Source organism: Thunnus maccoyii, chromosome 17, assembly GCF_910596095.1.
Source record: "Thunnus maccoyii chromosome 17, fThuMac1.1, whole genome shotgun sequence".
Taxonomy (NCBI): domain Eukaryota; kingdom Metazoa; phylum Chordata; class Actinopteri; order Scombriformes; family Scombridae; genus Thunnus; species Thunnus maccoyii.
The window spans coordinates 28149911-28414946 of NC_056549.1; the positions used below are offsets into that span (position 1 = coordinate 28149911).

At 40.1% G+C, this 265036-nt stretch overlaps 7 protein-coding genes and 1 long non-coding RNA gene across 15 annotated transcripts; 3 read left to right on the forward strand and 5 right to left on the reverse strand.

Moving 5' to 3' along the window:
* Positions 1–2597: 2597 nt before the first annotated feature.
* gja10b (gap junction protein alpha 10 b) lies at positions 2598–6532 on the reverse strand. 2 transcript variants are annotated; one of them, XM_042390476.1, is made up of 3 exons: positions 6386–6532; positions 4922–6268; positions 2598–3171 (listed from the first exon to the last, which is right to left on the reverse strand). In XM_042390476.1, exons 2-3 carry the CDS (start codon positions 6245–6247, stop codon positions 3133–3135), a joined length of 1365 nt encoding a protein of 454 aa, XP_042246410.1. In that variant the 5' UTR covers positions 6248–6268; positions 6386–6532; the 3' UTR covers positions 2598–3132. The 2 variants fall into 2 exon arrangements, with proteins under 2 accessions (XP_042246410.1, XP_042246408.1); XM_042390474.1 differs by having other exon boundaries at positions 4922–6532.
* A 1068-nt stretch (positions 6533–7600) lies between these two features.
* casp8ap2 (caspase 8 associated protein 2) lies at positions 7601–23032 on the reverse strand. The gene is made up of 10 exons (XM_042390473.1): positions 22682–23032; positions 20882–20953; positions 20249–20323; positions 19999–20099; positions 18965–19039; positions 17845–17960; positions 15033–17506; positions 10006–12886; positions 8744–8843; positions 7601–8637 (listed from the first exon to the last, which is right to left on the reverse strand). Exons 2-10 carry the CDS (start codon positions 20913–20915, stop codon positions 8575–8577), a joined length of 5919 nt encoding a protein of 1972 aa, XP_042246407.1. The 5' UTR covers positions 20916–20953; positions 22682–23032; the 3' UTR covers positions 7601–8574.
* Positions 23033–23957: 925 nt separating this feature from the next.
* On the forward strand, positions 23958–86686 carry mdn1 (midasin AAA ATPase 1). Its single transcript, XM_042391074.1, has 102 exons — positions 23958–24424; positions 24703–24929; positions 25620–25844; positions 27343–27450; positions 28161–28353; positions 28430–28639; positions 28814–28945; positions 29089–29192; positions 30586–30700; positions 30969–31153; positions 33214–33295; positions 33489–33584; positions 33826–33938; positions 35427–35575; positions 35688–35748; positions 36304–36515; positions 36610–36713; positions 36829–36973; positions 37969–38065; positions 38223–38336; positions 39739–39886; positions 39996–40103; positions 41438–41589; positions 42567–42745; positions 44153–44361; positions 45361–45507; positions 46240–46381; positions 46471–46605; positions 46750–46888; positions 47535–47667; positions 47978–48108; positions 48669–48807; positions 49037–49151; positions 49401–49661; positions 49754–49951; positions 50246–50454; positions 50555–50677; positions 50829–51026; positions 51285–51392; positions 51552–51740; positions 52610–52699; positions 52800–53063; positions 53157–53421; positions 53527–53686; positions 54215–54331; positions 54418–54626; positions 54716–54864; positions 55661–55860; positions 56300–56523; positions 56768–56881; positions 57155–57284; positions 57665–57771; positions 57971–58104; positions 59042–59208; positions 59407–59527; positions 59645–59858; positions 60345–60585; positions 60693–60816; positions 61057–61221; positions 61330–61544; positions 61621–62008; positions 62497–62609; positions 62981–63650; positions 63792–63953; positions 64782–65061; positions 65208–65446; positions 65785–65880; positions 66095–66189; positions 67084–67208; positions 67526–67678; positions 68231–68340; positions 68433–68506; positions 68610–68793; positions 68942–69086; positions 69659–69805; positions 69910–70036; positions 70708–70813; positions 71019–71134; positions 71481–71888; positions 72002–72228; positions 72322–72459; positions 72590–72786; positions 73007–73168; positions 73970–74107; positions 74320–74455; positions 74570–74742; positions 76117–76248; positions 76480–76621; positions 77842–78155; positions 78254–78412; positions 79425–79526; positions 79619–79817; positions 79909–80082; positions 80236–80393; positions 80568–80657; positions 81832–81947; positions 82209–82383; positions 83514–83587; positions 83681–83795; positions 84282–84348; positions 85307–85449; positions 85532–86686. The coding sequence occupies exons 1-102, from the start codon at positions 24329–24331 to the stop codon at positions 85715–85717; spliced, it is 16596 nt and encodes a 5531-aa protein (XP_042247008.1). The 5' UTR covers positions 23958–24328; the 3' UTR covers positions 85718–86686.
* Positions 86687–87088: 402 nt separating this feature from the next.
* On the forward strand, positions 87089–89140 carry lyrm2 (LYR motif containing 2). The gene is made up of 3 exons (XM_042391073.1): positions 87089–87220; positions 88066–88206; positions 88847–89140. The coding sequence occupies exons 1-3, from the start codon at positions 87176–87178 to the stop codon at positions 88925–88927; spliced, it is 267 nt and encodes an 88-aa protein (XP_042247007.1). The 5' UTR covers positions 87089–87175; the 3' UTR covers positions 88928–89140.
* A 1898-nt stretch (positions 89141–91038) lies between these two features.
* ankrd6b (ankyrin repeat domain 6b) lies at positions 91039–144126 on the reverse strand. 6 transcript variants are annotated; one of them, XM_042391071.1, is made up of 16 exons: positions 143653–144124; positions 119567–119906; positions 111119–111217; positions 108544–108642; positions 107109–107207; positions 106537–106635; positions 103232–103330; positions 102645–102743; positions 101279–101356; positions 99641–99745; positions 98838–98951; positions 98493–98663; positions 96232–96384; positions 93548–93661; positions 92986–93286; positions 91039–92158 (listed from the first exon to the last, which is right to left on the reverse strand). In XM_042391071.1, the coding sequence occupies exons 2-16, from the start codon at positions 119690–119692 to the stop codon at positions 91617–91619; spliced, it is 2298 nt and encodes a 765-aa protein (XP_042247005.1). In that variant the 5' UTR covers positions 119693–119906; positions 143653–144124; the 3' UTR covers positions 91039–91616. The 6 variants fall into 6 exon arrangements, with proteins under 6 accessions (XP_042247005.1, XP_042247004.1, XP_042247003.1 ...); XM_042391070.1 differs by having other exon boundaries at positions 91039–92161; XM_042391069.1 differs by having other exon boundaries at positions 91039–92203; positions 92986–93283; positions 143653–144123.
* On the forward strand, positions 143804–145435 carry LOC121882670. The gene is made up of 3 exons (XR_006092143.1): positions 143804–143890; positions 144742–144906; positions 144986–145435. It is a non-coding gene; the product is annotated as an uncharacterized LOC121882670 (long non-coding RNA).
* Positions 145436–165352: 19917 nt separating this feature from the next.
* On the reverse strand, positions 165353–188835 carry LOC121882291 (gamma-aminobutyric acid receptor subunit rho-2-like). Of its 2 annotated transcripts, XM_042390434.1 has the most exons (9): positions 188707–188835; positions 185991–186097; positions 176745–176812; positions 172566–172789; positions 172346–172428; positions 171958–172098; positions 168912–169064; positions 166210–166418; positions 165353–166118 (listed from the first exon to the last, which is right to left on the reverse strand). In XM_042390434.1, the coding sequence occupies exons 1-9, from the start codon at positions 188826–188828 to the stop codon at positions 165804–165806; spliced, it is 1422 nt and encodes a 473-aa protein (XP_042246368.1). In that variant the 5' UTR covers positions 188829–188835; the 3' UTR covers positions 165353–165803. The 2 variants fall into 2 exon arrangements, with proteins under 2 accessions (XP_042246368.1, XP_042246367.1); XM_042390433.1 differs by lacking the exons at positions 176745–176812; positions 185991–186097; positions 188707–188835 and adding an exon at positions 173221–173288.
* A 3664-nt stretch (positions 188836–192499) lies between these two features.
* ube2j1 (ubiquitin-conjugating enzyme E2, J1) lies at positions 192500–241785 on the reverse strand. The gene is made up of 8 exons (XM_042390435.1): positions 241405–241785; positions 222996–223069; positions 221570–221701; positions 220938–221022; positions 212658–212763; positions 198940–199069; positions 198088–198216; positions 192500–195102 (listed from the first exon to the last, which is right to left on the reverse strand). Exons 1-8 carry the CDS (start codon positions 241433–241435, stop codon positions 194809–194811), a joined length of 981 nt encoding a protein of 326 aa, XP_042246369.1. The 5' UTR covers positions 241436–241785; the 3' UTR covers positions 192500–194808.
* Between the last annotated feature and the right edge of the window lie 23251 nt (positions 241786–265036).

Genomic DNA, 265036 nt, shown 5'->3' on the forward strand with positions numbered 1-265036 from the left:
ATCAGCATTTAATTTGGAGTCATGTTTGTGTCCACCTCAAGAAAATACGCCCAATATTCACTCTCCTTTTAGCTCTGTTTTGGTCTCCACCAACTCCTGAGAATCTGGCTCTTCAGCTGCTAAATGCTCCATTATGTTTACCAGCTAGTCTCTAACTGTGTCTGTCTGCTGTTTGGTGCTGCGCAAGTAGTATGCAGAGCTTTCTAGCTAAAAACAGCTGCCTTCTGCTGTGGGCCTGAAACAACTGAAAACACGGTTGATGAGGGTGAAATTTGCGGGCAGGACAACCAAAACAATGAGCTACAAGAGACTCAAAATCTCTGGAAAAGCTTAGGGAAATTACAGTCTGGTGATACAGTAATTATCTGTGACCCCTTTGTCATTACACATTTTACCCATTGTTGACATAAAAAAAATGATTAGTGCAGCTTTAAATTGATTCCAAACATAGAAAATACATTGAATGAATTTAAGAATTTGATACATAGGTATGAGGAATCCTCCAGGTTACTTTGTCAGGTCATATGTGACAATATTTGTTTATAACCATTACAACAGACTGATTTAAGTCAACAATTTTACTCTTGCTGTAACTCTGTAATTGAATGCTCTTACCTTTTTGCTGTGTATTAGTCTTGTTTAGTTACATTTTTTGTTGCTGCTTCTCTGAATCAAACACTGGCTTTTCAACTCCAAAGGTTGTTCTATAAAAGAATATGAACAAAAACATGCCTTTCTCAGATTGCTCAACTTTATTGAAAAAAAAAAAAAATCTGGTATCCTGGTTGAATGTGCAGGCTGAAATCATTGAGTAAAATATAAAAATGGAATATGTTTACAAATAGGTGTCATGTCATGTTTGATCAATTTTTGCCATGTAAAATTGCTCGGTTCAATTGGACTGGTTCTTGGTGTTGTGTAAAGAGACAAAGAATGAGTTTCCTCACCTTGTCTTTAATCCACCTTTTGGGATGGGTCAACATTACATGGATACAAGTGCACCTCCGATATTTGCCTTAGAACTTGCAGAGGCCATAGTTCACATTCAAGCGAAGTGAGTGTATGCAGGGGCCTGGGCCCCCATCCCTGAGTCACCAGTGCGGACTTTCTCACACTTATCTACCTGTGAAATCCTTCATACCTCTCATTACTGGTCAATGACTGTATCAGCAAACTGCATCAGGTGTTTTTTCTACATGCTTTTTACACAGATTATATGGATTATTGTATTAGTAGATTTTGGTGCATCATTTTTAATGTAATAGCTCTTAAGCTTGTAGTTCAAGTTGTTGTTTTTTTCTTTCATTTTTCTAGATGACTGTTTGTGTTAATATTGTCAATTTGAAATAGCTGTTATTTGCTTATTCTCTACTAAGAGTTCTTACCTTTATAATTTTTAAATGCTACATGACCCTAATTAATTAAAATGACTTAACCATTGTAAATACGGTATTGTGCAAACCCCATTTTCATTCATTTCAATTGCTAGTGTTATATAAATGACTTTTTTGTCTAGACACCATTTCTCTTTATGAAATAAAGAAACATGCATATCATGCTGTTGTTTTGTGGATGTTTTTGCCTGAGTGTGTCTTTTCATGACAAAATGTTTGTTTTTGTTTTTGTTTTTTGCCACTCGGGGGCAGCAGAACAAGCTGCAAACACAGTACTACACCTTATAAAGTTTAGATGGTGAGCGTATTTGCTAACTTTGTCAGTCTGCTGTTTGGTGCCGGGCCGAGGCTTCAGCAGTCTGAGTTAGTCATATCAAGTGGATACCTGACACATTTACAGTCTTTTTAGCATCAAATTCTCTCTTTGTGTTTCCTCAGACAGTGTTTCCCTGTTGAGCTGTGGTGGAAGTATAGTAACAAAAAGAGGGACTTTGGCACTAAAAAGACTGTAACGTTGAAAGATATCTACTTGATTTGACTTATTTGGACGCTGAAGCTTCATATGAGCTTCAGATAAACTTTTAAATACATTTTTGCAGGTCAAGGGGGTCAACAGGGGCACATAGCTCAATTTTGCCCTGAGGCTTCCTAGTGAGTTAAACCAGCCCTGCATTGGATCATTAAATTCAATTGGGGTCATCCTCTGGGGAAGCTGCCCATTTATAAATGATATAAAATTAAGAATCTGACCAAAGGTGGAGAAGTGTGAAGGTCAGGTAATGGACAGAATGGACAGAAGTCCTTTAGTAGAATGAAAATTACATAGCAATATCATTTTTCAGTAACATTCATGTGTGTGAGTAAACATTTTGACCATGGAGTCATCACTATCAGCCCAGTTAATCTCATCGGACCATGTAGCTTTGTATCCACAAGAAATGTTATAATAACCTGGACAGAATAGATGTATAAACTGCTGTGGAAAGAAAGTTTTGGACAAAGGTTGACCAACTGAGTCACATCACTGTCTTCAGGACAAAAAATGCACTGTAATCTTTATTAGAGTCATTCCAGACTAAAAAACATATCACACAGACAAAGCAGTCTGGGCGTACTGAGGAGGGGAAAGTGTTTAATAGAAAAAAACAGAAACATTCACAATAAAAGCTGACATTTGTCAGATATATTCATGTTAGGCTAGTCTCAATCGAAACGAAATGTTGAATTTGAAGAGCCCTTTTTTTTCTCCAGCTCATTCTGTATGATAAACCATAAACACTGGTATAAAGAGTTCTCTCATCTTTTTTGTGGTTGCAATTTCCACAATCTGTAATTACAATCTTCTGTCAAATATCTTTGCGACAGGCCTCATTTTATGAGCCTTCACATATGTTTTGAGCCAAATATAATTTTGATTCATATTTGATTTGTTGTCTCCACAAACCCAACCCTAAATAGCAAGTTGCTTGCAAACTAACAATATAAAATTAATGAGAAGCTGGAGATATCATTGTACACAACATGAAGCAAAGTATTAAGCATTGTCTGTGGAATGTCATGTGAGTATAACTGAACTGAAGCTCTTGTTCATGCATGATACATACTGTATAAACATACTATGAAAACATAACGTTGCAGTTGAGAGACAGGATGAGATTCGCTTTGCGATCAGGATCCCTCGGCCCCTTTAAAACTCCTACATGCCTCCAACTTTGTTCCCAAAATCATCATTTTCAATTTACTTTTTCATGATGGAAGACAGCTCCAGGATCATGCTCTGAAAGAAAGAAAAATACATTGTTATTATTCAAATCACAGACACAAACACATCTCTCCTGACAGCAGCTGAAAATCTTGTTTTCCTGACCTCCAGCTGACCCTGACCTCCAGGTGTAACCTCTCACCTTGCTACAGTGATGTAGAAGTGTACTCCAGGGTGCATCACTGACCACACCCATCAGTGATGCTGACTGTGATCAGAGCAACAGACTGGAAACTTTAAACCAGAGCAGGCAGGGAAACATGCATTTCACCTGGTTTTAAGTTACTCTTATTATTTCCCATTTTCCTCACATTTTTTCTTCAGAGTGATTTCCCTAGAGCATTTCAGGTTTTAAATGTTCCAAATTTCCCATGTAATAAGGGGGTGAAAAAAATAACAAAGAATTCAGATTTTTCTACAATATTTGCATTTTTACTTGTGAAATACTTGATAGTTTAATCTCTTAAGGTCTCTAAGTTTAAAAAGGGAAAATCACTCTTCTCACTTGTCTGAAGTGGGTGTGACTTAGTTGGAAAAAAGTGATGTCATGTACTTCCATGCATCAATCACAATTTAACAAAATTTTAATCAAAATATGACTAAAATTGTGGAGTTGTTGCCCATGTTGCCAGGACCAATGTCATAGAAATCTGATCAAACTGATCAAACCACACCCACACAGTTTAAGTCTAAATGAATCATACTTATGGGTGTTTGGGTTAGGGGTTAGGGTTAGGGTTTGAAACCAAGTTTTCAGGGTCATTATATGACCGCAAGCCCCCCCAAAAAACAGTGAAACCACTGGTCTAGTGTGTGTGTGTGTGTACCAGGTATTCCTCATGTTGTGGGGATATAAATCTGTTTAGACAGTCATGTTGTGGGGACTGGCCTCCCTTATTGGGACAAAAAGCAAGTCCCTAAACACAAGGTTCCCCTACACACTTGGAAGGGGAGGTGGAGGGAAGGGGTATTCATTTGATTGCAATCTGCAACCTCACTGCTATATTAAGGTAAATTTAGGCTAATGTTAAGGTTAGGGTTAGGGTTAGGGTTAGGGTTAGGGTTAGGCATGTGGTGGTTAGGGTTAAGGTTAGGATAAATCTCCAGGAAATGACTGTAAGTCAATGTAATTTCCTCTGAAGTGATGGAAACAAAATTCTGTGTGTGTGTGTGTTGGTGGCAAAACACTGGATGAATTTTTATGAATAATTTCAATTATTTAAAGGGTAAGTTCACCTAAATTACAAAAATGTTTTCTCACTTACTGCTAGTGGAATCTATCCATGCAGATAGTTTTAGTTTTATTTGTCCAGGTTTTGAGATATCTTTCTCTTTGATTCTTGCCTCTTTTAGTTTGTGGTGCTTGACAGCACTTGAGGTAAGTAAGAAAACATGCTTTTGTTTTGTTTTTTGTCATTTTGATACATGTTAAAGAGCAACTTAACAGCAGTTGTTTGCCAACCCCCAGTGGCGTAGTTCTGACCTTCCTGCAGTGATATACAGGTGTACTCCATGGTGTGTCAGTACACTCTGACATCACTGCTGGATGTGATTACAGGTGCAATAGAGCACACTTTTGAACACACCCAGCTGACTAAGGTGCAACAGATTTCAAACATTCAACTAGAGCGGAACACTGCTTTTTAAGTCTGGAGTTAAGTTACATACTCAGCTATATTCATCAGACAGCCAAATAGTGACATTTGTTGCTTTAGGTACTTCAGATAAAACGTGACTGGATAATCATTTTCTGATCTGTTCTCACCATGGACATCCTCCTCCCAGCGGCTGGAGGTGGGGGGGTCATCACTGGACTCTCTCCCTGGTTGAGGTGCTGGGCCTCAACGTCTGTTCCACTCTGAGAATCGGCGCTATCAGACGGAGTGGCCAGCTTTCCCTCCGACATTCCTCTGGACATGAAACTGCACTTCCTGGCGGTGGGGTAGTGGTCGCTCTCTGGAGAATCACTCATGTCACTGAGCTCCTTACAGATACTCACTCGGCTCTGCTTCCTCTGCGCGTTCCTCAGGGCTGCTGGGATCTCCATGTGGCTGGCCATCAGTGTAGGTCGAGGTTCTGCGTACTGTGGCTGGCCGGAGCTGTGAGGTCCGTTGGATTCTTCACTGCTGCATGACTTCCTGTTGTCCAGAGTGTAGCGCCGCTCCACAGCCCCCAGCTGCTGCAGAGCCTGCTGGTTGGAGCTGTTCAAAGTCTCCCCATGAGCATCAGACACAACAGAGCAGGTCATCTGTGTGAGCTGCATCAACCTTTGTGGTGAGGAATTAGTGAGCACGCAGACCTGCTGCACCATAGAGTTTTTCTTTGACCTGTACACGCTGTCATCATCTCCATATTTGTATCCATACAAGCTTTGTTTGATCTTCTTCACCCCCAGATGGAAGATCTCTAGGAGGTTGAGGAATAAAGAAACTCCGGCAATAACCAGCATGAAAACCATGAAAATGTTCTTCTCTGTTGGTCGTGACACAAAACAGTCGACACTGTTGGGGCAAGGCAACCGTTCACATTTGTAGAGAGGAGACAGTCCAATGCCATACAGAGCACACTGACCTATTATAAAACCCACCTCCACCACAGATCTGGTCAAGATATGGAAAACATATGTGCGCAGCAAGGAGCCTCGAAGGGGAGCTTTCCTTACTTTCTTCTGTTCATCTAGCTTCCTGAGCTCTCGCTCTATTCGCTTATGATCCTCCTGCGCAGGGTCTGTCCCCTCCAGCTCAACTTTCAGACAGGCTTTCTTCTTGTGCCTCTCCTTCTCAAGGGTCCTCAAACGGTACAACGCATGCCCCATGTAGACCAGAGAGGGAGAGGACACGAAGATGATCTGAAGGACCCAGTAGCGGATGAGGGAGATGGGGAAAGCCTGGTCGTAGCAGACATTCTTGCAGCCAGGTTGCTCTGTGTTGCAAACAAACTCACTCTGCTCATCATCCCAGACGTCCTCAGCCGCCACACCAAGCACAAGCATCCGGAAAATGAAGAGGATGGTGAGCCAGATCTTCCCCACGATGGTGGAATGAATATGGACCTCTTCTAAAATACTCCCTAATAAGTTCCAATCCCCCATCTTGTGTTACATTATTATTTGCTGTCATCGAAGAAATAATCACGAGTAGCCAGTTAGATCAACAAGCTTTTAGAGGCTATTTGGTTAACTTTTACAATGGGAATATTAAACATGCAATAAAAAACTTGCTTTACTTACATTTTTCTAGGGTGCTTGTCTCATGTGCTTCAATGTAAAGCCATCATGAAAGAGCAGATTCATTTGTGGAGACATCGGGGCTTATTTGTTGTCCCTTAGAGACAGACGAGACCCCACTGTGCAGTGTAGCTGACACTATTTCAGTGCTCCAGTTTGCAGTGATTGATCCACCACATGACCCTATAATGCCCTGAGGTTAGTTTCACCCTGCCACTTTTAACAGGACACTACATTGGAAATAGCACCAACTGAGATGTCAATACACAGCCAGGCACAATGTTTTCAACTTTCTTGCTTGTGATGTAAAACATTTGACCAAAAGTAAGTGGACACTCATGTCCATGTGCCTTTTTCTTGGTCTGTTTTTGTGGCTTGGGTTTATGAATGAAGGGAAATCTTAATGTTCCAAGATACATTGATATTTTAGACAAAAGTCTTATTCTAACTGTATGGCAACAGTTTGTGTTTGTTCCTTTCCTGTTTCAACATGACATTTGCACAAAGCCAGCTCTATAAAGAAATGGTTTCCCAGTTCGATGTGGAAGAATGTGACTGGCCTGCAGAGCCCTGACCTCAACCCTGTACAACACCCATGGGATGTTGGAAAGCAGACTGTGAACCAGACCTTATCACCCATAACACCAGTGTTGGACTGCACTAATGCTCTTGTGGCTGAATGGGAGCAAGTCCCTGCAGCCAGGTTCCAACATCTGAAACCAGCATAGTAAAGGCATAGTGGAAGCAGGTTGATGAGCATGGTTTGGGATATGTCTAACGTCTGGATGTCTACATACTTTTAGCCATACAGTGCATTTCTAGGAACTGAACCTTTATATATTTATTTAGAATAACTGTGATCTTTGTCTGCTTTTTTTATCTCTTACTCATACAGTGTTGCATCAATGAGTAATAGTATATTTAGTCTGACAGAGAAACATGAGACATCATCCTCCACTTCATGTCATGACTGATCTGGTGAGTTTCAAATTGTGCCCCTAGGCACTGGCCTCAATTTCAACACTTTGTGGCCCACTTCATGAATATTTGTGTCATGGTGAATACAGTATATTGTGCCACCTAACAGCTTATCTTCCACTTGTACCAACTGGTGTAGATGGTTTATGCCCCCAATTTTCCATGAATGTTTTACACAGATTCCATAAACAAGAATTCAACAGACATACTAGCATAAATAAATAAAACTTTATTTTCAGTAAAGAATTATATACAATATTCACAATATTGCGTTCTATGCTATTTATAAGCAATATGATAAGTCAAACAAAATATCATTGAGGCCCACACATCAAAAGTTTAAATTTGTATTAACAGAGGTAACTGTCCTGTACATGAATTGGACATGTAAACATTGTAATAACCTTCAAACACATCAAGCACCCCCCCTCCCCCCCATCAAATACTTCCATTAAAATTAGATTCAAAATATCACTAATAGAATTATATTAAAATGGCCCAAAATATCAGTCCCATAGCTCAAGATCTAGAGATGGGTGATACTTCAAGTTGTTTCCCATGAGCCTCCAGTAATGTAAGGAACTAAATAAGTCACTTGATTTAAGAGAAGCCCAGGAACCTGGAATTATTCCAGCTAAAGGGCAGTTTTCCCAACTGTTTTGAGAAAAACACATGTTTAGGACTAGATATAAGATGAAGTTGAGACCAAGATATTTGAAGCTTTTCATATCTGCAAAGGTCGAGAAAAGAAAGCATGTAGATGAGGAAAAGTTTTATGTGATAAGAACCAAACTTCAGTAAGGAACCAACGTCTGATAATATACAGTACCGATACTGAAGTAGTGATTGCTGCCGTGGAGGTGAATCACCAATAACAGTGATGTTTACTGGATTTTCACTATGTGGATGTTTCACCGTTCATATCAATATTTTCAGTCAGTATTGTTGAATTCTTATTTTTCACACTTTGAATTATTTTCAAACAGGCACAGTTCAACATCTGAAACAAAATACCTTCACCACTGTCTGACGGTATTTTGAGGTATTTTCATTCTACTTAACTGACCTGGTCAGAGTATGCAGGGCTTCACCTCTTCCTGCACCATGTCACATTAACAGCAGCCTACCTGTGTTGGTGCTACAGTATGTGTGTAAAAATGCTCTGATAGAAGAACAGTTTTCAGAACAAAACATCAAGCGGACAGTCAGTGAGATCAGGTGTCCATCTTCCCCTGCTTCTTAAAAAGCTTCATGAGTTGGTGAAATCTGTGAGCGATCTGAGAAAAGGACAGTTGAGTCAGTGTATTTTCCTTCAGTATAGCAGGTACAGTCATCGAGCATTTGTGTGCATGTCACACACTGTAACTACAACTGTGAACTTACCTGCTCTGATGGTTTATCCAGCTTTTCGGCCAGGGCAGAGAAAGTTTCACGTGAAGCACCTTTTGTTTTCAGGTCGATAAGAATAGCTCGATCTTCATCTCTGGAACAAACAGAATACACACACTCAGCCATAAGCCTTTACAGGAACACCTGTAGGAATAACCAGCCACATTTCTGCTAAATTGTTCATTTGCATTCATTTAGTTGTAAATCGGTGCCTACAGATAGCCAGGAGGTTTTGAGCTAATAGGCATCTTTACATGTTCTGTTTGTGTACAGATTGAACAAACTGCAGAGCTGAAATGAGTAGTCAACTGACAGAAAGTTAATCTGCAACTATTTTGATAATTGATATTTCATTTCAACATTTGCTGGTTCCACCTTCTACAATGTGAAGATCTGAAGCTTTTCCTTTTCATATATAATAGTAAACTAAATATCTTTGGGCTTTGGATAGTTGGTTGGATAAAACAAGCAACTTGAATATAACATCTTGGATTCTGGGAAATCATAAACCAGCAACGATACAATGAGAAAAAAATGTGCAGATTAATCAATAATGAAAATAATCATTGTTTGCAGCCCTTCAAAAGAAATACATGTTAGTGAGCTTATCTATGTTGGTAGGTGACTTTTGGAAATTTGGACAGAACCAGGCTTGCCGGTTACCCCTGCTACCAATTTTATGCTAAGCTAGGCTAACCATGTCCTGTAAATGGTAAACAGCACCAAACCTGTGATAGTTGGGCAACCAAGTCTACCTGCTCAGCCATAGCCATGAGCCTGTTATATTACATTATATTATAAAATAACACATAGACATGAGATTGATATCAATCATTCTTCTCACTGTCAGGATTAAATCAGATACGTCCAACTATTTATCACTGTTGCAATTATATTGTTGTTAAAGATTCTAATGAGATTTCGTGTGGGCATGAGAACTTGTTTATGACTTGAAAATCAAAGCTGAAAATCTGTTGAACTTGGGGCTTTAACACCAAGATTTGGAAATTACTTGTAACTTGCAAAAATATGACTTTTTTCATCCTCTGGGCTCTTGTAAGGCTAAAAATGATTTCTGGTTTGAAGTGGTGGAGCTACTTCTGGGAAATTAATTCCCTCATGCATCAAGTGTTTGCAAAAGAAGGGAGGAAAAAAAGAAACAACATAAGTCTGACTGTGTTTGACCTAGTTGGCATCATTTACTTTAATAAAGTAAAGTAAGTAAGACGGGGCAAAATACTGCGTCAGCTACTGACCTGGTCCATGCTATCACCACTGCGCCTTTTTTCTTGATGATATTCTTGGCAGAGAGACTGTTGGGGGACAGAGGTGAAGATGAGGATTTGGATTCACTATCATCTCTCTTTGAGTCAGGCACCATCGCTTCCAAACACTCCTCTTGCTCCCTTCTGGACCGCTTCACTTTTGATTTCTCTTGGTGCTTCTTCCGTTTTCGTCCTCTCTCATGATCCCTTTGGTCTTTCTCTGGTGTGCTGCTTGCATCCTCTGCAATGGTGAGACTTCTCTCTGACTCTGACACCTCTGTTTCATCTCTGTCTGAGTCTGAAACATGTGTCAGTGACACTTTTCTCCTTTGATATGTTTCAGAGCTTCCAGCAGGGTGATGCAGACTGTTATTTGACAAGGCAGTTTTAGAGGGACTGATCATTTTCTGTGATTCGGACAAAAGAGTTTTTGAGGGACTTTGTTGAACTTGCGTATCTTCACCTTTGTGGTGTGTTTGAGTTGCGATCTCATCAGTTGTGAGTGTAACACCTCCTCTGGTGGTTGCTTGGTTGATCTGCCCAAATGAATGATCAGAGCTTGGAGAAACATTGTGCAAACTGTTATCTGAAGGAGTTGTTTTAGACCGAGTTTTTGGAGATGTAGACAATGTCACTGACCCCACTGGAAAACAACCTTTTGAGGTACTTTGTTGAGCTGACCTATCCTCTTTTTTGTGGGATAGATCTTTTCTTAGTGTTGAGTTCTCATCTTCAGTGAGATAGTTATCAGCACCAGTGGCAGCCTGGCACATCCCAGAGCGTCCGGTGAGGTTGGAGAGACTGTTCTCTGAGGACATAGCATTGCAGGGACTGCTGTCTTTTTGCGACTTGTCCGACAACACAGCTTTTGCTTGACTTTCCTGAGTTGCCACATCGTGTTCTCCACATTGCTGCTCTTCTTCTATTAGTGTTTGACTTAAGCTCTCATCAGCAGTAAGAGTGACATCTGCACCTGGGGTTGCCTGACGAATCTTCAGGATGAAATGATCATTGGATTTCTCCATCACTAGCGCCTGCATGGGCAAGTCTGGCTTGAACATGAAAGGTCTGGCAGCTGCTTCCGAGGCCACGCTGCTGCTGGACCCGCAGCTGGAGTCGTCCGTGTCGAGGGCGAGGTGAATGTCCTGCTCCGTAGCGTCTTCGCCATCCAGCAGAGCGTCCTCACTTATGTGCGCACTAATGACGCTGTCTGGAGTGGACATAATGGTCATACTGGATGGCTGTAGGAAGCTGAGATGGCTGTCGGACTTGAGGGGTGATGGGATGGTGAGGGAGACTGCCAGATCTTCAGCTAGAATGGAATAACACTTCTGTGAAGCAAGGCTGGACTGCAGCATCGCTCGACTCTCTGATGGCACCTCTAGCAAGCAACTTTCATCAAATAAAGCTGGATTCAGCGGGACCTGATCTTTGGACCGTGGAGACGACACCTTGCGAGGTGAAATGCTCGACCATGTAGTGATAAGTTTGGAGGGAGTATCAAATTTTGTTGGGGAAAGCAGTTTAGATGGAGAGTCAAATTTAGATGGAGTGGTTATGCTAATGAGTCTTTCTCCATCTTTCCTTGGAGTACTGAGGGACCAGGCGGTGTTGTCTCCGGTGATTCCACTGGTCTCCAGCAAGTCAGATCCTTGCAGGAGACACTTGAAGATTTCTCCCATTTGAGAGTCTCTCACCAGGTTGAATGTTAAACTGGAAGCTTGCTGTTCAGTGAGCAGTTCAAAGTCAGTTTTTTCAAGCAAAGAGACATTTTGAGAGACAACCAAAGAAGCCATGTGATTTTTCTCTGGAGTTGATGGAATTTTAGGAGGAAGGAAATTGACCACAGTTTGTGAATTTCGGTAATTTGGTGGATGCTGGTCAACATTACTTTCTTTTTCTACACGAGTCATTCTGATATCTTTGCCTCTGCTTCCGAGGCCTGTTCTGTAAGGCACAACAGCACAAGGCTTGATACGACTCAGGCTGGCTGGAGGAGACTGTACATCCTTCTGTTGACACTGTGGCTTCTTAGCAGGAGGCTGTCTAGACATGTTCTCATTTCCGCTGGCCCTCTTGTCCTCAGCCTGAGCTCTTGCTGGTTTGCAAAGGCTCTTCAGTGTTGTGTAAATGTCCTTGAACAAATAGTCAACTTGAACATCTACAAAGTCCCACAACTTTTGCTTCAGATCGACTGCCTGCTGTTCAAAGATGCGTTTCACGATGCCATTATCTGCTACTTTGCTAAACACAGACGCGACCAATTTCTTCAGCTTGGATTTCAGCTCCACTGCCTGACTGCATATTTGACCAAAATGGGCACCGTCCACAAATTCTAAAAAAGACTCCTGGAAATTCTCCATCACACCATAGAAGCTCTTCTTAGGAAACGTTTTATGAAGCTTCATGTACTTTTTTCGGATTTCAGAGCGAACCAATTTAAATGTCTCCATTACTTCTTCTATAGTGGAAAAAGAAGCTTTGCTTGCTGCAGGGCAAACTGTTTTAAAACGACTCTTACTACCAGTAGTTGGGCTTGGTGTCGATGCACCTGCTGTTTCAGTCATTTCTTTTGAAGCAACAGACCTTTCTTCAGATTTCCTCTTTAACACAGACTTGGGACTTGCTTTTTTTCTGACGGGACGCACTAACTTCGCCCTCTTGGTCGCAGGAGCAGGAGAAATTGCGGTCGTTTCATCGCTTTCGCTTAAAATTTCTCCTTCCTCCAGTTCAGTGTCAGAGAGACTTGAAGGCAGGTCGGATACCTTGTCCAGGTTTTGTGTATCATGTTTTGAAGGAGAACCTGGGTATTTGTTTTCTTTGTTTACATCCAACTTCTTTGAGTTGACATCAGCAGTTGTAGTGGTGAACTCTGCACAGGAGAGAGATAGAAAAGATGTTATATAGTAGGGCTGGGTTAAAAAAACAGAACAAAACAAAAAAAACCCCAAAAGAAAACGATTTTCCAATTTAAATGGATTTTCATTTGAATGATGTAATATTGATTCATAAAATCGTGTGATAAATCTTTTAATATATACTTTTTCCCATGGATGGGTGAAGCTTAAACCCTGCTAGTCTCGTGTGGCCAGCCTTTGGTTTTTTGCACAACGATCTTGCTGGACCTCAGTTTAATCAAAAACATGGCGGGGGCTGCTCCACTGCAGGCATCGCCAAGTCTGGTTGCATTTGAGATTTAAAAACTATGTAAACAGAGAAGAGCTGGACAAAAGCAAAGTCATATGTAAGATGTGCAAAATGGAGGTGAAATATTGTGTCAACACTCACTGACTGTATAAGCTGTAGACCTGTACTATATTGTGTTGACTGTTGTAGTGTGTTGGTCACAAAGGACATTAATGTAACTGCTGTGGGGTTAATTCTTCATATAAATATTAATATTTTTAATAATGCACCAGGTTAGACGGTTCCTTGTACAACAGTATTAGATCTCTGAGAATCTCTTTCATATCCAAGCAAAACTGGTATTTTAACTGAAATATCCCTGATCAATTGATATTGAATTGAATTGAAAATCGAATCAGGACCTTGTGAATCGAATTGATTCAGAAAGTCAGTATCGATACCCAGTGCAATTATATAGACGTTTTGACTTAGCGTCTAATATTTATGATAAAATATTAGATCCTAAGTCATTAGCATCATTATTATTATAAGGTTCCCATCTAGTAATGATGTGGATCTTGTATTAATGAGTCCCATCACTCAATATTTAAAGAGAAAAAGGAAACATGATTAACAGTCACCACCATCTGAGGAGACATGGCTACGATGACAGTACTTGATGTAATTTACATATTATTACCTCCTTGGTTTGAGGCATTGGGGTATATCGATGTCAGTTACACACTGATCTGCTTAGGTTTGCTCTAGCAGTCTACTAGTTCTCCAGCTGCTGCCTCTATAAACTATTCAACAGTTTCAAACAGACACATTTACACATTCATGGGTGCATATTCATTTGCTGTCAAAGTGTTCATTGATATCAATTCTGGCAGTGAGTAAGGATGTGCCATATCGTATTATTAATGATATTTTTCTGCAGTATTGTGACGGTATTTTTTCAAAAAGGAACTTGAGTAGTGTGGAGATGGTCTGATAACAGGAAACGTTCAAGGAAAAAGAGCACAGGTGCTACACAACATTCTATCTAATAACTATGAGACAAGTCACGTCAAGATCACTTCTGGTGACAATGATTGATTGATCAGTACAGTGTATGTTTGTGTTGGGCTAATTAATCAAAGCAGGATGTCGCAATGTTGTAAAAAAATTAAACACTGATGTTGCAGTCAGTCACAGTCAGGTGGATATGAGAGGAAAAAGTCACCACACAGAGAGCAAACAGTACCAGTTAAATGATGAAGGTAATTTGGTAATCACCAGCTGGACACATTTTACACAATACAGTCTGCAGCAGGGTGAAGAGGCTTAGGTTTGGTATTTGTCAGTTGGACTCAGCTGACTAACGTCGGTACAGCAGGTCCATTACAACATAGACTCTGATCAGAGTTATTGTAAAGCAGTCTGTCTGCTTCTCTAGAACATCCCCAGAATCCTTCAGGTAACACTGACTGAATACAGGGATGGCTATATAAATCTGACCACACAATCCAAAATTATATTACAATTACATTGTATTATATTGTTTCTATTATGTGTTCATGTAAGAAAATTAATATTGGCTGATACATTTTTGTCTGAATTTTTAATCCCTAAAACATCTAAATCGGCAGTGTTCTAAGGCCCATCTAACTGGATTAAACACCAGAAGATAAAGTATGACCTCTTTCTGTCATCTTACGAAAATGAGATAATTCAGTTTGAGATTGTAGTCTGTCGAGATAACCTCTGAATTCAACCATTACCAAAAGGTAACCATCTTAAAAAAGATATCAGCTTGACAAAAACACATAACAGGCATAAAAAACCTATTAGCCACTCTGTTCTTCTATATGAACATAACATTTAAAGCGACATTGTCAGGCCAACATTACCTTTCTGAAGACTTTTGACATGACCAGGCTTGCCATGAACATGGAAATGATTTCTCTTGCTTATCCGTATTGGGCTCCTCAGCGGGCTTATGGCATCAGGCATTCTCTTCAGATTGCTCAGTGTGCGCATCATGGAGTCCTCATCATGAACTAATGGCATCGAGCTAGAAGGCTCAGCATTACTCTCATGACTCTTGCCGGGACCGAAGCTCTTCTTTGGTGTGAAAGTGAGGTCACTGTACTTCTCTGGCAGGGCTGTCTCCTCTGTTGTACTGCTGACTTTTGACACACCGATACAGCCAGTGGAAGAGCTGGGCTCAGTTGCAATGCTACTGCTGTCATCTTCATTTGTCCTTGTTAACACGTAAATCGCTTCAGGCAAACTCAGCCCTTCTTGTGGAAGTGATTCCAGGCTTATTGTACTAGATACAGGATCTGCATCTTTAAGACCATCTTGCATATGAAGAGCATCTTTCTCGTGAGCGGAACTGGATGAAGCGGGAGGACACGGTTCTTGCTGGCAGTCCACTGGTAGAACAGTGGGAGAAATTTGCTCACTTCTGACTTTGGTCTTGTCTTTAGAAACAGGTGTTCCCCCTCCGTCTGACACGACGGCATCTTCTGTGACTGAATCCAGAGAGAGGCTCTGCGGTACTGCACTTTTAGAAATTTCCATACTCGAATCAAGCACAACAGATTCTGTAACAGTAACAGACTGATCAGTACTATTTCCACGGTTTACTTTTTGTAAAGAATTTCTTGTGTGCTGTTCATTAATGCTTCCAGATGTTTCACTGAGACCATCAGTAGCCTCCAGTTGCTCAGGTCCATCTACCAGGCTGGCTGAGGCCAACTTGGTTTTGTTCTTCAGAGAACTGCTCTCTGATGATTTTGGTGTGAGATGTGCAGTCATCTGATTCTCTGCAGTATCAGGGGAGTGGCTAAGTGCTGAGGTAGTTTGGACTGAATTGTCTTCAAGCTGCTTGTCAGCCGCAGGTGTTTCTCTCTGGATTTTGTCCTTTTCCTGGACATCTTCATCACACTTCTTATGCGTCTTTTCAGAAGTTGGAGTTTTGTCCAAATCAGAAGGCCGCTCTTCAACATCTTCCAACCTGGCTTCTAACTCACTGCCCTCTAGTTCATCAATGACACACATGTCTTCAACATCAGGCTGTGAACCCTCATCATCTGGACTGTTTTCTACTACCTTATCCACTGGTGTGAGGTCATCCTGGCTGCCATCGATGGGCAATAATGGCTTCTTAATTGGTGAAAGGGTTAGATTCAAGGTTTCCATGAAACACAGTTTCCTGTTTGGAATATTTTCCTCCGCAGAGCTTTTTTTGGCTGTATCTGGATCTTCGGATACTCTTTTTAAGGCCTTGTGTGTCTTTTCTGGTCTTTCCTTGCTATGGGCATCAACTTTAGCATGGTCTAATTCTTTTGATCTCTGTTTTTCATGTTCTCTGCTCGTCTCTGACACAGTGCTCCTCTTATGCTTTCTGCTAATTTCATCTTCACGTCGCCTCTCTTCCTTCCTCTGATGATCCTTAGAAAGTTTATCCCCTTCCCTCTCTTTGGAGGACTCTCTGCAGCGCTCAGCATGTTGATTTGTAGAGGACTTCTTCCGGTCCTTTGAGTCTGAGCTTATGCTGTGTCTGTCATTAGTCTTGATTTTTCTATGATCTCGACTGTAGGTCTCTTTAGAGTTGTGAGCTTTACCATGTTCAGAGTCTGATGTGACCATTTTGGATTTATCTTGTCTCCTTTCTCGACTTTTCCCTTTTGAGTCTTGAGAGGAACCTGAACTATGTAAAATCTCTGGCGGAGGGCTTTTAGCCCTCTCTGATCTGTGGTGCCCCTCAACGCTTTGGTAGTTCCTGCTTTTACATGACCTGGAGTCATATCTCCGCCCTGTGTCTTTGTCTGTTTTGTGAGACCTGTTTTTCTCAGAGGCATAACAGTCCTTGTTGGGATCTGAACCAGTTCTATGTCTCCTATCCGTTGCTTCAGATAGTTTTTGAGTGTGATATTTTTCCTCTCTCTGTTTGGACTTGTGTTTGTCTGACTCACTATGTCGGGTTGATGAACTGGTGCTGGATTTGCTGACAGAGTGCTCAGTCTGTTTGTCTGCTTCTTGACAATCTCCTCTTGAGGAACCTTTTGAATGAGTATCAGAGGATGCTTTTGAAGCTCTGGTCTCAATGCAAGAGCCCCTGGCCTGGTTGGTGGAATTATCATTGTCTTTCCTGGATGGTTGAGGGTGATCCTTTGGAGGATGATCCTCCCTGGGAGGTGAAGTCAGTAGTGGTGGAGGAGGCGGGGGAGGAATGGATGGTGGTGGAGGAGGTGGACGACTGGAAGGTGGTGGAAGAGGTGGCCTATTATTGGAGCTGCCTGAGGAGGTCCGGCTGGAGGAACTTTGATACTGCAGATTATTTATACGAGAGTGATGATGCCGACCTTCCTCTGGCCTGTGGAAAATGGTTTTAATAATCAATTAACATAGATCCAATCAGTGGAGGTATGTACATAGGTAGCTTTTTGACTACAGTCCAGTGGCTAGGAAATCATAGAAATTAACAAACTACTTGTGACAAGTACCAGCAAATTATTAAAAAAAAAAAAAATATATATATATATATATATATATATATATATATATATATATATATATATATATATATATATATATATATATATATATATATATATATATATATATATATATATATATATATATATATATATTAGGAATTTTTATTTAACTGGTTACAGTTATAGTCTGTATTATTTGCATATTAACACTTACTGTTGGTTCAACCTCTGAATCTCAGCATCTTTTCGTGTCACCTCCTGTCTAGCTGTTCGTAAAAGTGCAGAGATGTTCTTTTTGAGACGGTAGTTCTCAGTGTTCAGCCCTGTATTCTAAAAAAAAAACCCAAAAATAAACAAATACGGGTTATTTTTTTTGGCATTTTTCATTTGACAGTTGAAAGTGTAGAGACACAGAACACACAGAGAGAGAGAGAGAGAGAGAGAGAGAGAGAGAGAGAGAGAGGTATGACATACAACAAGGGTCAGTGGCCAGAATGGAACCTCAAACATTGCGGTTATGTGGTACATGTTAGTGATACGTGGATCGACTCTGATGTCATCTGAATCCGCATGTACGCATAAATCATACACCCGCCACCCACCCAAATGAATTATTTTCTCTGACTTACAGACCTGCACCCGCATGGACGTTTCACTCCACCTCTAGCTGTCCCTGTAGGCTATATTGCCTTTTAAATTATGTTGAGCAGCGCAAGTTTTCCAGGTGATTTCTTACAATGTGTTGTATTGATGTGTGAGTGTTTTCTTTAACGATTTCTTTCAAAGATTAGAGAGGCTGCTTTCAGTAATTCTAAACGTTTCAATGCACACAATAATGTCACTGCAGCAAATACTGTGGGACATTTAAGCATCAAAACTAAAAACTGTAGTTATAAACTTGACAGGACAGAGTGAACTCCAGGGGAAACACACAAACTTTTAGCTTCTGAAATAAATATAAATAGCTCTGATGGAGCTCAGGATTTATCAGCTGCTTTACTCCAAACATTTTCACTGTATGAACCTGGACTGTGTGGGTGACCTTTTGTGTAGACGAACACAGAACATTAATTAACATTAGATCCTGACCCATGCTGTCAGCGTGTCGGAGATTTAAATAGTCAATGAAGTTTTGACTGCTGTGCCTCGTGCGTCAATGTGCACAGCGTTTCTCTTAATGGCTGTGAGTACATTTACACAAAACTTGGGATACTGGGCGTTGTTTACAACAATATATAATAATGAAATATATTTTCAGTACTTTTGTATGGAGTCTAATAATAAGAAACAATCAATCATTTCAATAGCTAAAAAATAAGGACAATGAAACAAACCTGCGTCTCCATCTGCTCGAGTCTTCTGCGCAACTCTTTAATTTGGTTTTGAGCTGCTTGGAATCTGGACTTCAACTGCAAACAAAATGAAAGGGCCTGTGAGATGGTTGGCCAGCTGACAGCAGCCCTCTGCATTTTATCAGAGCATGGTGATTTCAGAAACTTTCAAAACCTCCATGGGAGCATTTCAACATGTAAATTGTTATACCTCTTTTTATACACAAATATTATGTATAATGCTGAATAAAGGTTCACCCCATACTTGACAATTTACACCAGACTGTTCACAGGGAACTCTTTTAGCCGCTTTTCATCTCAGACCTACATAACAACTACACATATGGAAAATGCAGACCTTCATTCATGCCATTCACTGAATGAGGACCAATGAGGGTTCCAGCAGAAAAAAAGGTTGTCCGCCAAAAAGGTTGATCTGGATCAGCTTTTGCTGGACTGCAATGTAACATCATCTGGCAAGGTGCTGCAGTGGCCAATTATTTGCTCCTGTGTTGTTTAAACACAGTTCTGATTTCAGGCTGAATGCCCACTAAGACAGGGGTTACAATACTCTACCTCATATACAAACACTTGTGAAAATTCAGTCACATGAAGACATTTCCCATTCAAACATTTATTTGAGACCAATAAAATCAGAATTTATTGATCAGAGGAAAAGTTGCCACAAATATTAACGATTCTTGCTGTGTTTTTTGGCATAAATAAGCAAATATGCATAGACAAAGACCAGTAAACAAAGACAGGGAAAAGAGCAGAGGCTGTGCGAGTGGGGGAAACCCTGAACATATAGAATAGGGTGACTTTTATATACTCATTATAATAATCCACATTCACCCATTTATAGCACAGCTGTACATTGTTTACTCTGCAAAAGATCCAGGTTGGGAACAAGCATAAACAGGCATGTTAATCTCTGCACACCAACAGTAAACAAACACAGGTTGGTCTCAAGCCTCACCTTCAATATGAAATGCCTATGTGAACAACAGTGAGAAGGGAAGAACATGGCGACTAACCTCAGTGTAAGAGGACTCTCTGCTCTGTAATTCCTCTGTTACAATTTCTTCATATAGATCCATTGAATTCTTCAGCTGAGAAGGATTTGATGAGGGTTTCTCTGCAATAAACCAAAATAGAACAAGGAATAAGATCATTTTCATTCATATTTATAAAGTCAGCATCAATATTGAACAAAGAAATCTGGGCTTTTAATATTATTAGTAATGATATGTAACAGATCAAATGGAACTATTTCAAGAGTTTTACCTGCATTGCTGCCAGATCCGATTTCCAGGTCATCATAGATATCCACTGAATCTTCACTGACATTAGGCACAAAGACTGTGGATATTATAAATGTATATCATCACACATGTACAGCTGTAATCATGACTTTTTTCCATGTAAGTCTTAATGCAAAATCACTTCATTGCCAGTAAATACTTGTGTGTGTTTTTTTTAACCATATAACATCGATGCCACAGTTTTTGTTCCATTGTGGGAATTTTTTAAGGGACTATACAGCGCAGTTATTTTACCCCTCAAATAAAACTGGAAACTAAATACAGTGCACTATGCAGCAAAGAGAGATTTATTTGGGATACATAATGTGTGGGAAATATAAATGTTTCACTCCATATATTTAAAAAATGATTTCATCTGTAGAAATGAAGTACATTTTGGGAAAGCATCTGCAAATATTTCACAATCTGAATGTTTTCTAAGATGAATTTTAGCTTTATGTCAGCAATCATTGTGTGATTGTGGAATTTGGAGGGAAACCACAGCTTGGGCCACTGGTAAAGACATCTACATTGTACTTTACATGATATAACAGTCTTATTGCAGAACAGAAATCTTTATAATACACAAATCCAAATGCAATAGCCTTATACTTACGACCAGATGCACTGTTGGTGTCCATTTTCTCCATTCTTCCAAATATCTCTGACTCACTTTCTTAAGGAATATCTGAAAACAATACCAAAATAAATAATTAAATAAATAAGTAAAAATCAATAGTTATTACCAGTCTACAAATAAAATCAGTCAGAACATACTTCACACAGGCGGAAGATTAACCTGTGATATTTAACTACATTGAAAGCAAAGGCAAGACACAATCAATCAGGAAACCCATTTCACTCATCCACAATTACTTTTAGACTGATAAAGTCATCTTTAAAGAAGCATTCCACCATTTTTACACATAAGGTCAGTATACTAATCATGGTTAGTCCAACTCATTTTGTGAAAAACTGTTGTAGAATGTAATCTGTGACTCTGGAAGATCTTTGTCACGTCTAGTAAAGTAACCCAGGTGATCTACAGTTTTCTCTTGGGCTTGGACATTACACACTTGCCTGAGCCTGAGTTACAAACAAGGGGTGTGGAGTTTGAAAGATGCCAGCAAGACATGACTGGAAGACTGGCTGAATTATAGGAATTGTAGGATTCAGTGTTTTTGGAGCTTGATCCATATTAGGGACTACATTTCAGGGTATCTGTAGCTGTGCAGCTTCAGTTTTGACTTTTGTTATTTAGACCTGTCTCTTGTAAGTGCAACCAACTTCAGTGTCCTTTTAAGACTAGTTAAACATGCCTCACTATAATATCTGCGGTCAGCATCATACTGTGAGACAATAGAAATCAGAGATTCTGCCATACCATTAATACCCTTTAATAAGTCTGGTTGGATAAGGCCATTGTGGTCGATGTTGCAAATCAATGAGCAGGACTGTTTTATGGCAATATAAGATTTTTATGATTTTACATCAGTGTAATGAAGAACTGCGATTTAATGGGCATTTAATGTACTGAATTAGATGTCCTTCATGTCTGATCATTTTATTTTATTTATACAATTTCTCAACTGTTTTTCCCAGAAAATGTACTATAAAAATTACATATATGGTAACAGAAGAATGTATTCATATTCCAACAGATACAGATTAACACTACACCAAAGCAAACATAGTGCATGTGTTGTCTGTAGAGGACAAGCTAAGGTTTCTGTGTTGTTAGCAGGATTCATTAACACTGTGTGCTAGCTGGAGCTCTTTTGTTCACTGCTGCAGAGAATAGAGCAATAAAGCCATCCAACAACAGTTGAAGTGAAGCAGAGAGAAACAAAGATTTTTAATAAGTTGAGCTGACTTAATGTTCTAGGTGAATAATGCTTCAGTTTGACTTTATTGTCCTTGGCCTCGATCTGATATTTAACACTGAACTCAGCATGCTATCATTTACAGTACATCTACTTAACTTAGTCCTGTCCTAAACTCTGAAATCCCACACAGCTTAAAGGTCTGCTGAAATTTGCTACTGAAGCAGATGTAACAAAATACAGAATGGTGGGCAAACCCTACTAAAACTATGCTTACCCATTTTTGTATTTTCTTGAAGGACATTTTATCTACATTTTTCAGCTAACACAAATCTCTAAGACACATTCATATAACCATATATGTAGTGAGAAACGTAAGCTAAGTACCGGTTTCTTTCTTATTTTTTCACAAATACAGACATAAGTTTGTAGTTAACCAACAAGTTTTAGTCAGATACCCTGAACCCAGTTCGCTGCATATTTAACATACCAACGTAATGTTATTAGTTATCTATCAAAGAATGTGAGTCTGCGACGCCTACGTGTTATAAAAAGGACATTTGAGTGAGTTAACAATGAATAGGTTGACTTACGTGTTTGCGTATTGTTATATGTCCTCTTATTGTTTACAACTGTAATGTCGCGCCAAGACTTCATTGCACAGGAAGCAACGACATTTTCCCGCGCTGTGTCACTGCCTGGCAGCCATGGGTTGCAGCTCCTCTGAGGTCCAAAAAACCCTGTTAAAACAGGAGTCAACCCCTAAAGACGACCAACTGTAACGCGACTCGTCGACTTCTTCAAAGGTTCCCAGTCCCCCTGCAGTCAGCGGACATGAATGAAAGCGTTAAACAGCAGCAAGGGTGGCAGAAAGTTGTTTCTCTCTCGCGGAAGAGAGTCGCACTCGGTCGCACTGTGCCGGGGTCGCTGTCCGCGCGCGTCATCACCGCGTGACGTCAGGAGAGAGAAGGGGAGGGGTGTGCAAAAGGGAGATTTAGTCCTTTTCTCATTTATTATTAAATTATTAAAATTTATTATGATTTCTGTCTGTACTCATTCAAGTGACATTTGGACTCAAATTCCCTTATTGGTACCTATGACAGACGTCTTATTTTTGATTTAAAAAAAAAAAACGATAAAATTGCTGTGTCTTTTGGGCAAACAACCATTTTCCAAACCATATTCCAAACGACAAAAATGTTTCATGTGGAACCTCAGACATTCTGTGGTTCTGTCTGCGGTGCATCTAAAAACAAAAAAGCTTTAAAGACTTCTCATCTCTTGAGCAACATTGTGGACACATTGAAAGATGAAATTGGTTTGCAATATTGCTTATTCACTTTTTTAAAGACCCAGTGAAATGAAAAATGCATTTTCCCAGTTTTAGCCCTGTGTTCCTGTGTTAATTGTTCATTTATCTCCAGAAATACATGCCAAATACATGTTCACAAATCGGTATCAGAGTATTTTTACATCAAAATGCCTGTCTTTTCTCTTCCTGTAAAACAAATGTTTGTTGAGATAGGGAGAGATGTGTGTTTGGATATCAGTGGGCAAAACCTTTGTTTTCATTACTAAAACAATGTGGCTACTGAGGTCTAATTCATTCATTTCTCCTACGTCCTCCTGATTTGGCAACAGGTGAGGAGATGTGTGGAACCAATACTCCTTTATAGCTCCGTATTGTGTTTAACTCTGTAAGCCCCGCCCACTTTTAGCGGTCCAATCAAATGCGACGGATATTACGTTACACTGGGAAATACGTCACAGTACAGAAACTAAAGACGCCCTAACTTCCGTTTCACTGGGACTATATTTATTTATTTTTCTCTTTTAATCGGTGTATGTATGTTTTTACATTGTATAATTTTATTTCCGCTTGTGTTTTTGTGATTAATTTATTTTATTTTTTCTCTAATACTCCCTGTACTGTTATTTGTGTTGTAATATTACTGTGTTGTTAATAAAGTTGAGGAGGAAGGAGGAGGACGAGGGGGGTTTACTCCAACCTGACCCGGAAGGATTCGTGCTTCCCTCACATGTGGACAGGATTTTAACCTAACACAGTGACGGGAACGTGTTTGTGTGTTGTGATACAACCTCAGACAGACAGACAGACAGACGCGTGATGATCCTGGCAGTCTGCTGTAATAACAATAAACCAGCAGAGCTGTTAACACACCGCGCCGAGCTGCTTGTGGCTGTAGATCGCTGCTGCTGCAGAGGCGACACATGATACGATGGAAAATTTAGAGTTGAGCCTGTCATCACTGGGCACCATATCCAGACATGTTGACAAAAGTCACAACGAACTGAGCCAATATCTGTCGAAACAGGTAAGATATGTTGATTTCTGGCTTGTATGGGATGAAATCACGTGTTAAGAGTTGTTTATTTTCACACTGTGATGCCAAATGTATCCTGTGTGCAGCATGCTGTAACCCCCCCTTCACATGTGTACAGATGCCATCATTTTACTGTATATTTTGTCGTTAAATCTATGCTGCTGCCATGTTAGACCATATGATGTAAATATTTTTGAAGAAATATAGATTGATGTGTGATTTATGTGAAATTTAAATTGGGACCTGTTTGCCACATGATCTCTCCTCAGATATGGAGCCAGCAGGACAGGCAGTGTATCCTGGAGTGTTTGGCTCAGCTGCTGTTAGAGAAGGATTATACTTTGCTGATTGCACGACACCTGCGTCCACTGGTCCTGGACCTGCTGGAGCGGAACGCAGAGAGGGTGAAAGCTGGCGGCAGGATCAACCATGACCTCCACGAGCGCCTGTGTGTGGCCCTCAGCAAACTGCTCGGCATCAGCCCTGATGCACAGGCGTAAGTGTTCTCTTCATCCTGAGCATGGGACACGTCCTCTCTCTTCTACCTAGCCTGTAAAGATGCTGCTGCTGATGTAGGGTGCTGCATCAGCACACATGGCTGGGTTTACTCAGTTGGGGGCCCCTCGGGCAAAAATGAGGCATGGGCCCTTTTTGACACCTCCCATCTCCCACCACTCTTTCTCCCATGTATCTTATCACCTTCAAGTAAACAAATTAAACAGGTTTATTTTCACAGTGTTAGCACAATATAAATGTGAATAATGAAGGTATTACAACTAGTGTTTGACACATGGTGGAGTGTGAGAGCAGATCTGTGTCATTTTTGTGTGTTAAATACAGAGGTGGAGTCAGGATGTGGTTGGGCTAGCTTAGCATACAAATGTAAACATCACAGTTTGTGGATTTTGAGGAATTATTTTCTGGGACTTTCTCTTTATTGAACATCAGCCGGGTGCAGTGACTGTGTGCAGCTTCTTGAAATCTTGTCATCACAGTGAGGTTGCCAGGTTTGGTACCATCGTGCTTGTTCAGAAACCAAAACCTGGGCACATAGATAAACCCCCAAGCCATCTTGCATTTCTGATTGAGTACAGAACTGATTTGGAAGGGGCAAAAACTACTCTAAATACCAAGTATTTCAGCAGGCTACATCCACCCTGACTCATTTCCTACTTCTCTCCATAAGGTTTGCTGCAAGGTACTTCAACGATGCCCCGCCAGTGTTTCAGAGGCTCTTCTTCACCAGTGAAGAGTCATCAGCTGTTCATTATGGCCCCAGGAGGATGAAGCTGCGTGACCTCATGGGTGCCACCCTCCGCTTCCTCCAGAGTGACTGTGCCAAGTTTCGAATGCTCTGGGACTGGAGTCCCTGCGTGTCCCAGCTGCTCACCAGCGACGTCATGGTTCGAGGGTATGTACCTGCTTCCTCTTTACACCTGTAGAGGCCTCATGAGCCATATAGTGTAACACATCCCACAACTGGTGTCAGTGTTGACAGTCCACAAATGTAATTCTTGAGTGATCTGTGAGTGTAGGTCAGTTCTATGACGTTTTAAGCAAATCATCCAGAGTTGTTTCTAAATTAAAGGACTACATGTGTATCTTTGCATGTCTTGGCCTGTTTGCTATTAATTATTTACATTACTGCTGTCCAAAGCATACCATACTTTTTTGGATTTTCCTTTTTTGTTTGTTTTAATATATTATTTTTTATATTACATAATTAAAATGTTATATTATCTTGTTTACAATTTTATATTATTTTTATATTACTAAAATTTGGTGTGATTTTATGCTTTTTATTAGATATTGCCAGTAGAGAGATAATAGTTTGACTTTTCAAATCAATCGGTCATGCAACAATAAGCTGCAACAGTAGCTTTCCAATGCTGTTCATTGTAATAAATTTTGTATCTGATTAGTTTCTGACACATCTGATAAACACTATACCAAGTAATGTGATATATCAAACAAGTGTCTGCAGGTTTATTTTTACAGCTTATGCTTTGTTGGAAGTTTGGGAAAATACATTCATCAGTTCACAAACCTAAGTTATGAAAATTGTCAGCACCAGTGTGGTAAATACTGATTTATAGTAAATAGGCTAAAACATGCAAAATCACCTTTCCTCTTTGTATAAAATCCTATACATCTCTTTATATGTAATTTATATCACAGTATCAATATATATTGTTGTATAGTAGATTCTATAGAAAATCAATGTAAGAAACAGTTTATAAAAATAAAATGATAGATAAAATGCCCACACAGGAATGTCTGTTTTTGGCTTATCCATTAAATGAAATACTTGTCTTAAGGTGTAGTTCCTCTGATGGCCACTAGATGCTGGCTCCAGTAACATTTCTTACTGTGCTGAAGTGACTGAGAAAACTGAAAATTGGGCAAAAATGTTGTACCCTACAACACTGAACTTGTGGAATAAATAAATTTTGGCTAATTTCTGCAAAAGGAAAAAAAAAGAGCTCACATAAGCAGCAACTTTTCTCAAGCAATTTACCACCACAGCCTGTGTCTTAAATTACACCGCTGAACCTTCCCTTACACAGGTTGTCAGTAGATAATTTCACATTTCAGAGAGGAATGTTTGTCTCGTCTTCTGGCTCCATTAACACTAGGATGACAGCGAGCAGTAAATCAAAAGTTATACTTCAAAACATCCCGTCAGTATCCTATGGGTGATGTCACAGACAAAGTATTAATATTTGTCCTCGCGTATGTGTCTTTGTGTTTTATTTAGCTTCCATTCAGCTGTTACAACAACGTTAATACTGTTGTATTTCTTTGCTGCTACAGCTTTTTACTAGTAACATTTTACTAGTAACATTTTTACTTTCTGCGTGTTTGTCTAACGAGTTGAACATACTGTATTTTCCCGTTGTCTCTTACAGGTACACTGCCCATTGTTTAGCACTTGTGTCTCATATGACTGATAATCAGAAAACAATCTTTCTGAGGAAGGTGCTGACAAGTGATGAGATCCTGCACATGAAAATTAAGTATGTACCTTTATTTTTCCTTTCTTTATTTATTGTCAAATCCAGGGATTACCTAAAATCTTTAGTTTAAATGCTGCTATTGATACATGAAAGTAATAATGGCTAAAACAGCTCAATGTTTATTTGTGAAATTAATATTATTATATGTATGATTATATACATTTTTGGTTTATTTCTGTTTGGAGGAATGGATGCAATTCAGTTCAGATCCTCATTTTTCATGAATTAGAAGAAAATTTGAGTTTTTACATGTTTTTACACTGGTTTTGATTGCTTGAAATTGGTAGAGAACCAAAAGGCATTGTTTGCCTTCACCTAGCTGTAATTCATAAAATGATGTTAAAATTATTAGGGCTGCAACTAACGATTATTTTCATTATTGATTAATCTGCAGATTATTTTCATGATTAATTGATAAATCATTTTGAAAAAGTGAAAAAATTCCCAGAGTCTTATATTGGCCAACCAATAACGGAAAAAACATAATATTCCCTTAACAGTCATCTATGACGAAGAAGCATTAAATCATCACACTTGAGGAGCTGAAACCAGCAAATATTTGGCACTGTTGCTTAAAGAATGACTGAAACAATTATTTTCATCGTTGCCGATTAATTTTCTGTCGATCAATTAATCAACTTGTTGTTGCAGTTCTACAAATGATACTTTCTAAGCTGCGTTTCTTGACTTTCTCTTTGTTCCTTGTTTAGAGCTTTGGAAGAAACTCAGCAGCTGGAGGTAGAAAAAGCCCTGGTGTTAGCCAATCAGGGCTCTGTGATGTGGCGCCAAGAGAAGGCTAATAAGTTTACCAGAGGCCAGGTGGTATCAGAGGACCTGTCTCAGAATGTTGTGGCAGTGTGCGGTGTTGTTCTACCCAGGATCATTCCTAGACAGACTGAACAGGTACGTACCCCTTGATTCGTCACACAAATAGTCTGCTGTTGATCTGCTTAGTCTTCATGTTGATTTCTCTTGGTAGATGAACCAAAAGGATCTGGTGCTGGTCGACTCAACCTGCCGTAATCTGAGAAGGCTGGCACTGGCTGTGGCTTCCCAGAAGCCTGTGCTCCTTGAGGGTCCTATTGGATGTGGTAAAACCGCCCTGGTGGAATTTATGGCTGCTGTCACTGGACATACAAAAGCTACAGAGATTCTCAAGGTCCAGTTGGGGGATCAAACTGACAGTAAGGTGAGAGAAGATGGAATCTCCTATGGGAGATTTTGGACTGACATGTTAGATAGCCAATTGTTCCAAGTGGAGTATTTTTATATGTCTTAATACATGTTGGAGGGGATCTTTAACATTCAGTGGGAGCAAAACTGAGGCTTAAAATCTGTGAATGTGTTGTGTTTTATTTCACAGATGCTGCTGGGGATGTACCGTTGTACTGACATACCAGGAAAGTTTGTGTGGCAGCCAGGGACACTGACACAAGCTGTATCTAAAGGCCAGTGGATCCTGCTGGAAGACATAGACCATGCACCGCTAGATGTGGTGAGTTAGAACACATACTCTGTATACTTCATTTTCTGATTAGATTCCTGATAAACAATGTTTTTTAGTACTAAACATTCTTAATATTAGTCCTGTTTTGACATTATGTCACTGCCTCAAACCAATCTGCTGTTGTTTTTTAGGTATCTGTGCTACTGCCTTTGATGGAGAATAAAAAGTTGATGATTCCTGGACGGGAGGATTGCATTGATGTTGCTCCTGGATTTCAGTTCTTTGCAACAAGGAGGTAAGATTATCCGTACACTATAAATGTAGTTATGCAACAGCAGTTTGGCTGTCCTAGTTTTCCATCCAGAGTGTTTAGATGCTGTAGTGACTGTAGTGACGTGAATATTAGCAGGTTTTGGCAGGGCTGGATTTGTCTTTGGAACATTTATATAAACATACGTTCTGTTCTTGATTTTTAGATTACATGCACGTCCCAGTTCTAAATGCAACATTATTTGGCCTCTCTGATCTTCTTGCACTGTTAAGGACTATTCTTCAAGCAAACTAGGTTTTCAATGTGTTGTCCTCATGTAAAGGCAAAAGTGTCTCTTCTGGTTGTGAAAAGCCACCTGCTGCTGCATCACACTGCCTGCCTAATCTCACTCCAACAACTCTTTGTAGTCTAGTTTCAACTGGCTTCATGCAAAAACCTCTCGTACGATCATATTTGTTCACCAGTTTTCTTGTATTTAGTATTTAGTATTGGCTACAGACGAAATTTACAAGTGGTCCAGACTTGTGGTACAAGTTATGCACAGATAGTCTGCCTTTCTGGACAGAGGGAAAACACTTTGACTTGATCTGAATAAATCTGGAGTTTGTCACTGAAATCAACAAATAAAATAAACTTAACATATAAACTTATATTATGTTTACCATATAATGGCCTGCCAATTTACTGAGAGGCTGCAAAACAGATTTTTAAGATTTTACTGGCATGAGTTTTACAACTTCTACAGTTTAGTGCAGCATTAGTTGCTGGGAAAGTTCTCACTATGACAGCTGCCCCTGAGTCTTTATGCAGGTCGTTGGCCAGGTGAGCATACTCTGTAATATTCTCTCTTTATGATCCCTTTGACTGCGTTCCATCTAAGTCATAGACCACTTTGCTTTAAAGGTGCAGTGTGTAGGATTTAGTAGCATCTAGCGATGAGGTTGCAGATTGCAATCAATGGAATACCCCCTCCTCTTCCAAGTGTGCAGGAGAACCTACAGTGGCCGTGAAACTCGTGAAAAACACGAAAGACCCTCTCTAGACCCAGTGTTTGGTTTGTCCGTTCTGGGCTACTGTAGAAACATGGTGGTAGCGACCCGAGAGTTTAGGGTTGCTTGACTCTCGGATCTGTAGCAGTTCTACTCTTGCACCACTGACTCTTATAATTTTTTTGATTAAAAGTTTTTGATTTTTGACAGCATAACTGTGGAACTTTGGATGACATATTTGTGAATGAAACTCAAATATGGAGCTTAACATGTAGGCCTAGCCTTACCTACCAATTAGGGGTTGTCATTTACGTGTTATGATGAAACCTCACAAACACACACCTCCCCACGAACTGGAAGAATAAAAACTTACTGAAGTTGTCGGACATAAGGAAGGAGTAACAGTGAGTCATGCTTGTGTTTGGCAGGATGTACTGCAGTGGTGGCAGTTGGCACAAACCACAGAACTCTCATGCAGTGCTGCTGGACAAGTACTGGACCAAGCTGCAAATGGGCAACATGACAAGAGAAGAGCTGAAGAAGGTGAGTGTTGAGATAAAATATGGAATATTTAAACCATGTTTGTGTTTTTAAGATTATTTCTATTATTTGATGTGATAGTGAGGGATTTAAGAAAGTCTGTGTGGTTTTTTTTTTTATACTGCCATAATTGTCTTTAATAATCTATTTGTTCTAAAATAGAAATGACAAAAAGCCTTAAACATAAACTGCTGCAATGACTATACAGCATTCCGGTAATTAGGGAGGTTCCCTCATGTATTCGGAGCTCACCCTGTCTCTGTGCGTGTAGGTGCTCATCAGCAGGTATCCGAGGCTGACGGTGGTGACAGACCGTCTCCTGGATATCTACTGCCAACTGACTGGAGAGAGACACTCCGACACGGATGCAAACAGCCTCCCGAGCCCTGATGACAGCCAGCAGCACAAGTCTGAGGACAAAACCACATCTCTGGAGGGCAGAGCGCTGTCACTGAGGTGAGGCCCTGCTCATTACGGGCGTCTTCACTTTCTTTTGTCCTTTTCTTCATGTTTCAATTAGTTTGACTTGAGAATTTGTTTTTACTTTACAAAACATTAAAATCTCTTTTAGTTTTCTGTTAGCATGGCGCTAGCATTAGCTGGTTCACCAGATGCTCTTTGTCTTACTTCCTGCCTGTTTAAAACATGCAAGGAGTCAGAAAAGACGCTGTTAGCAAATCTAAGCATGTTCTTGTTGTGAGCTACATGAAAAGAGTGGGCCACAGGTTGGTCAATAATCTTCACACAAATTGATCCAAATGTCATCCTAATAACAACTTAATATCAAGTAGAAACAGTTGTAATTTCATAAGATAGAACATATTACATTTGAACAAAACGTTGGTCTAAACAACAGTGCAGTACTGTAGTGTAGTTCTATAGATGCTCTGCAGTTTTCTGCCTCAATTGAAGACTTTTTTATGATGAACATAAGAGTGATTTATAATAGCTGTATAAGCAGACTAAATTGCCACTTAGTTTTTTGTTAGATTTTTGGGGCTTATTGTTTTGTGAAGCCCTAACCTCCAACAACATTTAGAAGTTGATACAGAAGCTGCAGTAGCAGTTGGGAGCAGTTACATTACATGTTTTAAGACATATAGAACAACTTAAAAATGGATCATTTGTGTCTGATATGTTTTTTCCACAAAAAAATTCAATAACCTTATTACCTAGAAACTCTTAAAATGACATCTACCTTTTCTCCCTCATTGAAAAGTCCAGAATCTCTGAATATGTAAATATTGTTCATTTTAAAAGAATAACTGCTGGACACAAGATGTCTCCTTCTTCACTGTAAAGTCCATTCTCAGTGTTTGTGCACTGGAGGCTTCAAGTTTCCACATCACACTTGTGTAAGTTGCATACTGGATCATGATTGGCTCAAAACTAGTCCATGTCTAAAAAAGGCTCTAATTGTGTAATTGATCCAAAACCAGAACTAATCTAGAAGTGAATTGATTCAAATTGCTGAATGTATTAATTCTACCAACTCAACCTCTAACTTCCTACTGTCTGAGTGCCAGAAAAAAAGCTTAATGATTGGATATTTCTCACTGCTGTGCACTCTGGGACTCGTATTGATCTGTTCCTCCTAAATCTTCATGATGTCAGTCTTGTACCTTTTTGACTTAAGTTTTTAAACAGTTTAATTTCCCATCAAAGTGCTGGAAATGCTTTACAGTCAGTCAGTTTATGGGAGGAAATGAACTAATTGACACATTTTCTGGCAAACTGACCATGTGACTGAATATCTTCCATATCCCAAGTCTACTGAGATATACAGGACCACATGTCACTTCCATGAATTTGGCAAACATAGCAAACATAGAAAGCTTTTGCCCCATTGGCCTCACATCTGTCAGATATCCCCCCAATCAAAACTACCAGCCAGTCTGCAGCGGCAGCCTCCACCACTTTAATTAGCTTTCCACTAGCTGCTGCTGTGTTCAATAGATTATTGATTGGATTGTCCTCTGGACGCTGGGCTTGAATCACAGATTCTACTGGTCAGTCCAGGGCGTCCTCATTAGGTAACAGTTTTATAAACACCTCCTCACTTAGCGTCATTACCCATCTGCCTTGGTGCTTTTTGAATTTTCCATGTGCTTTCAGTGGGATCCATAGAAGGAGTGTTGGTGAAGACTCATAAATCAATGTGCTTGTAGTTTCCATGCTCTGCACTTCGATAGTACAGATGCTTTTCATGGGTCAATGTAATTAACTTCATAGCTCAGCCTGCAATGCTCGTTGCTGGTCTAGGTCATCAGGTTTTATTTTATTGAACAAGATACATACATAGGTTCACAGTCATGTTTACCTCTCTTTACTTATTGTATTGCTGTTTAATAATATAAGCCTGTACCAAAACTATTGATAACTTTTCTCACCAAGCTCATCATCATCATTTAATCCAAGTCTTCCACATCTGATAGGTCCCTTTTATTGTGTCCCTGCATGCTCAAAAGTCTCCAATCATGTTTTTTTTTTGACATGTCTGCCTTCACACTTCACAGAGACTTACTGAAATGGTGTGAGCGAATCAGCGTCAACTTCGACGGCACCTCCTCAGCCACAGCACAACATGTCTTCCAAGAGGTTGGTAGATTTCTGAAAAAGCAAACCAATAATGATTTAAATATCTTTCCCACACAGCTGACGTAGTTTAGCACTGCTCAGCTCTGTTTTTGATTTAACAAAGAGTGTAAACATCACAAATAGACAAGCTCTGGTGATGCAATTTGTTATTTTCATTAACTAGAAGCCTTTTCATGGTGTTTCTCTCTGTCAGGCTCTTGACTGCTTCACGGCAATGCTGTCTCATCCCGAGAGTCGACTGCGAATGGCTGAGATCATTGGAAGCAAGCTCAATATCTCCAAAGAGAAGGTATTGATTGGCATTGATCAGTCTTATTGAGGGACAAAACAATGCTTTTGTTCAAAGCACCACTTGTAAAGCATTGATTGATTGTATTTTTGACATTAATGTGATTCCGTACTTGATGACAATTTCAGCCCCTTTTAAGTTATGAATTGCTGTGATGAATGTTTCTTCACTTTCATGATGAGGTACATTTTAAACAAAAAACATATTGTGATTCTGACTGCTGGCTCCTGTTCTCCTCCAGGCCCAGCACTTCTGCCAGATGTATCAGCCTGGCATCTCGCTGACCGAGCTGGAGGCCTCGGTGGGCAGAGTGACTCTGGGTCGAAAGCAGACGGAAGCGGTGCAGCTGAGTGTGTAAGTAGGACATCCTGCCCATCCGCCCCCTTTGACCTCTGTTTACACCATATATGCATCTACCAGTTACTGTGCCAACATTCACTAACTGATAGACCCAAATAAAGCCCCTGCTGGTAAATTGCATAAACATTGAATTGATTTCAAACTACATTATGGTAAACAAAGCCATCTAATGGCTCGGCCATCAGGACATGCCCAAATATCCATATTGATTCTCTCCTAAAGCCAATATGAATGAGTGTCAAACTTTGCACTGAAAACAACGTGAAATGTGTGAAGAACTGAGATGAGTGTGTGCAGTATGAGGGTGGTCACACACACATTAATCTGAGGGTGTAATAATAAAGTGTATAGATATTTGATCTTTTAGATAATTTGACACGTGTGTCTGTCTGTGGATTGTTAGATTTGTAAAAAATGGAAGCGTATCTGTTCTCTGAGAGGGGCAGTTGGGTGATGTCAAAAACTCTTTCTATGTGCACTGCCCTTCACAGATGAAAACTTCTATTCATAAGCAATTGAACACACTTTTTCTCAATTTAGGGGTTTTACTGCCACAGCCTTACTTGGTCTGGTAAGACTAGTAGCTTGTGGTGGCTAATGTTAGCTAATTTGAGCTAACTTTAGATATTGCTTTTTGACCTCTCCACTTGTTTACTTCTATGCTAGGTTTTAGCATTCAACGTTATTTCGTATTTGCTATTTGTGGCCGCATTCAATGCTGTTCAGCGTTATGTATATTCAACAATCTTGTGTGCGAATAAAAATGTGATCTTTCATGACCTGGGCTCTATAGTGAACAGTTTTCACATGGACTGTTTCTTTGCTATAAAGTACTTCATATGAAAACTCTTTACAATGAGGTCTGTGGATAATTTTCATGCTAACAGCCTTTTGTTTTCTTGTGTAAAAAAAAGATAATTATCCCATTATCTTATGAAAGCAACCTTTTGTTTTTTGTGGATACGTTTCTGGAGATGATTATGTCTTAAAGGATTTTTAAGATAATTGCAACACATGGCCTCTGTCAACTGCTATAGAAAAATAATCTTTAATAAATTGAAAAAATAAAATAGGATTCATTCAAACAGTTGGTAGCATATTATTAGGCCATTCAGCATGCTCTTAATGTTTTTTTTTTAATTGGTGAACATAACAGGACATAAACACAATAGGTGAATAAACAGAGGTAGACATAGAATAACACTGAAACAATTCAAACTTAGCAAAGACATTGCAAACAAAGTCTAAACAACAACAGAGTAGGGCTTGTGTGTGAGTAGTGAAGATATGTTGTTGACTGTCTTGGTGTGATGGTATGGTGTGTGAGAGGTGACAGGACTACTGGTATCTTGTTCAAACATGTTCCAGTATATTATGGTTGAGGGGACTCACCAGTATCTACAAATAAATATCTACGAAGTATACAACCCTGTGTGTAATCATTAAATGTGTTTTTTTTTTTTTTTTTTTCTCCATGAACAGGGATAACCAGACGTTTGCTGCCACACGACCTGCTGCTGTGCTGCTGGAACAGCTGGCGGTGTGTGTGGGCAAGGGGGAGCCTGTTCTCCTAGTGGGAGAGACGGGAACTGGAAAGACCTCCACTGTCCAACACCTGGCCAGAGTCACAGGTGAGACTGGCTTTACAAGTCGACACAGACAGAGGAACCTAATCACCAGTCTTCATTCAGATATTCCTTTTTGTCTGTAGAAATAAAGTTGAGCTGGGTCTGTGTCTTCCAGGTCACAGGTTACGAGTCGTGAACATGAACCAGCAGAGCGACACTGCTGACCTGCTCGGAGGGTGAGTGACAGTGAGCACAGCCAAGGCTGCTTCTCATCAAGTTTGTTACCTCAAATTGTGCCAAAAGAACAGCAGCTCAGTTTTTTCACTTATTTGACCCTCAGATTATTAAGAGTACTCCTCAAATTTAGCTTTGTACTCTATAACATCATCAGACTCATGATGGAGGTTTTTTAAAAAAGGGAGATATCATCTTTTTTATTTCACACATTCTTCTTTCTTGTTAGAGCCTGGCGCCTACGTTACCCACAATGCAGCTTATATTGCTAGTAGCGGCTAATGTAACCTGGAGCTGCTAGACTGCTAGAAATTACCCAATATCATCTGTCAATTTGATAGGTAAAACCAAATTGCCAGGGCTGCCAGGGTCATGGTACAAAAAGCATATTCTCTATTATGATGCATCTAACAAGTGTGTTCCAGCATTGTTAAAATAAAAGGCAGAGGGGATGCTTGAAGTACACGTCATCACAACCTGGCATATTTAGGACTGGCTCAAAGGATGGTGTGTATCCTTGGTGGTGTTTGAAACTGTCATTTTTTTGTCTTTTGCAGGTACAAGCCAGTAGACCACAAGCAGATCCTGCTCCCCCTGCGGGAGGCCTTTGAGGACCTTTTCTCCCAGACGTACTCGAGGAAGCAGAACCTGACTTTCCTGGGTCATGTGCAGACCTGCTTCAGGGGGAAACGCTGGCAGGATCTGCTCAAACTCATGGACCACGTCTGCAAGTCTGCGCTCACTCAGGAGCTGCAAGAGAAATCAAATGGTATTGTACTAGAAAGAGCAATCACTGATAACAGTTATTATAGCGTCTGCTGTAGCACAATGACAGACTGATATTTTCTTGTGTGTTTGTGCAGCTGCCTTGCTGCAGGAGCAGTGGGAGGCGCTGGCGGGAAAACTGAGTCAGACCCAGCAGCAGATCCGAGCCTGTGAGACAGCCATGGTCTTTGCTTTTGTAGAGGTAAAGCCCTAAACAGATCCTTAACCTCACCATCACACACACTGATACACAGGAGTGTATGACCCCAGCTGTAGCCTTGGTGGAGCAGCTCTAACGTGTGTGTGTTCCTCTGTAGGGAACATTAGCCCAGGCAGTGAAGAAGGGCCACTGGATCCTGCTGGATGAGATCAACCTGGCGGCAGCAGAGACTCTGGAGTGTCTGAGTGGACTGCTGGAGGGCAGCGCCGGGTCTCTGGTGCTGCTCGACCGTGGAGATACTGGTGAGGACCACCATCATCATTCACTGACAATGTGATATCTTATATGTGCTGGTCATTGTACCAGAAACAGTGCTGGTATATTTCTGGCAAACACACACATGAGAGAAACAGAGAAACCAGGAGATTTCCTGTGCTCCCCTATAGATCTGCCCCGTTTGTTGATAATTGTGATCATCAGACAAGAAGCCACTGATTTCATTTGACTGACAGAACGTCATTCTGTTGTGAAGTCACTGTAAACAAATCAGTAGAGGAAACAGTATGGCAGACTATAACTTAAACAGCTTTGTTTTACAGTCTCAAAATGATCAAAATCGAAAATGATCTAACTGCAAACCTAACAACAATGGAAACAGTGAGCAGTTGCCCAGCAGGTGCACTGAACTGCAGTGTAACTGGGTGGAGATTTGTCTTAATTTTAGGTCATGTGTATTAATAAAAAGCTGTTTCATGTCGAGTCATCACATATTTAAAGCTTCAGTCTAAACTGTTGACCTTGAAGATTCTGATTAGTGATTGGTATGTGTATATGTAACATAACATAACATACTGTAATAATAATTAAGAGGCAGCAGCTGGTTCTAGTCCTCAAACTAAAATCATCAGGATGTTTACTGCTAATTGTATTTGCAGATTTACAAGAATAAAGAATGTCTGAGGATAACTCACTATCACACATGTCTCTAACATATATACAATGCTGACTAATAGTTACTCAATTGGAAATTCAGTAGTTCAGTTGTAAAAACAGTCAAAAACAAAAATGTCTCTCGAAACCACTGAATGATGCATCAAATTGAAAAGCTTAAGCAATTCACACCATTATGTATGTATCACAATGTGGGATTTAAAAGCTCACAGTGAATGTCCTACAGAATCACCTGAAAACTGTATACGTACATGCTGTATTCACAGTTTGTCGTATTTATCCATAGCATCATTTTTTTTTATATTCTTGGGACTGTTGCTGATATCGTTGTGTTTTTTGATCACAGAGCCCCTGATCCGCCACCCAGACTTCCGGCTCTTTGCCTGCATGAACCCAGCTACTGATGTGGGGAAGAGGAACCTGCCTCTGGGCCTCAGGAACAGGTGAGGAGGGCAGAGATGAAAGTGAAGGGAAAGGCTTTTCCTCATGAGCAATAGTAATTCTGCAGCTGTCCCTTCATTAGAAACATTCAAACAGTGATATTATAAAGAAATGTGACATGTTTGATGTATAAACCTGCTCTGTGTGTGTGTCTGCCAGGTTTACTGAGCTGTATGTGGAGGAGCTGGAGAATGAGGGAGATCTGCGTATTCTGGTTTCAGACTACCTCAAATGCTTGAATCCACACAGGAACATCATCAGTGGCATCATAAGGTTAGACTGAACATAATGTTGTCACTAAAGCAACCATCTCCCCAACGGAGTTTGACTGTTACACTGCTGTAAAATCATGGGCCTTGTGCAGGATTGTGTAGTCAACATTATGTAGCTGTTGACTATAGACAAAAAAGTCAGTTTCTTATCTGTCTCACCGAGCCTGGCACAACCGGTCATCCACTGCTTGGAATAAGCTGTTGGAGATGCAGTTGGAGCAGCGACTGTGAGCCAGTGAACACTGTTGTTGCTGTTAATAGTTTTATAATAATAATAGTAATAAACTTTATTTATATAGCAGCTTTTTTTTTAAAAACTTTTTAAAAAGCTTTCTTTTTTAAAAAAGCATTACAACTTGCTTTACAAAGTTTTTTACAAAGAAAAAACACAAATTAAAAACAGTCTCCACCATAATTAAACGATACCTAGCAATTAAAGGTATAGAGAATAAAATACTCAATACAATATGATATAAGAAATATAATGAAATAAGATAAACAGATAAAAAACATAAAACATTGTGGAACTGGAAAAATTAGCTACAATTAATACAGGGATTTTTAAAAAAAGGTACATTTTAAGAAGTGATTTAAAAGACTTTTTTCTTTATTTGATAGTGTACAGTAGAGAGATGAGGGGAAAGTGAGGAAGGACTAGAAGTAGGGGATATTGTGATAGAGCTCAGTTTAGGCAGCTGAGGCCACCAGGATGTCTCTCCACCTACATTTTTTCAGTGTGTTTAGCACCACACTGGCTCCAGTCAGCGATTATCAGCAGCCATTCACCCAATTCAGCAAGTTGAATCAATGGCAGCAGCTGTTGTTGAGAGAAAGCTTCAGCCTGTTGATGAATCAGTGATTCACCCAATTGCTGAGGTATTTTTTTTCCCCCTGATACATCATTTGTATTCTCAGCATATGACGAGATGTTCAGCTGTCAGTCGGCTGTCATCTTTGCAGTGTGTTCTTTATTTTTTATTACTGTTACACAAGTAAGACACAAGACCAGACAGATAGAGCTACACAACAGATAAGAAACAAACTAAAGATACAAACGACATAATAGACAGATTACAACTACCAAAAATATCTTCTAACACAATAAATCATAATAATAGTATACAAACATAATATTGCTTGTAGTAATAATAATCTTTGTGCAACTTTACAAAACATGAGGCAACACAGCAGTCAGTATTTGTCAGGACTAGTTCTATTAAGTTGGCTTGTTGTGTCAGTACATGCCAGTCCTCTTCTTACCAAGCCAACCCAAACACAAACCTCATGCCTGTCCCTCGTTCTTCATGCCTACTTTGTTGCGTTTTTCAAAATGTTTGTGCCTGCAGCAGGCTGTGTGTTGAATCACTACTCGATGTCTCTGTAATGGTTGTGTTTGTGTGCAGTTTTTACCTGGCAGTAAGGAAGGAGGCCAACTCCCACCTGGTGGATGGAACAGGCCACAGACCACACTATAGCCTGCGTACTCTGTGCAGGGCACTGAAGTACGTGGCAGCAAACCCCTGCAACAGTGTGCAGCGCTCGCTCTATGAGGTAGGAAGCTATAAAGAAATAATCCACTGGCTATATTGAGACTTGCCAGTAGCTGAACGAAGTTTGGATCATTTCACTGTTTTTGAGTCTCTCTGCTCGGTGTTTACAGGGTTTCTGCCTGAGCTTCTTGACTCAGCTGGACAGAAGCTCCCATCCTCTGGTCCAGAAGCTGGTGTGTCAGCACATCCTGATAGGGAACACCAAGTGTCTCAAACACGTAAGACATCCTCACAGTTGGCTTCTTCCCACTTAAAGTGCTGTCATGTTTTATAATAAGTTCTGCATGGTTCCAAATGGATGTGTGGATATTTTGCATTTGAACTGTAAAAATATCAAACCTTTAAAATCAGTAACAATCTCAAATAGTGTTCTGAGCCTTTTCTATCAGTACAACATGTCATACTCACCACTCTGCTGCTCTAGTTCTGCTCTATTTTAATTGTCTCTATTAATAGAAGTGAAATACTGTTTTCATGCGCACATTGTTTGCAGTCCCTTCCACTCCCTTGACGCTTCACACGTCCTTTTTCATAATTAACACCTGAACAAAGAGGCAGATGTAGACGTGTGCAGGACAAAATATTCAATCAAAGAACAAAGCAGAGTGTCTGCACACAGGATTTTATCTCCCTAAAAATATTTACCTGAATAAGGCAATGACCCTACTGGGTTTTTTCACTCAGATTTTTTCAGATCAAAACATTGCTTTTCCAGTCAAATACATTTTTTTAGCAATTAGAATATGTGCGAACTCCCTACTTTGTTCTCACATTAAGAGTCTCAAATTTGGCTCAAAGGACATAATTGCTGTCTTTCATGGTAGGCCCATTAACAAGAAGTGTTGAGTTTCATTGATAGTAGCTAAACAGCAATAAAAAAGTACAACAACTGTGAAAAAAGAGTGAATGAAAACAGCATTTCTGCAGAGAGAGGCGAGTATGATGTGACTCTTTACTGTTTATTATAGAGTACAGGTTTTTACCTGACCTATAGTACAACCAGCCTTTATTTGTTTGTGCTGTTATTAGCATATTATTAGCCATTATTTGCCTTCCTATACTTGTATTTAAGAAATATATTTATATATAATTGACAATAAGAGAAGATTCAGTGAGACATTTATGATGATTATTATTAGTAATAGTGAGTATACATGCTATATACTGTATGTATATTTACATAATTATGTATGAATACAGTTTTTTTCCTGATAAAAGTTTGTTTGTGGAATTGTTCCTTTTCCAAGTCAAGAGTTAGATGATAATGTAGATGAAGGTGAGACGAGAGTATTTTGTGGGTTTTTTGTTGTATTTTTTTTTTTTAGCAATATCAATAAAATGTGTTTGTCTTAACTTAAGGATTTAGGAAAAAACATGGTAATATTTATGGTTTGACTAATATGAGCTTCAACAGTGGTTTTGTGTTGAAGTCACCTGTTGCATGTGTGTGCTGTGCTGATGTTAAAAAAAAACAAAAAAACACCTATTAACAATGCAGTTGAAACTCAGATGGGTAAGTAATTTCATGACCCTCTTGTTACGTTTCTTTCAGGCTATCCCGGCGCCCTCGGGCCGGCTCTGTGTGGAGGTGGAAGGCTACTGGGTATCCCAGGGAGAGATGGAGCCAGCTCTGGACCCCAGCTATATCCTCACCGCCTCAGTCAAGCTCAACCTGCGCGACCTCGCCAGAGTGGTGTCTGCAGGGTAGGAAAGCTGTTGCCCAGCCTGACCCCATCCCTGCCCCACGATTTCCCCCCAAATCAATGGGCTCATCTATAAATGTCCAGACGTTGATTTTGTCAGAGCTAACTCTGTCCCTTTAGGAACGAGTGCATCACAAAAACAAATGCGGTTGAACTGAATAGCCCTGCAGTGAGTGACCTGCCAGACAGGAAGCCGTTTGCTTTTATGCATCTGTACGGCTTCTGAGTTGACCTCCTGAAATCTTAAATAGATATCGATAGAGATTTTAGAGCATTAGTGAGGTCCAGCACTGATGCTGGGTGATAAGGTTTGGCTCACAGTCTGTGTTCCACTTCATGGAGCTGGCTGGATGCAGGGATGTCATCTCAAAACAGGAAAGAGACAAACACAAACTGATGACACGAAGTTGGAAGAACACAATGTCTAAAATCACTGACTGAAGTTAGTACCCTTTATTGGAACTAAGGGGCCCAAAACATGAAAACTAGTCCCAGAGCAAAAATACAAAAAAGTATGTGGACAGGAATATCCACCACATACATGCTCTCCCTGCTGCCTGCAGTTGTCTCAATGTAAACATGGCTGCTGAGGTCAGTAACAGTAGTAAGGGGTGATGAAGGCATGATTGGATTGTCATTGAATTCTTGCATTGCGTGAGCTGCCTCAATTGATTTTTTTATTTGTTTAGTATTTAAATACATGTTTCAGAATTCTGGTCACAAACATTAAGGGGAAAACAGTGTTTCTCATTGTGCTCGGTTTTGACACCCAGTGTCATAAGTATAGAGATGATCTGGTCTTATTATTGTCAACACTGGGTGCTGTATGATTCAGCCGTCCCTCCCCACCACTCAATAGGCCTTTAGGTTATTTTGGTAAACTCAGGTTACAACATAACACGACATTGAGCTGATGACAAATCAATAGTCTACCCTCTCATCACTCTCTCTCTCTCTCTCAATGTTTCATCCTTACAGGACTCACCCGGTGCTGATCCAGGGAGAGACGTCTGTGGGGAAGACCAGCCTGATCCACTGGCTGGCTGCAGCCACGGGGAACCAGTGTGTGAGAATCAACAACCACGAGCACACTGATATCCAGGAGTACATCGGCTGCTACTCATCAGACGACAGGGGCAAGCTGATGTTCAAAGAGGGTACGAGGTCTCATGCTAACCTGTTTCAAAAGAACTTACACATCGTTAGGCATCTGTTTCACATTTAGACATAGATGTATGATATCTCAACCTTTTATTTATAGGTGAATTAAATAAAATCAAAGCAGTATTAAGAGTAACAATCAGAATATTCAAATATTAGAAGGAAAACATTGTTACCACCAGATCTCAACCCAGTTGAACACCAATGGGAGATTTTGGACTGAGGTGTTAGCCAGTGTTCTCCACCACCATCATCAAATCAGCAAATGAGAGAATATCTTTAATAAGAATGGTGTTCATCCCTCCAGTAGAGTTCAGAGACTTCAATGCCAAGGCACACTGAAGCTGTTCTGACAGCAAGTGGTGGCCCAAAAACACTTTATTTTGGCTTTTCCTTTAATTTGTCACCTGTCTGATGTACAAATTATCCCACCAGTATGTTTTCTGGCAGGGCAAAGAAAGCTCAGAAATCAGCTTTTATATTATCATGTAGAGAAACCCAGGAACATACAAGTGTAATTAAAACAATACAATCAGAATGACACGACAGGTTGGGGATTTAACATGGAGAAATCCCCCAGTTGCAGGTTGGATCTCATTATTTCTAAAAATCCTGGCGACGGCCCAGTCACTGGGTTCCTTCATCACCATGAACACACACACTGTGATTTATTTTGACTCAATCCCACACATACTGTCCTGCTGCCATAAATACTCACTAGAACACCAAATGTGGATTAATTCTGCTGAACATAATCCCCAACAAATGCACTGTTTCCTCCTGTTTGAGTCATGTTTGTTATAAACTACAGTGACCAGCTGTCGTAGGAAATTATTGAGCCTTTTTAAAAAATGAAACGATATATTTGTGGGCGGTTTTTAATGATCTGTCTTCAGTAGGAACCAGTAGGCTCGGTGCTGAGAGCCCCAGACTGGGAAAAGAAGTCAGAAAGAGTTGAGAGACAAACGAATACATTGTTGGTTTTGGTCTCTTTTAATGGGATTTATTGACAGTAACAAAATTACTGAATAATTATCATTTATGATTTAGATTTAGGAAGGGACTGTGAATAGAGTCAGACACAATACTTATGTCTCTAGAATGAGTCTTGGAAAGAAGGTGAGCGAAAAGCACATTTTTGCATTCAAAATCTGACGAACTCAATTTCTTTTTTATAGTAAATCTTTGGGTATTTTGATTTTTAATTTTCTGATTTTTAATCAATTACAGTTACATAAATACACTCTGTAGTCAAGCACACATACAGTTAATTGCACTGAATATAAATATACACAATGTATTCCACTCATCTGAAGCCACTCACTCACTGTTAGTCCCCGTGTGCTATTGAACTCTGGCATCACCCCAGACTAATATGTCGCTTGTTTGTGTATCTGCTGCAGGCGTTCTGATCGACGCCATGAGAAAAGGCTACTGGATCATTCTGGATGAGCTGAACCTCGCCCCCACGGACGTCCTGGAGGCTCTCAACAGACTGCTGGATGACAACAGGGAGCTCTTCGTGGCCGAGACACAGGAAGTCATCAAGGCTCACCCCAGATTCATGTTGTTTGCTACCCAGAATCCCCCTGGTCTCTACGGTGGTAGAAAGGTATTCCATTCATTCAGTCGGATAGAGATTTGTCTGATGGCATGGTTTCAGTGTGGTTCTCTTCAGGTTCAGGACAGCGCTGATTTTGTTCCTTGTTAAGGTTGATGATGTCAGTGGGTGACTTTGGTCCATCATGTAGGTTCAGATGGAGATACCCTCATAACTACTGGCCAGATGTGCATGAAATGGTCCCAAGAGGATGAATCCCAATTTTTTGGTGACTCCTTCTGGTGACCAACATCAAGTCAAATTCAATTCTCATGCACAAGAAACATTAAAATAGTACAGACAGATTGCTTTGGAATTTCATCCTCTTGAGGATAGAAATTTTAATGATCCCATGAACTTTCCTACAGCACCATCCACTGGACAAACTACTGGTAAAGCTCTTACAGCTCAGGTCAGGTCAGCATGTAAAACTGCAAAATTTCACAAGGAAATCAATTCATTTTATAGGAATCGCCACCATCTGTGACTCCATGTCAATCTCTTGTGTAAAGTTGCTGTGCAAATTACTTCTGTTAACCAACAGCAAACCGTCTTGACAGTGCTGACTTAAGGGAGAGTCAAAACAGAGAAAGCTTATTAGCTTTGTTGCCAGTCTAATTTTGCATAAGCCTGCTTTGTAGAGTATTTATTTCAATAATTTTAGTTCTTCAATTTTGGTATGAATTGCTCATGGTAATCATACCATATTATAATGGTTTGATAAAAACTTTATTTATCAAAATAGATATATTAAATATACATCTCATGTAGCATCTCTGAAATTCAAAAAACCCAAAAGCACATCTAACAGAGTCACATAAAAAAATCATTTTCATTCACATAAGCAGAAAGATGAGAGCTTGATTATTTAAAACATGATGATCATAGGACATGGTGATAAGCTTCATAAAGGTAGTATTCAGTGTGGGAATGTTTTGTTTGACTGCATTATGTTTAGCTAATTCTACCTGTCAAACAAAATGTACTAAGTGATCTCCATCCATCCCCCAGGTGCTGTCCAGGGCTTTCAGGAACCGCTTTGTGGAGCTGCACTTTGATGAGCTGCCCAGTGGAGAGCTGGAGACCATCCTCCACCAGAGATGCAGCCTGCCTCCATCCTACTGCACCAAGCTGGTCAAGGTCATGCAAGACCTTCAGGTAACTGTGCACTCTTGTATGTTGTTGAATATTGGCCAGATTGTTGTAACCCTTTGAACCCTGGACTTATTTTACTTGTTTTGTAATCTTGCAGTCAATCTCAGTAGAGTCACTACATGTCTTAGCCAGGCATGGCATTTATTGTTGTTTTCAGACTAATTTGGGATACTCAGAAATACCACCATGTTGCATGTGAGTGTACTATACATGATTTAAAACAGTAAAATGTAATGTTTTCAACATGGGGTAAATATCTGTAAAGTATATGAGTGGATAGAGAAGAGTTCTAGCAATGTAAGAGCCATGTTGATAGAACATTCTGAGCCTTAGCATGGAAAGTCCTGCTGAATGAACTATTAGCACTTCCTGTTTGTACTGTGAGCACGGATGTTCAGGCCACTGTCACTGGATTACTGTGACACTGAACAAAACTCAAAAAATGATGATTATAAGACAGTTATGAGGAGTGTCTTTTTCTAAACTGACTGGATTTTTGGACCTTTATTGTGATCAGGACATTGGAGATTTTTACAGCCTTGTAAACTGTAAGTTACACTGAATCTAACAATCATGTCTGCGTGTTCAGGTTTGACTAAGTTATGACTGTCAGGAGGAGGTGTGTGTGTTTATTGATGTAGATGAGGCTGAGAGGAATACCTTACTTGTTGTTGTTACCTACCTCTTTTTGGGGCGATCCTGACTGCATGTGTGAAATGTGTTTTCCTCCTCCAGTCCCTACGCAGGGGATCTTCCGTGTTTGCGGGGAAACACGGCTTCATCACCCTCAGAGATCTTTTCCGCTGGGCAGACCGCTACAGGCTGGAGGAGCAGATGGAGGCCTCTCAGGACTGGCTGCAGCATTTGGCTGATGACGGTGAGGCTTGTCAGACATCTCTGTTAAATCACAGACAGACACCCGTGTTCCACTGACAGCCTAAACGAAGCTGTTGTCCTCTTCGTTAGGGTACATGCTGTTGGCAGGACGTGTGAGGAAGCCGGAGGAAGAGACCACCATCCTGTCCATCCTGGAGAAACACTTCAAGAGGACGGTGAACCCTAAAAACCTGTTCTCTCAGAAACAGGTCACCAGCCAGTTCAGTGAGTGGAGCTTTACAACACTTGAATCAACTTTAACTTTAACTTGAATCCAAGTGAAATCCCAAACAATGAAAGGAGAGAATAGAGCCATCCAGCATGTCTGATGAATACAGTATAATGTTGGCTTTATGTTCTGATCGGCAGGTCCCTTCATCGACAGCATCGCTGGAGTTCCAGAGGAGTTTCGCCATGTGGTGTGGACACACGGCATGAGGAGATTAGCTGTGCTGGTAGGACGGGCGCTTCGATTCGGCGAGTCTGTCCTGCTCGTAGGAGACACTGGGTGAGATTCAAATGTCGCAGCCAGGCCCACTTCATTCTGTCTTTAAGAAGATATATATAACATTTATTTCATCAGGTCATCTCAGATTCTAAGAGTAAAATGGACATGGTCAAAAGAGCTGTGGTACAAATTCTCAAGTAGCTGACCAGGAAAAAGTGTATGAGAAAGAGTGCTAGACAGATGTTTGTTTGTTTGTAGTTATTTTTTTAAATGAAAGCAAGAAACAGCTGGTAGTAGGAAGAAGAGCGTAAGAAATACCATGTGCAGAGTGCGAAAATGTGAAAAAGTTAAAGGGGCTCAAGTGTTGAGGTTTGCAGTTTCTGTTTGCAGTTTCCATTCCATATGTCCTAGCCCTTTAACACAACACAACAGTATTAAACCAGCAACAAGACAAACAGTAAAAACACATTTACAAGAGTCCAATCCTCTGAATGCACGGCCTGAAACTTATGAAATACTATAGAAACAGATGTCTAATTTCTATCTAGTCGGTGCAGAACAGAACTCACTGGTCAAATTCAGCAGATTTCGCTTTGCTCTTTGCTTGTGTTTGATATTGCCTCCTGCAGTTAAGTATAGAGTTTTAAGAACTTAATAAGAATATATGTTAATCATTCTAAACTCTTTTGTCCTGTTCCCTCACCAGATGTGGAAAGACTACAATCTGCCAGCTCTTTGCTGCTTTGGCTGGACAGAAATTTTTCTCAGTCAACTGTCACCTCCACATGGAGACGTCTGACTTCCTGGGAGGACTGCGACCCGTCAGACACACACATCAGGTACTGCAGAGTCTGTGGTTGGTTGGAGGGTTAAATCTATAACAAAGACACAGGAGCAGAATCTCACCCAGAATCTCAGAATCTCTTTTTTTTTTTTAGTTGGCAGAAGTAAGATACACAACAGTAAATCCTTCTTTTTACTCCTGGAACTTATAACTAAATATAATTAAATCATATTTATGATAGATAGAAGGCAAAGGACAGTGTCATTAAATTGAAAAGAAAAAAGACAAAGTGAGTCTGTAAAATGGACTCCTTGAAAAACAAGTAAAGCAGAGTTTGACCCCGTCCTCGCTGTGTGTGGCTGCAGGCTGACGGGGAGGACTGCAGGCTGTTTCAGTGGCTTGATGGTCCTCTGGTGCTGGCCATGAAAGAGGGAGGAGTGTTCCTCATGGATGAGATCTCCCTGGCAGACGACTCTGTGCTGGAGAGACTCAACAGGTAGACACACGCACACACACACACACACATATATATATGCACATTGTTTTTCGATTGACACCAACTGTATGTTCTGTGGCTGAAAATGATTCATATGGACATTTGAATTTGGGAATATCCTAACAGAATTAATTTCATAAACTTATTAATATGAATAAGTTGGGATGTAAGGCTTTCTTGGGACATACAGTATTTCTTTAACCACAAACTGCCTTTCCTCTCACAAAATACCTGATACACAGGTATTTTGCCTATAAAAATATGGATTAAACATGACATCTCATGCCACAAAACATACCTTCTCTGAGCCTTTTCAAGCTTTTAGTGCACCTGTTCATGACAGTAAAACTTGTATACAATACAGTGCATTTATGAGTGTATGGTGCCACAAAGTGCACTTGGTAGTACATTTCAAATGGCACATTGTACATTTTGTGCACATATTGTATTTTGAGCCACAAAATCCAACATGAACTTGACAGGATGCCCAACACACAACCACATAGAGGTGATTAACAGACTAAGAAAAGCCCCTGACAGTGTGTTTTATCTGTTGTCAGTGTTCTAGAGACGGAGAAGTCCCTCGTCCTGGCAGAGAAGGGCAGCGGGGACAATGACGATGTGGAGCTGATCAGTGCAGCTGCAGGTTTCCGTCTGGTAGCTACCATGAACCCTGGAGGAGACTTTGGCAAAAAGGAGGTAAATTTAAAAAAAAGGATATTTCTGTGTTTTCAGTGGAGATTAGGATGAAGGCAGCGAAGTCCTGCCTGCTCACTTTTTTAAAAGAGATAGTATTGTATTTTCCTTGAATTTATAATGCATATTTTGAATGCAGGATGTTTGTCCAAGTGATTTAACATGCTTTTTAAAATGTATGGAGGTTCTTTAGAGCTGTGTATGACTTTTGTGCTGGTCTGTGTTTGGACAGCTCTCTCCAGCCCTCAGGAACCGTTTCACAGAGATCTGGTGTCCTCAGAGCAATGGCCGCAGTGACCTGGTTCAGATCATCCAACACAACCTGCGCTCTGGCCTCTCAATCGATGGTAAACTGGCTGAGAGACGTGTAGATTTAAGCTGAAACAAGTTTTTGAAGCAGTCATTCAGTTACACTACCAGCTTCACTGCTCTCTCCATAAGAAAATAATGGATCACATTGCTGCAGAGCAATTCTGCCACTAATCATGTGTAGAGGGTCATAGTCTTATAAACTACATGATGACAGACAATGCAGGTCTTACTGAAAACATATACAAAACAAATTTCACTGATATGCTTCTTTGAATCAAACACAGGCGGCGATATCGCAGAGCTGATGCTGGACTTCATCGAGTGGTTGACCCAGCAGGACTTTGGCCGGCGCTGCATCCTGAGTGTCAGAGACATCCTGTCATGGGTAAACTTCCTCAACGCTGTGTGTGAGCGGGACGAGGATGGCTTCATGACTATGGGAGCCCTCGAAGATGAAGAAGAAGCAGAGTGGGATCTCAGACTGGACACTGTTACAGCCTTCATCCACGCAGCATGTCTGGTCTACATAGACGGCATCGGCTCAGGTGAGCAGATGGCTCATTTTTACTTCCACTCAGAGTTTGACACTCAAAGGAGCTGTTTGGGAAATACGATCTGAGTCTCCCTTTTCTTGCAGGGACCACAGTGTCCTGTGCAGACAATGCCTTCCTTGCTCGCCGGCTGAGCCTTGGTTTCCTGCAACAGCGGCTGAGCAAGATGACCAAGCTGGATCAGGATATGCTGGACGCCCTGAGAGTCTATGACACCAGCCTGCCAAGGGAACCCCAGTGGGGTGAAGACTTCTTCGGCATCGACCCCTTCTACATCGCCTTAGGTATGGACCTTGATGATTTATAAGATGCTTTGTTAGATGCATATGATGAAGACCATATCCTCAATCATCTACTTCTCATGTTTTTGTTAATGCCTTACTAGCCATACGTAACACATTGAAATGCTTTATAGCAATGCATTCCTTATATATTGCTGGGTCGACTGGTATCAGCCCCGTTCCCTGGTGAGCAGGGCCTATAACAGTCGATGGTAATGTAATGTCCACATACAGTGTTGTTCCCCTTTTCCTGATTGAATAGCTCATCACTCTGTATGTATGCATGTATCCCCTCAGGGCCTCAGACGGAGAGCCGTAACCTGTCAGAGTACGCCATCGCAGCAGGCACTACCGCAGTGAACGCCCAGAGGCTTCTTCGAGCGCTAAAGCTGCAGAGGCCTGTGCTGCTGGAGGGCTCGCCTGGCGTGGGAAAGACCAGCCTGGTGGCAGCACTGGCAAAAGCTTCTGGGAACCACCTTGTCAGAATCAACCTGTCTGAGCAAACGGTAACCATTTATATGAACGTTCACAAGTTCTCCACTCTGTTGCAGGATGAAAATAAAGTTCTAAAAGGCTCCAATGCTGATGATGTGCTCTCTCTGGCAGGATGTTACTGACTTGTTTGGGACAGATCTCCCGGTGGAGGGAGGGAAGGGAGGAGAGTTTGCATGGCGCGACGGCCCCCTTTTGGCTGCTTTGAAGGCAGGCCACTGGGTTGTCCTGGATGAGGTAGGCACCACCTTTCAGGCATTTTTATACACCAGATTTCATGGTTGGGAGCCTTTTCTTATTTGCAAACCTTTTGTAAAAAGAAATTGTAATGATGATGCTGAGATAATCTGTGATTTAAACTGACCTGCCTTGATCCTCATGCTGACAGCTGAACCTGGCCTCTCAGTCGGTGTTGGAGGGTCTGAACGCCTGCTTTGATCACCGAGCAGAGATCTACATTCCTGAACTGGGCATGAGCTTCCAGGTTCAGCATGAGAAGACCAAGATCTTTGGCTGCCAGAACCCTTTCACTCAAGGAGGTGGACGTAAGGGACTGCCCAAGTCCTTCCTCAACAGATTCACTCAGGTAACAAACAGTCACTGGTGGACTTGGGGGATGTCACACATATTTGACAGTTGAAAGCTGCAACTACATCTTACAAACTGGTCTTTTAAAAAGTACAGTGTAGACCTGCTCTATGTGAAAAGTGCCCTGAGATGACTTCTGTTGTGATTTGGTGCTATATAAATAAAATTGAATTGAATTGAATAAACAAACTTGAATCTTTATATTGATTCTCTTTGATCCGCATTCATGAAATCTGACTTACCTCTTTGTTTCCAGGTTTTTGTGGACCAGCTAACCAGCAAAGACATGGAGTTCATAGGAGACTCCATTTTCCCCAACATCGATAAGGAAATCATTGCTAAAATGGTGGAGTTCAGTAACAGGGTAGGTTTTCTATTCCCTTTCTCCTGTACTATATGACTCTGACTGTCTGCTGGAGCGATTTTAAAAGCTGAAACTGTCCAGCATCAGGCAACTTTTCACTTCTTTATGACTGTCAGTGAGTCAAAAAAGGCCTAAAAGGTATTTTCCTTCCTTCTATAGCTTGTCCAGGAGGTGTGTGTGGAGCGGCGGTGGGGTCAGAAAGGAAGCCCCTGGGAGTTCAACCTGCGCGACATGTTCCGTTGGTGTCAGCTGATGCAGGCTGACCAGTCGCCGGGATTTTTCAACCCAGGCCAACATGTAGCCGTGGTGTACGCTGACAGGATGAGAACAGAGGCTGACAAGGCTCAGGTACACTGTTTAACCATGCTTTCATTTGATGGTCCATCTGCTGCATGTTGAATTAAGAGATAAAAGACTTTGTTATCCTTTGTATCATGGCGTGTCTCCCTTTTGTTGTGGCCTCTTGAGCCAGGTCATAACAGTAGGGATAATATTCATACCACATCTCAACCATAATCTACTTAATTTATGCAGCCTTTCACTTGTGGGTTTGAGCCACATTATCACATTTTGTCATCAATGTCTCTTAACTTTTGGTTGGGCACTACAAAAGAATTATAAGTGAAGAAAGGGCTTGCTGTACATTAAAAGCCAACTTAAAACTTCAGAATATTGAAATGTTTTCTGCAAGGGGAAGAGGGAGCAATGATTTCTGTGTCTGCCTCATCAGGTTTGCTTATAAATCAACAGATCACAATCAAGTCATTTTGAGCTATTACTATCACAGGCTCTTTAAACCCAAAGTTACTGACTGAGACTGGTAGGAAAGTCTGAGGGCATTGGTGGACAGAGAGTGGCAGGTCTGGAAAGTTCCTTAGAAAAGCATGTGCCTTTCAGAAAGGAGGGACAGAGGCACAATAGGGCAAAGCCATGAGCTTTGACTTGTTGTGACAGAAAAGCTGGAAGTAAAGAATGTTTGGCATTTTTGCCTTGATAAATGACTTAAATAATGGAGGCGACCATATACAGACACATGATAAGTTAAAGGAAAAACTGGTATAGGCCTGAATGCTTGACCCCTACAGTGAGGGGATCTGGTGGCTCTGTTATGCTGTGGGGGGTATTTTACTGGCATGGTTTGGGTCCCCTTGTCCCCTTAGAGGGAAGGGTCACTGCAAATAAAGACAGAGTTGTGAACCTCCTCCTGTCCCACACAGGTGCTGTCTGTGTTCAGGAAAGTGTTTGGGGAGGACTTTGAGCCGTACACAGGCTCCAGACAGTTCCATACCACTCCTCTCAACCTGCAGGTTAGTCCAAACACAAAAACCTCATCCTGCTTTTCAGCAGTAAATGTTTTAAATTGTAGCGACAATTAAGGATTTCCTCTTTCATGGACTGCCCCTGTAGGTGGGCTTCTCAGTCCTGCAGCGCAGCGGTGGAGCCCCTGTGGCCTTGGACCCCCCACTGTCCATCACACACCAGGCCCTTCGGCCCCTGGAGTCCCTGATGAAGTGTGTAGAGATGGGCTGGATGACCATACTTGTGGGGCCTACGGCTAGTGGAAAGACGAGCCTGGTGAGACTGCTGGCTCTGCTGACAGGGCACCGCCTGAGGGTCATGGCCATGAACAGTGCCATGGACACCACGGAGCTGCTGGGAGGCTTCGAACAGGTAGTTAGGAACTCAGTTTTCTAGTTTACCAGGCTTGTTTCTTTGTCTGAAAACATCAGGTCACATCACTCTGCACTCTTTTCATTTTTCCAGGTGGATATCATGCGGCCATGGCTGCAAGTGTTGGAAAGCGTGGACTACATAGTTGCTATGGTAATAAGGCGTGGCCTGATGTCGCTGGATGTCGGCATCCAGGACACAGAGTTCCTGCTGCAGACATGGGGTCTGTTCTGCCACTGGCTGAAGGAGGAAGGGCTGCAAAGATCCGGGGGAACGGTCAACTCTGAGGCACTGAACAAGCTGGAGGTCATCATCCTCCTCCTGCAGAAACTCAACACCAAGCTCAAAGTGTTCACAGGTAATGGCCAACTAATAACTGCATACTATCTGGTAAAAAGGAAAACTGTATATAAGAATGAGAATGTGTTTCCAGTGGTGTGACATGCTTGTGTTTGTCCTCCAGACATGTCCAAACTGCAGATGGACTTCACGCTGCTGAAGGAGCGTCTGGCCCAGCTGGAGGACGGATGGACCAACGGAGGCTTTGAGTGGTTGGATGGTATGCTGGTCCAGGCCCTGCAGGCTGGTGACTGGCTGCTCATGGACAACGTCAACTTCTGCAGGTGAGGAAACTCCAGTGTTCTTCATTAATTTGTGTACTTTTTGATGTATATGTAACATTTTTTCACTTGGGATTTGGAATTTTGGGATCTTGGCTGCGTCATTAGCTCGCTGGGTTTAACAAATGGATAATAGTTTGAAAAATGTCAAAGATCACACACTTCATTAAGGGCCAGAGAACACTCAAAGATCAGTTTAAAACTGTTTAGAAATTTTATACAAGGAAGTGGTATTTTAATTGGTCCATTATTATTTTTACTACTCACATTAGGCTAATTGTGGCATTGGCGTGGTTGTGGTAGATAGCAACAAAAGAAATAAACTAAATTAAAAAATGCAACTAACCACAGGACAAGCATGTCTGGAAATCTCTCAAAAGTCTCTCAAAAATGGGGTTTTAAAATATGAGATTCTCAAGGATTATAACTTCAACAGTGATTTTTGTCGTTTCAGTAGGCAGTCTGAAAAAAAAAACAGTTTCCGTGTTCCAGCATTTGGTGATTTGAATTAATTGTGTATTATGTGCTCAGTGCGTCTGTCCTGGATCGCCTCAATGCTCTGCTGGAGCCTGGCGGATCCCTCACCATCAATGAACGTGGCGTCATAGATGGGAAGACCCCGAAGATCACCCCACATCCTAACTTCAGGTAGTACACCAAATTAGAGCTTGTTCACTTTTTGTTGAAGTCATTAAAGACGTCGGTGCTCAGCTGATGTGCGTTGGGCTGTGCAGGTTGTTCCTGACCATGGACCCTGTGCACGGGGAGCTCTCCAGAGCCATGAGGAACAGAGGGGTGGAGGTTTACATCCCTGGGGAACATGAGGGGGTCTGCTGGGACACACTGGACCTGAAGACCCTGCTTCATACTGCGGGGGTGACTGGGGACTGTGTGTGTGATCTGCTGATTGAAATACATAAAAGCATCAAATCTGCCATCTGGGGTGAGCCTCGACAACACGAAAACAAATTAATATGCTGTCAGGGAGTCAGTCTGCAGAGTTAATCAAAAACTCTGGCTGCTACCTTTCAGATTCCCCTGCTTCATCATTGGCCTCCCTCATCCATGCTGCCACCCTGCTATCCTGTCAGCTGCAGAGAGGTGTAGATTTGCCCAGCGCGCTGCAGCATGCCTGTGGAGAAGCCTACTCCTTCAGCCAACGCACCACTGCCAGCCAAAAGGTATCAACACCCCATTATCAATCAATGCAATTCCACCTGTAATATTTCTCTATTTTTCACATGTGGTGTCCCCCAAGGGTCTATTCTGGGAACACTTTTATTTTCTTTATATATACTGCCACTGATGCACTTTTTACAGAGATTTGACATTAAATTCCATCTCTATGCTGATGACAGACTGCTGTATGCCCCTGTAAGACCTGGTGACACTCCTAGTTTAACCCAAATCTTTTCATGTCTGTCAGTAATTAAGACATAATGACACAAAACTTTGCACCACTTAACCAATCTATATTGGAGATTCTTCTGTTTTTCCCATTGTCTTTCACCAATCTCATGCAGTCACAACAGGGCCATCTATCATTTGAAATAAAGGACCGTGTACACAACTGGAGAGTTCACAACCGAACTCTAGTCATTCATTACAAAACAAGTCATTACATTAAGTTACATCAGTTTGAACTGTCTGAGATTTGCTACATTTTAATTTTTTAAATCATTCTTATTATGTTCATTTTTATTGATATTTGTCTCCTGCTTTGTTAGGTCACCATTATTATGAAAGTCCAAAACTAATTTAATTTGTCAAAAATGTCCATTCCAGCATTAACTTTGGTTTGTGACGAGGGTTTCTCAAAACTAGCCTGATTTCCATATATTTGCTGCAAATGTTAATGGTCTCCAGAGCATAAATCCTATTATTTTGTTTACTCACTGTCCGTTCAAACTGAATCTAGTGAGCATATTCATGTTCCCCAGAGGATGAATAAACATGTGTGCATTATTATCCCTCCAGCAAGCCCAGCAGGTGATTGAGCAGCATTTGGCCATCCTGGACACGGAGGACTGGGGCAGTGGGCTGCTGTGTGCTGGGGTTTGGCCTGACGGCTTCCCCTCTGCCCTCCTCTCCACGGAGGATTCCTGCTTCTCCGCTGTCCTCCGAGATGGACAGGTCCTGTCATTTTGCCTGAACACCCTCAGCCTACAGGGCAAACGGTAAGGATGGAACAACACAATCAAATAAGTCTACAACAGATAATAAAGGAAATAAAGTTGTACCTTAAGTTGAAATACTGAAAGCAGTTGAAGTGGCAGTTGAAACAGAATTACTGAAAATACTTTAAATGAAAGTTAAAATGGAACTCATAAATGGGTGGAAGTTTCCTCTCAAGTGTAAATGCTGAACAAAATTCAATGTCAGTTTTAAGACTTGAGGTGTCAGTTTAAGTGAAAATGCTGAAAGCAATTGTACCCTCATTTAAAGAGTAAGAGATGAAAGTCATTGAACTGTCAGTTGATGTGTAAGCACTGAAAACATTTGAAATATCAGTACAACACATCACTGCTGAAAGGACCTATCAGCACCAATATGGAAAAAAAGCTATATGATTATCACTTCAGGAAATATTTGTTAACACTAATTGTGTTTGCAAAGGAATCGTCCACTGAGTCTGAGTGACCTGCAGAGGGCGTTGCAGAGCAATGGTGTCCATGAAAGCCAGGTGTTCTCAGGAGGAGTGGTGGATTTAGAGGAAGGAGATGCTCTGCGTCTGATTCCCACGGCAGTGAGACTGCTCACAGAGAGAGCCTCTCACGGAGACTGGATCCTCCGCAGCAGCTGGCTCTCACACCTAGGAAAGAGCTACAAATATGCCCCTGGTTTGTTACTCTGCACACGCAAACACACACATCAACCCAATATTCTAGACTTAAAAGTATAATGTATGTACAATGAACAATACATTTTCTTGGCAAGAATAAAAGTTACATGTTTTTGTCAAACTGCAAATATTCAAGACATAGGCATCACTGGCCCATCGCTCGTCAGCATGTAAAACATTTCACATCACAACTGCAATACACTGCAGAAAGTAAAATGTCATGTGATTCTTGACTCTTCTAGATCCAGCTCTGGTCCAGGTGGAGGCAGGAAACAGAGCTCTGAAGGCTGTGTTCAGTAGCAAACTCACTACTAAGGGCAAGTCCCTTACAGAGTTGCTGCAGCCACACAGCATAGGTAAACCTTCTTTCATTTTCTTGTACTTGTGTGAAAATATTTCTATTTAATTTTATCGTGTGACTAATTTGTATCTCCATTCCCTGCAATTTTCATGTATATTATTAAAAACTTAAAATTCAGAGGTAAGAATTGGTATTTGAGTCATGTAATAAGGCCATTAAGATGATAGTTTATGACATTGCCAGTTTTAGGGAATTTTCAGTGTGGTGAAATAGTATACTGTATGTTCTATCACCAGGCTATTAACCATTGTTTTGTATATATTCCCAGATGAATACAGGATTCTGGTGGACATGCGCTGGAACAAGCAGTACCTGGATATTTTAGCCAACAAGTGTAACTTTGAGGATGAAGAAAGATACATGGAATTTCTGGAGGCACTGAACGCAGTTGCCAACAGGTAGGAGATCAATTTTATCCTGATTGCCATGTGCATGACTCTAGCTCAGACATGTAGCTCATACTCTACTTAAAAAAAGACTGCTGCAGTAGAACAAGTCAGGGTTTGTACAGTGTTAAGGATTAGAAATGTGACATAACGCAGGTTTAAAACTGTAAAGCCTGGTTACATGTCTGCACATCTCATATACTGATGCCACAGCTGTCATTTCAATAGTTAAGGTATTCTGTAAGGTTGCTGTAAAAAGATGTTGTGTGAAATGTATGAAGCGTACAGTAAAAGATTAAGATTTTTCAGCTGTTAGTTGAGTAGAAGCCTGAAGAAGGACATTACTGGGAGATGCAGATGTGTAAAGCTAATGATATGTTTGTGTTTCACAGAATTGTTCTGATGATGGACAGAGAGGAGAGGTCTGTCATCTGCACCTGTGCTATCAACCTGTCTGCTCAGAACTCTGCCCTGAGAATAGCCACAGCCTTCAGCAAAGGTTTGCACAGAACACTCTGGACAATTATGAATTCACAAAAGCATAACTCATATGTAGTAGCATGATTCTTGATACCCGCTATCCACCTGTATAACTTAGTTACATGTTAAATGTCTACAAACTGAGCTACTTAGGCCCTGTGGTAAGCAAAGCATTGCATAATGAGCATCAGTCAGCTTGTGTTTTCCTGCCCTCACAGGGACTGTGGACATTGGTCACCTGCCCCACCCAGTACTGATGCACCTGCGGACCTTCTTTGACTTGTGGGACTCATTCACCCTGCAGGCTGTGCAGGGCGGACAGCCCTACATCTCAGACTACATCATGTTTGAGGTCAGAACTGTCTCTCTTTATCACTAAGTCACTTTATATCCACAATTTTCTGTCCTTGGGTTGTCCTGCTGTTACTGTTACTATTACTGCCATTGCCATTATTACTGCTGCAGCTACTACTACTACTGTTACTACTACTGTTACTACTACTGTTACTGCTACTACTACTGCTGCTACTACTACTACTACTACTGTTACTACTACTGTTACTGCTACTGTTACTGCTACTACTACTGCTGCTACTACTATTACTACTACTGTTACTACTGCTGTTACTGCTACTGTTACTGCTACTACTACTACTACTGCTACTGCTACTAATACTGTGACTGCTGCTGCTACTGTTACTACTGCTAGCTGCTACTATTATTGCTACTGTTACTGCTACAGTAACTACTACTACTGCTTACATTACAATAATACTATTACTACTACTACTGCTACTATTGCTTCTACTGCTACTGTTACTAGTGTTGCTATTACTATTATTACAAGCTGCTACTGCTATTATTGCTGCTACAATAAGCACTATATATATATATATATTGCTATTACTGATGCTATTGCTAGTACTACTGTGCTACTGCTGCTTTTGCTACTGCTAAAACAGGAATACTAGTACTATTGCTAACCTGTTGCTGCTACTATTGCTGTCTGTACTACCTCTTATATCTCTACTCTGTAGTGAAACCACCACTACTGCAAGTATTATTTACCTGGGTACGTAAGAATAAATGAAAAAGAAAAGGTTAATCATTACAAGTAGAGCAGAATTAATTTAAAAAAAAGGAAAATGTACATTAACCTGGGTAATATTACTTCAAAATCATGAAGAAAAAGCGTGTCCTCAGTGATTACACAATGGCCTTATGATACACAAACTTTGCTTTGCTATGGTCTCCTCACTCATGGTTCTCTACTTGTCATGTATGTTTAGATCCTGCAGCTGCTGCAGTGGCGTGATCGTTTCTGGGATGTTTGCAGCACGCTGCCGGCTGACTCTCAGGGCATCTCTGTGCTATCTCTGCACTGGCAGTGGGTACAGAAACACCTCATCCTCCGACTGCCCCAACTGCTGCTGGGAGATGCAGACGTCACATTCGAGTACTGTTTTCTCCATACGACATTATACAATTTATGATTATTTTACTTATTTATTGATTTACCAAGTAAGATTACAATAGGATATTTTATCTGACATATATTACTAATATGTGATACTGCTTTTTTTCTCAATATCTTCACTTGATATGATTCTACTTAACACTTACTAACACCTGTAATGAATTTACTGTACTCCAGAGGTCACCAGGAGCTGCAGGCGGTCTCAGCAGCCATCCAGACTGTTCTGTCCACCCCGGTGTCTGTGGCCACAGCTCTGAAAGGCATCCAGAAAACACTGGGGAAAGCTCTGCCGTTTAAGGTGGGGAGATACTCCATCAGCTCTACTTAACATCAGACCTAGTCTTCGCAGATCATCGTTTTTGTTGATTTTGTTGATTTGAGATTATCTGAATTGCTTTAAAATGATCTTTTACAGTTGGAGTCAGTGGCTGAGTGTGCAACTCGGCTCAGGCTCTTGAGTAAAGCCCTGGATGTGAGCGATCTGAGGCTGGACGGTACCACTGGTCCTTGGAAGCAGGAGCTGGTCCGTCTTCAGAGTGCTGGGCTCGGGCTGGACATCAAGGAGAGTCTGCTAGAGGCCTGGGGCCTTGTTCTGCTGGCAAACAACCAGCTGGATCCACAGAAGTCTGGTGAGCTTGTGTCACAGAAAGACCTGTCTTACCTGTGAACCATTATAAAAAAAAATTTAATGCCAAATCTGGGTGAATTTGCTGTATTGCTATATTTGACAGGTTGCATCCTCTCTCTGCTCCACTCTGTCAACCAGCCTATTTGCTTGATTCTCATCTGAGTCAGAAGATGAGGAGATGGCAGTAAAAATTCTGTGTTCATGTGGATCGACATATCAATCATCTATGAGCTTTTTTCCTTCGATAGAAAAAACTGTATATAGTGATTGTTAAACTAGTGGCTTGGCTATGTGCTGCTTTGCTACACATCTAAAAAGCTGATTGTTCTTATGTTCATATTTTGGGGTGTGATGAACAGTCCAGTCTCCAGGGGACTGGAGCATTTAACTTTTTGTCCTGTGTCTACTCTAATGGAAAACTCCAGTGTGATATTAAAGGTCCAATATGTGAATTATCACTTAATGCTGTAATACATTTTCTTATCAGGAGTGATGGAGAGGTTGGTGGCAAGTGTAGAGCAGCAGCAGCGCCAGATGACCTCCAGTGGTCTCCTGGAGGCCTGCACCATGTCTGAGGGGGATGAACCAGGAGATGGAATCCACCTGGCCAGAGGGGAGCTGCAGCAGCTCAGCCGCAGGGCTCAGCTCTGGCCCCTGATGGAACAACTGGCCATACTCAACCAGCTGAGGCTCAGCACAGACCTGCTGCAGCTGGCTCTCTCTCCTGGGTAAAACTCCTTCCTGCTTAACAAAATGAAACAAAAACATTGATGGAGACTTATCTTGAACCAGTTGTTGCCGAACTGTTCACTGAACTCTTCCTGTCGTTTTGCAGCGACCAGGAGGCAGAGGACAGCTTACGTCGGGACCTCTCCAGACATCTTCGCTACTGCCTCCAGTCCTCACCAATGAACGTCAGTCAGCTCCAGCCACTCTGGTTCCTGCTCAGCAGTGACAGGGTTAGTAGCAAAGGATAAGGACTTCCTGCAGTACTTTGAATTGATAATATGTAATCTGCCTGTGCTATGCTGAACAGTTACTGATTCCAGCTTCTGTAATGTGAGGATTTGTTGCCTTGTTCTCTTCTCTGTTTATATGATTGTAAACTGAACATCTTTGGGGGTTTTTTGGCAGTTGAACAGGTGTACCTTCATAAAGTAGCCACTGAGTTTATGATGATGATTCTTTCTGCCCTCCAGCCGGCAGAGGAGCTGCAGTTTGTGTGGTGTGAGCTGCTGTCTGAGGCTCTGGCTGCTCTGTGGACCAGCAGTGTGACATCAGACCCTGACCGCTGGCTGAAATGGGACCCACTGAATTCTGAGACCAAGCTGACTCCAAAGCTACACCACGGAGCAGATAACATGGTATCGCTCACTAATATCTTCTATTGAGATCAGTCTGCCGATTATAAAACACAACAGATTCCTTGCTGCTTTAATAAAATCACTGAGCAGTGTCCATGTTGTTTATAGGGACCAGCCTTGTTGAGTAAAGCGGTGTGGTCACATTGCATGCTGGGAGTGCTGAGCAGCAGTGAGACTGAAGGTCGATGGGAACCGTCAGGGGCTGCCCTCCTCTCCCTCTCTCATGTCACCCTGGGGGAATGGAAGGAGAGGATCCAGCAGCTCCAGGATGTGTCTGCAGTGTTGTGGGACAATATGGCCATCCCTGCGCTGGCTGAGTTCAGGTAGGTTAAAACATTAAAAATGTTCTTACAAGCTCTTCTCATTTTTGGCTTTGCTAATCACCTCTTGTCTCCACAGGGGCACAGACTTCAGGCTGCAGGGCGCCGTCCTGCGTCGGCAGCTTCAGAGCATGGCTGACCTGCTGCCTCCCAGCCTGCAGGAAGGCTACATGGAGAGCTGCGAGAGCCTGGTGGAGGACCCCGACCCACTCATAGCAGCCCAGGAGATCCAGACAGTCTTCCGAGACTTCCTGCCTCCCAATATGCTCCCTGATGGCCTAGTGGAGGCGTGCATCACCTGCCTGCAGCAATATGTCCAAAGCAAGGTCCAAGGCAGCAACCCGCTGGCCCGATCTGGAGTGTTCTGGGTCAACATGGGTCTGCTGCAGATCAAAGTGTGGACACCACAGACCATCTTTGACCCAGCTGTGAAGAGGGCCTACAAACTCAACTACGCTCAGCAGGAGGTCAGCAACTGTTTGTTTTTGGTGCTTTTCATACTATTGTGCTTTTGTCACATAAAAGATTGATATGAACTTTTTTTGCACCACAGATATTTTTAGCCGTGCTAGCGGGATCACTCTAGGGAGGACAATGTCGGTCGGTCTGTTGGTCCACCACTTTGGCCCAGACTGACAACTATTAGATGAATGAAATCCAAATGACCCCTGACTTTCCCTCTAGTGCTAACATGATGTTGACAAAAATGTGTACATTTTTCAAACCTGGCAGAATTTAGTATACTGTATTTTGATGAAATATGACAAATAAAAGGTTAACTGCTACAACACAATGCCCCATCCTGCTTTCAGAAAATGTTAACTCCAGTATCAAATATTTCTTTAGGATTTTATGTGATACATGCAGGGAGGCGCTCACTACAGTAGAAGGTGGTTAAAGCAGGAAATACTTCCGCTGATGTTTGACTCGGCATGTCCGTCTCTTTTTCTTGCAGCTGGCTCTGCTGCAGGAGGAGTGGAGAGGACGGAGCCTGTCGTCTCAGCTGATGACTGGAGCAGAGCTGGAGGAGAGCAGCACCACTGATGGTTTCCAGCATCCTCGAATCAGGTGTGAACCAGATGCAAGTAGCTGTAGCATGATATTTTAACCAAGAACATTTGGCAGAATAAATTTACACACTACATACAGTGTTACTCTCACCACGGGAAGTCAGTACATTTTATTTTTCTTATGCACACTCAAATTTTCATTTATACATCCAGACTAGACTGAGGATGAAAATTAAGGGTTGATTCCAAATGATACAATTCCTGAAAATGTTTAATGTAATCATTCCTCCTCTTCATGCACACAACTACATGAAGAGGATGAATGATTACATTCATCCAAAACTCTTTCAGTGTACAAATGGTATGTGACTTATGATATAAGACAGATTTGTGAAAAATTCAAACTTATCCTTTGACCACTGGTTGTAGGTACCTGTGGATCCGTATGCAGCAGGTGAAGGAGCAGATAGCTGAGCTCTCCAGGAAGCAGGCCTGTCGCCCCCATGAACCCCAGTATGGGAGACTCTTCCAGGAGCTCCAGCACTACCTCTGCAGCATCGGCCAGGCATCAGCAGTGGAAGACCTGCTGTCCCACCTACTGAAAGCCCTGCAGGGCTCCTCCTCCAAATCCAGGTCAGCAGTCCAGAGTCTGCTGAAGGAGGAGGCTGTGTGGCAGAACTCCCAGCAGCGCTTCTGCCAGAGGCTGCTGGAGGACTACCCACTGTACCCAGACGTGGTCGGGCCGGTGCGGACCGGCATCCTCCAGCTCCGGCACGGTATGAGGCTGGTAGCCTCCCAGGTGGCCGCCTCACTCACGCCTGTACCAGGACTTCCCAAGCTGGTGTCCTGCCTGCTCGCCTTACCCTCCCTGTCCCCCAGCCTGCCATCCCACCTGGCCCAGGCGGACTTCCTCTGCTCCAGGTCTTGTATGGACATTCTGCGCAGCCTCATGAAGCTGCTGCCACAGCAGGACCCCGAGCATGTGGTCCCCCAGTCCTCCACACTGCTCCTCAACGCTCTGCTCTATGTGCAGTGCCACACCCTGTCCACAGGAGAGTTCAGCAACGAGGCCCAGAGCCTCTTCAGACACATCTGTCAGGTCAGAGCCACTGATTTCTGGGTTAAACTGCTGTCAACACTTCATGTGATGGCAGCTACAATAAAGAGCTATGATTTTTGTTGACTTTTCAAATTTGCACACTTGCTGTTACTGCGTTGACTGTATGTTGATGCTCTTCAGGCTCTGGTGAACGAGTGGGACGAGCAGGAGAGAAGGCGGAGAGAGCGAGAGCAGCTGGAGGCCAGTCTGTACCGCAACCGCAGTCGGCTGCACGGCTCAGGACTGACTGAGGACGAGCAGGAGGAGAGGGACTTCAGACGCCAGTTCCCTCAGTTCCACAAGGTATTGTCTCTGTCTCGTCTGTCCCATGATTTGGTGAAACTGCAACAGAGTGGTTGCAAAATATGTAACTAAATGTTGTATTTCAGACACAAACTGTTTGATTTTGATGAAAGATGGATGGGAGATGCATTCTGGCAATGAAGTGCCCATTGTCAGTTTTGTACATTGTGACCTCTTATTTTCCTTAACTGAGTTTTATTTGAAAACAAAGTCAATTCTGTTTTAAAAAGTGAATATTAAAACACATTCTTAAAGTTTTCCAAGTGGCCCACAATTGTAAGTCGAAAGTCCCCCTCCTCTCAAAAATGTGTTTTTCTTCTCGTTCCTACAGTTAGATGTTTGATGATGTATGTGCAGAGTTTGACACTGGAACGTTGTTTTCACATTCATCTGCTGAAGGTGGAAATTTTCTCTGTGCTCATAGAAAATCTGATTTTAAGGGCATTAAGCCAATTCTGGTCCAATATTCAACTTACATATGTGTGATGTGGAAATGTGAAGCCTCCAGTGCACAAACACTGAGAATGGACTTTACAGTGAAGTAGGAGGCATCTTCTGTCCAGCAGTTAAACTTCTGAGATAAAATATATTAACATATTTATAGACTTTTAAAATGGTAGTTACACTTTTTTTGTGGAAAAACCACTTTAGACACACATTATTGTTCCAAGCATTGTTCAGAGATTGGATCCAGAGCAAGATTTCTTGTCATGACCATCTTGAGGACATGCCACCAGTGGGGCAAAAAATGTGCTGTCCAGACAAAAAGCATTCAAAGGCTTGTATAAATGCTTGTCAGCTCATGATATGCGTCCACACCTCATCCAGGACTTTGCAGACATCGTGTCTCAGCCGACCCTGGAGGGTCCAGCTGACGCAGGACTGGAGGAAGAGGAAGCTCAGGAGGAGTCCAGTGAGAGCGGCTTCCTGTCACCTGCTGCTATGAACATGGTGGTCCAGGTTCATCAGCGCCTGTGTCTGGGATACGCCCAATCACTGTGGTACCAGAGCACAGCACCAGCCAATCACAGCAAAGAGCACATCAAAGCCCTGGTCTCCTCCTACCAGATCGCTGCCCCCTTGATGTCACGCTTCTATCATCTGATTGGTCAGTGTCCTTGTTTGCTCTTATTCATAGATGCAAAAAGAATGTTTTCCAGTATTTTCTAGCAGCAAAGCAGAAATGTACACCTTTAAATGTATTACTGCTTTAAAATGAATCATGGATTATTACTTCTTGTCTTTCCCCTTCAGACGCAGAACTGGACCAGCAGCTTACAGGCAGTGAACTGCTGGTCTCTGCCCTCCTCCAGAACACAGTTCAGGGTTCAGGGGGTCCTGATGGCCTGGCCGTCACCTCAGAAGGACCTTATGACTTCTACCAGCAGCCCAACATGAGCGAGGCCCGCCTCTGTCTTCCTGTCCTGGAGCAGCTGAGTGTGGCTGTGAAGCAGAGACTGGAGGACTGGCCTGAGCACCCGGCTCTCGTACAGGTCAGTGACGCTTTTACATCAAGGCCCAGAGTGAGAGTGAGCAAGAAGGGAGGTTTACATGCTGTTGGTGCAGCACAGACTGAGTATTCAGAAAACAGAAAACATACATATATCACATTATACAATATATCCTATCCATATCAGAAAAAAGTTAGTTAGCTAGATTACCAATGACAAGCTCAGAATGTAAGTAACAACCCAGAGTGTCCATCTAGAAATGTGTAACATTCTCTCATCTTTACACAGATTGTAACAGTCAAAGTGTTGGCATTTACTGGTTCTGTAGCCTGTGGACAAAGTAGATCCTGCTCTAAATACATGTGTGTGTTGTGTTCCAGCTGACAGTGGTGATGGAGAGGATCATGGCTTTCAGTCTGTCCAGCCCACTGGCCAAGTTCCTTAACGGCTTGGAGATACTACTCAGTAAAGCACAGGTGAGCTCTGTCAGCAAGGTGTTTGATGTGTCTTGCATGTTTACAGTAGTGTATTTCAGGGTTGCATGGAGTGTTGATACAATTGGTCAAGTAGAAAATGAATCAGGGACAATTTTGATAGCTGACAGTAATAATGAGATAAAATACCTCAAATGTAAAGATCTGGTGCACAGAGTTTATTACCATCACTTCTTTCCTCTGCTGTTCTCACCAGGACTGGGAGAATAATGCCAGCCGCTCAGTGTCTCTGCAGAAGGAACTGGAACCAGTTACCCAGCTGATTATCCAGTGGCGCAAACTGGAGCTCAGGTAAGACACAGTGGGGCTTGAACCCTGTCAGCTTACCTTTTAGAAACTTATTGTAAAGTTATAATTCTTCACATTTTCATTTCTTCAGCAATAGCCATTCAGTGTATTTACAGTCTGTTATTACCTTTCTGTAGAGCAGATTATATTGTTAATGTTTCCCATGCAGGATTCAAATTGGCTGCACTTGCACAAGGGATTGACTGGAAACAATATATGCATATTCTTTAAAGTAACTGTTCATAATTTCATCTCATTGATAGAAAGCTCCGTGTTTACTTGTTGCTCTCCTACAGTCATAACAGAACTATGTTACCTTACTGTTAATGCAAACTAAACAATCATTTTTGGTGCTTTTCAGATCAATTTTGGTTTATAATTAAAAAATCAAGTTAAATCATCAACCATCAGCTCTGACCTCAGTGACAAATATATTACATTTCCTGTGGTGGCCTCACAATAAAAGCACCGTGGTTAACCTGTTAATCCCTTTCTATATGCATAGCTCCCAGATGTGGCTGTGCAGTATTTTATTGTGTTGAAACAAATTACAGAGGCTCAGTTCAACACGGATTAAGAATTGACTACATTTACAATGGAACTAATGTCCTGTTGATACTTGTCATGTCATGTCTTGTACCTGAGATTAGCTCAATTAGCAACAATAAGAGACCCAAAGAAAGCTGCTGTACAGTTAGTATACTGACATTAGCTGCACAACAAAAAACCAAAGCGTTTGCAAAACTTAACAAAACATTCTGCTCATGTGTGCTTTCTGCTTGATATTCTTAAAATAAAAGTCATGTCCAGTGTATAAGCTGTTTCATGTTCCTGTATGTATAATATCGATGCATAAATGCTCTGATTGTGTCCTGTTATCTCACTCTTGTGTGGTAGTTGTTGGTCAAGCAGTCTGGACAACGCAGTGAAGCGGCACACTGAGAAATCAACCAAACACTGGTTCTCTATCTACCAGCTGATAGAGCGATATCTGGAGGAACAGAGGATGGATGCTAACACAGGTACATACACACTGGCTCTCGGTTTACTCTCACATTGATAAGTGTTTATTTTTTCACTTGACAAAAATCTCTATGAACATTTATGGTGGGAGATTAAAAATATAACAAAGTAAAAAATATCTTAGCTCAGTTTACCTGCTTGTCATTCTCTACATGTCTCTGCAAATGGGGAAAAATACCAGTGGAGAATAAAGTCAGTTCACCATTGATGGTTCACAACTACAAACATTTCCCCACCAAACGAGTACCAAACACAAAAAAAATAACTCACCATTCAAAATGCTGAGACTACTAAGACTTCTGTTGTCTTGTTACAGGTGAGGAGGTGGAGCGCCTCTCCCTGTCCTCAGTGTCCTCCACCCTCCAGGCCTTCATGGAGGGCTCCACCCTGGGCGAGTTCCACACCCGCCTGGTCATGCTGCTCAGCTTCCACTGCCACCTCCTGCTGGTCTCCAACCAGCCTGGACAAGGTCAGCCATCACCACTCTCTCCTATACGAGGCTTGTAATAAAAGACACAAACTTCCACCAACTGACAAATCACTGCATCATGACAGTGACCTCTCATGTCTTGATTGCAGTAGCACAAAAATGATCTTTTATTTTCATTATCAACTCAGCAATAAACAACAATAAATCTATGTTAGTAACAGCCCTGCACAGAAAGGAGAGATCCAGATAGTGGTGTGCAGTAGCAGACACGTATTTGTTTTAAATTAAATTAATTAAATTTAAATTAAATCTTGACTGGTCAAGTGGATATTGACGAGTTTATTGAACCTATGACCAGACGGGGTCAGCTACACTGTCCACATGTCATCCATCATAATATCTCAGACATCACTGATTGGATTTCAACTAAACTCAGCAGTACAATGAAATTACCGTCTCATTACTGAAGTCTGTCGTTTCAAAATAGATTTGACCTATGACCGATAGTTGCAGGTCAAGATCCAGTCTGACTGTGAGAGAGACTGCAACATTGATGCAGGACCACGTGTTCATTGTTGCTTTATTTTACAGAATCATTGTCCAGTCTTCTGTGGAACCTGCATAAATACTACAGTCAGTTCTCTGACTGCATCCAGACCAAAATCAGCCAGCTCAGACAGCCCATCGAGAAGGAGCTCAAGGTATATATTAGTGCTAATTTAATAGTAGAAAAGTACTTTGAAACCTTGTGATATTCATAAGTTCCACTGTAATGTGATTTTTTTGTCCACAGGACTTTGTCAAGATCTCAAAGTGGAACGATGTTAGTTTCTGGTCCATCAAGCAGTCAGTAGAGAAGACACATCGGTAAGATATCACCATAAATGTACACCTTTATGTCCTCCATTTACCCATCAGCACTTCAAGAGCTTCCCTGCCAACTCTTATCTGCTCATATTTTTCCTCTCAGGACTCTCTTCAAGTTTGTCAAGAAGTTTCAGGAGGCTCTGAATGGTCCGAGTGTTCCTGCTCTGGTGGAACAGGGAAGCAGCGCCAGCTTGGACAGTGTGGACACCAACCCAGAGGAGACACCCGTCCATCGGGTTCACCGTGCACTGAAGAGCACCCTGCCTGGAAAGGGCAGAGATCTGCAGGTACAAGTCTCAGTCCTTTCTAAACCATTGTTATTTATTACTCAAATGTATCATCTATTTTCCTGTTTTCACCACGTTTAATCAGTTATTGTCATGTGCTTTATGATAATGAATAGTAAGTAGTACTAAGCTAAATTGGTTATTTCAGAATGAGGAACCAGAGGAAGGAGTTGAGGCTGCATCTCTTCAGGGACGTCTGCCTGTTCTGGTCAGGAAGATGAAGAAGATGTGCGTCCAGCTGCTGAAGAAAAACCCAGCACCTGAGCTAGCTGAAGACCTGGACTACTTCACTGGTTAGAAAGCCACTTGCACACATAATATTTACTGAGCATATTTATCCTGCCAAAAGGATAAACACTTTTAATTTGAATGATCTCAATGTCTTTGACACCACTCTTAGGATAATTTATGTTTTAGCACTGGTCAGTCTGTCCACTGCTTTAATCCAGACTGAAATATCACTAAAACTGTCTACTGCAAGAGGCTCGGTTGTGCTGGGTTATACTTAGGAGTGTTTCTAATATTTTGTCCATATATGATTGTACAGCCTTTATTTGTCACTATACCTCTGTCAGCAGCTGGAGGTAAATATTAGTTTGGAGGCTGATGGAGACATTTTACACATAAGGTTCTGTTAAACTGTGATAAGGTTCATGATATCAGTAGCTGAGAGGGCTGATAGAGATACAAACCACACAGATCATTATTTTTAATTAGCTCCACCTTTTCAGTCTTAGAACTGCTGACTTTACACATACTGCTGCTGCTCTTTCTGCCAGGACATACCACTGTACTGTACCACACTGTTGTGAAACTAGAGGCCACAGATGCGCTAAACACTGTAAAATAAACAATCTCTTTTCAGGCGAGGTCATCAGCAACCTGCGGGACCTGCAGAGCCTCAACATCGACATGTCAGCGGATAAAGAGAAGCAGAAAGCTGAGGTCAAGCATATCCTGCAGCAGAAGCAGAGAGCTCTGTCTGACCTGTTCAAGATGCTCGCAGAAATAGGTGATTTCCCCCCTCTCTGATTCACAGATGTCTTGTTGTATATTGTCACAAAGACACAAAAACGGTGAATAACCCTGTATATTTGTTACCATCGTCCCATAAAGGTCTGTCGTACCGTAAAGGCCTAACATGGAACAGGACAGCTGACCCAGAGAAAACCCTCTGTATGCAGCCGCTGGAGATGAGCACGGCTCTGTCTGCTGTCAGGAACCAGGAGCAGGCTGAGAGCATGTAAAGACAACCTGGCCATTCAGATTGTATTTATATAGTTTATATAGTGTTTATTTTGGTTAAATACTGCCAGTGAAGTTACTTTTGGTTGTGACATATTAGAAAAATCACTTAACATCCCGGCTTTAATGAGATGCTGTAAATTTGTAGAGAAGAAATAAGACTTACAAAGTTTTACAAGTTTTTATCATTATCCCTGAATTGTAACAAATTGAAAAGTTATATAGTTATATAGTTTATAGTTATATAACCATAAAAGCCATTCCATAGATATTATTGTGTAGCTGACAATACTCACAGTTTGATGAGTATGTGACACTTTTCAACTTGTGACACTGTTACGCTATATTTAGCATTTATTATTATCCTATAATTACCAAAATAAAAGTTTACTTCTTTAGCAATTAAACACATTCCTCAATTCAGTAAACCCAAGGTCATATCCCTACTTTTGTTAGTGTTACACTCTATATTAGTGAGGGCACTGAGCTACTGTTCAGCAAACGTTACATACATTTGCTATAAGTTTTCAAAGGAGACGTCAATGAATTTATTGTATTGTTAATTTTACTGAAAAAACAGCTAGGTCATTCTGAAGTACATAGTTGACAACCCCACAATACATAGGTTCTATGTATGAAGGCATTTTTTCTTTATTCTGGATGTTGCAGGTTGTTTACAGAGTTGTTGACAGCATGGGATGGATGTCAGAAGTACTTCTACCGTTCATGGGCCAGAAGAACAGCCATGCTGACTGCTCTCCAGCACGCTGCCAAGGTCAGAAACAACATACAGATTCTCTGGTGGTCCACAAGATAATACCTTGTAGCATTTACTAACTACTCTGACAGCTCTCTGTCTAAAACTGATAATGAATGAAGGCCAAGAATTACGATGAAGCACACATTGTAGCATCTGCAGTTAAGAGTGTTGTCTGTGTACTTGGCCCTGTAGTCTGAAGTGTGTGTGTGTTTGGTTGTAGGAGCTGGGTCTGGGGAACATAGAGCGCTGCAGAGGTTTCTCCTCTCACCTGTTCAAGCTGCTCCTCAGACAGAGACAACGACTGGCCAAGCTCACTGAACAGTGGGTCCATCTCAGGTCAGTCTGCTGCCACACGACCATGTTTCCAAGACACAGCATGGAATGTTATCACAGTCACAGAGATGTTAGAGGAGAGAATACTGGACAGAGACCTGCAGAAAGACCCTCAATCAGCTGTTTACAACAACTACTGACATGTAGAAGCTGCTCTGCTGAAATATCAATATTTTTGGTATTTTTTTGGTATTTTATACGTTTATTTGACAGTAGACTAGATTGTGGACTGACACAGACGCTTTAACCTTCATCCTCACATTGAAGAATGTGAAGAATAAACCATACTTCTCCCCATATAACACCAACAATAGTAACACCACTTTCCTTGTGTCCTCGCCACACACAGGAGGCAAACGAGCAGCGTCCAGGATGTCAGGACCCACCTCCAAAGCCACAGCGAGGACGCAGGCTGCACGCTCCCGCCACAGGCCTCTCTCCAGGGATGGGTGAGCAGAGGGCAGTCTCTGGCTTCTCAGTGCAGCACCCTCCTGCAGCAGCTGTCCTGGCTGCTGCAGTGCTGCCCCGAAGACCCCCAGCAGAAGGAGGAGGCAAGCAGCTGCAGGCAGCACACCCTGAGGTGCCCGTCTCCACTGGCGGCACAGCGGCAACCTCCCGGCTGTCTGATGCGGAGGGGAGATGCCGCCTGGTGCCACTTAAACCAGCGTGTGACTGTAATGTTGAAGCAGACCCAGAACCTGAAGACAGAGCTGGACAACATGGCACAGCAGACCTCAGACAGAGTACTGCACACATGGTAACACACAATCACTGAGTTTATTTGAGAGTGACATCTAAAAGTCGTTGTAACAAAAGACAAAAATAGTTCTAGTAACAACATATTATTATTATTATTATCATTTTCCACAGGAACTATTTTGTCACGTGCTGTTCAGCCTTCGACCAGCTGGCGTCTGTGGTGGCTCAGATGCCCAGCATAGAGCAGCACTTCACCCCTGCTGTGTGTGTCAGCATCACAGACAGCCAGCCGGCCATCACACAGAGCCTGCAGTATGTCAGAGGACAGGTGGAGGCTAACATCACCGAGTTCACCACCTGGAAGACACAGCTGCTCTCCCTGGGACACCAACACTCAGGTGAGTGCACTGAACAGTCGTCCTAATGTAATCGGTCCTTCAAATATTAGACAGAAATGCACACAGACTAACTAATGCTGCTGTTATTTCCAGATGACCAGCCTGCCTTCTGCTCTGAGTTCTCTGCTGAACTGGAGACAAACATCAACACGGTGCTGTGTGCTGTCCAGACGCTGGTGAAGAGAAGGGAGAGAGAAGAGCAGAGAGAGCAGCAAGGAGACGTCAAGAGAGGTGAGAACGATGTGTTTATGTGCAACAGGCAGAGTTGTTCATTACAAGTAATATCATCAGAACCATGAGAATGTTATGTTTTCTCTGACAGCATCAGTGGTTGTCTACATGATGTCACTCTATGTTTCAGAGAGTGCTGAAGAGGTGGAGGAGGATGAAGAGCCGGTGGAAGACCTGCTGAAGCCCGGTCACCTGACTCGTCTGCTGGAGGAGGAGCTGACAGCTGAGGTGGAGGCTCTGTGTGTGGGAGATGTGAGCGCCGGGCTGGAGAAGCTGCTGAGCCGCCTGAGGACACACAGAGACTCCTGTCAGCCACCGCAGCTGCAGGTAAACACAACAGCTGGATATATGACATGTAGAATACTTCACTGTCCAGACAACATACTCTGTACTGTGAAAATGAAACTGTAATAGTTTGTTTTCATCTAAATTATTATTTCAGGATTGGGTGTTCTAGCTGTTCATGGGTTAAATTGTGTCATCATGCAATTCCATCAGCATCTGTAATGTTCCTGCTGTGTGTGTGTGTGTGTGTGTGTGTGTTCAGGAGGTGAACAAGGCGTGCAGGATGCTGGTGCGTCTGGAACCCTTGCTGGGGATTTACTCTGACCTGGTGCGTTACTACCTGGCTGTGTCACTGGGAGCCCACAGGAGCACTGGGAAACTGCTGTCTGTACTGGGCAGCATCTTCACCGAACTCGCTCAGAAGGTACACAAACAACAAATGTGACTTAGTCTCGCTTTCATGGATATTCTTTAGAGATCTGGGCATATTTAAAAGGATCAGTATCAGCTAAAGCTGATCAAATTTCAAATTACAGTGTGTGGTAGTGAAAATGTATTGTGCACACTGGTGCGAGTGACTAAATCCTGTCGTCCTGCTGGCAAAGTGTACAGATTGGCTTAACTCCAGTTCTAACTCTTTCTTTCTCACTGGCAAAGAGTAGCAGCCAGCAGCTTCACATTTTTATCCAGCACTGACTGTCAAACACTGACATCAGTAGATCATACCAGCTGTTGCTAATCAACTTTAATTCTGTGTATAACTTGATCGCAAGCAAAAATTAAACTTAGATGTTGTTGGGTTTGTGTGCTCTCTATATCCGGTGTCTGTAATATCCCAAAGATCATTTGTGACTGACTGTTATTATATTTCCAATAAGTCCAACAAAGTGACACATCTCCTCTCTAGATGATCACATCAAGTCAGTTTCATGAGTCTCATTCTTCAACTTTCATTCATATCAGATCAGTAATTTAAACTGATCAGTTTAATAGTTTTGAACTAGAATATTCAGTATTTGGATTAAGTAGCTCATGAAAAATGTGCCAAAGTCAGAAGGCTACAGCTGATATTTCACTGTGACAGATACATATTAAATCAATATTTCATATACTCTGCTGTTATATAAAAATAAGTATCAGATCAAACTCAAAAACTTGATGGAGACATTCCTAGTATTATTAGTATAAATGACTGATGTCCTGATTGTTCTGTTGTCCTCGTCAGGGTTTCTGCCTGCCTCAGGAGCTAATGGCCGGTGGAGACGGTGAAGGCGCTACAGAGTTTCACGACTACGAGGGCGGTGGTATAGGAGAGGGCGACGGCACCAAAGACGTCAGTGACAAGATCGAGAATGAAGATCAGGTGATGAAATACCTTGAATTTGATTACTAACCTGAACCTGCAGGTTTATTCTTGACATTGGAAACAGCAGGAAAAAATGAAATCTGAACATGCAACATGTGTGTAGGTTGATACCATTCACAGATGAACTTGTTGTTGGTAGTATTAAGTGTACTGCATGAGATCATTTGACCAGCATTGATCATGAATGTATCCCTGGCATCATGTTGTAGGTGGAGGACACCTTCCAGGAGGGCCAGGAAAAGGAAGAACAGCAGGATAAAGGGAATATCAAGGCAGAAGACAACGCTATCGAGATGTCAGAGGACTTTGATGGCCAAATGCATGACGGGGATGAGAATGAAGGAGGTAACTCGATTTGAGAGGTGGAGGTATCCTGTAGGCTTTTTTGGCATTAGATATAATGGAAATATGATGTCAGTTCAACTAAGAACGTCTTCTTCTTCCCTCTGTCATTTGCAGGTGAAGATGAGGAGTCTGACAAAGAGGAACAGGAGGAGCTGGACAAAAAGATGGGTGACCTGGGCGAAGGACAGACAGACACTCTGGATGAGAGAATGTGGGGGGACGATGAGGATGATGAGGATGAGGAAGGAAGTGATAAGGAGGAAGAGTCTGGCCAGGGCATGGACCAGGTACATGAACACAGTTATCACATGGGTTAGGAAAATAAAAATCCTAAAAGACAAATACATTCCAGGTTGGTATTATCTCCTAAGAGAAGGCTGCTGTATAGTTTTCTCTCTAACCTCACTCTGCATAAACCATACTGAAAATATCAACAAATGTCTCACTTCACTCAAGAAGTAAATATTTAAAAAGAATACAAATTTTGAAAAGAGGAATATTAAACAACACTATGTATTATAAACCTGCCCAAATATTTCTAGTTGCTGTTTTTAGGTTGTTAGATGCCACTTTTAGCTGTGAAAGTGTCACCAGACTGAATATATATCAACAACTACTGGATGGATTGTCATGTCATTTTGTGTAGACATTTATGGTCTCTAGAGGATGTATCATAATCACTTTGGTGACCCCCTGACTTTTCATCTAGTGCCGTCATCAGGTCAAATTTTTTAATACCTGCAAAACTAATACTCATTCGATGATTAGCATATGCTAACATGCTAACACACTAAACTGAAATGCTGGACCTGATAAACATTACCTGCTAAACATCAGCATGTTAGAGGATAAGGTGGTTGTTATTCTGTATTTTTCTCCTCCAAAAATCTGAAAAGACCAAAACTAATGATGTGTTAAACTGTCTGTCAATACTTTCTGACTTTCCTACTTCTGTGGCTCCCAGACACAAACCCATTGATTCCCAGTCAAGATGTAAATCTTTAAAAATGATTCACAATATATATTTTCATTTTCTTTTTCTTTTTCTTTTATTTAATCTTTACTTAAACAGGTAGTCTCATTGAGACCTGGATCTCTTTTTCGAGAGATACCTGTGTATAAGAATAATCATGTACTGTTTAAGCATAGACAAACCGATGATTCACAGACATGTAATACACATTACTGCACATTAGTTTCACATTATGAAAAGCAAATACATAAGTACAACCTTTTAAAATCTTCATGTGAAATTAGAGAGTGTAAAACATACTCGGTAATTTCTTAACCCTCTTGTTGTCTTCCCGTCGACCATGCAACTTTTGTCCTCCCGGGTCAATATTGACTCAGGAGGACAAAAGTCCACAGATGTTATAAATTTTAATAAAACACTCAAAGTTCAATGAAAGTAGTGATCATTACTTTTACATGCAAAGTGTGTGGTATGGAACCATATGTGTGATTTTCAGGCAATTAGATGAAAGAAATCCATATTTCTGATATAAAAACATTTGAAAACGGGTCAAATTTGACCCGAGGACAACAGGAGGGTTAAAACAACTGGTCACTGCAGATTTTAATCTCTGTGCACATGGGATTTGATCATAATATGAAAAATATCAAATGTCAACCTTAACTTGTGACACTGTGGATTTGTTTAGGGTGAATCTGAGTTGGTTGCTAAAGACGACAACTTGGATGCTGCAGACCCCAACAAAGACAAGAAAAACCAGGACAAAGATGAACAGATGGATGCAGAGGAGAAAGAGAAAATCAACGAACAGGGAGATGAGGTAATTATTTTATGTAGGAGAAGGAACGAAGAAGTTCTCTGATATCGTTGCCTCAACGCGGTTGCAGGAGTCATTAGACATCGTCAATGTCATTCCCTTCCTTTCAATTCTTTTCACTTTTGTTCTTTCAAATGTTTAATTGCCATGTAGAATCAAACATCATTAAACTTTTGACAGATCTCTTATTTTATGGCATTGCCGTGTCTGATCTGTGCTCTATCTGTCTCCCAGAGGGAGTTTGATGAGAATGAAGTGGACCCCTACCACGGTCAGCAGGACAAGAGGCCTGAGCCTGAAGCCATGGATCTACCAGAGGATCTCAACCTGGACAAGGATGATGAGGCTGGAGACGATGGAGAGGGCGAGGGTGACGGTGAGACCTGCTGCTCAATTAACATGTGCAAAGCTGGGTTCTGGAATATGTTAAGTGCATATGGCCATAGTTTTTACAGAGTTTCTGATTTCTTTTTTTCTGTTGTTTAACATAAATTTGACATTGCAACAGAAGTCAGATACCACTAAGAAAAATGCAGCAGTCAAGGGATTTCTCTATGCTCAAGGACATCTCTCAATTTCTTAAAAACTTATTTTATAGTGTCATTGACCGCTGACTCTTAACCGGCTGGTAGGAGCCACAAGTGATCAACAACTGCTTTGGTTTGGAGTCTAATTTCCTCTAGGGACAAATAATCATGCCTCGTTGCCATGTTAGATCAATTGGTGCCAAATTTCAGTACCTTGAGAGCAGGTTGTGTTGTGAATTCAAATAAATATTCATTAGATTCCTTATGATCGTAAAGCTCAGCAGTCCTCGCCATTTTACAATATGCATTATGACAGTAAAAGGCATTTCCACCAGTCATTTTGGCCTTTGTCATGGCTCAAAAACTGACATCCATAGAAAAGCTTGGTCTCATCTTGAACCAGAGCATCTGCAGATTAATTCCATACCCAATATTTTATGATCCATTTAGGCACAATATGAAATGAATAAATCCCCGTTTTTGTTTTCTTCACCACCATCTTGACTGTACACACCTGTACACACTCTACTGAGTGCAGTCTTCTAGTTGAATCTTGAATCTTTTAGGAATGTATCATTAGGAATGATTGTTATATACTGCTGGGAGTGCTGAAATAAAATTTAATTTATTAATAACTAATTCTAGGCCATATTATCCCTAATGGTTTTCCATCATACTTTCATATTTTAGTTGGCATGATCATGAAACATTTCATTCAATGTGGTATTAAAAAGGTCTTAAAAAGTATTAGATGTGAATCCTGTGTTGACTTGTCAGTATGTTTAGGCTTTGGACTGTTGGCAGCAGAGGAATTGAAAAACGTCACCTCAGGCTCTGGGAAATGTTCTTTTATAGACTCAATGAGATCAGTCATTGATAATTGTTTGTTGTTGCCCTATTTCTGTTTATAGCACTTACATAAAGTTTAATACTAATGTTTAGTGATGCTTCATGATGTCTCTAACAATGAAAGAGAAATACATTCTGTTGTTGAACACAGTGTTTGTTTTGACATTTAAATCTGGATATGAGTTCAGTGGAGTCTCATGGCACATTTTTCACTCTTCAGAGGAGAATCCATTCGACATCGATGAGAAGGCCATGGCTCCGGATGAGAAGGAGGATGGACAGAAAGATGGAGAGGAGGGAGAAGGAGCAGAGGAGATGGAGGAGGAACAGTCTGACCAAGCAACAGAGGAGAACGGTCAGCAGCCCAAGACTGAGGAGGAAGAGGAGGGAGGAGGAGAGAAAGCAGAGGGAGACGAGGAGTCTGCTGAGAAAGATCAAGTAGAGGAGGAGGAGGAGGAGAAGGAGGAGAGAGGAGAGGAGGCAGGAAGAGACGAGGATCTGACTGTTCCAAACGACAAAGGAAACAAACCAAAGGTGTGTATGTAAACCAGCTGCAATGTAGGATCAACACACAACTTGTCCACACACAGTTTTGTTGTGTGTTTGACTCTCGCGACTTCTCACACCTGCAGGATGAGGAGGATGAAGGTGCGGATGAGGATGAGGAACAGCCGGAGTCAGCTGAGAGGAAGGAGCACAACACAGACGGTCAGACTGGAGAGCAGAATGTTCAGAGTGATACAGCTGTGGAACTGGCAGGAGAGGCCTCCGAGAGAGACCAAGCTAAAGAGGTGTGCTTCACATTCACTCACTTCACCTGCCTGAAGTCTGTTAGACTACATGAGACAAATGACAGGACTCAGGAAGCCCATAGGACACGGTTCAAAGCCTGCTGCAAGTTACAACGTGAGTGGCAGGCAAGAATAGTGAAATGAGTGGCACACAATGCAAGGTTTAAGCCATCTGGGCTCTTATTTATCAAGTGTGTCTCAGAGTAGGAAACTGTTTGGTCCTATTTTTAGGAGACGTAGTAAAAGCATTTTTATCAACTTTCTTAACTTAGGAAATCACTCATATCTCTGCCACTATATAGGAGGGCTGCAGAGGTGTCCTAACCTGTTGCAGGAGATAGTAGAATATAAAAAAAAAAGAATATTTGAGACTGACCTTATGCAGGATGCAGAGAACACATGCTGTCTCTGCAGAAACCACTGTCTTCATAACGTTAACATTATTACATGTATTGTAGTGGGGAACATGCAGCTTCGTAACAGTGATGATTCTGTTACAGCCAACAATTACAGCATCATCAATCAATCTTTGATCACACTTATGCACATCAGAAACATAATGTACATGATGAGGGTCCACAGTGAGAGCGGACTCAAACTTATAGGAACACAATCATGTCATCTGCATAATGACGGATATTTCAACTTCATTAAATCAAAGAAATATGCTCTTGTTTTTTATTTAGGTTATTTCATAGAATAGCAGAGCCTGGCCTAATATTAGAGAGATATGTTCTTTTCACAAGACTGCGTTACATTACAGAAATAATTTTTCTCCCTATGTGGGGAACATAAGTTAATCTGCATCATGAAGATAGTTAATATATACACATATACACAAGTAGATATATTAAATAGTCAAATGGGATCATATCTTTTTTTATTTTTTGTTTTTTCAGATAATAATGTAATATTTGAGAGATGTGTTCATAAGGTACATTTCTCAACACTGGGTGACATTACAAAAATATTTCCTTGTCTAGAAAATATTTCCATTTTCTGTGTTTGTTAGGAGCATGGGAGCGGAGCAGCTGATGCCAGCCAATCAGAGGGCCACCAATCAAAGCTGACAGCAAGAATGGCTTCACAGAAACAGACTCAGAGCAAGACTCAGGTACGGTCAGCCTCAGAGTGAGCCCGAAACATTTTTCTCTGGTTTGTATTGGTCTCATCTCAGTTTTCCTGTCTTTAAATTTCCTGTTCCAGAGCTTTAAGAGAAAACCTGGTCAAGCAGACAACGAGCGGTCGACGGGTGACTACAATGAACGCATCAACAAGCGTCTGCGTACGGTGGAGAACTCTAAAGATCGGACTGAGGATGGCAGGCAGAGTGACGCCCAGCAGGAGTCAGACCTGTACGAGCACATCAAACAGGGAGAGACGTCCTACGACACTCAGACATACGGTGAGCACCAAACACAACGCGGGAAAAGAAAGTTAACAGTTTAGTGACAGGTTTGAATAGATGTGATATGTGTTGATCTTGCTGCTTCCAGATGTTGCCAGTGCAGACCAGCAGAAAGCAGCAGGGCCTCAGCAGGACCAGGATGAAGATCAGAATGATGAGGATGTCGCCATGGAAACAGAGGACCAAGAAGAGGACCTTCAGGCTGCTGAGGTCCAGGAGCTGAAGCCTGAACAGCTGGACTCTACCAAGACCTCCCAGAAAGGTGTCAACATATCTTCTCATCCTGCTGATTTGTTCCTAAATAACTCCTAATTCACTTAACTGTTTTTGGCAAACTAAAATGTGTTTTGAATTGCACTTAAAGTACAGATAGCATCTGAAAAGGCCTTCGAAATGAATGCATTTTCTTGTACAGGTATAGACAGTGGAGAGATGGAGGTGCAGATGCAGGGAGAGGAGGAGGAAGAGGACAGGTTGAAGGACCACCAACATCCCAGAGATGAAGAGCGAGCAGAGAGGAGCACAGAATCCACTATTCACACTGTTCCTGAGCTGCTGTTGGACGCCATGCAGGTACATACTGGAACTAGTACCAACACACAATTATTATTATTATTATTATTATTATGTTATTTTCTTATTATGTCGACTGTTTTTAGTTGAACAGCCTCTGTCATTCTCTCAATGTTACTTTGTTGTAACATAAGAAGAGTCTTACTGTTTGTGTGTGTGTGTGTGTGAATACAGAAAGCAGAGAGGGACCCAGAGGAGATCAGGAGGGAGATGGAGCTGCAGTTGGAAGCTTGGCACAAACTGGCTCCAGGAGCTCAGGAGGAGGTGAGTTTTGTTCCAGAATTAGTCTTTTTTTCCCACCATTTAGAAAGACTGACATCTACTCTGACAGACAGACTGATTTCTATCTGTTTATATGGATAATAAAAACAAACTGCATACAATAGAAAGCATTATTATACTTGCCTACTTGAATACTTGGAGGAGGGCTCACTTTGGCAGGAATTGTGTCCCTTCTGCTCCAGCAGCCCTAAATAAAATACCTGGCTGAATACTGCGTATAAATACGTGTATACTGTGTGAGTACGTGTACCCGTGTATGCAGGTATATGTGGGGGTTCAGGAAGGGGCATGAAGTGTAGTATATATGACAATATGTCCGCTGTATGTATTTGTATGTTTTTTTGCGTGACATCAACATGTGCAGATTGTAAAAACAAATTCACATCCTGGGACAATAAAAACTATTAATGTTATCTGTCCTACAGAAGGCAACATTGCTTCATGCCTCCTCAAACGTTGGGCATGCGGTGTCATTATAAAATCTTACCTTCATGAGTTACTTAACAGATTGCCACAATGAAGTATTTGTTCATAAAACTTTACTGAAGACCTTAGATAGAAACAATCTTGTCTCTGTGGAAAAGAGTAGACGTACTGTAAATGAATTTCTTAGTTATGTCAGCATTTGCAAGCATCGTAAATATAGTGTTTCATGTATTAAATGCACATTTAGAGCTCATAAGATGTAGCCAATCATGCAGAATATCTTCTGTCTGATGGGTTAACAGCTACTTTCAATTTAAATTGTTTTCAGTGATGTATTTAGTCTCCACTGGTGGTATTTAATGTTCTCATTGGCTGAAGAGGTTGTAAAAAAGTCTCAAAACAAACAACTAAATCAATTTCAAATTGAAGAGTGTAAAAGAATTGAAGCTGTATTCAAATCTAGTGTCTCACCATGATCATATATCTCTGCTCTTCACCTCTTCTCTAAGGTCAATTCAAACACATCACAGGTCCTTCGGATTCATCACACACCTCAAAATGTTCCTTTTTTAGAAATCAAGCATGCCCTCAGAAATGATCTTCACATAACCTGCCATCATAAATACAAGAACAGTAGCATTAAAATGTCTCAAAAAGGTTTCATCATAACATGAACCAAATATGAAGTATGTGATACAGATACTGAACATGTAACTGATCTGTGTTCCAGGAGAGTGCAGCAGCCTCCATGTGGCACCAGTATCAGACTCTGACCTCAGCTCTGTCCCAGCAGCTGTGTGAGCAGCTCCGCCTCATCCTGGAGCCCACGCAGGCCGCCAAACTCAAGTCAGTGCCACCACACCACACTGCACCATGACAGCTGTGATTTATGTAGTCTAGTGAAAGATGCATTAACTATCTGTTCCAATGAATTGCTAATTATTGTTGTTTCTTTTGTCTTGATTTTGTCTCTTGTGATGAAACTTGAAAGGGGGCTAAGTTCTCATTGTGTGTCTGTGCTAATGTTATATATCTAATCACCTCAGGAGAGAAATATGTTTGAATATACCAGCACTTTGTCATTTGTGATGTTGCACTGCTCCACAGAGGCGATTACCGCACAGGGAAGCGTCTCAACATGAGAAAGGTGATCCCCTACATCGCCAGCCAGTTCCGTAAAGACAAGATCTGGCTGAGGAGGACCAAACCCAGCAAGAGAGAGTACCAGATCTGTCTGGCTGTGGACGACTCCTCCAGCATGGTGGACAACCACTCTAAACAGGTGAGAACCAGGACTACCTGCAGACCTGCGCCTCATGTCCTGCTGCTACAAACAGGGAGGGTCTAGTGAAAGACACTATCTAGTTGCATCATGGGAAATGTAGGATCCAGTGTTTTGGAGCTTGATACATTGTAGGCATTAAAAGTCAGACTATCTCAGCAGTGTCTCTGTCAGTAGTGTAATACTCCTCCACTTCAAAGCAGTCAGAAGAGCAGAGACATAACACACATGTAGAAACGTCATGTGAAATAACCAGTGCTGTTCTAACCTTGGCAGATAATAGTGTGTCTTGTAGAATTATGAGCAGATTAAATCACCAGAGGTCTCCAGGATAAGAATGAGCTGTCGGGCCTCCATTAACCTCCCCCCTGCTGTGCAGTGTGTATACTAGAGACACACTAAGCCCATCTGGGCATAATTTAATGGCTCAGTATCGACTAGAATAAACCCAGATCAACTGCCGATCCTCAGCCTGCTGGTGCTGCAAAGCTGCTCTCAACAGATGTGTTCTACAGAGTGAAAGTGGAGCGTGTGAATGTGAAAAATGATTTGGGCACATCGATGTGAATGACTCGTGATATCTGACACCTAGTTTGGAAAATACACAGATTTGTTAAATTCAGACAACAAATGATTGAGACAGCTGCTGTCAGTTTGTGTCAGAACTCAGCCAAAGATCATTTATGAGGGAAGAATCTCCACTCTGTGTTTTTGTAGTTCTAATAACTCCAACAGAGTGAGATGAGTCACATTCTCCAGTTAAACTGTGATTCATATCAGATCAATAATTGAAGATGATCAACAACATAAAGCAGAACTTTAGATGTCTGGATTAAGTAGCTCATGAAACATAAGGTGTGCTAAATTTATGCTTCACTTGCTATTTTAATGGACTGTATGAGATACATATTTAATTTTATGCTGCTGTTTGTCATCTTACAGAGTCAGAAAAATAAAAATATGTGATAAGTTATATGAATGGAGGAATAAGTTATTATCTCATAAATAAGCTAACACTGTCTTGTGTGTGTGTGTGTGTGTGTGTGTGTGTGTGTGTGTGTGTGTGTGTGTGTGTGTGTGTGTGTGTGTGTGTGTGTGTGTGTGTGTGTGTGTGTGTGTGTGTGTTGCAGCTGGCGTTTGAATCCCTGTCGGTGATCATCAACGCTCTCACCCTGCTGGAGGTGGGACAGGTGTCTGTGTGCAGGTACAAATATTCACTTTCACCGCACCGTAGTGAATATATATGCACAGTGATGACGCTCACACGCTAACATTTAACGTCTGCTGGCTTGTCTAGTTTTGGCGAGGAGGTGCAGCTGCTTCATCCCTTCCAGCAGCAGTTCAACGATGAGTCTGGAGCTCGGATACTCCGACTCTGTCAGTTCCAGCAGAAGAAAACCAGAATAGCACAGGTGTGAATCCTGTCTGTGGAGGGAATTATTAGATGTTATTTATTTATACATTTATCATGAACTATCAGACTGTTCATGTCAGAACCTTTGTAGTTTAATTTATAACAAACCCTCTTTTATTTCCTGACTTCCTCGGCAAATGCTCCTTTTTCTAGAAGCTCTTACTTAATATTTTTTTTATGTAAACAACTGGTGAATGGAAGTTAGAACTATGACCACTAGATGGCGTAGGTTGACACTTTTTGTGTCTCTGAATCTTGGTCTGATGAGTATTGAGACATAACTTACTATCGCATAATAAAAATGATAAACTGCTTTACATGAGACACAAACAGATTATATAGATTACATTTTGTTTCCTATTTCTTATTTATTTCTGAATCCAATATGATGTATTGACCTTGTTTTGGGTCATGATAGTGCACCTCTTCCTGTCACACTGACTCTCTTCACTCCTCTCTCTCTCTCTCTCTCTCTCCTCTGCAGTTTTTGGAGACCTCAACTAAAATGTTTCTGGCAGCTCGACAGCAGATTCCAGGATCTACAAATTCAGGTAATGACTGGAACTGCATGATGACTCATTTTGCTGACATACTGTTGTTGGAAGAGAAATCATCCATCATGTTTGAGATTTAGAGATTTGTATCCTTCAGTATAAAGCAAACCTGTGCTGTGTGGTTTCCTGACAGTGTTACAGGATGTAAGATGTCAAATCTACCTTTTTCATACTTTAAAGTATAGTTTTAAAGACATGAATAGGAACCATGATTGGATGTTAGAGCTAAAATATCTGATTGGTCGGTTGGTGAAGATTTTGGAACTTTCAAGATAGTGTGGCTGCTTAAGAAATGATTGTTCTGCTGTTCTACCCGTGTGCCACGAAGTAAATGGAAACAGAGCCCAGGTTGTATCAGATGTCCAACAGACAAGCCTTTATTGTAGCAGACAGAGGCGAGGAAGTCCAGGATCAGAGCCAGCTCCTCTGAGGGGAAAAAACAAGTGATTGTGATTGAAGCTATAAAAACCTCTGATGAGGCAAACATTTCCTTCTCATGAAACTGGGATACAGGCGGAATTATAAAGCTGCTCTGCCAGCACCAGACCTGTAAACGCTGACTCACAAAGACTGGAAACTACAGAACTGCCTCAGCAATACTAACATAACCTAATAAATAATCTGATACTTTGTTGTTTTTGAAAGATGCCAAAGCATGGCGGGTGATCTTCCAGCATTAAAGCTGCACTTATCAATAATTTTATATTAACAATGGATGAAATGCTTATGTGTAATGTGAAAGGAGTCACATTTAGTGACTATCATGACTCTACAGTTCCTCTCAGCTGTACAGAGCCTTTTAGCCCCTTTAGATTGTTTTGGTTTTCCTCCACCTCATTTCACAGTGTACTCCAGAGTACACTGTGACATCACTGTTGGCTCATGCAAACAAACCCACTTTACCTGAGTGTTGACACATAACTCTCCACATCTCCTGTCTGACCTCCCTCCACAGAGACGGCCCAGCTGCTGGTCATCGTGTCTGATGGCAGGGGGTTGTTCCTGGAGGGGAAGGAGCGGGTGATGGCAGCAGTGCGGGCAGCACGCAGCGCCAACGTCTTCGTCATCTTCGTGGTACTTGACAACCCCAACTCACGGGTAAGAGACACAGAATTTGACCTTTTTTGGTTTTCTAAATCTAAGTGTGTAAATGTAAGTAAACCCTGGTGCTGTGCTGCAGGACTCCATCCTGGACATCAAGGTGCCCATATTCAAAGGGCCGGGAGAACTGCCAGAGATCCGCTCCTACATGGAGGAGTTCCCCTTCCCCTTCTACGTCATCCTGCGAGACGTCAACGCCCTGCCAGAGACGCTGAGCGACGCACTCAGGCAGTGGTTTGAACTCGTCACGGCAGCCGACCAGTAGACCAATGAGAAGCCATCTTTTTCAGGAAGGGAGAAGTGGGCAGCAACCAACTGCACAATGCCACTCTGCTGCTAGCGTCTCAGAAGGACTCAAAAAAGAAAAGACGGTTTTGCCGCTGTACATGTGCCTTTATTTTCTTATTTTTACTGTCATTTTAGTGGACTGTAGAATTTGATAGCAACCTTTGCTGTTTTGTCTTTGTTATCAGGGGAATTCTGTTTCTTTTGTAATGTAACCAGGATTGCTTTAACTTGCACGTCTGAGATGAAATGATAGAAACAAAAATGTGATTCCCTCGTGTGTGAACCACCTCAGTGAAGTCAGTAAATACCTCTGTCCCTGTGTACTATACCCCTGATTCACATTTGTGTGGATGTTTTAGTCAGTGTTACCATCACTTATCTTCATTGTGAACACACGCCGATGATGTACAGAGCTGTGGGATTGTGTTTTGTGTAAAAGAACTTCCTAACGTCATTACAGTAGCATGTCGGTATGGTCATGACTGACACTCGGAGGAAGTCAATAATGTGCCTTGGAGAGGAGAACAGTATCGCATCTCACTTCACACCTGATTCAGCTGTTGGGGTGATGGATCAGAGGCACAGTCACAGCTCCGTCAGATATTCGGCTCTCATGCACTTTGAAGCACAGAGACTGCAGACTCCAGTTTTGATAAATGTCCCAGTATAACCCATTTTAGTGGTTTAAAGACACATATCTGCAGTGTTCATCTTCCATCCATACTTGTGACTTCCGCTAAACGAGACCTGGGAGCTCGTCACTGTGTCCGTTAGGGGTAGGTGTTGATGAAATGTGCATTGAAGTGTTTATTATCACCTCTGTGTTTTGTAACGTGGACTTACATGTACACAAACATATCGGTCATATTTAAAAGGTTGTTTCTTAATGCATCCGTGTGTCAAACCCTGACACGAATGATCCTGACAATAAACAGTTTACAAGGTTGCTCTGTGTGTTTGTGCTGCTTATTGACCCTTTTCACAGAAGACATTTTGACTTGTCATTGCAGAAAAATCCCTAAACTATTCTGTGTTAAATACAGTACCAGTCAAAAGTTTGAACTTATGTCATATATAATAATATATCAGTCAGAGGGACCAAACATCTACTTCTACTGCAATACTTTATCTACATCAAGCTGATAATACGTATGTGCTTTTACTTAAGTCAAATTTTTCATGCAGGACTTTGATTATAATGGAGTATTTTCACATTGCTGTATTAGCACTTTTACTTCAGTGAAGGATCGGACTTCTTCCAACGCTGCTCAGGTGTCTTCATGTTTGTTACAGGCTGTTCCTGCAGTTGTCCTCCTCTCCACCAGAGGGCGACACATAGTGAGTTAGCCGGTATTATTTCCGTCACAACATCCGATCGTCAGGCTATTGACCGAGTGGTGTTACATCCATACATCCCTAGTTACAGCTGTGAGAGATGGCAGGTTCAAGGTTACCTGTCGCAGCGCTGTCTTTAAAACAGGTAAACACACTCAGCAGCGGAGGGAAAGTAGTTTAGAGCTAAAAGCTACAGTCAGTGTTTGATTGACTGTAGCAACACGTTAGCAAGCTCTACACCTGAATAACATTGCTACTCTTTCATTGTTTTACACTCCAAGGAAGACTTCTGTCCTTTTACTAACTTAATCTGTCCGGTGTAACGTTACCGTGAAGTAAATGAGTTTAAATCTTCTATCGTGTGTGTGTTCACCGGAGACGCTGAAGTTAGCTTCAGATCCGGAGTTAAGGGGAAAGGTAAGGGTAACATCAATAATGATATTTAGTGGCAGATTCTCTATTATTTCAACACTTACACGTATGAAAGAGTGTTAACTGTTAGACATCGTTGCAAAAAAACCTTAACGCCGTTTGAACAGTTTCATCTGTGAAACCTTTGTTTTCTCATGAAACCAAAAAAGATTTCAATGATATTTCTGTGTTTATAAGCAAATACAGGTTTCACAGGTGTGAACGTGTGTTTAAACAGCGTCAATGCTACAATGTCTAACATTCTTTCATAAGTGTAAGTTGCGAAAAAACAGCCGTTAAATATTATTTTTGATGTTTCCATTAACTTTCCCCTTAACCCCGAATCAGAAGCTAACTTCAGCGTAGTTCACCGGAGTGTTTACCTGCTGTTTACTGAAAGTCAGACTGCAGGTTTAACATATATTACTTACATATATATAGTTTGTGTTCACTGAATGTGAATATTCTGTTTCTAATCAGATTGTGTTGGAACCATCGTATCACTTAAAACGGATTATTCTTGGTCCAAAAGTAGATCAGTTAAATGTGATTTTAACTGTCTTGTGGTTTCTGCATCAGTTTTTACAGAGACAGAAAGTTTTGGGGATTTACAGGAACATGTTGAGAACCATACGGAAGGTACCAGACGAGACAGACAGGAAGTACCTCAGAGACTGGGCGAGAGACGAGTTCAAGAGGAATAAAACCGCCACAGACCAGGTAAACATGTCCGAATGTGTTCACTTTATTCACCAGGACACCAGGACCAGCCCTGGTGTCTGCTGGTCAGAATGAGGAGCTGAGTGACGTACAGCAGTGTGTTCATCAGGAGCTTTGTTGATGTTTCTTCACTTGTGACTGACAGGCGTCACATGACTGAAGAAGCTTTTCAGATAAGATGCAAATTGTCTTGCAGTTGTACAGTATATATATCCTGTGACTAGGACGATGAGTGTTTTCACTGATTCATTGATTGATTGATTGATGATTTTTTTGTGGGGAAGACACTGTAATGTTTATTATCTCAGGGCTCCTTTATGTCAGGAAAGTGAAGAAATAAAGATGGTAAACTTGGATCATTTTCAGATTTTTGAAAAGTTTGTGAATTGGATCAAAAATCATTTTTCATTCACATACTTATTTATTTTTCATGACTACTGTTAATCATTTACTTGAAAAGTTGATTTGGGAGCCTCATTAAATGGACAGGCTTGAAAGTTATGATCATTTATTCAAAATCACAGTGTTTAAACTAAATATAGACTTTTGAGCCGGTGATTGTGTAGAGATGTTTTATTTATTTTCCCAGCATCCTCTGCTCTGTTGACTATTGATGTTTGTCATCTTATTTTTCTGTCAGGATGCCATCCGGATGATGATCACACAAGCTAACAACCACCTGGAGGAGCTTCAGAAGTCTCTGGCGTTGGCAGGGAGTTAACACAGGCTGCTCTCTGTTACTGGAAGTGAACAATGCAGGACGGATTGAAACTCTTGGATACTGGTTCAAGGCTGCTGGATTAATGGGACTGACCTCATCCTGTGCTGCTGATGAAGATCTTTTACTCATCACCATGTGAGGCTGCCTGAGTTCATCTGACAGACTCTTGTTTGTGTTGTATATATGTAATAAACAGGAAAACATGAAAACACAGATTCAGAATGATCTTTTTTTTTCTTTTATAAAAAATGTTGTCTGGCATTATCATTCAGAGTGCATTAAATCCACTGAAGACCAATTAAGCAACATGTATGAACAGACAGTCACTAGATCAACTGTACAGCAGATAATAATACTGCAACACAACTCTGAGCTTTCTTCATGCAACGTGTAACTATCTGTACAGGTAAAGACGGACAGGAGGCATTCTGGGAGATGAGATGACAGGTAGTCAACGCTTCAGGATCAGGACTTGGCTTGTTTGTGTTGCCATCCTCAGCTGGGTAACAAAAGGTCAATGTTTTTGTATGAAAAGCCAGTCTGTACGTGTGTTGCATCACCTCTCACTGTCCAGTTAAGTAGATAGTAAAGAACTCGTTCCACTGACACTAAGACAACTGGAGCTAAAGATCTCCAGACATGTTGTAAGATGTATATACACACAATACTCTACTGTGAATATTTGTGTAAGATAGTTTTTCCACAAAAAAAAGTTAAATTATCTTGTTAAAATCCTTAAAATGACATCTACATCTTCTCCCTCATTCAAAATCCCAGAATCTATGAACATACAAGTCTATTATATGTGTGTGTGTGTGTGTGTGTATAGTTTGTGCACTGGAGGTTTGAAGTTTCCACATCACACTTGTGTAAGTTGAATAATGAACCAGGATTGGCTCCAAACTATTTGTGATGACACAAATCATGCTCAGTGGCCCGTCCTAAAATCACATTTACAATGAGTTGAGAGAAACTTTCCACTTTCAGCAGATAAATGTGAAAACAAACTCTGCACATCCATCATTCTGTACAGTGAAGCTCGAACATTACTGAAGGAACAAGAAGCAAAACACATTATGAGTGGAAGGGGACTTTAAAATAGAGCTACTATAATTACACAGCGGCTACACAAACCTCCACATCTGGCTGGATGGCAGTGAGGACTGACGTGTGACAGCGTGTTTTAGCTTGAGGCCATCATGTGTTTGTAGATCACATCTACGGAGGCTGGAGTGTGCTGCTGGAACAACCGTAAACTCTTCCAGTCACCGTCTCCTCAACACACTGTTCATAGGCAGGTCAGTGCACCTGTATGTGTGTGTTTTGAAGCTGCACATCTTTAAATGAAAGTGAAATGGAAACTGTACATGTTAAAGCAGGAGACATGAATTATGACATGGACTAATAAGTCAACAGAATACCAAAGAGAAGCATTTAAAAACAAATTCGAAAATGTATTTTTGCAATTTCATTTTAATATTCAATCATTAAAGAAATATGATAATATCCCTGATATTACTTCACTATTTTACTTTTACTTCAGTTTATTAATGCACCATTAAATACTAATTTATAAGCTTTTTTATAAGGTGATCTATTCACTAAAGTGATTAGATGTAATCACTGAAACACTGAAAGTCTAATTATTGTAGTGGCACACTCCAGACTCCACACATGAGGCCATGCAGCAAAACTAAATATTAATCCATGCAAAAATAATTCAGTAATCTTATATCATAGCTGCAGACTCTTCAACTTCCAGCAACATTTGACGTTTGAATGGAAAATATAGCACCCATGTGATTTACGTAGAAAAGTGTGTGTATGTGTGTGTGTGTGTGTGTGAATAAACAGGTCTTCCTTTGCAGGTGTGTAGTCACAGACACACCTGCATTAGATGCAGGCCGTGCTTGACGTGCTGCTGTGATGCAAACTGTTACACTGAGCTATGAACGTTAGTTAGTCAACTCTGGTTGAGTCCTGCACACCGGCAGAGTTGAAGAAAAGCTGCAGTTTTGCTCCTGGATAGGCACGTCTTCACCCAGACTGCTACTTCTGTCAGTATAGTGTTAATACAGCAGAGGAGAGAAGTGGTTGAGGAAGACAGAATGTCAAGAGACAACAAGCTTTATACAGGACTGAAAGACAGAGAGAGTGATTAGGGCTGCAGCTTCCCTAGACCTCATGGTTACTGAAGATACAGTGATAAAATGCATATTTCAGCACCTTTTTCTACCTACTACCAGTCTGATTCCAGCATAGAGACAACAAAAAGCTTATGTTGCTGTGATTCCCTCCATCCAGCCAGCTGTCACTGTGGTTTCCTTCCACACATCATGTATGTTAATGAGAGACATGTTTGCTACTAGAAATGGCACATTAGATCAATTTGTTGACATCTAGCTTTACATCTACTGGTTTATTTACAACGCACAGCTGCCTCATTACTACACTACTGTATGTACACATCTCCAGTTACCAGTAGGAAAGTAACCGCAACATGGAACTGGTTTTAGGCGTCTGTTAAACTGGGATACCTGGACTCCATTATGGTATGATTGAGTGGATCCAGCCCCACAGCCCTGGAAATAATGAAGTTATCAGTTCTATACAGTCTGTTTAAATGGCAGTTGACAGAGTGGAGTGTAGCCTGTATGTTCTCCAGCCAGGTAGTGACAGATGAGGTGTGTCAGCAGTCATCATGTCTGTTAGTCCTTAGCATGCGGAGTTCGTCCTCCAGATATGTGATCCTCTCGATCAGTGCCGCTCTGTCGGCCTGAGCCCTCTGATCAGCCTGCCAGCGAGCCTCCTGCACCTTCCTCTCATACCAGCGCTCCATCTGCGTCGACACCGCCTCGAAGAAGTACTGCGTCACCTCCAGAGCGTGCATGTTGTCCTTCTCCTGAGCGAAGGAGGGCTCGCTGGGTTGGTCTCCGAAGACCTCCAGGGTCTTGACCCCTGCGGCCCCTCTAGACTTAGTCCTGCCCTGTGAATGCTTCTTGTGGTGCTTCCCTCTGTCCCGGCCTCGCTCCCTCTCTCTGAGCCTGCTGTCAGTCCTGCTGCTGCTGCAGCGGCGCTCTGTGGCCGGAGACAGACTGCTGGCCCTGTGCCTCCTGCTGCTGCTCACCCCGCACACCGTCAAGTCCACATCCTGCAGGTCCTGAGGCTTTGCAGAGATCGTCGTGCGCTCCTTTGGACGAACCACCTGGGTAGACATGAGTGGGCTCCTGGCTGCTGCAGGAGAGGTGATGTCAGCATTATGAGCCTTATCACCATCTGTTGAACGTTCAAAACACATTCAATTCCACTGTAACCACTAAGCAGCATCACCCAGTCTCCTCATCATCAGCATGCAGTAGGACTCTGCAAGCATGACTTATCTACAGCTCACTGCTGATGGTTGACTCTGGCAGCATTGTTATTCCTTCCAAGAGTCATGACAGCGCTCTTACAATTATATAACATTAATTACATAAGCTACTGCAAAATAAGTCATAAGCTAGTATAATGAAGAAATGATAGCCTCATATTCAGACATGTTTTTCATCATAAGAAAACCTTTTGAGAGTGGAGTGACACCTCTTGGTAAGACTACAAACCTTAGCTTCTAAAATCGAACTCATATCCAAAACACTTTTTTACAATTTAATTTGAATTTTTACATTTTGTTCCTCATGAATGATTTTCACAACTGTTTAGTTGAACTGACAACAAACAGCTTCCTGTCAATATGTTGGACACTATGCAGAAATGACTGTACTCCAGCATGGCCTGTAAAACAGTTTGACCATTTTTAAATGATTTCCACTAATACATTCCAGTAACAAAATAGTGAAAAATGCCAAACTGTATCTTATAAATGATGTATTGATTTCTAAAAGTAGTAGTAGTTTCTGAGAGGTATTTGAACACTCACTAACAGTCTCATTTCTGGGGTCATGTGATGTGGTAGCAGGTGGGGTGAATAGAGCTTTTAGGACTGTGTGTGCATGATGAAAATGTAAATGTTGATATATTTGTTGAGATCTGGTTGGATGAGCTGTTAGTTGAGGACGTACCTGGAGAGCTCTCCACATGAACCACAAAGTAGTGGTTGGCTGAGCCGCCCTCTGCTACGCTGGCCTCGGCCCTGCTGGAGTGTAGGAGTGCAGGGCTGTCCTGGAGCTCCAGGCACTGGGAGCTGCCTCCCTGGGTGGCAGGCAGTACGGTGAGGCCGGCTCCTTCTGCATCGTTCAGGCCCTCTGCCACAGAGGAGGAGCGCTGCAGCTTGGTGCTGCTGGGGTCTCCTGTGACACGACCCTCCATGTTCTGCAGCTTGGACAGACACCAGCTCTTCAGCTCACTGACCAGGGACGCCTGCTTAAAGAGCACAACACAGCACACACACGTACTTATATTATCATGTCACATTTGTTGTACATTGTCCTTTCTTCTCCTCTGTTTCAAGTGCATCTTGGCTTATATTTTCCTTGCAGTTATGTTGACAGTTTCAGTTGGTATTTGGAATATTATGCAGAGATGCAGTCACCACTTTCAATGAGAACCACCTGTGAAGGCCTTTCAAAGCAAAGAAAGCAAACAGTGAGAGCTGCACCGCTGACTGTTGTTGCTTGGTGTTACCTGTCTCTTCTCTGTCTCCAGTCTCTCCTGCATGGCCTTCTGTTCGATCCTCTGCACACACTCGCTCCTCTCTGCTGACACTCTCTCCACTGTCATCTTATCAAGAGCTCGTATCTGACAGAGATCACACATATGAAAGCAGCCAGGGTTTGTTTAGTCATTCACTGCTACATGTTCTCTAGTTTTACTGCATTCTTTCAAGTATTCCCAGCGGCTACACACTCATTGCACACTCTATTACCACCCATCCACTTTTTTAGACAATAGTGTTCTTCTAGCTTTGTGTTGGTCCCTTTCCTGTTTCTCTTCACTTCCTGTCACTTGAAAGAACTTGAATGTCCTGCACAGTCCTGACCTCAACCCCATCCAACACCTTTGGGATGAACTGGAACACAGACTGAGGCCCTGTTTACACCAACATTAACATGTGTCTCAGGTGATTCGATCACAAGAGGACGGCTCTAAGTACAGGTGTGAATGATCACTGAGACCACATTTGGAGGTGGTCTGGGCTGCATGTGGCCACATTCATTTAGGAGTGTGAACACAATGTGTCCTGGGCCACATTAAAGGACCGCCTATTCAACTGACGTCCTCTATTTTCCAGCAGACTAGGCAGGGAATTGAATTGCTGCCTCCCAGTCGGTGAAGCCTCCATCCAAAGCTGTGTTCAACTTGTTTGATAACAGGATAAAGAAATGCATTATTTTGTTTTTCTGTTTTTCATGTGAATTAAAAAAACGAAATCCACCTCCTGTTTTTTCCTGTTTTCCCCGTTCCCCGAACCTGTTTACCTCTTCAAATCTACAACTGGAATAGAAATGAAACCAAAACCAAAAAATAACTTGTTTTTCACTTATCTGGCTAGAAAACATTTCCGGAAGCTAAAAGTTGAATTGTGTTTCCTCTGGATAGTTTCCTCTGTCCTGTCAAGTTGATAACTACAGTTTTTAGTTTTGCTGCACTGCTCGACATAATGGAGCTGTGGATTTATCAGGAGGAGCCTGCTTTACTCAGAGCGGGGAAGTGAGATCCAATCACAAGTGGTCACTCAAGACACATATGGAGACGCATGTTAATACCAGGTGTGAACAGACGTACTTAGAGCTGTCCACTTGTGATTGGATCACCTGAGACGCATGTTAATGTCAGGTGTAAACAGGGTCTGAGAGTCAGTCCCTGTCACCCCACATCAGTGATGAACCTCTCTGATGCTGCTGTGGTTGAATGGCAGCCGGTCCCTGCAGCCAGGTTTCAACATCTGAAACCAGATGTGAACAGCTTCGCTCCAGCTCAGTGTCTTGTCATCCAGCAGTCAACAGTCTTGTTTTCTTCCAGGTTGATTTCTCATGTTCATCTCTTGTATTTTGGCCTACATACCTATCCCTGTTGTTGTTTTGATGTTGTCGATTATGCGCTCCTGCCTACATCCACGATTGTATTTTCTCAGGCAGCAGTGATGCTCGTAGTACATGCATGAGTGACTGCATGCAATCTGATAGATCACTTTTATCAGAAGCTGTGAGCACATGTATTATGAATGTGTAGTGGCTCCAGAGGGAGATGAAGCCAAAGCGCCTGCACTGTTACTTTAATGTTCCACCTAGTCAACTGCACAGGGAACAGAACAGCTGACCTCTGCTGTGTAGCTACTTTTCTAGATGCAATCTGAACTCAAACAAATGCCGGTGACATGAAGACTTGTCACGCAAAAGATGTTAGGTTCTGTTGCAATGCTAAATCTGTGGAGTACTCTTTACAACACTGTTTACAACACAGTATTAATAAAGCAGGACTGTGTCTGTGTTGTGTAACTGGTGTAAGTATTGGGGAGTAGGCTACCAGTTTAATTCAACATATTTCCCATTAATGTTTGGGTAGAGCTGGTCTCTTCAAAATCACAGGTCATTTTTCCACTAAGTTGTGAGCGGTGCGACCAATCATTGGTTTATCTACTGAAGAAAAAAAAACTCTGTCTGTTCTCTATCAGACTGTTTTCTGTTACCTCTCCTTCTGAATCAGATTTTTTTTCCTTTTAAAAAGGAGAGAATCAAACAAACAAGTGTGAGCGAGCAGGACCAGCAGCTGCCGGTTTGTCCTTCGGGGCAGTGACACACCCAGCGGGGTGGGAGCTGGTCTGCTGCAAGACTCCCTTCACTCTCTGCTCTAAATCACAGGTTTCAAACCCCTGCTTCGTGGACTAATACAGGGCCTCAGAACATTTTCAGCCTCATAGGCTATTTTCGTGGTAATGGCCTTGAACTTGGTGTAGTTAAAGTAGGTCATAAGTAAGCAGGGAACCAGTTTTTTTACACCACCTTTCAGCATTCAGCAAAACATCACCACAGTTTATTAAAAGTCATGGTGTGCACTCTTTTTTTCAAGCTCTGTTGGCACCAAAGAACAACACCAAGACACATGAAAATACAGATGTGTGTCCTCCTTCAAGCAAACTGCTGTTCATCATGAGTGAGAGTGTTATTCTAGCTGAAGTTACAGACTCAGGTTTGTTTTAATCTCTCTGGATGACACCATACCAAAACTCAACCAAAAACCAATTGTGATCCAGGTGACTTAAAATGAAAAGCCCTGCTCTGCTTGTATGTGGCCAGTGTGTCTCTAAACAAAGCAATCCAGAAGAGCATCACAGTAAATGTTTCTGCTGTGGAGCAGAGGAACAGTACCTGGTGCTTGTTCTTGCGGTCCAGCTGGCCCATCTTGCTGTTCATCAGGTCCTGCACAGTGTGGATCTCGGTCTTCATCTCTTCCTTAGTGGCCTCCAGCTGGTTCTCCAGTTTACTGATGAGAGGCTCACAGCGGCAGCCGTTCAGAGGAGCCTGCAACACACAGCAGTCATCAACAACACTGCACATACAGCTAGTGTGTCCAACAAAGACAGACTGAAACTCCAGGAACAAGGTAATCCAAGTGTTTCGTCCGTCATACAGGCCGTTTATGCTAAATAGTAAGTTGTGAAAAAGCAGCATTGTTAAAAGGTGTTTTATTGGGCACACAGAGGGCCTTCTTTAACTATCACAATTTCAGCAATAGTTCAGCCAGTGAAAACACTTGTCACAATGTTTATCGCATCAAGTGAAAAGATACATTTAAGGTCAGTTTTTTTTAACTAATATTTCATCACTTGTGTGCTTTTTGATCCATGATGAGCAAAATATTGTGAATACGTAGTAAGGCCAGTGTTTTTCTGCTGCCCAAGCAGAGAAGAAAAGTACAGTCTGTGCCTGAAGAAAATGATCTGATCTGGTCTATGTGAAAGAAATGTTTCATTCAGAGTTCACTGAGCTAACTAACAGTGTGTGGACTGTTTTTTTAACATATTTACACGGTACCAATCAAATGTTTGGACACACCTACTCATTCAAGGGTTTTCCTTTTGTTTTCTACGTTGTAGAACAATACTGAAGACATCAAAACTATGAAATAACACAATGGAATGATGTAGTATTTAACAAACCAAAACCTGTTTCATATTTTAAATGACTCAGAGTATCCACTGTTTGACTGTTGGCAATATCTTAACCAGCTTCATGAGGTGGTCACCTGGAATGGTTTTCAATGAACAGGAGTGCCTTGTCAAAAGTTAATTGGTGGAATTTCTTGCCTTCTTAATGTGTTTGAGACCATCATGTGCCGAGGTCATGTTGGTATACAGCAAACAGCCTAATTCCACTACAGTGGTAATCCGTATTATGGTAGGAACCTCTCAACTAAGTAAAGAGAAACGACCGTCCATCATTACTTTAAGACATGACGGTCAGTCAGTCCAGAAAATTTCAAGAACTTTGAAAGTTCCATCAACCATCAACACTGTGATGAAACTGGCTCTCATTAGGACTGCCCCAGGAAAAGAAGACCAGGAGTTCCCTCTGCTGCAGAGGAGAAGCTCATTAGTTACCAGCTTCATAAATCCCCAATTAACAGCACCTCAGATTAGAGCCCACATCAATCCTCCCCAGAGTTCCAGTAGCAGACACATCTCAACATCAACTGTTCGGAGGAGACTGTGTGAATCAGGCTGTCATGGTTAAATTGCTGCAAAGAAACCACCACTGAGGGAGACCAATAAGAAGAGAATTGCTTAGACCAAGAAACACAAGGAATGGACATTAGACCAGTGGAATCTGTACTTTGGTCTGATGACTCCAAATTTAAGATTTTTTGTTCTAACCATCGTGTCTTTGTGAGACGCAGGGGAGGTGAACGGATGGTATCTGCATGTATGGTTCCCACCATGAAGCATGGAGGAGGAGGTGTGATGGTGTGGGGGGGCCTTGCTGATGACACTGTTGGCGATTTATTCAGAATTCAAGGCACACTTAACCAGCATGGTTACCACAACATTCTGCAGTGACATGCCATCCCATCTGGTTTGTGCTTAGTAGGACCATCATTTGTTTTTGAATAGGACAATGAACCAAAACACAGCTCCAGGATATGTAAGCTATTTAACCAAGAAGGAGAGTAATAGAGTGCTGCATCAGATGATCTGGCCTCTACAATCACCCAACCTAAACCCAACTGAAATGGTTTGGGATAAGTTGGACTGTAGCGTGAAGGAAAAGCAGCCAACAAGTGCTCAGCACATGTGGGAATTCCCCTGTTGGAAAAGCATTCCAGGTGACGACCTCATGAAGCTGGTTAAGATATTGCCAAGAGTGTGCAAAGCTGGCAAACAGTGTCTACTTTGAAGAATCTCAAACATTAAAGATATTTTGGTTTATTTAACACTTTGTTTACTTCATGATTCTATATGTGTTATTTTATAGTTTCAGTGTTTTCAAAAAGAACACAGAAAATTAAGTGAATGAGTACGTGTGTCCAAACTTCTGACTGGTACTGTATATATCAAAGAACACATAATTGAGAGACGGCATGAATTTACTCTGACTAGCCAGGTGAGTGTTGAGGCAGTGAGTGCTCTGACCTGCATGATTTTGCCATCCTTTCCTCGGTACAGCGTGTAGAGCTGATAGGCCTTATAGTTGTGTGGAGGGATGGATGCATGAGGCGAGATTCCTCGCAGTTTGCCTTTCCTCCTGTGAAAGGCTTCACTGTTCCTGGTCTCTCTGCGGCGGAGGGGGTCTGACAATGATGGCTGCAACATCAACAACACCTGAGGTTAGTAATTATTCTACCTCTTCCCTCTGACAGTGACAGAGGGAGAGGAGAGTGCTGCTCATTGCCTTTCCTCGTCCGCATCTTTTGACAGGCAACCTCCAGTCACAAAACAGTTTTAACCCTTCAAAAGTGAGGTGATACAGGGACCTACCTTTTCTTTCTGCTTCCTGTTCTTTCCCTTCCTGGTGTTTGACTCGGTCACCTCAGCGTGTTTGCAGGCGGCTCGGTCACTGCTCTGTGTGTCATCTGCAGCAGATGCACTGTCCTGCAGGAAGCACAGAGGAAGAGGGAGGGGTTTGATAAATACCTTTCCAGGACATTTGAAAAATGTAAGCATCCACAACATTGAGAAATAGACACAGAAAAAATGTTGAAAGTATCTACTTCAGACAAAAATATACAGCACTGATACCCAGCTATTTGATGTGTTTGATGGAATGGTGGAGCCATAATAAACATGGTCTTGGGTTTGCATATTTCACTCAGTGTAAACATTGTAGAGCTTCAATAAAGAGCTGATAGTGAACTGGTACAGAATATTTATAACACTGTCAAACCATGTGGAATAAGATGATTTTAAAAAACCTTAAAGCTTCTTAAGTGGAAATACAGTACAAGGAGAAAACTGTTACAGGATAAGGCTGCAGTGAGTCCATGCATTACTCTCCTGGACACTGCACTTTTATAACAGTTCATCAAACAGGAGGAAATAGTGCATTTGTTGTTTTCAGTGGCTCTAGTGAGTATTTCTGGCAGCGGGATTGAGTCACAATAAACTACAGTGTGTGTTTATGGTGATGAAGGAACATATCACCCAGTGCAACTGTGTGACTCATTGATGTGTTTTTAATAGTTTGTGGACAACAATGGAGCTCTATGGCACAGAGGAAGAAGATATATCAGACTTTGATACACACACAATACTTGTTACAGCAGCTCTGAAAAGTCCTTTACCTTACAGGGCAGCATCTCATCTCTGGGCACAGACTGAGCTCTGCCCTCTGCCTTTAGCTTGTCTCTCCTCTTCCTCAAGCTCCTGCCACGCACAAAGCTCTGCACCTGAACACACACAGGAGACAAAATGATCATTATAAAATGGACATACTGTAGATAATAAATTCTTTCCTTCTCAGCTTTTCTGTGAAAGGAAACTTGCTGCAAATAATCTGACAGAGGATGACTCTGACATCTCCTCAACTGTCTGAGGACACTGTCTCACTCTGCAGGAGATACCTGACTACTACACAGCCCAGAGAAGTGTGTGTGCTCTATAATGTAACAAGTGATGTGTTCAGGAGAATGAGGTGGTCAAAACACTTTTCTCATTTATGTGTTAAGACTGGTAAATGGTAAGTGCAATAAAGCATTAAATGCATTTAGTCATTTTCTCAAATTGAAGGGAAATAAAAGACACATGACCTCATTCATAACCGCTGCATACGCACAAAAAGGTTAGGCTGAAATAAGGCTGACGCACACGTTCTGACAGAGGAATGTGCACACCTGTATGGAAACTCTGACCCATGCGTACAAAGATTTTGGAGACTGTAAATTGGTGATGCAGATGGTGAGGTGGTGAATTAAAGCCAGATTGTATAATGATTCGACTCACACATTTCATTTCACTTCATATCATAAACATTCAAACCAGCAGTGTAACATGTGTTTGTGCTTGTAGTCATCCAGAACTATTCCATAAGCACCTTTCAATTTTAAAAGATACAAGACAACTAAAATCTTCACCAGTTACATCTGGAATTTATGACTTTTATCTATTATTGAAATAAAAATGTTATCCGCTGTGTCACCATCACCTTTCCAACCCTGTGAGCAGATAGGAGAGGGCCGGGCTGTATGATACTGACATGTACTGACACTCGGTCATGGTCAGTTGTGGAGCTGCTGAAATGCCAGGATGATACCAGGATGTGGCAGGTGGCAGGATTCTGGAAAGTCTGGCTTTCCTTTCCCCAATATTAACCCTGAATATACCGATTCCTTTTTACCTCAGCCACATTAACTAACTAATGACATTATAATCCAAGAAATCCAAGATTACATCAAATATCTTTAAAGAGTGGTAGATTTTTGATAAAAAATCTTCTAATACTGTGCATATATCACCAGTATGATTTTAATTAGTTTTCATATCATTTTTGTGCCGCTGTCGCTGCCACACACACACACACACACACACACACACACACTGCTTTCTCCAGGCACCTCTTCACCATCTGCAGTGATATATGGACTGTGTAAATTGATTTTGGAGTTAAATATAATGCTTATTGGTTGTTTTAGATATTAAGTGTGTGGTCTCATCAGTCATGTACAGTACCGGTCAACAGTTTGAACACAACTTCTTATTCCCTTGAATGAGTACGTGTCCAAGTGCTTGACTGGCAGTGTACATGTCTATAGATGCTTAACAAATACCAAGCAGTCAGCTTCGGTGTCCCAACAGTCCACACCCTGACAGTGTACAGCAATGCACTTCTTCTTCTAACAGAGTATGAGCATAAAGATGTATCTAAGTATGAGTTTTGTTTACAGCTGGCCTGTACTGGACAGACTGGCAGTTACTGGTTTTACCTGTGGAGCTTTGGTCAGGAGAAGAGCCACGTCTGGGTTGTTGTGTTCTCTGGCCTGGTCCAAAGCTGTCTGACCTGCCTGCACAGACACACAGACAGACGACACATGATTTAGAGGACAGAGTAAAGAGAAAAGTGTAAATGTCTAAATAGCCACTGGGCCTTTGAACTCAATGGAATGCCTTTATTTGGAACAGACAAGCCTTTTATTTCTAATTCCAGTTAATGCAATCTCAACACTTATACTTACTTACGTACATGTTTAGTTGTTGACTTGATTAATTCAGTATCAAATACATTTACAAAGCTCTAATTCCATCAGTACAACAACAGAGTCACTTTATACTCACCGCTAAACTGCTCTCACTTTGTCTTTTTAACATTTTTTTTTTTATTAAATACCTTAAATTAAGTGGCCAGGTCTTTATTTACCTCAGTGGCAGAGAGAAGCAATCTTTATTTGGGACAGGTTTATATTAGAAACAGGCATTTATTTCTAAGTTGACCTGATCTCCAGTTAATGCTAGCTCAACACTTCCTCCATGCTGACTTTTTGTCTGGATTAATTCAGTGTAATGTTCATTTCCACGGCACTAATTCCATCACTTCCATACTGCCTCTTCCCCCCAAATGATGTTAAAGGACACAATTTTTCTGTCTTAAAACAACAGTCAGGGGCCCAAATAAACTTTGAAACAGGGTTTTCTTGCCATGAGCATTCCCTCTGTTCACACTGACCATTAAAGAGATCCTTTCATAATGCACTTACAGTGGAAGTGATGGAGGACAGAATCCACAGTCCTCCTTCTGTGCAAAAATGTTTTTAAAAGTTAATCTGAAGCTAATATGAAGCTTCAGCATCCAAATAAGTCAAATCAAGTAGATATCTTTTAACATTACTGTCTTTTTAGTGCCAAAGTGCCTCTTTTTGTTGCTAGAAGTGTCAAATTTAGCGTTGAATTTACTTGATAGTGGCTTAACAGCGATGGAAAAAAATAGGTGTGTTGTTGTACAACCCTTCAGTGTTTTTATGAATGATCTGCCTTTATTTGTTCACTTGTTCTATTATTTTATCAAATCTTTTTGACACTGCAACAGACAAATATTCTCTGTATCTAATGTCTGTATTCCTGATATTACAATACAGGATTCTGGAGTACAAACAGCAACCAATTTCTGCCGCATGGAATCACCAATGTGTAATGTCGGCTAGTGCAGCTTTAAATAGACGACAGGAAGCGGGGACAGCATACTTAAGAGGAGGTTGGTAACAACAGTAATGTGTGCTGAAGATGAAGAAAAGGCAAAGTGAGTGCACAAACACTTCTTCTGCATTAATGATGTAGAAAGAAGCTGCAGGCGCTCACATTGTTGCAGATGCGGCTGTCAGCTCCTGCCTCCAGCAGTAGACGTACTGTCTTCTTGTGATTCAGAGCAGCTGCCACGTGTAGCGGTGTGTCCCCAGCCTACACACACACACACACACACACACACACACACACACACACACACACACACACACACACACACACAAAAGGAACAAGAGGTGGTGGTGTGAGAGTGTACCATTTATATCTTTAAGACATCTGCTGCTTGTATGAACATTTAAGTCCTACGCATTAAACAGATGATCTCATGCAGAGTGACGCACAATGCAAAATCAAATAAACTGTCCCTGCTTTCACTGAATATGGATCTCACATTTACAGCTGGGATTATGGAGGAATTGTGCATCTATTTCAGCAGAAAACTGAACTTTTTCTTTTGAATTCAAAAATGTGCCAGCCACTTTTTCAAGACAGATTTTTTTTAAACATTAGCTAAAAGTTCCAATTAATAGTAGTCACACTCCATAGTTACTATACTACTACTACTGTATATAATAACCACAGACAAGATGGTTAGTATTCAGCTGGTGTTGAGAGGTCATTCTTCTGTTCAGGTGGTAACTCACCAGGTTCTTCTCTGACACGGAGCAAAAGGCTCCCAGCAGGATGCGGATCATAGCCACATGGTTGTAACGGGCCGCTACATGCAGACATGTATCTCCTGCCTGGAAAAATATAACATTGAAAATATGTCTCAGCACAAAGAGAAAATACATTATAGTGCTTTTTGAATGACATGCGATGATGTAAATCATTATTAGATTCTGTATATTATACAAATTAATTTACATGACAACCATAAACATAATGGATCATCCCTTTTTGCAATCAAATATCATCTTAAAGTTTATTGTTAATATTTTTTTTCCTGAAAGGAAAAAAAGAGATCCTTGAAGTGAAATCACTAATGCTCCTTTTACTCTCCAAGCCTCTAAGTGTGTGAGCTGATGAAAATGTTTGATTGACAGCTGAGCCAGCAGGGGCACCAAATAAACCTGCTCTGCTAACTGGAGCTTCAAATGATTGTGCTGTCAGCAGTGTTTTTCATGTTTAAAGCTTTATGCTTTTCCTTATTTTCACTCATACAGTGTGTAATGTTACAATGTCAGATGTTCATAGTAAATGTGGTCAAAGGCTCAGTATAAGATAAGATATAAGATAAATAAGGAGTTTTTTGAACTGTAAATCATGCAAAGCTACTCTTATGGAGTCCAAGAATAAAAATATGGAGCTGGAAATAAGCAGAATGGATTCCCTGTTAAGAACCCAACCATTCATCATCTTAACTGACCAGTGTTGAAGTTTTTAAGTTGGTCAATGTGTTTCCGAGCCTGTAAACTGACAGCAGCAGTGCACCTTTTACCCAGTGGATGTTTTGCTTGCTCAACAAGCCAAGATGCAACACAAGATATGCGCTTGTTTGTAATAAAAAGAATTCATAAGTAAGAAAGCTAATGTTCTCCATGAATGAAAACAATAAAACATGATCAAATATAGATTTTTTCTCAAAGGAGAACATAAGACAAGATGAAATTACATTCACCTTCAGCACTTCAGCACATTGACATCACATGACTGCTGATGGTCAAACAGCTGATTCATAGACTGATTGCTGGTCTATTATAACCTGACATCAGAAGTGTAAAGTAACACTTAAGAAAAAAAGTTCAACTTTTACAGCATACAGCTCAAGTGTTGGTTCTTAAGAATTATAATTTTACACCACTGAATTTCAGAGATAAACACACACTTTAATATACATTAGCTGACAGGCTTTTACATTCAAACATATGATAAATTCATATGTTTTTAGTTTTAATTACCCAACAGTATTGAAACATATAGACCTACAACCTACTTTTAAAATATTCCTCATACTCCTGAAAAGATTTCAAATCAGTTGATGACAGTGCTGCTCCTGATTTGAACAGCTTTTCTCTGTTTCATGTCATTTTAAACTGGGTTTTTTTGGACTGTTTGTCCAAGAAAATAAATCAATAAATGAATAAATACATACATACATACATCACTTTGGGTTGTTTTGGGTTGTTAACAAATAAAAAATTCATTTACGAATCTAAAAAAATAACCCAGATTTATCAATATAAGAAATGCTTTTTTGGCCTGAATCCTTATTAATGAACAAATCAATCATTTAAACACTTAAAGTGAGCCAAATGTATTTCTGTTATGTTATCTTATTGAATTTGAGACTTAATGAAAGTGTGTGTGAGCACCTGCCACAAACATCACACTGTATTTAAATATTGAAGGCCGAGTGTCATCACATGAGTGCATCTGAGGACGGCTGCTTGTGATCCACCACTGACAACCTCCTCCTGGATTGATTTTGTGCTGAGTAACAACAGCTTCCCTGTGAGGCTGCATTTTTATGTTTGAAGTGCAAATGTACCATGCAGCGTTTCATAATTAAGAGACTTGTGTGCCATGTAAACAGTAACAGCAACGCACTGCCAAGAGCAGAGTGTCATCCTGGGTTTCAAAGCCGCTGGATAATAGAAAGCAGGTGGATATGAACAGATGAATAAGTTTGTTTTCAAAAAGAATTTGACATGAAGAAACTTGGAAAAAACAGAAGAAGAAAAGATCATGACAGTAACAGATGATGTATACAAACAAGGATGTAAATGAAGGAAACAGACACCGGTCTACTTCATGTTAGATATTTACCTGATAACATGGTCATGTGATATTACCTGACTTTACAAGCTGTTGAGGATTGCCTTAATGCTACATTAAACATTCTACCAGTAAACAATGGATTGTGGGAGGCCTGTGCCAGTTTTGTCCTCCAAATTCAGAAATAAGGAGGCTGTGTTTCTTGGCCGCATTTAAAAGAGGCTTAGAAATGAGACTGTTGCTGTTGGCTTGTTTGAAATGTAGGATTCAGCTTGTGGACTGGGAAGCAGCTACAGTGTGACAGCAGGGTAAACACAGCTGCACATGTAATTACTGACACCTTTGATTTACGTGTGCCACATACCAAGCACTGACAATAGAGTTGGGAAATGTGAGGAACTTTTCTGGTTCTTATCTGGTTCTTCAATAAGAAGTTGAAGGTAGAAGCCTGAAGAAACTACTCCCAAGGTGCATTTTAGCAAGAAACATCCAATCACGGAGCTTAAAATGTTACGTACACTGCTAAATATTATAGTTTTGACACAACTAATAATACAATCTGCAGATTAAATCAGTTTCCTTTCAGATTAATTTTGAATTTATCAGGCATCATTAGTTTACCTCAATCTAAGTCACATCATTAGGGCCTGAGCCCCAAAGTGGTGAAGACCCTATTGTATTTCGTGTGCTTGTTTCTTTCCTCTTCTTCTTTCTTTATTATTACGCCACTTCAACCCTAAATTTGACCCCCTAAACATGTTCAAAAACTCACCAAATTTGGTACGCACATCAGGTCTGGTGAAAAATTTGGTAAAATGTAAAAGTTATCCCCCGAAATGCCAAAATGTGCTCTATAGCGCCACCTACGTATCTAATATGGCCACCACGGCCCATAGGAATGTCATAGAGAGATCAAACCAAAACTCAATTATTTGTCTCATCAAGATCTACAAATCATACGCTGACACCCCTGACCTAAATCCAACAGGAAGTCCACAATATGCCCATCAAACAACTTTGCGCTGTGTGTCAGAAATATGTTTTTTTCTGTTGTCCTATCCTGTCCTATCATCTTGCGATCTCTTATATTAATCCAACGACCTCCAGGTTAGAAACCACTGTGTTATAGGACCAAGAAGAGAAAGATGTCTCATGTGTCTATGTCTGAAAAAGTGCATCCATCTCATTATCTCTGGCATGTGAGTCCACCGCAGCCTTGCTGGAGACTTACATGGTTCTTGCTGTCGGGCCTGGAGCCTCCCAGTAGAAGAACCTTGGAGCTCTGAGCGTGACCGTTCTGACATGCAAGGTGGAGAGCTGTGTTTCCTGCCTGGAGGAGGAGGGGAAGAGAGAGTGTCACTGTTTATTTATGTTTACTAATGTCATTTGCACTACTTGTGTATTTTTATTATCTCATTCAGTTTTACTGTATTTACATTCCAACATTGATGTCAACACCCGTCATGTCAGTCATGCTACTGCTGCTATTCTGTGCGTGTGTGTCTACAGAGGTTTTTAGGAGATATGGGATGCATAAAAACATTTGATTCTGAATAAAACCCTGACTGGAGCTAAAGATGATTATGTTTAACAGTGTGCTCCAAACTTTATATTTTTATTGTTTCAAATGGACATCAGCATCGTCGTAGAATTTTCTCCAATCAAGACATACTGTCTCAATACATGTATTAACTAAATACTAACATATCATTAGTATAATAACATACTAAATAATATAATATACACAGTATATTGTCCTATGTGTATTCCTGTGATTTGTTTTTTCTTTCAGTTGAGAATCACCTTGTTTTTAGCGTGAACGTTGGCTCCAGCCTTCACCAGCAGTTTGACAGACTGACTGAAGCCGTGCCAGGACACCTCATGGAGAGCCGTGTTGCCATCCTGGCACAACAGAAAACCACACAGAAAGACACATTAACAACAGACAGACTGATCCACTGGACTTAAAATGATGAAGAACCTCCTCCTTCATAACTCTAGCTTAAGTCTAGCGACTTAATGTAAATTCTCAAATAACAGCCCAGTCTCAAATAACAGTGTGCTTTAATAGTTATATAATAGTATATCTATATTTCCACAGCACTTATTCAATCATCACAACAACAGAGTCATGTCATACTCACCACTCTGCTGCTCTGAGTTTCTTCTTCTAACAGAACCACTGTTTTCATTCACTATTTAATCCTATTTAGCCATTTCTTTTGATTTCTGTTGAGTCAATGAAACTCAACCCCCAGATGTTTCATATTAAAAGCTTTCCAGGAAAGACAGGAATGATGCCCTTTCATAATCAACAATAAATTGGAGCAGATATTAGACCTCTGTTTCAAATAAAGGTTCATCCTACAGTAAAAAATAAAAAATATTTGAGAAGTGACAGTACATTGATAGTGGGTTCTACTTGAAATTTGGATTAAACGTGACAGTGAGTTTGGATGTTTTACGTGTTCACTATGACTGTCAAAAGATACAAAATATGGACTTCCTTGTCATGAACTCTCAATGAATACTCAATTCAATTCACTCTTTTTACAGATATGAAGACTTCAGTCACTGTTTAATGTGCTACATGGAACGTCACCTTGGCCATGTTTCAGCTGCAGAATACTCAGGACAACAAATAGTTGAACAAAAAAGAAACCCCGACAGTAAATGAAAGCTGTTGCCATACTGTATAGGCATTAACAACCACATTGTTCCATACTGACATGTGTGCAAACTGCAAGGTCTATTTATTCTCCAGATTTTCTCCAGTGTATGTAAGAGCACTGTTGTGAGATTATTCAAAAGTGGTTGACTGTAAAGCAATGGGACTCTGACAAAACAGCTTTGTTAAATCTGTGATGGTATTACTGGCTGGAATATTTCTGTACACCATGACTTAACAACTACAAATACACATTCAATGTACTATATATTTGAGTGTTAAGGGAATCTGACATAAAGCACAATTAAAACAGGGTAAAATGTTTATAATCCATAAACTTTAGGTCCGGCTAAGTTTGTGAACAAGTCATTTGCTATTTCTCTGTGACGCTAAACACTACTTTTCATGGTGGAATGAGGCTAAGCAGATTACAGGCACACTGGTTTCTCTCTGATTATCAGATGCTTTAATGCAGTCATTATTGTGGCTTTGAAACTCCCCCGTTGCTTTGACTGATTGTAATTAAGGTGACGTTAGCCTCCATGTATGTTTCTGTTTTTTGATCTGCACCTTGTCCTGCCTGTCCAGTGCACACCCTTCCTGGATGAGAGCGCTGATAACGTCACTGTTTCCCACGACTGCAGCCCGGTGTAACGCCGTCTGCTCCCCCTGCCAACATAAACACACAAACACTGACAAATTATACGGGACAACAACCGCTCAGAAACACGACGACAAAACAAACATCACATGAAAACCAGCATCAGTCCAGAAAAAAAACATTTCCATCAAAGGAAAATCTTGGAGCCCCAGTCTGGTATTTTATTGTGTTGTTAATTGAAAGTGTTTTTGCTGTGTTGTTTTCATGCCACCAAGGTGCATGAATCTCATTTAAAATCAATTATCTTCTGTTAAAAAAAAGCATTTCAGTTGTTGAAAAGTTGACATGGAGATACAAGATTTTCATTCATCAGAGGTGACACTCTTGAAGGAATAGGAATATGAACTCCTGCTTACTTTGAGTAGAAAAAACACGTAGATGTCTTTTGTATATCACTGCAAGCTAGTTAATGATATGGTCAATGAAATTAGCCTAGCTTAGTTAGCTGAGTTACTGCACATTAATGGGACCAATAGGTTGTTCAAAAGAAATACACGCTTAAACTTCTACAGATGGATAGCTGGTCTACATGTCCTAATCTACGTATGAAGTCTTGACTTACAGTTAAAGGAGTTCAGTATTTTGGGAAATACACTGATTTGCTTGCCTGCTCTTTCTGAGTGAGATGAAGAGATCTATATCAACCTCATACCTAGCTTGGCTTAGCTTAGCATACAGACTGGAAGCAGAGGGAAACAGCTAGCAGAGAAACAAGGACTGTGTGCATCATCACAGAGTCTTGACATCACAATGAGGTTGCCATGTTTGCTACCATCGTGTCTGGACAGAGACCAAAACCAAAACCTGTACTCACCCACCAAAACTAGCACAGACAGTGCACGGGCGGATGGATAAACTGTCAAGAAATAGTTCCAACACATAACTCCGCCTAAAACCACAAACTTTATTTTTTCATTTTTATTTTTCTGTTTGGGTAACAGATTGAACAAACAGCATGACATGTTAATTAATGAGCTTTACAGGTGTTGGCAGGTGTATTTTTGACTGTACAGATCCAGGCTAGCAGTTTCCCTGATTCCAGTCTTTAAGCTGGGCCAGCTCTGCACATGACAAACCTGAACCTGACATTGATCTTCTAATCTCACCTTTGGAAAGAAAGCAAAAGATGTATTTCCAAAAATACTGAACTTTTCCTTTAGAGCGATAGTTTTGTTATATTTAGTTTTATTCTTTTTTACTCAGAGTACAAAAAAACTCTTAGATGCCTTTCCTATGTCTCTGCATGCAGTTTAAAGGTATGACCCGTGAAATAGTGGGCCTGCTAAAAAGACATGCAACATTTATGATTTTTATCTAATTTTACAACAACTAAATTATATCATGCACCCTTCAGCATCATTCATCATTGTTAATAAGCTAAAGAGTATGAAATATTCAGCTCTCAGTGCTACACAAGTTTTTCTACCACTGAGCATCAGTGACTCAACACAACAAAGCTTGTTGTTGCACATACTGTACAGTATATTTAAAATAGTATAAATTCCACAAAAACAAACCATCTCTTTAACTGTTGACGGCTTTGCAAGCTCTTTTTTTAATAAGCACAGTACGTATCCCGTAGCTCAGAGCTGTTATTGACTCAAGCAGTGATGATGATAATATGGTCGTGATGTAGCAGTTAAACCAACCACAGCAGTTCAACTCAAACACTTTACTGTTAGGAGTCCACTGTAGTTTGTATAAGCATATGAAAGCAGCACAGACAGCGTACAGTCCCAGGAAAAAGCTTCAGCTCACATTTATGCTCAGCCATAAATGGAATTCCTGCACACAGAGCAGATTAGTGGTGAGTGACACTTAGCAGGCCAGCTTTGACATGAGAGCTCTATAAGCAATGATTTCCATGAGAGAAAGAGGAGAAACAGGAGGGAGGAGAAGAGGAGAGGGTCGGCCATTCCAAGATAGATAAGAAGTGAGCCGAGCGCAGCAGCGGGAGTGGAGGAGTTGAGTTTCAGGGAAGGAAGGATGGGGGGACAGATTTCCACTGGTTCAGTAGGAGCAGGTTTGGCTAACCTCCTTCACTCTCCCTGATCCTTCAGGCTCTTTCCCAGCCCTCCTCCACTGTCTTCTCCCCTCCTGCTCCTCCTCCTCCTGCCTCAGTCTGCAGCTCCTGCTCCCTCCAGTCGAGGAGGATGGACTGCAGCCTGTTGCGGAGCTCATTGACCACAGAGAGTGAATTTGGCAGTGCCAGAGATCTGGGTTATCGCTATCTGTGGGGAAGGGGGGCCTGCATCCTGAGGGCAAACCCACGAGTGGGCAGTCCAAAGAGTCCCATTCAAGGCCACTAGAGGTCATTAGACTACAGCTGTGTTTGTGTTAAAAAATAATTGAAAGTATACAATGATTCCAATAAAACAGAAGTAGTCCGCTGGTAATTATCAATCAAGGCTGAAGCACAGGCTGGAAGTGGTTGAAAAGTGGAAACGTAGCCGACGCAGGTGACAGACAAATGCATCTACTCACATCGTCTTGGATGTCCAGGTCGCAGCCAGCTTTGAGCAGGATACGCACAACCTCAATGTGGCCTTTGTAGGCAGCCAAGTGCAGGGGGCTTCTGCCATACTGTGGACACAAAACACACAATTCAGGCGAGTGAACAAAAACACCACAGGGCACACAACATAAGCACACAACCTCCCCGCAGAAGCAAACAAAGTCGAGGGAAAACCCACCTCCACTGTCCCACACACAGAATCACTGTGTAGTGAGTCAGATGTTGCTGCAGTGTAAGTAACTGTGGTCATAGCTGCCTGGTGGTACGACTGAACACAATCTGCTGCAGAGTACAATCTATCTTAATAATGAGTCCAGCGAAAACAAACAAATCCTGAAAAACATCCTTAACATACAAAACTTACAGCTAATTTTTAAGTTTTCGTTTATGTTAAAAATATTAGAGAATGTAGTAATGACACAACTTCTAGAGCCACTCAGGAAAAATAACAATTACGTCTTTGAAAAATTCTTCCTTTGTGTGACAAATGACTTATTACTGGCTACAGACTCTGGACTCTGCTCTCTTTAAGTGCAGCCTTCAACACCACAGAGCACAAAATTCTTACTGAGAGACTGAGGAAATGGGCAGGAATCACTGGAGTTGTACTGGAATGGTTCTCCTCTTGCCTGGAAAACAAGACATTTTTGTCTCCATCCAAGATTTTAAATCATCAACAGCTGGCATCACCTGTGGACTACCTCAAGGATGTATTCTTGGACCAATTTTATTCTGACTGAACATGTTACCCCTTGGACATATCATTCAGCAACACAATATCTCTTTTCACTGTTATGCTGATGATACACAGTTACGCTGATGATACACAGTTATACCTAACATTTAAACCACATGAACTGAACAATGTAACCATACTGCATTACTGTTTATACAATTTCAAGGACTAGATAGCAGCTAAATTCCTACAATTTAATAGCAATAAAACAGAGGTGTTGATCTTTGATCCAGAACATCATAAATTACAAATACAGTCTTCCCTTGGTTCACTTAGTACCAATGTTAAGTCTGTGTCAAAGAACTTTGGAGTAACTTGCACACCAGTAATATCATCCAAACTTGTTTTTATCAATTAAAGCTGGAGTGCAGGACTTTTACATGTAAATGAACATCTGTTACATTCAAGCCCTTGACAAACAAGTTCACACAATGCTGATTAAGCCTATCACCGCCAGATACATCTCTGTAATTTTTGACTGTTAATATGTCACTTTATTAAGTTTTAAATTTTTTTCCAGGCAAGAAAGTAACCATTTAGATTCCCAATAGGTGGTCAGTTTATCCAAATAGTGCCTATTTGAAAGTTTGGTCTGATGTTTTCAGAGCTGCGATGAGCTGCTGGCTGGGTGAGACCAGCTGGTCGGCATTTGTCATAAAGCACATGTTGATTGAGTTTTTGTAATTATTCTCACTGCCGGAAGGGGGAGACAAAAGTTCAGCACTGCAGGTTTAAGAAACATCTCCAAGATAAGACACATGCTCAATTTTAATGACACAGAAAAAGTCATACATGCTGTTATATCATCACGCCTGGACTACTGTAACTCTCTTTTTACCTGTTTAAACTCACTCTCATAATTGCAATTTATCCAGAACTCAGCAGCCAGATTATTAACTAAATCTAGAAGGTCGTGTCATATCACTCCAATTTTAGCATCCCTGCACTGGTTGCCCATTACTTTTAGAATACATTTTAAAAATGTAATTAATTACCTACAAGGTCATCCATGGTCTAGCTCCAGATTATATTAAATAACTTTTAACCCCTTACAGCCCAGCAAGGTCTCTAAGATTTCCTCAAAGGTCAGTGCTCGGTCCCCGACTCTTCTCAATATACACCACCTAACTTGGTGTAATCATCTGCTTCCATGGTTTCACACACAACTGCTATGCTGACGATATCCAACTCCTATCAAGGGAACTCCTCCCTTAAAGAATGAGTTTACTAATTTTCAAGTTTGTCTTAAAACAACAGTCAGGAGCCCAAAGAACATTGAAATAGGGTTTTCTTGCTGTAATCATTCCTCCTGTTCATACTGATCATAAGAATTTCCCTTCATAATGCACTTACAATGTAAGTGAGGGAGGCCAAAATCCACAGTCCTCTTTCTGTGCAAAAATGTACGTATTTAAAAAAAGTATCTAAAAGTTTATCTGAAACTAATATGAAGCTTCAGCCATCCAAATGAGTCAAATCAAGCAGATATATTTCAACATTACAGTCTTTTTAGTGGCAAAGTCCCTTTTTTTGTTACTATACTTCCACCACAGCTCGACAGGGAAACACTGTCCGAGGAAACACAAAGAGGGAATTTGAAGCTAAAAAGACTGTAAATGTGTCAATATCCACTTGATATGACTAACTCAGACTGCTGAAGCCTCATATAAGCTTCACATCAACTTTTAATGCATTTTTGCACTAAATGACTGTGTGGACACACTGTGGCTTTTGGCCCCCATCACTTACATTGAAAGCACATTTGAAGGGGATCTTTTGATAGCCAGTATGAACAGGAGGAATGATTACAGTGAGGAAAACCTCTTTCACTGTTTATATAGACACCTGACATTTGAAAAATTGTGAACTCGTCCTTTAGGCTCTCTTTTTCATTCTTTAAACAACTATTGAACTATTAAACAATGGCCTGACTATCTGTCACTTTTCATGTGATCACAGAGTGCAACACTGTGAGTGTCGAGAGTTTTTGAAAAAGTGTGCTCCCTGTATTTAAACAGTGTCATGTCTCCCACTCACTATGACAGCCAGCGTTTCTCCTCACCTTTGAGTGTGGCTGTTTGGAACAACACTTTCCAACATGGTTAAACAACACATCCTGCTAACTTGTTCGTTTCTAGGATAACCCAGCCTTTATAGTGGAGTTAGGCCATCTTGTCTGAAACCAAAACCACCTCTGTTGACATAAAAAACAACAGAGGCTCTTCTTCACACAGCAAATGCCATATATATAATGAGTGTGACTACTGTTTAACATCCTGTGGTAATGGAACAAGTGCCAGTCAGAATCCACTGATGCTCTGTAATTTATCATGGAGGCTGAGATGACGTGAGGAATGTCAACTGTGGGAAATTCCTTCTTACAGCAGCCAGGAGATATTAGTTTAGCCATTGGAAGGATCAGGTTAAAAGCTCTGAACACATCCTGTCATCCTGCACATTACATCCAAGATAATGAACTCTGCTTAAGTGCATGAAGAGGAATGGCCGAGCAGGATGTCAGCATGTAGGTAACCGTTCAAACTTCAAACACAAGATCCATGTGATCTTTGTTAATCTGTAATTATACTGTGTAAATACGGTTTAATTACAGATCAAGTGTGTATTCCCACACAACAGCACAAGCCGCATTACATCCCAGGTATTATCTCGGCGTTTGGAGGTTGGTTCTTTGTTTGGGTGCGGCACTGCTCTGCTTGGCATTCATGTGGTCCTCAGATTGAGTTACACTGGGCCTGGCTTGGAGTGAAGCCACCAGCAGAGCTCAGGTAAACAGCCGGCTTCTGGCCAGCAGGAGGCCTCTGTTTGTCTCCAGACTGACTGAGGGTCTGTTTGTGGCTCTATGGGCTGGTTCAACAAGGTTCTTCATGCTCTGTTGGACTGTCTCATGGAAGCTGTCCTAATTCAAGTCTTTGAGATATTCAAAGACCATTGGACAGGGACCACAAGTCCTCATTCTTCTCACTGTAGTAGAGTCGTCAAGTGGGAGGGACTGCTGGTTGCAGAAGGGTTTTTACTAGGGCTGCCCCCTAAAAGTTGCTGAGTCGATGCATCAGTTGAGAAGCCCGAGTCAACTTGCATTTTTTCAGTCGAATCACTGCCTTTTGTTTTTAGCTATGTCATTATACACAAAGTAATGCAGGGTGACAGCATGACAGGCTGTACACTTTTACAGATTCTTGTCCTCTAATGACCTAAGTACACAACTGTGATGGAAACAGAGGACAGTCCGAGAGACGCTCCGTGCTACGCTTGGATTATATAACTGAACTAATACCAGGATGACCAACAAATGATGAACAAGAGCACTAAAACATGAATCGTGCAGGTATAATTTTGAAACTCATGTTGGCTGTGTGAGGGTAGTGTGGGGCGGCTGCTCTGCAGGTGCGCTTTACTGTACTGCTGTACTGTAACTGTGGTAACTGGGCGGAATTCAACAACTATTGCAACTGCAATAGCTGCAATATATCATTAATGTGTCTTTAGTGGCGAATTTTAAACTCTGTGATTGGATATTTCTTGCCTGAATATTCTGTAGAGCATGTCTACACAGGTAATGTTTCTTACACCCAATCCTGTGCCTGAACACATCCTGTGAAGAAACAGAGTACTATCTACTGCACTGCTGACATGCTACTCCTATGTCGACACAGTGTTAGGAGTCATGGCTAACTTGCACAAACTTTTTTTGTCCACAGGCTTGAACACCACCTTCCATTTTTTATCAAAGAACCAGATATTTTCTAACACAATCTTTTGTACTGATTTAACTGGGAGAGTTTCACGTCCATCCAAGCATTAGAAGTGCTCAAACTGTGAGTCACGAATCATAGTCTGTGGGAAAAATGAATTGGCCTTTTACTTCCAGAACCAGGAGGATCTGAAATAGCTTCTCCCACTTCACATCTGTATGGAGTCTGTTAATGGACAGTACCAGATTAGCGCCCCTCGTTGGCTAATAGAGACGAACAACTGATATGGCTTTGGAATTGAAAATAGATTAAGTATAGGTTCACATTTTTTAAGGTCATCTTAAAACAATAATTACTGGTTACTGGTCACTGTAATCATTCTTCCAGTCCCTAAGGCCGTATCTGTATTTCTATATATTATAAACAATACATATACTCTTGACAAAAAAATCTCAAGGTCTACTCAGTCGCCTTTTCTAGACCTTTCAACCCGATCTTATCATCATCATCAGCAGGTAGAGTTTGTTCAGTTGTCATCACGTGACCTAATATGGACATGAGTAAACTGTGAACTGTCTCCAGTTTTGTCTAGTAGAGTGTAAACCTGGAGATGATCAGGTACTGGACTCTAAACCATCATCTCCTCACATTTTCTTCTTCATTACCAACCTCATCTCACCCCCCCCCACACACACACTTAATCCTATTTGCCTTCTTTTATTTTCATCTGTTTTATGTTTTTCTCTCTCAGTCTCAATCCATTCATCATATTAGCCTCCCAAAAACTATCCCTGCATTCCTGTTCCTGAGCAGAGGAATTTTTCATATCAAACTTTGCCCCCTTTATCCTGGATTAAGCGTTCATAATGGCACGCTGCCAAAATACCCAAATACAGCTGGTTGGAACAAAAATCATCAGAGCGAGCGACAGCAGATGTAATATTGTTGTAGCTGTTACAATATGATGCCATGTGTTCATGTACCCATGGAAAATAGGTTTGCACTGCCAGCACAGAAAACACTAAGCACATGATAGACAACAAAAACAGCCAGTATAAAGCATTCACAAATGAATAACACGTCTGCACTGGCTTTGCATGTGGCCTCTTTTCATATCAGGTACCTGAAATTAAGTGTAGTTTAAAAAATACCATTAAAGCAAGGATTTGACGTGTTTTTACCTGGACATGTAGCTTTATGTAGCTTTATATAGCCTGCAACTCAACCAGAGACAGTTTTCAACCAGCTCTTGCACTTAATATTAAACATTCAAATCTGCCAGTGACAGTTGTCATTTCAGACGGCAAAATCGAAAATCAAAAAAAAAGAGAAGTCTGTTTTTGTCTACTACTGTCTGAAATCTGAGACAGTTTTTGATACTTTGTGCGATGGAGACAGTACTGAGTACTGCGTTAACAGACTGCCCCATCTGTGCACCTCATCTAACATCCAGACCATTGTTCTAGATGAGCATTGGCCCTAACTGGCACACGGGAGGGTTACATCACATTCTGTGTATTTGTAAATAAAACCGTGGTGTGTGCATGTGTGAGTATGTGTGGTTACAGGAGATGTGATAAAAGAATAAAACAGAGCTTCAGGGGACTCTGTTGCCAGTTACTACTGTCACTGTGTGTGTGTGTGTGTGTGTGTGTGTGTGTGTGTGTGTGTGTGTGTGTGTGTGTGTGTGTGTGTGTGTGAGAGACTCTTAGACAGAAAACTGTGTCAGTGTGATCCATCTGGCCGTGCAGCAGCTCAGCTGTGCTACTGTTAAACATCTGGGTGCAAACAACACACTGCTGCTGGAGGTTACACAGCATGGAAAATGTGTGCTGGCTCTATTACACTCAGCATTCATTCTCAGCTGACCCATGTCATTACATACAGTACAAGGATCTCAAGTTTGTCATTCTGATTGCAAATCCAAGTGTCCGAATTCTGACGTGAAGGGATAGAGAGAATGGAAATGCCTTAAAGGTCAACTGAGCAGACTCCATCCACTGATGAAGACTGTGAGATGTGGTTGAAAGCTAATGCAAAAGCTTATAAATAGACCTTGAGTTTTCAAAATGAGTTACTGAAAAACAATTATGGTTTCAAATTTCAAACAATACCAAAACAATGTTTTAAAGCCATGCCTCTCTTCTGATTTGCTTTACTATGTGAAATTAAGCAGATTCACATATGCATACAACTTAATTAGATGGAGGATTCATCCTCTTAAACATCTAAAGAGGCAGTAAGATCTCCTCATACTCAGTGTAATTAGGAGGAGATGTCTTTGCATATCTCCGTGTGGCACCCACATGAGAACACACTTCATCAGAAGGATGAGAGCACTAAGATCATCCGGATCAACTTGAGTGTCTCACTCAAATCACTTCAATGAGGATGAAAACATTGGCTGGAAATTATTCCACAGATGGAATCCAGAGCTGCTGGAATTATTTTCACTTGTTTTGAAACATGTAGGGGTTGTGTCATGTTAGTGGCTCCAGTGCTGCTAAACCTTTCATGCTCTGCTTTGTGTCTAATTAGTGTAAGAAGTCCAGATGAGCCTACAGAAACAGTGTTGCTGGATATGTTGTCCAAAGTGACTTACTTCATGATGACTCTCAACTGAAGACAAAGAGTGAAAGGCTTTGCAGTGAAAGGAATGTGTGACTGTCTATCTGCTCCATTCACTAGACCACCTCTATGAGTCACACAACTCAGTGAAACAATGCAAGTAAAACAACACCCAAAAGCTACAGACAATATAATACAGGAAAGATAAAAGTTAAAAGCCGAATTTCGCCAACCGGTTGATTTTGACCCTGAACTCACTGTGAAAAAACAAGTCATCAGAGGCCATTCCATTTCCCACACAACTTCCTGTACTTATCTTCTCTGGAATTATTAGTTCAGACTGCAAGTGGGCAGGTAAACAGGACAATGAATGGTGTCTCATACAGTGATACTGCAGGTGATCGTTACTGCATGGTCGCTGCGTGTCACTCATTTCGCTGAGGAATTACTTGAAACAATGAGGAAAAACTCCTGCACATTGTCTCACTTACTGCTGGATTATTTATTAGTTGACAGTATTTCAGTCAGACGGAGCTGACGGCTGAGTAACACAAGTAGAGTAATGAGTAATGTAAGTAATGAGTAAAGTAATATAATTACTTTTACAATGAATAAAGTGTAATCAGTAATCAATTATAATTTTCAAGTAACTTGCCCGACACTGACTGTCATACATAAAATATTATATCATAGAAACATCCCTAAGGAACTGCTAAAAGGCTAAACAGGACACAACACACCTGTTTTAACCTCTTTTTACTTTCTCATGTAGCAGTGAAAATTCTTCCACTTGTTTGCTGACGTGCATGTGTTACCATGGTTACTGAATGCATAAATATATACATGACTTATACAGATCACAATCAGCAGATGGATTAAATTGCAGTTTAGCTTTTCATGCTAAAACCACATTCCTACTATCACACAGTCTTGTGGTTTGTCTGCTTTGCTTTCACATCACAAATGAACCACACCGTAGTCCAACTGGAACGGAGAAAACAGACCAAATAACTGGATCGAGACTGCTTGAAAAGGTGGGCTGTTTGGTTTGCAAACCAAACCAAACAAACTGACATGAGTTAATCTGAAAGCACCCTAATCCAGAGAACGGTTCTTTCTGTTGAGCCAATGGATAAGAAGTTAGTTTCTGACAACAAATTGTAACCAAATTGTTGAGAAAGGACCCAACATTGGTATAATCACCCAAATCATTCAGAATCCCCTGGGGCCATAAATACTCACACCAAACTTCATAGCAATCTGGCCAGTAGATTTTAAGATACAATGCTCTGGACATAAGTGTTGGATGGACACACCGGCTGACACTCTATTACTAGCAGCGCTACATAACAAACCTAACACTACAGCAACCATCAGCTCATTCAGGACCAGTGACTCACCTTGGTGACAGCTACTTTTGCGCCCTTGTTGATAAGCTGGACCACATTGTCGGCTTGTCCCTTGTGTGAAGCTATGAGGAGGCGCTCGGAGAGTGCGAGGACCTCAGCCGCATCCTGCTGGCTCATGAAGCAGGGCGAGTGATGCTGCCGTCTCCAGACACGGTGCTCCAGATGGTGGGAAGGCAGCTGTGGCGATTGTCTCCGATGCCCTCTAACTCATGGTGAGCCTCGCTGCAGACAGAGGTGTCAAGCAGGAGCTGGAAAGACTGCCAGTGCTGCTGTTCCTTCTGTTGCTACAAACTCCACCAACCGCTGGGATTCCTCCCCTTCATCCTCTCAGCTGCTGGGACGAGAACAGGAAACACATGGAATGAAAACAAGCCAGCATGTGCTTTGTTCATAGAAGGCTGGCAAACAGGAAAACAGGGGCGGAATGGGCAGAGAGGACTGACATCAGCATCACTACTGTCCAGGTTGCTAAACCCATGTACAGTCCTCGTGGGATCATGTGAGCTGTACAGAAATAATCCGCAATGAGAGCCAAAAAGAGGGGTCAAATGTGGTCAGAGACTGAGTGCCTGCTGTACTGTGAAGCCCCCCCCCCCGTTCACATACAGTGAGAAATAAAAAACCACAAGAACGCAGTCGTAGCTACCTCAAACAGCACAGACACACTGGTGTGGTTTGATGAGTTCTTCGGTGACACACGTCTGCGGTTGTGGTCTAACCGCAGGGAAGGTAGAGTGAGTAAAAGGAAAAAGGCTGCTGTGTCTCATGTGTCTCATTTGATTTCTCATCATCACTAAAACAGACAGACGTTGAGCTGTCATTTAGTATCTCCGCCTCTACAAGTTCACTGGAATGCATTCCTGTCTAATTAGGCATTTCACAGGTCTTGCAAAGAGATCCCTGTTATCTCTCAGTTTGTGTCAATGTACTGTTCTGACTGCTGACATTATCTGCAGCCTTTAGAATATGACTCCAGGCCCAAGCCAAAGCTGTGAAAATCAGATAGAACATCTTGTCTATCAATGGAAAAATCAACCAGCTTTTTTTTCTTCCCCTGGTGAAAGAGTTGATGAAGAATTGAAGCTATTCCTTCACAATACCAATTATAATCCTGGCAATAATACTCATCTGGAGAGAATTGAAAAGAGTGCAACTTGTACAGTTGTCTCAGCTTTGAACACTTTCAACCAAACTCTAGTAACAATGTTAGAGGAAAACTAGGGTTTATTATTGCTGGGGTTTTATTTTCATAGCCCTGGCCATTGATTCTATCAGTTATGACTGAACATGGTTTAAACAAAAGTACTTCATGTGCTCTTGGAAAGTGGAGTCGTCACTAAAAAATAGCTCCAACAAGGCAAGAAACATGATCGGACAAGGTGTAAACATAACTATTGTTTATCCATAAGTTTCCATCAATTGTCTATAAATTTGACTATCCTGGGGGTTGTTTAACAACTGGTCTGATCACCTGACAGCTTGAAAAATGCCAACAAAACAAACATTTTCTATAGATTTGGCGTATTCTTGTTTCCACAATTAGATTCCTTATGTATATTTATAGTTAGTACGTTCATACTAATATTTACACACATCTTCTTCATGAACCTTACAATTTTTGGATTTTTTTTTATGTAGGATATCTATCTTTCCTTTTGACATTTATATTTCTACTGTAGGATATGCACTTATTTCATTAATGGTTTGATATTATATTTCTATCTATAATCCAAGGTTTTCAACTGGTAGAGCTCATTGGGATTGTCTGTATGGATACTGGGAGGTGCTAATGCTGCCCTCTGATTGGTGCTCTCTTCCCGGGCTATGCTTTACATTTACATACTGTGAAAAGGTCTCTCCCTTTTCACTGGGCCCTGGTTCCCAACATTGCCTGCCAACCTGCTTCATTTACATCCCTTTAAAGTCTCCAGTGCCAAACATAATCTGGCCTTTATATGAGGTGGTGTAGTGGCACTACACACACAGTATACACGCTACTGGTGCTTTTTGTCTGTATGAACCTTGAGTGATGAAGGCCTGAGAGGACAGAAACATTGTTAATAAAGTAGGACTGATTGACAGAGTGCAGGATTTTTTTGCTCCTTTCAAAATATTAATGATATAAAAACACATTGACAGATGACAGTTATGAGAAGCAGGTGGAATAGTTCAAGTCATACTGTAAAATGAGCAGGAAATAGTGGAGACAGACGCTCTAAGCATGTCATGACAAGAGCACTCTGTCATTAAAGAGGCTCTATTACATGTTATTTGGGCTGTCAGTACTCACAATTATACGGGCATACACTATAGGGATTTGTCCTTTTGTAAACTTTAGAATACTAGTAGAAAACAACATTTCATGATCCATGAGGTGCTTATTGGCTGTTAAGTCAGAGCTGCAGCCAGGATAATCCATGCTCACTAAGCTCCATACAAGTAAACACAACACACTACAGTACACACAGAACAAAGGCAGCCACTTCTAAATAGTTTGAGGTTAAACATTTCTCTTCCATAAAGAGAGCATGCCTTCTCTTTGAAAAGCTGAATACACAAGAGAAAAAAAAAAGCTCCATCTAACAGCCACTAATCAAAGGTCTGTTCAACATGTGTTTCATCAGGGACTTACAGTACACTGCCTATAAAAATAGCAGAAACTTTGAAAATGTGATGTCATTAATAAGGTTGTTCTTTGGATCATAGGAAATGAGAGCATGCAGTGATGCAGTGCTTTCTGCTTTTCTGTTGTTGGTTAAAACAACAAGAGATAAATCTCTCTTCTCTTTTCCATACACATTTTTTGAGCCATGAGGCCTTTCATCACAGCTGACAACCCCCCCCCCCCCGACTAACTGTAAGGCTTCAACCAAAGTTCTCTTGTTCATCCAGTCATCAAAATAGTTGCCCTCAATTAACTGGATTAATGTTAGTGTGTGATGCAAGGCTCAAGTTATTAAAGAGATCCCTGCATGTGCCCCTCGTTCCCTCTGTGAACCTCAGTGGGGCTGCATTAATATCTCTGAACCAGTCCAGTGCTTCTCTCATTTCTTTGTTAAGTCCCCCTTTGATTCCATTTTTATCAGCTGGTAAAATACGGGATAAACTAGTTATTCAATAGCTTCTGTTGTATAGATGAAAAATGTAAGTTAGGCTTTTCACACACTACAAACACAAGACTCTTCCTGCTATACTGACAGTGAACTGATGAGCATCACCTGTTTTCTTTTCCCTCTCAAACTCTGTCCATCTCATACATGACATTGACTACCTTTACATGCACACTTATATTCCATTATTATCATATATGATAATATTCCAAATTTGATACGGGTCATGTAAACAGCATATTCCATTTGGATATTCTGAATTAGGCCTTATTCCGAATGTAGCATTTTCTGATCAAGACATGTTGGATATGCCGGTATATTCTGGTTTTAGGAGTGTTCTTTGCACATGTATACAGCACATTTGGAATATGCAGCTCAATTGGGGCTTTGTGACACACAACCTCTTGCCTGTTTACGGTCAGCTCTGTGCGTTGTAAACAAACCAACTAGCCAGCAGTTTTCAAGGCTGGGATAGAGATGCATGACGGGCTGGTTGTGTAGTGCACCCCTGTGCAGGCAAAATGATATATACTGGAGCAGGAAGGCAGACAGAGGAGAGGAATGAGAGGAGAGTGAAGAGCTGTTCAGGGCGGGCTGGAAAAACAGAGCGTGCCTTCTCCACAGTGGGGGCGGAGGGGATTGGTTATTATCCTGACATGCAGTCATGGACTGATGGTGACGACTCAGTGTGATGCTCCAAAAACACTCAGCAGTGTAGTAAATATCATGGGACAACCTAGGTACCGGATGTGCCTGAAACTATAAATCTATAATATCAATCATATCAATATCACTTATAAATATCAGGCAGCACCTCACTGGTGTACTTCAATACCTGCAGAGATCTTGTGATTCCTGTTCCAACTGCAGCAGAGGGAAACCCTGAAAACACTCTGCATATAAATATTCATTGTCATTAGCCATGTAAACAGCTCAGTAGGAATATTGTCTTTTTTGGAATAAGGGCAAAAACTGGAATATTTGTGCATGTAAATGTAGTCAGTGTCCTCATGCTGTCTGAAGAAATCGTGCTAACCTGAAACTTTATAGCCCTGCTTGCAACAGAGCACTGCTGCTTCTTTATTCTTCCTATATGAATCAAATCCATACAGCAGATAGTTTAACACAGCAGCACAGGTGGAACCAATGACATTCAAATCTGTCTTAAAACAACAGTCAGGAGGCCAAATGAACATTGAAACATGTTTTTCTTGCTGTAATCAATCCTCCTGTTCATACTGACCATTAGAAGATCCCTTCATAATGACCTTACAAAATCCACAGTCCTCCTTCTGTGCAAAAATGTATTTAAAAGTTTATCTGAAGCTAATATGAAGCTCCAGCATCCAAATGGGTCAAATCAAGTAGATATCTTTCAACATTACAGTCTTTTTAGTGCCAAAGTTCCTCTTTTTGTTACTATACTTCCACCACAGCTCAACAGGGAAACACTGTCTGAGAAAACACAAAGAGGGAATTTGATGCTAAAAAGACTGTAAATGTGTCAGATATCCACTTGATATGACTAACTCAGACTGATGAAGCTGAATATAAGCTTCACATCAACTTTTAAATGACTGTGTGGACACACTGTGGATTTTGGCCTCCATCACTTACATTGAAAGCACATTTGAATGATCTTTTAATATCCAGTATGAACAGGAGGAATGATTACAGTGAGGAAAACCTCTTTCACTGTTCATGTGGACTCCTGACTGCTGTTTTAAGACACACTTGAAAAATTGGGAACCTATTAGAGCTGCTCAATTATGACAAAAATCATAATCACGATTATTTAACAGATTATTCATTGACTTTGGAAGCGTCATGGATTTCTTTGAACTTTAAATATAATTAAACTGAAAAATAAATGTAAAACAATGACATAAATTAATAAATTACATTGTATATACATGCATATATATATCATGCATATATATATATATATATACACACACACACACACACACACACACACACACACACATATATATATATATATATATATATATATATATATATACACACACACACACACACACATATATATATATATATATATATATATATGTGTGTGTGTGTATATGTATATATATGTGTATATATATATATATATATATATATATATATATATATATATATATATATATATATACATACAGGTTTTCTTCAGAAAGCTGATTTCTTAACTGTCATGTGAACTAGAAACCTGCTTTCTGTAATGGGAGTATGATATTGGAGAAACCTGGTTTCCACTCCCTGGAGTAGCATCCAAAATCTAACCTGCAGATGTCTAAATAAGTCAGTTTCCACTGCTGAACATCTGACTGTTAAATTCAGACACATTCACGCTGTGAGGAAGACTCTGCTCTCACTGTGCTGTCCAGCTACTTCGAGACACAATGCGCTGAATTTATAACACAAGACAAAACCAAAGCATCACTGTGAAACGGAATGCAGCACAATGATCCTTATATCTCAATTAACGTTATCTTGTTTTCATAATCGTTGGAAGTCAAAATCGTAATTGAAAATAAAATTTGATTAATCGCCAACCCTAGAACCTATCCTTTAATGATGACTCTGTTCCAGCAAGTATAGCAACACAATGCAATTTAGCAATTATAATGTTATTAGTTAAATCTATGGTATGACGTCAGCATGTGGACAGTAGGAACATGTTTGACTTTTTAGGAAGACAGCTGAGGAAGCATGCACTGGAGCAGAGGCTAACCTGGCTGTGGCAGAGGGATTCCAGCTCTCTATTATGGAAGGCTGTCGTTAAATATGAAGGAGCAAACTCATTAAAATCAAACAATTTAAACAGAGCATAATGAAATTGAACATTTGTCTTTATTTGCTGTCAACTCGCCTCCATCTGAGCGAAGGAGGAAGTTTGCGTGTCAAATAAAGCTTATACTATAAAAGTAGCGTGACCTGTGAAAAGGATTAGCACTATATAATCATTCTTTTTCACAGGGACATTACAAAGCCATACATACAAACTGTAACCTGAGAGGAAGACAGGATGTGAGAGACGGTGAAAACAGCATTTTCCACTCAACGCTGATTGTACAGCTCCACTCTGCAGAGGAAGAGACATGTCCGATCTGATCCCTGGAGTCTAATCTGTGACGACAGTACTCTAATGATGGTGTGTTTCATTACTGCAAATGCAGCAGAGAATGAGATGTAACATGGTACAGATGACATCAACAAGACTGATTCCCTGTGCCGCGGGCCTACATGGCTAAATCCAGATCAAGAAGACAGTAGCCCTTCATCTCAACTCTACCATACACACGGCTGTTCATTTCCACTGGACACCGTTTCAATGTTAAAACAGAAGAGTTGCTACACTTCTAAAAAATTAAATGGAGTGGCGATGGAACTCTTGAACCCTTTTGAGTACAGACAGGAAGCGTTTTTTCTCGCCAGTGTGTTGTATTTTGGGTTATTGGGAGTGTGATGGGTTGTGACACTCAAAAACATTTATCTGCTGATTTACAGACATCTCTTCTCTTTCAGAAGTTGTAGTTACACAGTTTGGCCGCTATGTCAAATTAGCTTTGTACTGTTCCTGGGTGCTTGTGTAAAATGGACTCCTATATTGAGTGTTGCATTATGGGTTGTTTGTAGCCTTAATGTTGCTAGGCAAGTGAGTGTCTTCAAGTCTGTTTATAGAGAGTGTGTTTCACTAGTCCAGTGTAACCTGCAGGAGTTTCTGAAGGCTCGCTTAACATGTTTTTCTGCCACGAAGGACATAAATTCATGATGACTGAAAACGAGTTCAAACGTCTTTCAACATCTCTACTGCAGAATATGTCAAGCTGCCAAATACCACTGTGACAGATGATAAGGAGCTCAAAAAGACAAACGGGCAGTCGTATAAATGCTAACTGCCGGAGAAAATCATTTTTGACCACTTCCAAGACCCTGGCAGGAGACTGTGTGAGTATGTAACCATATTTTCCAAAAACAGGTGGTTGGAAAGGGGGGTGGGTGTCTTATAATGAGGGTCACCTTATATTCAGGCCAATACAGTATTTAGGAACCAATTATTTCATAACATCTGAGGTTTAAATTATTTTTTTTCATGGCGGTTACTGCGACAGTTTGAATGGCTTTGCTAATTTGTGCAGTAAGGAAATAATCAATACCACAGCAGCTCTACATGATGCATTTAATTTGAGGATCCTACATAGTTCTTTCTAAAGATTTGTCTAAGTGGAAACCCAAAATGACCATTTCTAGACTTCAAGGGACACATTCAGTAATGACATTACCAGCATTCATGGTTTTCCACGGCTCTTTATATTGGTGCCCTACTCGTCTGAAATAAAGCACACCTAAGCTAACATCAGAGGAGAGGAGTATGTTTTTTTGGAGGTGTTCATTTCCTGGAGGAAATCTGGCATCAGAACTGTAAAATAACCAAATCAGCAAAACTGCACAATCCACTCAAAAAAACATTCTTGTGCTTAAAGAATGGAATTTCATGCAATGCAGTTTCCTCAGTGGAAACCTGCCTTGCCATACACTATTAAACTCATAATGTTATTGGCTAAAATGTCAGCTAGTCATCCCTACTGAAGCCTGTGACTGGCTGGCTGAGCACAGCAGAGGAGTTTGCTTGTCCATGTTGTTCCTTATACTGGCAACATTGCTTCGCTTTTCTGACCATCTGACTGGCCAGTAGTAGCCACAGATGCTAGCATGAGGGATTTTTTTTTAAGGAGGTTTACGAGGATGGTGGGATAGACTCGTATGGTGAAAATGGTGTTAGTGTATAACAATTCAATGAGTATCTCCCCTCACGCAAAACGTAAGCAGTATGTTGTACACAAATAGAAAAGTCATACACAAGACAGTTTTTACAATGTTTCTCCTCAACCCAGAACCCCCTGAACCCCCCTACTTACACCCCATCCCCCAGGCCTCTTCAACAAGGAATAACATGATAGTATATTAGTATAGATGACAAAGATAGAGGTGACAGTAGATAAAAGTGAGTCAAATAGAATAACAATAAAAATGTAGTATAAAAACAGAAATGTAGACAAGAATTATAATAAATAATAAATTATAATAGTGAAACTAATAGAGTAGAAGAAAGAGAAAAAATAATAGTTACTAAGGTAGAAGAAAAATAAAATAGAATAAAAGTAAAAATATAATCATTAACATGTTTAAACTCACTTTCTACTCCATTCATTTGTTATTACTCACAAATATGTATCCAAAAACATACTGTATGCTGGCAGAAAAACTGTCCCTAATGTGTCCAGCCCTGAACTGCACTACACACATTTTACTCTCTAAAAATGAGACCTATAAAAACGGCTCTGACAAAACAGTACAGTATTGTTTTCATGCAGTACGGAGGATGACATGAAAGAATGAAAGAGTGACCTGAGGTTTGCAATCAACAAATATCCTTGGAAACATTCCCAAAAATTCAAAATTAGACCAAAGAATGCATGAAAACGTCCTCAGCGGTCTCTGTCGCTGCACTCTCACAGAGGTCAATTCACTTGAGCTGAAAAGGGTTGTGATGCACTATGGTAACGTTTGAATGACTCCCTCCTGCCAGCTGAAAACTGAATAAGATTAAGCGAACGGGGGGGAATTCTCTTCCCTGACTGCATTCCAGTTGATTCTACAGAAGATCCCGTTCAGTCAGAGACCCACGCACACACAATGGAGGCCTGGCAGTCACTGTGAGGCTCCTCACACGCAGCTAGGCAACAGGGCTTTTGTGCAAACTTTTAGGAACTCAGGACTCAGTTCAAAAACAAGAAATGCCAAGCCCTCGCTTTTCACATGGCTGAGAGAGGACGCCCCAGAGAATACTTATTAACCTGCTCGCTACTGACAAACACTATCTTCATATCTGGGTTAGTTCCTTCCTGGAAAAAGGGGCAAATAACAGAGGAGATGAAGAACTTTTTTATGAGTTAGAAATAAAATTATGACCCAAAATTGTGACCCAAATTACAAAGAACTAGAAAATATTAGCAGTGGAGCATTTGTGAGTTTATACTATATGGAGAGAGTCAAATGGGGCCATTAGCATTTTTCTAAGAGGTCAATGCTCCGACAATGCTTCCACACCAAAGAACTGAGAATTGTTCAGCAATTATACATTTTATGGCTGAAAAATAGGTTGATCAAGAAAGTACAACCGTTTGTTTCACCGCAGCCTAACTATGCTGAGAAATATTTTATCACTATTTTTCTTTGAAGCAGACTTAAAGTTCATGTCTATCTGGAAAACCTGTCAGCTCACATTAGTCTTAACAGCTACATTACTGGGAGACTTAAAATAACTTATTATGTCTATGTATTCTTATGTCAGCTATGCTTACAACAGCTGGGAAGTTTCTATAAATTATATAATCCTATAAATACACTAAATTAATTCAAGAATTCAAGCTTCAGTTGATACTAGAACCCTGATTAAAGCCTGGAGGGAACCCAGGTGTTTCAAGGAAACATGTCCACACCCAGGGCCTTCATGTCTTTTTAAGCACCCTGCCTTGGAGGGAGAAGTTTGGGTCAGACTGGGGTCAGCAGCCTGGTTGCTCAACTCTGACCTCAGAGGAATGCATCCAGCCCATTGTTGTTTGTTGCTGGTGAAATGTAGTAGTTGTTGGACGATGCAGGGTAAGACAGGGTTTGATGTAGCTACTTCTACCCACAGATGTCTGAGATCATCAGGGTTATCATTCTGCCCTGAGCCTGGTAGAGGTGTCATCAACCTAATTCAACCTAATATCTAGAAAAGGTGGTGATCACATGATGATCACAATGACATACCTGCTCTAACTCACCAGAACACCCTTTTTTCTGTATAGGTGACTAAATCAGGGGACATTATATCATGCTCATATCAATGTTACCTAATGCATATGGTGTAAGTGTGCATGTAAGCCTGTTCATTTGTTTGGAAAATGGTCTGTTGCACGGGGTTTAGTGAACCAAGAAAAGCTCCTAATGTTTGGGTCAAAGCAGTTTCTGTGATAGCTGACATGCTCCATCCTGTTATCAGGCTGCTGGAGATGTGATGGGCTTCATTTAGAGAAACAGCTGTGATGGGAGGTGCCCGCTTGATAATATCAGTGACATATCTGCTCTGACACTGACTCATTCACGATTACATACAGAAAACATTTCTCGCAACTAGAGGTTTTTTTGAAGGCAAAAATATTTTCATTGGTTGGTTTTAAATAAATGGGTGGGGAACCACGAATTCCCAGAATCAAGTTAGTGCATGAGAAATAACAGCTGAAAATATAAATAAGCAAGATTCATGACCAGGTCAGGCCTGTTTAATTGTTTGATAGATCCTAATGCTCACAAGCACAGACAGATGTAGTTGAGGAACTGTCCCTGTAGTAAAAAGACAACAATCATCTTTCAACGTCTTTTTAGTGACTAAGTTCCTCTTTTTGTTACTATACTTCCACCACAGCTCAACAGGGAAACACTGTCCGAGGAAACACAAAGAGGGAAATTGATGCTAAAAAGACTGTAAATGTGTCAGATATCCACTTGATATGACTAACTCAGACTGATGAAGCCTCATATAAGCTTCAGATAAACCTCTAAATGCATTTTTGCACTAAATGACTGTGTGGACACACTGTGGATTTTGGCCCCCATCAATTAAACTGAAGCACATTTGAAGGGGATCTTATAATAGCCAGTATGAACAGGAGGAATGATTACAGTGAGGAAAACCTCTTTCACTCTTCATATGGACACCTGACTGCTGGTTTAAGACAGACTTGAAAAACTGTGAACCTACCCTTTGAGACACTGCTTTCTTTGTTTCTTTTTTATTTTTTTTTGGGGTGCGTGTGTGTTGGAGTGGAGAGGACAGGACGTCCACAAGCTACTTTCATCAAGTTGCTCTGCAGTATACTTTCCCTGTCTGCAATGTATACTTCTATAAGCCTGGTTTTGTGTATACATGGCAGAGAAATCTGATGTCCAGGAGCAACCAGGTTTCTCTAATCCCCTATCCTTATTATAGTAACCAGGTTATAGTTGAAAAGACAGTTAAGATAACAACATTCTGAAGAAAGCTGACTGTAACCTGCTTACTTCAGTGCATGGACACACTCAAAGTTACTGATACACAAAATCAAATTTTAAGATTTAAGAAATTTAGACTTTGAATATACTTAAACATTTGTCCTAGCTAGGGTTAGGGTTAGGGGTTAGGGTTAGGGTTAGGAGATGACCCCACAGTTCAACGTGCATGTGAACCGCGGAGTGATTGCAAAATTGAATGTTTCATTGGAGACAAAGTAAACAAACTGCTGTAGCTACAAGTCATGGACCAACAGCGTGTCGCTAACAGGGATTTTGAAGAGCAACAACCAAACCAGCATCTAACAGGTCCGAAACTACATCTGCAGGTTTGTTTACACGCTGTTTAATTTGCTGAGCAGCTAATTAGCTATCTAGCTGCTAACTGACGTTAGCAGTGCACTCTTCCCTGGTGAATGTTAGTTTGGTGGCTCGTTCAACAAGCTAAACTGCAGAACAAGACGTGTGTTCATGTTTGTAAGTTATCATCAGGCTGTTGTTTCATTCACTACCATGTTTGAAGGAGGAAGGTATCATGCCTCATATTGCAATTTAACAACTGAGTATTAAATATTTTATATATTTTAAGATTTTATTGAAACATTGGACGTCTTGAATGTTGTTTTCATTTAAGACCATGGGCAACAGTTCCTTGCTGTAAGTGTTTTACAGAATAAATGAAAAGCTAAGTTATATTTGCTGATCCGAAAAATGATCCGATCCGTGACTCAAAACCTGATACGATCCAAACCGTGAGTTTTATGATCCATTGAACCCCTAATGGTCATCCCAGAGAGAGCAGTCTTTTGATACTGTACTCTGTAGTGAGAAAGGCCTCATGATGCCACTATGAAGTGATGTTTACAACAGATAGTTTGGGTAACACTTCTACTGTTCCCGTCTGTTCTCTCTTCCAAATACGTTTGTCTAACCTGGGGGACATTTGAACATCAAACTCTTACATGCTCCAAAGTATAACAACTGTCTGTAATTATATCATTATGACACATTATGTAAAGAGTCCTGACACAGCAACACAAATACATTCTCTGGGGAGACAAGCTTTTCCACAGTAAGAGTGCCAGATAAATCAAACTATCACAACACCATGACAGCCCTGAATTACACCTTTCACAACAGTGTTTAACTGGTGAGTAATGCTGAGTCTGTGACACACAATTAGTGCTTTCTTCTACATGTTCTCGATGCAGCGCTGAAGTCTGTGTCATCAGATAGCTGTCGACACCGTAACAATGACTGAGAGGTGAGAAGGCAACTGTGCATCCTTTAAGACCCCTGGACAGCAGTTGATATCCGAAGTATGTCAGGAATGTACCTGCTAGTGCCTGCCTGTCAACATATCCTACAGGAGCCCAGTCAAATCCCCATTAAAAGTTTAGTGGGTGTGAGAATGTTAGATCTGACAAATAAGGAAGAGATGTGACCCATTCACTGACCCCTACAAAATACCCTGAAAAGTGCACCGACATTCTTTAGCCTAAATGTAAGGAATGGAATGCAGTTTTTTAGTTACTCCCTCCTGAAAAATGGTGCCTGTGATAATAGGTTTCTATAAATGATTAGCAGAGGGGAGGGTGGGGGGTTTATATAGCTTACCACCCACTTTGACAAGTGCAGGTCCAATCTGTATTAAAAACCCACTTAGCTCTTGAAATAGTAAAATACAATGTGTGAAGGTAGCTGATGACTTTTGGGGACAAAGTTTTAGCTTTCTGATCAAGCAGATGGCTACTAAAATACATCAGCATTCATGGAGAGGCAAAGCAAGGCTACATTTAGGTTTTTAGACTTGTAACCTCTCACAGAAATAAGCCTGAGCTTCTAACATTACATCATGTTTTGCACTAAGCGTGAAAAATGAAGTGCTCTTAACGCTTCAAACGCCAGCTTTGAAATATTTCATGTTTATAGAAATATAAAAACGTCCCCCTGAGGAGGTTATTAAATGTTCTCAGACACTCAACAACACACACTTTGCGAGAGGTCACAGCCTGCAAATCCTGCTTCAGAAAAAAAAACATAACATTCACTCCATCTGGACAACAAAATCTGTATTACCTTTGTGCATTGAGGCAGGGTATGAACGCACTAAAATTAACTTCAGCGCTCTGAGCTACAACACTGCCTGCTGTACATTCCCCATTATGTGGGTCATCTCTTCCCTCTGTTTGTATGAGCTCTCACAGCCCCATATAGAAGGCCTGCACTACTATACAGTCCCATGGTGCTCTGATATACGGTGCCTTCACTGCTCCAGCCACAACTCTTCAGTACGTCTCATTACATATATATGAAGCCTCTGATGTACAGTTCAAGAAAAACAACAGACCTTCTTACAACCAACATTCTAACACCATTGACAGTTACCCTTCCAGATGAGATTTGTTTGCTTTTAGAATATCTTACTTTGGGAATTATATTATGTTTATGATTTTTGAGGAACAATCTGACTGAATTACAAAACAGACATTGGTGCCAGCTACCTGTGCTTGACAGTTTGACACATTTCAGCCTGAGTGACACAGAGCCCTGAGGTCAGGAAATTGCTCGAGTTGAACATGTTGAACATCTACTCATATAAAACTTTATATTTTAGGTTTAATAATAGATTCAACTAAAGCTGGACATCTTTTCTGTTCTGTGCTGTTATCAGATGCTTCAACAACAAAATGACACTAAGTAAAAGCTACAAGCCTCTGCTCCATGAACTATATTTGACTTTCATTAATCTCCATTAAAATCTTATGTTTCATTCTGAGCTAAAGACCCAGCTATCCGCCAACTCAGGGCCAATGGTGAGCTGCAAATTCACTGATCTCTGTTAGCTTGGTGTTAGCGTTACATTTCCTGGCTGAAATTCATTATTACCATATCATGTGTTTCACATTTGTATGAAATGATGCGTTTCTTTTGATTGCAATGACAGAAATCATAGAGTTTGATGAGTGAAAGTAATTCCTGCAGTGACTCCACACAGCCCTTTCACATCTAGATCGTGGAGATGGGAGAGAAGCACAACGTTCACATTACTTTTTCACAAAGTCCGTGTCACAACCAATTTCACACGAGTGTTTTAAGACTGAATAACTTCCACATTCACACAGAGTACCTTCATCTGTCCGCTGTGATTAACACAAACATCTCTATCGCTGTCAGAGGAAATGTGTTCAGCTCCGCTCTGTCGCCGCGGGAACGGAGGCGACGCTTGACAGCCTCGACCAAACCTAACCTTTCTCCTGAAAATGAAAGTGCTGACAAGATAAACATAGAGGAACAGATTGTAACTAACTATTTTCATTATCAACTAACCTGTTGATGATCTCCTTCATTAATCGTTTGCTTTATAAAATGACAGATCACAATATCCCAGAGCACAATCTGACACATTTCAATGTTTGGTTTTGTCCAAACAACAAAGATAAAGATATGCAATTTAATATAATGTACTGAGCATTAAAAATCATTTTTGCTTGAAAGAGACAATTTTCTTTCGTTTGACTTATCAATTAATCTTTTAAGCTTTTCATAGTTATCCAAACAAGGACAAAACAAGCTGCTCTTCAAAGCTCATAGCAAAGACATAACCACAAACCCTATACATCTATTTTTGTTCCAGTGTTGTTCTGTTTTTGTGTGGATTAATCTGAGTGTTGACCAACAGCATAGAAACATCTGCAGCTTCTCCTCCACTGCTCTCAACAGTGCAGATATTTGAGTGAACACTACTGAACCTGACTGCAGAAGGTACTGTAGATGTGTGGGATCACTGACATGACTAGGTGATGTGTGTGAAACAAGTGGCCAGGATGAAGGCTCACAGAAGCCCTCCCTCTATCCCCTGGATTTCACTCAAAACTCAGCCATCTGTCTTTCCTGCACAAGTCAGGGACAGAGAGCCAAAACCAGATTAAAACAATACTTTGACCCACTCACTAATCCCAAGATCTGTTTCAGTGCTAGCTAGCTCGCTGCAGCAGCGAGGCAGAATCTGCGCTGATTGAAGCATTTACAGTTGACAAAATGGGCCGTAAATACCCCAGGATATGCAGGGCAAATATTTACGGCTATATTATCAGTTTAATCACCATCAAGCATGCTGTGCAGAGATGGGAGGCTCACACACACTGTTGGCTAATCCTGAGGTCAATGCTGGAAATAATAAACCATCTGTCATCCATGTGACAGCTGAGCTAGATGTGATAGCCATCTAAAGAAATAGTACAGAGGTCAACCTAAACATATCAGTCAAAATAACAACATGTAATGCCTTTACAACTCTGCTGGGATTCACTCGACGTTTAAATGACTGAGAGACTGGACTTTTTACAAGCAGAGAAAGACTATAAACCTAAAACATTGAAATTCTAAAAATAAAACACTTTAAAGCAACAGGTCTGAAACTTGCAGACATTTTTGTTAAAGAGTAGTCTTGCTCCTCATTGTGTGCTATCAAATGACATGTAAATGTTGTAAAAGTGGCCTTGTGAAAACAAAAAGCATGTGGGGGAACTCAGACCATGGTTCACTCTCACGGTCAGGGTGATGATGTGTGGCATCTGGAGGACAGTGGTGTTTAAGTATTCCTGGTACACGATGAGAACATCTTATCAAAGCTACAGTAGCAGCTAGCAAACAGAGAGAGCCAGGTCACAGCTGGCAGACTTCTTATAGTGAGCCATACAGTGCAGGTATGTCACTCATTTTTTGCATGTCAATTCTTTGCTGTCCTGGTTTCTCTCCTGCAGACAACTGTTGATGCTTTGATTTTAAGCCAAGTGCTGAGAGTACTGCAGAGAGCTGCAGTACTGTATGTGTACCTCATACTGCAAAATTCTTCTTGACAGGGCAGTTCATCCATATAGTAATATAGATTTGTTTTTCTCACCATTATTTAGACAGATTCTGAATATATACATATATATATATACTTATACAACAGAAGACAGAATTACTTATTTATTATTATTACAGACAGGATGTGTCTTTGGTATCACACTGCCAATACCAGTTATGAGAGTAAAACTTCCAAGCTTGGTCAGGAGTTCCTGACCAAATCTCCTATCAAAAGTCAAATAAACAATATGACAATAATAATAATGATGATGATAATAAACAACTATTAAAGTATAGGTCATTTTATATCATAATATTAGGGCTGCAACTAACGATTATTTTAATGATCAATTAGTCTATTGATTATTTTCTCCATTAGTCGATTAATGGGTTTAGACTGTGAGTCTTCAGATTGCTTGTCTGATTAAGTCTGAAATGTTAAGATATTCAATTAACTGTCATATGAAAAGAAAAAACAGCAAATCTTCACTTTTCAGAAGCTGGAACCATCAAATATTTAACATTTTTTTCTTGAAAACTATTAATCGATTATCAAAATAGTTGACGATTAATTTTCTGACCATCGGCTGATAGATTAATCGACTAATCCTTGCAGCTCTACAAAACACTAATATATATTTAAGGAGGGATGTTGCAGTTGAAATTGGGCGTCACTGATTCTGAGACGTCCCTGCTTAAACCATCCGTCCCAGCAACTATTAGAGGACTGGACACATACAGTTCATTTAGAGCTCATTAATGAAATGGTTAATTAGTACTCAGCTCTGTCAGCACTAAAACTTAACTGCACCTTATTGTCCTCAGTCTTTCTGTGCTGAACTTCCCTTGTTGTCTGCTGTCACCTGTTGCTATCTGGCTATGTTGCTACTGCCAGTCTGTCCTCATGCACCAGCATGCATGTCTTATTGTCTTATTGTGGTCTTGCTGTCATTGTGTCAGACTGATTTATGTATTTTACATTCTGTGCATGCTTTTTGATGTCTGTGCTTATGCGTGTTTCAGTCAGTGTCTAAAAATGCAGCTCAATGTGGTCTTATTCAATTTACATTTCTATTAACATTCATATCTTCATGTATTTATTATTTTGTATTATGAGCCTCTGTGTTGCATGTCTTAAATAGTACCTGAATGATGTTTTTGATTAACATTAATATATTAGTTTTTCTTCATGTTATTATTTGTTTTGTATGCTTATACATAATAAGTCTCAATAACTTGGTCATTTTAATTTCATATTCATGTTCTGTTTTTAGGGTGACTGTAACATCTGTCTCTGGTGCATTTACAGCAATGTTTATTAATGTGCACTGTCCCTGTTAAATAAACCAACAAATAAATAAATAAATACATATTAGTATTTTGTAAAGCTGCAACGATAGATAAAATGACTAGATGGGAATGCCTGTTTTTGTCTAATCTGTTGACTGGTCAGTGATTTTAACACTGCCCACAATGAGCCAATAAAAGCTATAAAACTATTAGAGGAATACATACCTTGGTGTAAACAGAAAAGAAATATATCTCAGACAGTTGACAATATACAGTATATCTTCATATTGTCCAACCCTATAACTGGTAGATACAAAGTGCTGATTCAATCCAGTAATTATACTGAACTTGACTTTGACCCTCAGTTTGCATCAATGAACTGAAATTATAAAGGACAGAATCAAAATATTCCACTACTTCTACATGCCAAAAATATATCAGTTATTATTTTGTAGTAGTTGTTAGCTCTTTGTGTTTGGTTAGAGCTGCAACAAATAGATTCATCAGTCAATCAGCAACAATTTTGACAATCAAATATTCAGTAAGCATTTTCTTTTGAAGCAAAAATGGAAAAAAATTCACTGGGTCTAGCTTCCCAAATGTGAATATTTACTATTTTTTCAAACTCTTCTATGATAATAAAGCAGTTATCTTTGGGTTTGGAGCTGTTAGTCAGACAAAACAAGACATTTTGAAAAGTGACCATGGACTCTGGAATCTTGAAGGACGTTTTACAGACCACACAAACAATCCAGAAAATAATAGCTAATTGATATAATAAGAAGTATTAGTCGTGGTATTGGATGTTATATTCAGTACAATCCCAGACACTTAGTATTGGCCTGATATCTAATGGCATCATCTGTTTATTTCACCCTTTTGATCTAATTAAGTATGTTAATGTTACAGTTTTATCCAAGCATCACTACTACAAACAACCTCACACTTTGCTTTTCACATGGTCTTAAGTAGAAGAATTACTTGGTTGAATGAGCTTCTTTAGCAGTGCAACAGCATCAAAAGATCCAGCTTTAAAACAAGGAGGAAGACCCTCCCAGTGGCTCTGACCAGTCTGGAAGCCACTATAATCACCTCCTGGCTCTGCTTCATTGTCCGGGAGCACTGAGCAGAAAAGGCCTGTTGTGTTCCTCAGAGAGATGCCTCTACCCTTTAGTGGTACCTTACAATCACTTCACCATTGTGGGCTACACATGCAGCCTTTCTTCACCGTAACACCACCAGGTCAGTTACTAAGCCTTTCTCTCATTTTCTTAAAGGATCATTCTGATTTATTACAACTTGGATCTTATTTTCATAGTTATGATCATCATTTCTATGTTATAATCACATCGTCCTCACCAAGTTCATCGCTAAGAAAAGACGGGTTAGACGGGTCAAGAAACACAAGCAGTCAGTCAGTCAGTCAGTCAGACAGGTGATAAACAATCTCCAGGTTAGTTTAACTTATTTGGAATAGAAAAAAAAGCTGAACAGTAATAAATGATTAGCCTAACTCTCTGTTGACATCTGTCACAGTTTACAGACAGACCACCACTGTACTTACTGCATAGAGAATTTCAAGGTGGCCGCCTCCATCAATTTCCAAGCTGCCTCTGTCAAAATAAGAGTCCCCGCGGATGTTTAAAAAGTCTTAAAATATATATTTTTTGAAACTTTGGGTCCAAAGATGTCTTAAAATATCTTCATTTTTAAGAGGGGAGGCACTGAATTTTGTTATGTATAAAAACAATGAGGATAAAAATTGTAACGTTTCTAATAACCGGACAAGACCACAAAAAATGAAAACAAAGTCCAGCCCTCACGTAGAGCAACCACAGCTTACATTAACATGTGAACGCAGCTTCAAAGAAGCTTTCCTATTCAACAAAACGCAGGTATTTTTTTTCTTCTTTCTGCTGTCATGCTTTCAGATATTTCTGTAAAGGGGAGGTTGATGCTAAACAATACGTGTCTTGCTTTTTTTTTATAGAAATAAAACCCATTTAGTTCATTTTTGTGTATCAGCGTCCACGTTCATCAAATAAAAAAACTCTAATTTGTAAAATACTAAGTGTCTTATCAATACTTCAAGTTCAAGTCAGAGTCCAGACACTACAGTTATAAACTTCAAGTGTCCGTGAGTCTACAGCAGAGTCACAGCACAGACTAGCAGGGTTTGCTGCTGTAAACAAAGGTAGCTGTTAGCCAGCAGCTGCTCTCATGTCTCCCCGGGTCTCGGTGCTTGTTTTCGGCAAAAACTCTCCTGCTCTCTGCCTGCTCTCAGATGGTAGGTGAGTTGCTCCAGTAGCTACAGCCTCACCGTCACACACACACACACTCTCTCTCTCTCTCTCACTCTCACTCTCTCTCATCTGCACACTCGCTACACGCTGAGCTATTTCTTAAAAAGCAGCTGTACTACTTGTAGGTTATGTAGCCTAATTGAAATTGTGCTCCTTGAAATGTTTAGACAGATTGACAAACACAAGTATCAACAACCACCTATCAGTATTGGAAGATATTTAAATATATATATATGACTGGGTTGCGCAAGGGCCAGAAGAAAGCACACACACACACACACACAAATGGTTTTACAACTATGTGGTACCACCTCCGCCTGATTTTGGGCCAGGAAAAACCTTGTTACTGTAGTTGTGCAACGAGGGATTATTAATGACACTTCAGGTGCACTCAGTATCAGTTTTACTTCCAAATAAAGTGGTTCAGATCATCCGGATAAACTGCTGGCTTGTTTCCAACCTGTCTGATCATGTCGCTGCTTGTGTTTTGAACTTCTTTTTAGTGATGTCACTGTGTTTCCAGGTCTCTGCAATTATTCTGGTGACTACAATGTTATGATAACTGACAGAAGTGATGTACAACACCATGAACATTAGACCCAAGTTGTAATAAATCAGAATAGTTGTGCAGACAGACTTTTATGTTGGTGTGTTTCTCTGTTTGTCTAATGATGACAGAGAAGGATTGCAGTCAATGACAAGAGACATCTGAAAACGTTTTTTCTTCTGTAAATAAAGTGATCTCTTATCATCATTAGTCAAGATAATAAGGATAACTCACCAATTTTTCACTACTGTACATGCACACACCCTTGCTAACATACACACGTCCTGCATATGGGCACCCAAAAAGTAGAGCAAGAAGGAGGAGGTGTAGCTGCTCATACTGCCACAACTCCAGATCTCCAGCTGTGAGAGCTGAGTGTCAGCTGTGGGGCAGAGCATCCCCCCCCCACCCCCCCCCCCCCCCCCCCCCCCCCCACACACACACACACACACACCCAGCAGTCCCACCACTCCCCTCTGAACACGCACACACACACACACACACACACACACACACACACACACACACACACACACACACACAGAGTACGCCAATGCTACACCAGCCCTTTGTCTCTTTTCACACCACTCCTGTAAGAAGCGACCCAACACCAATATTTCCCTCACGTCTTTAATCCTCTGCACTGGGAGAACTTGATGACAGCAGATGCGGTGTCTGAGAAACAGCGAGAGGCCGTGCGCGGCTGTAAGAGTTCATTGTTTCAAGCTACCAATAAAGGGTTAAGTGGGATTTAGAGCCCCTGCAAGGCCAAAGACTTAAGAAGGCTCCTTTTCTAATGCCACTGAGCTATTCACTTGCCCTTCCAGTGCCTCACTAGGAAGCAGTGCTATGACAAATAGTGTGCTAATCCCAGGATTTGTCCTATTATACTGCCACCTGAGGCTGGGTTTCAAATTCTAATATGTAAATCTGATTCCAAAGTGATATCATCTCCTTAAAAAACATCACAGCATTAATATCATAGATTTACTACACTATAGTGCTGAAAAAGCACAGTAGAAACTAATGTGACACCTTTATCAACATTGATTTTCACTCACAAAGCATCATGGGAATTGGCAGATCTCAGCATATGTACTTGCACTTGGCAACACAAACGCTCACAATAGCCCCATCTCACCATCTGACAGACAAATCTAATAATCACCGCTCATACAGTGTTGAGTTTCCGGAGCTTGTAAAACGGGGGGCCCCCCTGCCCTGTAGCCCATTAAGACTCATTATGTGCCCATTATACACCTGGTGACCTCTGACCTCGTCAGCACAGTGATGCGCTAATCAGCTCCCCGGGGACATGAGCAGACGGACAGACGGGTGAGGCTGTTGTTCATACTCCAACTGCGTGGGTGCATTCATTACCCTCACACAGACTGCGAGGCTGCATGACATGTCGCTGTGTTCAGGTGGAAAGCGTCTCTCTCCAAAAACTACTACTTTTTAGGGACAAAGAAAAGCAGCACTTTTAACATTATCTAGAGTACTAAAAAGCTAAATAGGGATGTCATACCCTTCATATTGTGATAGCTCACCTTTTAAAAAGGGGCACATCACAGATTCTACATGTCAATTTATTAATTATAAGGAGTTATAATGGTGTCTGTGGCTCTGGAGGAGCTTTGCCAAATTGAAGAAAATAACCCTGATGATGCTATAATCTATATTTTTATAATAAACGTATCAAATGACAATGTGAAAACAGTGTCAGGATGTCAAAGGGGTCGCTTCTGCAGAGAATTTTTTGCCCAAATCTGCAGCTCCCCTCAGCTTTATGGAGCTTTATAACAAATTTCAGCTCATTATTTATCTGTCCAGCGGCAACTTTCCTGTTATGGTTCACTCTCAGCGCTCTCATAGAATCGTTTTCAGAGAAAAAGCTCTAAAAAGCCACTGTACACTACCTGCTCAGCACCAAATGGCAAACAAACAGTTAGCTGTAGACTAGCTGGTGAACATAGTGGAGCATTTAGCAGCTATAGAGCTCCAAGAGATATTTCCCTCAGGAGTTGGTAGAGAGCAAAAACAGAGCTAAAAGAGAGTGAAAGTCCAGATATCGCTGCCTCCGTTTGATCGATTCTGCCCATTCTTTTTATTTTAACTGTCCCCTCAGGTCTCCAAACTTTATAGGAGTGCAATATTAACTCACTGTAATGTTGCTTTAATATCTAGGTGTATTAAGCAATTGTGGGCTATGATGAAAATCAAAGAGTAACACTTCTTAATGGCAATATTGTATTTTTTTATGTTATTTTTGTATCATTGCAATGACGTACTTTGATTCCTGTCTAGTTATTTTATCAACTGATTCTTCACTGATCCAGAAATTTTGCAATATGCGTTAATATCACAATATCAAATGATATATCATGACAGAGGATTTCATTCATATCTCACACGCCTGGTCCTGTAATTCCTGAAGATTTACCTGAGACCTCCTAGTGCCAGACACTAATATATATTAGAATTTATTTTTTGTTGGTCTACATTACAGGCAGCAGAAAAGTCAAACTTTTACATTGTCTCACTAGGTCAACCTCTAGGAGAATCCTCATTTCACAGGGACCCTGACTTCACCTGAGACACTGCAAGCTTATAAACAATCTCATTCAAATAAATGCACTTCATCAAGGTTGCTGCGAGCTCACAACAAGCCCTTCATCTGCCTTCTGGGGGGAAGTTGCTGTATTATGTTGAGGTATTATCATTATAACACATTACTGACCAGCCTTTCTTAATAAGCTCATATCTTCTAACCAGCTTGAATTGTTAAACACCCTCAATTTGAACCCTCCTAGACTTAAATATTTAGGTTAAGCCTTAGGCTAAGTTCCATGCTGCAGAGAGGATTTCACTTAAGCCTACTTTATTTCACATTTCCTTGGTATTTTTTCACTGGCTGTATAATTTGAATCAGATACAGCACAGGCTATTTTGCTCCTACTTTCCTAATTAATATTTTATTAATACCTTGATTTATTCTGGTTGTCAGACACCTCTTACTTACACTGAACTCATCTGAGTCCAGACCAAAACATACCTTTTAAATAATGAAACATTTTGTTAGAATATGCTGTAACATTAGCAACTCCCTTATGGGGAATAGTGTGAATATAATGAGAACACAGGGAATATCCTGGCGAGGTCATTCAACAGTGAGTAGCATAGACACAAACAACAGCTTTCTGAAGGGATGTCTGGGAGGCCTTTCAATTCAATTCTTCACTGAAAAAATGACCGAATAAACTGAATATAATGTACGACAAACACACACTATTATAGCACCTAAAAGCAGAGTACAAAATTAACTTTTACCGGCCAAATGGCTGGTGAATGTTCAAATTTTACCAGCCACTCAATAAATTACCATTATTCTTTTGGCTGGTGAATAATATACCATCATTTGCATATTTTACCAGCATTTGGCTGGTGTCTGATGCTAATTGTGTGCCCTCCCTAAAAGTAAAAAAAAAAACACTATAAACTCCCCATTGAGTTTCCATATAGGCTGACACGTTATTATAATATACAGGTACAGGAGTTAGACACTTCAGAAATAGTAGTTTGTGACAAAAACAACAAACATATTTATGATGAAGTCGCAATAAATTCATCAGGGCAGGCTACCATAAAGCTAGAACTTACAGAAAAGTCACTGTGGCTGCTAGCTAGCAAGCACTATTTGAATATTGCAGTGATTTTTTTGCACTTCGGGAAGTCAAAGGAGCGTAATTCAAGTCAGCAGAATCCCACACGCAGACCTCGTCACCCCCAATGTACGCAGTTCAAAAATCAGCCATGTAAACCCACATAATTTACAGCAAAACACGCAAAATACAAATAATGAATAAAGAGACTTACCTCGAAGAGAAACTGCCTCACAGTGTGGACTCGGTCTCAGGCGGAGACGGTGCTGGCTAGTCCGACAGTCCCGCGGAGGGCATGTTGTTTGAGGGAAACACACGGTCGCTTCTGTCGGAGCTCTGTGCCGCCACCGCCTCCCTCCCTCTCTGTACAATTTGCATGTCAACAGACCAGCTGACAGACCCCGTCAACGCTGAGAAATGAGAGGAAGAAGACACAGTTAAGAAGGAGTCTGGTAACTTTCTCCTCACATGAAACAAGTTCCGGTCCAACACTCAACACTCAGACTCTTTGACTGGACGCTTTGCTAGTGCTGTGGCTTTGTTTCTCCAGGGGTCTACAGACTATGTTTACCAGTCATTACACAGGTCAAACAAGCTTTCATAGCCTAATAAAATCATAATGGGGTGTAATTTTTGGCAGTTAAACTGCGATATCTCCCCTGGGTGCTGTCTGAAAATAACACTAGAATTAACACTAGAATAACACAAATTTGATTGGAACAACTCAAATAACCTTTCATTCCTTGTATTCCCTCAAAATAAAACAAAGTGTTTACCTGGGACCCTCTTTACACGTTGCGATGTCTACCAGTCAAACGAAAGAGGGCTTTTTGAAAAAAATAACTTTTAGAGGCTTGAGGAGATAAAATACAGTAATTTACAATAAATAAAGCAAAGGTTTGAGGAAAGCTTGAAGAAGAAAAAAGAAAATTGTGTCAGAAAGATGTTTTTTTCTGTTGTTCTATCCTGTCCTATTATCTCGCGACCCCTTAGATGAATCCAGCGACTACATGCCTGAAGTAGGAAACATTGGTGTCAGCTATTGGTATTCTACATACTTACATTTGTACATAATGTTCCACAACAGTATCTGTGACACTTACACTCTGTACAGAAATGCCATCATTTGTTTTAACTTGCTGCTGTCAATCATTATGTCTCACATTTTTCAAATGATGGATGGATGTCATTCCTGAGATATTACTGGACATAGTAATTGTAAAAAAAGGCCTTTCAACTCAAGGACGGTGACATCTGATCAAATGCCTGTTCTATGACACTCTCACTCTTTTTGCATCTACAGTACCGGCCCCCAAGCAATGGAGACCAGAATGGGGCCCCGTCCTGGGGAAGAAGGGTGTGTCTGCAGCAACTTGGATGTTTCATTCCACTCCTCTTTGTGCTCTTCTTCATCTGCTGTCAGCCTAAGACAATAGTTTCCCAAAGAATGGAACTGGATATTGGAGAAGTGAGTACTGTATGCAGTGAAACCGTCCATTTATGATTCTCTGTTGATTCCTCTGCTGACACCAGTGCACTTTCTTCAGCTATATGGAAGCGTCATTGTCTCCTCCAGTGAGTCAGAGGAATGAGAGCTGATCCAAATTGTGTTGCACTGACCTGAGGGCTTGTTCAGATCCATCCACAATGCAAAGAGCCACAGCTTCACGCATATAAAGTGCTCACCAGTGTTGATTTCACAGTGAGAGAATGAAGTAAAGACCGGAGGATGTGTGGGGTAATGTAGATCAGATGAAGATTCAGAGAACCATATACCACAATTCTGTATTAAAGATTATTAAAAAGGCTGCTGTAACCTACAAAATCAGTGCCTGCCAGGTAATATTTTTATATTAACCTTATTTAATAAGGAAATCTCTCGAGATACATCATCTATTCACAATCACATGGTGTTGTTATTTAGTTTTCATCTACATGTAATGTTGGAAATCTATGGAGTCTGGAATAATTAAAGACTTTAACAGTATTAAATTATAATCTGTTAATAATTTGTTACATATTGAAAAATTGCATTTCATTTATTTCATTCAATAAATTTGAATTAAAAAATAATAATAAAAAGATTGGCTCCGCACACAGCTGTCAAATCAGCTGTGGTTCAAGGCATAGTTCAACATTTTGTGAAATATGATTCTTTATTTTATTTTCCAGAGTGAGATTAGATGATTGATATCAATTTCATGAGCCTAGCTTAGCGTAAAGACTAAAAACAGATAGCCTATCTTTTGTTTGTTTGTTTAACCTGCATATAAACATAAAATGTTTGTTGTTCTTCACCAAGAACGTTCCAGTAACTCCCCCTAAAACAACAAACTGCCATATTGACATTTTTGTTAGTGTATGGATAGTTTTGAACTTTGAACAGAGCCAGCTAGCTAGCTGTTTGCCCCATGCTTCCAGTCTTTATGCTAAGCTAGGCTAACCACAGCTGGACTCCATAAAATGAGATTGGTATCAATCTTCTCATATAATTCTGGGAAAGAAAATCAAATTAATGTATTTTCCTAACATATTGAATGATTTCTTACATTTTCAGGAACCAACTAATTGTAACTAACATTATGATCATGTTTATAATCGCTCTTTTTTCAATTAAACTATTTGCTTGTAAAATGTCAGCAAATAGTGAAAATACCCATCACAAGTTCCCCCAATGTCTTGTTTTGTCAGACCAACAGTCCAGAAAGCCAAAGATGTTTGATTCACATTTATATAAATCAGAGAAAAGCAGCAGATTCTTACATTTGAGAAGCTGGAACAGAGAATGTTTGGCAGTTCGGCTTGATTTTATGTAAAGCACTTCTCCTTGATAAATAACTTAAAGAGCTACTCGTTTATCAGACTTGCTCTTGATTAATTGATTGATAATCATTCCGGTACTAAATAATATAAAGACAATCAACGCAACACATTCCACAACTTCAGATATTTCACATCTGGGTCGGTCATAGAAATCTTTTGTTAGTGCTGCTCTAGAAATAGTCTAAGGTAACAAAAAGAAGAGGTGTGCCATATCTGCACACAATGGATGTGCTAGAAGCAACTTCTGTGCAGCTGCCCATTTGTGTTTTAAACATAAATCCACAGCAGGGAGGCTGTGGCAATAAAAGAAAACTCAAGAAAGATTCTCAAGCAATTTTAGGAGGAGAAGAAGGAGTTTGTGTTAAGGAGCAGACTGACTGTGTGATTTACTCCCAGAGCTCTGGGAGCAGAGACCACTGAAACCTGATGGGTGTAATCTTTTGACCTGGAGCTTCAACATAAAGCCGCGGGTGATTTGTCAGCTGATGTCAGCGGCTTTAGTTCAGTCATAGTAACCTTGCTAAGGTACATGTGCTTTTCTTGCCCTCTTCACTGCTTCTGACCTTTGATGTTCAGCAGAGAGCTCCTCAACAAAAGCGGTAAAGACGTTTTAATCTCTCTCGTCTCAAATTGCAGAGCAGAAATCTGATCCTGCATTACCGCATAACCTTCTGTTTTGGCTCCTGACTTTTGCCAGAGGAAACGTGCAACATTTTGCCACAGAGTGTAAATAACAACCTCTTTGGAATGTGATACATGGTGCTATCTATACTGTTGGTCATAAACATTCTCTCACAAGTTTAGATAAAGCTTGTAACTTAAGGAAGACAAACAGCCACATGTCACCGTTGTATAGTAGCAGCTTTATGGCTCACTAACACCACAAACAAGGTTGATGTGACTGTAAAAAGAGTCCTCCGGGATTTTGCAACACATATTTTTCCAGTTTTTATATATATATTTACCTTTTATTACTTTTATTACCTTTATTTCTGATATGTGACAGTAACGAGATGACAGGAAATTAAAGAAGAGAGAGATGGGTGATGACATGCATCAAAGGTCCCAAACCAGCACAAACTGGGGATGTTGTGTGTATGGTGACATCTTAACTCCAAGACGACCAGAACGCCCCACATTTAAGTAGTTTTTAAGACTTGTGAGTTCACTTGTATGTGTAACAACATGCAGGCCAGTGCTTTTGAGACCTATGAAGAGCTGGATTTATCCCCTCACACATCATCATGTTACTGCACCAACATTTGCAATTTATGGTCTCATAACTGTCAAACATATTTTCATACTGAACACAAAGTGAATTTTAGATGAAAATGTTTCAACTTGAGTGAAAAAGATTTGCATTTATAATAAGGTCTGAAGAAAAATATCAAAGAACAGGAGTTCCTCTACTTTTTCAGGGTCTGAACTGTCACATTAACACTACACAGGTCTCTGTACACACAACTGGTGTGTACATTGCTAGCTAACATCAGCTAATGCCTCTACAGTGGGTACTGTGGGGCAAAGACGGACTGCACAGTCAAGCAAGGTGAAAACTTGCTTTGCAGTCAGTCAGGAGCGGATAAAATTAAAGGACAGGTTCACAATTTTTCAACAACAGTGAGGTGTCTAAATGAAGACTGAAATAGGGTTTTCTTAATCATCCCTCCCGTTCAAACTGACCATTAGAAGATCCCCTAATAATGTACTTAACAATGTAGGTGATGAGGGACAACATCCACAGTCCTCCTTCTGTGCAAAAATTTATTTAGAAGTTTATTTGAAGATAATATGAAGCTTGAGTTTATCAGATAAAGATGATATCTTCCAACGTTACAGTCTTTTATTAAATAAATCCTTACTTGTGTATCATAAGAATGTTTTCCTGTTCAGCTGCAGTAGAAGGATCATAATAAAAAGAAACAGTAACTTTGAAAGATATTGACTTGATGTGATTAATTTGGATGAATGAAGCCTCATCTTATCTTCAGATAAACTTAAACGTCGTCTGCTGGACAGGTAGTATGCTGGTGTTGGTTTGCAGGGTGGAAACAATGAGCCACAAGAAGCTAAAAAGCTCAGTAGTACTGTGGTGAACTGCAGGCTTGATGATATTTCCATGTGGGTCCATCAGTAAGAGCATCACCTTTCACATTAGACATAATCATGTGATCCACAATTTAAAAATATTGATTAATGCAGCTTTAACAGCTCAGAGAAACCCGAAAACATTTGTAATTAGAATAACATCAAAGTGTTGAATTGTAGCTCAATTATAATTTAATGTGCAGAATATTTGAAAACGATTGAAAAATTAATTCCAAAATAACTTACTGGTTGGTGGCTGCAGGGCCTTAATAGGCCCTTTAGTTTGCATGTGCCTGGGGCCAGCTCTGTCTGCATGATAAGGGCCTATAAATGTGACAGCAGCAACAGTAGCAGCAGCAGTTCTTTGTATACTTAAAGTAACAAAAGTCTCTGAATATTCCATTGAATGTTACAACAAACAAAAGCATACCTGAGAATGATGTAATGCTATCAAGAGTTTGATAACCACGTAGTGCCATCATGTGGTGAGATGAGTGAATAACATTATTCAATATTTTCTGATTCAGTGATGATCTTGACTGTCTTGACTTCAGCAGCAAAGGCACTGTTGCTGTAATTCACAAGAACAAATCGAACACTTTTATTGTAAAATTAGGCATTTGCCATTGTAAGAGAGTAGTATATATTCTCACTAAATAATTGATATTCCAAGTTTGAGTGATTGAATGTATGCTTCTATATATAGTGCAAGATAAACAGTCCCAAAGCATAAATGTCTGACAGAAAAACCTAGGGAGGTTTCTCAAATATAAAAAAAATCGATTACATATCCATAAGGGGACAAAGAGCCCTGATTTTATGGCTGTGCAATGACCAGCGCAAGCAGCACTCAGACAGTCGAAACCATCTTTGCCTATGTGTGTGGTATTTTGGTTCTCAGTGCAGGTGGGAGGGTCATTCAGATTAGGCAGTGCAAAGCAAGTTACTGGTATTTTAGTGGAAACTGGGTCTTAGAAATTGTGCTTAAAATCAAAATGAATGAAAGTGAGACCAGGCTGCTACAAAATAACCACACACACACACACACACACACACCTCTACACACATCAGACTGGCCAGTTAGAACTTGGCATTCTGCCTGTTTGTGGGAAACATTGGATCAGTGGGACTAATTAATCTTTCAGTTCATTTAATCACTTCCTCTTTTCCAACTTTGTTGTTTCATGTATAATTCCCAGACCAGGATTGAGTTGTAATGTCACAAATCCTGCTCATAGGACCACCCATTAAAATCTGATTCTCAGTGAGCACAGAGAAACTTTCCATGCAAAATATTTGGATTACTGGGACTCATTAAGCTACATCACTACCTCTTTTCCAACTTTTTTTTTTTTTTTTTTTTTTGGAGCAAAAGTGGCATTTTATTTTATTACTTTATTCCTTGAATGCTTTGCAGTGCAAATGTTGTCACAACAATTACATGATGGGAACATATGAATTAACACTGAAATAGCGCAGGATTGATGCCATCATATAAATGGCTTGACTTTAAAGATCCCCTCCAGACATGAATTATGACATACACTCACTGGCAGCTTTATTAGGAACACCTGTGCAGTCTAATGAGATCCAATACAACAGCTCTGCTGTAAATTCTACATTTATGAAGCTTATACAGTTTCAGTTTTTGTTGACGTTGTCAGAAAGGTTATAATTCTACTTTATGTGTATTATTGAGGTGGTAGTGGGTGGTGGTGGTGTACTGGAGTGCATTATATTGAATGGTGTTCCTAATATTTTGTCCATTCCATTAATATACATGAGGAGGGCAAAATATTAGGAACACTTTTCAATATAATGCACCCCAGTACACCACCACTCACTGAATGGAGGGGGGCAGATAGCAGATGGTGATGAGACATTTCAGAAAGGGAGGGGCAGAGAACAGGCCTGTGCCCAAGCCCAATCAAGGATGGTCTCAATGACAGGCAATAAACATGGTGAGTAGAGGTTGATTTGGATGCTGTGTTAATGCTCCCCTTAAGAACGTTGTCTATTTACTGAAAAAGCACAAGGTTTTTGAATGTGATTTCAGTGTGTACAGTATCATTATGCATAAACCAATGGAGTTTTTGGAGTACTGTGTTGGTAGAGTATTAAATGTAGTTCTTCTAGCACATACAAATTTTTTTTAGGTATCTACAGACTTTGTAATTAACATAATGCATACTAGCTCATCAAGAGTGTTTGTTTTTATTGACTTATCTTTTACATTTAGTAAAATAACATCTTTTTTAAAGGCCAAGTTCATTTAAATTGGCAATTTTAATGAGATTTAGCTTTAAAGGGTTTAGGCCTAAACAAAGCAAAATAATAAGTTAGTCATTGACCTGTCTTTAACACGTAAAAATGTTTATAGTTATATGCAAATGAATTGTTCAGACAGAGCAGGTCGAAGACCCGATTTTTGACTGTGGCAGGGAGCATTTCTACATATGTTCACCTCAAGTTATGGAAATTTGTTTAACATAGATGTCTGACATCATAACAGTATATAAATAACAGAAAGTCACAAAAAGTATAGTAGCCTTTAAGTGGCTACCTCACCAGTTTTACACATAAAGGTCACTGTTTTAGAAACTGGAGAAAAAGTGTTTACTATGCAGGGAGGATGAATGAAAGACACCATGGAGTTGCATTATGGGAGGTGTAGGATCTGGTGATTTTGGAGCTTAACCCATTCTAGTGAGGATATCTCGACCTCTGCAACGTCGATTTATGGTGAATACACTGAAGTACTTATTATGCTGAATTTCAAAGTTTTCATTATTACATATTATTATTATTGGATTATTATTGCTGCAGTAAAGTGTTAGCAGCATTTTAATGTTGCAGCTGGTCAACAGTGAGCTAATTTTAACTTTTGTATATGCTGTTAGGTACTTTAAGCTGTAGCAATACATCATATTTTACAAGATGAGCAAGTTTTAGATGTAAAATCTTTATCTTCAAAGTAATGTTAAAGTATACCTGTCTCAAAATTGAACTGAAGCACAGTACTTGAGTAAATGTACTTAGTTACTCTCCAACACTGGGGATAACCATACTGCTGACTTAGTATTGGTATTTCCAGTGTTTTTCATATTTACTGATTGTATTTAACCCTCATTTTTTTAGGAATGTTGGCTAAACACATCTGCAAAGGGCACTATGGTAGTAATAGTGAGGTGAAGGAGGGAAGGAAGGAAGAATATCACTTACAACTTACTTTTTCTTTCCAGAATTATTGGGATCCAAACTTGTAATCTCTAAGTCACAAACTCATTTATATAACCATTGCTCCCTGTTATCTTTTAAAATATACAACCTGAAAATATGACTCATGGTGTGACATTCTGAATCATTTTAAAGCACCTGCGGTGATCTTGCCACTGATGGATACACAGATGTTTGTTTTTATTGCATCACTCTGCTAAATCTTCCCTCACCAGTGTTTCTCAGCACATGCAGCAGCAAATGATTGGATGTTTAATGCAGAGCGACAGCTCTCTTCCCATTATACTGTCTGTGTCACACATTGACACGCACTGAGGCACAGAGGCTGTCTGCATAATGTTACAGACATCCTATTTCTTTTCCCAATGACACTAGATTTTGTTTCCACATATTTTAAATTTTTTTAAATTAGGTGAGATGTCAAGGAAACAATGTTCAGGTAAAAAGTATGACAGGGGGGCCCTCTTATAGGAAACTAGACTTTTACCTGTTTAGATACATGTGTTTAATGATGATATTGATTACATTTTATTTTATCTGAGTGGTTAAAATGAAAAATGTTCAATTTTTACACATCTTCAATAGGCAGTATTGGGCTGACATCACAATTAGCCTTAAAATAGAACTTGACTGTCTCTAACTGGCCTGCATGTTATCCACCAGTCCAGGGTTTAGCTTTTTGACTATTCTGTGTGTGAGAACTGACAGAATATCCACAGAGCCAGTGATTGGTTGATGGGATGTTCTGACTGTGGACAGTTTGAGAGACTCCCACGGTTCTCATAGAGCTGATTCAGCCATTATCACAAGAGATTCCATATTCAAGAGATTCAAGAGCTTTTATTGTCACATGCACTGCAACACAGTGGGTGGCAACACTGAAGGCAGTAAAAATTGGCTTCTTCAAGCTCTTGTTCCAATTTGATTATGAAATAGATATTTACAATTGTAAAAAAGGGGAGAGAGAGGAGAAATAGAAGAAAAAGATAAGAGAGAGATGAAAAAAGTATATATATATATATATATACACAAATATACAGTACATTATATTGCATATTGGTGCATAAGTGCAGTATTGCACAAGGGTGATAAATAGATAAATAAGTGTATTGCACATAAGTATTATGTGATAAATACTTCTGGTAAAAATATAAATATTAGGGAAGTGTGTGTGTGTGTGTGTTTGGTGAGGGGGTGTTATCACATGACCTAAGTAAAGTTTGAATGGGAAAAGAGGAAAAAAGTAAGAAAGGCAGATAACCAACCTGCCATAGAGACAAAGCAGTGTAGGCGTACTTGCTTTCCAATGGCACATGATCTGATGATGATTTCCTGCCTGCTAGGTACTCCTTTATTGTTGAATGAAAGATTTAGTACTAAATCATCATTCAAAAGAAATAAAAATAAAAGTTTTCTTAAATTTTACTGATAAAAACATAGACAACTCTCTAAATAAAAAGATAATTAGGCAGTCAGATACATCGTTGCATATAGTGATTTGAAGATGACACAGAGCTTTTACAGCAGGATGTTAAGTACTAAGTACTTAGGTAGTAACTAATTCAAGTGCCACAGAAAAGCCAGCAGATGTCAGCAGGATGCCATGTAGCATATTACAATGCTTGAGGCAGCAGAGGGGATATGATAGAGATGGAGTTTTTTGTAATGTCACCTCTCTGACCTGTCAGGGAACGTCCACTTCACATGTCATGTCATGTATTTAGCTGATGGTTGTATGTGTAAGCACTGACAGTAGCGAGGGTCTCTAGCAGAGGACATGTAGCTGTTTATGAGGCTTCAGGCTGGGGATCAAACCTGTGGCCACAGAATCTCGTCTGCTTCTGCAAATACACAAGAAATACACACACATATTTTAATTACATTTCTGATTGTAATCACATAATATATACAAAATTGAGTTTATTCTTGACCATGGAAATAGTAATTTGATAAAACAATCGTAATGCAAGGTCCACTAACAGTGCTTGCTTTTTTCCAGAGCTTTCAACCATATCACATGGTCCTCATTGACTATGGATGAAATAAGAACACCTTCTGAGCCTGCATGATCATCTCCAAGACAAGTGAGCAAACAGATGAAGACAGTGTGGTATAGTTGAAAGCCCTGGAAAAAAAAGCTAGTAAGTAGAATTTGGAATTTTTTTTATTTGGTCAAACACTTTGCACAGTTTAAATTCTTATTGCTAGGCTGTCCTGCCATCATCTGATTACAAAATGCAAATCTATAAATACACACCATTATAAACTATCCTGTCTACCATAACGTTGAAATTTTGCATAATTTTTGCTCACATGAAAGTTCATCTGAAAAGACTGTTTGGACCGGTGTCACTGATGTCACTGTTCATATGATAGAATCTATCTGAATATGTTGTTTCTTGGACTGTGGTCATTAATACAGTGTGGGGATGTGAATAATTCATTGATGTATATGCCTTGGAGCATGTGCTGTCCTTTGAATGGACATACTCTGAATTTATTAGTAAAGGCTATATTTAGATATAAAAATACAGTTCAGATAATGTGATGTTTTGGAAGGTTCTATAATCATGTGTAACAAAATATTGGAAAGCGATATTTCATTCTTGACCTTGGGAATAGTAGTCTGACAAAATAATCTCAATTCAAAGTCTTACTAGTAATTTACTAGCACTGCCAGAGCTTTCAACGACATCACATGGTCTTCCTCAGCGGATGGAGTTTGCTGAGATGTCACGGAGATGGCTTAGTTGTTTTCTCGTGACCTGAGTATGGAACTTTGGTAAAGCAGTAATAGGTTACTATTCTCTTCCATCAATAACCACATGAAGTTCCATACTTATGTCATGTGATGACAATGAGCAATCTCCATGACAACTGAAACTCCATCTGCGACTGAATATTGTGAGATATGGTTGGAAATTCTGGGAAAAAGCTAGTTAATGGACTTTAAGTTACAACTGTTTTATCAACTGTAAAAAAACAAAAAAAACCCCAACAATCTAAGCTTAAAGATACTTATTAGCTTTTTGGAGCTTTCAACCACAGTCTTCATCAGCAAATGGAACAGGCTCAGGTGTCATCACATGACACAAGTGTAGAACTATTGTCATATCAAATGGAACAGGCTCAGGTGTCATCACATGACACAAGTGTAGAACTATTGTCATATCGTTCTGCATTGTATTATATTGTTATCACATAATCATAATTTATGAGCAATGAATTGAATGTAATGAAGCTATCTTCAATCAGTATTGTTATACTCTTCCATTGAAACAGTGGGAAGAGACAGGACTAATGACAAAATTACAGGAACAGTTCTCTTTAATCAGCCTGATGAAGGAAAAGTAGAGAAGTTAATTAATGACAAAACTATTGAGTGAGCAAATTCAAGCTCTCCAAGGCCAGATTTGAGAGGATTCTTGGATGGGTTTGTATGCACAGAACAAGTTTTCAGTGCAAGTGAGGACAGAATCATGAACATAATCAAAGTTCTGAGGCCACAGGAGAAATTGTCTCACTAGATTTTAGCAGCAGTAGGGCTTGATTTGCGTCCAATCTTCAAAGCTGCTCACTCCCAGTTCTGGCAGTTTGTATCCCTCACATTCAAACTCCTGCTGAGAACAGAGTAAACTCTATTGGACTTCACCCATAATTGAAGTGTCATCTTGTTAAGACAAGACAAGATTCAAGATATTATCTATCTATCTATCTATCTATCTATCTATCTATCTATCTATCTATGTAGTTTTTCAAATATATATATATATTATATTTATAAGTAGCACTTCATTTTACAGGTCGGCAAATTTCATGGTAATTTCATGGAAAGTAGGTGATAATTAGCAAGTAACTTCCAACTAATTTCTTTAAGATTACTCGCAAATTTCATGGTAATTACCCCAACATTTACCTCAAATTTCATGGAAAGTAGGTAATAATTAGCAAGTAATTTCCAACTAGTCTCTGCCTAACTTCTGTAGGCCAGTAAATTGAGGTACATTTTTTAACCATTTATATTCTCACCAATTTCTGTATATTTTCTGCAGATCAGTCCAACTTAATAACAAATTTTGTAAATGTCAAATGTTTTTATTGTAAGCCACCATAAATTGCTAAACACTGACAAATACAACTTCATGATCAAGAATCAACTTACTAATTACCCATTTTCAAAGTCTCATTCCTTGCTTGCTCATTGAGGCCTGATAATAATGTCTTCATGTCACTCAACAAGTTAAATGTCACTTTTTATATTTCAAGACAACAATAATAAACAAATTAATTTAAAAAAGGAAAAATGTAACTTTAACAAAGTTTTTGAAATGAAAACACAACATTTGTGTTAAAACTTGTACACCTCAAATAACGCTCTGATGTAATAAAAACAAACTACTGAAAACTAAACTGAAGCTAAACTAAATTGAGAAGCCCAGATTGAGATACTGTTGATACTATACTCAGGATCAGCAGCATAGATTCCCTACCTCACACAAGTTACATTTTTACAAAAACTGGGGAGGACAGGAGGAAAACCAACATGGAATCTTACAACAAATCGCATCAAACTATATCACTGTCCCCCACCTGATGAAATCAGAGGGGTGGGGGGCAATTTTATATGCCAATAAAACAATTTGCTTTTAAAAACAAAAACCCCTGAATGGTGAAAAGGCTGCTTCTTTAAAGACATTTATACATATTGTTTCTAAACAAAGAAGTGCTCATTTTAGCCGTGGAGTGGTTCAGAATGTGTCATTTTACCAACAAAGTGAAATTCAGATTTATAGTATTGTTCTATTGTGACAACAGATTTATGTTCTCATCAAAAAGAGACAACATATCACATGATTTACATGTGTTTCCTATGTATTTTCTTAGTATACAGAAATATATAAAGTACCACAAAGCTTATAATCTGATACAGGTTCAGATCAACAAAACAAAACATTCACAGATCTAAAAGTGCAGATTCACAAAAAGTATTAATGCATGTATCAAATACATGACTTACACACTCTTATCTATGTGCACAACACACAAAATATAGTTTACAAACCTGACATGTTAACAGTAGGGGTGCAACGGATCACAAAACTCACGGTTCGGATCGTATCACGGATTTGAGTCACGGATCGGATCATTTTTAGGATCAGCAAAAAAAAATAATAATAATAAAATGTAACACACTTACAGCAAGGAACTTTGCCCCTGGTCTTAAATGAAAACAACATTTAAGATGTCCAATGTTTGCAATATGAAGCATGATACCTTCCTCTTTTAACCATGGTAGTGAATGAAACAGCCTCTGTCCACATCATCAAAACTTGATGATAACTTAGAAACATGAACACACGTCTCATCCTGCATCCTTGTTGAACGAGCCACAAAACAAACATTCACCGCTAATGTCAGTTAGCAGCTATGTAGCTAATTAGCTGCTCAGCTGCAGCACATTAAACAGTGTGTAAACATAGCTGCAAATGTCACTTCGGACCCGTTAGATGCTGGTTTGATCGTTGCTCTTCTAAATCCCTGTTAGCAACACGCTGTTTGTCCATGACTTGTACTTACAGCAGTTTGTTTACTTTGTCTTAAATGAGACATTAAATGTTTGCAATTAATCCGCAGTTCACATGTGTGCCGAACCGTGGAGGGCGATCAGTACGGATCACGGATCAACTACGATCCGTTACACCACTAGTTAACACTTCTTATTCTAGTTACTTACTATACGACTCAATATACAACTCAGCTTAAAAACGAACTGAAGAAACAGCAGACTTCCTGCACACTCATTCACTAATCACACAACATCAACAGGTGACTGAACAACCACTCAATTAAAAACTGGATCAATTCTAAATGAATGCGTGTCCAGACAGCTCACTGTAACTTCAACAAGCAAACTACCTACAACACATTACATGATCTCTGCTGCATTCTTGTTAAGGAGATAAATTCACACAACAGCCACACAGAGAGACAGTTAACCATCAGAGATGAAATTAGCGACCAAAGAGACAGAGAGAGAGAAGCTGTATCTGACTCAAGTTATCTGACGTCTTCTTCTTTCTATCATGGAGATGAAGTATTCATGTCATAACGTCCATTTGTGGCTGTTGGTCATCTTGTTTGTTAGTTAACAGAACTTTATCGCTGCTGCTTAATCAGTCTGATATCATTAACAACAATGACAAACAAGCTAACTCTCCTGGTTGTTTCTCCGGATGCTTCTCTCTCCAGCCTCCCTGGTGGCGTCCTGCTGCTGCTGCGCCGCACAGTCCTTAGCTTAACAACAGTCCTTAACAGTCCTTCAGGCTGCTACAACAAGCTAACTGTTGCGTTGGCTAACGCAAGGAGCTATCTACTGTTGCTACTCTGCCTTACAGTGGAGAGAATTGAAGATGAAATCTGGAAACCATCACGGACGAACGCGATGTCAATATTGCATTCTGGTTGTTGATTGGTTAGGGAGGACGTCCTTCCTTGGAGCGTCATTTTACGTGTCTGGCCAAGCATAATTTAGCATGGAAAAAAATGATGTACATTAAATCAATGTAGGAGATCCCGTCCTGAGGAGGACAGCAGGAGCTCGTCCTTCTCTGTCCCCCATTCCCCCCCCACTGCCCGCCACCACCACTTCACACACACCGCTCTTTCTCCTCTTGCCCTGCAGGTGTCACTGTTGAAGCATTTTAAACAGAATTTCAGTAATGGATTGTTTCCAAAGAAGAGAGAAAAAATAATTTATAAATAATACTGAGGGTTGGTTATTGTTTATTTCAACCAAATATTCTTTTTTATATTTTGATATCCCTCTTGCCTCTCAAAAAATAGAAGAGGATCAACATCCACTGGATATTTTCCTTTATGCTTTAATGAATCTCACTGATCACTGATTACATCCACTGATTACATCCACTGGTTTACATCCTTGATTTGATGATCATTAGACATAAAGCAAACATATATTCAATATTCATTTTTTATTATAGTTTTCTCTTTTCAATCGGCCTAATTGTTATAACTATACTATTTTTTAATTTCTTGTGCAATTTAATTTAGCTTCAGTTTAGTTTTCAGTAGTTTTATTTTATTACTTTTGTTTTTATCACAGATTGTTGGAGAGCATATCAAAGACTGTCATTAAATGGTTCCATCCATTATCAAGTCAAGGAGAACATCTACTGCTTCGGGGAAACCAGACGCCCACAGCTCTTAAGATGAACCTCAGATTCATCAAGTGGAACCACTGGTTGGCCAAAAAACACTGTGATGGAGTGTTTTTAAAGACATCAAAGTGTTATTTGAGCAGTAAAAGTTTTAACACAAATGCCATGTTTTCATTTCAAAAACTTTGTTAAAGTTACATTTTTCCTGTTTTTAATTAATTTGTTTATTATTGTTGTCTTGAAATATAAAAAGTGACATTTAACTTGTTGAGTGACATGAAGACATTATTATCAAGCCACAATGAGCAAGCAAGGAATGAGACTTTGAAAATGGGTAATTAGTAAGTTGATTCTTGATCATGAAGTTGTATTTGTCAGTGTTTAGCAATTTATGGTGGCTTACAATAAAAACATTTGACATTTACAAAATTTGTTACAAAGTTGGACTGATCTGCAGAAAATATACAGAAATTGGTGAGAATATAAATGGTTAAAAAATGTACTTCAATTTACTGGCCTACAGAAGTTGGAGACTAGTTGGAAATTACTTGCTAATTATTACCTACTTTCCATGAAATTTGAGGTAAATGTTGGGGTAATTACCGTGAAATTTGTGGGTAATCTTAAAGAAATTAGTTGGAAATTACTTGCTAATTATCACCTACTTTCCATGAAATTACCATGAAATTTGCGGACCTGTAAAATGAAATGCTACCATATACTGTATATATGTATATATTACACTATATATATAAAAGGACAGAATCAAGGCACAAAAAGGTTGCATATACAATCATTGGTCAGAATTTGTCTAAAAGACTGTGAAAAAGATCTGACACAAACAGCTGGGTATGGGAATGTTCTTTCGAAGCATGCTTACCAGAAGTAGTTACCAGGCTCCGTCTTATGTCCTCTTTGGACGATCAATTTTGTATTTGTAGATTCATTAAAGCATAAAGGAAAAGTTCAACATTTTGGGAAATATGCTTATTTGCTTTCTATCTGAGAGTGAAATGAGAAGATGGATATCAATCTTGCCTTTGTGTTAACTAGGGTGCTGGAGTCAGGACGTGGTTAGCCTAGCTTTGCATAAAGCTTTGCATAGGTGGAAACAGTTAGCCTGGCCCCATCTAAAGTTAAAAAATGTACCAATAAAGCTCACTGATTAACACATTGTATTTTGGTTGTTTAATTGGTACACAACCAGATATACAATGGAACTATTTATTGATGGACAACAGTTTGTAATGTCACTATGACAAGAAGACTACATTATGCTGCGCACAGTTACTGCATTTCAATGTACCACAACATTGTCAGTTAGTGAGCTTTACAAGTGAGAGATGCTTTTTACCTGCTAGCTGTTTCCCACTGCTTCCAGTTGCTATGTTGCCTAACTCAATACATTTGCTGAAGCACTGTACAAGTACAATTTTGAGGTATTTGAAATTTACTACCATTTGATGCTGTTTTATAATTCTGCTCCACTACATTTAGCTGTAGTTACAATACTTTTTACATTTAAAACTTCAGATAAGCTCATAAAGTACAATACATTGTTTCTGTATATATCAAATCACTCTCTTCCCAATCTGTTTAGGTTGTGACCACTTACTTGAAGCAAATGAGTCAAATGACTCAGTCATTTTCCAATAAACGTCCGACAGGGTTTCATTTAAATAACTGCTCAGGGTGCAGAGGTCAAATTATCCAATATTTAAGCAAAGACTAGAGAAAAGTTTAAAAAAAAATAATACAAATTTGTGTAGCAGAACTTTGTTTTCCACACAGATTTATCTGATGACCCTTTGGAGGGGCCCGACCCCTATGGGAACTGGACTAAACTACCTAACTGTTTATAAAGACGTTCAAACTGACTCTAATTCAAGCAGCTACAACAGTAAAATTGTGCTTCAGTACACGATGGTATTAACAATCTAATAATGTCATACAGTAAATGATTTATCAGTCAAAGGGGACATTTTACTACAGAGTGAGTAATTTTACTTTTGATTCTTTTGACTCATTTTGATTGGAGACATTCGAGTGGCTTGAATATTCATGTGCAGATTATATGGTAAATCATATCTAAACCCTTCCTTCCTTCTCTACTTTTCACATTTTATAAGCAATGCAAGAAAAAAAAACAATGCATGGAGACAGTCTATTTAGAAGTACATTTTTAAAAGGTATTTGATGGAGAAGAATCTGGGCTCAGCCCCTGATGGTTAAAAGTCCAGCCAAGGCCCCTGGAGCAGTACTTGTTACATTACATTACAAAGCAACGATGATGTAAGCCACAAATCCGTTGACAGTTGTCATCGTTCACTGACACAACTTAACATTCCACCTGAGTTTCCCTGTTCATGGTTCATGAGGGCTTGGATTAGGGAATTAAATAATAGTTGTTACCTCTGTAACCCAGATATTTTTTTCTACTGAGCAATGATTTTAAAAAAGGAAGAGAAAAAAAAAACAGACCAAAAACCCCAGATGTGTCAAGCTCAGTTCAAATCAGATCCTTTTCCTTCCTGTTCAAATCAGACCAAACTACCCGGAGCCATCAACTTTACACACACAGGGATTTGTATGACTATTTTATCGTGTTTTCTTTATTGAACCATGGCTTTTCAAGGAAATGTGTGTAAATGTTTATTAATTTATCCCAGACACAGCATATTACAAGCCACAGCACAGATGTCCTTTTAGGACAATAAGACCTCAAGGATCTGCCAGTGGGTATAAATCATAGCCAGACATATTAGAGCATGAGTCAGTGCATTACCTTAAGCAGCAGATGCATTAATAAACAACACAGATGAGTGTGGGATCCGCTGCCTTCCTACAGTGTTGTGTTCCTAAGTAGTGGTAGCATAGGCAAATCTGATGTGATTTGTTTATTTGGGGATTAGATGTGCCGAGAGTGCTGTCTAAAATCTGGATTAAAGACGGATGTGCGTCACACAGGACGATTGTGTCTGATACATTATTCTTGGAAGTTAGGACTGTTTTCTGTAATGTTGCTCCTTAGTTGCTGCAGTCTTTGGAGCACTGTGTGGAGGAGCTTGACAGCATTGTGGCAGTCCTCAAAATCTTCAAACTTGTTCTCAGACATTTTGAAAGCTAAAAATCAGGACTCCTTGTGTGAAAGAAAGACTTTATTTATGAAATTTTGCTCTGAAAGCATTACATTCTGAACATTTTTCTAAAGATGAAGGTAGAAGTGAAGTTGGTTTGGAAGCTGATGGATCAACATATGCGTGTTTCTTTCTTGTTTTCACTTTTTTTGCACTGAGAAATTATATGACTTGCTGTTATAAAGAGTTCCATTCCAAAATGAGATATGCACCTTAAAGAAAAAAAAAAAAATTACATTTTGTCTTGGCGAATGGTTGCCGCCATGAACCTAGAGCATATTATTGGTCACTGAAAAGATTAATGAGGCAAGTTGAGACCTTGGTTTTAAAGGAATAGTTTGACATTATGCTTATTCATGCTTATTCAGAAGAATGATACAACTCTCATTTGTGCATTAAGTATGGAGCTTGCTAGCTAACTAGCTAGTTAGCTAGCTACAGCCAGCTCAAAATGTAAATGTGTTGTTTTATGGGGAATTTTTGACTGTAACTTTGAACTTGACAACCAGCAGTTTATCAATCCACTCAGTACCATTGTGTCTCTGCTGGCAACCTCACGCTGACAAGAAAAATCTGGAAAGTCACTGTGCCTGGCTGATATACGGCAAAAATATTTCCAGTATATAACTCTGCAAAACCCTGTCCTTTTTACATTTCTGTTTGTGTGTAGATTAAACAATTAGTCAATTAGTGAGCTTCAGAGATGTCAGTTGGTATAGTTTTTTCACTTTACAGAGCCAGGCTAGCTGGTTCCCCCTGCTCACACTCTTTGTGCCAAGCTAAACTAATTGCCTCCAGGTTCCAGCTGTGTAATGCACAGACATGGGAGTGGTATCCATCTTCTGACTCTCAGGAAGAAAGTGAATAAGAGCATGTCTCAAAATGTTGACGCCTTACCAAAAGGATGTTATTCCAGGTAGAATCATCTGCTCATTGACTTGTAAATTTAAGGTACCTGCATTTTAGTGGATATGTTGTACTGTGGAATGAAACTGTAGTACTTGTGATGGGTGAAATCACACACATCACAGTGTGGCCTGCCTAGGTAAAGCATCTAGCTTCAGTACATACTATTTACCCACAAATGCTAACTGGATGGAATACTGCTTAGTTAGTTACTATGCAATAACTAATGGTGCCCAAACAAACAGATGAAAAAAAGCTATTAAACAATAGTGGTATATTAAAAAATGTTCACTTAAGGCGGTTCAAGTTGGTTACATCACTAGTAAAGCTTTCCATGTTTTGAAGTCCCTTCTAAGAAATATACAACTAGAAAGACACAGTCTAGCAGCATGCATCAAGCAGTGTTTGTACAAGCCCTGTTTCGTGCATCTTTGCCAACTTAAGGTGTAACGGCACATGGATCTCTTGCTGCACTAAAAATAAATAGATAAATATTGAATAAAAGAAACTGAGCCTATAAATACACAAATAAATAAAGACTTTGCTCAGCAACAGTGATGTGTGGAGTTTCTTCAATCTGGTTAATGCCAACAGTAGTCCATGAGTAACAGAGGGCAGCAGCATATACTGTCACTTTAATTGAAATGTTGTCGCTGTAGTAGGAGCGCTGTTAAGGGAAGAAAGCATAGTATTTAGCTCACTTACTGCCTCATTAGCCATCTGCTCTGGACACATTCAGTTGTGTGACAGTCAGTTCCAAAGTTTGCAGCGGCAATAGCAGTCAAATTACACACTCTTATTATTTTGACAGTTTGATCATGAAGATAGAAAGTTTCAAAGCAGAGAGTGTTATTTAGGGAAGTCTAGTCAGGGGCTGGTTGCACAAAGATAGACTATGACTATGGCTCAGATCTAACAGTCCAATTTCAAATACAGAAGACATCTAAGTCAAGCTGTTGGAAAGCTATCTATACTGACAATGGATCACATGACCATCTAATGTGAAGCAAAGCCCACTTGTAGTGATGAAACCACAGAGAATTATACAGGAGTACTCTGCAGTTCTTCTTGACACTAGTGAGATTTTTAGCCACCTTTAGCTCAATGTTTTGGTTTTACAGTCCACAATCTCCCCTCAAAGGCTGCCATCAGACTGAAAACTCACTACTCTCATTCTTTTGAATGGAGTCAATCTGGTGGCACAGCAGGGGTGACAAAGCAGAGAGCTTAGGCAAGAATTTGAACCAGGCTCAAATTTTGCCTTGCCGTCGCAATGAAAGATAAAATAGTTGCCGCCATGATAACTTTCCAGAGTTCAAAAATCTGTGCAGTGTGCAGTGTTCTGACTTCCAAATAATAAACCTTCAAATTCACAAATATGTGACTCAAACTGGACTGGACTATTGTATGTCCGGTATGAAGCAACATGCCCCAACCAACGCAACCCCTTGCATTGTTTTTAACGTAGGGCTGATTTCAGTCTGAATGTCAGCTAATCAACCTTGCTTCCAGCAGCAGCAGGCAGCTGTCTTCTGAGAAAAAACTCTGTTAAACCCACTATACACTACCTGTCCAGCACCAAACAGCAGAGACATACCGTTAGAGACTGGCTGGTGAAAAGAGACAGATATTTTTCTCAGGAGTTACTGGAGACCAAAACAAGTCTAAAAGGAGAGTAAATGTTATATTTGGCCAGAAACATGAGGTAATATATTTGATCTATGCGTTTTTCAGCTTATGTGGAGATCTTCTGTTGCCTGGTATATTCAGTCATTCAAATCATTTCAGTATTGTGCTCTGTGATGGCTGTTCTCCCCAGAAGGAGAAACAATCAACCAATCAGAGCTTCTTCCTCTTCCGACATATCCAGCTAGCTTTCCATGAAGAAAAACAACAGAAACATGGCCACAAAATGGCTAAACCATGGATGAGATCACTAACACCTGTTGTTGTACATTGACTTACAGAAACAACAACTCTTAAATCTAAGTTTTCCTTTGATTCTTCGATTATTGGGCTAGTTTTTCTGGTCCTCGGTGGCAAAAATGATCAACGACTGCAGTGTTAGATAATTAAAATAATTAATATTCTGGCTAAATCAAGACTATTCACTAAGTAAAAGATAAGCTAAGCCATTCAGCTCTGTTAAGTCCAGCAGCTGCTCACTTCCATCTGTAAGACTAACAAGGAAATTTCACAGGGTAAGTTCAGTGATAAGTGTTGCAGAGAAAATTTTAAAATGGAAAGACATAGGACAAAAGTAAATCGTGTTAATGCAGTTATTACAAAAAGGAATGGAAATATGGATGTAAACAGTCAAGAGGTGGGTTACACAAGCTTTGAGTTTCAGCTTAGGTTTTATTTTTGTAGCTCCAGCCCTTGGCTCTACTAATTATGATAACCTTTAACTCACCAAAGTCATTTTAGAGATCTGGGAACACAACATCATCTTTAAAAATGGGTCCAACGGGGCAACAAACACGGGTGGTCATTACGATGGTTATGAGTATGCTGTTATCATAAAAGATGGCTGGAGTTAGAAAAACTAAAACCCAAGTTGTAGTATACTAGATTTTTCTTCAAGGTATAATAATGTCTGTCCAGCTCTTCATTCCCAGACAGCCTTAGGGTGGGGTGGCTATTGTGTATGTTATGCTTAAAATTAGTCTGTTTTTGGCATAATACTAATCTAGTAGCAAAACTATGTGCAACCAGCCCCAGGAGGTCCCTGGAATATGATTGGGGTACATATGATTTTGTGATAAAATAATGTAAAGGAATAGAAGCTGAATAAGCAGTCGCGTCCAGCGCTGATATGTGAGCCAGAGTTGAGGATATTCACACTCAGAAGCGTGTGATAATCTTCAGCCATCCTGCCGATCATGTTGCTCCACCTGAACATACAGGATGGAAACAAATACCTCTTTTCTAAGGTTAACGAAATGGTTTCCCAGTTCTTCCTTTCACTGCAACAGTTTGGGCTAAAACGCACACACTCAGCAGTACACACACCAGTAGATCAGGTTAAAGAGGATGTAGGCGCCAGGGAAGATCATGCGAGAGTAGGTGTCGATGGTGTGGGTGTTCTGGATGATCCGGAAACCGCGGATGCCCTTCTTCTTGGTCCCCGTGGACTCATTGTCAAGGGAGAGATGCACCACCATTCGCTCCTGTTTTTCTGACGCATCCTCAGCAGCCATGGAGGCCCTGGTGTACCCTGCCAGGCTGTTGGCATCTGCCTCGCTGTACGTCCCATCCAGCATCATGGTCCTGGCATGAGACATGCCACAGGTGCAGGGGAGCGTCTGGGACTGGGCGAGAGAAGGGAAAGAATCAAGTTTGAGTAAAAAGCTAAAAGCACAGTTTAAAGATGTGTTCCATTTCTGAAAAGGTCTTTGTTACCTGTTCCCTGACTTTTTCTCTGAGCTTCCGGTCTTTTCCGTCCCTCACCGTTGTCAGGTAGTTGACAGCAGCATATTCAAGCACAGACAGGAAGACAAAGACAAAACTGACCCAGAGGTAAATATCCACAGCTTTGATGTAGGAGACCCTGGGCATGGAGGCGTTGACTCCAGTGATAATGGTAGACATGGTGAGCACCGTGGTTATACCTGAAGCACAGAGAATATACAACCTAGTGTTAGCATGGCATCAAGAGGGCTTTTTTGGAAATATCCATTTCATCTCTCTGTGCAGTAGAGAGAGGGATCTGGGACATGTAGGATAAAGACTAGAAACAAGAAACTGAGCCAGCCCAGCTCTGTCAAAAGTGAAAAAATATGCCCTCCAACAACTCTTTTCACAGTTAGAATTTTAAAAGTTGTCGAATTTGTTTCTGAATTTAGTGATTTCCTGTATCTCTCAGGAGGACAACACTTGTAGAGAGTATGTGTGAATATTAACATTCAGCTGCACGATAGGTGCAGAGAGCAGTGATCTACAAGAGGGAAGCACTTTGTTACAGTTGAAACAAATCTAGGCTTATGCCTATTAGGCTACTCTACATATCCTTTAGCAACACTTTTTCTGGTCTGCAACTGTTGGTAGAGGAATACACCACAAAATCAAGTTTGATATTGGTAGTGCAGCAAAGTCAATTGCAAAGCAATACTCCTTTGTAGTTCCTGTGACTGAGACTGGGAGAGATGTAAAAAGCAATACCACTAAATTGTTGTAGCATTTTATTGATGTGACAATAATGCACACAGCAACTTTAAAAAGTTAATGGAATAGTTCAATGAGATGAGAAGATTTATCTCAGTCTTATGTCTTTGTGTACAGAGCTGGAGTGAGCATGTGGTTAGCCTAGCTTAGCATAAAGGCTGGAAGCAGGGGGAAGCAACTTGCCTGACTCTGTCCAAAGTTCAAAAATACACCTACCAACACCTCTAAAACAAACTAATTAATAGGGATGTGCAGAGAGCTATGTGTTTATGAATAAACTATCTTACGAAGGAGGTCCCCACACTGGGTCTGGAACTGGAGTGTCCCAGATCATTGATGACTGCGCTGACTACTGAGCTAAAACTTTACTCATTGTCTCATTGCAGACAGACCTCTACCTATTTATACACCTATAACACAGAGACAGCACAGCATGTAACATGTAGGGAGGAACTTCAAAGGCGATTATTGCTTTGCACTTTTCATTTATTGCCTATTTATTACAACCTAACTTTGTGGGAAGGAGAAGGGCAACAACAGGTTATGGAGAGTCCCTTAAAAGCACTTTGCATGTGTCAGTAACTCAGCTTTATCTCTGGGGAACACCCCCAACTCCGTAAGTGATGTCCAAATAAGGAAATGTGCATCATGTAGCAGGTGGATATGATTCCCCTAGTTGAGACCTGCGGATAGACGTAACAGCGGAGCAGAGGAGAGAGACTGAGATGTAATTTGACATGTTTTTTTTTTCTTCCCAAAAACAAATAAGTTTTAAAATATTTGTACGAAATAAATGTTCATAAAAAACCCACTATTTGTGCTTAACCTGTTGTTGAGAAATTCTGAGCATTGGTCAACACCATGGTGAGGAAAGTGTACAGGAGCCTTGATGTCTTATGCTGAGAATATTTATCGAAACACTTGGCCAAGCGGAAAACAGAAACAGTAGACATCAAGGTGTTCTGCACAAGATCGTCTCTTCCCATTCTCCCTTCTGAAAGTCTGACTTTTAGTCTTTAACCCCAACAAATCATCCCACAATATGAAAAATTAGTCTTATTGGCTCATTTAGTTTCTAAACAAGGAGCTCCACTTTACCCGTGTTAGTTCAGGTCACGTTGCATGGTACTTTCAGGTCACTGTCAGCACAGTCTGGTTATGCCAATATAAATCTGCACAATCACCTATCTGTGGTGTCTAGGGAGTCTTGGGCCATCTTCCTGACCTTGGTTAACAATGCCAATTCACTCACTTTATCAGAGTGGCTCCAGTTTTCCCAAACATCACAGACAGTTACTCTCAGTCTCAAGGAAAGAAGAAAATGCCTCCTTCTGCTTAAGAATATTAGTGTGACCTCAAGGCCCACGCTTGACCCAGTATAACCCCTAAAGATGAAAAATTCCATAACATTGCCAAATAACATATTTGGATTCGGGCACATCCCTATTAATTAACATATTCTATCTTGTTTATTTAACCGATACATGGACTGGTTTTATATACTATTTCTTAACAATGTATCCATCCACCCAGCATTTCAGTACAGCATGTCCGACTGTAGCAAAAGTTGCCAATTATGGTCCATGAGCACAGGTTTTATTTGGGTTTTGGTCTCTGCAAAGGCCCAGTAGCTTTTCACCAGGAAATAGCTCTAGACTAACGCTGTTAAGCTGTCGTTTGACATTCTTTATCATGTATTGTGATTATTAGTGGGCTTCTGAGGCAATGGTAGATGTTTTTCTTTTGGATAGAGCCAGGCTATTTGGTGAAGAAAGTGAATAAGCAAATTTCCCAAAATGTTGAACTTTCCTTTAACAGTGTGGTTCCTCTGGGGTTCAGCCATTCTAACTGGGTTATGCTCTCAGGTCATTATGATGTGCTTTGGACACACACTGAATTTGAACGGACAGGACAGGTCAGTGTGTTGCATATCTTCTTACCTAATGAGACTCTAGCGGGGACGGCCCTGCGGTCAATCCAGAAGGACACCCAGGACAACATGACCATCAGAGTGGCAGGGAAGTAGGTCTGCAGCAGGAAAAAGAAGATGTGACGCCGCAGAGTGAAGTTGATGTACAGACGGTTGTACCAGCCTAGAGACAGGGAAGAAGCAAAACACATCAGATGTTTGCAATTTATATTGTTTACTTGTCAGAGGTAAAGCAGGGGAATGATGTGCTAAAATGACAGAACATACACACAAAACACAGAATGAGGTGAAATACATAATAATATGCACAGGGATGATGGAAATCTGGAGCGGTGTATGAAACCAAACCAAACAAATAAAATAAAAGCTGAACAGGAAAGAGATAATTGCATTGGATAACAAAATCTATGACAGCAAAAGCACAGAAAGGTAGAAAAAGGCAGAAATACATAAAATATATTAAAATAAATAATAAACAATAGCCCAATTATGTGTATTTCACACATTTTTCCCCTCAGTTTTCTTGAGTTACAAACTCCACAGATGAAGTACTTATCTCTGCATACAGTGATGATCTCATTGGATGAATAAAATCTCATTGAGGCAGGACAAATAATTATTCTTAAAGTGAACGTAAAGAGCTCTTACTGTCTCCTACCTATAGCAAGAACTATGTTTTATCTCTGATAACCATGAGGCTCATGAATAGTGCTACCCAGGACAATTGCTCCTTGAAAGACAAATTGCTACTTTTTCAAATGTAAGACACCAGCTTAACTGCAATGGTAAATGGCTGCACTTATATAACACATTTCTAGTCTTCCAACCACTCAAAGCACTTTCACACTACAAGCCACATTCACCCATTCACACACTGATGGCAGGGGCTGCCATGCAAAGTCCCAACCTGCACATCAGTAGGAACTAACTTATTCCTACACAGATGCCACAGCCATCAGGGGCAATTTGGGGTTCAGTATCTTGCCCAAGGACACTTCAACATGTGGACTGGAGGAGCGGGGAATCGAACCACCACTCTTCCAGTTTGTGGATGACCTGCTCTACCTCCTGAGCCACAGCCACCCCAGGCAATACAGTGTGTTAAGATGGATGCTAGGACTCTCTATTTTTATTTAAAAATTTGAATTATCTTTAGCACGTGGGAGAAAACAGTATGCTCAATTTTTATTTATCTGTTTGAGTCATAACCTATGTGTATAATGCTCTATCCATCTGACCATGTTGCTCTGTGGGTAAACCAGGCTATTGTTATTGTGTTGTGAAGTAATGTGAGGAACCATTTTTGAGTTGACATCAGATGGAAAAATCATTGTTTGCTGATTTTTAAAAATACAACTGCCTTGGTAGTTTCAGCAACGCTATTTTGTCACTCAGTGAGGCAGTGGTGGCACTGCAAATGAACAGAAAAACATCAACCCTTTAAAAAAACAGCCCTAATGGGCCAAAAGTGTCAAAATTGGCAATGGCAAGGATTTCAAATCCTTTGAAGATCTTCAAACTACTTCAGCTCATTCAGAATGTTGCTTCTAGGATCCTTACACAGAAGAAGAAAAGTGAAGACATCACACCAATTCTCAGGTGTCTGCACCAGGACTGTAGTCAAGATCACCTCAGTCTGAGACAAGTTTAAGTTGGAGCAGTTTGGAGATTGAGTAAAGAGAGAGTCCAAATGGGGTTACTGTCAGAGTCAAGACCAAGTACTGTCCTTTAGAAAAGACTGAAATATGACAGCAGCAGGAAATCTTGATTACAGCTCTCAGAAAAACATATAATTATATGTTATGTCATTATATATAATTATATGGAAACTAAATATCATTGCACAATAATAAGACAAGCATTACCTGCACTTGTAAATGACAGGATATAGAAGAGTGCCTCTCCAGTCTGCTGCCAGAGCAGCAGGCAGCACAGGCCAAAATAAAAAATAACTTTGGTCTTGACCAAGTCTAGTTGGCTTGGTCAAAACCTGACGGAGGCAAGTCAGACCCGAGTTCTACAGCCCAGCTTCCATTATGTATTCAACAGAGTCCAAACTACTACTTGTCCTCAAATGGTTTGGAATCAGAATATGTCTTTTTTTTACCATATGAACCCTCTCAGCTGTTCAAGTCATCAAGTAGTGGTCTGGTAACTGTTCCCAGAGTCCAAACTAAACATGTAGAAGCAGCACTGAAGAGTCACCCTGACTTTAACTACCTTTAAATCCAGCTCAAAAACTGTCATGCATTCACCTTGCACTTACATTCTGAGCTGTCTTCTATTCTCTCTTTTTAAAAATCTTTTTTTGTTCTTAATTTTGCATTATATGAGGAGCTTTGAACTGCCTTTGTATTATAAAATGTACTATATAAATATAATGGCCTTTACTTCCAATTTCCCCTGTTCCCCAGATAAGGTACAAACTCAACACTTGCTCCATGTTGACCTGTTGTCTTGATTAATCAGTATAATGTCCATTTCCACAGCACTAATTCCATCAGTAGAGCAAGAGTAACGTCAGGCATTCCACTTTGTCTTTTTCCCTTAATGATGTTAAGCTGTCATGAATGAAACTAAACACTTCTTCCAGAATTCAGTAAAACTCTTGCAGCCTTCTCTTTTTAGGTTGGCTTTTCATCTAAAAAAACAACCCAAGAACATCAGAAGTGTTGAGTTTTAACGGCAGTAGCTACGGCAAAGAAAAAAAAACCCGACTGGAATTAATTAGAGTTTGAAAACATTATTTATGTTAATAAAAGTAACTCAGAGCAGCAGAGTGGCAAGTATAACATGACTCTGTTGTTGTACTGATGTAATTAGTGCAGTGGGAATACACGTTATATCAAATTTACCATGTGTGTTGTCATGTAGGCTACAGGTAATTTCAACCTCAATGGGTTTTTTTTACCTGGCCTTTGTTAGCAACCGGCTTTTATTTGTCAGTGCTGGCGACTTTGAGGGTCAGGGACCTTGCAGCTGTTGAGCGCTTATTTGCGCATTTGGTAATTCAGCCTTACACAAAATTCCACTGATCATTAATTATGCCACTGTACCTGTACTGCTGTAGAAAGCCAGTCTGGAGGTAGTGTGAAACTTCTGGATGAGGAACTGAGACAGAGAAATCCTGTCGTCGGTGCTCAGAGACTCATCACCACTCTTCCAATACAGCATCAGGTCCTCGTCTGTGTAAGCATCTGATGGACAGAAAGCATGAATTTAAGTGTAGAGTTGTATTTGTTTCATATCAGCAGCAGTAACTGGATCATTGCTAAGACTGAAAAACAGATCAGAAACTAAACAATGCCATCTGTCAATGTAGTAACACCCAAGGATGTTAAAACATGATAGAGGAATCTCCACTGTTGTTATGCTGCAAAATGCTTTAGGCCTTTAATAACTTCTTGGCAAAAGAGAGGAGTGTGAGGGAATTTGAATTCTTACAGCTCTCCAGCTCCAGTGTGCATGTCTGCGAGTCCAGTGGGAACCGACTGAAATCCATGTTGCACGCAGCAGTAACTGTAACCCTAGGGAATTAAAAGCAGAGTGTAAACCACACCATCTCTGTGCGTGCTGCACCAGGACCTGCCAAGTCTCATTTTGTTGGTGTGAGGAAACCCTGTGTAGGCACATATGTGTGTGTGTGGGAGCTTCCTCTCCTAACCTCAGGCTGTAGAGGACGTGACCGTCGGGGAAGACCCGCAGCATGATGTTGTCAGTAGTGGTGTCGTGGATGAAAGACCTCTTGGAGTGGACGAAAAACACATCCGGCACCCAGATTTTCTTCACCAGGCGGCCGTCAAAGGTCATGCTCTTGTTGGTGGAGCTGGGGAAGGCCAGCCTCTCATCCTTCCAGTAGTGCCTCAGATACAGGGTCATGGTGAAGTCCTGGGGGAGTAGGGGGAGGGGTGACAGAAGCAGAAACATCCTCTGGATTAAGTCTCACTAGGACTCTACTTGTTTACCGCTTCTGGTTTATTGAATTCCACTGGGATTACACTGTTGCGGCCGGCCACTGCTGGATTATATGGATTGTTTATGACTAAACATACATGGTCAACAGAAGTGTCGAACATATTTAACATATGTTCGACACTTCTGTTGACCATGTATGTTTAGTGCAGTCCAGAGCTTCCATTGGTCCTAGATTACCCTTGACTTCTCGCCTCCTTCCCCCTGTTGCTATGCAGGCAGGAGTGGTCCTGCCACAGGAGATCATCCTCTATCCCTTTCTCCTCATGTCATTACATAAGACCAAATCAGTTTGGAATAATGGCTGCAGCAACACATTGTACTCTTGGCACCCACCGCGAAAATACCTTTGATGTTGCGTAAGATGAGGTCAGGGGCATGTCTAGATCTCTCAGATGAGGTATAACTGTAATGCTGTAAGTTTACTAATGAGAGGTATTTCAAGTGTTGTGATCCTAAGTCTGTATCCTTGAATTATTATTTTAGGGTACTGATAACTGACAAACTTGATTTCAAATGCCCTGAAACCTCTTGAAGCAATACTGTGTTACTTTTGGAAAGAAGAAATAACAGATTATGTCTATTACAAATAAAAATTTGAGTTGATTAGCAATAAAACACACTCTTGCTCAGTTCAGTACACTCAGGTGTTTCTTTGTTACAACCACTCTTGGTCTAGTATGACCAGTAGCTTATGGTCACTGATATTAGCTAATATTAGCAAACATAAGATAGTTAATGTGGTGTAACTATCATTATTGAGTCAGTTTGCTGCATAGTACTGTACCTGTGCTATTGTTGTACTACACTTTAGCATTAACCATTATCTCATAATTGCTGCAGTAGCTAATGGTGACTAATGTTAGCAAACTTTAGGTAGATATTGTTGTATAACTGAATATAATGAATCAGATTGACTTTACTTGTGCTACTGATATACTACATTCAAGCATGTATTATTATCCAACTGCCACAAAATGAAGAGTTGTATTCATTAGCAACAAAACGCTTTCTTTCTCAGTTCAATACACTCAGTTGTTTTGCTACAGGCTCACTTGTCTGGTATGACCAGGATGGTGGCTAATGTTAGATAATTTAGCAAACATAAGACATATATTGCTGTGTTAATGGCTCAGTGCCACGACTTTATGACTCTACTAGTGCTGTTGTCGCATTCACTGTTAATGTATATTCTCGTTATTGTCAGCAAATCCCATGAAAATTCACAATAACAATGGATTGATCAAATAACAAGTGTTGTGTGTGTATCAAAGTCTGACATATCTTCTTCCTCTGTGCCAGAGAGCTCCATTGTTATCCAAAAAATATTAAAAACATCAATGAGCCACACTGTTACACTGGGTGACATGTTCCTTCATTACCGTGAACACACACACTGTAGTTTATTTTGACTCAATCCCACACACACACTCCTGCTGCCAGAAATATTCATTAGAGCACCAAATGTGGATTCATTTGCCACTGAAAATAGTCCCATATAGTCATATGCAGTGGGCTCAATTGGCCCCTTACTCTTAAATACATACATTCTCAGACATATGCAAATAACTGAACCACAACACAAGTATCCATATTTGCATTAGGGTAATCAGGAATGACATGTTTTTATCACAATTTAATGACTTAAAACTGTATGTGCTTTAGTGTGCATAATTCCAGCCCTTGTTTCTCAACATGCTGTACAATTACTGTGTTATACTTCAGCTATGAAGTTGGCTTGGACAGAGAAAATGACAGAACAGAACATTATTTTCCTTCATGATTGTTTAGGTCACTCACTGAACACTTAAAGCACATTTTGCACTATTATGCCTTCTAGATGTTGTCTATTTCAATCATCATAAAATTGTATAACATTTATAAATACAATAAAATACTAATTGTGTGTTGCAATTCTCATTGAAGCAGTGTAAACTGCTACAAATGATTGAATTAACTTTTAGTAAATTAGTTTCAAGTGTATCTTAAAGCAACAGTCAGGAGCCCAAATGAACACGGAAACATGTTTTTCTTGTTGTAATCATCGTTCAGACTGACCATCAGAAGATCTCTTCATAATGCACTTACAATGTAAGTGATGGGGGACAAAATCTTTGAGCAAAAATATATTTAAAAGTTGATCTGAAGCTAATATGAGGCTTCAGCTGTCTGAATCACTCAAGTAAAGTTGATATCTTTCACAGTTACACAGTTAGTCTTTTTTTAGCAAAAAATCCCCTCTTTGTGTCTTGAGCGACAGTGTTTACCTGTTCAGGTGCAGTGGAAGGATTGTAACAAAAAAAGGAATGTTGCACTAAAAAGACTGTAACTTTGGAAGATATTGACTTGATCTGACTTATTTGTATGGCTAAAGCTTCACATTAGCTTCAAGTAAACTTTAATTTTTTGCACAGAAGGAGGACTGTGGATTTTGTCCCCCATCACTTACATTGATAGTGCATTATGAAGGATCTTCTAATAGTCAGTACGAACAGGAGGAATGATTATGGTAAGAAAAACATGTTTCAATGTTCATTTGGGCTCCTGACTGTTGTTTTAGGATAGACTTGAATAATTGTGAACCCGTCCTTTAAGCTCACATTCTCTCATATCATTGGTAATGAGAGGTTCCAATAAAAAGAAGGTCTGTTAAACTATTCATTCATCCATCAATCATAATTTTGAATTTTGAAATCAAGATATATTTCTTCGGAAGGAACCAATGGGGTCTGAGTGCCACAGACGGAGTAGGAAATCAGAAAATATTGAGAAACTGACTAACACAATGTTGTTTTTAGATTTGTTTACCATAAGAAAAGTATAGAATAATGCCAGCCTTATCCTTATCCTCTTGTTTTTGCAAAACTGGACTCTTCTTAAATGACACAGGAATAGATCATTTGCTGTAACTGTCAGGCATCCTACAGCTTTGTGCCATAACATAATGTCATTAAGAGCAGCCGTCGCCTGGAATCGTTCATTTTTCCCTTTCTGTCCCAAAACAATTAAATACAAAACCCCGGGATCCAAATTAAATGTAATCCTTGACTGTCCTTGCAAACGAGAGCTTACACAACATCAGGATGGCAGTTTTGGATCCAATTTATGGTTCCAGAACAGAAGGTTTAATTACATTACTCAACATGCATTCAGTTTGACTTTGAGCAAAATAAACAATTCCTACCACTGAGCTTTCATAATGTAATTCTAATGATCCTACTGAAAACAACAACTAAATAACTAGAACTAAAAGGATACCTTAATCTGTCATTTCAACCTCCCAGTGATGTACAGATGCCAGTAAAAGAACACTGGTATCAGAGGAGCAACTATTGATTGCTTTATTAAACCACATTTAGAATCTGATCTAGTTCTTACAAAAAGAAAAAGTTGGATTGAGAAGTGTTACCACAGACGTAGTCCCTGTGGTGCTCATATGTCCATTTTCATGCTGTTACTGAAGAATGTTCATGCAATGCCTCATTAGCTCCTTTGTCTGAGAAGAGCATCTTCCCCATGTGTTGGATCAGAGTGAGTCCATTTGTTAAAGTCAGCAACTTTCAGAGCTGAATCTGTCACAGATTTACAAGTTAGATTTGTAACATAATCCACTGGAATAGTAATATTATATTTCTACCTCTTCAATAATCTCATTACTTTCTGTTTTCGTTTTGCTAGCAAACCTGATTGGATATTCAGTTAAAGAGACAGAATAATCCATGTAATCCTCTATTTTTCTACCCAGACTGAATCTATTCTAATTACTGTTATTTTCCGTATCTGCAGCAGATTTCAGTTCTTTTTGGAATCCATTTTCCCCTGATCCTTACTGTGTGTACCGTGTGGCATTTAACAACCTCAAGCCACTTACCATGTCTACTTCTGATATGCTGTCCAAGCTCTCCACCTGAACATCCACTCCAACAGGAACAGCTGGACCTGCAGATGAATATCAGTCAGACAGATTAGAGTTTATATCCATATTTTTCAGTTGTAGTGTCTTCTAGTATGTTGTTTGAACAAGTCATGTATCATACTCAGGATCGGAACCGAGTAGTGCATTCCACAATACAGTATGTCCTACTGTTATATGCAAAGATGCACATCATACTAATGTGGGAACTTGCACTAAAATGTGTTAATTGGAAATCAAAAGGAATATACAGTAAATGAGTTTACCAACACGATCACCAGACAGAACATTGATATTGGACAGTCCTGCAAAACGCTGGATTTTGTTATTTCTTTCTACAATATCTGTGCATGACAGTATGGTGCAGTGCCCATTCGAAACGTGCCTGTTCAGAACGGGCCGATTGGTTATTATTTCTCAAGAACCGCATATTTATATATCAATTGACAAACATATCAGTTAAAATGATGGGGAATCAATGAATTAAATGGTTTAAATCCAGACAGAAACTTCATCAGCGAGACTAAACTGAGGTTCAACTGTAGAGGCAGTTTATAGCCTATCATTGGTTGATTCTGCTGCCAATCAAACGTGTCTGCGCTCCTATTGGCTAGTTTTGCTGCCTCCACCTCTGTAAAAATACTCCTGTGTATGCTCATTCGTCTCTCTCAGGCAGTTTAACTGAGGGGGGCGCGTGCCTTTGTCCCGCTCAGCAAGTCAGAGCCCAGAAACCCCACCCTGCTGTGATGTGAGGGTGTTTATATCAAACAGCCCCTGCTGTTTGCTTGTTTATTCAAAGTTAATTAAATGTGTCGCGTGTCGAAACAAATTCACACTCAACACTGCACTTCCTTGAGTCCTCAGCAGTACATCCGCCAAGTGTGAAGTAGAGTCAGAACCCAGAGATCCCGCCCTGCTGTGATGTGAGGGTGTTTATATCAAACAGCTCCCGCTGCACTCAGGCACAGAGCTGAGCAGCTCGGTGTTCACTTGTTTATTCAAAGTTAATTCATAGTAAACATGTCGCGTGTCCAAATTGCACCAAATTCAACATTGCATGTCCTTGAGTCCCCAGCACACCTGCTGAGTGAAAGGTCGATCGGATGAATGGTTCTCGAAACATGCAAAGGACATACAGACAGACAGACGAGAGACAAGAGATTCCTTGCTTTTTAGTCAGGTGTCTGAGACATCCTGCAGTAAGTCTTGAACATACATGCCAAGTTTTGTTCACAGTACGCAGTTCAATAGTAGAGCTTCAGTCTCTTAAACTTTTTGTTTAAGTTTAGGCAACTAAAACACTTAAAGTAAAACTCATGGTTTCAGTTTCAGCAAACCTTAAAGGACAGGCTCACAATTTTTCAAGTGTGTCTTAAAACAACAGTCGTGTCCATGTGAACATTGCTGTGTGGTGGTGATTTGATTAAACACAAAATAATTTAATGATATGCATCATGTAAACCCAAAACTGAATCTAGTCTTTAAACTACATATTGACACAGGGCTGCTCTTTAAGACAGGACGTCAAGAACAAACCCACTTTAAAGGGAAGGTTCACAATTTTTCAAGCATGTCTTAAAACAACAGTCAGGTGTCCATATGAACAGTGAAAGAGGTTTTCCTCACTGTAATCATTCCTCCTGTTCATACTGACCATTAGTCAGTGTGTCCAAACAGTCATTTAGTGCAAAAATGTATTTAAATGTTGATGTGAAGCTTATATGAGGCTTCAGCAGTCTGAGTAAGTCATATCAAATGGATATCTGCCACATTTACAATCTTTTTAGCATCTAATTCCCTCTTTGTTGTTTCCCTGTTGAGCTGTGGTGGAAGTATAGTAACAAAAAGAGGGACTTTGGCACTAAAAAGACTGTAACATTGAAAGATATCTACTTGATTTGACTAATCTGAACAGCTAAAACTTCATATTAGCTTCAGATAAACTTTTAATTGCATTTTTGCACAGAGGGAGGAGTTTCACTGTTCATTTGGGCTCCTGACTGTTGTTTTAAGACAAACTTGAAAATTTGTGAACCTGTCCTTTAACTGTTGTCTTGCATATGAAAGTCAGATGCTCTCTCACACCATTTTGCTACATAAAGGACACAATACATCTTGCACTGGCACTGGACATACATTATATGCAGCAGAAAAAGCCAACATGAACATAGTTCCTCAGGATACTGGGCTGGGGTTTACACTGTAGCCAGCTCACTATGCATCCCTAGTCTAGGTAGTTAGCTAATCATAGTCCCCTGAGGAGATACACTAATGATATGCTAAAGAAGACAGTATACTCCTCACCAGAGAACAGTCAACTGCTAAAACGAATGCCTTGTGGTCATGCAAATAATATCTCCTCTCTGTATCAGAAGATGTGGAAATAGCCTGACATTGTTATAGTGCCTCTAATTGTCTTAGTAGGTCTGGGTGATGAGAGATTGTGACTCAAATCCCATCTCTTACCAACAGTCAGTCTTGTTTTCTTTTCAACATGACTTTGATGGCAGATTACAAAATGTCATGTTCACCCTGTGGTAGAAAGTAACTAAGTACATTTACTCAAGTATTGTACTTAAGTACAATTTTGAGGTACTTGTAATTTACTTGAGTATTTCCATTTGATGCTACTTTATACTTCCACTCCACTACATTTCAGAGGGTGTATTTGATGTGCTGTTGTGTGTAGCTTTGTATTTTGTATGATGTGTTCTCTGTGGGTTTTTTTTGTTTGTCTTGTTTTTTTGGGTTTTTTTTTGCTTTGTACTGTTTGTTGCTGTGCTGTTGTATGTTTTGATTGTGGGGGACCACAGATGCAAATTAGCTTTGAGCTAACTCCGGTGCGGTGCATCTTTAATGTTTAAAACTGCACACTGTCCCAATCAATAAATCAAATCAATCAATCACCCAAATATTGTACTTTCTACTCCACTACATTTATTTGACAGCTTTAGTTTCTTTTCAGATGCAGATTTGACACAATGGATTATATAACAAGCTTTTAAAATACAACACATTGTTAAAGATGAAACCAGTGGTTTCCAACCTTTTTGGTTTTTGACGTCTTACAAAAAGCAGTGTGTAGTCGGGGTCACATTTCACATGTCTATGAGTTGTTAACAGCTCCACCAACAGTAACATGCTGCTGTAACACTGATGCTTCAGTATTAATAATCTAATGATGTCATATATAATAATATATCAGTCAGAGGGACCAAACCACTACTTTTACTGCAATACTTTAACTACATCAAGCTCATAATACTTATGTACTTTTACTGTAGTAGGATTTTTCAAGCAGGACTTTTACTTGTAATGGAGTATTTTTACATTGCTGTATTGGTACTTTTACATACTGTAAGTAAAGAATCTGAGTACTTCTTCCACCACTGGCCCCTCCATACATATACTCATACAAGGTGTCAAAAATCCTCGGTAAGTTGTTTCTTTGTATTGTGGAGAGTAATGAACACTACAGCCTCAAGGAACCAAGCAAGACGCAAGTGGAGCCCAGGGCAGCTTAAACTGAGGTCAGGACATTTAAACTTGAGTTAAAAATGCTTAGACTGAGGTTTTATTGCCAAAATTCATTAAGGCACAGAAACAAGGATTAAAAAAAGAGAACCTGAAGGAAACTAACAGAAAGAACTGGAATTCTTGGTGACTTCTGAGGTCAGTCTAGTCACATTAAACTCATACTCCACACACACTGAACAGTGCATATGTAGCAAGCAAGCTACAGCTAACTTACAGTTGGTACGTTGGCTTATTTGGAGTGAATAAACACAGACTGCATACTCTCCAGCAAGAAAATTTGTGCAGATAAAGTGAATTGAAAATGTTCTTTGCATTCTGTCTGAACACACTTTTAAAATGGTAAAGAGAATTTTGTATCAGTCTTCCTAAAATGTCTTGTTAACTTGTTTGATGCTGTTATTTGTCTCCGATGAAGAATATTAATCATTAAACATTAATTATGCAAAGATGTTATTTTATTTCAAAAGAAATATGAGTGTCAGTTCTGTTATAATTTGTATTCTCTCACACACTCCTAAAATAACAAGACGGGGTATCCTGCTGAGCCGTGACCAATGACTCAAATGATTTCACAGAGAACTTGCATTAAACACAATATTCTCTATTTGTTGATATGTTTTGTTTAGCTGACTGAGAGGATTATATTTAAGGCCAGTTTGGGATTTAGCAGGAATATAGATAGGTATGCTTTATCATCAATAGCAAAACAAACTCACACACCCTTCTTTCATTTGTGTATTAGTCATATAGAGTCACATTGGCTGCTGAAGTATTGTTAATCTGCACTGGTGAGGGTGCCAGCCTTACATAACTAGTGACACGGCAAAGCTGCTACCTGGAAGAGGGGATATTAACTTGTGCCCAGTTCCAGCTGTCAGCAGAGTGTCCTCCCTACACTCACTCACACCATATGCCACATATCACGTGCCAGACTCAGTAGAGCTTGAGCTCCTGCTGACATGTTGCCTCTGTGGACATAACACCAGACACCTGCTGAGAAAAAAGCCTCGGCCAGCGGTGCTTACGGAGCGAGGTCAGCCTGTGGTTTCGCCTCCGCTCTCTCCGCAGCTGGGTCACAGCAGGCCACAGCGAGAACTGATTCTGTGGTAAATAGCACTGCGGGGACACAGCAGCGGTGAAAAAGGTCTTTCCAGAGGAGAGTAAAAGCTGTGAATGTTCCCTAAATTACAGGCTATGGAAGGCTGTTTGCTGTGTTGAAGGTTAGCCACACATTCAGACTGAAAAGGCGAAGCTTGTTAGACGGGACAGTCGGGTGCTGGAGAAATGTCCTGCGTGTGGTTTTGCCAGAAGATTTCCTTTTGCTATTTTGAGCTGACAGCATCAGCGAATTATTCTACGTCACTGATTATCAGATGAGACTCATGAATGCATCATAGCGATGCTCCACTTCATGATTCCTGCTGGCCCTTCTAGCCATCAGTAGTACTTCCGTGTGGGCTGATATCAAATGGGGCATGAAGCAAGAGTGCGTCAGCCAATGCTCTCTCCCTGACCTTACAGTCCCCTGAACATGACCAACACAACACTGAGTATCAACATCACAGTGGAGAAAAACACCCTAAGTCAAAGTTAAAATGCAAATCAGCCTGTTAATGAGCGCACGCAGCCTGCAGAATGAGCAGAGTGATAGTTTCATTGTTCTGCTTTCTTTAAGGCACCACTAAACCCCAATGGCTTCATTTAATACCACCTCTTGCTCTTTAAAATGTAATTATTACCAAAGCATGGGAGCGCAAACAAAAGCATATAATCTATACACATGCACAAAGTGACATAAAAGCAAACATTTTATTGGCTACGTGTGGGGATTTATCCAGCTATCAGTCTAATTATTTGAGTCACTGTGTAAATGGGCTTTCATTTCTCACCGTGGATGAAATTTCATAATGTTTCTAATTAAGACAGTTACACTTGCATGTTACATTAGAAATACATGTTGGTGTTGAGGAGGGACCAGCAGATGTTCAGGCATATTAAAATGGTAAGCCTGATATTGTGTAACAGGGGAAAATTTCACTTCTGGAGGCAGTTTCTTGGGTTTTTGCAGGTACTGTTTAAGATGTGTGAGCGCTCCCGCCTGTCTTTACTGCTGTGTGCTAATCTAATGGAACTTTGTGTTCCTCAAGTATTTAACGGGTAAGTTCACCCACAGGGCTGGATTAACTCGCTAAGGAGCCCTGGGGCAAAAATGAGCTGTGGACGCCCTGTTCCTCCCGCTCTCTGTGTGCTGTATTCTGTATGTACCCTGTCGCCTTCAGCTGTTCAGAGCACACAGCACACTACACATGGCAGCTTCATTATATTTGGCCCAGGTACTAAACAGTGTGCTTGGCTCCAGGTTTGCAGTGTCAAATTAATTTGTGGTAATTTGATCAAACATATATTAATTTAGGAATGTGAACTGGAATAATAAAGTCTTAAAACTACATTTTGACATCAATACCATCTACTAGTGAGGCCCACAAGATCAGGTATTAAACATCGTCTTATGATTTCTGTTGATACTGACACATTTGCACTTAAATGATAACAAACTAACAAACACAGTGAATCTGGGGCTTTCAGGGGCCCTTGGAGTCTAGGGATCTTTGCCTGGTTGGGAATGCTGCCTTGCTCTCCATTTAAAAGAAAAAAAAATCTTCTTCTTGTACTATCTAGCCACACAAATAGTTTATTATTATTTGTCCAGATTTTCAGATATCTTTCTCCGACATTTGAGCCTCCACTCCAATACAGTGGAGGTGAATGGACTTCTGTATGTGGTGCTCACAGAACAGAATTAATATTAAAAATGTAACAGTGTAGATGAGGGTTAGGGTTATGGTTAGGGTTAGGTAAGGATGTAAAGCATCTCGAATGCTGCTGAAATATGGGGGAATAAAGGGCTCCGGAGTTAATGTGCAGACCATGAGCTGCAACATCTCCAGTTTGTGTCTGTCAGTGGACCTTTGTTGCATATCATTCCCCATCTCTCTCTCTCTCTCCTTCATTTCCTGTTATCTTTATGCTGTCAACTGCCCAACAAAGGTGTACAATGCCTTTGAAAACTATTTTAGAAAAGCATAAAGACTGGATGCAGAGGGAGAAAAGCTTACCAAAGTTCAAAAGTTCAAAAAAACACCTGCCAACAGCTCTAAAGCTCATTAATCAACACATTGTATCTCATTATTTAAGCTGTACACAAACAGAATGTAAAAGGGTGAACAGTCAGGTGCAGCTTCCTGAACTTTTGTTGTCACAGTGAGATTTGGTATCATTGTGCCTCTACTGAGATCAAAACCTGTGCTTATTGGCCAAAGTGGTATTAGCCTGAGATGCTGCACAGGGTTCTGGCTGGATGGATACACTGTTGTACTATGAGCATCACAAACAACATTCCATTCAACTCCATTCTATTGACAGATATCTAATAAATAATCATAAAACTATCTGCATGGGTAGATAATAGATGTAAGTGAGAAACATTAGCTGTAATAAGCATACTGGACCAAGTAACCAGAATGTTTTATTGAATTCAACTTTTCATTTGTAAGAAAAAATTTGCATTATTTTTTCATTGTAAAGTTTCATAGTTGCGCTTTAAGGGCTACTGGATACATAAACCTGCCCATCATCCTCCACACACACAACACAGCTGTCCTGAAACACAATGTCAGTTTGTAAATTAGACATGAAAAGCTTTCACAGAGAGTCAAATATCTCCCATTACAGCTGCACTTTGCAAGGATTCTCAGTCGTTCATTTACTCAGCTTTCAAAGATGGAAATGTCCTCATGTAATTTCTATGGATGTGTTGAGAATAGAGGGGAAGAAAACTCCCAATCCATTCCACCTAATGATGCTGGATTGCTCTTCTTTTCATGGATTAGCAAGTGTAAATCCACCATTGGTTCACCCTGGCTAAATTAGACAGCTAGGCCCGTGCATTAGAAAGGATGCATGTGGTGGAGGGTTCTTCACAAATGAGGGGGAAACACGCCGTCTCTTTAATGCAAATGTGACTAATGCATGACAGGTCTATCCACCCTGTTAGATATGTTTCTAAACCCGAGGCAGACAGGGAGGAGGAGCTCCATAAATAGATGTACCCAGGAAATCACAACCCGATGTGATGACAAATACTCCCACCAAACAAATGTCTTCTTCCCTTCAGCTTCCTGAACACGTTAGATTTGCGGGCCACAGCGGGGGACCGGCCAGAGGGAGCAGCGCAGGTGCTCTAATCAGGATAACAGAAACCCTATCAACATTCACACATCCACCTGCACATAATTGATAATGCAAACCTCATCCAGCGTTGCTCTCTGAAGCTACAAGAATCTTAACCAAGCAAATGACATTTCTATATTCAATATCTTTGTTCTTTGGGATAAGCTTTCACCACAAGCAGTTTATTGTGAGCATTTGGACAATAAAATGCTCCACAGTCAGGATTTGTGTGATTGTGACTTGGGAATTTTCTCCATCCCTACACTGACATCCTCACTGGCACGTCACAACGTGGTTCTTGATAGTGTTCGCCCAGCAAACAGGAAGCGGCCGTATAAGAGGCTTTCATTAGTAACACTGCAGTCGCTCCTTTTGAAGCCAGGAGGAACCACAGCAGCTGCTGCGCGCACACACACTTCTTCCTCAGCCAAATGAGCACACGGCAGTCTCACAGGCAGCAGCGGGGCGCATACACAAGTCAGCTTTTGATGATGTTTGAATAAGACGATTGCATTCTTCCTCTTCTTCTTCTGCTGCTGCAGAAGCTGCTTGCGCCGGGAAACAAAAGCTGACAAACACAAGACAAAAAGTGATCCTCAGTGGGATCCACGCTGCCATCTGTGGCTGCAACTATAGTCCCAGAGGAGCATGACATTTCATTTAGCTTTCCACCTCCTCCTGTGCTTAAATGGAGCCCATTTATGTTAAATACCAGAGTACGGGACTCTTTAGTTCAACAAATAAGCTTCTTATTTTTAATTGCTTCCCCAAATCCCAGCAGCATTGCCATTGGCCTGTCATTCAAGGTGTAAAGCAAGGACACACATACACCCTCACACTTGTACTCAGACCCAACACATGACTGATCAGTGTCAGTTCTGGAAGATACATACAGACATTGAGACGTGGGAAGGTCTGGCAGAGAAATGAACTCATCTTGAGGCATCACTCTGAAGTGGCAGAGGGGATGAGAGGTTTGTTTGAGGTTTTCTATGAGGTGCTGCAGGATAACCTCTGTCTGACTCTGTATCACTATGTGTTTAGAGTGTAATAGGACCTGCTGTGGATTTCTCAGTTTCTTCCTTTTTTCCCTTTTGGCTTTAGGCTACAAACTCCACATCTCGTCTATTCCTGTCCTCTTTAGGTCTCACATTCAAGTTCAAAAGAAGACAGGTGGAAGAAATAAACCTGTCTCTGCCTTTCCAGTCAGCGTGGCATCATCATTCATTTCACGCTCAGGTTCAACAAAAGGTGAACCTTGAAGCATTAACAGCAGACAGGCTGAGTCAATGTTAACTTCCTGCTGAGCTGAAACATCTTATTATGTTGATGTGATATCAACCAGATAAAAGACTTCTTTAAAGATCAAGAACAATGGATAAATATTCCCACATTATCATCAACATGATCACTGATTGTAAAGCCCCCTGAGCTTACCTGCGAAGGCGGGCCTCATGGTGAAGTCATGTTCATCTATGCGCAGTAGGTGGGTAGTCTTCACCTTTCGGGTTTTGGTTCCATCCGCAACCTTCTTCGACAGAGGACTGACAGCAGGCAGCAGACAGAGAGGAGAGAGTGTCATTAGAATGAGACTACTGTCAACAACCCCATGAATAGATCAAAACCAACCATGCAGTAGTCCATCCCTCTCTCCAACTCCACAAACATATTGCCAGAGAAGAAGGTTGATGTTGCTGCAAAACCTACGTTATGTCCAATGCTAATGTTTTTTTTAAGATTCTTTTGATAATATCTGTGTTAGGCAACTTAAAATGTTGTGTTAGAGTTATTAAAAAAGGAGAGAATTAGTAAATCTATGACAGAACATGAATGCTCCCATATGGAAGTCAGATCCACTACATGCCTGATCACCACCCAGAGGTCCACGCCCTTAATTAAGGGCAACACACATAAGCATATGATGTGATGTGCATCAAAACACCCACAACCATTACTTTCTGTGTTAGCCTTCACACCAGCGGCATCTTGACACATGACAACTCTCTAGAGAAGCAACAATTTCATCACATCCAGTCTCTGGATTGGCACATCCTGACTGTGTGTCGACTGTATGACTCGTTCAGTGGGTGCTACGGGCGACAAATGATGCAACCATCCACAATGCAGCTGCTGTGTGTTGCGTTTGCTTTCCACCTCTCTACTTAAAAGGTATACTACTTCCTACATTGGCACTGAATGTTTGATGGCATTAAGTGTAAATCATGAGATGTGGAAATGTTCAGTATGAAAAGTGTTTCCTATGTTTGTAGCTCCAAACACACTGGTTCCTCCTGAAGATGCAAATCTGTAAAAGGCAGCGCACAAATATATAGTTTTATTTTTTAAAAAGACTAGTTCCCAGCTGGGTACTGTAGTTTTCAACAAAAATGACTCAAACAGGAGGATATAGTGCATTTGTTGGGCACTATTTTCAGTGGTGGATTAATACGCTAGTGAGTATTTGTGGCAGCAGGACCGTGTGTGTGGGATTGACTCTGAAGTAAACTACAGTGTGTATGTTCAAGATGATGAAGGAACATGTGTGTGACTCACTTATGTGTTTTTAATGGTTTTTGGACAACAATGAAGCTCTACAGAGGAATAAAATATATCAGGCTTTCATACACACGTAATATTCATCAGTGGATCAGTTCATTGTTGGTTTTGGGTAGAGTGGAGGAGGCCCGTGGCTTTGCAGAGGACATTATGTGAGCAAATTACAAATCCCTCTGGTCACTTTTTTGTTATATCATTTTAAGTACCTCATGTTTTTTTCTGAGCTGCTTTTAGATTCAGTTTCTGCAGGTTACTGTGTTCAATTATTCATTCTTTAGTGAATTTAATTGTAGGTGATTGCTGTTCTGCACATTTGAATGTACCACAGTTCATTTAAAAAATGTTAATCAATTGGTTTTGCAGTAAAAACAAAATTCTGCTCAGATGAAGAGCCTCAAAAAGGCTGGGATTGACCCAGAGCACAGTCAAAACTTTGTGTGGAGCTGGTAATGCAGTAATGTGGAATCAATTAGTCAGTTAAACGATTTGTCAATTTTGATGATGCATTAGTCTTTGAAGTCATATTCAAAGCAGCAATATGAAGTTCCAGCTCCTGTGAATATGAATATTTTCTGTTTTTTTTTTTAAATCTTCCCTTAAAATAAATCTTTGGTTTTGTTTATCAGACAAAACAACATATTTGAACACGTCACACTGGGCTCATCACTATCTTCCTACATTTTATAGACCAACTGCTTAATCAGTTAATTGAGAATTGAGAAAATAGTCATCAGATGAGATTATTGCAGCCCTACTATGCAGAGCCCATCTCGAAATATTATGGAAATGAAGCACTGTCTGCTGCTAGTTCTTTGTTCAGCAAAGAGATAAAATCCAAGAGGGCTGTTAACAGAGATGTGACAACCAGGAAAAAATAACCATCAAATAATTGGCTCAATAAGAATTCATGACATTCTTCGGCTTTTGGCGTCTCTCCTTCTTCTCCTCCCTCAAATCCATTCTAACAAAGAATCTGTCTTCACCTGAAATAAAATCCAACATATATTTTTATCTACATTGATTTTCTGTGTTTTTGTAAACATGCACAAGGTTTCACACGCAGATGAGTTGGAGCGGACCGCTGCGCTCTGACAGCACGGCTGCTTTTTACGCACGGTTTGGTTCCTACAAATTAAGCCCAAAAATAGCAGTGAGGCGAGATGTTCAGTTACCAGAACCTCACTAATGAATGACTCACATTGGAAATTGATAGAAACAGGGTTTGGCGCTGCGCAGATCGCATGTAAATGTTGCCATTCTGGATGTTCTTGGAAATGAAGTGGAGGGAAAATCCGCACAGACGCCTCCGCGCATCGGAACCTTTCCCACTTTTTTTTTTTTTTTTTTTTTTGAAGGATGACATCTACCTTAACTGTCACTGTGCTGTTCAGTGTCACACACATGCTAGTGTTAATAGGTCTATTGCGCAGAGTTGTGCGTAAATCAGACTTCTCAGAGATCCAATGGAGAAGGAAGAACAAACGATGTTCCTTTAGCTGTTGTGTTTGTTTAATGATCATGCCTGGAGGTCAGAGTTCACAACACTGCTTCATTTAAATAGAATAACATTTTAAAAAGAAAAGTTTTCCACACTTACGTGCCTGGCTTGTGAGTCTCTGCCGGTGCAGACCATCGCTTTTTCCTACTTTTGTGTTTCCGGCACTCACCGATCAGAATCAAACACAAAAGTAAAACCAGAAACCTGACGTAAAACGGCATGATGAGTTTAAAAGTCCCGCAGCGAGTCGATCAGTGACGCCTTCGCTCCGCGTGCAGGAAGCTCTGTGCACGGTACCATCTTCCTGTCAGAGGGAAGAGGAAGGTGTGAGAGTCGAGGGACTGTGGTGAACTAGTGCGCCGGCTGCTTTGCAGAGAGAGACGGGATGGTGAAGTCTGATAAGCGCTCTGATTGGTCTTCAGACTCCAGAGAGGCTTTTTCTGGCTCAGGAGCGCGCAGCATCAGCACCACATGCAGCGCGCTGCAAAAAAACATACGTCCCTCTTGACGAGTCTGTTAGAAGCAGAGACGCTGCTGAGAGAAGGCAGCTTGTCCTCCGAGGACCAAATTAAAAAAAAAAAAAGTGGGAACACGATGACACCAATATTCCTGCTGCAGATGTGCTTGTTTTAAGTTTTTTACAGATTGGGAACCCTCCAATCTGCTCAAATGATCAAGTTATTTATGTCTTGATATTATTGTTTAAAAACGCTTTTCTCCCGAAAACTGGAAGAAAAAGTGAAATTATTTCATCTCACTCACATATTTCTCTAATTTCGGAAGATTTGAAGACTAGTTGCTTGGTTTTGTTAAGATCATAATTTTTTGCAGTGTAGGACAGTGTAAGGGCATCCTCTTAAACTGACGTAAGACTTGATGACCACATCTGTCTCACTGTCTGAGCTTCTCTTTACTCCAGCCGCCTGCAGTCTCTGAAGAAAAATCTACTTTTCCTGCACAGAGCGGTCTGTTACTTGATACCAGTGCAGTGATGAACTTTACACTGTTTTGCTCTTAGATAGAAAAGTTCTTGAAAGATGTGAGTTGCATTAGAAAACAGCGGCATTATCTGAGATTCATATTTTTATCTACAGGTTTCCATACAAAATTACAAAAAAAAAAAAGAAAAAAAATCAGTGGAATGTGTGAGGACAAAGTATATTTAGCATAAAGCAATATTTACCACACATTTTGGAGAGAACATTGTCTCTTTTGTGACTTTCCAGTTGATTTCTGGTTGTTTTCTTCTTGACCTTTGACCTCCATCATACAGCTGCCCTGTGGTGTCAGCTCTGTGGCTTTTTGTGGATACTAAGGAACATTAGGTCCTCCCAAACTCCACTTCTGTTCCCCACATGACAAAGTGTTTTTGATCACAAGAGATTAAAAGGTATAATCCAATCAAAATCATGTTTTCTAGACGACAGAGTCCAGCTGGATGAATGCAGAGTTTCCAATGATTGAGGAGTTTCAGCAACAAGAAAAGATTTCCCTCCCTTTAAAAGGCTTTTGAAGTTTTAAGCCTGGCCAAAGCCAAACAGATAGATTAGTTGTAATACCTCCGTTTTAGGCTGATTATTTTATTAGAAAAAATATTGTCAGACATAAGCAGTAACTGCCTTTGTGAATGAAAGGAAGGGAATGCAGGGAAACTGCAGTATCTACAAAGAAAATTTGCTTTTTCAGTTTCCTTGTCTGTTTGAACTGATAAACTAGTTAATCTATCATTTCATACACTTACATATAGGATTTAAAGGTACACAGTAACTCTAAATCAGAGTTTAGTCAATCAAAACAAGTCCTAGTCAAGTCTCAAGTCTCATCAAAGTTAAGTCTTAAGTTTACGAGTCCATTAGAGCAAGTCCAAGTCAAGCCTCGAGTCCACTGAGACAAGTCTGTCACAAGTTACTTGTAATGAGTCAAAGCAAGTCTCAGATCTTTGAGGTAAGTCTCTTGTACACTGAAACATGTCTGAGTCAAGTCTAAAGGCTCTGTGAGAAGTCCAACAACTATCAAGTCAGTCAAATCAAATCTGAGTCAAGCCTCAATTCTCCCAAAGTAAAGTCTGAAGTTTTCAGTTCTTTGAAGGCAGGTCCAAGTCTCCAGTCAACAGAGACAAGTCTGAGTCCAGTATCAAGTTACTTAAACTAAGTTCAAGTAATGTCTCAAATGAATTGAAACATGTCCATGTCAAGTCTTTTCAGGTCCTTGAGGGCAAATCTCATTCAAATCTTGAGTAAATAAAGACAAGTCAAAGTTCAGTCTCAAGTCCAGTGAAACATGTCAGAGTGAAGTCTTACTGAAGCCAGTCTGAAGGAGAACAGTTCCTGCTCAGTCACAACTCTTTATGAGCTGATATCTGTCTGGTTTCTGGATGCTGACTGTTAAAATGACACATATTAAAACATTTTGCTTTTGAAACTATGTTAATAGTGTTTTTTTTACATTTCAATGCACATGGCCTCACAATTACAATTATAATGTGATACAACCTGCCTGTTTTATTCTTTCACCAGGTCAAAACTCAACACTTGACTGCTGGAAGACTGGATTTAACTGAGACTTCTGCCTCACAGTCACTTAATTCTGACCAAATATGCAGTTCATTTGGCTTTGCAGGGAGAAAAGTGAGTGAAGGTTTACTTAACTGTAAGTCACGTCATCAGCCTGAGATTCTTTCAACATCAAGTAAATACAACTAAATAGAATGTAAATAGCTATGAATGCAGCGCCAGATGTTCATCAGCCCCTGATGTTAAGAGGAGGATTCTCACTTATTTTTAAGTGGCAGACTGCTTGAAGAAAGAAGAAACAGTCCGTCCAGCTGAACGTCTCCGTGTATCCCAGAAATAAACAGCTAATTTCCTGTGTGTCATAATAGCTATAGATAGCATAGTCTTGCCTCTGATTCCTGCCATAATCACTGCATAGGCGGTTGCTACAGTGATATCTATTAGAAAATATGAGATGACAGGGGTGGCTAAATGTATTTTGAAGACATTAGGACCTGGTAATTAGCAGACATATTATCAGGAGAAGGTAACAGCGATGCCAGATATTCCCTGAAGGAAGCGTAGGTACAATAAGATTTTATATAACCTGATGCATGACAAACACATTCTTTCATTCAGTGATTTATTTTCTGTTTATATCTTGGTATACCAGCCTTGGGCACAATAAGTGAAGAGGCAGATATGAAGAGATTCTGAGAACATGAATATTCAGAGAGGATCTCTGCTGCCTTCAAGTAATACCTGTACATATGCAGGTAGAAGATGTTGCTCAAATAAGAGAAAAACCCACCAAGACAGATTTATTCCCCTCAACAGGTAGACTGCTACAACTACCTCTGAGCTATTTGTGTGCTGCCAAGTTGCTGTAGACACTTTGCTTTATGAAAACCACATTCATGTTTACTTGTGCAAATAATCCCTAAAATTATCTCACCAGTAAACGTTGCCGTGGTGATAACAGTTCAAAGAACACTGCCTGCATGTTGTACTTTAGTAAGCATGTCGTATTTAGCTGATCCTGGATCAGTCAGCTCGTTACCTTCACAGGGTTGCTGGGAATTTTTACACTATGGGCTCTGTTTTCATGGCAGTGCAACAACCAGCGCTCCGACTGTTTGTTGTTTTTCTGACCTTGGAATTGACTTTACATACTAAGTTTGTGCGTAAAGTCTCATACTAGTGATTTACTCAACCAGGCTGCACCATTAAAACTTAAGGAATGTCTTAGCTAGTGTTGAGTAGTGATGTGTACAGCAGTTGCTAGGAAACATCTGGAAGAAAAAGCAATCAACTGTGTAAAAGGAAGTCACTGCATCACCAAAAGCTGTGACATCACTTCCAGATATTATATGTTATGTCAGCCAATAACACTTTGTAAATGTAGGTATAACCTTGTTTTATTTATACAGTCTACATACATGGAAAACATATGTGTTTTATCACTGGTAGCATTCATGTTGCTAGTTTATAGTGAGAAGGAAATATTCAATTACAACACTTAAGCAACCTTATTTAAACATTTAGTCTTAAAAACGTTATTTATGTCTCCCAATTTGAGTTGTATTATTGTTATTTTGTAAAATGTGATTAAAATGATTAAACAGCAGTTCAATGAAGTGTCACATCAGATATGACGAGCACATTTCATTTGACCTCTAACAACCTTCACTGTCAGCAGGTCAGATATCAGTGAGCTAGTTGTTGTCAGTTGGTTGAGTCACCTACAAAACAGTAACACCTGGCTGTTAGTGGTTGTAAATCTGCAGTAAATCTCTACATAAGAACTAGTTTATGTGGTGAAACAAGTTTTAATGTGTTGATGCATTAATCAGTACTTCTGTTATCACAAGGCTAAGAGTGAGCTGGTGGCATTGACTCCAGGTCTGCTTCTGGAGCAAAGTCACTCCGTTGCCAAAGTGGAGATTCTGTCAACAAAAAAGCAAACTAAATACTGAATACTGTGCAACAGTTCAGAACAGTGCAGAATTTGTTTTCATTCATCTGCTGAAGGAGGAAAGTTTCTCTGAGCTCACCTTCAATCTCAGTTTAACACCTGGACACACCAGCAAGATTTTGTGACATCACAACTTCAGAGCCAATCACGGTCCAGTATGCAACCTACACAAGTGTGATGTGGAAACTTGCAGCCTCCAGTGCACAAACACTGTGAATGAACTTGACAGTGAAGTAGGAGACATCTTTGTCTCAGTTAACATTTTGAACTGAACAATATTTGCATATTCAAAGATTCTGGATTTTTAATGATTGAGAAGGAGGGGATGTTAGTTTGAGGATTTTTATCTTTTGTTTGTCACATATTCTTATTTCAAAGCAGAGTAGATTATATTTTATATGTCTTAAAAAATGTCTGGAGGGGTCTTAAAACAATCTCCAACAAGTAGATGTGTCTAAATCAGCATGAAAGATGGATGTTTCTTACAGTATGTATTGTCCACAGCTGCATAACATGGTATGAAAACTCCTCCTTCAGTTCATTCTAATCTACAGCCTCTGCCAGAGCACCGTGCCATTACACACAGGCTTCCACTCTGTTTACTTTGATTAAATCACAGTGGAACGACACCAGGCTGCTACAAAACAACCACACGCACTTCTACACACATCAGACTGGTTGATTACCGGCCCTCATTATTCCTCTGCATCACTGGCTCCTTTCCACCGTTTTTAGCAAAGTGCTGTTTTATTCTTGAAGTGCATTACGCTGCAAACGCTACTGTGACCAGTCACAACATCAAATTATGACTGAAAGAACGCTGGATTGATGCAATCACATAAACAGCTTCAACAAACTATTGTCATTGTATTCATTAACCGTTACAAAGCCACAGCATTGCTGTTCACATCAAGACGTCACTCCATTTGTTGAGCTGTTGTCATGCTTCTCTGTGATTGGTTAAGTTGTCAGCGATGGTTGAGAGTGTATTTATTAATCACCACACCCTCCCATCTATATTCCACTTCACCCAGTCCTTTAGCACTTTGCACTGCTGCACATACATGAACGCTTAGAGACGCTAAGACTCTAATCCCTCACTTTGCACACTTTGCACTGGTCGTTGCACTGGTGCCTTTAAAACAGAGCCCTGTGTTGTGTCTGAAGTGACCTATCAGGAAGTTAAAGCACATGAAGAAGAAGTCTCTGCATATACACTGTGTGCAGATGATTCCATGATCAAATAATTACTTTGAGACAAAAATCCCCAAATAATTCCATGTTGTTGACATATTATATTATAGTTTTAATTAAATAATGGGAACAAGTGGCAGCCCTAGGATAGACAACAATTACATGAAAGGGGACGTGTGTGTGTGTGTGTGTGTGTGTGTGTGTGTGTGTGTGTGTGTGTGTGTGTGTGTGTGTGTGTGTGAACCGATCACAAACACAACAAAGCTTCCCGTTCTTAAAAATGCATGAGACTGGAGAGTAAAATTCACATTGATTAAAAGACACCCTGGAGGTGTTGTGGTGAGTGGAGCGCCTCCTCTGCAGGAACAAGAGTTTCCCCTCAGTGGAGACTGAACCCTGTGCTAATGAGCAGAGAGGGCAGAATGTCAGTGTCAGCGACCGCCTCGGCTCTGGCTCCACTGCAGCTGGTCATAGTTCTGTCGGGGTGGTATAGGAGGAGGTGCTGACTCTGTGCCGAGAAGGAGGGGCAGCCCGGCGCGGTCACAGCTCGTAGTCGAACTTGTACTCGTTGGCCAGGTAGATCCTGCGGAAGATGAGCGCAGCCAGGGCCAGAGTGAGCACCACGATGAGCACAGCTGAGCCTGCGTGGCTGTCATCCTGAGGCTGGTGAGGTGCTGCGATGAAGGCCAGCCTGCTGGCTGCTTCTCTGCCCTCTCCTCTCTGGCCCTGCTGGCTGTGCTGCTGGGCACGACGCTGGCGGGGGCTGAGAGGACGACCGACGCCGGGGGCCGCAGGGGGCTGGGGTTCCTCTTCACTGGGAGCCGGAGCCTCTGCCTGCAGAGGGAGGATGGCATGAGGAAGATGTGAGACAAGACTTGGCATTAGAGCTGAAACAGTCAAGTGTTTCAACAGAAAATTAAATGGCAACTTTCCAATGATAATCAACTTTCCAATGATGAGGGAGGAGAGGATGTGTGTGTGTGAAGGATTTTTAACTCTTTAACTGCAAACAGTCAGTCTTACAAAACATAAAACATATCAGAATGTCATCGTGGGTTCTGTGAACTGTGTTGAACTTTTTTTTTTACTTTTTTCAGACATTTCAGAGCCCAAAATATTAATTAAGAAAATCAACAGTGGAAATGATCAGTTGCAGCCCTACTTGTGCTTACACCAACAAATACACAAACCATGTCTGACTGAACAAGTAGTGTATACATACGGGAAAAAAAAAATGCTGCAAGCAAATTTACCAAACTTGTGTGTTTGCTGCCACCAGAGACAGGCTCTTCCTCTTAAATTACTTCACAGAAATAATCTGTTATTCATGAGTTTCCTGGATCAGCACATTGGAAACTAGCATCAATACTTTGTGTTAAGAGTTAGTTAAAGATAAAGTTAAAGTGAAGGGAGGGCAGCAGGCTGTAAGGGGGATGACTAACCATTGAGCAGAGCTGATGGGCTCAGTTTTTTTTTTTTTTTACACAGAAAGCACACATTTCACCCAATTAGAGATGGCTGGAGGGAGGAGAGGCGGTAAACAATACACAGTTATCCCTCTGTGTTCTTCAGGCTCAGCAGAAGCAGCAGCAAGGCAGTGTGGGATATAGCGGGCTAGGGATGCACCGATCCCACTTTCTCAGCCCTGATATCAATACTCGGGCTTTGGGTATCGGCCGATAGCGAGTACCGATCTGATACCAGTGTTGAATTAATAAGCTGTATGCCTCACTGTGTGGAAGAGACTGGGATCATTCTTTCACATGTAAGGAAATTCATAGATATAAATGTATTGCTACTTATTAAAATAACAGTATCTGATACCAGATTGGCCCATTGTCACGATACCCGATCCTGCTGTTTGAGTCAGTATCGGATCGATATCAGTATCATCTTTACCGTGGGCCAGTCCGTCTTCATTCTGGACGAGTTTAAAGTCTCTTCCCTCCAACTCTACAGCAGATGGTGAGTCCTATTTTTGACGTAGCCTTCCTCAGTTCATCCAAACTCAGAGACACTAATCTAAGTTGACCCTCCTCTCTGCTCCTTCAGACCCACTCGCCGTAGCTCCGCGGTTAGCAGCTGGCGCCAAAATCAATCCTCTTAGGCAACAAAGCTCGGACCGTATCATCTAAACTGGTGAAAAGAAGCTGTGGAAACACAGGCTTCCAGCCACCATGACACACATCCACGGTGATGTTAAGACAGACAGAGCGCTGATGTCTAGCTGCTTGATTTCACACACTCACTGCAACCAGTACAGCTGGCATGATGCTGGCTGCACAGTCAGCGTGCAGATTGATTTCCTTCCATACACATTAAAATGATTCTGTGGCTCGGTGGGATGTCATCAGGTGATGAAGCGTGCCACCGATTAACAGGAACAATGTGAAAGATGGCTAAATGACTGCACACAGACAGCAGCATATCATCCTTTTGATTTCAGGCTGTAGAGCTTCAGAACAACCACTGCTCTCCAGTATTTTGGAGTTTAAATGGATTGAAGAACCAAGTGCAGAATACTAAAGACAGGTCTGTGTTTTAATTAGAGCAAACATCAGGAGCAGGAATTAGTGCAAAGGGTTAATAATCCTTCGTATCGACAACAATATGTTTCATGTCTCAGTGAGAGTCTTCAGTGATGTTAAACATCAAGTGTCAGCTCTCAGTGTTAGCCCAACTATTAACCAGGTAGAAGATACAAACATCCTCAGCGGTGCTGCAGTATCCTCAACACATGAGAGAGAAATGGAGCACAGCACACATGTCATGTCATGTAACACTCTCTTTGTTTAAAGATGCACTCCAGTCATTTAATATTGTCCTTTCACAAAGTTAGGGGACTCACAAGAGACAGATGAAATGAAGAATAGTCTAAACCCAAATTATTCATATATATTCAGTCCCTGGTACGAGTCCTGGATCCTACACTTCCCATAATTAGGGAGGCAGCAATTTAACTCATATGTATGTCTCACTGCATGAAGGTCATTAAAAGAATTTCTATTTAAGGTACCATGATGCCCAACAACAGAGTCAGCAGCCTGCAGTGATAGTGGAAACACTGATTTTTATCATGACACTGATGAATAAGCTGTATTTAGTGTGCATCAGTCACATCATGGTCGGTACCCAGTCTTTGCTTTAAAAGCTCAGTATTGGTGTAGATATCAATCCATGGGACTGGACAGCTGCGTACCTCCCCATAATGCAGCTCAGCAGCATCTTTTATTTGACCCTCCTGGCCTGGTAAACACCCACGTCTTCAACTCTGCTCCCAGTTTGTAACATGAGTTTTCTGTTATAAATGTGTTGTTTCAAAGTTTGAGCTGAGATAACCTGATGACGGCTTCATTTCTCAGACAGCTTTTAGGCTCACGTCCTACTTTACCTTGAATTGATTGTTTATTTGAATCCCTATTAGTTGTTACCTTGGCAACAACTAACTTACTAACTCCAATGACTATAATAAGGGAATGACAGTAAGGCTTGAGATGTGTGAGATGATTGATCCAGCAGTCAACAATTCAGAAGACAAACTCACCCACTGAACTGCAGTATCACAACAACATAAATAAATAAATACATACTGTGATGCATCTCCATCATGTTTCAAGTATATGTAGGTTGCTTTTCATAGCATGCTGAAACAAACTGACATAAACCGCCAAACTGGAGGATAGTAAAGCCATCTAAAACTAGTTGATAGGCTAAAACATTCAAAACCAGCGGGATGATGTGTTTTATAAGTGGTGTGTTGGCTGAGGGCAGGTTATGTGCTGTCCTGTGCAAACCCCAGAGTGGCAGTATAACACCTACCAGTTCAGCTTGGGGCCCGTCAGCAGCTTCCTGTCCTGCAGATGTGGAGGAGTCTCCCTGGGTGAGTGTGGAGGGCTCGCTTTCTGCACCTCCGCTCTCACTTGGCTGTCTGGATATACTGGACTCTGCCTGCATTAACACACAAGGAGCTACTGGTCATACTGCTGGACAGTATGACCTGATCTATATCATGATAAATAGTCACATTTACCTCAATAATGTTATTTATTATGTTATTTTATTTCAGAACATCGGTATCAGCAGATATTGTTTTGCTAAGAGCCGTTTCCATGGTGAAGAATGTATTTTAATGTATTTTACGCTCAACAATGAAAAGCCTTTGAAGTTTTATCAACAGTAGCTTATCTTCCATCAAAAAGGGGCAAATGAGTAGAAGTGATAATACTGTGAGGTGAATTAATGAAGTAATGCAAACATCTTCATCACAGCAGTTCTGTTAAGAGAAATGAGAGCAGCAGTGAGTACATGACTCTCTTCTTGTACTGATGGAATTAGTCCCATGGAAATAATGAATTTATCAAAGCAACGGCTAAACATGGAGGAAGTGTTGAGTTTAAGAATTTATGGTATTCTCTATTTAATTATATGGGATATTAAAAATGTTGATATGAATAAATTGTTAAGTGATGAGTAATGGTTTATTGTCTAGCCCTCTCGTGTGTCAGCACTAAGGAAATCTGTTTCCAGCTGTGAGTGCACAGAGAGAGAGAAAAAAATAGTAGCAGACATTTCTTTGTAGCTTGTGCGGCGAGCAGCTCTTTTGCTCTTAGGGTTAAATCGCTGAGTGAACTGTAAATCAAACGTGACTTGTGTAACAGCCAGTGTTTGTACCTTGAAGTTGATTTGCTGGGCCAGTTCTTTTGCCTTGTGGTCCTCGGGGCTAGGGTTGCTGTTGGGGGTGAGAGCCAGGAGGGCTGAGCGCATGGAGCAGCCGCATGCCTCACAACAGAAGTCTTGGGACCTGCCAGAGAAGAGGCAGCACATGGGAGGTCAACCTGATGCGAGAGTGTATCGTGCCATTTGATGAATAACCAGGCAACTCCCCTCTACAAGCAAACATAAGACTTTACCAATGAAAAATAAAAAATGAAAAGAGTACAATGGCAGAGATTCAATAACAAAATAAATGACTTGTTAATTATGAACAGCACCCGACATGACTGTTTAGGCTCACTTGTCAGAATACATCAGGTTAATCTGCCAAGTCAACTGAAAAAATACCTCCGCAATTATATGATGGCTCATGTTTGTAATGCATCATTAAATGCCACTGGGTTTAAAATACAAAATATTCTATTATATCCACAGTGTTGACCAATACTGATGCAATGCATTAGCTCTAAGACTTTACCTTAACTGCACAAATACTACTTGCTTAAAGCTGCACTAATCAGTACTTTTAAATTAAAGGTATACTATGCAGGATTTCTCAGTTGTTGTTTGTAAACACACAGCATTCAAAGTTGGCCCCTCCTCCCCGGCTCAACGAGCGAGTGAGAGAGAGAGAGAGCGCAGCGGTGGTTGAGTGAGCTAGAGAGCGAATGGAGAGAGCGAGTGGCGCTGGCGAAACAAAAGTCGTGAATCAGTCCCCTTCCATAGAGGTCGCCATGATGCACCGCCATGTTTCTACAGTAGCCCAGAACGGACAAACCAAACACTGGCTCTAGAGAGGGCCTTTCGCATTTTTCGCGAGTTTCACGGCCACTGTAGGTTCTCTCACATGCTCGGAAGGGAAGGGGAAGGGGAGGTGTATTCAGTTGGTTGCAATCTGCAACCTCACCACTAGATGCCACTAAATCCTACACACTGGTCCTTTAAAGGATTAGTATTGGATAAAATAAAGCCAGTAAAATGCAGTCTACTTCAGCCTGCTAGTGTTTCAGTGCTGCTCTACTTTACAGTCTACAGTGCAGCATTTCACTCTTGTATGTGACTGAAAATTAGAGTGTGTGACTGTGAAAAAGTATTTGAGCATGCTGGTGCAAGTGACTCAGAACTCTCATGTTCTAGTTGGCAAAATACATGGATTAACTTCACTGCGACTCTAACTTGGCAAATATTAGCAGTCAGTTAGCAGCTTCCTCATTTCGAGCTGGCACTGACTGTGACTTTCACCAGTTTAAATGACAACTGTTGACAGCAGCAGATCATATCAGTTGTCACCGGTTAATATTAATTTTGTGATTAACTTGATGGTAGTCCAAAATTAATATTAATTAATATCTCAACTGCTGTACAGTTGAGTCTTTCTATAGTTCCAACAACTCCAACAGTCATAAATCTTCTCTCTAGAGGATCATGTCAATTCAGGAGTTCTCCGGTTAAACTTAATTCATATCAAATCAATAATCTAAGCTGATCAACTTAGTTTTGAACCAGAACCTTCAGTATTTGGATCAAGTAGCTTGTGAAAATGTGTGACAAAGTCAGAAGGCTACAGCTGACGTTCTACTGTGAAAGATACATGTTAAATTACCATTTCATATCTTTTGCTGCTATGTAAGCATCAGATCAGACTCAGTATTGAAAATATTGAAGGACTCGGACTGGGATAGGGGCCAGAAAAACTTGACTGGGACATCCCTACAACTTGGGTCTCATTTTCTTAGGATAACATTGTACTTAGCAAAGTTAAAAAAAAAAGAGTGAAATGGGGCAACAAACACAAGGGGTCAGACAATCAGACGGGCTGTAAAGAAGCCAAGAGTTTATCTAGATTGTCTAAACCACTTTATTTGGAGGTAAAACTGAAAGTGAGTGCACCTGTAATATGCAATCCCTCATTGCACAGGCAATCTGTGTGCACACAGTTATGGCAAATACACAAGGTCAAAGTTGAGCCAGGAAGTCAATCTGTAAACTATGATGGATGTTTACAAAATTGAGTTGGGGTAATAATTTTATTGTTCGACTTTCTGTTTTCTCTGCCAGTGTGGCTAGTTTCTGAGTTTGGTTTGTTTCCAACCTGTCTGATTGTCCGACTGCTCATATTTCTTGACTTCTTTTTAGTTATGTCTCAGTATTCACAGGTTTCAACCTGATTGTCAGACTGAATAGCTTTCAGTCTGACATTGTTAGCTGATTTTCTTGTGGGAGAGGTTTGTTTTGCCTTAACCAATAAGTAAAGAGTGAAGTATCTGTCCTGTGGCATCATTTTCAGTTGACATAGAAACTGTAGAGGTTGCTAGGAGCAGTTAACATTTTTCATGCCAATCAAAGAAATATACCAAAATTGTTCTTCTATAAATGTACTTACAATTACCTATACAGCTTTGTGGACATTTTTCTGTCATTGTTTTTCATGGATGTAGCTAGGTAGCTAGCTAGCTATGTAAGAAGATGATGTAGACATTCTTAATCCCACCTGCAAAACTGTCTCCAACTATAACATAACACCAGAAGTATTTAAACACTGAATACATCAGTGATGTGAGCTGTAATTCAGGGCTTTGACAAGTCTATCCTAATTCGAACTTTTACCTTAAAACCAAGCCCTAGTCCTCAAATAGCTCCGGGAAAAAGTGATGATGCACACATGCATGCAAACACACACACACACACACAGTGGAGCAATGTACCAGGCAGCCAATCAACAGTGTATTCGAGCCACAGTTTAGATTTGTTGGCTGATGGTCAGAGAGTGTGCCGTGGTTAACATGAACAATGAAAACCAGACAAAGCGCTCTAAATTACTCAGGCACTTCAATGTTAAATCTCACAAAGTTATTGGCATGTGCAGTGGGAGACTTACTGATTTTTCTGCCAAAGAAAAATGTAACCATCATTTGGTGTTTGGCGGATGGTAATTTGGGGCCCTGATTATGGAGTTACAATTATTTTATTTATCAGGACTATGTATGAACCCTGTAAACAGACTGGCTGAAACCTCAGTGTCAAACACTGCATGTATCTGTGCCTCAGTGTTTGTGTATAAGCGTTTGTTTATTGCATTGGTTTTCTGTTTGTGCTGTCGGCTGCTTCGCTGTGTATCCTCAGATGACAGGTTTGTTTTTGCCTTCACCACCTGTGGCACAATCACATGCCAGGTCCCTGCTTAGGGTTCAGACCTATGCTGCACCTTTAGGCCCTCATGTCAGTCCTGACAGCAGGGCTCGGTGCAATATGGCTAAGAGTAGGATCAACACAACCGCTTAGTGCAGTGATGTGGAAAAAACATAAAAATGCAACACATAAAAGAGGTTTTTTTGTGGATTTGTCTCAGAAAAGCTAATCGTCCCTTGCAGCAGCTAATGGACTGATGCTACGGCTGGAGGGATGAATCATGGTCTGAGGAACACCAGATCATCACTGTGGAGCTCCTAAGGCTAAAGGTGGCGAGGACAGATTTGGATACATTATAGTATTAAATGATCCAAATCAGTGTCTTCCTCTTGAGTCAAATGGAAATTGGATTCTATTCAAGTGAAGTTACTGTAATGTAGCTGGGGAAGAGGCTTAATAAGCATCAGACTTATTGCATGGCACAGTGAATGTTACGCCTCTGGTCATCATGTCACTGGACTATGACAGCTTGTACAGGCGGTCTGTGTGTCTGAAAGCGGACACCATGCAGACAGGCTCCAGGGTTGGTTGATGGTTGCTCACATGAATGACTATTAGAACCATTTCAGGCAGAAGTGCTGCTCATCAAGAACTCATCTGAGCTCTTAGAGAAATGCCAAAACTGGAGATTTGGTTTGTTAAAATGTTAATCAGCGGTTCAGAAGTGTCGTTCTTGCAATTTCATTTCACGTTTAATATCATTTAGTAGCATAAAAGGTGAGAAGGCCTTAGAATGCTTCAAACAAAATGCTTGTTAGATCATCTAAGAGAATCTGAAACTCTCTTTCACCTGGTGGAATCAGGAGAGGGGCTATGTCCATCAATTTTTGTAACTTTCCAGAACAGACAATTATGTGTGTCTGGAGGTATCAAAGTAGGCAGGGTTTCAAATTCTCTGTCGTTATTCATTCTGCACCACTTTCATCATGTTTCATGTACAACTGTGTGCAACACCATGAATGATACTGTCTGAAAGTGCGCCCTTATTTCCATTTGTGATTCATTGAGTTCAGACTAAAATGAAAAACACAGCATTCTTGGAGAGTGACTGGGGAGGCAGGATGATGCAGCCAGGAGGAGGCTTTGATAAAAGGCTTTTCACCCAAGAAGGCTTTTCAAGAGTGGCCATTTGGAACATTTTTTGAACAACCTTTGGATGTGGTTTTCAGAGCAATATCAACACTGTGTCCAAAAAATACTCCCCTCATTCATTTCATTTATACCACTCTGTGGCATAGCAGAGGTCCCAACAAAGCTGAGTTTGGTTAAAAAAAAAAAAAAAATCAAAACTGCTCATCATTTGCTACAACACAATGCAGAAAATATTACTGTTTTACGATTATGTATTATGTTTGCTGTGAGTTGTAACATTCTGTCTCATAGTATTGTAAACTGCTTGGAAGCAATTATTAAAACTGGACTTCTACGATTGAATCCTTGCTCTTCCACAGCTCTCAAAAATATTAGAAAAAATATTCTATACAAGACTAGATGACTTCATCACAAAACATAATGTACTATATGAACAGCAATATGGTTTTAGAGCTAATAGGACAACTTCGTTTGCACTTAAAGAATTTGTAGAAGAAATAACAACAGCAATAGAAAATAAAAAATATTCAGCAGGGGTATTTCTCAAAAAGCATTTGACATGGTAGACGATGACTTATTAAAAAAATGTAAAGATATGGAATTAGAGGGATAGTACTCTCCTGTCTAACCACCTACCTAGAGAATAGATATCAATACGTTCAGAAACACAATTTCAAATCACAATTACCGAAGGTTACTAGTGGGGTTCCCCAGGGCTCAGTGTTTGGACCATTGTTGTTTATTTTGTACATAAATTATACTGTGTCCAAACTATTCTATTTGCAGATGATACACATTTCCTTTGTTGTAACTTAGAACAACTTTTGGATACAACAGAAAAGGAATTGAAAAAGCTTGGTTTGATGCAAATAAACTAACACCGAATTTAAGTAAAACAAAATGTATAATCTTTGGTAATCGTTCAAATAACTCAAATAAGAAACTCATGATAAATGATGCAGAAATCGAAAGAGTGACAGAAATTCAATTTCTTGGAGTGATAATAGATAATACATTATGCTGGGAGACACATATATTATATTAACGTTAAAATATCAAAATCAATTGCAATACTATATAAAGCCAAATATCTTCTAAATCAAACTTTGTTATACACCGTACACTGTTCCTTTATACTCCCATATATAACTTGTGTTGTAGTGTGGGGAAATACATATAAAACAAACACTAATCTAATCTTCATCCTTCAAAAAAGAGCCATAAAAATCATAAACAAAACCACTTACAGAGATGCAACAAACACACTTTTTATTAAATTAAAAGCACTAAAATTTAAAGATCTGGTTGACTTCAAAACTGCAACTGAGATGGGTATCATGGACACTGGTGGCAGATAGTTTAGCTTTCATATTTAATTATTATATTTAAGAGTTTATTGTTAAAGCAAACAAACAAACAAACAAAAAACAAAACAACAAAGGGGATAGGACTAGAAAAGTTTTTAACTTCCTCCTACTCCTTTTCGAACATGGAATGCATTATTTGAATTATTTACTGGGATTCTGTTATATATGTTTGCTGAGGATTTTGTTTGTTTTGTTTTTTTGCTTATATATTTTATTTGTTTTATTTGCAACATAAGGAAAACTGAATACATTGGGCTGTAAGGATTTTCAAATGCTAGATCACACACAGCCAAAAAACTGCTTTGAAAAACATCCTTCAATTTTTACAAAAATGCCTGTGCAATTCAAAATAAAGGGGAAAAACATGCCCCTAATTACTAAGAGTACACTTTCTTGCATTGTGCCCTGTTTCACCCCCAATTTATTGTTGAGTTGTCAAATATTCATGCATGCTGTGACTGTAAATGTCCCCTCTAGCCTGTAATGGGCCAGAGGGGACAGTTATAAGCACATATATAGGAGTCTATGACCACACAATTATTTTCAGAGTTTGAAGCAGTAGAAAATGTTGGCACCATGGCCCAGGGGTAGAAGAAAATGTCTACTACACTGAACTACTGTATCCTAAAAACTTAATGTACCTTAAAATAATTTGACAACTGAGGGGTGTTGGAGGGATAGCTCTGGACAGTAGGGTGTGGGGGTATAGACAAAATATTTAAAAAACAACTTTCCACTTAATATGAGCATTATAAGCTTCACAAAAGTAAGAAATAGTCTGATGTTTTTTTCCTGATATCACATGTCTGTCCCTATGCTTTTCTATACAGGAGGTACTTAAGCTTTCAGAAGTGTTTTTCATTTGTCTGTCTCATGCATTTGATGAAACAGATAAGCTTCTACTTTAATCTAAACAGCTGTCCACACTTTACACACATAATTACGACCTGAAGTGTATTTATGTAGCTACAGTGATTGTGTATTGGAGTCTGAGCACTGCCAAAACATGAACAGCCTGAAAGCATCCTGTGTGATTGTGACTGAGAAGTGACACTGCTGCGTTACTTACATGCTGCTTTCCCTAAACCGCATCACAGACACCTGTTGACTGCAACTGGTGGTTGGTGACTGAAGACACGATTTAGCCTGCAAACTGAATGGATCACAGCCCGAGGAGGGAAAGAGAATTCACTTCCCATAGTTGACTGAAAGATGCTAATGATGCATGTTATTAAAATATTTTAGCACATACTCTGTTGTTATCATGCCAACTACCTGGAGGTTGCCCTCCTACAGAAGGGTTGATGTTTAATCATATCAGCTGTTGTCATCCGACCTGTTTCTATCACAACAATACCCACCTTCAGAAGCAGACTCAGAACATCTAACTTTGGACAAGCTCCAGTTTGGTATATTTGATTTGCATTAAGAAACACTAGAACCACCTCTGAGTTTCAATTAATAAGAGCAGACATTGATATATATATACCATGTGTGCTGCTCTGTGGGACAAATCTAAGGATTTGGAGCAAACTGGCTGACATCAACATGTCTTTATGGCATTGTTAAATAAGCCAAAATACTGTATACTTGGCCGTTTTAATACAATATAGCCTATGAGGGGGAACAAACAGGTCTGTTACCAGTTTTCTGCAGTTTCAAGTGTATGATGTGTAATTTAATTTGACAAAAACTATTACTAAATTATTATTTGTACAAAAACTGGTACAAATTGAGTATCTATTTGGCAAAATCTTTATTCAACAGTTTTGTCTTTATTGCAGCAGATTTTCCATTTTCTCAAAGCTTTATTGTTTTGAGTTCACTTGAATCTTTTGTTCTGTAAATAACATTGGTGAAGCGCATGCAACATGGCCATCAGTTAGACCACTAAGTCCTTACACTTTATTAAAAAGGACTTCTAATAACCAATATCACAATATGTGTAATGAAAGCAGGTCTCCTGTATATGAGTTGTGCACTCAGGTGTCAGCAGTGAGTGACATTTTTCATATATATTTCTGCGACATCCCCAGACCTGCACATGGCCCCCTGTATTTGTCCTGCCACATCACAAGCTGCCCAACTTCTTTGGCAGGTTACTTGTCAGTTATAAACTCAGCAAACTCAGAAAATATTGGACAGCAGCCTTTTCCTGCTGTGCGGGGGCCCTTCTCTGACTGACAGCTCTCACAGTCACCAGGGGCACAGAAACAGGAGATGAGAAACCGAAGAGAAGCGCTGCCTCAGCCTCACACTGAGTGAAAGAAAAGGTCTTCCATCCGGGGGATAAGCAGCCACGTATTTATAGCAAAGTGTGTCTTCCTGTCTATCCACACATGCATCGGCGTCTGTGTTTGCCCGCCTGTCAGACATTTTTTTATCCAGTTTTAAGCCACATTTATACAATAAACTCTTTGGATTTTGGTCATTTTTAACTATATCTTTTAACCAGTAAAGGATTTTAGTCATCGGATGTAGATTTTAAATTGTTTTCAAAAACTGTTCACCGCCGAAACCTCATCTGGCACTTCAGAAGGCCCTATGGGACTCGAGAGTCCCCCAAATTCAACTCCCGCAGTCAGCCCACAACCTTAATCTTAGGTGACTTGACAATCAAAAATGTCAGGGTGAGATCAGGAACAACGTACCGTTTTCCTGGTTCCACTGTCCGTGACATTGCTGACAAAGCTGCTGAGGTTTTATCTAGTTTGCCCAGTGTTGATAAAATAATTGTCCATGTCGGCACCAATGACATCCGTAATCATTAGTCTGAGCTACTTAAGTCCTTTGTGCGTTTATTCAACACTGAAAAATTCTGGGAGTTGCATTTACGTATCCAGTCCGATCTCCACTTACATCCGTGGTTACGGACGTTTCAGGAGGCTACTATCGCTGCACACTTAGCTCTCCTTGGCCTGCGACTTCCATAATGTCTCCCACATTTTAACCTTTTCTGGGAACGCATCCAAATATTCTGAGGGCTAAGATGCTGTCTGCAAACATTTCATATAGTAAAGCCCCAGTAACAATGGTTCTCTCTGGAACTTTTCTGCTGCATACATTCTAGGACCTGTCATCTCTTACTCTCCATTTTTTTCCCACAACCATCTCAAATAACTCCTCCACTGGACTTGACCATTCTGACCTTCCTCCTACATTACAGTACATTATATGATGCCCAATACTCATTTGGTCAGCTTCCTCTCGCCATCCTCTCCCCTGGTGCTGACCCTTACTCCCCCTGGTGGCCATCCGCTATTTCCACTATCTCTGTGATTTGCAACAACAGATCCCCTCGCTGTTTTTCTAGAAAGCAAGTAGGTGAGTAAATATGTGCAATTTACATCCTATTCACTGTATGCCTGTTTCCTTTCCCTCTGCCCTGTCAATGAACAAATTTGGCCTCTTGAATGTGAGATCACAGCATGGATATAAAGTCACACAGCTGACGGACTCCTAGCCTAGCATGCTAATCATACAGTCTATCTGTAATACCAACGTAGGTGTTTGTTATTAGGCCATCACCCGTTTGGTGAGCTGAATGATTGAGACCAATATGCTGCCAATCAGTGTGGTAGAAGGCGAGGGATTGAGAGAGCTAGTTTGATACCTCAAGCCTGAGTACGTTATGCCATCCAGAACTACTGTGACTAAACACATGTAAAACACTTTGAGGTGAAGAAGGATGAGCTAAAAATCAAGCTAACAAGAGCAGAAAAGCTAGCTCTGAACACCGACTGCTGGACAGCTTTCACAAACGATAGCTACATCACAGCTTTTCTTAAAAATCAAACCGTTAGTTATGAGTTAATGGGTGAATTAACTGAAAATTAACTGAAACTGACATCCCTACTTTGAAGTGTTAAGTTTCTTAATCACTGCCCCTGCCCCCTTACTCTTCATTTATAGGCCTCCTAAACCAGTTTGTTTTATTTCAGAGTTTTCTGAGCTTTTATCTATTCTTATGCATAAATATGACAAGGTGCTTATTCTTGGTGATTTTAATATTCATGTAGGTTGTCCTCCAGCAACACTTGTAGTATGAAGAACAACTTTATTAGTTGACCGACGTGTTTCGGCTTATATTGCACATATGTAAATCAGATAATATGCATACATTTGGCGCAAAACTGGCCCCTTTCTATGCAAAAAGAGTCCAATTCACAAAGACCAGGTCCAGTGATAATAACCACACATAGAGTGAAATTATTGGCTTTTACAGGGTGGGGTGGGGGTGTTAAAGTGGGTTTGGGGTGGTAGGCTTATCTCGGACTTTCAGCTACCGAAAATAAAAATGTCCTGACAGCTCTGATGGAGCTAAGGATTCATCCATAAGAGCTGCTTTATTACAAACAATTCCACTGTATAAACCTGGAATCTGTGTGTAACAGCTGACCGGTGTAGATATGTAATAGAACACAGAACATTAAATATGGTCAGATCCTGACCGATCTGGTGTTAATGAGGTTACAGCTGCTGTGCCACGTGTGTAAATGTGCACAACCTCTTTCTCAGTTTGGAGACGCACTCATCGTTTCAGCTGCTGTGTGACGCTGCAGCCAGCTGCGGGCAACAAACAGAACATCAGTACTGATGTTTCTGTGAAATCCTGATTATTGTATGATTCAGACATTAATCTGACATGTTTCAGACCTGCCTGAGTCACATTAGCTGTATGTTGACATTTGACATTTCAGTAGATGATCTTATAGGGTTAGGGTTAGGCACGTCAAGTCAAAGTGAAGTCAAAATTCAACACGAAAATGTATTATTTTTGTTCATGAAGTCAACTGTCTGTCATAAGGAAAAAGAAACAATCACTGTGTTGTATGTAATAGTGTGTAAATCATTATCTGTTACATAAGATTCATTTTATTTTATTCATGTCATCAGTGCAGTGCCTATCACATGTGTCTGCGTGATGTGCATGTCAGATCACTCCTCTGTGGCTGCCTGCTGCTACACTAATCAAAACTCAGGTTTAGTCTAATTTTCAGGACAAACAGGACAGGAATCATGATTTGGGACAACTGCTACTGGTAATTGACCATAAAGCTGTTGTTTTTAAACTTCCACTATAGCCCCTATATCCTAATCTCCACACTACAACATATTCTCACATTCTCAACACCGGTTCTGCAGCTAAATTCTGTAAAGCTTTGAATTCGTCTTCCTTTAATTCCACTTTATTTCCTCTCGAACCAGACGCTCTGGCTTCTGGTTCTTTTCCAAACAGTTTGAAGCATGCTATCATTCAGCCATTGCTAAAGAAGTCTAATTTGGGAGAGGGTTACCTTGACCCAACATACTTAACCGTATAAGTCATAACAAGTATAAGTATTTATTGATAGATTCAGGTTCCAAATCTGAGAATTTACTGCTTTTCTGTTGCGTTCAATCATCATAAATGATATATTTTGTGTTTTCTATAAGTCGGACGAAAAAAGCAGGTTGAAAAAGTCACCTTGGACAGTTTTATGACATTTTACAGACCAAATGATTAATTATCAGATTAATCAATGATGATAATCTTTTGTCGCAGCTCTAATCAGATTAGGATTATATTGTCAATTCAATTATTAGTTGTTCAGTCTGTACAGTGAGTACTTTTCTAAGAGTCCAAGGTGATGTGTTTGAATGTCTTGTTTAATCCAACCAACAGTGCAAAACCCCAAAATACTCTAAACTATAAAAAGCATCAAATCCTCAAACTGGAAAAGCTAGAATCTGCAAACTTTAGGCATTTTTGCTTGTAAATTAACTTGAACGATTAATTAATAATCAAAATAGTTGCTAAATAATTTTCTGTCAATCAACTAACCGATTACTTGACTATTTGTTTAAGCTCCACAAAATTTCATTTAAACATAATTTTTTCTATATACAACAACAAATCATTTATACACATTTACAAACTTGCATTTCTTCAAGCAGAGCTTTTAAAAACCAGATTTAAAGGATGATTTACGAGCACACACTGATCATCACTTGAAAAACTCAAAATCTCAAACTTTGAGACTATAAATAACTCCTTTGAGACAACTAGACAAACTATTAGTACCCAGGTTCACTGTCTGACTTATCAATCTCACTGGCAGAACAATCACTTTATTTAGCCTGAATTCTTTCTAAATCTGCAACATCTGTTAGTCTGGAAGTTTAAACTCTTGTCCTCTCACAGTGTCGGTGTAATTAACGGCGGGATCACAAACTGCATGAAAACTGGACTTTCAGCCGTCAGAGAAAACTCCCTCACAGATAACTGAGCCTCCTAGCTGCCTGTCAAACAGCAAACAAACCATAAACCTTCTCTAGACAGTCTGGATCTGAGTGGAGTCCTGCGGGGATCAACAGATGTGAAGTCCGACGGCTGCTTGCTCTGCCTCCACTGCAACCAACAAACTCCACAAATCCATTCAACAGCTCCACCATCCACAGCCAGACACACACAGCTGCGTATTTACTATGGAATTACAGCTAAAAACTGGCGCTGACTATTTCCAACACATTGGCACTGCAAGCTCATACCCCTCAAAATATTTTGGGGGGAATTTTTCCAGATTAATCTGGAAAAAATCACATCCTTGAGAACCAAGACAGCTCTTCTTAAAGTAACCAATGACCTACAGCTGACTGCAGACAGATTTGAGTTCTTTTAGCTTTATGTGCCACATTTGACACAATTGATCATGGTATCCTCTGCTCTCAGCTTATCAAGCTAATACCTCACCAACAGAACCTTTTCCGTTGCTCTGGGTAATTCTGCTTCCTCGATGGCTCAGTTGAGTTTTGGTGTCTGTTCTTGACCCCCTTCGGTTCTCCATATACATGCTGACTCTCAGCCATGTTATTCAGAACCATGATGTGTTTTACCACTTTTTTGCTGACAACAGTCAGTTGTATTTGCCATTAAAACCCACAGATCCTAGCAGCCTTGCAAATCTAACAGCTTGTCTCTCTGATATTAAATCCTGGATGTCCCCAAATTTCCTTAAATTTAATGATGATAAGTCTGAAGTCATTCTGTTCGCCCCCCCCGATTTCCATCAGCTCTTTTGATGCTAACCTTGATGATCAAGTCAAAAATGTTGTTTGGTCATGTTTCTTCCAGCTCAAGATACTCTCTAAAATTAGGCAATTTTTATTAATTGCTGATTTACAAAAAGTTGTATGTGCTTTCATCTATTCTTGGCTTGATTACTGCAACACACTTTACTTGGGTATCAGCCAGGACTCCCTCCACCATCTCAAACTGGTAAAAAAACGTTGCTGCTCGACTTACTAACAGGATTAGATTTCACATTGATTTCAAAATCTTATTGCTCACTTTTATGGCTTTGAACGACCTTGCGCCTACATGCATCTCTGGTTTATCGGCCTGGTATGTGCCCTCTCGGCCATTAAGATCCGCAGATGGAGCCCTGCTGGTTACTTCCAGGTAACAGTTTGTTACTAAGGGTGATCAGGCTTTTGCTATTAGAGCTCCCACACTATTGAGCTCTGCCTACTGAACTTAGACACACTGAATCAATCTCTTCTTAAAACTTTCCTCTCCTTCTCTGGCATTATAGCATTTTCTCTGAGGGAAATGCAGTGTGAAATGAAGAGCAACATGCCCACTCATGCTCCCTCCAGAGACTGGGTATTTTGGCGATAATGAATTTGTCATCTTGCAAAAGCAGGACTGGCTTGGACACGCTCCTTTGCCTATGTGACAAGGCAGTTATTAGTAGGAGGCATGCCCAGTGAGGCTCAGGTGCTGATTACATTACATGCTTGTATGAAGTTTGCAGTTTTAATGCCGTCTAATCAGCATCACAGATGTCATACCCACACTGATAAAACCCCTCAGCCTGTGTGTTTGCTAATCCAGCATGCGAAGATCATATCATCTGTACGATACACAGTGTTCCACGCCATTCTCCACACTCACCTCATTATCACTCTCCATCCACGGCGCTGCATACACAACACATGCTCTGCAGAGAGTAGAAATTGGAAGGGTTTTCATCAACCAAATCTTACTTTTTGGCAAGGGCCCTCCTCTCCTCTGGGGTATAATCAAGAGATCCTATTGCTCCCTCTCCTTTTGTTGGCATGAATCCGATTATAGCTATTAGGGCGGTTCGTACTGAAAGAGAAACAGATAAGAGGAGAAATAAACAAAGAGGAGATGAGGAAAAAATTAAAAACAGAGCACGTTTCAACATTGCTGAGTAAAACAGAGAAGGTGAAATTACACGACAGGCTGCACATGTGGTCATGTTCAGTACCCATGTTACATAAGTGGGAATGATGCTTTGTTTCTGAGCATAAGCCTGGATTTAACCCAGCCTCTGTGAGGACATCCACCATGCGTCTGCACTCACATTCTCCAGCTGGCACGGGACACGTTTTAACAATATGGTCGGGGTCAGGGCTTTGTTTGTGTCTACAGTATGTTATGACTGGCTGTGTTTGGTCTGTGCTCCAATCTATGCATATACTGAATAAAACATCTGGAAGCACATTATATCTGACGGTCTTTGGAAGATAAGCCTAGTTTTAGGGTTATCTACATTGGGTTTTATTGTAATAGGTAGCAAACAATGGGCCTCATGCAAGAAACACTTGTATGAAAAGATTAACAGCTGGCTCAAGGTATTTGTGTCCAGTATCATGTTGTGTTGCAGCTGACAGTGTAACATCATCTACTGTAGGCTGTAATATTCTCTCCTCTAATATCTTTAACAAAACTGCCTCTCATATTAGTCATGCAGCGCTTTGCTTTAGAAAAACATTTTTTAACATCTAACTTCATGTCAGAGCGTTCCCTCTTTGTTTTTGTCACAGTAGAGCGCTGCTCTGATGGATTCATATCTTCAACCTCAAATTCTTCTTTTTACTCTTTGGGAACATTTTTGTGAATGAAATTTGCCCACAAATGGAGCAAAAAAAGGGCATCTTATAAGACAAATTTAGGGCATCAATTATGCTAATGATCAACTCTCCCAACCTAGTAATGATAATAATTCATAAATAATATTCATCAATACTTCCTCTGAAAACGAGCAAACAGCACATTTGTTGAGGGAGTTTATTGCATCTGTCTTGGAACATTTGTACAAACAAACTACATGAAACATATGAAACCAGGTTTTTTTTTATCTTTTTTATCTCACTACACACATAATTCTGACAGTATCCAGATTTATGAAGGGGGGGCTCGTCATTCTTTTGCTTTTCTACTGTTTACCAGTAAATTGTACTGGCGCATGTTTCCCCTCTTTTTGTCTCTCATGACCTCAATGGGATAGAAGTTTATAATTCATTAATTATTATTATCATTTTTTAATAAATATGTGTTTATTTTTTGGGAACAGAGAGAAAACTACAAAAAAACAAACAAACAAAAAAAAAACCCCCACAAAGGAACACAGCACATCCATAATAACAACAACAAAAACCACAGTCAGAAATTAAACACAAAGCAGTTTTTTTCCTTTAAAAAGTACAAAATGAAATAATTTAAAAACATAAAAAAATGAGAAAAATGACAAATCCCCTGAAAAAATGCAAAAGTACAGGGTTCCAAATCTTATTGAACACACTCCCTTTGTTGTCAATTTCATTTTTAATTGGTGGAATTTGTCTCTGATTCACAGGCGTCCAAATTTTCGCAGTAAACTGCAGGGCTGCAGCTAATGATTTTATTCATTATCAATTAATCTGGTAATTATTCTCTCGATTAACTGCTGGGTCTATGAAATGTTAAAAAATTGTGAAAACATGCCGTTCACAATTTCTTAGCCCACTCTGATGCTTTCAGTTAGTTTGTTTTGTGCATCAACAGTCAAGAACTAAAGATATTCAATTGACTGTTATACAGTATGTCAGAAGAATCAGCACGTCCTCACACTGAATCAGTGTTTGGCGTATTTGCTTGAAAAATTACTGAAACAACTAATCCATTATCAAAATAGTTGACAATTTTCTGTTGATTCACTAATCGATTAAATGAATTGTTGCAGCTCTGATACATTGTGTCTCTACGGAACATCGCTGGCTTCATCCATGTCTTAAAGTGAAGCTTTTTGTCATGGCTGATGTAAATGTCTGTTACGGCTTTATTCAGACATGACAGGACAATGGGCCACAATTCCCATGCTGCATTTGCCACCTGGTGTGTGAGACAGAGAGGTGTCACTGCTGGAGAACAGCGGTTAGTTGAAAAACACAAAGGAAAAAAGGTGGATGTGTAAGAGTTTTGCTGGATATTCAAAACATGTAGTTTACATGAATAAAGCATTTAAAATCAGATCTGATTGTTTTTGTGGTTATATAAAGAGTGCTTTTTACTTCTCACACTGTGAGGAGAAAGAGGAGATGGGGATGGGAGATTCAGTGACAAATTTTTAATGGTGATCTTAATAAGGTGGAAGAAGATGTGCATTTAACAGCTCTCTCTGCCTGAGTGTTATGGAATAATTGGCAGGCCTGACTTTAATGGAAGATGGGAGCAACAATAAAATATATCCCCTGCATTAACACTGTCAGACTTCTTGTTACACTGACTGACCACTGACCAACTTAGAAACTCAGACTAACTTAAGTAACTTGGGCTGAAAACACATCTGCTCACCTTACAGACAGTGATCAGAAACCTGGATCAGGTGCTGTGTTCAGTACTCCAGGAGTCCAGGTAGCATACTGGGCTCAAAACTGGAATTAAAGCTCCAGGTTCTGATATTTACTTGCACTCATTTATGGTAATCAATGCTTTGTTAAATATTACCAAGAGAACCCTTCAGTTGTTACAACTCACTACTTCCTCATTATAGCGTGTAACTTATAAGAATATGGGATCATGCAGGGACACGGCAGCATTTGACTTCACTATTATTCATTAAAATATTGTATCTAATGGCTAGTTATAAATCATCTTTCACAATAAAATACTGACAACCTTAACGGCAAAAGCATCTTCACCAGCAATCTGTAACATCAGTTGAAAATCTCCTACTTTATGAAAAGAACAGTTATTAGATTGGCAACATTTTCCCTTTTTCAAACAGAGCTCCTAGGAGTGACAATGGATATCGGAACTACACACCCTGTCAAATTATGCAGTTGCAGCACGGCCTGAGATGAAAACCCATTACATAAATTGGACTTAATTCAAAGTAACCAGAAAAATCAAAGTAAAAGCAGAAAGTTACCCGTTTCCACCAGTGAAGTTGTGTTAAGTGTGCGCTCTTCGATTAGTACAAGAAGAAGCAGTAGCACATTTTACTTTGATAACAGCAGTAAGTCTGTTAAGTCCCTGCTAACTTAAATGTATCCTGCTAGGATAAATGAATGTGTGTGTGTGTGTGTGTGCTTTTCCTCCTTGTCAGGATTCTATGAAAATGTATCTAACAATGTATGGCCAAACGTATAAGAGGTATTGGAATTGGATGATAGTCTGTTGGATGATATGGTTGTTGTAAAGTGTTCCTGCTTTGGTTGATTCACAGACATGGTTGCTATTTATTGTTTTTATTTGATCTTTTCTACATTTTATTGTTTTTATTGTTGTATACTCTTTTTGGCAGACTTGTTTGTATTTATTTATTTGAATTTTTGTCATTTTACTGTTTTTATTGATGTATATCACTCTTGCCAGACATGTCTGCTAGTTATTTGCTTTATTTGACATTTTATTGTTATTACTGTATATTGTATATCCTTCTAGCCCATAAAAAAGCTTAATGCTCAGTCAATGTTCCCAGAATAAACAAGTAATATGTATATTTTAAAAATTACTCTTACTTCTTACCCCTGAAAAAAAACAGCTAGAGGGAAAATGTACAAATATATTCATAAATACGTATATATTTATAAATGCATTGAAATAAATAGAAATATGTAAAATATGAAAACAAATATCTCCTCCAAATAGACATCAGAGGGAATGTTTGAATTACTTAGCCACACTTCATTAAATATGTAGGCGTAGCATATGAACTTAAGCAGGAGCCAACAGTAGTGAGTGTAACCCTGGAATCACTAAAGCTGGCCTGCCTGTGATGTTTGGCAGTACAATTATCCAGCCAGGCCTTCTGTGGTCACTCCGAAAAGGACGAGAGACAACTTGTACACAACACTTTAAGAGCCCAGCAGGGGAAGTGAAATCTCTAAGGCATGGCTAGTCATGTGACCTGCAGTACCTGTTAGAAAGAGCTTCAAGGCAACCTTTGTTTTTGATTTAATTCTGTTATTGATTTGAGCCTTTTTTTGGTCATGAGAGGGAGTCGATAGGGAAAAAGTGCTTTGAAGAAGATGCACCATCTCCCACTGAGTTCCGTCTGATTAAAGTCCCATGCTGAGAAGTTACATGAAAGCACCACTCAGCAAAAAAACAGATCACCAGTAGAGAACTAAAATGAGATCTTGGTAGAAATACATTATCAGTTTTGACGCTGGAGGTACAGAAACATGGCCTTCTGCCTATGTGCGGGCTCACCATCAGGTAGTGACCAACGATAAGTATACACGCTTGGTCATAGGAAAATCTAGAACCTCCAAATGTCACACCAAAAATCACCAACAAATCGCCAAGATACATGTTAGTTTTGGGACAGTATTTGGGTGTTTTACACATTTTAAACTTCACATTGCATAAATTGGCAATTGGCAATAAATTGGTCCATGTTGTACAAAAGTGGTGAACACTCATGTGAAATGGAAGGCCTAAAGTCTACAGGTTCATATTCAAACAAAAGACTTCAAAAGCACCTTCAACTCTGTGGTTAGAAGTTAATACTGTAAATTCTTAGTATTGGCCGGGGCCTTTATTTAACTCAGATTCAGAAATTTAATTACAATTTACCTTATTTAACTAGTTGTTAATGAAAACTCATGTTCACCTGTTGTCTTGATAAATTCAGGATAGTCTACATTTCCACAGCATTAAGTACATACTGAGTTTCTCTTCTCAAACACAATATTGTTTTCATTCACTAATTATTTCCAGTCACTTCCATCTCATAGTTAATTGCTGCTAAGCTACTGTCAATAAAACACCTTATTTGCTGCACACACTGTATGGCTCAAAGGGCGTAATTCCTCCATTTCTGGGATTGCTATACAATATGAAAAGTCTGCAGGAAGTATTCAATTTCATCAGAGCAGAAGGAACTGAAATTGGAGAAAAACAAAAGCAAAAAAAGGATGTGCATTAAAAAAGTATGACATGACTGTTGTACTGAAGGTATTAGTGGATATAAACGTTGTACTGAATTTACCATGTGAGCTATTAGAATATCTACCTTTCTGGTAGGACTGAAAACACTTAAGTGCAGAGTTCAATGTTGGTGTGGAGGTGCTCTAAAAGGAGAGTGTAATCCACAGTGTCAAGTGCAGCGCTCAGGTCAAGGAGAATCAGGAAAGAAGGGGAGCCTGCAGGGTCCAGGGTGGGCATCTTGAGGAGGGGGGGTGGATGACTGCGACCTTGAGGGCAGATGGAACACTACCAGTCCCCATTCTCAGTAAGGTGATCAGGGGACTGAGAATGGGGATGTATGATTTGAGCAGAGCTGTGAGAATGGGGTCCAGGGCAGAGGACTGCATTGGGATTGGGATCCCGCAGGTTCTGTGGGACCCAGGGCAAATCTTGCGGGAGAGGGCAGTTTTAACTTTTAGCAGGTGGAGCAGGTGGTCAAAAAATATACTGAACGTCCCGGGATTTAGCCAGCACTGCAGGCTGACCTTCACAGAGCCGAGCTGAGTGCTCAGTCAGTGCTTATCCTGGTGCCCTCTGACAACGCTACCTGCTGCCACTCCTCCTCACACACATACACACACTCATAAGTGCGCACCAGCCGCTGCAGCAACCTGCCTACTTCACCTGAACAAGCAAAGAACAGAAACACCAAACAATGCGTGCATATTGCAACACTGCAGGTTATTTCTACTTTGTGCTTATGTAGGAGGTAACAGAGGAGTTGTAAGCTTGCTTCAAGTTGCATGCCATCATCATTATGAGTGCATTTTTTTTATTAATACTACATTGTAAAATAAAGTGTCTTCCCTGGGGGACGGGAGAAGACACAAAATCAATGCAACTCCACTGTGCAGGCGTGAATGGTCAGAATGTTTGTGGGAGCTGGTGGGAGTGGACACACACATTGTGAGTGCGGGCAGTAATGGTCAGGAATCCAGCAGGAGTGGGCAGGAGCGGGATTAAGAAAAAAGTCCTCACAGAACTCTAGTCCAGGGCACAAGTGCAGGGTTTCATCTTCCTAAGGATTTCCTCAATGTGGCTCTGCCTGACGCCAGTAAAATGGTGTAGAGACGAGTTCCCAGACAGAGGGTCAATGACAGGAGGAGGCAGAGAGGAAGATTTGGATATCAGAGAGCAGATATTGTTGACCTTGGCTTTGAAAAATTAATGAAGTTGTTACATCGCTCTTTTGTAGCCTGAATGGGGGAAGATGACTGTGGCCTCAGGAGATGATTTATGGTGGAAAAAAGACGCTTAGGGTTGCCAGGATTGTTATTAATAAATTGGAGTGGAACTGTGACCAAGCATCTTTAAGGAACTCTGAGGTTCAATTTATGGACAGTGAGCCCAGAGTGTCTGAAGCGTCATTCCAGGACACGTGCTGCTGTTTTTATTTTACCCAGGTCATGAATGAACCAGGGAGCAGAGCCTGAAAAATTGATTTCACCTGTCTTGACAGGGGCATGAAGATCAACAACACTGCTCTGAGATGTATTGAAGAGTGCCACTAGTTCATCCACTGATGCAGAAGCTGGGCAGGTGATGTGCTGGAGGTCCATAGTCATGATGGCTGGGTCCATGCTTTTCCAGTTCCGAAAAAGCGTTATACGTTTAGTAGGGGGTGACAGGTATGTCAAATCCACATGAACATTCATATCACCAACAATTACAATGTTGGTTGACATGGACCAGAGTGAGGAGGAGCAAGGCATTCAATAGTAGAAAGATGGGAGGGAGGGCAGGCCTCATTACGCACTGAGTAGTCCCCTGGTTTACCCTGGTTTCAGTTAGGCACATGAAATCAAGAACCTTGTCCAAGATGTGGTCATGTATGAGGAAGGATTTATCGATGAGAGATTGTGTATCAATAGTTACATGGTGGCGGGAGACAGAGCTGAGGATGGAAGTCTCTGCAAACTCTGCAGTACACTGTGATCCACTCCATATTTTACATCTCACCTGGTATGGGGTAGTTTCATGATGATGCCACAGCGTGAGCCTCTATGGATATAAAGAGGTCTGTTTCTTAAAATCCCAAACTCTTGGCAGCAGGTTAAAAACGCCTTGTCGGGTTAATTAGGAAGCTGAACTCCTTAGCTGTGTGGCGGTGTAGGACATCATAATTCAAGCAGTTGCGTCGTTTAGGTAGAGTGGCAGTGCTGGTAACAACCACAGTTACAGTCACACAGTGGAGATCATTACAGCAAACATGAGAAGAATTCCAGTTGAAGAAAAACCCCAGTCACCAGAGTCTGTCTGTGATTTCGGCGCTGATAGAGAGTGCGGGGGAGCTGGACAGGGCTTTGCGGAACACCTGAGCCTGCAGGCTGGAGGAAGACACAGCCAGTGTCCTCTGGAGGAAAGGGATCCCAATAGAGCAGGTAGGAAGCACTTTACATTTTATAATCCAAAAATCCATAAATTCCAGTAGATAGTCAGTACATTACTTCATTTAATCCACCAGTTCAATAGAATGTATTTCAACTCAGGGAGTGATCAAAATACTCAGACCGTAGGGCTGTGCGAAATGACCAGAATCTCATATCCTGATATAGATATAGCACATTTTCTGTAAATTCAATGAATAAATAGTTTCTGGTCTGTGTCAGTACAAATATGCAGATCGACCACATCCTGTCAGATATGTGTCACAGATATCTGATTGGTTTATTTGACTTGTAATGTGCAAACCTTGTCTCTTAGAACCCCTGCCTAGTTGACAACTATATCTGTTATGTTACTGTAAGTGCAATAAAAGCTTTGCAAGTAAAAAGCCAAGAAGATCAAATGACAAAAAAGAGTAACATAAAAAGGTCACACAAAATGCAGAAAGGTCATGATAAATTGTGAAGCCCCTTGAGTCCAATTTTTTTATAAATGAAAGTGACTTTACTCAACAAGATACTTCTATGACTGTCCAGCTCAACAAATAATATTCATTCTTCATTCTTTTCCAGATTATATTAAGACGCTGACCTGCAGTTGAAGAAAGAGCTAACTGGAGGAGGTCAGGGCATGAACTACATGTGTAGAAGTGGAGTGTTGTCTTTGAGAGTACTTACTGCTCCACGAGGGCTGCCAAGTCTCTGGATGGTGGCCAGAGATGCTTAGACAAATCTTCTTCCCAACTTCAAATCTTCCATTCGGCTAGGGGGGGAAAGCAATAATAAGAACGTGGAGGTGAGTGTGTAGGTAGAGATACATGAATAAAACATACATGCTAAAAAAAAGTTTGGACGAGCAGAGTTATATGGAGGTTTGAAACAGTGAGGAACGAGGGAATGGTGGGTTATGTTCTGCAAAAGCTTTAAAAACAATGAACGCAAAATGAAATAGAAACAAGAAAAAGTCAATGGACACGATGAAAAAGTGTCTGTCACAACAATTCAGAATACCCTGGCTTTTATAAGGCTGTCATTAGTGTAGGTGTCATATAGCTGCCTGAATATAATAAGACAATCTCATATTCTCACTAAACCAGTGCAATACCCTTTGACAGTGTGATGACAGCCGTGTCTTTGTTCTGACAACTGCCACTACGTGTGATGCAACCAGGAATGGCTGAGGGTTAAATGACATGCTGTCCATTTTCCACACTTTGATCATCTGATTTGACGTCTTCCTGCTCCGCTTCAGCGGTTGAATAATCGGATGAGATTGGGATGTGGCCCTCGCTTGTGCGAGTGCGTCTTACTGTGAGGAGGATGATGCTGGGGGGCTTCATGGGGTACTCTGGGGGAAGCACGATCCTGCCGTGGTAAACCCCACCGTCGAAATCTGAATCTGGGGGCCCGCGTACGGAGAAGTGCCATTCAAAGAGGTTATCCTGCAGGGAGGAAGAAAATGTCGCATTGAGCACAAACTACCAATATGTTCATGAAGAGAGACGTAACGCTGTGACTTCACATGTCTGTCTGACATGAGTGTTGTGCCCTGTGGAGTGTCATCCCCACAGTGGTTTGCTGTGTTAATTTTGCAGTTATTTTGATTGGACAGGATCTACTATGAAAACTTCACTGTATACCTTCAACAATGACTCTTTATAACTTAAAGGAAAATTATGGTTTATCACAACTTATCTTATCTTTGTATTATTTTTGTAGTTTTGGCCAACATTTCTATCAGTTCATGACAACATCATAAGACACAGAGCAGTCAGTCAGCTGATCAGACAGGTTGTAAACAAGCCAACAATATAGCCAAATGACATAAACCATTGATTCACTAGTGTTGCAGTCCAAAAGTGAACATATTCTAACTGTGTGTTCAGACAAACGTGAGGCAAATTTTTGCTTGCTTCATTCTTGCCTATTTGACCACTGGACTGTTTGTGTTTATTTACCCCAAACCACCAAAATACCAACTGTACGTTAGCTGTAAGCTAGCTAGCAAAGGATGCACTGACTGTGTCTGTAGGAGTCTATCAATTTGTGCTGCCTGGTCTAAAATTTGCTTCGCCTCCTGTCTGAACACACATGTGAGTCACTTTGGGCCTCTTGTTTGAAAAGTGCTGTGCAATTACATACAATTATTATTAGTATTCTTATTATTATAATTTGGAGGTAAAATTGATTGTGAGCACCAATAATCTCTCAGTGCACAGAAACACAGTGCGCCTACACAAGTACAGCAAGCAGGTCCAGGAAGTTGGTCTGTAAACTGTGATGTCTTTTTTAGAACAGACAGTTTAGGTAATCATTTACTGCTCTTGTTTGTTTTCTCTTCCTAATAAGGTTGATTAATCTGGTGGTTTGTTCACAAGCTTTGGTCATCTGGCTGGTTCTTGCTCTGTCTGATTTGTTTCTAGCAATGTTGCTGTGTTCTCAGATCTGATGAATTATAATTACCAATAGAAATAACAGAAAAACTACTTCATAAGATCCAGGTTGTATGAAACAGGGATTCCTCTTCAGACTTTCCTCTAACTCACAATGTCAACTTTTTGGTAATAACTGTATGATTACCAAAGATGATCTGACTATACATAATCTGTCCATGTTTCATGTCACTTCTTAATTATCAGCACAGGAAGTGTTGTTCAAGTGGTGGTGCTCAACTACCTGAAGGAATATAGAAATAGTGGCACACTACTGCACTGTTGTGTCCTGTGATGAACTTACTTCCAGTGGCTGGGCATGGTAGTGCTCTGTGGGATCCCTCAGTTCAGCAGCCTCCTTCATCAGCCTCTTTACCGCTGGTTATTCAAAGAAAACAAAGACACATACACACATGGAGGTCAGTGCACACAGTGTGAGATAGTTGACCACATCCTCATAATCATTATAGCTTACATCCTCAGTGTTCGCAGCACTCCACCACCTTGACTTGGTTTGAACCTTGAAAATTCCACCCAATTGACTGGATACATTTCCAAATGCAGCAGTTTTAGAGGCTAAAATTCCTGATTAACAGATGCAGAGGGCTACAAATGGGCTGCTTCTCTGGTTAACAGGACGTTAACACAGCAAGACAGACGAGTAGAGCATGCAGAGAGGACAGGGCTCCATGTACTGGCAGCGCACTAAGTCTCTGCTAAGAATCACACTGACTGTCACACTCATTCAGACAGAAGAGTAAAACTGCTCCAACAACAATGCTCCATCAAATGTGCAATCCAAAAGTCTGGCTTTACAACAACAGCTAGACACAACAAATTATCAGCCAATATAAGCTTGTTGCAGATATATATCGGCTACATGTTGTTGGCCAATAAGTAACAAGAAACTGCTGTAAAGAAATGACAAATGAGGTTTGAGGTAATTTAGGAACAGTGTCATCACATAGTTTATCAACCAGAGAGCACTGACAAGTTGATTTTTCAACTGTAAAATTAAAGTTACAATTCTTTCAAAAACAAATCTAAGGGATCCATATTGAGATTTTTTGTTTCTGTTATACATTTATTTAAAAAAAATAAAAACCATTAAAAGATCCTTTCAGAATGTACTTCTAATGTAAGTTATGGGGGACAAAATCACAGTGCTTTGTGCAAAAATGTATTTAAAAGTTTAACTGAAGATAATATGAGGCTTCAGTTGTCCAAATTAGTCAAATTAAGTGGATATCTAGGTTTTAGTATCAAAAAGTTGGAAATTTAGCAAAAAAAAAAAAGGTAGTATTATTAATCTTTTAAAAAAATGTTTTCCCCTTGCAGCACCACCCGGGCAAAGAGATTAAAAACACCTCCTACAACCACAGAAATGATCAGTCAAGCACACCCTTGCTATATTATTATATACCCAGCAAAACACTTTACATACATAGAGCACGTGAACAAATAGGAATTAAATTAAATATAGTTTCATCCAGTGATGTCAGGATGTTAAATGATGCAAATTTTGTGCGAGCGTTGTCTCTTTTTTGTAAACGAAACAAAAACAAAAAGCCATCACTTTAACAAACCGATGAAGCCTGCGATGTTACGTATTGCGTGTCTGCAAAGGACTTTAGCTGCTTATTACAGATGGGCAGATGATTAGCAGATGACAGCGGGAGTCATGATGCTGCTGCATGCTACAAACACAGCTGAACTTGTAACTCAGGCTCAAGGCAGAAAGAAAGTAAACAAGATTTATTTTTATTTTTATTTTTTTATTAAAGTTGTGTTTAAGGGGTCAGTCACTACTCATGGCGGCTTTTTTAGCTCATGTGCAGACGCAACATGCTCCCAAAATGAGGCGCCGGACAAGCATCTGCTGGCATTAACCCTTGTGTCATGACCCAGCCCGCCAACACACTGCTGCATTAATCTGAATACAAACAACCTCATCACTCTAGGAAGGATGGTTACACAAGTCCAGCTGATGATGATGATGATGATGATGATGACCATGGGGGCATTTACTCACTGCTCTGGCAGTAAAGGACACAGGGACACTCCTTGATGTAATGCTGACTACTGATCTGCAGTCACTCCACTCCAGAGACTTCAGGCAAGTCCTCACAGCGAGGCTACATTAGAGTCCATCTAGGGCAATGCCTGAGGTTCAGTATCCCATCATTCTCTAACACAATGTCATGAGTCACAACAACAGGTGCTGATGTCACAGTCTCAGCCTCATGTTAACAAAGTGCTCACTTCAAGTTCAAAGGAGCTTTTGAGCTATCAGACAGCAAGGTCAATTTGCTTGCTTTTGCTCTCTTATGGGCCGCTCCTAGAGCCGCGGCTATCAGCTACCAGCCCACTGCAAGAGGAAACAGGATGGGGCTGAAAATTGGAAAGTAATTGTAAAAAGGAAAGCGGAACTAAGAGGTATTCATGGAGGCAAAATTGGTTTGGAATCCAATCGAGTGCAGACTGCTAGAGTGTTGAGCTGGAAATGGAGACTGTGAAATGAACACGGGAGAAGAAGATGAGGGGCGCAAGTGGGGATGGGGTGGGAGGGCAAATAACAGGGATGAAGGCGAGGCGAGCTGAGAGGATGTGCAGGCTGCAGGGGGAGTGAAGCAGTGGAGCAGAGAGATGGCCTGACACCACGCAGCTTTCAGGGCACGTGTTCGTCTGATTCTGCCCGAGGACAGACACTCTTCAGTGAAGATGTGAACCAACCACAGTAATCCCACATTGGACACACAAAGAGAATCGGGGAAGAGTCTGTGTGTGTGTATGTATGTGTGTGTGTGTGTGTGTGTATTTTCAAGGCTTCCCCGCCTCCTCCTGTTTACACAAGAGTGCAGGGGGTCATGGAGTGTTTGCGGTTTTACTCAAGCTTAAAATTATTACGACAAGGGGGCAGATGAGAACCTGATCCTGTTTAAGAAGAAATTCAGCCTTCACGCATCAGAATATGACAACGCCCTGGCCCCAAAACTGATCAACATACACCTCATGTTTTGGCAGTTTTGCATTGCAAAAACCTTTCAGACGACTGTATCCCAAGTTGATGAAACACAGATATGTATCCAAGTTTTAAAACAAGGAAAGTAGCCAGGACTCATTCCTCCTATCTTAAATCTAAAACTTTAGCCACATTTGCCAACTGACAAACATCTCTATTTCACTGACAGACAACTCCAAAACAGAAGAGACCTGAGCTGAGCTACACTGAAATAACCTGCTTGAGGGTTGTTACTGCTTGGACATGATGGCTTCTAGTGTCGTCTCTGCTCTCATTATGTATACATTCCACCTTCATCAATGACAATCTGAGTTTTCTGATAACGTTAATCTTCAACAGAGGCCAGAAATATGAACAAAGCAGCCCATGTGGTGCTGCACATAAGAGCCAACAAATTAAATAACAGACAGAAAGCTTAACTGTGCAGTGATCTGTGAAGAGCCGAACATGCGGCTGCAGCACTCCACGCTGTGAACTCCCATCAGTCACGAGCAGCAACATAACATTTCAAATGCACGAATGCTGACACAGCTGTAGGCAGGGCAGCTTGCTTGTTGAAGCCACAGTCTCACAAACGGAAGGTCGTGAGTGTGATCGGAACAGCCAATGTGTCCAGAAAAAAACATGGTGGTTTTAACTAATTACTGTACTACTGGTGCTTTCAGAATAGGTCTGGGGCTCAACAGACTTATCCAAACCAAATTGAGTATTGAATATGCTCATGTATATCAAACCCAAATCCTTTAAAATTCCTTTTGAAATCCTAATAGGTTTCATTTTCAACATTTGCAAGTAACTAAAGTTAGAAATACCAACAATCCCAAGATTTAATTCAGATCTGTAATCACTTGTTGTTGGCTGAGATTTTAGTGGCAGTGTAATTAATATTCACAACTTGTAGCTACAATCTGAAAATAAGATTATCAGCAGAGGATATTAAATTTTGATAAAATATATCTGACACATAATAGGTGTAGCCAACTAACTTTGCAGACCTCATTTTTCACTGGCTACTTGCTCCAAATACTGAAGTTCTCAATGCACAAGTTGAGAGGCTTAAATAATGATATCATCTGCATATACTGTAAGTTTAACTGAGAGATTCTCCTGAAACTGATGTAAGAAGAGTCACCACTCTACTGGTCCAAACAATCCACCAGCAATCATAGAGTGTTGTTAGAGACTGATGTTCTGTTTGCTAAAAAACAATATTTGGCTGAGTATAGAAACCAGCTTGCAGAGAGCACATCAACAAGGCGGCAGCAAAAAGTTTGAATCTACCGGTTATGGAGTTAACATAAGCTACGGTTGATATAATCTCCGGCTGGTGATGTTTGCAGTTTTACCTGATGGAAAGTCAGCCTCACAAATGTAAAAAAACCGGCGTGTGTGGATGAATATGTGGGTGACTCGCTGCTACAAGCAGCTAGTTCCTGTGTTTACTTTCATTCAGACTCAGAAACAAACTTTTCAAATAATTCATATAAACTCCTATGTACTCCTGACAGTAGAATAAGCCACTATAAACCTAACCTAAAGGCCCAGTCACGCAAAATATTAAAAAATACTGTGAAATTTTTGGTCATACTGTCCAGCAATAAAACAAACTAATAAAAAACTTATTTGTCATTTCATCTTTTGTGGGTATTTTTTAATCCCTTTATTCCTTATGTAATGCATAACAGTGAATCAGTTCATTGCACTGAACAATATCTTAATCATTTCTGATTTTACATATATTGAAACTGTAAAAGATTATTTACACCTGAGAAGATTAGCAGGGATAATCACTAAGACTCATATGTATAGCTATGATGTGACCAAACAGGAAGTGGGATTCATTTTTTATTGTTCCCTGCTGGACCAGTTTAACAAGCACAGAAAGCTCTGACACATTACTTTTAAGCCAGAAAAATATGATTATCATGGCATTGACATGTTATCCAAACTCCTAGATAATATCACAAAATCAATATGAAATCAAAGTAAACAGCCAACTCCATATTTTATGTTTATAGGCTCATACACTAATCAAAATAAAAGTGGCTGAAATATGATCCAGTCTAACAGGAGGCATCTGAAGAGTCACACTATAAACAATAACAATAAAACAGGAACTCTGATAAAAACAAAAAAAGCTTCATTTTTGATTATATAGCTCAGAGTCTAGTCTTTATTATATTGTTTCTCATGCTGAAGAGAAGACAAAAGCAACGGATATTCTCTGATAGTAGGAAAATAAGCCTGCATATCATATCATATCACCGACTATGCTGTGTGCAGATGAAACCCAAACATTGTAAAGGAGACAGGAAACTTTAATGTTTAGCACAAACACTCCAGTATCATCCTTAGCTCCTGTAAAACCAAAAGTACAAGCAGCCGGTAGCCGGTAGCCGGTGGCGCAAGGATCAGAAACAAAGTGTCCTCATGATGTTCCTGAGACCACAGGATTGTTATGCAAGAGAGCAGAAGAGAGCGGTGCTCCGAAACAAAATAATAGTCAAGGAGAGAGAAAGAGTGAAAGAGAACATTTTTGACAGCAATTAGAATGAAAAGAGGAGAGAGGGGTGAATCAGCAGGGAGAAGGTGACGTGAGGTACCTCTTGAAAAGAGGCTGTTGTGACTGGAGTGGAAAACGTCATTCCACCATTTTGGACCCAGGAGGGAAACTAAAATGCTTATTGATATGCCAGTCTTTATGTGTGTTGTGCCTGTGCTGTCAATTCAAAGCAAAAAATGGAGGAGGAGGAAAGACTGGAGGACATGTGTTGCATTGCTGAGTGTGTGAGAAGGAAAGTGAAAGCAGTGGCCGTCTAATCCCTGCGTGTGAGACTCTGTCTTGGTCTTTGTAGGTGTATTTCTATTATTGCTGATTTCTTTTCCGTTTCATAATTCCAAAGCTTATTTATGCACTGAAATTCTTAACTGCATTAAAAGATTTTTAGTCTTTACTCAATGTTCAATGCTAACTAGGCCATATCACTCTCTGGATTTTTCTTCAGAACAACAAATACCTCAATTAAATGAAGGGATTTGGCTGTACGAGCATAGTAAACATATAATTATGAGTCTGCTGGGAGTCTGGGACATATTGGCAGCATTTTGCATATTTTTGCAGACTTCTGCAAAACACTTTCAAATTCAGCAAATTAATTCTGCCTATTTAAGGCTGAATGATTCTAGTAAAATATGTAATTGAGATTTTTCTGACTAATATTGTAATTTAAATTGTGATTACTATATTTGAAGTAAATGTGCCCATATTGGTTGCCTACATGGTTTCAAACAAGATATGTATGTTTGTCTGTTTATTGTGTGTCTACGTAACTGGAATCAGATAACTTAATGCTTCATCATGACATTTACATGTGGCATATTATGTACTGATAATGGCTAGCTTGCCTGTTGTAGGAATAATGACATAATACTGGCTTTGGACAAGTGTAGTCCAAGTCTAAACGTATTTAAATACAGAAGAGAACTCACAGATTCTAGTAACTAAATTGATGAGACAAGATGTGTCAGACTGAGTACAGCAAGTGACAATGATTGATCAAATCACATCATACTTTTATTTTGGAGTAATTAATCAGAGCAGCATGTTGCAATATCAGTTTTTACAAGTTGGGAGAGAGAAATTAACAGCTCTATCATTCACAATGAGGTAGGGGAAGGGAGGAAAAACTCACTGCTGCCATGCCGGCCAAATATTTCACCCAATAGAGGTTACATGACATTAGTTTAAAGTTAGATACTGACACAGCTGTCCATAACAGCCAACTGCTCATTTAAGTCCAGACGGCTACTTTACTATATTCATTTTTGATTCTAATCAAAATTGCTTTGATGAACGCTGCATTTTCCATACAGGCTACGCCACACAGATGTTTATGGCTTAACAATGACGGAACAAATGAATTATCTTTATTTACACTGTGCTTTTTACAGCAGAGCCATCTCTAAGACAGAACTGCACACACTTGTAAAACAGGCAATGTTGTCATGTCTTGTGTCATATGAGGAAAACGTAGGCTGTGACTCAGCCTCACACTCAGGATGATAGTGAAGATGACAATGAAGATAAAGATGACTTGAAGTTGAGTTGATTTAGTAGATTCACATGATTTGAGTCAAGGGATTCACATGTTTTGTTATTTTAGGCATAGGTTTATTATATAAATAAATTTAGTTTAAAACCAATACATAGGCTAGATAAGACATGGGATTAAAAACATGTTCCCCCTTAAAATTTTTGTTGAATAAGAGTATATTTATGTTTCTATTAAAACAATACGTTAACCATCATTGTGGCATGTCTTGATAACTTTACAGTGAAGGTGTCAGCAAATAAATAGAAAATAATAAATACGGTCTAATGATTCTTAATTACAAATGTTCTGATGAGTCAGGAATAGGTGTGGTTTTAAATATTAATAGCTATTTACAAACTGTGTGGGCTAAAATGCACAAGAAGCCTAATTCTCCTTTACAATAATTCACTACGTGTTTACAATCAGGTAGGCATTTCATTAAGATCAGTGTATATTATGGAATAGCAGCATTCGAATGTGCAAGAGGTCATCGAATTTGGGCTACAACGGCCAAAACACAGAGCCTGCTGTTGCTGTGTGTTTTTAATATATGTAGAGCACAGCGTATCTTTCCAATAAATCATTTTTGGTCGAGCATAAATAGTACTGACATTGGCATGTGGAGAGCATAATAAGCCAACACCTCACAGAATTAATGGTTATTAGCTACAGCTGAGCAATTTTACCACCACAGTTGTCATTATATTTGGCAAAATCAGTTTTCGACTAAAACTTCCAACTTCCAATTGTAGCTCCTGCAATTTGACAATCAATCTTTCTAATTGTGATTTTGATATGAAATTATTAATTATTCAGCTGTATTTTTCTGAAAGGTAGGAATCCGGTATTACGGTGCAGGGGGCTTTGGTGGTGAGGGTGTGTTGTTTGAGGTACCAGTGAGACAATGAAATATGATCCAGGAAATATAGATGAATGCATTTAAGGACTTATCAGAAGCCAATGGGGGTTTTCCATATACTTGCTTTGATTTGATGTGTCAGCCTAGCACAGCAAGGATTTGCATCTCCATTACAACAGGGCTATCCGCTTGAAGGTGTGTCTTTAACTGATGATGTGCTTGTCTTGAGTCAATGACGTTTAAAAGCAGCGCTCTCTTAATCATTGTTTGCTCAAGCCCCCAGGTGCACCAGGCTGTGACTAGTGGTCAACGGAGAGGATGTAAAACGGTTGATACATTTTTTGAGCGTCACAACCCTGCGGAATGACTCGTTTCACTATCAGAATTTGATCCAATCGGTCTCATATCATTTGGAAAGTTTAGAAGAACCACATCAGGAATCATTTTATCCCATTCAAGTTAGCGGGAGGCTAAACTGGCAGTTAGTCGGCTCATCCCTGAATGATGATGAAGCCCATCATTCTACCTGGAGGCAGGTTGCAGTGACGTTTGGAGGTGGGTTGCGGTGAAGTTAGGCATGCTTTGACCTGACTTTGGCGTGTTTGAACTGGTAATAGAAACACAAATCAACGCGGCATGGTTTGACTCATTGCGGCCAAAAGTACCAATGGAAAAAGGTTTCAGTTTGGAACATTCACAGGCAGGATTTCACAACTCTGGAAAGTTTTCATGGTGACAACTGTTTGATCTTTTATTGCAATGATCACAAGGTTGAATATGGTGTTCACGTTACAAAGTAATCCACCAGGAATGTGCAGTTGCATGTATTTGATTGGCTACCGCAGCGTGATGATTCTGGTTCAACTTCTTGCCACACGACCACTGTGTTTTTTTGCTGAGCCCTATGCAGTCCCTACTCCCACAGCGTAAACGCACTGTCCTCATTCAAATGAATGGGAGGACTGCCATTTTTCACGCATTGCCGGGTTTGGTGCGAATGCAGCCTTAGTAGTTCTGACAGCACAGGGAGTAGCGGCCTCCTCCACAACTACCCCGCAGGCCTTGGCACAAGCCAGTAGCACTGGGCCCTATTCCCACAGCAGCAGCAGTAACAAATGAGGCATTTAGCTACACATTATGGCTGTGTGGAGGAGGACTGAGTGCATGGAAAAGACAGAGTCCAGAGTTTGACTGTGAGCAAGAAGATAACATCCAACCACACCATCCTCCTTCTCCACATCCTGTACAGCATGCATTACGCTGTTCATCTTATCTTTTGTTTAAATATTGTACATGCACACTTTTCATCTTGTGTCTTAAAACAAGTACTTTTTTTTCTGTCTTAAAGTAAAAGAAAGTTTTACACATCTCACCAGTCTTGAAAATGCTGGTGGCAGGGGTCAGAAAGAGAGAGACACTTTTGGGTGACGGGAAGATGAAGAGAAATGGAGAGACTGACAGAGCTATATAGCTAAAAGCTATTCAGGTTAAAACATCCTCTCCATCTTCCTGGTCACCAGTTAGTCATGATTTCCCACTTGGGGAATCTATCAGTGGCCTGCAGAGAGGAATCAGGAGCGCTCAGGTGTGATAGGCTATCGGGGCTGTACAGGCACTTCAGAATGAGAGATGTACCGCTTGGTAGAATGAGCTCAGAGCTTCATTTACCAGTATCTCGGCTGGCAGCACCAGCTTTGATGGCAGGGCCAGTGGCACTGCTAAGCTCTTTGGGTCATGGACATGATATCCTGGTGTCTGGATCAAATCTCAGTGGGCAGTATTTGATCTCCATGTGTCAAATTATCTGTTCATCAGTCTGCCTACTTATCCACCTGGCTGTCCATCAGTCTGGTTAATTCATAAATAACTTCTATTATTAACTTATCCTTAAAAATAAATTCTACATTAGGTCTTATTTTTGTAGTCAAAATCCTATAACAATGTATCGGCCAATATTTGATATTTTTACATAAACACATAACGTAAATAAACATTTATGAAAAGGTTCCTCTCAAATTGGTTATTGAAAACCAAGAACCGTACTGAGCTGAACATTTTGATGTTTATTTGACATTCTGTTCTAGAATTCTTGTTTCTTATTGGCCAACATGCATGCCATTAACAGTATATCTGTGATAACAGTGATCTGTGATCGGCCCATATATCTGTCCAGTTGATTATGTATTACTAAGAATTGGAAAAATGGCGACATTGTTATAACAAAGTCTGATGAGGTAAGAAATATGAGCAGTCAGACAATCAGACAGGTTGTAAACAAACACCTAGTGCAGAGAGAAGAAGCAACAGTATGTTAGCTTCCCTGTAGCAGCTGAGTAGTGTATAACGTTTCCAGTAGCAAGTTATTTTTTTACATTAGGTAGTGCGGTAGCAAGACAAAACATCTATTATTTATTCTAGTTGGCTGATTGGGTATTCTGAGTTCATGTGCCCTTTATGATTGCTGAATATTAATTAAACGGGTGTGCGCACAATATTAATATGTACTTGACACCAGCTTTTCAAGAGGGTTCCTTTACTGTGGTGTACTTGGTGAATGATGAAGTAGTAGCAGTTGCCACTCTAATGGTAAGGGAATAGGGCTATGGAGCCCTTTATTGAATAATCAATCACTTGGACACATGCTTTGTTGTCAGTGCTGGTAATGTTCAGCTTTTGAAGCTGGCCTTGATTGTCTCACTGGGGGTACAAGAGGACTGGAGCACTTGACAGACTGTCAACACTCCATCTAACATATGTGAAAAAGACTTGAAGGTCAGTGGCCACAAGAAGAAAAGGAAACTGTATTGTATTGGTGTTTGCAAAACCCCAGATTATGTTCACTGACATGTTCTTTAAAGGGAAGTTTTCCTACAATTTCTCTGCATGACAAAAGTATTACAGTATTAGCAAACATCACCAGATTTAAAGCAGTATAATGTGTAAAACATAACGTGTGTATATACTAACATTGTTTCTGCTATATTCACTCAGGTGTGATACTACTGCTATTCTCTGTGCCTCATTTATCACTAGAGATGCACCGATCCACTTTTTTCAGTTCTGATCTGATTCCAATACCTGAATTTGGATATCTGCTGATACCAATACTGATACCAATAGCAGAGCTCTGGATTATTATTATTATTATTGTTATTGTTGTTGTTGTTGGTGGTGGTATTATGTGTAAGGTTACATGAGGCTGTAGTAAACCACACAAGGGTTAGGTTAAGTAGGCTTCTCATACAAACAGGTGTAGGAGTACAAATTGCCATGGCAACTCCTTTAATGTTTTGAAAAACTTGAACAAATCAAGTGCACAGCAAGGCAATATCAACTGGCAAATTGACAACTCCTTCATAAGCTTTTTAAAGTGAATATTTGAAATAAAAGTGCAAGAATTGTGTAGAGAAATAAATATCTACACTAGCAGCTGTTATGAGTTGGGATGGCGTTGGGATGGCGGTGGCATGGCCGCCTCCGGCTGCAACCACAGGCTCTGCTGTCTGCAGCGGCCCAATGCCAGTGCACCTTACCCAGCCTGCCACTGAGCTGCAGGTGGGACACACTCTGCCTGCCTGCTACAAATGTCTGGATGAAATACCAGACGTCCCATTTTGTCCAGAATTGTCCCAGTTTCAAGCTGGGTGCCCCGAGTCAAAATAATAATTATATTATACTTGTTTTCAGCGCTTACATAGACATTTATCATGTTCTGTCCCACTCATTATTACCTAACCCAATATAAAAACATAAACAATGCACCACGTCTGAACTGAGCACTGATTTGTCTGTATGTGTGTCAATCAATCAATGTGTCATTGTCAAGGCTAACCTATGCTAACCTATGAAGCTTGTGGCTTTTTCTGACCGAACCAGTCAGTATGCTAACAGTTAGCCATCATGCTGAAGAGAGAGTCGGTCTTGTCTAAAGAGCTCCAGGAGGTTTACTCCTTCCTTTGTAAAGTAACCAACAATGAAAATGCAGTGTTCTACACACACTGACAACAGTACATTTTGAAATGATGAAAGATCATATTAAGATGGCCAAACAAGAGCAACGGGGGTTTTTACAGCCCATAAAGTTATTTATAGGCCCCGAAGAGATTTGTATCTTGCTTTGTTTAAAAAATAATAATAAAAAAAAACAACTGGCGGACAATGTGTCACAGTCGGCCATGTAGCCAGCAGCTTGCACTCATGCACAAAACATCATTTTTCATCTGCTGAGGCGCTGTCCATGGTGTGGAGAGGTGCTAAGCACTGAAATAATTGTCCCCTATCCTGATGAAACGCCTATGGTGCACGTGAATGAAAGTGCAGTACACTTAAGGGTCCTGGTTTGAATCTGGATCGGTACGTGGCTCAGTACCGATATCTGATGAGTGAATTACGTCAGTATCGGCACCCGACACCAATATTGGATTAAATGGTCCATCCAACCCCATCCACTACCCAGACCTCCATAGCCCTACTACACCTCACTACATGAAGGTCACACTATTTCATGCTCTCACATTAATGTGAAATAATATTTGCTCTGGATGAAATGCAAATATTTGCTCTGGTTGAAAATCATGTGCTGCAGATATATCCAATATGAATGTACTGTAATTCCTCAGCATGTTGAGTTGGAAGAGGAGAGGGGACGAGGAGGCATTCCAGATTTCAGTACATCACTGTCCCCGCCCGTGCCTGGATGCACCGTGACAGGCGCTCCAGTGCTCCATATCCCCTGCTGAGTTTCATATCCTATGCCCATTTTTGGCTCTTCCTTCCGGTAACAGTGAGCAGAGATGACAAGGAAAAGCCCTTTCCCACACAAGTGCCTCTGGCCTATGTTTCATTCGCAGAGGTCCGGTCACTGGCCCAAGGCAATAGAGTGATAATCCTTGGATGCCAAATCATCTTATGTAACACACATTTTTGAGTGTTTGCCACCGGGAATGATTCACAGTCGGTACAGAGGGGAGAGAGGAGACACTATTGCATAATAACAAGCCAACTTTAAATACGTGACAGGTACAGATGAGGGAGGGAAGAGATTCTTCCATAGTCTGAGCACTTTTTATTGTTGCTGCTGCTTCCACTACATTCAGCTAAAAAGGTAAAGCCAGGAACACAAAAGACAGATAATCCCACTCTTTGAGTCAGCTCCTCAATTTAGTGAAAACGCTAGGATACGATAAGGTACAGTGAGGAAGGGTAGAATAAAATACATTTTATACCAGACACTGCACTAACTGTAGTTATTAAAATTTAACATAAACCGTACAACACAGTGAATGTGATCATCAGGGATGTGCACAGAAAAACAAAAGGTAAGCCATGATTCAAAATGGAAACAGCTGTCAAAGGCACTGCATCAGTGTACACTCATACTCCTACCACTTTAAAAACAGCCTGTTCACAGTCTCAGTATTTATCAATGAACCTCATGGGTGCTTCTACCTTCAAGCTACATTTGCTGGTAGCGATATCCAAAGTGTGCAGAAGGAAAGCAATGTCTTTCCTCTAGGTTGACTGCTTCTGGGTGGTGGTGGAAGCCTCAAGGGAGTGGGGGGGGGGCTGCTGAGCAAAAGTTGGGAGACTCAGCAGCAAAACATTTCTTCATTCTCTGTTTCTCTGTTTAGCTTCATCAGGTTAGGCTAACCTATTGTTGCTTAATTTGGGGCTAACCCCCTTCTCTCTTCCAGCAGTTGTCTTGAGAAGCTGCAGCATTTATTAACTGATACACTGTAGCCTCTACAATACATTTAGTGCCAGATTGACAACTTACTGCTAACCTTTTCCTCTGCTCACATTTACTGTCACTTTTCTGCCGCTCGCACATTTCACTCACTACGCACATTACACACTGCCCTGTTCCTTTAAACAGCTATGCTACCAAGAGTTCCCCAGGCAATGACACAGAGGTTGACTCATGTTTCGAAACTGCACTGCACAGAGATGCACCCAAACGCCATTGATTACAGAATGAATGGATGTTTGGCATTATTTTTGGCATTAAAAAGAACATTTTTTTGGACTGGTGGGGGTTCTTGTTGGCCTGTTGGCCCGCCAGGCCTGTACAATTATAGGGGAAACACTGGAAAGTCAGTTGTATATGCCATTGAATGTAATGTAGCTTGTCCTTAGAGGAAATAATATCACTGCTGCACTCACACTGTAGATCTTTTAATGTGGTTGATCACAACTTTTGTTTGAGGGTTCTTTTCATAGTCAGCCAATGCCTGTTCTCCAAGAGTGCTGGTGGAAATGGGCCCGTTAAAAAAAAAGCTAAAAATAAACAGAGCATCTCTAAAGCAAAGTTAAGTAAGACGTTAACCAACGTTAGCAAGAGCTCTTATCTTCACCTTAAGAGTCAGTCTGATGATGCAAGTTATTAAGTTAGTAAAACTATTTATATTCTTTATAAACAGTCACTACACCAGCTGATTTCTGCTTTGTTGGGCTGGAAGCTGATTTATGGACATGAATTATAACTTTTTGCCCTAATATGTAATATATATTTCATTAATAATATAATTCTGAATAATCAGCTTGCAGGTCATAGGAAACTGGATGGATGACTGGATGGAATGGATGAAGAAATATTGTATTAGTACATGTTTTGAACAGCCAGACTCAGACAACTTCTGTTATGATATCCTATTGTTTTGAACATATAATAAAACACATTGAGACCTGTCACCATGACTATTATAAGAGTAACATGAGCAGCTGATCACAGGATAGGGTAGCTTTGAAAGTTTCTCATGTCGATGCTGAACTGGGACAGACTGGTGTCCAGTTACTACTGGAATGAACTGCAGAATAACTAAGTTAGAGACACTCATTTCTCTGAGACACTGACAGTCTGTGATGATTGTTTTGTGTGATTGTCTTGTATTGTGAAAAGTTCAACTAACTAAATGAGTGTGTATTATTCTAATTTGTTCTATAACAGATAATGAATTGGTGATGGAACATATGCATGAAGAAAAAACTACAGTAAAGGTGGCTCAACTGATACAATAACTGACACTCAATATCAAAACTGAAAACTGGACTCACCAGTTCCAACTCAATGGCTCCAAACAAATCATGCATGCCCGGGGGAATTAAGCACCTGTGTGTGTCTGCAGTATGTCTATGTGTGTGTCCTTGGAGAAAAAGAGTTGTACAGCTGTAGAGCAAACATTAAAGACCCCCTCCAATGAAAAGCAAGTCTTGTTAACATGTCCATGTGGTGTTTTTCACACACTACAAGACATATCAGGAGCGAAATAAGCAGTCAACGCCATGGCAGAGCATTTCCGCTTTGAAACTGCAGTGTATCAAGGACAGTCTCAAAAACACAGATTCAGTCAGGCAGCTCTTACGTCACAAATCTAAGGAACCAATAATTTATAATTAAAGATAATTATATGGACAGTCTACCTCCTGGGGTTTCCCCCCCCCAACAGCTGAGTCTGATCTGCACGGAGGAGTTGAAAAGCTGAGTCCAGCTGTTTTTGTTGCAATTATTTCCATAACTTGTAGTGACACATGTTTCCAATGTTTTTGGTTACTTGCTTCCTTAATAGGCACAGAATGTATTTATGGATGAAACTTGTAATCAGTGTAATGATTCTCTGGTGCTTCTATGTCTAGATTTTGCGATACATTGTGCAGATCCAGGTGTGTCTTTGAGTTCTGGACCTCTCAGCCACTCTGAGTCATGTCTATAAAGACTGAGTTACCTCAACAGTTGAAAATAAATGCAGTTTAGTTGATTTACCACAGGATTTATCATTCTGCTTGATTTGCCTTTGTCAACTTGATAGGTGGTAATAGACACGGTAATAGAAACAAAAGTGTCACATTTCAAATGTATTTCCACCTGTGTCTCTGCATATTCAGGTTTCTCAAAACCAGGATATTGGTTTAATTTGATTTCTGAAAAGGATAATGAAATTAACATGCACAAACCTGACTGGAATACTCATGTCCATGTACAGCTCTCACTGACAAGGTTTATTATCCTGCACTATTATCATATATCCAGGGTTCGAAATAACACCCGCCAAGTGCCAAATGCAGGTAGATTTTCTGTTTGGTGAGTAAATCTCAGAAGGCTATCCGCCATACTGGCAGGTAAATGTTGTCCAAAATAGTCATGTAACAAAATATCTGGCATGATGGCTCAGTGTAGACTTGCATGAGTAATTATGTGTTTTAATCAGTGCCGCAAAACTGTAAGAGCACTCGAGACAGTCTGACAATGTGTTTACACAGACAGCGTAGCAGAGCAGCAACAGCAGCGAGTGTCCTGTCCATGTGTCTACACAGGAGGCGTTCAGGTACAGTGCTGAGCATAGGTCACCTGTGTTTTAGAAATGCTCAGAGCCCAATCACAATGACTGTAGTTACGCATGCAAAATGGAGAAAAATAGACCTGAAGCCTAAAAACTACACTTCGGGTCACAGCTACGCACCCTGAAGCGGTGTAGACAGCTGTATTGATTATCATAGCCTATGACTGTAGTCTTCTGTCAAACTAAGATCATTTTGCCTCTAATTTTGCCCAGGCCTCTTCTTAAAGTTTGTATTCAACATAATACCTTATTATCTCAATGAAATGTACTGAAACAAATGTATATGTGACACAAAAAAGAAATTCATTATTTTGGCCAGTAAAAAATATGTTTGGCCAGTGGATTTTTTCATCTACCAGCCTCCTTGGCAGTGAGTCAAAAAGTTAATAACTGCACTCAAACTCAATCCAATGTTTCTACTCCTGTTTCTAATGTTTTTACCCTCTTTTCTACTTGCAGCATGATCACACATTCATACAGTTCATTCATTGTTTTCTCTTTCATTTTCAACTCATACTATATATTCATAATATGCTTGGAATACAATACACATATACATGGAAATATAGTAACGTGGAAGTACCTATCAGTACTAAAGATGGGAATTAAGATTTTATTGATACCAATGCCTTTATCGATTCCTGATCAGTTTTCCGTGTGGAAAATAGTAGGCCTACAGAGGGTTTCAGTGTCAATTTAACTATTTTATTATCTCCACTGTTCATCAATGATCTTGCATGCTGATGAATATATGAAACATAACTGGTAGATAAGATAAATGGTCCACACCCACACTCAAAAGTTAACTGCATTAATGAATGAATTAATTAATTTGAAATTTCTTCAGTCTGTTTGAGAATAACAAAATGAGCAGGAGGTGGAGTGCTCCGCTGTGGAGAGCAGCCTCTCTGCTGCGCCGTTAGCTCTGGGGAAAGACATCGTTGTCCAAGACACTGAATGGGTGCAAAGTTTTTGAGGTGAACAGACTGAGCACCAAGTTATTTTCTTCTTATTTTCTATTCTCATTTCTTTGGTGGACCAAAAGTAACAATTTACTCATTAAATCAAAAAATACTTGCAATCGCTGCCTTTTTTGAAGATAAATTACAAGATAGCTGAAGTTAGCATGTGTGCACTGTAGACGGTCCAGCCGCTGCACCGCCCTCACAGCTGACTTCCACCTTTTTTGTTCCGTCAACATCACATGCCTGGACATCGATAAGAGGAACTGATAAGCTTGGACGCATAGGATTCTGTGTAATTTGAAACATTTGAACCAGAAATTTGTATTTTCATTGATAAAAGTATAAACGGTAGGTTGAACCTCCATTTGTTTTTTTTATACTTTTATTTTGTTCTATTCTTCTTTAGTGAGTGTATTTTATTGCACCCTCAAGAAGAATAAAGCTATTGTCTTTTCTTATTTAAAATATGAGGCCCTTAACAAGTCTTGGTTACTTACATACTTCAGTGATTTGAATATTGTCTTATTTTAGCACAGTAATCCTGCAATGCTAATATTGTTCAGTTTCAGTTTCAGCATTAACACAGGGCAACGTTAAGGGATACTCCGCTTCTACTAGCAGATATGTACCTCACGTAAGACCATAACAGACGAAAGTTTTTACTTTTTATTGTATATAGCCTCAATATATAGACAGAATCTTCCACACATATCACCTTCTTGCATTATCACAAATTATATGGCTCACATTCATAATGCCTAAGTGAATGAAAACTTAACCTTGACAGTGTTGTTGCCATGTTTTATCCATTTAATCACACAAGAACATCAGCTGTCTCATTTTAGATGAACTAAGCACAGAAAAACAGTATGTTGCTTTGAAACATATGGAGTTTTGATACTGCTTTGACTCACTTGTTGCTAGAAAAATAACCCATCTACTGAATGAATATCCTTGCAAATGAACACTCACAGTACTTCATTTCTGCTCCAACTGAAATACATCCTTGATAAGGCTATAGCTACACAAGCAGACGTGTCCTCAACTAAGCGCACCACGTACTCTTTACATGTCAACTAGTCTCTTTAAGCCCAAAACAAGAGCCATGCCAGTACTATTCCTGTAGAAATACTATACAAAGAATATCGACCGTTTTCTTCAGAATACTATACATATAAACATATACATACAGAGTTCACAAGTGAGATAAGCCAGCGAACACAAACACGAGGAAGCACAGTCAAGTTACAAACTTAGTGTACGTCTAGTATCAGAAGAAATGTCGAAATGTCATTTTGAAGGAGAAAGTTCAATTGTGTGTTAAATAATTGAGGAATGTCAACAGTGAACTGAGGGTTTCAGCTGTGTTAGTCATCTCTAGCAAACTCGGTGAGAGCTACAGAACAACAGATAAATGACATTTACAAGTGAGCTTACCTGGACTCTTGAGGTTATATTTATTCTCCATATCTAGAGACGTCGAGCACTCTGTTTAATGATGAAGTGCTATTGAGTTTCTGTTGCTAACTCGCTAGCTAATTTAGCTCCCGGCTACCAATTTAACGTTAGCTTAACTCAGCAACCCGGCTAGCTTGGTTCGTTCCTCAAATATGAGCAGGACAGCTGAAACCGTGAGTCGTCCACTCTCCCCGGTGCTCCGGAAAGAAGCTCAGATGGAGATGAAACTATTTATGGCCTGTTTCTCAAGTTATCTACTGTTTCGGTTTTCAAACTGTTTGTTAGACGCTAGATGTCCGCGTGACGTCGTTTGTGGAAACGTAAACAGGAAGTGATTGACTGACTGCTGACTGGCTGGTTGGTTTGTTTTCTTCTTCTGAGAAGGCGCATGCGCATTATTGCAAAAAAAACGTTTCCGCATTGGTCTGCTTCTTTTATATGCAATTTAAAATAATGAAAAACTGGTATTCAGCTGCTCAAATCTGAAAACAATGAAATAGGTTGAGTCTTAAAATGAATAATATTTATTTAATAATTCTTTGATTTACTCCAAATGTTGGTTTATATGGGAAATCTCTCAAAGGAATATCTGACATTGTAATCATAATGGGTAAATTATTCATATTCAAATAAATAATAAATAATACATTTAATGTCGACTGCACTTTTTTATTAATAGTGAAACTCAAATTGCTACAGTATTAAAGGACCAATGTGTAAGATTTAGTGGCATCTAGTGGAACAGACTTGGCAGAAATGGAATATAATATTTATAAGTATGTTTTTATTACTGTATAATCACCTGACAATAAGAATCATTGTGTTTTCATTACCTTAGAATGAGCCCTTTATATCTACAGAAGCTGGCTCTAGAGAGGGCCTTCACAAGTTTCGTGGGGAATGCTTGCCTCTATTGTTTGTCTTATGGTTGTTATATTGATTGATTGAATATAAGCTTTTTTGTTATGTTTATACAGAAGGTGTTGGGCCACCATGTGCAGCCAGAACAGCTTCTGTGCTCCTCTGTATTGATTCTACAGTCTCTGAACTCTACTGGAGGGATGAACACCATTCTTCCAAAAGATATTCCCTCATTTGGTGTTTTGATGATGGTGGTGGAGAGCGCTGTCTAACACGTCAGTCCAAAATCTCCCATAGGTGTTCAATTGAATTGAGATCTGGTGACTGTGAAGGCCATAGCTTATGATTCACATCATTTTCATACTCATCAAATCATTCAGTGACCCCTCATGTCCTGTGAATTGGGAACTGTCATCCTGGAAGAGATCACTCCCATCAGGATAGAAATGTTTCATCATAGGATAAAGATGATCACTCAGAACAACTTTGTATTGATTTGCAGTGATCCTTCCCCCTAGGGGGGACCATGCCATCTGGTTTGTGCACAGTGGGACCATCATTTGTTTTCCAACAGGACAATGACCCAAAAGCTTGTTGGAAAACTGTTGGAAAAGCAGGTGCAGGAAAGGGTCATTATTGTTTTTCTTGTTTTAATTTTGCTGGGGAGTATGCTAATAAGTTAATATTGTTCAATATGTGCAATATGTTAAGTGATTGATCTCAGAATTATGTCTTCAACAAGGCCTTAATGAACTTCTATAATTTAATTTTTTTGGCTGCTTCAATTGAAAAAATGTCACTAAAATTGCATAATATATATTATATACATTATAATACAATATATATATGAGTTATATATATATATATATATATGTATATGGTTGTTTCCATAGCAGAAGACATGACACAGCACATTATTATCTCACAGGCCTGGCCTTACCTGAGTGTGTAACTCTTATTAAATCCCCTTAATTTTGTCATCTACAAATCAAAAAGCATACTATTATATAAAATATATTTCATGTATTTTTAATTTAACAAAGCCTTCAAAGTGTCTTTAATGGTACTCTGTATACTGTCATCATGGTAAATATTAATAAAGTATTATCAACTCCTCTGATGTCCACAGGCTATATGTCTTATCTTCAATCTTTTCTTGTAATAGCAAAGATCCAAGGTGAGGTTTGCAGGACAGCACCATACAAAACAAAATATTGTATGTTGTATCTTATATTCAAATTTCAAATTGATGAGGGAAGTTGGTACCTAACCAGCAGTACCTATCTTCCCTGATAGATATTCCATGTCTCATTTGCTATTTAATGTTGCCTGCATGTTATTTTTACTAAGCCAAAGTGCAAACAGTAACAGTTGTTCTGCTCCATGTGGCTTTGACAGACTTGACACCGCCATAGTTGTTTTTAAACCTCTCCACTACTGCAAAATTTAAGCAAGTTAAACAGTTAAACACTCATCGAATTCTCTCCATTGATCCATCTTTATGTTTAGACCTGACTGCCTCCATCCTGTCGTCCTCTTCCTGCCACCAAACATTCTGTGAAGATCTGAATATGGGAAAAAAAACTCACTGTCTGTCTGCTTGTCTCTCTCACTTAATATTAATGCAAAAGTAATTCAAAGGCTGAAATGTCAAGCAAATGTCAGTTTCAGAGATGAAGCAATACACAGAAATCTGTGAGTCACAAAGCAGGCTATTTTATCAAGATTTCACAGAGATTTTACTGATGCTTTAAAAGCTTTATCGAGGTTAATATGACTTACTTTGATCTTGACCTGCTTATGACTTTGTCCTGCCAGTACAGATGAAGTTTGAACCACTTTATTAAAATCCAAATATATAAAGATTTGTTTAAACTCCTGCCAGCTTGACTAAATTACAGTTTCCACCTGGCAGGATTGATGAGCAACTACACAAGATACATTTCAGGTGTTGCCAGATGATAAACAATGTAAGAAAGCAGAAAAATATATTTAATTTCAATTGGCAATGTGAAATTAAAGGGGGTCATGCTCATTTCTAGCTCTATATTTTTGTTCTGGGACTTCACTAGAGTAGATTAGCATGTTTCACAGTTCAAAAAACTACTTGTTTATCTTATACGGGCCCTTTATGCAGCCCCCCAGTTCAGGTGAGGTTGCAGATTACAACCAACTGAATACCCCCTCCCCTTCCATGCATGTAGGAGAACCTGCAGTGGCCACGAAACATGTGAAAAACGGGAAAGGCCCTTTCTAGAGCCAGTGTTTGGTTTGTCCATTCTGGGCTACTGTAGAAACACGGTGGTGCAACATGGCGGCCTCCATGGAAGGGGACCCACTCTCTATGTAGATATAAAAGGCTCATTCTAAGGTAACAAAATCACAACGATTCTTATCTTCAGGTGACTATACATTATGTTGCTTTTAGGATAGATTTTAAGATTTTATCAATTACTTGCAAAGCCCTGAGAGGCCTTGCTCCAAGTTATCTATCAGATCTCTTATTGCCCTATGCCCCCTCCTGCTCCCTGAGATCATCAGATGTGTCGCTTCTTGTAGTTCCAAGGTCCAGATTGATACATAATTATTATATATAAAATATACTTCCATTGTATCCAAAATGATATAGATGGATTAAATCACACTAAAGGTGAGAAGAAAAATATGTTTTGATTTTGGGGTGAACTGTCCCTTTAAGTTCATTTTATCAGACTCCAACCTTTTTTCCAAGTTGTTTTTTTTTTTTTTTGTGAATTACCAGATGATTGAATTTCCAATAAATCAGTCTAAGAAGGAAAAGTTACTCTTTGCTGTTTTTTTAAAAAAAAATCCTGCAACACAAAGTAACAGAGACAGAAGAGACAAATAAAGACAAACAAAGAAATGATGTCACAGACAGACAGATGACAGCAACATCCAAACATCCATAAAACAAGGTCCATAGACAGCTGCTGGCAGCACCAACAGTCAGGTTGGTGTACGGGGGGTAACAGGACTATTGTCTGAACAGAACATCTGGGTTTGGTTGGTCTCATTGGATCAGTATTGTTAAAGTTACATCAATCATTATCATTGTAACCATATTTGCATTGTTATTAAATTGGCTTTGAGCTGCTCCGAGACCCTCAGGAGGTTGCTAGCCCATCGCAGGTCCGATTCCTGTCAGAACCATCCTGCAAACCTCAGGACTGCTGGTTCATTAGGGACTGGCAGATATGTTCAAATGTAGCCAAATTAAAGTTAAAGTTTGGGGGGATATGGACACAAAGAAAGCAACACGCCATCACATTTACCTGACGAAGACCATTTGTGGTCACAATGTTGTTATGTCCACATTGAATAATAGAGGATTTAGGAACATTGAGCAGGTATTTTTTCATCTTTTTGAGCAGATACTTAGAATGTATGGATGTGCGTAAGCTTCTTGGTGATTGCCTTTGTGGAGATCCGGTCCTCCACACAGCCTTCAAGCCAGAGGTGCAGCCCCATCACTGTCCCTGGCTTGAAGATTATTCTATTTATCCATAAAAGGAGGGAGCTAATTGTTACTTGCCCATTGTCTGGTAGTATATTATATTGTCTTCTAAATTGCTGAAACAGCAGAAAAATCTAAAACTGTGATGCCACATTAACCATAGATGAGCCCTTGACTGCAAAACACTCTGCAGCATCATTTCAAATTAACTCCACTCAACGTCAGATCTCCAGATCACATTGCAAAACAACAAAGGGATGCTTGACCACTGGCTCATGCCGTACCACATCAAGTGCAGCCCAGTTCTTCTGCATGTGTGCCCACGCACTTCAAGCCTTGCAGTTGATTGCTCTAGTCATATACAGATGCCAGGGGCATTTGCGAAACACACTGCTGCAATGTCAAAACCCACAGAAGCCACTGACATGTCATATAGGCCAGTGACTTTGCCCTCAACAGCATGTTCTTGCTGCATCATGTGCATCCATGGAGCCAATGTTGGAGATGAAGGAGAAACTTGGTTCTTATCTGGTGCTCTGTGTTCCAGCCAAACAGTGTCCTGTATCATAAAGCAGGTATAATGCAACGGAATTGTAAGTGATTTCCTATTCTCTGTAATTGTTCAGTAATTGTTCAACACTAGTAGTATAATATATAAGCAATTCAGTTCCTTTATTCTCTGCAATGGAGTATTCTGAGAATATAATTGTAATGTATTCATGATATTACCCCGAAAAAGTCAAGATATTTTCAAAAGGAATCGTAATATCACAGTGTAAGAAACTCAAGTCATCCCACAACACAATGCACAAAGGAAATGGAAGAGCTTCTTAAAACTGCAAAAAAAGAATTATGAATGACAGCAGTTCCATGAAGATCAAGGAAAACAAAACTGTTTCATCAAATCTTTACACAAAAGCATTTTGCTGTGTTGAGATCATCCTTAACTGTTGACAATTCTGTCTCATGAAAATTAGGTTTACATACTACTAATGATTTTTTTTCCCAATTATGTTGTTGAAGAAATGTCATCACTGCCTGGATCATGTTCACAGATTATGTTTTTTTTCCATTGAAGGAAGTGCTGCATTTGTGTAACATAGATGTCAAAAAATGACATCTATGTTACACAAGACCATGATCTTTCACTTACCTTAACCAAGTGCTGCCAGTATTTAAACTAACCATAAAACAGATAATTAATGCTGTAGTTGCTATAAGTGGATATTATAGGTGAAAAAATGAAATATGTTGGCAGTGAACATTTTACTGGCCAGTATCAACATTTTGGGACTTGCCAGAAAAGTAAATTAACAACATTTCCCCAGTATATTAATATTATCTGTGCAGCATTACATTTCCTCAGGAGTATATTTGCTGTTGCAAATTAGTTAGCACATAAACAGAATTTCTAGGAGACAGTGTTGCCTTGGGATCAGAATGTGTGACAAAATAATTTCCACTTACTAGCTTTTTTCCAGTCACATTTCACAGTCTTCATCAGCAAATGGAACTGACTCAAGTGTTATTATGTGACCTGAGCATGGAACACCCATCTCTTTTTTCACCAAACTGTACTGCTCAAACATCAACAGCTTAATGCAACATTATTAACATGAACCCACCTCCCTTGTCAGTGTGGAGGAGGATACAGAGAGGGAAGTGCAGCAGATCCAGCGAGTTACAAAAAGTGGATGATTAAAATCCCACCCTGACTTATGTTTTGGTCTCTACCTGAGAATTCCTGAGAAAAACATCTGGTTCTTTAGTTACTAAATGCTTGACTATGTTCACCAGCTAGTATTTTAATATTGTCTGCCTTGTGTTTGGTGCTGGGCAGGTGGTGCACAGTGGGTTTATCAGAGCTTTTTCACCGAAAACAGCTGCCTGATGCTGCTGGAAACGACACTAATGAGAGCATTGAGAAAGCACTAAGCAGTAAAGTTGCAGGCCGGAAAATTAAAACAATGAGCTTAAAGATGCTGTAATGCTTCATAGAGCTGAGAAGAACTGCAGTTGGATGTGTCACTATGACTGATCCTTTTCACATTAAACTTTCTGTGCTCATTTGACTCACTGTTCTTATTGTTCTTATCTGATTAGTGCAGCTTTAAAGTCACAAGATCTCTTACCACACTTACCACAAACCATTTAACACCTTCAGATCTCTGCTGGTACAGTAAAGACAGGACCCCCCTGAGAGGAGGACAGGAGTGGTGTATGACATCATCATGGCATCACATATATCAGCTGTAGGGATGACCGCCTGTGAAACAGTGAACACCCTGGACAAGAGACTGAATGAACACCAGAAACAGACAGCTGTCTGTGAATATCAGACCATAACCACTCACAGCATCCACTGAGAAGAGGTCAAAGGTCATTGACCAGGAGACAAGGGTTACTGGTTTCATCCACCAGTTATCATGCATCTGAGGTTCAATTTTTAGGTTATATAATGACACTTGTGCCACCTACATTCACTAAAAAAGACTATGAGATACATTGAAAGCTCTGAAACAACTAATAAGTGGAACATGAGTTGTGGTTCTTTTGACATTCATTTTGTTCACTCTTTGTGAAGTTTAACTGGCTATGGCATTTCACATTTTATGGATGTATTGTATTTCCTGTTATCTTAATTTCTGCAGAATAGTGTACTATGACAATATAGTACATAATGTATACACCAAAGCATTCTTGCTCAAGAACACTTCAGCAGGGCAGAGAATTATTAACCTCAAGTTTTAGTTTAGCCCTACTTGTGTGGAGGGCTGCAGTTCCTGTGCACCAGAGGAAATACATCCCTCTAAATGTCCATCACAAGAAACTTCCTGAGCTCAAAACTCCACTTATCAAATCAGAAAATGCTTCTATGTGTTGTTAGGGAGTGCACGGACCAACAACATATTCTGTCATTTAATTTGGAGGACGTGTTGGAGGCTTTCTATCGTGCATCATTTCTGTAATTTCATGCCAAATTAATGTCACATTAGAGCTGAAAAACCACAACATAAAGAAGTAAACTGCAAAATCTTGAGAATATATGCACCAATCCTCAGCTGTTAAATTGATCTCTTTATTACCTCTGCTTTTCTAGACAGTGAAGAATGATGAAAAATATAGATGAAAAATGAGAGCCAACAATAATATGCATGTAAATAACCTGCACATTAGCATGCAGGGTCCAAAGTCACCCCGGTAGCTCCTTTTTTATTGTGTGAAGTGTGCAGATAAGTGTGCATGTTGAAACACACTCCTCCCGTACATACATATTACCCAAGGGACTAAACACATCTTATCAATGTTGTGAACAAAATAATTAGATGATGGAACAAGGGAGAATAGGGAAATTGATATGGGAAGATTGGATCAGAGAAGCTTATTCAACAGTTGGTAGCAGTCTGTCTGTTTAAATTTCAAAGTCAAAAAGAACACACAGCAAGGTGCAAACCTGAGGAATCAACAATACAAGCCACTCTTCTCCCATAGTGTGTTCATGTCATGTTGGATGAAAAGTAGAGAGTTCATGTGATCTAACAACTCAAGGTGATTGTATGATTGCTGAGCTGGTTGTGTGAGGGTTTAAAAATACTCTTCATGGTCAATATAGAACCACATTTATGAAATCTGCATTTACAAGTTAGTAAGTACCTTATTTAAAAGACCAGTGTGTAGGATTAAGTGGTATCTAGAAGTGAGGTTGCAGATTGCCCCCCCTCTCCCTCCCTTTTACAGTGTGTAGGAGAACCTACGGTGGCTGCGAAAAATGCAAAGGTCCTCTCTAGAGCCAGTGTTTGGTTTGTCTGTTCTGGGCTACTGTAGAAACATGGCGTTGCAACTTGGCGGGCTCTGTAGAAGAGAACCCGCTCCCTCTGTAGATATAAAGGCTCATTCTAAACACAATGATTCTTAGTTTCAGGTTATTATACACTGATTACAACATGAATATTAGATTCCATTTCTGCCAAGTCTGTTCCACTAGATGCCACTAAATTCTACACACTGCACCTTTACGTTTGCTTTTTCAGGCACTTCCACATGTATTATACTGTGATTTTATGTGCCTCCTTGGGGACAGAAGTAATCCATAACAAGCTAACACAGACATCTTATAATCTTGTTTTGAAGTGTTAACAAACTGTTGCAAACTTAGACATCCATCAACAAGAGTAACAATAGCATTCATGTGGAGTCATGTCTTGTGAATTCAAGTCCAATATGAATTTGGCTTTTAGGTCTCTTTCAATCTCCACCAACTGAGAAACATATCTGCTTCTTTGGCTCTGGGATGTTTCTTCGCCAGCTGTTTAGCCAGATGGCTAACTTTGTTATTTGATGCTGGGCAGTGAGTTTACACTTAGATTTTGGAAATTAGATTGTTGACATAGTCCCTCTAAAATCATAAATTGCAGTTTTTACATTCCTGCTTTTGTAAAGATGAAACAAGCGAAATACAAAATGTTAATTAGTGACCATCCACCTTTGTGGATGTATATTTGAACTTTTTGACAGAGCCAGATGGATTTTCCTCCTGCTTCCAGTCTTTATATTAAACTGGAACTGACATCAATCATCTCATCTCTCTCACAGACAGAGATTCCTATAGGAACTTCATTAGCCTGGGTTTTTAATAATAGATTAATGGTGAATTAGTATATCATGGTCATCCAAAAGCTGTTTTAGAGACTCCATTCTGCCAAAAACCAAATTACATTTGATATACTGAATTTTTTAAATAAATATTGATATAGATATCCATCTTTAAAGCTCCATGCAGTAACAAGCATTTGCACATGAAGATTTTGGTTAGAGTAACAGGGAAAAAATTACACCTTATAGTAAATGTTACAGTCAATCAAACTTTCTTTTAGTTACTTGGCTCATCCTTCAGTTTCCTTCCATCACATTCACAGTGAAAATTTCTCTCTTTCTCTTCGCTCTGACAGCTTATATCCTTCAAAATTATGAACATCAACTTAAACTGCTCCTCATAGTCTGCGATAATGAGTTCGCACCTGAAACACATTCAAAAATGATGGCATTCGATTTTGACACGTTTGGGGGTCATATGATCAACTGACAGTTGGTGTGTGTATAGATTAACCTCTAATGAAGGGAGACAGAGAAAAAAAGCTTTATGTAATGTCATGAGGTTGGCTCTCCATCAAGTGCAGCAATCTTCCACCCACCAAATCCAGATTAATTCTGCTTGTGTGTGTGTGTGTGTGTGTGTGTGTGTGTGTGTGTGTGTGTGTGTGTGTGTGTGTGTGTGTGACAGGGGTAAATCTGTCAGTTGCTAAGAGAAACTGGCAGACAGTGTATGATATTTATTCATCAGTGCGATGGGATTTACTGTACAGATCTTGACTTGAAGCTGACAAGCACAGCACATTCTGAGAGATGAGTATTTATTACTACAATGTCTTTGATTGCTTTAGAAATGACACTTTACATGGCATGATTTGCTCATTAAAAATGCATGTTTTACCCCTCAAGATGGCAGAGTTTCACCTAATATTATGAATATTATGACTCTGCTGCCCTCTATGGTTAAATTGTTAAAATGCACAGGGACAAACTTTTTTATCAGACATCATATGTGCAGAAACCGTAATCCAGCAAAACAGAACAGGTGCTCCATTTCCAGCCAGTGTTTGTATGCTTGAGGTAGCAGACAAAAAATAATGTGGAAAAAAAAGGAATTAAAAAATAAAAAATGAAATGAAATTACAAATCAACTTTGTTACATAAGGCTCTCTAGTTTTCTAACTGTGCAGTATTTCTAGGTGTCCATGTATGACTGTAGGTAAGACATGAATTTTGCTAATTAAAAAATAGGATTAATGACATATATCATTGTAAAGGCCAAATAATATATACATAACTTTGAGTTGAGAATCTAATTTTCTGTTGATAAAGCAGGTAGGAGGTGTATCATCCTCACACAGGTCTTCCTGTAGGGTCAAACAATCATACGAAGACAAGTGAATACTATAAGTACAAGGTTCAGTCACATGTGAGAATGTTCACAGCCACATCTGGCTCCCTCATCACTCCTGTAATCTATCAATAAATGAACTCTGTGACACAGGAAACAGAAGTTAAAATATACATAGTATATGGATTTTGTCAAAACAACACTCTCCCCCTACAGAAGGTTTGACTGACACAGACCCATAATAAATGAGTCACAGTTTCATCTGTGTGTCAACATTTAACCCACTTAATTACTGACCTACAATTACACTTAAGTCACATGAGAACAACTGAATCATCTCCATGACAACTGAGCAAACTCAATCCACTGATGAAAGCCACGACTGGCTGAAAGCTCTGGAAACAAAAACAAGTGAGAGGAGCTTATGATAGAAAATTTTTGTCAAACTGATATTTATAAGGACAACAATGAACTTTCATTCCACATTAAACCTATGAAATATTTGAAATAACTGAATAAACCGGTGCACTACTGTATTTTCAGATTTTGTATTTGCACGTAGAAAAGGTCTGTATGCAGCACCTCTCTAGTCTTATTGACCACTCAAAGCATTCTACAATACATGCCAACATTCACCTATTCACACACATGCATACACTGATGGCAGAGGCTGCCCTGCAAGGTGTCAACCTGCTCATCAGGAGTGCCCCACAATGTTTCTATAGTCACCCATTCACACACTCACACACCAACAGTGCATTCACTATCTCGCCCAAGGACACTTTTACATGCAGGCTGGAGGAGCCGGGGATCGAACCACCGACCTTCTGATTGATGGACAACTTGCTCTACCTCTGAGTCACAGCCACCCTAATATCAGTAATATTTCCTTATACATCAATTACCATTTTAATAAGAGATCTACATATATATATCTCTGGTAGTGTAGGTTGAGGTGAAATCTTTACTTACAGATAACAGCAGTATTTAAAAGACAGTTGCACAATTTCATTTGCATAACTTCCAGGAATGTTATATTGAACAGGAGCAGATGATATTCAGTGACATGTCTATTCTGATGACATCACAGCTGTCACACATGTTTGTAAAATCCTTGTTTACTATGTCATGTATAAAATTTGAGTTGCTGAAAATATTAACGATTCAAGAATATGATCTGGTATCTGTTTCTTCTTGCTTTAATATATTTTATCTGTTGCTAGTTAGCTTTTCTGTAACTCTTTTCTTTTATTGTTGTGATAACTCTTTATGTGCATTTTTCCACCTGCAATGCTGCTTTTTCCTCAGTAATTCTCTCAGTAATGACCAGCAGGCGGTGCTACAACACTATTGCACAAAGGCCTGTGCTGCGTTTGTTTCTGGTGCAGTAAAAGCTAACAAAAGTTTTATGATGCTTTATTCAAATTTTCTCCATCATTATGATGCATTGTTAGAAACACAAGGCCCAGTTTTGAGAAAAGGTGACAATAACACTAGAACTGTATTTCAGAATGCAAAACAGCAAATGTATGCTCAGAATAGGAAAACAGAAAAAGGAAAACAACCTTCACACTTGCATAATCATAATAATTTGGACACGGTGAACAAAAAACAGCAGTATCTTTACTACTCTATAATACTACTGTCTTTTACATCAGGCCAGGAATTTCATTTATTTCATCTATATAAATCCAACCTGGGTGTGACTGCAATGATGTCATCACAGGCCAAGTCCTCATCCTCAGTGAGTGTGACCTGGACATGAGATTTATGTTGCAAGTTTTCCAGCCCCATACTGAAAAAATTCCTCCCTTTCACTGAGGAACAGTGAGTATGGTAGAAGATGCTGACACAGCAGAAACAGAGATCTCTTCATTAGGAAAAGCTTGAGAAGCAGAAGTTTATTTGGTAAATCTGCACTTGAGTGTGTTAAATGATCTGGAAACTGTGTGAAGAGAACTAGATGTCACTATATTATTATGCTGCCAAACAGCCATATCATTTAGCATTAATTATCACTCAGCTAAAACATTTCTCACCTCTGAGATGATGCTAGTTGCCTACTACTGTTTAACATACATTACAACCTGGCTCTGGTGAAAGTAACATAAACAAATTGTCTTATATAAAACAAATGCCAGTTTATTCAGACTCTGCTCCTGCAGACAGAGATTGAGAGGTTGGAGGAAAAGCCTTTAGTAGATTCAGCTGCTGCTGATTGGATGGAAGCAATGATTGGTCTCAGCTCCCTGAAACTAGAGAGAAGAGGGCAGGCACTCTACACATGGCTAACACATAGTGTAAGCTACAAAGTTAGCATGGAACAGTGCAGTAAATGATGTGGGAGAACAAGAGATAGTTCAACGTTTGAGAATTATGCTTATTTGAATTTGAATATCTGGCTCTGTCCAAAGGTCAAAAATACATTAACACCTCTAAAACTAATTAATCAACACATTTTATCCTGTTTGTTTAATCCATACACAAAGAGAAATGTAGTATTTCTGTCCCGCTGCAATGTCACAGACCAGCGTCAGGGAAGCAGCTACAGCTCTGCCTTTATTTTGACTCTGTCAGTTTTGTCTGGAATGGATGATTATGTTCCAGCTCTTCCTCTCATTTATCTTGTTTACTGATACATTACTGGAGGTATTGATGCTGTTGATGTGAACATTGTTCTACATTAGATCTAGTGTAGTTCTGACATGGACAGAGACACAGTATAGTCTCATATATCATCAGTGTATATCTGTCTTATAATAGTACTGATATACAGTATTAGAATCATGCCAATGTGCCAAAAAAGGCTGAATCCAGGATGGATGGATTAATGGCACGGGCCACATTACCGTTTATTTCAATATCAGGATTTTAATATTATAAATGGACTGGTTTGATGGCATCAAACATAAAGGTATAGTGAATGGAGATGTGCCCTGTTGTTCCAACACATTTCACATCAGGCTAAGCCTTTAATGCCAGTCACCATGTTGTCTCTTAGTTTGTTGAGTAGATTCAGGAGTAGCAATGCAGTTTCAGCTCTTTATGCTTGCAAGGATACTGGAAGGGTGGACTTGGAGTCTTGTGGGTGTCTTGTCAGGGTGCTTCAAGAGTGTGCCAAAGCCGATGCTACGTGCCATCCAGTCCTTGTACAAGCAAAGAGTTATATCCATATTCTTGGCAAGAAGTCAGGCTCATTCTGGGTGGGTGTCTTTGCTGTAGTTCTGCTGTCACTCACAAATAACTTCAACAAAATATGAATATTTTAGAAGGATTTGCCAAACTTGGACATTGTAAATAAATGGCAATCAAACTAAATTAGTTACCCTCCAGAAAAGGTTCAGAGCACAAAGAAACATCTGCAACTTTACAACTGGAAACAAAGGTAGATTCTTACTTAGTTTGGTACCACCACCCCAAATAAAGAGTAGATGAGTTCTGGCACTGGAAACTTTTAAAGGGATGTTAAAGAAGCAGGTCGGCAGGCCAAAGTATGTGCAAAAAAGGTGATGAAAAAATAAAAGAAGCCCTCCATCAAAATAATATTGTGAAACACTGGACTGAAATTAGTGATTTAAGAAAAAACACCAGTAATGTTGGAACCAGGGCCCAGTGAAAAGGGAGAAGAGAAACCTTTTCACACTTAGCAATGGAAGAATCAAAAGAAAACATAAAAGCAGCTTTTATGCTTTGTACAAACAGAGAACCCAATTCAAATGTGGCTGAAACTATTCAAACTAAAAATTGAACCAATAGTACTTTTATGGCAGTGAGATATGGATTTTTGAAAGGGTAAAAGCATCCAGGCAAAATCAGCAAAACAGCTTTTTTGGCTGCAAAATATGTATACACACCCCACAACCTCAGAGCTGGGTCTCCTCCTTTGTTCTAATGTTTTTATTACTCTATATGTTCTATAGGATTATACTGTCTTGTATTGTCAATAATTTTAAAGGGACAGAATTTTTATGGCACACTTTTATCCAAAGCACTTTACAGTTTGCCTCTCATTCACCCATTCACACACACACACACACACACACACACACACACACACACACACACACACACACACACACACACACACACACACACACACATACTCACACACTGATGGCAACTAGGCAGCCATGCAAGGTGCTGGCCTGTCCATCAGAGCTAATTGGGGTTCAGTATCTTGCCCAAAGACATTGTGACACTGCAAATAATGGACAACTTGCACTAACTGTTTAGACATAGTCACCCTAACATCAAAATTTGTGCAAAAAATGATTTTTTTTTTTTTTTTCAATTTGTCCTGACATCATCAAATCAAATTTACTGAGCATATTGATGCTCCACAGGATAAACTGTTTATTTACTGTTTACATTTTGGACACTCATCATGAGCCTTCCTCTAGCACCACTCTCAGGACAAAATGTGAACTTTGCACACAAGAACCTGTATTTCTCACAAGCAGACTGCCATGAAATTTTCCTGACCTCCAGCCCCACTTTCAGGACAAACTTTACAGTTTTAGCCCCACTACTGGTGAGACTTCCAACACTACTCCAACAGCTTTCAAAACCATCATTTTCAGATGTAGATGAACATAAGAGCCTCTTCATTAGAGCTGCCATATATACTGCTAAAGTTAACAGATCCAGGCCTTGCTGTGTTGCCACACATACAGACCGTCAAGCTCTGACTGCACAGATCGTCTGCAGACACTGATGACAGCCTTGATGTCATGCATTTATTGTCACCATGTTGTTATTTAATAATCTATCAAAACAATATAAAAGGATCAAAAATAATCTTAGGCAGCAAAGGAAAAATGAAAGCTTGGGTTCCCTTTGGATAATCCTATAGATAGCAGATCTAACGACAAAGCGGAGCTCATCAACTCCCACTGCCCCATGGATGTTAATGCTGCCCAGGCTCCAGAACAACAGCATATTCACAGGTTTACTGAGGATCCTGAGGGTGTTCAAACACTAAGAAAGAAGGACATGTGAGCTTTGAAAGGCTGGATATGGAGCAGAATTGAGCACAGGACTCAAGGGAGTACAAATTTTTAGCAAAATGGCTGTGTTACAAATTGGGGTAATGGTATTTGGAAGACGTGGCTGTGGCAGAGTGAGAGGAGCAGATCAAGGGTTAGCCCAGCTTATTATAAAGACTGGAAGCAGCAGGAAAAAGCTAATCTGGTTCTGTGCAAAATGAAAAAGTTTACACCTAAGTACCAACAGCTCTAAAACTCACTGATTATTAAGTTGTATCTCGTTTGTTTAACCTGTACACACTGTAAATAAAAATGTAAAAATATTGATCTGTGGATGTAGTGGAGTTAAATGCTGGCGGTACTTCTTGACCAACAACAGCTGGGTGCAGTGACTGTGTGCACCTTGCTAGAATCATGTTATCACAATGAGGTTGTCAGGTTTGGTATCATCGTATGTTTGTACTGAGACCAAAACTTCTGCTCAGTGACTGTATCTGGAAACCTGCACTAGAGTCATTGACTGCACAAGTGCTGGGCAGATGAATAAACTATTATTCGTGAAGAATAGTTTTAGCCTGTAGATCCTCCTAACATGACAAAATATTGTTTTCCTTCAACTCTATACTTAAAGGACGGGTTCATAATTTTTCAAGTGTGTGTTAAAACAACAGTCAGGTGTACATATGAACACTGAAAAGATTTTGCTCACTGTAATCATTCCTCCTGTTCACACAAACCATTTAGATATCTCTTCCAAGCATGTTTCCAATGTACAGTAAGTGATGGGGAACAAAATCCACAGTCCTCATGTGTGTTCAAATGTATTGAAAAGTTTATCTGAAGCTAATATGAAGCTTTAGCCATCTGAGTTAGACAAAAAATATAAAGTTAAAGTTATAATAAATAAATAAATATATGACATATGACGACTGGCAACATTACCTGTCATCATATGCCTAAAAACATATTCCAACCTGATTGGATTGAATATGACACAGATCTAGGACCACATATGCAAGTGGCCCAGATATACAAAAACACCTAAAATCTAATTTAGTTTGTTCACACTTCCATGATAAAAATCAGAAATGAGTCACTTGGAGGCAAAAAAAAAATTGGGATTTGGACCAAAAAAAAGTGGACACTTCAGTATGTAGGTACAGTAATGTGAACGTAGCCATGGTGACACAAAGAGGGAAATTTGAACTAAAAGGCTCCAAAGATAAGCAAAGATATCCACTTAATTTGACTAATTTAGATGGCTGAAACTTCATATTAGCTTCAGATGAACTTTGAAGTACATTTTTGCACAGAAGGAGGACTGTGGATTTTGTCCCCCATCACTTACATTGTAAGTTCTTAATGGTCAGTATCAACAGATGATTACAGCAAGCAAAACCTGTTTCAGTCTTCATATGGGCGTCTGACTGAAGACTTCAAAAACTGTGAACCCATCCTGTAGCAGTGAGATTGATATCAATCTTCTCGTCTCACTTTTGGAAAGAAAGTGAACAGAGGTATGCCCCAAAACACTAATCTATTCTAATAATCTGTCTCATGAGCCCCCCCTCCAACTTTAGAGACTTATTAAACAGTATCTAAATACGAAATATCGCTGAAACACTGAAATTCTGTCACATTGCTGAAATGTTATTATATGAAATCCTTGTGATTTATTCATCAACATATTGTATCAATATTTAAACACTGATGAAAAGACACTGCAGACTATTCATGTAGCAGAGTCATTATCCATTATACTAGTAAAATAAAATGTCATTAATGGCCTGATTTATACAGTATATGTATCAATATATCAGTCTGACTCTTGTTGGGTGTGGTGCGGTGTGAGGCACTTATGACAGTGCATGTTACTGTAGGTTATAAAGGCAGCTTCACAACTCAGATAGCAAAGAAATGGAAATGACATGAAGACCAAAGCAGGCTGCAGTGCTCTAACTACAGTACCACCTCACTGTTTAACAATGCTGTAAGAAAGACTATCAAAAAAATCATATATCTTTGTGATGCAGTGATGGAGGTGATGGAGTGTATAACCTCAGTGACATACCTGCACTCAGCCTCAGTACAGGAACACTCAACCCGGATTAAGAGACGGTTACATACTCCCATACATATTGGTAATTGGGAACATGCTGTTCAAATCTAATGTATATACTAAATGGTGCGATTCAGATGAAAAAGCTATCACTTCAAATTAATTAAGAAAATATCTTAAAATATTTTATATTATAAAACATATAAAATCATTAATATTCTGCATATTGTTTAGATTTACAGTGACCCATCAGCTTGATGCACCGGTGAAAAAAGGGACTATAACTCATCCAATGTAGGGTTTTTTTCTCATCCTGATCATTAAACATTTTATATAAGAGTGGACATGCAGAATCCCTGTGACCTGCTGCCTTCACTATATCATATTTTACCTGTATATGTGGAGGTGAATTAAGTGAAAAAACGTGCTCTGTGTTCCCGCTCAGACTCCATCGAGCGTACGGAGAGCAAATCCCAGCCATCTGACGCGGAGGATTTGTGGGTTAAGGCGAAATAGCTTCCCCCCTCCTCTGTCAGATTAAATACTGTGTGATCCATGTATACAATCTCACTATGTTTACGGCGCGAAGCGTGCGCGGAATGCGGTCCCTGTGCGCAAAAACTTTTGGCAGTAGCCTGTAGTTTTGAGACTTTTAGAGAGGCCTGGGACTCTGCTGGACACCATGCACACGGATGTTGCGCTGCTACACCTGCTGGTTTGGGTGGTCGGTGTGTCCGGTCAGACGCGTATAAGAGGACAAATACTGCAGCCATACAGACACATCAGGTCAGTTCACAATGATCCAAATGAGGCTTGGTTGGCTTCTAATTGTGCCGTGCGTAAATACGCATAAAAGCTGAACATTTGTCATTTCATCTACTCATAATCTTATAAAAATGTCTGAAATCTTCTCTCAGTTTTATTAAAACAAGTCAAATTGCCTGCCTAAAGATTGTAGCCATTTTTTCCCAACGTGCTTACAATGATTAAGGAAATTCTATACAAACTGAGTATTTTGGAAGGCAAAGGGCAGGTCACTGCAGCTTCAAGAAAATGCGCATCATTCAAGAATGTTCTTAATGCAAGTTAATCTGCGTTTGGAAAAACTACAAAATGAATAAGATTCTAATACAACATCAAACCACTGATTTGATCAGTTCCTTCTGGACGTTGGAAATAGATCCACTTACAGGCTTTTTCTGGAATTTCTACCTTATTACATGGTTCTCTCCGTTGCCATGGAATTGCAGATGTTCAAACTTCCCATGATTCTGAGTTGTTCAAATGAATATTTCCCTCCTCTTGGTCTGATGATTTTGTGGTTAGACTTATCAACTTGTGCTTGCTCTCCTACATTAGCCCTTGAGTTCAGAGTTCAGATCATTTTCTTGAATGTTGTTTCCAGTTTTTCAGGAGTCTCTGCTTGATTCACTGAAAAATCAGATTTCTGACATCATGGAGCCCATGAGTTATGAAATTAACACAACACTGTTGCATTTTGTTGTAAGGAACCAAAAGGATTTGCTCTTTTTCTGTGGCTCAGCTCCTGACATGATGATGTAATGTTATTTATTCCTATTTGAGGATTGCATCAGTCAGTTGCAGCAGATACTCTTTTAAAAGCTTCTATTCACAACTCTGCAAAAAATAACAACTAGCAAAATATCTACTAATAGACCTTTTTTCACAGAAGACACTTTGACATGTGACAGCAGTGAAAGCACGGGTGTAAATGATAAAATGAATGATGGCTGAATTCCATTTAGCTGCTTCTGTTTCAGGGTGATGGTATTGTACATGCTGGCTCGCTGTAAAACAGTGTCATGACTTACTGGACATTTGAATAGAACAGAGTCGCCCTTAATGTTATTAGTAACATCTGTGTTTCTCCTGCTATGACAAGTCTACTTTTCTGCTGTGAAAAAAGACAATGAAGGCAGAGGCACAAATGTTTTCATGAGCAGAACTTCTAAACAGCTACAGAGCTGGATTAACCAGTGTGTTAGTTTCACTGTACGTTAATTCAATGCAAATACATTTAAGAATATTCATCATGTAAGCATAATATTATGAAATACATATTCATAAGCATGATTAATACATAATATTTTATAATCATATCATTTTACATATACACACTATATACATTATACACACTAAAAATCACTGGGTTCAAAATTGACAAGCTATGGGTCAATATAGCACCAACACTATACTGGGTTAACTTGTCACTATATAATTTGTCACACTGGATCAATTTTTAACCCAGTGATTTTTAGAGAGTACATAATATTACTGTTATATATTAAAGGCGCTATGACAAGATTTTGACACAAGGCTGATCCAAGTTTTCTATTTCATTTCTTAGAAACTTTGGGGTCCCTGGGTCTGGGGTATGAAAGAGGTTGCCTGATTTGAGTTCATTTTATCTTTCTTTTGTGTTTAGACCTTCTGCTCTCCATAAAAGTCCTATTATAATGATCTATTATGACCATGTGTCTGCATTTTAAAGTATAGTTGTGTACCATTGAGATAACTTCCAGTACAAGAACAATGACACCAGTATATCCAATACTGAGTTTTTGAACACTAATGATCTAGAGGACTTATCTCAGTTTTTGTTATTTTAATAGCTGAGGTGTTGCAGTATACAATCAGACAGAGCCTTCCTACATGCTTGATAATCAAAGCTCTGTCTTAAGCTGACAGCAACAGAAGGTGACATGTGCCTGGTTAGAAAAATCACTTACTCTGATTACGTAACCTGTAATCTGAATGTGTTAATGTGCTTTCTGAATTATTGCTATTGTTGTTCCTTTGAGAAAGGTTAGCCAGGCGGAAGGAAGGCCAGCAATTAAATGTAATTTTTAGTAAACCACAAATGTAAAACATGTTTGATTTTTTTTTTTTTACATTCAGAGTCAAAGGTTATCTGTTCTCCTGCTCTGCATCCTATGAAAGGTCAGTTGATCTGACTGACTACAACTGGAGTTTTATTTTTAGTTGCCTTTGATATTGAAGCCATATCTTGCTTCACTGGGAGTAGATGGATGGACTCTGTTCAATACACTCCAGCCTTTTGCTGTTACAGCCTTACCTGGTCTGCTATAACACCGTGTTTGTTGTTTCCTGTTTGGGGACCCATTCCACTCATGGATGTATAAAGATAACTGGATACAGTGTCAGAGGTGGGGCCCCCTTCATTCCTTTGAAAGCTGCTCAGTGGCGCATGAAGCCAAAAAAGTCAGTTCAGAACATACTGCACACGACTCTATGGGCCCCATGCACTCATAAAGCATATTCACTAAAGACTTCTGCCGGATGAGACGGCTAACTTCCAGTTTAGCTAACTTGAATGGGGATAAAACAATTCAATTGTGTGGCCCTTGTAGACTTTCCAAATGTAATCAGATTCAAATTCTGATAGTGAAATGAGTCATTTCACAGGGGTTGTTACACTCAGAAAAATGTATCCACTGTTTTCCCCATGATTGTGTGTGGGAAAAATGTTTCTTGGGCCCCTGTCAGACCTGGAAGTTGTAACTCCATGCAATTTGTGGCCAGTTGTTGCCACAGAGGCCGCTGTCCAGCAGTATTTATTTTAATGTGCTATATTTTATTTCTAATCGTCTCGCTGTAAAGTTGACAAAATTAACGAAAGGAAACGTGTGTCTAACTCAACAAAAGGGGAAAAAATCCTGGGTATGATTTTCGAATGCTCTTTGTAGCATAGCATTTTTAGCATTTTCATTCATTTTTGATGACTTGTTGCATGTTTCTTGTCAAACAGTGAGCTCAAGAAAAAGTCATCCAAAATGAATGACAAAATGTATAGTTTGTCATTGCCTTCCTAAATGACCCAGGTGAGCGTACATCCAGGTGAGTATAACATCTGATGTGACGCCACATTTGTCAGCACACTATGATTAAGTTTAAGGCAACTAAAAGCTACTTGGTTAAGGATAAAGAAAGACTGTGGTTGTGGTTAAAAGAACCAGTGTTGACAGTTGGTAGGAAATTAGATGCGAACTGCATAAAATCTGCTGTTTTGTCAGACACACACGAAGGGAGAGACAGACTGACCAGGTCAGAATAGTGAGAAAAGAGAGAGAGAGAGAGAGAAATTGTGAGAGAGACAAAAAAATGCAAAGCAAGCCAAAAGAGCAGCAATGCAACAAGCTATTATTTCTCATGACTTTACCTTTCTGTCGGTGGGCTCCTGTTTTAATGCTGTTTCCTGACTTTTAATGGCACACAGCAGCTGTAGTCCAGTGTCATCTAAGTGTCATGACTGAAGAAGCCGTCAATAGCTCTTTATTAAGTAGTCAGTTATATTGGGCTTTTGTTTTAATCTGTTTACAACAATAATCTTGTCAGAAGTTTGAAATTCTACCAAAATCCCCCCACTGATTTTTCATACCGCATTCAATCACTGATCTTTTTGTTGAGCTGACAATATCAAGCTATTTAACTGCACTTGCAGTTTAAAAACTGTCTTCTCTTCAACCAATATTTAAAGTTCAGCACCAGAAAAAGTCAGTTTCGCACTCCACTGCTTTCTAGACATGTGCAACAGCCTGGCATCCAATCTTACTTAGCTGCATTTTATGTAAATCAAATGAACTATAGCTGGGCTCATTTACATTAGTAGTAGTAAATACCCCACTTAATGTGGAGACGCAAAATTTTGCACCATTGACGGTAATTTGCGACAGGCATAGTAAATACCCTCCCCGCTATCCTAAAGTCAACTTGGTTCTAGTTTCAAAAGCAATGAAGCAAACCAGACGGTGGCCTGGCTGCTCATCAGCTCTTTGACCTCTCTGTGTTACATCCTCCATCAGATGCTTACTAATTTCTCAGTGTGTCTGCATCCAGTGTAAAAGCACTATTAGTATTGCTATTAGTTTTGCCAAAAAAAATGATGGCCTAATCTTCCAGTTTGAAGGAGTTAACCTCTCCCGGAAATATGCTCTCTTTTCTCCAACATCTGTCACAGGGTGTGCACGCTTACCGCAGAGACGAAGACAGACACAACAGCTTAAGTGTCAGCCATGTGTACTTTTGAGTACAATGACCAACATACCACTAACATACCACTTTCATTTCTTGTGTGGGTGACATGGTAAAAATCTTTCGGCAATAGGTCATAGATCAATCAATAGGTCATCATTGGTGATTCCAGCTTCCTGTGAATGGAGCACTCGCTCACTGTTCTTTGGGATACTGGTTCTGGTCATGGGAATTGGGACTCCTCCAGTAATTCCAGTAATTCATTTTAAATGCTGGATAGTTTAAACATTTCTGATCGCTAACTTATAGATATCTAATAATCTATAAGTTTTAAAGGAGGAAGATCACTTGTAAGATGGAACTGTCCACAAATATGCAGCCAATGACAAGGGGTCACAAGTAAAACCTCTTGTGGGTAGCACTAGAGAAAAGATCAAAAGGTCATTAAAATCACAAAGTTAATCCCCTGGGAGCAATAACGTACTCAGCTATTTTCATGGAAGTCTGCCTGTTAGTTTTTTGAATTTCATGCAAATCCTCCAGGCAAATCTGATTTTTTTTTTTTTTTTTTTTTTACCAATGGTGGCCTTACAGGAAGGCTCAGGGAGTGTCCATTATGGAAGCTGTTCATCCTCTGGGGAGCATGCACATAATCAGTAAATATTACAACAATCTGTTCAATTGATTTTGATATTTCTTGCAAACAAATACTGATGAAATCACTCCATGAAAGTTGAGGTGACCACAAACATTAGGCTTCATCCTCTGGGGATCATGAATGTCCAGTCTGTGAGTATTACGAGTCACTGTGTAGTATTTTCCTGATGAGCCTTTAAACACAATAATCTGTTAACCAATTCACATGAACATTCAAAGCATGAGTGTTGACTGACTGGTTGGCTGTATGTTCGGAATAGGTGTTGCCTATGGGCGTAAGCGTCCAATTAAGAGACAGTCATTACACTGCTTTATTTGACCTAATGTCTTAGAGTGGATGGGAATATTTGAAACATCTTTTTACCATAAGTGTTGCAATATAGGGGCATTTGTGGGGATACAGTGATTTGCAAACTTAAAAAGAATGTGGGAAGAGGGTAAAGTGGCGGGGCCAGTGGCCCCTTGGCCAGCGCCCTTGAGTATCGATATTAGGACGAGAGGAGGACATTTCTCTTTGTTTGTTAACATTAAAAGAGTTAAAAGAGAGTGAATGAGAGAAATAAAATGTTATTTTCTGATTCTTTCATGGCAGTTACGTTCAAAAGCAGAAATAAATAACC

Excerpts from the sequence above, each read along its gene's own strand:
- gja10b (XM_042390476.1), bottom strand. The coding sequence starts at position 6,247 with ATGGGGGATTGGAACTTATTAGGGAGTATTTTAGAAGAGGTCCATATT. Across the intron at positions 3,172-4,921 it reads CTGGGAGGAGGATGTCCATG|AGCATGATCCTGGAGCTGTC; the intron begins GTGAGAACAGAT and ends TCTTTCTTTCAG.
- casp8ap2 (XM_042390473.1), bottom strand. The coding sequence starts at position 20,915 with ATGGAGAAAATGGACACCAACAGTGCATCTGGTC. Across the intron at positions 19,040-19,998 it reads GAGAGTCCTCTTACACTGAG|TTGAAGTCCAGATTCCAAGC; the intron begins GTTAGTCGCCAT and ends TTTTGTTTGCAG. Across the intron at positions 17,507-17,844 it reads ATTCAGAGGTTGAACCAACA|GCCAGAGGAAGGTCGGCATC; the intron begins GTAAGTGTTAAT and ends CATTTTCCACAG.
- mdn1 (XM_042391074.1), top strand. The coding sequence starts at position 24,329 with ATGGAAAATTTAGAGTTGAGCCTGTCATCACTGGGCACCATATCCAGA. Across the intron at positions 25,845-27,342 it reads AGCGACGTCATGGTTCGAGG|GTACACTGCCCATTGTTTAG; the intron begins GTATGTACCTGC and ends TGTCTCTTACAG. Across the intron at positions 54,332-54,417 it reads ACCCCACATCCTAACTTCAG|GTTGTTCCTGACCATGGACC; the intron begins GTAGTACACCAA and ends TGGGCTGTGCAG.
- lyrm2 (XM_042391073.1), top strand. The coding sequence starts at position 87,176 with ATGGCAGGTTCAAGGTTACCTGTCGCAGCGCTGTCTTTAAAACAG. Across the intron at positions 87,221-88,065 it reads CAGCGCTGTCTTTAAAACAG|TTTTTACAGAGACAGAAAGT; the intron begins GTAAACACACTC and ends TTTCTGCATCAG. Across the intron at positions 88,207-88,846 it reads ATAAAACCGCCACAGACCAG|GATGCCATCCGGATGATGAT; the intron begins GTAAACATGTCC and ends TTTTTCTGTCAG.
- ankrd6b (XM_042391067.1), bottom strand. The coding sequence starts at position 119,692 with ATGAGCCAGCAGGATGCGGCTGAGGTCCTCGCACTCTCCGAGCGCCTC. Across the intron at positions 99,746-101,278 it reads TCCTGACCAAAGCTCCACAG|GTGCAGAGCTTTGTGCGTGG; the intron begins GTAAAACCAGTA and ends GTGTGTGTTCAG. Across the intron at positions 93,287-93,547 it reads TGGAGACAGAGAAGAGACAG|CAGGCGTCCCTGGTCAGTGA; the intron begins GTAACACCAAGC and ends GTGCTCTTTAAG.
- LOC121882291 (XM_042390434.1), bottom strand. The coding sequence starts at position 188,828 with ATGCCGTTTTACGTCAGGTTTCTGGTTTTACTTTTGTGTTTGATTCTG. Across the intron at positions 186,098-188,706 it reads GAGACTCACAAGCCAGGCAC|TCCTCTGTCGAAGAAGGTTG; the intron begins GTAAGTGTGGAA and ends GCCTGCTGTCAG. Across the intron at positions 172,790-176,744 it reads GCATATCAGAAGTAGACATG|GACTTCACCATGACCCTGTA; the intron begins GTAAGTGGCTTG and ends CTACTCCCCCAG.
- ube2j1 (XM_042390435.1), bottom strand. The coding sequence starts at position 241,435 with ATGGAGAATAAATATAACCTCAAGAGTCCAG. Across the intron at positions 199,070-212,657 it reads AGGAGGGCCCTTGCCAAAAA|GTCCCAAGACTTCTGTTGTG; the intron begins GTAAGATTTGGT and ends CTTCTCTGGCAG. Across the intron at positions 198,217-198,939 it reads CCCAGCAAATCAACTTCAAG|GCAGAGTCCAGTATATCCAG; the intron begins GTACAAACACTG and ends GTGTTAATGCAG.